This window comes from Prosopis cineraria, unplaced genomic scaffold (assembly GCF_029017545.1).
Source record: "Prosopis cineraria cultivar Desert tree isolate PC_DT_omini unplaced genomic scaffold, ASM2901754v1 PC6, whole genome shotgun sequence".
Lineage (NCBI taxonomy): Eukaryota > Viridiplantae > Streptophyta > Magnoliopsida > Fabales > Fabaceae > Prosopis > Prosopis cineraria.
In genome coordinates, this window is record NW_026555337.1 from 216,428 (window position 1) to 500,861 (window position 284,434).

At 34.0% G+C, this 284,434-nt stretch overlaps 21 protein-coding genes and 3 long non-coding RNA genes across 56 annotated transcripts; 10 read left to right on the top strand and 14 right to left on the bottom strand.

The window, feature by feature from the left end:
- The first annotated feature begins 13,057 nt into the window (after positions 1–13,057).
- Positions 13,058–17,212, top strand: LOC129314605 (uncharacterized). The gene is made up of 2 exons (XM_054958084.1): positions 13,058–13,262; positions 15,700–17,212. The coding sequence occupies exon 2, from the start codon at positions 15,765–15,767 to the stop codon at positions 16,800–16,802; it is 1,038 nt and encodes a 345-aa protein (XP_054814059.1). The 5' UTR covers positions 13,058–13,262; positions 15,700–15,764; the 3' UTR covers positions 16,803–17,212.
- Positions 17,213–20,691: 3,479 nt separating this feature from the next.
- Positions 20,692–30,331, top strand: LOC129313210 (cysteine synthase-like). Its single transcript, XM_054956173.1, has 10 exons — positions 20,692–21,083; positions 21,328–21,437; positions 22,181–22,238; positions 22,764–23,027; positions 23,989–24,126; positions 24,331–24,382; positions 24,483–24,562; positions 28,051–28,110; positions 28,803–28,883; positions 29,963–30,331. The coding sequence occupies exons 1-10, from the start codon at positions 20,844–20,846 to the stop codon at positions 30,053–30,055; spliced, it is 1,176 nt and encodes a 391-aa protein (XP_054812148.1). The 5' UTR covers positions 20,692–20,843; the 3' UTR covers positions 30,056–30,331.
- Positions 30,332–43,114: 12,783 nt separating this feature from the next.
- On the bottom strand, positions 43,115–44,949 carry LOC129312533 (uncharacterized). Its single transcript, XR_008593608.1, has 3 exons — positions 44,656–44,949; positions 43,924–43,989; positions 43,115–43,374 (listed from the first exon to the last, which is right to left on the bottom strand). It is a non-coding gene; the product is annotated as an uncharacterized LOC129312533 (long non-coding RNA).
- A 3,123-nt stretch (positions 44,950–48,072) lies between these two features.
- Positions 48,073–51,038, bottom strand: LOC129313704 (stearoyl-[acyl-carrier-protein] 9-desaturase, chloroplastic). The gene is made up of 3 exons (XM_054957020.1): positions 50,821–51,038; positions 49,233–49,737; positions 48,073–48,844 (listed from the first exon to the last, which is right to left on the bottom strand). Exons 1-3 carry the CDS (start codon positions 50,949–50,951, stop codon positions 48,284–48,286), a joined length of 1,197 nt encoding a protein of 398 aa, XP_054812995.1. The 5' UTR covers positions 50,952–51,038; the 3' UTR covers positions 48,073–48,283.
- A 2,124-nt stretch (positions 51,039–53,162) lies between these two features.
- Positions 53,163–60,249, bottom strand: LOC129312580 (protein IQ-DOMAIN 14-like). 3 transcript variants are annotated; one of them, XM_054955241.1, is made up of 7 exons: positions 60,020–60,249; positions 59,427–59,469; positions 58,956–59,053; positions 57,344–57,730; positions 56,230–56,469; positions 55,571–55,702; positions 53,163–54,086 (listed from the first exon to the last, which is right to left on the bottom strand). In XM_054955241.1, the coding sequence occupies exons 3-7, from the start codon at positions 59,028–59,030 to the stop codon at positions 53,367–53,369; spliced, it is 1,554 nt and encodes a 517-aa protein (XP_054811216.1). In that variant the 5' UTR covers positions 59,031–59,053; positions 59,427–59,469; positions 60,020–60,249; the 3' UTR covers positions 53,163–53,366. The 3 variants fall into 3 exon arrangements, with proteins under 3 accessions (XP_054811216.1, XP_054811217.1, XP_054811218.1); XM_054955242.1 differs by having other exon boundaries at positions 59,427–59,483; XM_054955243.1 differs by lacking the exon at positions 59,427–59,469.
- Positions 60,250–61,894: 1,645 nt separating this feature from the next.
- Positions 61,895–63,765, bottom strand: LOC129312581 (uncharacterized). The gene is made up of 3 exons (XM_054955245.1): positions 63,641–63,765; positions 63,313–63,540; positions 61,895–62,850 (listed from the first exon to the last, which is right to left on the bottom strand). The coding sequence occupies exons 2-3, from the start codon at positions 63,492–63,494 to the stop codon at positions 62,316–62,318; spliced, it is 717 nt and encodes a 238-aa protein (XP_054811220.1). The 5' UTR covers positions 63,495–63,540; positions 63,641–63,765; the 3' UTR covers positions 61,895–62,315.
- A 2,101-nt stretch (positions 63,766–65,866) lies between these two features.
- On the bottom strand, positions 65,867–70,521 carry LOC129312730 (uncharacterized). 2 transcript variants are annotated; one of them, XM_054955413.1, is made up of 6 exons: positions 70,390–70,521; positions 69,000–69,379; positions 67,992–68,302; positions 67,823–67,876; positions 66,999–67,483; positions 65,867–66,377 (listed from the first exon to the last, which is right to left on the bottom strand). In XM_054955413.1, the coding sequence occupies exons 2-6, from the start codon at positions 69,305–69,307 to the stop codon at positions 66,057–66,059; spliced, it is 1,479 nt and encodes a 492-aa protein (XP_054811388.1). In that variant the 5' UTR covers positions 69,308–69,379; positions 70,390–70,521; the 3' UTR covers positions 65,867–66,056. The 2 variants fall into 2 exon arrangements, with proteins under 2 accessions (XP_054811388.1, XP_054811387.1); XM_054955412.1 differs by having other exon boundaries at positions 69,000–69,460; positions 70,390–70,520.
- Positions 70,522–81,936: 11,415 nt separating this feature from the next.
- Positions 81,937–93,886, top strand: LOC129312931 (BAG-associated GRAM protein 1). 5 transcript variants are annotated; one of them, XM_054955728.1, is made up of 18 exons: positions 81,937–82,374; positions 82,839–82,908; positions 83,034–83,131; positions 83,953–84,028; positions 84,753–84,881; positions 84,996–85,042; positions 85,167–85,287; positions 85,459–85,575; positions 86,222–86,251; positions 86,341–86,440; positions 86,785–86,891; positions 87,904–88,047; positions 88,126–88,230; positions 90,959–91,105; positions 91,303–91,356; positions 91,954–92,017; positions 93,112–93,173; positions 93,497–93,886. In XM_054955728.1, the coding sequence occupies exons 2-18, from the start codon at positions 82,858–82,860 to the stop codon at positions 93,596–93,598; spliced, it is 1,554 nt and encodes a 517-aa protein (XP_054811703.1). In that variant the 5' UTR covers positions 81,937–82,374; positions 82,839–82,857; the 3' UTR covers positions 93,599–93,886. The 5 variants fall into 5 exon arrangements, with proteins under 5 accessions (XP_054811703.1, XP_054811706.1, XP_054811701.1 ...); XM_054955731.1 differs by having other exon boundaries at positions 84,794–84,881; XM_054955726.1 differs by having other exon boundaries at positions 82,858–82,908.
- A 5,873-nt stretch (positions 93,887–99,759) lies between these two features.
- Positions 99,760–102,048, top strand: LOC129312786 (uncharacterized). Its single transcript, XM_054955502.1, has 4 exons — positions 99,760–99,978; positions 100,397–100,455; positions 101,167–101,348; positions 101,755–102,048. The coding sequence occupies exons 1-4, from the start codon at positions 99,807–99,809 to the stop codon at positions 101,825–101,827; spliced, it is 486 nt and encodes a 161-aa protein (XP_054811477.1). The 5' UTR covers positions 99,760–99,806; the 3' UTR covers positions 101,828–102,048.
- A 330-nt stretch (positions 102,049–102,378) lies between these two features.
- On the bottom strand, positions 102,379–110,217 carry LOC129312787 (transcription factor bHLH153). 5 transcript variants are annotated; one of them, XM_054955507.1, is made up of 7 exons: positions 109,908–110,212; positions 109,243–109,302; positions 108,420–108,545; positions 108,210–108,275; positions 107,937–108,002; positions 106,892–106,939; positions 102,379–102,915 (listed from the first exon to the last, which is right to left on the bottom strand). In XM_054955507.1, the coding sequence occupies exons 3-7, from the start codon at positions 108,516–108,518 to the stop codon at positions 102,778–102,780; spliced, it is 417 nt and encodes a 138-aa protein (XP_054811482.1). In that variant the 5' UTR covers positions 108,519–108,545; positions 109,243–109,302; positions 109,908–110,212; the 3' UTR covers positions 102,379–102,777. The 5 variants fall into 5 exon arrangements, with proteins under 5 accessions (XP_054811482.1, XP_054811479.1, XP_054811478.1 ...); XM_054955504.1 differs by lacking the exon at positions 109,243–109,302 and having other exon boundaries at positions 107,943–108,002; XM_054955503.1 differs by lacking the exon at positions 109,243–109,302 and having other exon boundaries at positions 109,908–110,201.
- Positions 110,218–132,068: 21,851 nt separating this feature from the next.
- On the bottom strand, positions 132,069–135,366 carry LOC129312556 (uncharacterized). Its single transcript, XR_008593624.1, has 3 exons — positions 135,002–135,366; positions 132,374–132,430; positions 132,069–132,266 (listed from the first exon to the last, which is right to left on the bottom strand). It is a non-coding gene; the product is annotated as an uncharacterized LOC129312556 (long non-coding RNA).
- Positions 135,367–135,663: 297 nt separating this feature from the next.
- On the top strand, positions 135,664–149,720 carry LOC129313384 (uncharacterized). 11 transcript variants are annotated; one of them, XM_054956420.1, is made up of 17 exons: positions 135,677–135,876; positions 136,082–136,198; positions 137,084–137,296; positions 137,996–138,227; positions 139,379–139,458; positions 139,728–139,766; positions 139,938–139,956; positions 142,084–142,137; positions 142,711–142,838; positions 142,920–142,988; positions 144,064–144,149; positions 144,809–144,918; positions 145,712–145,762; positions 146,870–146,928; positions 148,583–148,627; positions 148,728–148,802; positions 149,339–149,720. In XM_054956420.1, the coding sequence occupies exons 3-17, from the start codon at positions 137,144–137,146 to the stop codon at positions 149,456–149,458; spliced, it is 1,320 nt and encodes a 439-aa protein (XP_054812395.1). In that variant the 5' UTR covers positions 135,677–135,876; positions 136,082–136,198; positions 137,084–137,143; the 3' UTR covers positions 149,459–149,720. The 11 variants fall into 11 exon arrangements, with proteins under 11 accessions (XP_054812400.1, XP_054812401.1, XP_054812395.1 ...); XM_054956423.1 differs by having other exon boundaries at positions 137,121–137,296; XM_054956421.1 differs by having other exon boundaries at positions 136,106–136,198.
- Positions 149,721–149,868: 148 nt separating this feature from the next.
- Positions 149,869–152,899, bottom strand: LOC129313385 (uncharacterized). Of its 2 annotated transcripts, none has more exons than XM_054956430.1 (8): positions 152,748–152,899; positions 152,565–152,662; positions 152,393–152,463; positions 152,171–152,265; positions 151,202–151,310; positions 150,810–150,823; positions 150,404–150,492; positions 149,869–150,317 (listed from the first exon to the last, which is right to left on the bottom strand). In XM_054956430.1, the coding sequence occupies exons 1-8, from the start codon at positions 152,796–152,798 to the stop codon at positions 150,308–150,310; spliced, it is 537 nt and encodes a 178-aa protein (XP_054812405.1). In that variant the 5' UTR covers positions 152,799–152,899; the 3' UTR covers positions 149,869–150,307. The 2 variants fall into 2 exon arrangements, with proteins under 2 accessions (XP_054812405.1, XP_054812404.1); XM_054956429.1 differs by having other exon boundaries at positions 150,391–150,492.
- Positions 152,900–175,212: 22,313 nt separating this feature from the next.
- On the top strand, positions 175,213–176,047 carry LOC129313778 (endochitinase PR4-like). The gene has a single exon (XM_054957153.1). It carries the CDS (start codon positions 175,256–175,258, stop codon positions 175,934–175,936), a length of 681 nt encoding a protein of 226 aa, XP_054813128.1. The 5' UTR covers positions 175,213–175,255; the 3' UTR covers positions 175,937–176,047.
- A 2,480-nt stretch (positions 176,048–178,527) lies between these two features.
- Positions 178,528–179,110, bottom strand: LOC129312315 (uncharacterized). The gene has a single exon (XM_054954855.1). It carries the CDS (start codon positions 178,992–178,994, stop codon positions 178,596–178,598), a length of 399 nt encoding a protein of 132 aa, XP_054810830.1. The 5' UTR covers positions 178,995–179,110; the 3' UTR covers positions 178,528–178,595.
- A 787-nt stretch (positions 179,111–179,897) lies between these two features.
- LOC129313456 (membrane-associated 30 kDa protein, chloroplastic) lies at positions 179,898–186,988 on the bottom strand. 2 transcript variants are annotated; one of them, XM_054956581.1, is made up of 11 exons: positions 186,670–186,988; positions 185,497–185,618; positions 185,312–185,422; positions 184,959–185,023; positions 184,795–184,876; positions 184,025–184,099; positions 183,702–183,772; positions 183,520–183,602; positions 182,942–183,006; positions 180,644–180,718; positions 179,898–180,474 (listed from the first exon to the last, which is right to left on the bottom strand). In XM_054956581.1, exons 1-11 carry the CDS (start codon positions 186,809–186,811, stop codon positions 180,355–180,357), a joined length of 1,011 nt encoding a protein of 336 aa, XP_054812556.1. In that variant the 5' UTR covers positions 186,812–186,988; the 3' UTR covers positions 179,898–180,354. The 2 variants fall into 2 exon arrangements, with proteins under 2 accessions (XP_054812556.1, XP_054812557.1); XM_054956582.1 differs by having other exon boundaries at positions 186,621–186,756.
- Positions 186,989–198,798: 11,810 nt separating this feature from the next.
- LOC129312542 (peptidyl-prolyl cis-trans isomerase FKBP16-3, chloroplastic) lies at positions 198,799–203,333 on the top strand. 2 transcript variants are annotated; one of them, XM_054955197.1, is made up of 7 exons: positions 198,799–198,927; positions 199,077–199,360; positions 200,136–200,219; positions 201,861–201,910; positions 202,308–202,356; positions 202,536–202,610; positions 202,954–203,333. In XM_054955197.1, the coding sequence occupies exons 1-7, from the start codon at positions 198,894–198,896 to the stop codon at positions 203,071–203,073; spliced, it is 696 nt and encodes a 231-aa protein (XP_054811172.1). In that variant the 5' UTR covers positions 198,799–198,893; the 3' UTR covers positions 203,074–203,333. The 2 variants fall into 2 exon arrangements, with proteins under 2 accessions (XP_054811172.1, XP_054811171.1); XM_054955196.1 differs by lacking the exon at positions 198,799–198,927 and having other exon boundaries at positions 198,952–199,360.
- Positions 203,334–205,085: 1,752 nt separating this feature from the next.
- Positions 205,086–206,705, top strand: LOC129314230 (protein THYLAKOID ASSEMBLY 8-like, chloroplastic). Of its 2 annotated transcripts, none has more exons than XM_054957594.1 (3): positions 205,086–205,505; positions 205,592–205,978; positions 206,334–206,705. In XM_054957594.1, the coding sequence occupies exons 1-2, from the start codon at positions 205,191–205,193 to the stop codon at positions 205,967–205,969; spliced, it is 693 nt and encodes a 230-aa protein (XP_054813569.1). In that variant the 5' UTR covers positions 205,086–205,190; the 3' UTR covers positions 205,970–205,978; positions 206,334–206,705. The 2 variants fall into 2 exon arrangements, with proteins under 2 accessions (XP_054813569.1, XP_054813568.1); XM_054957593.1 differs by having other exon boundaries at positions 206,386–206,705.
- A 304-nt stretch (positions 206,706–207,009) lies between these two features.
- LOC129313391 (GTPase-activating protein GYP1) lies at positions 207,010–217,595 on the bottom strand. Of its 2 annotated transcripts, none has more exons than XM_054956441.1 (10): positions 217,296–217,595; positions 216,355–216,449; positions 216,079–216,262; positions 215,330–215,400; positions 210,408–210,545; positions 210,223–210,314; positions 209,285–209,556; positions 208,145–208,230; positions 207,854–207,955; positions 207,010–207,377 (listed from the first exon to the last, which is right to left on the bottom strand). In XM_054956441.1, exons 1-10 carry the CDS (start codon positions 217,396–217,398, stop codon positions 207,216–207,218), a joined length of 1,305 nt encoding a protein of 434 aa, XP_054812416.1. In that variant the 5' UTR covers positions 217,399–217,595; the 3' UTR covers positions 207,010–207,215. The 2 variants fall into 2 exon arrangements, with proteins under 2 accessions (XP_054812416.1, XP_054812415.1); XM_054956440.1 differs by having other exon boundaries at positions 216,355–216,511; positions 217,296–217,592.
- A 9,726-nt stretch (positions 217,596–227,321) lies between these two features.
- Positions 227,322–235,671, top strand: LOC129313179 (ribosome biogenesis protein bms1). Its single transcript, XM_054956146.1, has 18 exons — positions 227,322–227,581; positions 227,681–227,827; positions 227,923–228,013; positions 228,173–228,291; positions 228,458–228,648; positions 228,774–228,984; positions 229,525–229,765; positions 230,049–230,428; positions 230,688–230,751; positions 230,992–231,188; positions 231,390–231,742; positions 232,112–232,208; positions 232,276–232,494; positions 233,272–233,511; positions 233,728–233,937; positions 234,107–234,373; positions 234,502–234,705; positions 234,879–235,671. The coding sequence occupies exons 1-18, from the start codon at positions 227,447–227,449 to the stop codon at positions 235,035–235,037; spliced, it is 3,525 nt and encodes a 1,174-aa protein (XP_054812121.1). The 5' UTR covers positions 227,322–227,446; the 3' UTR covers positions 235,038–235,671.
- A 14,534-nt stretch (positions 235,672–250,205) lies between these two features.
- LOC129312934 (protein GAMETE CELL DEFECTIVE 1, mitochondrial) lies at positions 250,206–253,753 on the bottom strand. Its single transcript, XM_054955735.1, has 3 exons — positions 253,014–253,753; positions 251,781–251,970; positions 250,206–250,549 (listed from the first exon to the last, which is right to left on the bottom strand). The coding sequence occupies exons 1-3, from the start codon at positions 253,637–253,639 to the stop codon at positions 250,331–250,333; spliced, it is 1,035 nt and encodes a 344-aa protein (XP_054811710.1). The 5' UTR covers positions 253,640–253,753; the 3' UTR covers positions 250,206–250,330.
- Positions 253,754–253,895: 142 nt separating this feature from the next.
- Positions 253,896–259,130, top strand: LOC129312933 (uncharacterized GPI-anchored protein At1g61900). Of its 3 annotated transcripts, none has more exons than XM_054955733.1 (9): positions 253,901–254,051; positions 254,555–254,896; positions 255,353–255,493; positions 255,873–256,727; positions 257,320–257,565; positions 257,667–257,681; positions 258,106–258,246; positions 258,350–258,397; positions 258,621–259,130. In XM_054955733.1, the coding sequence occupies exons 3-9, from the start codon at positions 255,460–255,462 to the stop codon at positions 258,692–258,694; spliced, it is 1,413 nt and encodes a 470-aa protein (XP_054811708.1). In that variant the 5' UTR covers positions 253,901–254,051; positions 254,555–254,896; positions 255,353–255,459; the 3' UTR covers positions 258,695–259,130. The 3 variants fall into 3 exon arrangements, with proteins under 3 accessions (XP_054811707.1, XP_054811708.1, XP_054811709.1); XM_054955734.1 differs by having other exon boundaries at positions 254,795–254,896; XM_054955732.1 differs by lacking the exon at positions 254,555–254,896 and having other exon boundaries at positions 253,896–254,051.
- Positions 259,131–260,506: 1,376 nt separating this feature from the next.
- Positions 260,507–261,716, bottom strand: LOC129312935 (uncharacterized). Its single transcript, XR_008593773.1, has 2 exons — positions 261,334–261,716; positions 260,507–261,148 (listed from the first exon to the last, which is right to left on the bottom strand). It is a non-coding gene; the product is annotated as an uncharacterized LOC129312935 (long non-coding RNA).
- Positions 261,717–262,146: 430 nt separating this feature from the next.
- LOC129313361 (protein NLP9-like) lies at positions 262,147–268,827 on the bottom strand. Of its 5 annotated transcripts, XM_054956383.1 has the most exons (8): positions 268,654–268,827; positions 268,459–268,520; positions 268,263–268,305; positions 266,696–267,790; positions 265,658–265,702; positions 264,751–265,497; positions 264,211–264,334; positions 262,147–263,700 (listed from the first exon to the last, which is right to left on the bottom strand). In XM_054956383.1, the coding sequence occupies exons 4-8, from the start codon at positions 267,650–267,652 to the stop codon at positions 262,580–262,582; spliced, it is 2,994 nt and encodes a 997-aa protein (XP_054812358.1). In that variant the 5' UTR covers positions 267,653–267,790; positions 268,263–268,305; positions 268,459–268,520; positions 268,654–268,827; the 3' UTR covers positions 262,147–262,579. The 5 variants fall into 5 exon arrangements, with proteins under 5 accessions (XP_054812358.1, XP_054812355.1, XP_054812357.1 ...); XM_054956380.1 differs by having other exon boundaries at positions 268,263–268,520; XM_054956382.1 differs by having other exon boundaries at positions 268,263–268,520; positions 268,617–268,827.
- Between the last annotated feature and the right edge of the window lie 15,607 nt (positions 268,828–284,434).

A 284,434-nucleotide genomic window follows, 5' to 3' on the forward strand; every position in this document is an offset into this window, starting at 1 on the left:
ATATAATTCAACATATAAAACCCTTAATGTGGCAAATTATAATATCCATTACACATATGCAAACTAAGCATCTCCAGCAATCGAGGCCTCTCCCTCGCCCTTATCATGAGTGTCTCTTGAAAAAGTATTAATAAATGGGAATGAGGTTATATAATCTTAGTAACCAAACAGTTTAATTAAAGCATATCAAGGTATGGTGACCAAAAGCAAGTAAAGCATAAACTCACATATTGTAGCATCTACAAAACTAAACACCATTAACAATTTAAACTCATGGTAATTAAGGGATTAACCCTTAAGGAAATTACCAAGTTATACTTTCAAAATAAAGGGATCCTAATATTTCATAAGTTGAAATGGGTCAAATTCATTCATTAACTCTTAAATTAGAGTAAAAACAAGTTACGAAAGCATAAGATATCTCAGAAGAGTGAAAGAAATTAAAAGCAGTTAAAAAATGTCAAGTTTACTAAAAAAATAAAGCAATGCGCCGCGGCTTATGCACCCTGCTTCATGGCTTTATTTCTTTCTATGTCACGCACTACGGCACAGGAGACGTGTGTTGCAGTGTGTTGCACACTTTCTTGATGGCAGATTCTATAGTCATTTGATAGTAGAATTGGGCAACTTCCAACGCACTCCAAATCTTGATCTGATGTTGAATGATATGATTTAGGTATTTACAAAAATCTCTTTTCATAAGATAGCTAATGGCATAGGTTTCGCTTTCAAAACATATCACACCAAGAAGTTAGATATCCACACATATTTTTACCACTTTTCACAACTTTCACACATTAAAGGATGTCCAAAACCTAAAACAAGTGTCAAAATTCATTCCTAACACCCAGACCATATTCATTAGACTTAGGACTCTAATGCAACACACCACATATACTCAAATACTAGTATAACATAAAATCACTCATCAACCCCTTTAATAACAAAAATAGAAGGAGTAGGTAATTCTTTGTATTACATTGAAAATCATTTATATAATGCTTAAAACAACTTCTCTACACTTGTACTAGTATTTTAACCCTATCAACATATGTAACTTATTATACACAATTACTCATGGCACAAAATACAACCTAGACATCACAATAAATCATATAGTGCAAGTATAATCAAATGCATCCTAGAATTAGCAATGTGAATCTATTACACAAAAGAAATAATTAAACATAGAGGCATACCATAAGAATTCACTAATTCCTAAGCCACCTGAGTATTAATCCCTCTTTTCACCAGAGCTAAAGCCTATAAAATGTTAAATGAAAGATGTGAGTCTAACCACTCAGTAACCAAGGTAAAACCTACCTTATGCATTTCCATATAATTGAAATAAACATAAGCATGAAAACATGCATTAGCACATAGTTCCACATATTTTATAACACACACTTCCATTTTATCATTTGGTATATAGCCACAAGACACTCAGACATGTGACCATAACCTGATATCAACACAACTTGCCACAACACAATTGTGTGACATGTCATATATTTATATAGGCAATGATCAACCATTCTTATATTCTCCTTATTTCCTCCGACTTAAACCGTGGGCTATAATGCTAAATAGGGCTCCGTCTGTATGACTAGATTACCCAAGCTTGCCAATTGTGAGGTGTAACCTGGCTAAAGATCATAAGACTCACTCTCAGACCACAGTTTCCCCCACTCTTGAATCTCTGAGGTGTCATATACCCTGAGCTATTCTTCTCGATAAACTAGTAGAGATAGCTTAGTTCTAGTCCCTTAACAAACTATGGGATAGTCTCTCGAAAAACTGTAAGAGAAGGCTATATCTCCATACATCGGAGGATAGCTTAAATACCGTATAAATTTTATCTATACTCTTAATCTTTAGGTGTAACATCCTTAATTTTAAACCAAATTAATTAAGCCTAAATTAGATTAATTTAGTATATTAGCAAGGTTTGTGGCTAGAGAAGCCTAATGAGCATATTTGCTTGTGATTTTCAGCCTTAAACATAGTTCTAAAGGGGAATCGGGTTGATCGAGAATGAAAAGAGGAAAAAATTTTAAAAGGGGAGGTTTTATGCTACGCGTCATAGCTTGTGGATAAGCCGTCGTAGCACATGTGTGGTAACATGCTTAGGGAGATGCTCTTTGTGCCTTGCATCGTGGTGTATTGTGCATTTGTCATAGTGCATGGTCACATTTATGCTGTAATAAGATTATGAACTAATGCAACAAAAGAAGGAGAAATAAAGATATACAAAGGAGGGACGAAAATGCTCTGCTAGGGCTTGGAGAATTTGAGTATTAGGAGTAATTTAGAGTTTCTAAGCATTAAGGTAAGCTTCCTACACCTAAATCCTTCTTCTTTCTTCTATTTTCTTAGTAGTAAAAGCTAAGGTTTGGTTGATAATGTTGATTTTTAGTCTATATTGGCTATAAGAATAAACCTATTGACTTAAATAGAGTTAATGGACTAGATTAAGCTAATAAAACTTGATATTTATGGAGTTATGATGATTGGTGGTTAAGGGGCATTAAATGTCCAAAAATTCCCCATTAATGTGTTTAGTTAGGGTAATGTGGTTTTATTAATGATCATTAAAGAGCTTAATGATATTAATAAATGTTAAAGGAAGCTAAGAAACCTTATAGGTACTTTTATATGAGTCAAGAAATGAATCTTGAGCATTAAGAAGTGTTGAACTATTTCTAAAAATTAGCCCAAATGTGGGAATTGATTATTTGCACTGTAAATGCTTGTAGAGTAACTATCTTTAGTATCATTCAAACTTCTTGAAAGTTTTAGAAGTGAGTATTTGAAGGGTGAAACCTTTGACCTCTCAAAGGTTTGAGGTAACCGGAAGAATTCTATCTTATATTTTTTATGTGTTAATTAGTTTATTGATTGATAAGTGAAGATTGAATTTTGTAAAATTGATCGAAATGCAAATGTGGCATGAATTGCTTGGAAATTTACTATGATGATTTTTGCACAAAAATACAATCTTTTAAAAATGTTATTAGTGGATTTTCATATTGGAATTTGTTAAGAGTGCAATGATTGATTGTTATAGGAGTGCAATGATTGATTGATATAGGAGTTTAATGATTGATTGATATAGGAGTCCAATGATTTTGTGTTTGTTAGAGTACAATGATTACTTGTTAATGAGGTTTTTTGAGTATATGTATTGTAAGGAGTTCAATGATTTGTAAAATGGTGGAGTTTAATGAAATTGGTTATGTGGAGCTCTATGAAATATGTTAAATACGAATTATTACATAAATATGCATTTCGTGACCTTGAGAGGTAGGACTTTGCCTAAGAAGAGAAGTAGAGAAATAAATTCACGTGGTAGGGCTCTCATTCGAGTTGATGGCTTGCCCGAATTGTTTAAATACCTATTTATTGAAAATTGTGCCATAAGGCCAATCATTGTACTATGCACATTGTTATTTAATGAATTTCTCTTTTATTATCATAATAATTGCATGTTTAATATGATAACTGTATTCCTGGACAAATTATAGTAATAGTTCTAAATGTCCCTGGTCGATCATATTTGAGGGATCATAGATGAAACAAGATTAATATGACTTTGATTAGTTATAGAAATATAAATTAAAGTTATAAGCACTTGAAAGAATATGAGGTACGAGACCGAACCATTATGAGAAAGCTGCATGGTGCAAGTCATAAGCTTATCTCATATGTAACTATATCACTAATCCCTTTGACCTGAGATCATCATAGATTCCTATATGATGACCACTGAACTTTAACCTAATTAAAAGTCACCTTTGATTAGGTGATCATAAAGGCTATGATTGAATTTAGTAATATTCATACAGAGAAAAATGAGTGGTCAAGATGAAATTTGTCCCTCACATTAAGTGAGAGATATTACTAAGCCCTTCGATGAGTAATACTGAGAAAATATATGGCCATACTATAATGGAAAGGGTTTTTTTCATTGCTACTGTTAATTTACTCAGAGATCGAGAAAGTAATAGTCAGATAAAGGAGAATGATAATTTCATGTCTCGTACTTGACCGAAATATCACGTGACAAAAGGGATGTGATATGATTGCATGATAAGTTACATTAGATCATCAATCCACATGTGAATTGGGTAGTTGTAATGTCTTGCTAGAGGCCACTTGTGACTTATGGGCTAATAGCGTAATTAGCCTGTTGTCAATTTCATATGGGCCTACAGGGTCGCACACAAAAACAGCCCAATTCGAGCTATAATGTCCAAGTTTATTAAATCTAGAATATGTCTAGATTCAATAAATGTAATATAGGGTGAATGAATTTTATATATGTATATATATATTTGAATATTTGTTTGATAAATATATATATATATATATTTATATGAAATATAAAATTCAAAATATAATTATGTATATATATATATATGTATATATATATTATATATATATATATATATGTATATATATATTAGATATATATATATATATGATATATGTATATGATGTATAAAATTAAATATAGATAATATAATATATATATATATATATATATTTGAAATATATATGAAAATATATTCATATATATATATATATATAATATAATATGTATATGTGATATATATTATATTATATTATATTATGTTAATTTTAAATCTAATTTTATATGATAAATTAAATTTAATAACTAATATGATAAGAGAGAATATCATGTCATTTTTATAATTTAAATTTATAAAATAAATTTGAATTAGATATGATATTATGAATTAAATTTATGAGATAAATTTAATTAAATTTTCATGAACTTTTAAGTGGAAGACGAAAACCCTTATCTATATACTATATATAGATAGGGATGTCCTTATGAAGTGAGAGAGAGTTAAAAAAGTTCTAATAGCAAAAATACTCTAAGAGCCACAAAACATTCTATAGAAAGGAAAATTAATGTTCAAAGAAGAATGGACGCTGAGAGCGCGAACACGCTGTTCGAGTTAGAGAGTTATTTGTGTGAATATCGATAGAGGGAGTAGATCTATGTTGTCAGCTCCTGAGATCCAAACGTGCCCCAACTTCAAAGAGTTAAAAGTAACTTTTCTATTCATCTTGACTTAAATGAGTTCATTTAGTTCATATCAGGATAGGGACTTTAAAATTTTAATCTTCCGCTGTGGCTCCCTATCCAACACTATTGTCCCACTTGTTCAATAAGGGACTATCATACTGGTTCCATAAGGGACTCGAACCTAGTTAGTTATTTAGTGGATCAATGAGAAAGCTAATTTAGGGAGAACAACACCCGATAGTGTGAAAAAATAGGGGAACCATGTTTCACAAGTGAGTTGGGTAAGCTTTGGTTGGGTAATCTACTCATAAGTGTTTAGGCTAAGGAAGTCTCAAATTATAAACTATCTCATTATGCTATAGCCTACGATTTCATGTTAGAGGAATAAATAGGATATAAGGGAGGTGTGGTCATGTATTTAGTGAGAAAAGGCGCATGGTTGCTACTTTGTGATCATTTTGAAGTAAACAATTGAAAGCCTTGTATTTTGTGAAAGGCCATTAAGTTGAATTGTATACTTTGAGCATGTATTATTTGTGATTAAGAAATATGGATTGACACTTTGAAAATATGCTATATGTTCTAATATTGATCATTATCGTATGTGAATGTTCTGCTAGAAAGGAAAAGAATAAACTATATTTGTGAATATGTACATATTTGAATTAGTTTATCTAATTGTAATTTGCATTTAAATTAATTGACATACATTAATATGAGTTAATTAGATATTGGTTACTGAGTGGTTGTACTTAACCTATTATCTTTAATATTATAGGGAATAGTTCAAGAGGATTGGATAGAGGAAAGCAACTAAAGGCTTAGGACTGCAATTCTATTTAGTAGGCCTCTTTATTTTTGAGTCTTTATATGTATGTGACAATTAAAATTGCCAACTAGGAATAGTCTATTTTGATTCTTACTTGCATTATGTGTTTTATGAGTTGTAAGTGTATTTTGAGCCCTAGGGAGTAAGTTTATGATAAGGTCAAAATACTAATGCAAGTAAGAGTCAGGAACATTATATGTTGATTATGAATTATTTGATGAAAAGAAGTGCTTAAACTCCCCCTGGTATGTTTTTGAATTAAGGGATTGATTATTGAAATTGTGAATTGTAAGTGTTTGATATGATGTGGTGCGTTGCATAAGTTAGTTTTGGTGTATTGCATGTGGTCTAAGTGGTGTCAATGGCTATTGACCTTTGGCGAATGAGTTGGACATTTAGTTTTGAGAAAATTTTTGAAAAAGTATGAGTTTTGAAAAGAGTGTCCATTAGTTAGAGCTTGGAAAGAGCTTTTTGTAGACACTTAGTTCGCGTTAATTGAACGTCGGATGAAGGAATGGGACCAGTTGGAAGTTGCCCCAGAAGCTATCATTGACAATAGAAAGTTGTTGTCATGATATATGCAATGCGCCGCAGTGTATGGCATAAGGGTGAACACACCGTGGCGCTTGTTCAACAAGCCACGATGCATGTCTCAATTTTTATAGAATGACTTTGTTTTTTGATTCTTTAGTAAATGCACTAATGTTTGAAATGATCCCATGCTTTCGCTTAATTTGTGAGCTCTGATTTGGTTCTTTCAAAAGTCATTGGGAATGGTTTAAGTTTTGAAAACTTAGGACCTTAATTTTTCCACCTATTTGTAACTTGGTATTATGTTAATTATCTTAATTCAATCTCTTAAAATGATGCTCCTTTATCTCTTGTTCCTGATTTTACTTACTAATTGGTATTTGGGGTTTATTCAAGTTACTAGGACGTATGTCTCACTCCGTTACTTCTGTACACAAGTGAAGAGAATACAAGAAGGTCAAGAAAGGAAGCGAGAAAAAAGTAGCCTCAATTGGTAGTGGTTTGGCCACTTATGTGTAATGAATGTAAAAAGTTATAATTAAAGATTTGAGTTGCCAATTATGATACATAAATGTATGTGAATATGAATTTGTGAACGTGTTTATGAATTATGGTTAAAAACTTGCTTGTGTATATGATGTTATGTCTCGCCAAAGGTACCACAATAGTAGGTATGTGGGTAGGCTTAGATGTCAATCAAGCAAGTGTATGTTATTCTATAGCTTGTTCTACTTGTTTTGAATGGGAATTGATTGTGAAAACTATGTGTATATGTGTGAAATTGACCAAATGGTAAGGCTTGGCCCTATTGACAAGAGTCGAGTATATTTGTAATCCTTGACCATATGGTGAGGCTTAACCCCATATGAGGAAGTTGGATGATTAAAGTGGAACAAGTATATATGTGTATATAGTTACATGTATGGTGTCTTATATAAGCCCACAAGTATGTAATGTGACATTGAAAGATCAAAGTGAGTAATTGATGTGATATATGTGATTTGATGTGTTAATTAGGTGTATATAGTCCCTTTAGACTTGGTTTAAGGCCTAAATGGTCTAATGGGATAATGAATGAGAATTGAACACTTAAGGTACAAGTTTTAAAATGAAAAGTAGCTTTTTACACTCTGAATGTCTAATTTTAGATCAGATCGTTAGATTAAGTCCAAACTTATCTTATTAGATAAAATATGTTATAAGCTTTATATGGGTACTTGAATCACTCCAATCAGATGTTGGATATGGAATTGGCTGCGGCAAAAGTTTTCCCTATAAACTATCATATGATAGCATATACTATCATATGAGCCACAGCACACTATGTCATGCCACAGAGCATGGCACAAAGAGAAACAAAGCATGTTGCTCTGTACCACTTGCTGAAACATATGGTGGTACGAATATGCTTTTGACGAAGTCAAGATCTCGTGTTTTGAAAATAAATTGAGGGCTTTTACTCTGATAATTGTATTATGATTGTGTGTATGGAATGGTAAAGTTCATATAAATTAAGATATTTTACAAAAATACTCCTGATATTATCTAAGAATAAACCCTAGTGGAGTATAAGTCGTCTTCTTTATTTTCTCCTTTCTCTTTTTTCCGTTTTTGCCTCAGTTAGCAAGTTAAAATTGTAAAAATTAGGCTATGCACCACGACAGACACTGCATGTACCATAGCATATGGAATAAAGAGGTCTTCTCTCGATTTAGTTATGTCTGTGCACCATGACGGATGTGTTTTATGCCACGATGTGTGTCACAGAAGCACTTCTTCCTTGTTTTCTTCTCCTTTCGATGCCTGAGTGGCCCGTCTTTAGTTCATGCCCATAATTAGGGCTAAAATATAACCAAAATCAATCATTAATCTTCCCTAACCACATACCATATTAATTACTCAATTATCATAATTAATCTTAGTTAATCTGGGGATTAAAATTCAGGATATTACATAAATGGTATTTCACATGTTAACAATAATGCAACATTATGAGACATCCGTGTGATCAAATACAATTACCTTATTCCTCTCCTTAAATTTTCTAATTGAATTTATAGGCTGCTAATTCATATAAGAGTAATCCACATGACAGGACTAGCCCTACTTTCTAATTGTAGGGATTAACTCAGCCAAAGATTCCCATAGTCACTTTTAGACAATGGATTTCCTCTTCTTGAATTGCAAGGTGTCATAATTGTTTGACCCATATTATCCTCCATAAAAATTAGTGATACTGAGTATTGTGCCTGACCCATGCTATACCTGGAAGCCAAGTAATGACAAATGCTAAGTATATGTAATTAATAATAACATCAACCATTATGCACAAACTCAATTGAGGCTATATTACATAGATTTCCAATAATGCCCTATTACTTTCTCTTAAGTAAACTCTCACCCATCTATGATCATGCAAGTTTATATGTAATGGTATAACTATAATCATATTCAATTCCCTCAACATAACATGAACCTGTACCCGTTATTTATGTAACATCCTAGAAAAATTTAACCCTAATTAACTAAGTTTGATTATGTTAATTAAGTAATTTGATATGGTGTGTGGCCAGAGAGGTCTAATAAGTGCTTTTGGTTGTGATTTCAATCCTAATTATGGGTCTAGAGTGAAGTTGAGCCATCTAGGTGTGAAAAGTGTATGTAACACATGTTGCAATGTGTGCATGGTGAGCTGCAGTATATGAGGCCAAAAAAAGAAAAGGGATCCTTTTTGTACCACACGCCGCAGTGTGCGGTACATGTGTCATGGCACACGATGTGATTTTTACATAATTTAATCATGAATTGATGTAAAAATCAAAAAGAAGAGATAGAGGAAATGAAGAGGATGCCTTTTGCTTTGCTAAGCCTTTTTCCCTTAAAGGCTTGGGAGCATTTTAAAGCTAGAAACACCTAAGTTAAGTGTCCTAAACTCCTTTCCTCCCATTCTCTTCCATTTTTATGAGGATTAATGTTAGGGTTTAGGTTGGGATAATGATTTTCGATTCATATAGGTTATGAATCCAAACTTATTGAATTAAGTAGAGTTAATGGGAGTTTTTTGGAGTATTTAAACTTAAAAATTAAGGGTTTTTACATTTTTGGTTGGTGAGCTTCATTAATGTCCAAAAATAGACATTTAATATGAATTTATGAGGGTTGTTGTGACATTATTGACCCTATATGAGTTTGATAATTGTTAGTTGGGATGGATAGAAGTTAACACACCCAATGAATAAGCATAAATGTAAGAAATAAGGGTATTGATATTTTTAGAAGTAGAAAATAAGAGCTTAGAAGTGTGTAATTGATAATGTTGATGAATTGGAGTTGATTAATTGTAGATTAATCATCCGAGTACTATATTTGGCTTGGGGAGAAAGCTTAGAAGCATATTTTAAGGGGTAAATGTTTGACCTTTTAAAGGTTTGAGGTAATCGGGAGAACCTTATTTCAGATAGTTGTTTATTAATAGAGTTTAATGCGAGAATGTATATATTAGCATGTATGATTTAATTTTAAAAGTGAAGTATGCCCTAAACTTTAATGATTGGATTAATTGTGAATGTGCATATCTTTTGTTTGATTTGAAATATGGAATTGAACTCGAAATGACATTTAAAGCTTGACATGTAATGGAAATGAGAAGTATGATGTCTAATGTTTATGTAGTTGTATCAAAATATGAATGATATATGTGTAGTTGAAATGTGTTATAAGGTTGAGAGTTTAAGCTAAAAACATTTGTGAAAATAATATACATGCTCACTTGGGTAGCGTATTATTGTAAGCCTAATGTGTTATTGAATTAGTAAAATTGTAAAATGAGTGAGTATCATACATTGCATGATCAGTTGGCGGGAGTTCGCCTAGGGAGAGGAGTAGATAAAATTCATATGATACTTACAGCAGCTACCTTTTGGTGTGCGAAGGCATAGCCTTATCCCACTGTTTGTTAAAAGACTGTCTCATAATTTATCGAAGGACTAGAACCTAGCTATTTCTACTAATTTTTTGAGGAGGTTAGTTTAAGGTATTCGACACCCTACAGATTTGAGAGTAAGGGAAATCATGGTCTGAGAGTGAGTCTTATAATCTTTGATTAGGTCACATCTCACAATTGGTAAGCTTAGGTAGTCCAGTCACAAAGACAGAGCCCTATTTGCTATTATAGCTCACAGTTTTAATCGAACAAAATAAGAAGACTATGAGAATGATTTGATCATGTATATGTATTTATTTGACGTGTCACATGATTATTAAGTTTGTGGCAAGTTGCGATAAGGATTATGCCATTGTAGTGGCAATGTGTATTGAGATGATGAGTTGAGTTACTGTCACATTTTTTAGTGTCTTGTTGCAATGCACTATGGAATTGAGTTGATGAATATGACTAATTATCGAATTGTGAAAATGTGACTTGCATTATTTGAAATTGATATCTTTAAATAATCAACTCACTTTATGTGTTTTAATCAATTGATATACAACTGTACAGGGTAGATGTACCTTAGTGACTGAGTAGTTAGACTTACTCCTCTCTTTTAATATTTTATAGGCTCTAGCTCTATGTATAAAGGAAAAAAGTTACAAAGGCTTAGGAATCTAGGACTCCTACTATATAGCCTCTTGACCCTATTTATCTTTGTGTAATAATTGATACATTGCCAAGTAAGTTTGAATTTTGCATACACTTGCACTTTTGATATTTTATGATTTTGGAATGTATTTTGAACCCTAGGTTATTGTCTGTATGTTGCTCAAGTGTATTATAAGACTAAAATACTAGTGCAAGGGTAGGGACATTTAATCAATTACAATTGTGAATGTTGTTGTTGAAATGCAATGCTAAAACTTTCCTCTTTTGTCTTTGGTATTAAAGGAGTTGAGGAGTGAACATTTGATATAGTAGTGTATATGTGCATGTGGTATGTTGTAAAGGTAGTCTTAAGTCCTATTAGCATGGTCTAGGTGTTAGAAATGGCTTTCGGCACTTGTATAGGGTTTTGAACGCCCTTTTAGTTGTGAAAATTGTGAATAGTTGTAAAAATATGTTTGGATATCTAACTTCTTAGTTTGACTTAGTTTGGAACTAAAAACATATGCCATTAACTAGTTTATAAAAAAAATTTCGTAGATACCTAGATCATTTCATCAGACGTTGGAAGAAGAAATGAGGCACGTTAGAAGTTTCTTGAAATTGCTGTCAAATGACAATAAAAATGTTGTCTAATATTGTATAACATGCCACAACGCATGGTACAGAGAGTGAGGAGCCATGGCGCATTGTGCACAAGCCGCAACGCATTGCTGTGTTTTTTAGCTTTTAGCATTTTTCAACTGTTTTCAAGTTATTTCACTCCTCTAAAGTGTTTCATGCTTCCGAAACATTATTTTTACTCTAATTAAGAGTTCAACAAATGATTTTGATTTACTTTTAAACTATGAAAATTTGGGATCTCATTTCTATAAATTACGAACTTGGTAATCTAATTTAAGTTAAACCCTTGATTACCTTAGACATAAGTATTAAATGTAATTAGATAAAGAAGATTTTACAATTTATCACATGCTCATACTCAAACCCAATCTCATCACTCTATATTCATAATAACTATGCGACACATGCATCATAGCAATAACAATTCAAATTTAACATGAACAAGTTTCACCATTCAAGATATTAATACATTAAGACAATTGATCATGATCATCTTAGCATATGACTCATGCCATAGCATACCAAGACATAATTCACAAACATAATCATATATAAAAATTAAACTTTCAATTACTTCAACTCTTGAGTTTACCACTCTTAAAAGTTCATTTTGGATTTCTCAAGGGAGTTTCCCACTAACGCAAACTCCAAAAGTAAATACTCTACAATCAATGATGAACAATTAGCATGAATGACTAATCGTCATTAATTACTCTTAACCATAGTTAAGGCATTAATCTCTCATTAAGTATGATTAAGCAAAACTAATCCAAAAACTCACTTCCATTAAGCTGATTGAACACTATTAACTAACTTTATTAGTTTAAATTTAATTATTTAACTCTAGAGTTAACTCTAAACTCCTCTTTAATGACATTAAATGCTACCTTCAACATAAACCCAATATTAGAACCTTAAAACTTCATCTTGAGACTCTATTAAAGTCATTAGAGTGGCAGTACTAGCTGTCACTTTTGGAAAGTACCTCATGCACGAAAGAAAACCCAAGAAATAAGAAGAAGGAAGGAAAAAGAGAAAGAACACTTACCTAAAGGTTTGACAACCCCAAAATATACAATGTTTTCTTTTCATGTTGTCTCAAGTTGGGAATTGGTGAGTTTTTTTTTTTTTAATAAGTACTCCTTTTATTTATTTTATAAGTTATTTTTATTAATTTTATTAATACCAATATAAAAAAAATAGAATGAATAAAAGTATGTAAAATTTAAATATGTCCATATATAATAAATTTTTAAAAGTAATGTCATGTTACTTTTTTCTTTTCATAAAGATAATTTTAAAAATATTTTTTAAATATTATTTAAAAAATCTCACTATAATTCATAAATAAAATTAAATATATTTTTTAAAATATGCCTTGTAATTGGGATCCAAGAAATATTTGTTGACGTACACCGGATTTCATATTTTCATTGTGGTCGCACTGCGGAAATCTCGTAAGCCCTAGCTCCCCTATATTTGATTTAATTCAGCTCCAATTGTTGCCGTCTCCGGCCTCATCCTGTTTCGTCGTTATCATTGTCTTGGCATCTCCATTTTCCTCTTTCATCAGTAAGGGTATATCCTTCTTCTGCCTTTGTACTCCTCAGGAGAAAAGGAAACAGGTAATCTCTTTCTCTTCCGTCACAGTCACTGCTGTTGTGGATCCCATGTGTATATCGTTGGCATTTTTTCCCCTTTGGATGAAGTTATCTGCGATGGCCAAAAAAATAATGAAGTCTTCTGCGTAAATATTTAGAAGGAAGAACTGATATAGAGGAATATAAATGAACTCTATTCGAACAGGAAGAACTAATAAAGAAGGAAGATGGTCGAATTGTATATGCGCCACAGATGGCCTTTGATCATGTTAAACAATGTATTTTTGTGGATATGGAAGACATTATTGATTGTGCTTGTGAGCTTTGCTATTGTAGGAGCCCTTGATGGCCAAGTAGTGTATTGGCATATCTCGTATTTTTGTTCTTTGATGGCCGGATACTGTATTAGCATATTTTGCTGGATTCTTTTATGGCTGAATATCGTAATTGGTGCCGTGAATTATTTCCAGCTGAGCTGTAAGGTTTTTTAATTTTTGTTGTTAAGTGGCATGCTGATTGAATGCTTTATGAATTATTTGCTGGTGTAATTGCTGCTGCAAATTGTTTCTCCGTGAATTATTATGTTGTAATTGGTTATTGAATGTTTGTGGTGGCCTGGTGGGTGAATACTGCTATACATGGTTTTGGATGAATGTTGTGTAAGTTTACTTTATCATTTTGTATGAACATTTTTGTTTTAGATGATTTTTTTTTGTTTTTTGGTATTCATATTTATTTTTATGATTATGGATGACTATTTTATCATTTTTAATATAGTATTATTAAACATATAAATGATATTAATTTAATTATGGCCATGGTTCAAGTATGATTTGACCATTGGACCTTGAACTAGCACCTCAATTTAATTTTTCATGCCTTACTTGTTATTGATTTTCTGTATGCTTGTCACTAGTTGGGCTTGTAATGTATTTCCTGGCTGTGTCATGGCTGAGAACATATTTACTTTTATAGCAATTAGGAGCTTAGAATTGTTTTTGGCTTCTCCTTAATTACATTTTTATTTTATTTTTGAAATGTACTATTATCTGCCCTTGTAAATATCTTTCATAAATCACTTCCAAGATCAAGCATGCTTGAAATGAAAACCTAAAGAGGGATTCAAATCTTCCTGCTCTTTATATTAGTTGCTTATTTTTCTACATTACTTTGTTTGGATTTGTTTAGTGCAGCTTTCTGACATTTTAGTAGTAGATGTCTTCATCCTACACTTTTTTGTCATTCTGATATTTTATGTCATCACGTGGTCCTGTTCTTGGGGTTTCTTTGTGCACAAAAAATGATCCTTTGCAGGCATGACCTTTTATGATATGTGAATTCCTGTTTGGCTCTTAAGCTGTTAATTTTCTTTTAAATCTTTTTCATCTGGTTATGAGGGAATTTGGGTGAAGAAGGCTTTTAAAGAAGTTATCATTTTTCTATCAAATGAAGCAATTTAGAACAACCTTTTTGGTGATAATTGGGTTTCTCTGAGTACTTTGGAGCAGTTTCACCTGATTCTTTCCAAATGATGGAGAAGAAAACATTGCAATTTGCAGTTTATGGGTGCCTCTGGTTTGTAAAATTAGAGGAGATCCCTTATTTCCTTAGACTTGTTTTGGTATTGTTTATGACATGGGTATTATAAGAGAGTTACTGCATCTGCTACGCCAAGGTGTTCAGCTAATCTACGACATTGTTTGTCTATTAAGTTCAAGGGGTTTGGGAATAATAAGGAGCATAAAGTCCTTTAGCACCGTACATATTTTGCAAGCTTGTGGTGTCTATAGTTAGAATAGAATTTGAGAGTCTATAGTCAGAAGTTTCTTTCACCACCCGAGGGAGATGATTATTTTTTTGGCTTCTTTATTAAGGCCTTGTTTGATATAATTGAAGTGTTTTTAATGGAATCAAAATTGAAATAGAATTGGGATATAAAAGTATGTTTTGTGTGACATGGAATCCTGTATAATTTTTAATTTTTTAAATGTATTTATAATATGAAAAGACCAAAATACTCCTAGCAAATTTAAAACATAACAACTCTATCCCTATGGAACCCAAACCTGAACCTTTCCTTCATCATCCATCAAGTAGCTGTTGATCACTCCATCATTTTGTTAGCTGTTGAACCTTTCCATCACTATCTCTCCGTTAAAAAATGTAAGACATTTTTAATTGAATCTCACCTTTTAATAAAGTAATTACTTATCTTCAAACTAATACCATCTTTTTATATTTGCCCTTATTTAATAGGGTGTTTTATTCTAAAATAGATATAAAGTGATCTATACATTAGGGGCACTTTTGGAAAAAACGTAATGATTATACTTTGAAACACTAAAAATGCCTAACATTCTTGAACATCTAACTCTTTAAAAAATACCTTACATTTTTTAACAAAGGGAGTATTTTATTATATTTATCAATTTGTGTTGATTATTTTGATTTCTATTTTCAGCATTGAACACTAGGATCTCATACAAATTTGTGGCTGGTTGTCTTCAATTCTAAGGAAAGGACAACATGCAAGTTGTTCCAGCTGAAGGTGAAAATGCATTGTTAGCTGTTGGTCCAAGGCCAATGGAATGGTCCACTGTCCCATATAGGGCTCCCCAAGCTCCTGGGCCTAATGGAAAACTGCGAACATCAAGCTTGGTCTCCCCAATCATGTTGCTGACAGGTCATCAGAGTGCTATATACACAATGAAGTTCAATTCAGCAGGAACAGTAATTGCATCTGGATCTCATGACAAAGAAATTTTCCTCTGGAATGTGCATGGGGATTGCAAGAACTTCATGGTGTTAAAAGGTCACAAAAATGCTGTTCTAGATCTTCACTGGACTACAGATGGGACTCAGATAGTGTCAGCTAGCCCAGACAGAACTGTGCGGGCATGGGATGTTGAAACAGGAAAACAAATAAAAAAGATGGCTGAACATCTGTCATATGTGAATTCATGTTGCCCTTCTCGGAGGGGGCCACCTCTTGTTGTCAGTGGTTCTGATGATGGGACTGCTAAACTATGGGATATGAGGCAAAGGGGTTCCATTCAGACATTTCCAGATAAATACCAAATTACAGCCGTCAGTTTCTCTGATGCATCAGATAAGATATTCACTGGCGGTATTGATAATGATGTCAAGGTTTGGGATTTGCGTAAAGGTGAGGTAATAATGACACTTCAAGGTCATCTAGATATGATAACAGGCATGCAATTGAGTCCTGATGGTTCCTATCTTCTAACGAATGGCATGGATTGCAAGCTATGCATATGGGATATGCGCCCTTATGCCCCTCAAAATCGCTGTGTGAAGGTATTGGAAGGGCACCAGCACAACTTTGAAAAGAACTTGTTGAAATGTAGCTGGTCACCTGATGGAAGCAAAGTCACAGCTGGTAGCTCAGATCGGATGGTTTACATATGGGATACCACTTCACGACGCATCTTGTACAAGCTTCCAGGCCATACAGGATCTGTTAATGAGTGTGTATTTCATCCCAATGAACCTATTGTTGCGTCTTGCAGCAGTGATAAGCAGATTTATCTGGGGGAGATCTGAGGCTTTGACAACCATACGCAAGAGTTCTGCTTGTATGTGCCTGTTGGATTCTGGAGATGCTGATTCACTTGTATTTGGGGAGATCTGGGTCGCTTAGTAGGTCAATTTAGTGACTGTAATATTCTGGTACAGCATTTTCTCTCTCGTTTTGTTGCTGAACATGTCATCTAAGCTTTAGCATCTGGTAAGGTGCCATTGTTTGACATTGAACTTCAGGGGCTTTTGTTTTGATCTAATATTGTTGGTGATAGCCATATCGCTCTGAAATAGTCTTCCTAGGTGATGTAAGAACTAAGAATTATGGCTGTGTCAAAATTCTCGAAATGGAGCATTAGGAAGGTGAAGAGGATGTTCTCTCAACCTAAAAATATCTTTATGGTCGTTTGTTGCAAGGAAATGTTGTTTGAACAGCTCTTCTCGTTCAATTAGGTAGTTTGGAAGTATTCAATTTTGTCAATTTACTAAATAGGTCCCCTCCTTCGATTTGTTCCCCTCCTCTAAGTTTATATCTGAAGGCCAAAAGGCGATTTTGGAGCTTCAACCAAGATCTTGGAGGCATTCTTAAATATTGGAGGGCGATTTGAGCAATTCTTGAGTAGATTTTATGGAAATTTTTCTCTTCTATTCTATGCTCCTCTTTCTTTTTGTTGCACCTTCGATTTGTTCCCTAATTCCTGATCATCTAGCATGGACATGTACAAGGAATGTCAGCATTGACTTGGACACCTTGAGATCGATCCATACTAAATAAGATTCTCAATAACAAAAATGAAAGAATAAATTTCCATTTAAAAAAAAGAAAAACAAAGTGCACGGATGTAATATGGTGACCGTTAGCTTGTGCAATAACCTAGTCAACCTGGTAAAATTGGGGTTCAATGCAGTCAAATTGAGTTGGGTTGGGTTAAGCTTGCCTAAGGTGCAATCTTTGTGCTTGGTATAACACTCTTAGTCATTAATCAATGATTGAATACTTAATAAGGTCTTTAAGATCTAACTAGTCCGCAAATCTATGATTTGCATGGAAGTATTATAGACCACTAGCTTATGGATTTTCCATGGCATTCTAACAATTTCCCCATGTTTACTTGACTATTTATCTCTTTTAATAATGATTGAAATGGTACTAAGTGCATGCTTGATCATCTAGGTTCTTTATTGTGTGTAGTAAATTAAGCTGTTGATGTTGAAGACTTTGAACAACACTTGATAGAATGGTATCATTAATTGAAACTATTTTAGATTAATCATTTGTATAAAAAAATAGTGAATGAAGTTTTCTTCCCAATAAATCACTTGGAACATCGTAAACAACGCAAGTTTTCTCAAGCTATAGATTCAAAAAGTGCCAAAAATAATGAATCACAGCTCATGATTTGGAAGACTCAACAATGGCACTGAACAGAGAGGGAAGGGAGCGAAGAAAAAGAAAGACGACTGCAAGATGAAGAAAGGATGGAGGATGAGGGAAAAAATTATAATAATTTTACAACCCATGTCGCATGCACGCATCAGCATTTAACATCCATCTCATTCGTTTTTTAACTTAGTCATGCCTTTCCATCACTAAGAGACTAGATTGCTACCGTTAAAACTATATAGGGTTCGACTTTATAGCTATGATCTAGTAAATTGGATGTGCATTGTTGACGCCCACCTAGCGCAGATATGCTCAAATCCAATTGAGATTGAATGTACTTGGGCAATGCAGTTACACCTTTACTTTTATTATGAAAACGCTGCACTTGCATCTGATGGTGTTTGGCAAATAATATTTAAATTTTTGTATTATCTTCTTGTAATATAATGTAATTTTTGTTGTCAAGGATGTAAAAATAGGTAATTGTTTAACGGTAAATTGATTTATTGGCAATCAATTGTTCTTTAAATTGGCGTGATTAAACTTTATAAATAACTATAGTGGCTATTAAAAATATCCCTTACTATTTTCATAAAAAATAAGTAAATTTTCAAAATATTCATTTGTATTTTTAAAATATCTATAAGTTTTTTCATACAAAATGAGTAAATTTTAAGAATTACCATTTGCGTTTTCAAAATATTCTTTAGTATTTTCATAAGAAAAGGAAAAATTTTTAGAATATGTATTTGTGATATTCTGAAAACACAATATAGATGCAATATTCAAACCCTGAGTTTTAATCTATATTTGAATATGCATTTTGGATATCTTGAAAATGTAATTTTTCTTTATTTATTCAAATTATTATTTTGAATATCCTGAAAATTTAAATTTAATATCATATTTTAGAACTATAGACAGATATTTTCAACCATATGCAGCTCTTTTCCATGATATGCAATCATCCTCCAAAGAAATGCAATTTGTCTTCCACTTATTTGAATAAACATTTTAGATATTCTAAAAATTTTACATTTAATATTATGTTTTATGACTATATGCATGTATCTTCAAGTATATGCCACTTTTCTTTATAATATGCAATCACTATTCAAGAAAATGTAATTTTTCTTTATTTATTCAAATATATAAAAGTGATATTCAAATATATGGAAAAATTTTTGTATATGTGACTCTTCTTTTATGATATGCAACCACCCTTTTAGAAAATATAATTTTTTTTCATTTATTTGAATATGCAAAAGTAATATTCGAATATATGGAAAAAAAATCACATATGCGACTTTTCTTTCACAATATACAACCATCTTTTAAGGAAATATAATTTTTCTTCTATTTATTTAAATATGCAAAAATGATATTCAAATATATGAAAGAAACATTCAATATGCAATTCTTCTCTCATAATATGCAACCATCCTTCAAAGAAATTTAATTTTTCTTCAATTTATTCAAATATGCAAAAGTGATACTCCCTCCATTTAAAAATATAATATATTTTTAATCGAATCCCATCTCTCAAAAAAGTAGTTACTTGTCTTCAAACTAACTTTATCTTTTCATATTTACCTATACTTAATAAGCCCTTTCATTTTAAAATAAATATAAAGTAATTTATTTAAGATGAGCACTTTTAAAAAAAAGACAATGATTATATTTTAAAAACTAAAAATATTTTATATTTTTAAACATCTAACTCTTTAAAAAATATCTCAAAATTTTTAATGGAGGTAGTATCTGAATATATGGAAGAAACACTACATATGTGACTCCTCTTTCACAATAGGCAACTACTATTCAAAGAAATATAATTTTTTTTCTATTTATCTAATAAACAAAAGTGATATTTAAATATATAAAAGAAACATCTCATATGCTTCAATGTGCTTCAAGGCTCAATAAATTATCACCCAAGAACCATGTGTATGAAATATTGACAGCGAAAGGCTTTGATCTACTTTTGTTTTTTTTTTTATTTTAAACAAGGACATTTATATCATTTAGTCCTTAGCAATTAATGCCAGTGAAGCACCTAATTTTAAAATCTAACCCAATTAGCAAATAAATTTGTGATGAGTTTTTTTGGGTAATTTTCCCATTAAGTTTTAGGTATTAAATTCATAATTGAAATAAATTTAAGAAATAAAAAGTTTTATTATCGCTTTTTTGCCCATAATTTTGAGGTTAGAGTACACTGTTATTGTTTAATTTTATAAAAAAATTTATTTTGATTCTTTAATTTTATAAGTTATCTTTTTCAGTCTTCTTAATTCTATCACGATTAGTTTTATAATAAAAAATTTCTATATTAAAGTTTAAATATTAATAAAATATCTTTAAATATTAATATATTAATTTTAATGTTTTAAAATAACAATTATTAATATAAAAAATAATCATTTAAAATTAATATTATTAAAAATAAATATATAAAAGCTATTTTATAAAATTAAAAAGTTGAAATTGAAATCTCATCTAAAATTGATCGGATGAAAAACATACCCAGCCTGTTTTTCAATTGCATGGAAGCCCGACGCTGCGTACACAGCCGGTGGAGGCGTTTCATTACTGTCATTTGATTCCTCGCTGGAGGCAGAAAGCCATACAAGATAAGAGTCAACCCTTACCAGTTGCCACTATCAATACCAGTCCCAGTAATGGCTTCAGCTTCAATAATCAATTCGTTGACCTCTCCCTGCAAAACCTATTCTTTCCGAGCTTCTGCTGCAACTCCCTATTGGTCGGGCAGCAGCACATCGCTCAGACTCAGATTCGGCGATCGTTATCAGAGTGCAAGACAAAGGGTCTCTTCACCTTTCTTAGCTACCTGCAAAGCTGTGTCTGTGAAGCCGCAAGCGGAGATCGAGGCTCTCAACATTGCTGAAGATGTTACCCAGGTCACTTAATAGGACATGTGATTCTTGATTCGCGAACATTTCAGTCTTAATTTATTTACTTCTGCTAAACCTTTTCCTGGTTTTCATTTTTGTTTGATGGCCAATTATGAAAATTTTAGCTGATTAGGATCTCTAGCAGATTTTGATAATCCAACAAGCCTAACAAGTATGCTGGTGGAAAAAGGAGATCAAGAAAACTTTTTTCTTTCTTTTGTTTGATTTTTATGTTTTGCTGCTGACACAGCTTATAGGAAAAACGCCAATGGTGTACCTGAATAATATTGTCAAGGGTTCAGTGGCAAATATTGCTGCCAAGCTTGAGATCATGGAGCCATGTTGTAGTGTCAAGGACAGGTAAGGGGATGAATGCTTTCCATTCGAGCTGGCAACCTTTTTTTTTTTTTTGGGTCAATAATATCAGCAACCTTCACAATGCTTGGTTCAATGGAGGGGAGGGAAGGATTTTAATAGAGGGGAGGTGAGGAGAGGGAAGAGGAGTATTTATAAAGGGGCAGGGAGGGATTTAATAATCCCCCCAAATCCGCCCAATTGGGAGGGGAGTGTCCATTTTGTTTTAACCAAACTGCGTCCTCCCCTCCCCTCCCGTTTAACCAAACAAACTTAATGTAATATGATACTATAAAGTTTTGCTTCATTCTTCATCAAATAGATGGGACTTGTTTTATGGTAAGTGTTTTGTATCAAGATATTAAGGTAATGAAAGCTTATAAATTATTTATGTGATTGAAGCTAAAGTTTGTATGAGCCTGACATCCTTACTATGACCGCATGAATTATGCGTATCGGAGGATGAATCAATCTCTAGGCTCTGTTTGATATTACCAAGGGTTATGTAATCCCTTTCCATTCTACAAAAATTGATATATGCAATATCTATTATTTCCACATGCAATATCTATTATTTCCACATTACCGTTACTGAACGCTAAGTATTTTTTTCTATTATTTTTCCCATCTTGCATGAGATGTTTTTAATATACAAAATCATCTTTTCATTGCATTCCCTTTTTCATTTCATTTTATTTTGTGTATCAAATGGGCATAAATTTTTCAAAATTTCTGAATTTTGTTTTCAGGATAGGATATAGTATGATAAATGATGCTGAGCAGAAAGGAGTAATAACGCCTGGGAAGGTAACTTACAGTTATAACACAGATAACACTTGCTCATTACTTATTGTTATTGTTGTTGTTGTTGTTAACTTTATTCATAAAGGATAAATCTATCGTGTCCCTTTCAAGGAGATCTTGCTTGCCTGTGGCTGTAGTATATCATGTTCTTATTTTGCCATGGCGATTGGGAAATTTCTAATGTTGCCATTGATTAGTCTTAATCTGAGTCTAATCATCCATGTTTATATATTATTAACAATAAATTGTGTGATCTCATGACAGATGGCACACTGATATATTTGCTGATCTTGAAAGTTCTGATTAATCTCATCTTTGAAACGTTGGCTTGCTAAACGCTTAGCTTAGCCTTCTTAGGATGGAATAATGAAATCTTTTTGCCTTGGTTTCTTACTGTGTCAATATGTGAATTCATAGTTGTTTCTTTCAAAAAAGAACGATGGCGCATTCTAAAATTGTTGTTTCAGCAATTTCTTTTGCAGAGGTTTTTGTTATTCTAATTTCACTTGTTTCTCCTTTGCATTCTAGAGTATTTTGGTGGAACCTACAAGTGGAAACACAGGAATCGGTCTTGCATTTATTGCAGCTTCAAAAGGATATAAGCTCATTTTGACCATGCCTGCGTCAATGAGTTTAGAAAGACGAGTTCTTTTAAAAGCATTTGGAGCTGAGCTTGTTTTGACAGATTCATCAAAGGGCATGAAAGGGGCAGTTCAGAAAGCTGAAGAAATTTTACAAAGCACACCGAATGCTTACATGCTTCAACAATTTGATAATCCATCTAATCCTAAGGTCTCTGTAACTGCTCACTTTTTATCTCCCCAAACATGGGTCCTATGTTTCTGGGAAGCCCTTGTGAACTGATAGTAGGATATTCTATTTGCTGGAATGATGATGGCCAAACCAATACTTTGCACTTCCATTGATATTTGGTTATTTGTTACTTATCTTCAGTTGAAACAGGAAGCCATGCTTCCAACAGGATCAAGAAGTCTAGAATAGTGAAGAGTCAAACTAAGTACAGGTGGAATGTGCTACTCCATTTTCAAATATAAGAGAAACTACCATATTTGTTTTTATTTTTATTTATAAGCAAAACTAAAAATTTCAAGAAGAATTTATCACATTTTCCCCAAATTGTCCCTCGTAAAGTCCATGTTTATTTTGACTAGACAAATTTGTTTTATTAATTACAGGGATAATTAAATCCCAGTTTTTTAAGTTCAGACATAATTATTATACTTCACCGACTTTCTTAAACTATGTGAATTTGTTATTTTCTCCTATATTTCGAAACAGAGGAAGTGAATGTTCTGCTCTAGTTTTGATAGCACTATCAAGGAACCTTTTTACTGTGGTTTAGGTGGTATTAGTTTCATAATCAAGAAAATGTGAATTATTTGTTACTTTAATATTGTGGCCATGGGTGTTTATTGAGAATTATGTTTTGGACTTTTGACAAACATGTTACATGACATGTGGGACCTGAATGTTTGCTTAGAGTTGATTAGAGGGTTGTAGAAGTTGAAAATATACATTTTAAGAATTGCATTTCTTGAAAGTTAGGTCCTTGGCCACTAGTTGCTATAGATATGGAGAAGGACCTCAGATAATATTTAAACTGTAAGATGAGATTTGTTGATCTTCATTATGTTTAGTCTAATTCATGACAAACTATATGCCATAATTGGAGAGTATTGGCATGCTGAACTTCAGTGTGTTCTGATGTATGATGTTGGATTCAACTATGCAGATACACTATGAGACAACTGGCCCAGAAATATGGGAAGATACAAGAGGGAAAGTGGATATCTTGGTTGCTGGAATTGGAACTGGTGGAACCATTTCTGGCACTGGTCAATTCCTAAAACAACAAAATCCCAAAATACAGGTCACTATTTCTCATTGGCATTGTTAAACCTCATGCAACTTCTAATTTCAATCAATGTAATGACGTGAAGTTAAGGTTTGTAAAGTACTTGGTGGAGTGGCTGTCTCTTAGCATACATTGTCATGTATTGTCACCAGCAGGAATAGTTTATTTAAGGAAGGCTTCCTATTGGTTTCATTTTGAATTTTCTTCCATGCGTGACAGGTTGTTGGTGTAGAGCCCTTAGAAAGCAACATACTATCAGGTGGAAAACCAGGTTGGCAGATAAGAAATCCTATACACTCAGTCCAGTATATTTCTTTTTAGCTTTTTCTTGAATTGATTATGTCTTTTTTTTTTTTCCAATTAAACTGCAGGACCTCACAAGATTCAGGGAATTGGGGCTGGATTTGTTCCCAGGAATTTGAATCAAGATGTGCTTGATGAAGTTATAGAGGTTGAATTTTGATGCTTCCCCTTCACCGTTTCTCTTATTCATGTTACTGACTAAATTATCAAGAAACAATTATTAGAGGCTAGAGTGCAGTGAAGTTTAAAATATTCTGCTTGCTCATGTTCTGCAGAATTTTTGAGTAATATTGTGTTATTACTAATAAAATCCTTGTTGACTTACCAATGGGAGTTGGGTATAGTGGAAGAGGCTAGTCTCTTAAAATGTAGCAAACCAAGGTCCGAATACCTACTAGGAGAGGTGCCCACATTAACTGCTTGACCGTGCTTCAAACAAGATTGCCTCCAATTGGAGGACACCCATGAGCAATATTTAAAAAAAAAAAAAAAATCCTTGCTGACTTATTGGGTTGGAGATGATAATCTTCATGACATTGATTTACATATGGGCAACGGCTTATTGCATCTTTGGATTTGAGTAAGAATGATAATGCCATTATGGGATCTCACTGCCACCATCTAGTGTGACAAGCAGTAGCTTAATTTTGTATGCGCTGTAACTGCATGCTTTAAGTTGAGTTGTATCTTGTGATCTAATGGTACATGCTATGTGAAATTGATGGTCCATATGTACTTGCTTTGTAATCTTTTCTCAACTCTACACTAGGGGTCTTAGATTTTACTGGATTTGCACAAAACTGAGTTCCTCTTTTAAATAGAAAATGATTAATGGGTTTCATAAAAATTGTATATTTGTAAGTGCAGAAGGAGTACATTTTTATCCAAATACAAAACCTCAACAGTGCAAGAATAGTGGTTTAATGTACTGATATTTTCACTAATGGCCTTGTGACCTTGTGGCATGAAAGCTCCCTATTAACTGGGAGGTTGTGCATTTGATTCCGGCATTCCACTTGTAACCTCTGGCCTTTAGTGCCTACCATTCTAAATAAAATGATGTACTGATGTTTTCAAGCATTTTCCATGGTTCCTTTTGACTTTGTATTAACCTCAGGCATTCTTGTTGCTTCTGTTGAGTTCAGATTTTTTGAATTATTCCTACTCTTAACATGCATTGATGAAAATTTATTCCTGGTTTTTATTAGTCTGATTTATTAACCTTTATTTTGGAAAGTTTTGCTGAGATTATTATTTGCAAACATTTGGTGGTATTCATATCTAACTCAGTTATAGCACCAGTATACAATATCTTATATTTCATGGACAAGCCTGAAGTTTCGAAAGTTGTCATTCACCTTTACTTTTTGTGATTGATTTACTGGAATTATGCGACCCATAGAACCAGTGAGTGTGCTGCTATGCCTCCACCTGCGATATATTATTGAGAGATCCCATAAGTTGCAGCCAAATATTGGCTTATGATTACAAAGCCATATGAAATATCCTAATCCCAATATATCAAGGAAGGCAACAACTAAATCCTTTCAAATGTAATGGTGGTATGAGACTGATTTTGAATAAGGGTATAAAAGTTCTTGAAAACTTGAGGAGCTTTAGATTTCTCCTTTAAAAGATAAGTCCATGTCCCCCTTGAATAGTCATCAATGAAAACAATAAACCATTTAGCACCATCTATATTACAATTCCTTGAGGGACTTTGATGGAGATTTGGTAGTATGGAATGTCAAATCCCACGTTGAGTAGTATGTGATGCTCAATAGGGTATTTAGTTAGGTTGGTTCTTCCAGTTCAACAATGAGCTTTTGAGGAAGGGTTTCCTATCCCGCTTAAGTATTCATCAGGCCCCAAACATCATTATGAACAAGTGAGAAAAGTTTAGTGGAGGCATGTTCATGCGCAGGATAAGATGCCTTAGTATACTGTGATAATCAACATGTCACATTCAAATGATCTAGAATCCTTATTGAATGAATAAGGATAAAATTTTCTCATGTATTTGGGTTAGGATGGCCCAACTATAATGCCATCACATTGAATCACTAGAAATAGAAGAACGAATTGATGGAATATTCATGCTCATGATCCTTCCTTTGAAGTCATCATAAGACGAATTGTTGAATTTCAAGGTGGAGGGCTTAAAACACTTGAAGGAAGACCCAAGGACTTAAGTGAAAACATATTTTATTGCTCACTCCAAAGTTGGTGAAACTAGGAACTAGAATTTTCTTGACTTTTTTTCATCCCCGTCCTTTTTTTTCTTCACTGCTGTATAATAACTTTGTAACATCCTAGACTTTTTTTATTCTATTTTACCACCATACATTAATTGTTTTTTTTTTTCTATATAAACATCGCCATGGGAAAAATTTATTTTCTATGAATTTATATGTCCATGTCTCCTTGATCTTGTAGCATGCAGCATTGGCGGAAAAAGAGCCAAATAGAATAAAAAAAATGTTGCATGCAACATTGGCGTAAAATAGAATGGCAACATTGGCAGCAATTTCTGGTTCTCATATAAATCCAATTGCTGCCAATCGCATATAAGAATGTTGTAGTACTAAGGGACATTCATGTTCCCTAGTTTGGGGTTGTATAACACTCCAACGTGCAAGATAGCTGCTTTGTTTTTCATCAATGAGAATGACTATCTTGCAGGTTCCCAGCACTCACATAAGAGGTGTAAAGTATTATGTTTTCGCCAATCTTAATGGTAATGGAATTGGCAAGCCAATCCATGCTTCCACCATGATATTGTTTGCCTCCCACTCTTCAAGCATTGGATCTTCGTTAGAAGGTTGCTTGGTAGCACCTATGAGAAAGTCACGCTTGCCTTTATCCTTCGCAAACAGCTTGATGCTAGGAAAGAAGCCCATTTGAAGATAGGTTTGCCCATTAAATCGATGGGCTGTAGGGATGGGTCACTTGGCACTGGAGGGATGAGATTCTGTTGAGGAGCTGTGTCCCTTTTGGTTGGCCATCAGAATTTAGAGTATAGCCAAATTTGATCATTGGTGGATCATATTCTTGGCTTTGATGCCATGTGGAATTATGTGACCCAAAAAACCAGTGAGTATGCTGCTAAGCCTCCACGAATGATGCATTATTGAGAGGTCCCATAGGTTACAGCTGTATGTTGGCTTGTGAAGACAAAGCTTTATGAGATATCCTGATTCCAATAAAGCAGGGAAGCCAAGGACTAAATCCTATCAAATCTATGTCAAAATTAAGATAACAGAATCATTCAAATTTAAATAAAATACTAAAAACCATAAATAAGAAAGGAATAAAAACAAAAGCTATAGAGTCCATGGAGAAACATGGGGCTGAGCTGCAACAATAAGCATGTGCTATGTCTAAAGCATGGTTACAGCTTATCATCCAATAACTTTTCATGCTCTGCCATATTGTTTTTTGTGTTATCAGTGATTACTAGAAGAATGTTTCATTTTGAACCCCAATTCTCAACTGCTATGCCATGCCTAAAGCTGCCTTTTGTGGGCCAAATTTATATAATCTAGTATTAGGACCACCGCAATAAATTCTGCATGCCAATGTTTTCTTGGTCTATATTCCATAGTTAACCGTTTTGTCTTGTGAACTTGGCGGCAGATATCAAGTGATGAAGCTGTTGAAACTGCAAAGCAATTAGCGCTCCATGAAGGCTTGTTGGTTAGTTCTTATGTTTGCCTCTTCAAGTGTTTGCATGATTGAGTTTCTCTAAATTCTACTTTGAATTCATTTCATACATCCATGTACTTACATGAGACAAAATAGTTGCATGTAACAGGTTTTATAGGAGAAAAAAATTATGCCCAATAGGAATTACCTACGAATTAAATATTGGTTGCAATAAGTTGTCTTTTTCTCCACCACTTCTGGTATTTTTCCAAAAGTATGGTCAAACTGTCAAATTCCACGATTAGGGAGTGAATAGTAACTTTTTATCTCTTAGCTTGTTTAACTTTCTCTTTGAATCTTACCTCATAGCAATATCTGGCCTAAATTTAGTGTTAATATATACTCCCTCTATCCCTATATATAAAGTGTTTTCTAGAAGCTTATTTGTCCCTAAATATAAGGGGTGGCAATGATTTTTTTGAGTAATTAGACAAGTTTACCCTTCTCTTGAAAAATGGAATAGATCATTAAATGCATATTTTCCTACCACCATCATAATATTAATTATGATATTATTAGGGGTAAAACTGAAAAATCATTGTTTTTATATAAGTTCAACTAAATAACAAACTTTTATTGGTATGTGAGATTCGGTTAAAAATATCTTATATATAAGGACGGAGGGAGTATATATATATTTACTGTATGCTTTGGCCCTTACATGCGCCTTAATTGGATATCAGGTAGGTATTTCTTCAGGAGCTGCAGCGACAGCAGCATTGAAGGTTGGAAAGAGACCTGAAAATGCAGGAAAGCTTATAGCGGTATGCCTTATTCCTCCTTTAAAAGCTTTTAATTAATTTCTGATCCATGGAATTTTATCCACCTACGGCAGGATGTCTTTGCCTCATTTTCAAAAGCAGCAAATAGATTACTTAAGACAACTTGAATATCAGATGGACTAATATAGTCGCCATCGCTCATTCTGAATTTCCTTCTTTTCATATAAGTTTGAGATAACGCAACCTTTTACCTAGTTCTTAGTTAACAATCTGACCTTATGGGCAAAGTCTAGGTACACCTATATTTCTGCTCTGTAGGTGTATGATGTTATTTACTTGTCCACTTGCTTCTAATACTCTTCTCATGTTCCAACATTTTAGATTATGTATTAGATTTTGGGAAAGGTAAAGATTAAGAGGCATTGAGATTTTAGGAAAGTCTTGAGAAGATCATGCTGTACTTGTGGTTTTGGGGTGGTGAGAGTAAAAGAGATCACTTGGTTAGTTGGGAGGTGTCTTGTTGGTTGAAGGAGAATGGAGAGTTGCTTCAAGGTGACTTGGTGTCTAAAACATCTCCCTAGTGGTTAAGAGGCTTTGGCGGTTTATTTGGAGCGTATTTCTATGTGGCATAGGATGATCAGGGGCAAATATGGTGTTCAGTTTAATGGATAGGATCCTTGCTTTGATGCTACTCATGCAAGCCCGTGGAACTTCATCTATTTGATATGCCCTTCCATTTTTTCAATGCTTTCGTCTCATGTTGGAGATGGAACTTGTCTTCATCATTGGGAATACCATTGGATGGGTGAAGCTTCTTCTCTTGAACATTGTCCACATGTTTATCAGTTATCCTTTTTGCATAATGGTTTAATTTTTGAGTTTTTAATTGGATAAAGTAATCATTTGGTGTGGAGTTTATGTTTTGCTATTTTATGTCTCTTTTATTAATCATGTTTGACTTTTTTAATTAAGTTGTACTGGTTTTTTTGGTTAGGATGTCATAACGGTAGAAATGTAATTAGGACCTACTTTTGCTTTTGGGTTGTACACATAAGCAAATGGAATTTTCGTCCTATGTTTTATTTGTTTTTCAAAGCACTGAAACTATTATTTATATGCAGGTTGTCTTCCCAAGCTTTGGGGAAAGATATTTGTCTTCTGTTCTTTTTCAGTCAATTAGAGAAGAATGTGAGAGAATGGAGCCTGAGCCATGATAAAACTTAGAATTTTACTCTTCTCATACATTCTCCTTTGTCAATTATCATCCTTGAAAAGCTCGGGAGACAATAGTGTGACATGCGATTGTCCATATTATGTCAGCTTTTCGTTAACAAAATAATTACAAAAACAGTACGCGGAAGTTAAGGCGTGTGCAATGCCCTGATCTTGTAATTTGGTAACATGAGCTTGCTCATGTGCCTTCGGTGCCTTGTGATATACTCTTGATTGGACTGATGGAGCGATGAGCTTGTGCCTTGAGCATCGAATAATCATGTTGTCCTCTTCCCTTCGTCCTCCAAAGCCTACACGTTAACTATTAACTGCTGATTTTCAGCTTCTTACTTCGAACTATGATATATAGGGCATTTTTTAGGAGATAGGATATTAAATAGTTTTTATAATTATTTTTTATTTATACTCCTATTTCATGTATTATTCTTTTTTTAAAAAATGTTGCATTGAATTTTAATTGTCATCATTTAAGTACTTATTTATAATATTTAGCATAATTGGAAAAATGTAAAAAAAATTAAGAGATTAAAGTTTCACTTTTTTTTTTTTGAAAACTCATTAAAGTAATTATCAATACTTTATATTGTGATTTAAAGAGTTTATACAGCTAGATTCAAGCTTGGCGTGCTCTTGAAGTTTATTTCCTGGACAAGGCTCGCTTTAGCAATTTCATCCTTATCAAGTTCATTGCCTGTCTGTGTTTATGTTTTCAGTTTGGGTGGAAGCCAGTTAGCATTTAAAATTTATAATAAATCATACTATTAATAATATAATTTTTTTTAATTTTTTTTTAATACATGGCTATAGAAAACAGTGCAAAAAGAAATTAACACGTCTTGACTCCCAAGGATTCGACATCCTAGAAATGAATTATCAAAAATAAAAATATTAAGAATGTCATTTGACACTTGATGATCAAAGCAATTTGTATATTCATTAGCTTCTTTGAACACAGTTGAAAGTAATTATTCAATCACTCATGGCAAGGTTTATGATTTTCTTTATAATTTTGGTAAGGGAATGGTTCAGAGTGAAATCATGTTGAATAAGTATCAAAGCTTTATGAGAGTTATTAAATATTTACATTGATGAACTTGTTCTTCCAACAAAATTTGAAACCTTTGAGATATTTCCCAAAATTTGTGTGATACAGACGAAGCCTGACTAGTTATGTTTTCATTTGAAAATTTGTTCCAACTTTATGAGCAATGATTACATTATGATTAACTGTTATATCCACAAATAGTCATGTTAAGGAAAATACCAAAAGTGCTTAGAAAAATGAGAAATGTCAAGAATAGTTATCAAATCAAAAGGATCACGAGATGTTTGGAAAAATACCAATAGTGTTTATAAAATTAAATCATATTAAAGAATAGTTATTGGTCATGGTTTAATATTAATATAAAAAATATAAAATATTTTTAATTAAATTATATATCAATAAGTTAGTTAATTATTATCAGACTGATTTTTTTTGTATGTTTGATTTTATTTAATAAGGTATCTCACTTGAAAGTGAATGTTTATATAATTTATTTATTAAAAATGTTTTTTAAGAAAACTCATTAATTATATATTAAAAAATTTATATTTTTAAGAGTTGTAGGGGAAAAGGCCGAAATTTTTTATGAGAGGCTCTTAATATTTTTAAACTTTTTTAATATTATCCCAAAATTTTAAAGGTCGGTACAATTTCGCCCGTTAACTTTGAATAACAATGGTAGTTTAAAATTAGGTGACCGATGAAAAGGTGTCGACTGGCAAGTTCTCTCTTCCCAGGACGCAGTTCAACAACTTCACTCTCTCCATGGCACCATGGCTTTCATCTCGTCCAGGGGAAGTGGGGTTTTCATCTTCCTGCCGTTTTCGCCGCCCTCCAGCGACGCGATCGACTGAACCGCGTCGTCGAACACGATTCCTCACACATCTATCGCCTTCTAAACCCGCGGATTTTTCACCTGCCTTCAACCTTCTTGCGCCCGTCATGATAGGATCTATATATCCCTATGATTTTTCATTCTCTTCTTTCGATGCCATCTCTTTTCTCCGACTGAAAGACAACGATAAGATTTAATTCCTGCATATCTTTGATTATTAGCTTCATATGTAAGCCATAGATAATGGGAATAGTACGTCTCAAGCCCTAAAAGGCAAGAGAGATGAGAGAGAGTGGTGCGAGAGTGTGGGGGCACGAAAGCTGGTCAAGGGCTGTGACTGTTCAGGTCGTCGGAGAAGCTAGTCAGGAGCTATCAACGGAAGAAGAATATGCGATTGGTCGTAGTGTTGAGAAGACTCATCAATGTGATGTAGTAACGGAGAAGAGTCCGGCTCTAGAGACAGGTAAGAATGGTTCCAGTATAGATGCAGAACTGGAACAAAAGAGAGGATTTATCTATGGTGCAAAACCGTGGTCTCAAATCTCCTTTAGAGACATACTGATTGAGAAAGACTGCTTAGAAGTGGAAGAGGATTTCGAACCATATTCTAGAATTGGCTTAAAGAAGAGGAAGAAGCTTCTCCTGTGCTAAAAGAAGTCCAACAAAAAATTTTTGAGCATATCCTGCGAGTAGATATGTTGGATGAACAGTGGAGAAGCTTTGTTTACCATGGAAAGATGCACTAATATTGACATTAATAGGGAAAAAATTACGTCTTGATGAACTGCGTAAAAGACTGGAAGCTATGCTTGGCTTGTCGGACTTTGAGTTGATTGATATGGCAAACAATTATTTTGCTTTCAGGTCTGAAAATAAAACACTCAGATTGAAGCTGTTAAATGAAGGTCCTTGGGTCATCCTGGGACACTACTTAGCAATATAACGGTGGAGCCCAAATTTCAACCCTTTCAATAATAAAGTGCAGAAACTTGCCATTTGGGTTAGAATACCGATTTTGCCTCTACATTGTTATACAGAGGATATGTTACATGAGGTTGGGAGCAAGATTGGTAAGGTGCTTAAGATTGAATGAAAAAAAATGATCTTACTACAAAAATGGAAAGAGGCAAGTTTGCTAGAGTCAATGTAAAGGTGGATTTAAATAAGAAGCTGTACCCCAGATTTGTTATTCGCAAACAAGTTTTTAACGTTACATATAAAGGGCTGGAAATTATATGTTTCAACTGTGGGAAATATGGGCATAAAAAAGAAGAATGTCCATTGTTGAAGAAGGAGGTAATTTCGATAAAAACTTTAGTTGCAGGAGTGTTACCTGATATAAACTTCGGTAGCTTAGTCAGGCTGGAGGGAGGAGAGCTCAACCCTTTGCAGATCCCACTAGAAGAGGAATATGGTGGTTGGATGCTAGAGAGGAGATCCTATAAACCTAGATGGTCTAGACAAGACTGGGGAAAGAGGGAGAACCAGCACCAAGGACATATGGGTCATAATAAATCATCACAACTACAAGTAAAAAGGGCTCCTATCTCACGGTTCAGTGTACTGGAAGAGGTGATGGAAGAAGGGAAGGTTGAGATTGCTATACCAACTCCCATTAAAAAAGTCTATGCGACAAAATGCAGGCGGAAAGAGGCGCAAAAGTTTGATCAACGTCATGATAAGATGGGTAAGGATTTCAGTAAGGATAAAGCTGGAAATAAAGTGCTACCTTCGATCAAAGAACATGCCATGTCAATTAAGAGTTTAAAAGGGAAAAGTGTGCTCAGAAAGGAAGATCAAGATGGCTCAAAATCACCCGTGGACCAAGACAATTACACAAGGGGCCCAGTGTTTAGCTTTAAAGCTTCTAGGCTTCACCGAACGGCAAGCCAAGATTTGGGTTTCAAAAAATTCAAAAGGAAAACTGGGCCAAGGAGACATCTTCACTCACGCTATGAAAAAGGATAAAAGAGTAAAGGCCCAATAGGTGAGGATAACCTCTTTAAGTTCAATGCTTTAGCTTTCAAAAATAGAAACCACGTCATCTTGGGCTTAAGAAGGAACAAGAAGGCAATTGGGTTTGGTAAAGGCTCACTGATTAAAGTTAGTGGGTTTAAACGAAGTACAGCCTCTAGACCAAAGGACTTATCTCCTATACTGAAACGCACGACTAGAAAACACAATCTTATGGAAGGCTCAATGACAAGAAAAGGTAAGTTAAATTTAAATGGGAGGAAAGATGCTAATAGCAATATTGAATGCCCAAAAAATATGAGGACAGACCGGACTGGTATTGTGAATAAAAGGATACATCATCAACCTAGGCCTCCGGATTACCTTTGAAAGGAATCTATTCTCATTTCTAATATGGATGGTGAAGTGGATCAATTTTTTGAGGTAGATGAAGAAAACTTACATGGTGAAGTCCTGTGACACTTGACGTGGAGCTGGAGGAGACTTCTTGAGGCCCACAGGTTTCTACATTCTCGTTCTCCTTCTTCTTTTATTAATTTATGTAAGTGCTAGCTTGGAATTGTAAGGGAGCAGCTGCCAAAGGCTTCCCCAATAAAATTAAGGATTTGTTGAGAGGAAAGGAAGTGAACATTTTGATCTTATTTGAAACTCATCTCAATGGTGCTAAAGCGGATAGAATCTGCAAGAAAATTAGTTTTTCTAATTGGCTAAGGGTTGAAGCTATGGGCTTCTCTGGGGGTATCTGGCTCTCATAGAATGAGTCTTCTGTTGAGATTAATTACGTTTTCTCAAATACTCAGCTACTACATGTGCGGGTTCAAGATTTGAGCACTAATGTTTCTTTTGATGTGACTTGTGTGTATGCTAAAACTAATCACTGTCTGCGTAAAAATCTCTGGGCTAGTCTTCAAACTCTTAGTAACTATATTAATGGGACATGGTTAACTTTTAGGGATTTCAATGCTTATTTATCGGATGACGACAAATATAGGGGTGTTGGTTTGAATTATATGTCTATGAAGCAATTTGGAGATGGGATTTATAAAGCAAATCTTCTTAAGGTGGACTTTGTTGGAGATCGATTTACTTAGGAAAGTGGGATAGTTAAGGAAAGAATTGATTGGGCATTTTCTAACAAGGAGTGGACTTTTGCTTTTCCTGATTTCAAAGTCTTTCATCTTGGCAAGTTTGGATCAAACCATAGACCTCTTTACATTAAGAACTCTTCTCATCAACAAAGGTGAAGGAGCAAAACCCATCTTTAAGTGTCAAGCTACTTGGTTTCTAGATGAGGGTTTTATAGATGTGGTTAATCACTACTGGAGTATTGGTAGCTAGAGCGAGAAAGTCAAAATGTTTGAAGCAGCTGCAATCCATTGGAATAAATCTAGGATTGGAAACATTCCTAAGAAAAAGAACCACTTAGTGAGGAAACTTGAGAACATTGATGCTGAAAGAAAGAAGAAAGACTCACATTACCTTAAGCAGATTGAAGCTGACCTTTGGAAGGATTATATCAAAGTTCTAGCCCAAGAAGAACTATTGTGGTACCAAAAATTAAGATGCAAATGGCTAAATTGGGGAGACAAAAATAGTAGTTTCTTCCATGCTATTATCCAAGTCAGAAGAAGGAAAAATCATGTGGAAGCATTTAAAGATGATTTAGGCAACTGGCTCTTTAATAATGAGCAATTAAAAAATATGGCTCTGGAGTATTATAAAAAGTTATTCAAGTTTAAGCCTATACTCCAAACACCAGCAGTGTCTTAAAAAAAGCTACCCTACTCTTAGTGACTCTGAGAGGGCTAATTTAGATCGTGAACTTACAGATGAAGAGATAAAACAAGCAACCTTTGATTTAGGTGACTTTAAAGCCCCAAGACTGAATGGCATTCAAGCAGTTTTCTACCAACAATACTAGGGGACTTTAGGGGTCTCAATTTGTCAATTGGTAAGGGAGATTTTTCAAGATCCTAGTAAAATTAAGGAGATCAATAGTACTCATATTGTACTCATTTCTAAAATTGATCATCCTGAATGCATGAAGCACTTTTGATCTATATCTTTATGCAATGTAAGTTACAAGATTGTCTCTACAATCATTGCCAATAGAGTTAATGAATAAGATTGTTGGTGATCATTAGAGCAGTTTTATTGTGGGAAGATAAAGTAGTGACAATATAATCATTGCTCAAGAAGTCATAAATACCATGAAGTGTTAGAAAAAAGAGTTTTGTGGCTATAAAAGTAGACCTGGAAAAGGCTTTTGATAGCCTTGAGTGGAATTTTATCTAGAGATGCATCAAAGAGGTGGGGTTTGGGGATAAGCTGTGCAAGATCATTATGGCGTGTGTTAGCACCCCAGTGGCTAAAGTTTTATAGAATGGAGAGCCTACTTCGAAATTTGTTCCTACCAGAGGTTTGCGACAAAGGGACCCACTATCTCCATATATCTTTACCCTTTGTATGGAAAAATTAAGTCATATAATTGATGATGTGATTGTTAAAGGCAAATGGAGACCAATTCATCTCATCAAGAATGGTCCTCGACTTTGCAATTTATTTTTTGCTGATGATCTTGTGCTCTTTAGTGAAGCATCTCATAGGCAGATGGATATCATGGATAGCTGTATGTCTCTCTTCTGTGCTAGCTCTGGGGAGAAAATGAACAAAGGAAAAACTAAGCTCTTTGTTTTTGATAATATGAGCTTGCAGAAAAAGCAATTACTTAATAGAAGATTGGGGGTTGGATTGACTACTAATCTAAGGAAATACCTAGGTATCCCTCTTATCCCTCTTATTCATAAGAGGGCTTCTAATAACCTCTTTGTTTCTATTCTTGAGGAAGCAAGAAAGAGGATGTCGGGTTAGAAAAGTAAATATCTTACTTTTACTGGAAGATGCACTCTTGTTAAATCTGTTATCTCAGCCCTTCCTTCTTACTATATGCAGACTATGCTTCTTCCCATGGAGATTCTTGACGATTTGGAAAAGTTAAGTTATGGCTTTCTTTGGGGAGATAGTGTTAAGACTCGCAAATTACACCTCTTTTCCTGGAACATTTTGTAGAAGCACAAAGATCTGGGTAAATTGAGCATTAAAAACTTCAAATGTCAGAACAGAGCATTCTTGTGAAAATTATGTTGGGGTTTGTTAACTAATAAGAAAGTTCTTTGGGTGCAAGTTTTAAAATCCAAATACAAGTGTGGTCATGGTGACTTTCCAAAAGTGAAAAAAAGAGTAGGGGCTATAATTACATGGAGAAGTATTGTGAAGGTTTGGGACTCCTTTTAAGATGGGGTTGGTAAATCCATAGGATCAAGTAATAATACCTCTTTCTGGTTTGGGAGGTGGTTACCTAATAGAAAGCCCTTGATTGATTATATAGAGCAGGGCAGAAAATGTATTGACCTTAACGAGCGTGTAAAAGATTATGCTCTTCCTTCGGGTTGATAGGATTTTGTGAAATTGAGATTTTGGCTTCCAAATCATGTTGTGAATCTGATTTCTTGTTTGAGAGCCCCTTGTGAGGAGAAAGAAGAGGACAAACACTTGTGGATTTCTTCTAATGATGGAAACTATTCTATGCACTCTAGTTATTCTGTTCTTTTTGCAAGTAGGGAGGTTCATATAGACCCCATTTGGCATAACATCTGGAGATGGAGGATAGCTGAGAAGATCAAAACCATTCTTTGGTTGATGGCACATGATAAAGTACACACAATGGTAAAAATGCGATCTAGATGTAGATCGCCTGTGTCCTTTTGAGTGTTCAACCATTAAAGATTCTATGCATTTATTCAGAGACTGTCCTCAAGCTAAGAAATGGTGGAAGGAATATGTACGACCAGATGTTATGGACAAGTTTTTCAACTTAAATAGAAGGGAGTAGGTATCATGGAATTTAAAAGCACAAGTTGGTAATCACTTCACGTAGTGTATCTCTTGGAATGCCTTTTTTGCTTATACTTATTGGAATACTTGAAAAGTTAGATGTAAGGTTGTCTTTCAAGCAGAGGAAGAAGATTCTATGGAAGATCCTTTTGCTTTCCTCTTCAAAGTGGCTGCTGATATGAAGATACTCACTCAAGCTAGAAATTGTGAAGGTTTTTATTTTGCTAATAATCCACATCAATCAAGGATAAATGCAGTTAGGCTAAAGATGGATAGATCTGTTCTCAGTGATGGGCGTAGTACTTGTGGTGATATCATGAGAGATAATATTGAGAATTGAATTCTTAGTTTTAATAAAAAATTGGATCATGTCCTCGCTAGTATTGTAAAAATTTGAGATTTTTTATGGGTTAGAATTATGATAGAAGAAGGAATATAGACCTGTAGAGGTTTTTTGTAATAGTGCGTATGCTATCTTGACTATCACAAGGAACAGCCATAATTACCATAACTTCTATGACATTATATAGGACTACCAGAAGGCTTTTTATTAAAGATTGAAATGTTAATATCCACTTTTTGTATATGAATGACAACAAGGATGCTATTTTGCTAAGTTAGCACATAGTATTCCCTATGATTTTAACTTATATCATTTGCCTCCCTTTTAGGTTTTTTTGATTCCTTGAGGAAGTCTTTTGTCTTTTCTTTTTTGGATCTTTTTTTTCAGTTTGTATTTATTTACTTATGAAGTTTTTTCTTATTCAAAAAAAAAAAAAAAGATAATGGGAATAGTGGGATTATCTCGTCTGGAGGGGGTGAAGAGTATGATTCAAGGGGTGACATGGTTCCGCCCTTTCTCAATCCTCGCCTCCCATTTGGCTCTTTCTCCGTTGTTTCTCACCACCACCACCACCAATAGTCACCGTCCTCCTCTTTTTTATCTTTCTCCAAATTACCTCCAATCTCTCTCCTCCCAACCCACCGCAACTCTTATCCCGGTCCTTTCCTAAATTTGGACGCAGGAGCTAATTCTCAAGACCCTCGATCCGAAAATTGCACTGCTCCTGCAGTTTCATTATCGTCAGTAGCAGCCACAAAGCAGTCTCTGTTGAGCACAGGCACGTCACTGCAAAAATCATCTACCTTGCCGTAGCCCTTGAAGGACTCGATAGAATCCATAAAATAAGACTGCAGTTTTGTTTTACTCTAATCTACGAGCTTCTTGTTTCTTACGGGAGTGACTGTGCAATATCTCGTCTGCAATAGTGGGAGACGGAAATCAGAGAGAGAGAGAGGGAGAGATAGGAAATGGGAAGATGGGAGGTTGCAGAAAGACCGCAAGCCTAGAGAAAAGGAAGGTCAAAATAGTAAAATAATCTTAATCAAATTCATTTTAAGGGTGAATATTTTCCAGATTTATCCTTTAACTCCATTTTATTTTTTTAATTTTCTATTCAAAATTCTTGTATACGTAATTTGAGCTAATGTGCCGCCTAAATTAAGAACATGATTCATTTATTATGAAGTTATGATTCCAGTGTGGTTTTTCATGGGCGCAAAATAATAAATTACTCCCTTCCTTTTAAATTATAAAATATTTTTAAATAAAATTTTATATATTAATAAATCTCATTAAATATATTTAACAATTTTAATTTTTTATAATAAAAATATAAACTTTTAAAAATATCCATCATTTAAAATATTAAAAAGAGAAGGGATAAACATTAATTATAAAGAAAGAAAAGATAATATCAAAATTGATGCGTTTAATGAAAGTTTAATTTATATAAAATATCTTATATCTTGAGATGAATTTTTTTTTAAAGTACTTTATAATTTAGGATAGAAAAAATATTATTTATTTTTTTATTATAGTAAGAGTTGTTATTAAAATAACTTCAAATTCTAACATGTTGGCACATGGGACGTGAGGTAATAACTTTTGGAATAAATTTTGTCTTCAAGTTTTTAATATAAATAAAAGATAATAAATTATAAAATATACTTCCTCCATTTAAAAATATAAAATATTTTTTAAAGAATTGGATGTTTAAAAATATAAAAAATTTTAATTTTTTGATGTGTAATCGTGGTCTTTTTTTTTCAAAAGTACCCTATTGATAATAATTTTATATTTATTGTAGGATATTTAATAAGAATAAATATAAAAATATATGGTTAGTTTGAAAATAAATAACTACTTTATTGTAGGTGAAATTCAGTTAAAAATGTCTTAAATTTTTTAACAGAGGAAGTAACAAGTTGTCATACATATATTAAGTTATTATTTATATTTTCAATTTTAAAATAAAGCAAATGATTTATATTTTTATATATAGGAAATAATAAATACTAAAATACAATAAATTATTGTTTAAATTTTAATCATGTGATTACAATATATCTAGAATTAAACAAATTATTTTTTTATATTTGAGTATAATTGAGGATAAAAAATCTAAAATCAAATAAGTTGTTTATTTTTATTTTCTAGACAGAAAAGCATGTGCGGAAATAAAAAAAATAGTTGTTTATAGTTTAATTATCATTGTTATTTATGTTTTTTTTTTGACCAAACATTGTTATTTATGTTAAAAAAATTAAAGAAAAAAAGATATAAGTATTTGTACTTTCATGATTATATTTTATGTTTCCGTGGACTGATGGTGCCCCTTCCGGCGTTGGTGATTTCAGGTGCACAGAGAGAGTCGGGTGTGGCCATTTCTGAAAAGATCCATGTTCTATATTTTGCATCATAATTTTCAAACAAAACTAATTTAAGTGCTCATCATGTAAATAAATGTTAAGAGCTCATCATCTTTGAACCATTTATAAAAAGATTGATGTTCTATAGTTTGCATCATGATTTTAGTACTCATCATATAGATGAATATTAAAAACTTATCACTTTTAAACTATTTAAATCTTGATTTAGACATAATATAAATGATTCAGATTTACAGCTTTTTAATTTTTATTTTTTAAAAAAATAGTTTAATGGATACCGAATATAAAATAAAGACATTTTTATTTGTGTGTGTCTTTTTTAATTTTTAGGTCATTTTATACTAAAATACCATATATTTGCATCATATGGATCATTTAAGTATCCAAAAAATATATATTATAAAATAAAATAATTAATCTTAAATTAACAAATTTAATAAAAAATAATTTTAAAAATAAATTTTGAGTATTCCAACAACCCGAAGATTGAAGAAATTTGGACCGAAATTGACTATTTGAATTTTCAAGGATGTAGTATATATTTGGGTTTGGATCTATTCGATTTGAGCTTATTCAGGCCAAGCCCTAAACCTATCTACTCTACCTAAATTTTTACCTCTAGTCATATGAGTTGGCTTGTGCTAGATTAACACAAACATACAATAGTTTTTTTTTTTTGAGTGCGCACGTGTTATTTTATATTTTTTTTAATGATTTGTTGGGTGAATGGTATCGTGTGTTTTGAAAAATCATGAAATCATAAGTTGAAACCTCCTTGACTCTGGTGACAATGGTATTTTTTATGGGTTAAAGTGTACTTTTATTATTGAATTATTTTTTTAAAAGCAACCCGTGTTCTAAATTATTTGTCATAATAATTTTATTTTTAAAATAATTAAAATATAATATATTTGTCCCTGTCATTAAATACTTTAATATTGACGATTAAAAATTATGTTTGTGACTTAAATTTGACCAAAAATACTGAGTAGACCATAATTAATGTACATTTTTGCTTCTGAATTATTCTCCAAAGAGCAAGTTATTAATTATTTGCATCATAACAATTTTTCCTCTAAAATGGTTAAAATGTAGTAAAAGTGTACATTAACTTAGATCACTTGGCATGACAAGGGCATTTTCAATCAAATTTAAGTCCTGGTCAGTATTTTTAACAGTCCATATTCAAGTATTTAATATCAAGGATAGATATGCTATATTTTAATTATTTTAAGAGTAAAATTACTATGATAAATAGTTTTAAAAAATGAATACTCATTGGAGAATGGTTCAAAGACCTTAACCCTTTCTTCATAAACCAATAACATTTTAGTTATCAAATCGAGAAATTTAATTGGGAAAATTACATTCAAGGGCTTGTGAAGAATGTTATTCGCAAATAAGAACCAAAAACAAGTGATCATTTGAGAAAAACAAGTTCATATTCTAATTTTAACAACAATCTATTTTTTGTTGATCATTGTCCATTAATAAGATTCTTCATAGGTCTTTGAATGCAATTTTTTCAATTTAATTTCAACTTAGATCCTTAGACCTACAAAGAAATTTGTAGATTCATCTTAGCCTTACATACAATTATTCCCAACCATGACTAATATTCTCCGAATATCTTATAATTTGAACTAAGATACCATATAAATAGAAAAGTAATTAACATTATTCTAAATTTCTATTATGTGGCTTCTGGAAGGGATCTTGATCCATGCTTATAATGACTTCCATCATTAATTGACTCTAAACCCTATAACCAGCTAACTCTTAAAATTAAAGATCAACCATGGCATTAAATTAATTAAATCAAGGTCTACAAAACACCTTTTAAAGAAAGGATTTCAAAAACCATCTAAAAAAGATTAATACTTAAAAATGCTTAAAATCAAAGTAAGAAAGATATGCAAGATCATGGAAAATAATAGAGTACTAAAAAAAGTTTCCAGTAAGGGCAACCGGGTATTTCAGCATAACTGCATTCGTTCGTCATGGCTAAGGAACATCTACCATGGCCAATATCACTTAACTCATCTGATACATCTAATTCACAATCTGTAGAGTCACGTGGTACAGAGACCACCTTGCCGTAGTCATAAGTCAAGTCTGTTGCAACCAACCTCAGGGTGACACATTGATCATGGAAAAGCATATATCCACTAATGCAGAAACCCTCTAACAAAACAAAAATTTAACAACATGCAAAATTAGACTTTAAATACACTTAATTTATTCCTTAAACTTCAAACTAAATTGATCTAAGCACCTACATATAGATAAATAAGACATTTATCTAATGGCAGTGGCTATAATTTGATTCAGTATCTAACAAGGATCCTGAAACACTTAGCACCAACCAAGTCTTAATCCAAAGACATCTATCAAGTATAACACCCTCAAATTTACAGACCGATTTTTCACAAATTATTAATTCAAGAAATCATTTTTTTTCTTTATTTTTTTTTCATTGAACCCTTATCATGGTAGAAAAATTTCTACCACGATACATCCAAGATAATATACCACAGGTCTTAAAATATCTAAAAAAAATAATTAGAACCATGAGGGACAGACATGATCCTCATAGCATGTTATTCAAATCAGATCATAAATCAAGAGGGACAGACATAATCCTCTTGGTCATATAAATACTTTTAATAAAAAGGATTAGAGTTTACATGCTTCACAAAGAAGATATGTCCTAAGTTGGCACAAGATACATTGTATAATCTAAAATAAGAGGCAACGTAAAAGATGGTGTCTCATACACCACAGTTACACCTCTGGTGCTTTCTCGGCCGGACTCGCTCCTGTAAAAATATTAACCACGGGGAATGAGACTTAAAAGTCCCAGTAACCAAAAATTAATATGTAATAATGCATGCGGATGTAACTAATCATGCGATTGCTAAGTGGGCACACAAAACATTTAACCGAACAATACTTTCAAACAAACCGAACAAGTATTTAATTTGCATGACTGCACCTTATATCCTCCTTTCGCCATGCTCGGACGCCAAATCACCCGGCCAAAGGTGAGTTGGACCAAGCGACACGCCACTCATTGGGTCCAATGAGGGCTTACCACGTGGTAATAATTAACCGAACAGAAATTCCCATTAACACCATACATTAAAATACCCTGACAAGTCATGCATCATTCAAATATCCAAACAGGAATATATCCGAACAATAATATCTCATCATGATAAACAAAAATAAATTTTTAACCCACTTGGCAATGATTTCAAACAGGTATATACAGTATTTATTTTCAATAATTCATAATTTTTCCAAACAACAAAACAACACATAACCATTCACAAACACACTCATCACAACACATTAATAATGGTTACCTTGTGTCTTGAATAACAAGTTCCCCTTCACAACTCCTTTTTCACCACTATCTTTGTCAATATAATCTACATAATTATTTCACAATACTATATATTAATTTTACATTAAAATAAATAACTCTAATTTAAAGAGTTAGAAAGTTTTAGATCTATAGTCCATATTAACACTAATTTAAGATTTATGCCTCATTTAACTTCTCAAATTCTTTTCTAAAATTCTCGTACCCTAATGAACTATTTTTTTTTATCCTCAATTCACTTCTAGTATCACAATTTCATCCTTCTATATTCTAAAAATTCATCCAAAAATAAATTAAAAATTTTAAAATTATCCTAAAGCCTCAAATCACCTTTCTATAACCTCAAAAATACCTATTCATACTTAAATAAATATTTAATAATCATAGGTTTATCCCTACGTCTCAGATTCCACATAAATTCAACCATATAGATCTAGATTTTAACTCAAAAATTCTTAAACATGAGTTTCAACCTTAAGAAAATATTCTATAATATTTTTTTATATCCCTAAGAATTTTAACCTATATTTTTAATCCATCATATCATCAGATTAACTATCCTATAGAAAAATCCTAATCAAAATATTTACTCTATCCTACAAAATAATCATATCACTAGAAAGCTAATATTATTTAGAAAATAACTACAAAATTAATTTTGTAATTAAATAAATTTTTAAATACTAATCCAAACAGGAAAGTTAGAACATACCTGAAGAAAAAGAAAATAATCCCCCCTTGCGAGAAAACGCCGAGCAACGTGAGAGGAAGAGAGAAAAATAATATAAAAATGGGATTGTAAGTCCCAAAATTATATTAAAAAAAACTATAGGTTTGAATTTAATTATTCAAACCTTTGGGCCAAAAGTTGCAATTTTCTCTAAATTGCATCTTAGCCTCTCATGCTTCCTAATGCACACACCCCCTCCTTTTTATACATGAAGGCACCTCTTCTCTTCCCTCATCTAACCAATGTGGGACTTAGAAACAACAACCTTCCACCCCCTTTTTTTTGTTCCTTCTACCTTCTCTCTTTTTTTTTTCAACACATACATAAAAAAAATTATTTATGTATTATATCTTAACTAAATATTGCTTATGTAGTTTTAAATTTAAATTTTTAAATTCATAATTAAATACCTAACCATAATATTATTTCTAAATAACCTCAAATAATATAAATTCCTATTATTATCATTTTTTTTTCTCAAAACCTAAATTCCACAATTTCTTTATTATATAAAAAATCAGGATGTTACATCAAGTGCCTCCTTTCACAAGCCATTAACTCTACCATTCCACAACATAAACTTCCCATGTACAAACATGCCATGATGTTAATCTATATGCCAAAATATAACATTCAATCACACCATACATTTTGCATGCCGAGCCTTTTCCCTAAAACATAAAGCCACCAAACTAAAATGCTCAATCAACAATTAAGGCTCACATGCAAATGACCTATAGTTAATAGGTTACAATTATCCTATATTGGCAAATATAAACTTCATTACATAAAATTAAGTATTGGAGATAATACAAATAGGGTATCTAGTGACTGGCCTCTAAAGCCTCCCTTTTGTCATTTGCCTTAGCTTCTCTTAAAAAGATATAAGTAATGGGAATGAGATTAAACAATCTCAATAATCAAGAAATCTAATCAAAGCATATTAAAGTGTGATAATCACAATCAAGTAAGCAAACAATAATACATAGGACACACTACTCATTAATCACAATTTATTTCAAAATTAAATGTCACATAATCGATGCAATTGCCTTATATTCCCCTTATATCTTTTGATTAAACCTATGGGCTATCAACTCATATAGGTTTAGTCCCTATAACTAGATTAACCACACTTTCCAATTGTAAGGGGTCACCATACCAAAAGCTCTCACACTCACTTTCAAACCATGAGTCTCCCTTACTCAAATTTTAAGGTGTTATAAGTGCTTAGCTCACAATGTCACCTTCAGGAACCGATGATACTAAATGACATGCTTGACCCATGCCACACCTATAGATTATTGACAATACTAAGCACATATAGAAATTAAATATGCCGACCATTATACATAAGCTTAATAGAGGTTACACCATGTAAATTTTACCAATATAGCCATCTATTACCCCTGTGAGTTTCCACCTATCATGATCATGTAAGTCCATTTGACATATACAAACACAAATTGATGCAAATCTCATTAATTCAACATTCATATTATCCTAGAACTTATATGCTTATCATAACTCATAAAATAGCAAAATCCATAATGATTCAACGCTTCATAATCACGGAATTAATACACAACCAATCCAAGCACAACAATTTCTAATTATATGATTATGTGATAATTATATATAATTAATCATCAAGTGCAGTTTATCATAAAAAGGCGTACTCCATCACTCATGTATCAAATTCATAGCTAAACAATTTCAGCATCATGCTCTTATTTGCTCATGCCAAAACATTAACACCATTAATACAACTTTTGCAAACACAATGATCTACTTAAATCAAATTTCCAATTGCCTTCGCTCTTGGGTTACCACCCTAAGAGTCTAATTTGAATTTTTTGATAGAGCTTCTTCGAATACTAGCTCGAAGCATAATTAGTCTACAACAATAATCCAAAACAACATTAATAATTGATTGTTATTAATTAACCCTTAACCATAATTAAGTCCTAAATCTCTTATTAAGCACGATTAAGTATAACTAAGCCCAAAACTCATTTCCATTAGCTTCTTTGACTTCCATTAATCTTAATAATCATTGTCAACTACCTTTATTTGCTTAAACTTAATTATTTAGCTTTAGAGTTAACTCTAAACCCCTCATTAATAGCATTTAAAGCTGCAACTATCAAGACCAAAAGATAGGATTATAGGACCATTAAATAGTATCCATAGACTCCATTTAAATTTAATAAAAGGTTGTTGCTTAGCCACAAGTTTGGATATTAACTCCTCAACCCAAAAATTACACAAAAAAAATGCACAAGTGGAGGTAGAAGAAGAAGAAAGGGGCCTTACCCAATAATTCATAAACTTCAAGACACTCCTAGGGACCTCCAAAATAAAACCCTAGCAAAGTTCTTTTTGCTCTTGTCCAAACTCTCAAAAATCATTTGTCTGGGATTTCATCTAGCAAATTTAGGATTTAAAATTTTGTCCCGTCCGCTAAGGCAAATTGCACCATCCGTAATAGCGGATAGCTTAAAATAAGCAGTACCACTAAAACCCTCTAGTCTGGGTCCAAAATAGCCCAAAACTCTCTTAAATCTTACTCTAGCCCTTCTAAAAGGTCCAATAGGCCCAAAGGGCCATCCAAGTTCTAATATTGACTCCTAATCACCTAATTAACTAATTAAATATCTTAGTTAATTAATTTAACTCTTGAATTAAAATTTAAGATGTTACACTACCCATTTCAAAAGATGAGAGGGTAAATCTTTAATTTTTTGTTTGGTATGTGTTCAATTACAAATATTTTTTTTATTAACTTGTAGATTAAAAACAGTGACATTTCAGTATTTTGAGCCATGATACAATGAAGCCTTATATTTTTTATGATTTAAAAAAACATTACACTTTTAGCAATGCAAAAGCAGAAGGGTCGTACTAAAATTTGATAGTCCCATCCTATCATGAGATAGGCTGCCTATCCCATTATAGGACCATCAAATTTACAAAGCTAAGAGTCGAAGAGAAAATAAGTAAACACATCATTCATTTGATTTGGAAAAACATAGCCCTCATTTGAACATATTAACCATTTTTCCCAACCATGAAACGTTTTAATTCCCAAAATAAACGCCCTCACTAAGCCACTTAAGACCGTAAGGAACAGTTAAAAATTACATAAATATATGTTCCACCGTGCATTAAATCTAGTGTTTATTTTATTTTAAATTTCATATTGTTCATCACTTAACGGACTAGTATCAGGTTGTAGCTTTTGTTTTTATAACTGTTAACTCTTCAAGTTTGCCCAAAAAGAGAGATTGCTTATGGTGATTCTCCTGAAGAATCGCCTTGGAAATTCAAGCGTTTGAAGAAACCATTTCTTCATCTTCAAAATTGGTAGAAAGAACGTTTGCTTCGACCACACTAACATAAGAAAGAAGAGGCCCTACCTGCTTAACAAGCTTGAGCTTAACAAGTGAACTACGCAAGCCACCAAATCCCAAATTCACCTTACGCTAAAAGACAACATACAAAACGAAAAAGAAACGGCAAAATGGTTGCTTTCACATGTTCCAGCATTCCAGCATTCTCAGAACAGGAGGCAGGAGCCAGAGAATGAACATAACGCTCTTTAATGTATTCAAAGTTGTACTTCCCTGTCATATATCCAACTGAATCGAAGGCTTGGCATTTGCTTGGCTTTTCCTTGAGCTCTCTCCTCCAGCCTTCTGATTCTTGCTGGTAGCCCACAAACAAAATCCTGAGCCTTCCTCCCCTCACCTGATAGTCCAGTTAGGTTCTCCACGTTCCACCTGCCTACCAGAAACTCAAGTATATCAGCATAGTCCTTGGCAGTGTAGACCCCAATCCGCTGCGCAACAGCAGAATAGTGCTCAAACAGGTTGTCATCCCGGCCATCATACATCAAGTGCGCTGGCATGGTTATTTTCTTCCTCATCATGTCAGCAAATGCCAATACTGTTCCATCAGGATCTATCTCAAATAGCTTTTCCACTATCTTCGTATAGGCAGTCTCGTGGCGCTTTTCATCTGATGCAATTGTACCACATATCTGAGCCAACTTAATATCACCATGCTCCTTAGCGAGCCTGGCGGTGTTTCCATGGGATATAAATGTTGCTCTCTCTTGAAATGAAGTGTAAATGAACCCAAGGTAGGGGCTATTCTCAGTCCGAGGATCCTATTCATGGACATCAATTGAAAAATAATAAAACTGAACAGAAATATGGAAAGTGCAGCAATTACAGAAATATACTCAGTGGATCATAAATTTAAAATTCAACTATAGTCTGAACTCTGAACCATATAATGGATTTTTTTAAAATGATCCTGTTGAGGTCCTTTTGACTGGGCCAGCCCAAGAAGTGAGGAAGATGTCCTCAAGCGAATACCTCATTTATGAACATGCAAGTATACGCGAATCTGCAAGCACATTAATATATCCAGATGCATGTGCATATGTATGCACGAGTTTCTTTGACATAGCACAGCTGCTTGATTCTCTAATAATAAAGAATTGACTAAAAGGGTCAAGGCGATAAGCCACCATATGTAACACATGATCTTACCATTCCAGATCCAATTAGGTATTGGATTGTCTTTTCAATTTGCCTCATGTCAACTCGTCCAGACAGGTAAAGATACTTGTTGAGAAGGTCACCATGTCTATTTTCTTCAGCAGTCCATGCCCTTGTCCAAACTGCCCAGGAAGTAAGGCTGGCTCCTGTTTCATCACGAACTCCATCCAAGGTATTAAGCATTGTCTGGTAAGTTGGCAGGGCTTCTTCTGTGACCATATCTCCTACCAGTACAACAAAATAATCATCGGGAATCTCCTTTGCTCTCTCTCTCAGTTCCTTTACTTGCTCATCAAAACCATCTGATGAAGGTTCTGGTAGAAAATCTTGTGGTTGCCAACATTTTTCCACAGGCTTAAGGTGAACCAGGATGTTCTCTTCTGCCCAAGCCTCCAAAGATTTGAATATCTCAATCTTCTGGGGTGGCATAGAATGGGTTACTTGGACATGCACTTCTCTGGGAGGCATGAAAGGCTTCTTGAGATTTTCAACCTCTCTACAAAATGAATTTAGATGATGTTTTATAACTATTATATGACGATGCCAGCAATGCACACATTAAATTTATCACATAAACTAGATTTCTCATACCAACAACATGAAGACCAGAATTCATTTACTCTAACTATAATATTTTTTTTTAAAGGAACAACGTTATATTATAAAAAAGGGCAGGTTTTGGGAAACTGTAACCTCCGCAGCAAGACACTTCATGTCTCTCTCAATAATTTACTGAAAGGCTCAACCAAAATCAACCACCATATGACATTTCATCCAATCCTGTTATCTACATACACAATTTACTAAAATATTGGGTATCCTAACCTCAATGTCCTTGCTAACCAATTCCAATACAATGAGAAAAATCCTCAAGGGAAAAAAATCTGCCAGCAAGCAGGGCAACTCCGAGGTCCAGTTGGTTTCAAAATTGAACATATAATTCCCTCAAGTGTTACCCACCAAGGGTCCATAAGGGATAAATAAGTATACAAAATTTCAATGTGTAAATGAGATATTATCAAATGCGTCTCAGCTACTCCTAATCCTCACCAACCGAAGAAAAGATAAACACCAAGACACGTATCAAAACTACTAATCACAAGAAAATAGAAAAATGAGCGACTTCGATCGAACCACCCCCAACCATCCAATTACCAACCAAAAGATTGAAAATGAAACTACGAAGAGGTTGAATGATACTCCGAGGTATCAGTCTAACAGTTCTACAGACCAAGGTTCCTTAAATGGAGATATCAATAATAGTAACCACTAAGGGGCCCCTGAGAATGAGTAGGCCTGTTATCAAAAGCACGTCAAACAAGGGTAAGGGGCAGAAACATGAAATATTTGGCAATGAAAAGAGGCTTAGATTCGATAGCTAAAAGGAAAGAAGATGTAGAAGAAATAAGAGAAGGAGAAGGCAGAAAAGAAAGTTCTAATTATTGAAAATAGAAAGGTGGAGAGATGCAAAAAGAAGATGCATGTATGAATGAGTAGAAAAAGAAGCGAAGGAGCAGAGACGAAATAGAAATAGGGGAAGAAGGAAAAGAGAAGAGATCGAAAGAGACGGAGAACTGACTTGGAACCAGAACGAAGGGTGGAGGCCATGATGAACCTGGGAGATCTGAGGGTTGCCATCTGAGGGAGGGCAAAGGAAGACATATTGAACTTGGGAGATCGGCAAGAGAGAGGGGTGGGTTTCAGAGCCATTCTTGCTGTCGTGCGATGATGCGATGTCTCCTCTCCGCCTTGCTTTCCTTTTCACTTGCCTTGCCTTGCCTTGCTCTTGTCACCCCCCCGCGCCACAGACAGCCTTAAATAGGCTATTCGTGTCCTCTTTCTGACTATCTTCTTCTGGGCTGGCCTAGCCCAAGATCTCCAGGCCCATATTCGCGTTCTCCACACAAAACAAATCGCTCTATTAATCTCTTGGTTAATTAATATGAGCGCCTCCTTTATGCCCAAATTGGAAACTCTGTTGTGCGACCAAAAATATTATGAGCAAAATATATAGATGTCTCTTGCATGTTATCTCAATCCCAGACATTCTTTTTTTTTTTTCTTTACGAAGTTTTTCTAGAATCAATAATAACAAAATATATGGCTCCATTTTATTGTTAAAATTTCACTTTCATCTATCTAATTGTTGGTTGATTATTAATTCATATATATTGGATCAAAATATTCTTTTTAAACATACATAGATATTATCTAACAATCATTCAAGCCACCGAAAAAAATTTAATGGATTTTTTACCCTTGTTATTCATATTTTAAATTTTTTAGTTATGCAAATGTATTTATTTAGTATTTTTTAAAAAAATAAATATATATAAGTTGGTTAAAATAATATTTCAAATACTTGTGAGAAAACTTAATAAATTAGGGATTTAGTGTAATAAGAGATAAATTAATCAATATATTTTAAGTTTATTTTTTTAAGGGTAAGACTTATGTACTTCATTTTATACACTTAATATACTTACATCCAATTAAATCATGACAATTGGATCTTAATGTGTTAATAAAATCAATTGCAAGAATTAATTATAGAATAAATAATTTATAAACAATTCATATGTCTTGATTTTATTGAAAATAAGCATATTAAGTATATAAGGCAAAATATATAAGTTTTTTGTCTTTTAAAATTTTAATACAATGTTAATTAGTTAAGAATTGAGCTAAAGTGTAAGTTTTAAAAAAAATCAATGATAAGTTAGGCCTAGTGTAAGGGATTAATCCCTCATATCGTAGCGAACCAAAATTAAAATTCTCATTAAAATATATGTTTACATTTAGTGATTAAGTGTATATTGAATATGATCATAAGAGAATACATGCGTATGATATAAAAAAATAAAGGTTTTACAAACAGATGGGAGGTCATTGCAATTTTAACAAAACAAAAAAGGATGTCAGTATATTTTACCAAAACTATTAATATGTAATTATGTATACATATTTTTGTTGTCATATTTTTTAGATTAAATTAAAACTAAATATATAATGTTGTGAATTAAAGTATAATTCGTTATATTTAAAAAAAAATTTGAAGAAAAAATCATAAAAGTCTGATACTACTAATGCCGACCAATTTTGATAAGATCGAATAATTAAGAGGGTCGGGATTCACAAATAGACGTAGACTCATGCAGGATCCAAATCAATGTTAGGTGCATCTGGTATGCAGCCGCTAGCAGCACGACCCGGATATTTGTTAAGTAAAATGACAAATAGAAATTTTGTAAGAAAATTAATGTAAATAAAAAATTTTAAATTATAAATTTCTGAAATTTTAATAGCAAATTTGCTGATACTTCTTTCTTTCTTTCTTTTTTTACTAGAAAATTTCCTGAGACTTAAATTGTAAAAGAATCTTGGTATTTTTCAAGAATTTTTATGTCATTCCCCCTATTTGCTATTTTGGTACAGCGAGAGCGGCGAGGCGATATGACAGCATTCCAAGTCAACTCCTACGCATCAGAACCTACCACTTGGCGAATCAAACCAGGAAAAAAACGTGGATCTGCGCGCTTATCTTTAATGGTAAAGCCGCATTTGATGATCTTTGAATAATCAAGAGGGTCGTGATTTTCTTTGTTTCCTAACATGCAGGGGTAAATGTATATGGGCCCTTTTCATGATCTTTTGCACGCATGTAAGTCGAGAAAAAGAAACAAGATTGTGTGTCACGGCCATCTTGTACGACGTTCGTGTGGTCAGAGCGGCAGTTTATGGGGTGAGTTTACGTCGGTGCGACCACCCATTAAAGCATATATGTTCCTCGGAGTCCTATTGTCCGAAGCCAATTAATTTTGAACGCTTCCACAACAACACGGGATTTCCAAGTGATACCAACAACCCATTCTGGCTCTCGGACATAGTACAATCATATGAATTCCACATACACTAAAGGCGTACCAAATTGAATTTTATGTGGTACCATTCAATAAAAACCAAATTCTATATATCACAACGACACCGTCATTTCCTATCATCTCTCTCTTTATTAGTTTACAAATGTATCCTTTTTCTCAAACTACCATCATACACTCAAATCATGATATAACTCATAAAAACGCCATGGACAATAGGCCAAAAGAATACACCACAAAATAAAAATCACGCAAATCTGTTAAACGGCTTCCTTCCGACCCCTGCGGGTAAAGACACCGTTGAATCCACACTCAAGTTTCCTAAAGATTGAAGTGACTGGTTCTTATCTAACATCCTTTGGGACCTAGGATCCTTGCTCGGGAACAAGGAACCTTTTGTCCATTTAAAGGATCCAATTCCTTGCGTAAGAGGAAATGAAAGTCGCCTCTTTGATTCAGAGTTAGGAGTCCCGGGAAAACTTTCTCTTGCATTACTACTAGCACGTACTTTGGCCTTGGCAGATAGAGTTGGAGCCATGTAGTTCGGTACTGAAAATGGTGGGCAGCTTGTGAGGCTATCATCATCCCTGAGTGGCACATCAAAAGGTGAATCAGTCCCCCCCACCCTTGCTCTCGAATACTTTGGCAAGCTCGAGCTGTTTGCTTGTGGGGTTCTAGCTGGTTTTGCGGACGACACTACAGCCGATTTACTGGATTTTGGTGTGGCTGTATCCATATTATCTAACGCATAGCGGTGCTGCTTATGGGTGCTTGAGGCAGGTTGTGGACTAGTCTTCTGTTCAGAATATGGTCTGGGAGGTGTAAGTTGAAAATTCTTCAAGACCTGGCCTCCTTGTGGATTTGCTGAGGGCAGCTGCCGTTCCAACCAGGTCCACCACCATGGAAATCCCCCGGATCGCATATCTGACCCCAGTGTGTGTGTTGATGTGGGAGTGGCTTTCCACAACTGTAGGCAAAGTCAACATAATCACCACACTCTGGAGATATCTTAAATCAATCAGGCCGTCCTACTTAACCTAGCAGATGTTTTTCTAATTAGTGTTCCAAGAACTTGCCTCGTTCTTCAAAGTGCACATGCCACATGACAGACAAAATTCAGGCAAAAATAAAACATAACAGACAATCCATATGAATCTTGTGACATATCTGGCAAGCCAAAATTTGCACATATAAAGTAATTTTACTGGTCTTGATGATGTTTGCACAATTAATTGCTTGTAAGGCCTCACTATATGGAAGTCAGTAGTGAGGCTGGTGGCATGAACTGAGTTAGATCACCAAAATCTTAGTTAGCTTTGATAAGGTAGAAAACCATGTTGGAAAGAAGATAAACCTAAGGTATTAAAAAATAGGTCGACCATTGGACCGACTAAGATGCCAATTCATGATTCAATGGTGGAACTATGGCTAAACCTGACCACATTAGTTGTCATAAAATTATTATATGTTAATTTACATACTTACTAGTTGCTACTTTAAATAAAAAGCATTAAAAAAAAAAGGTTAAAGTGAATTTTTACCACAAAAGTATTCCTGAATGAGCTATGGATACTTAAAGAAAATTATAGAGTAATGTAGGACATAATCTTTTAGAATTTTGGTTTAATGATGTCCATTTTTAAGGGTAATGTTAAGTCAATGTTGGATCCAAAAAAGTCTATTGACCTGCACTTGAATTAATGTTTAAAAAGAAATTGTGTTACATTTCTCCATAATTTTTTTAAGATGCCCATAGCTTCTCTAGGGATACTTCCAAGGCAAAAATGCAATTTAACCCTAAAAAGTGAAATAAAAATATATTAAAAATTGATTTCCAAAATAAAACAACAATAATTTAAAAAAAAAAAAGATAGAAAGAAAGTGTGTGAAGATAAGAAGAAAAAAATAAAATTTAAAAAGTTTATGTTTCATAATTTTAAGAATAAAAATGCAATAGTTATGAGATGTAAACTACAGTAATGTATATACTTATTTTATAATTTATAATTTTATAATATACACACGTATATCTCTTGACCATTTGCCCACTAGCACTCATTTCACAATGCTGATTAGGTATGTTATGAATAAATTGATTAAATTCATAACATAGAAACATTTTCAATTATTAAGAAAAATCAACCAATTTGAACCGATAGGACCACCAATTTTGACAACTTCATGACGGGTTTCACCAATACTTAACCAATTCTCTTTTGGGGTGAGCAACCCCTTTGTCCAAATTGGGACCAATAACCAGTTTTTTTGGTCTGGCTGGTGTGGTTCAGTCCTTTATACACTGGATAGACCACAACAATATCCTATTTAGTATTAATAATATAATATGTGCCTTTTTGTGTCTTTATTGACAACAAATAATAAAAGAAAAAGAAAGAAAAGCATAAAGAGTTGTTCTAAATTGACATTGGAGAATGAGTTGAAGAGCAGCACCTGATGGGAATATGCATATGCCATTGCTCTCTCTCTTTTGATGATTGCTTGTACCTTCCTCTGCAGCCTTGCCTCTATTTCATCTTTCGTCAGTAAGCTGTCATCCCAATCTTCATTGTTACCTGCTTCAGACTGAAACAAAATTCCAACTTATAAAAGATGATTTAGCTTCATTTGCATAAACATTAGGGAACTGGAAATACAAGCCTGTGCACATTAATAACAGGAGTATTTTAAGGAGAACACAACATCACTTTTCTAGAGCTTTATATACTAAATCTAAAACTAGCATGATAGACATCATAAGCAAGAGTACAGTGGTCTATGGTTGAATCAATCAAACTGTTAATAGATATGACTGCATAATCTCATAATTGTGCAGTATCAAGCCACTATGGTACCCCTACAAAGGAAGAGACATTTAGCTTTGAAGGGAATAAATTGAGTCTGCAAAGCTTTGCTTCTTGGCACAAGCAAGCTCCCGCCATGGATTAGTAATTAAACTATCTCTTAAAAACCAAATTTGATTACGGTATGCATGCTTGAAAAGATGCAACATCTAGTAAGAGCCCAACAATCAGCAATTTCAGAGCGTGCAGGTTGGAGTAGCATCAGTCTTATAAGTCAAGGAACTTCATTAACCAAGTCAGAGGGCTTACTCCATGGCCTAAAGTCAACTTGCCCAAGGTACTTGCCACTTCTTTATCATTCTTGTACTCAGCTTGATATCGTGCCTGGTTTTCCAACATCTGGATCCTCCGGGATTGAATCTGAGATTGAACCCGAACCAACAACTGCATGTATTTCATGGCATTCATGGTTTGCCTCTTCACATTCTGTCCTCTTACCACTCCTTGAAGCCTCACCAGACCCTTCAGAGCTCTAAAACTCCTCCTAGCCTGTACAACAGCTATTAAATCACATGAGTTGGGTCCCTTGTGTTATATCAATGCAGAGCAAGTAAAATCATCAATACAAAATATAAAATTGATAGCAAATAGCACTATTTACAAGTTGTGAAGAATGCGACTAATTTCTTAGATTCTATGCAATACACAGAAAAAACATGTTTGTATAATACTCCCTCTAGTCTATTTATATGGCCATTTTAAGTAAATTATACAAATTAAGAAAAGCAGTACAAATTAGCTAATGTTCTTGGTTTTATCAAAAATTGTCATGGCATTCCAAAATTATCCTTGTCTTTAACCTATATTGCAAAGTCAAATATGCTTCTTCCAAGTTAAAGAGAGTAAGTTATAAACATGAAAGGCATAGCTGGAAATAATTAATTAATGCATCTTAGATTTTGTGAAAGGTCTTATAAAAAACTTCTAAATAGGACCATAAAAAACTTCTAGATGGGGCCTTATAAATAGGACCAAATATAGTATAAAATTATTCCCCAATATTTACAAGCCACAAAAATGTGACTTGTTCCTTATAATTGTTAATGAGGCATCTTTCTTGAAAAATTGTGACTCAATTTATTTCAGCTCCAAATTAAGATATCACCATATATTTTCTCAAAATTAATTAACACAATATTCAAAGCCTACTCACACCCACAAATTCCCAGGTTGCCAGAAATAACAGGCCACCTTAGTTTTCACCACAAAACTTGCAAATGAAGTGCACTTATAATCCATTCTTTAAATGCTAGGGTGTGCTTTTACATGGAGAAGAATGATCTACATTATTCTACTATAATTTCAAGAATTTACAGTTACTGAAGAATGAACTGTATGGGTACTTAATAGCATGAGAACTTACCATATAACCTCTATATGCAGCCTGGATCTTAGTTGCTGAGGCATGGTGGTTCCTTAGCGTTGGTTCTGGTCTATGATGATGAACGATCCTCCTAGGAGATGCTGCTCTCGGAGAAGCAACCTTTGGAGAAGGAGCCCTTGGAGAAGCAGTCTTTGGTGAAGGAGCCCTAGGAGAAGCAGCTCTGAGAGGCACAAAAGGCGGTGTTTTGGGCAGCTCAGGAGGTGTGTGAGGCCTGAAAGTTAGTAATTGTTGCTCTCTTTCAAAATCCCCAAAGATTTTTTCAATGCTGCTAGGCTCCCTGAAGAGGGGAATGAATGAATTTGTCTCTCCATGCCTTAGTTTTCCAAGACCTTTCTTCTTTTCTTTTGTGGTTTTCTTTTCAGAATCCTGCCATCATTATTCAAACTGGTGAGATAAATACATGTTTTAATCGACATAGTGGAAACTCATGCTGCCAACCAAATACATGGCAACTTATGAAGATTATACATGCGTATCCTCATCCACACTTTTGCTTCCTGCTTTGAGAGAAAGGGCAGAGAGACTTAAAACTAATTCATCAATTGGTGTAACATTAAAATGATCAAGCAAACTGATGCGTGAGAATTGTCATTTTATTTTGTTGTTGTTGTTGTTGTTGTTGTTGTTGTTGTTATCTTGTATGTGGTTTAGTTATGTTGCTGTTTTAGGATGTCATCTATTATGTACTCCCTCCAATCCTAATTATAAAGCAAAGTTTTCAAACCCTATTGGTTCTAAATATAGGGCAAAGGTGAAGTAGTTAATTTTTTCCAATACTGCCCCTCCTTAATTGCACCAAGTTGTAATTCCTAGACACAATATATTGTGGTCATTAATTTTAATGAAGGGCAAAATTGGAAAGTCAAACATTTTTTTACAAGTTTAAAGATATCAACAACCATTCCTTAAGAACTGTGAAGTTAGTTAACTTTGTCCTATAATTAAGATCAGAGAGAGTATATGCTTTGTGTTGCAAGTTTTGTGCTGATTAGAATGTTTGTAGGATACTGAGTTGGGTTAAAGGAGCGTATCAGGTTGTACATGAGTCAGATAGTGAAGGTTCCACTCTGTAGCAAAGGAACAAACTGTGACAGTAATCATTTGAAGTCCTTAATTCCTATTGGGACCTTTAGGGCTGTTTTGTATTCAGACTAGAACACTACAGAAGTTGGTTTTGGCCTTTGCATCACAACACAAACTCATAGATGAGTCAGCAAAATTTCATATGATCCTTTTTCCGGTTATAAAAACACCGATATGAAAGAAATTCGCAAGGTTCAGAATGATGAAAAATTTGCCCAGTTAAAATGTATCTCAGGTGGTTGGGTGGATGGGATTTGGAATAAAAGATGGCAAGTCTAATTATCCTCTTGCACGAAAAGATTAAAAGATGATGAAAATTTCCCAATATTGCTATAGGTCTGTCCATTAATGGTACTAACTACTAAGTCCAGAATTACTAAACTTGTTACATGTCTGAAGCACCCAATTCCAGCTTTCAACGCTTTTTCCCTTTTAAGGGGGATGCCAAATAAATAAAGAACGAGCAATTGAACATTTTCTTGTAAAACTAAGGTCGGAGAACACTTACATTGACTACCTTTTCCTTGGAATGGTGACTGAAAACTCTCTTGATAGCGGAAAACCAACTTCCCTTCTTTCCCATGTCAGGGGCATTACTGTTTCTTCCTGCCAAAGATGATGAAGATAAAATCCTACCTCATGAATTCGTGTATATCATGCGTATAGTTACTGCCCAAATTAATGACTTCTCAGCAAGCTTCGTATATCAGATATGCTTGGCCATAAACAAATATTCCATTCTTACATTTCAGGTCCGAACAAAAAAAATTCTTGCACTTACACTTCTAGTACACATAAATCTTTCATAACAACGCAGAGATGTATAACCATAAAAAATAAAGATGGGCTATAATTCGAGGAAAGAATACAAACGCGCTCTTGGGTGATTCAAACAAAATCAAGCAACTATAACATGTAAGAGCCACATTATTGTTCTGCTTGATCTAAACTAGGAATCGCTAAAAACAATTAAGCTCACCAAGCGATCACAAGCAAGGACGTAGCATCTCCATATCAGGCCGCTGATCGCCACGAACGGCAAACAATGAAATCAAAATGGAAAATCCATCATTCAACTTGGAAAATAAGCCGCTTTATGCAAAAGGAAGAAGAAGAAGAAGAAGAAGAAACCAGAATAAACATTCATAAATTAAATACTAGCTGGGATTAACAAAGTTAGCTCTTGAGGATACACAGTAAGGAGCTGAGAGGGTTTATTAGAGACGAAATTAAGAGGAGGTAGAAAGGTAGAATCATGAAATCAAAAGCCCAAAAAAAAGAAAGAATTTTCGGTTTTACATGGGAAATTCTAGTTGATCTAAGAAAGCTTTGTATTTTGCAAAGCAGAGAAGAAACAGCGAGTTATAAAAGCGCAGGAGAGGAAGTGAATTGAGTAGTTGTCTGATAGTTTAAAAAAAGACAAGAATAGTGACAAGGAAACATAATCTAGCAGCTCAGACGAGGGATCCCGAGGATGAGAGGGAAGGGAAAGTTTAGATTTGCAAGGAACATAATTAGAATAATCCTCGAGAGAAAAAGAAGAGAGAGAGGGCCGGCGGGGGGGGGGGATACCTTAGGGAAGGTGTGAAGCGTTGCAATGCGAGAAGTGGAAAACGTGGAAATGAAGGCGGGAGGTAGAGCAGAGAGAAAACGTCTGGTGGTGATGGATGGGAAGCGGAATTTTTCAGCCGGCGTCTGCTTTCCAGCACCACATGATTGAGGGTCGTCGGGTGGATGGACTATGGGAATATTAATATGGGAATCGGTTTCCCTTGCTCGGATGAAATTACTTTTCCTGCTGCCACCTTTTACCTTTTGTAGTTTGCATTTATAATTTTCTTTCTTTTTGGTTTCATAATCATCATGAGGCACCGAGAAAGCGAGGTTGCCCACTTCCTCACTCAATGTTCCCAACTTCAACTAACTTTGCTTCAACGGGAAGACTATTTCTCCGCACACTGTTATGTTGTTGTTGACGCTCGGGTTTGGTAGTCTCTCCTCCCTAATCTTTTTTTCTTCCTTATTCATTAGATTATTATCACTGCCCTTCTTGTTGTTATTATTATTATTCTTGTTGCTGCCGCTGGCTCACCCACTTCTGATCCCATAATCTGATCAGCATCACAAAAATCTCCACTTTTCCACCACCACTCACGCTCCTTCCAAAGCCCGTAAAACTCACGGAAGACTGGCTTGGAATTTGTCATCCTGAATTAATTTTAATTATGGTCTCACAAGTACACGGTGCTGTTGAGTCAAATTCAGAGACCGCAGGTCCCGAACTCGTTGAGAGAGAGAATGAAATCCCAAAGCAGCGCGTCCGTGTGGACAATGTTTGCACCCCGCATTCACCAATCAGAATTGCCTTGCCTATAAGACTAGTTCATACTGGTTTTCGAAGATTACTGTAATGATAATAATGGAACCCTTGAATCCATCATAATGAATTGAACAAGTCAGATGTTGAATAACACGAGAGCAAGCGTGGCAGGGACTCGCTAGAAAGTGCAGTGGGGGAGGGTTTACAGTACGTGCAGCATTTGTTGGAAAGGAGAGTGTTGGCGAAGCGTGCATGGGTGAAATGGGGATGGGGTTTGAAAGGGCCTAATGGGCCAAATAACTGTTGGGCCGCATTTGAATATGACATTGCTCAACAGTACTGAATCTAGGCTTGCTTGTGCACGATGATACCTCCCACTCTTGCCACGTGAGTCCTCAAGACTGAGATCAAGAAACCATGGCTTGGGCGTGAGCATTTGAATTACGGGGGAATTTATAAGATTCCTTGAACGAGGTGTTATTTTCCCCGCCGTGTCGTAGCTTGTGCGTTTAATTTAATGTTTCCACCTCTCCAAATGCTGTCATCAGAAGCATGTTTTTTTGGTAGGTGATCCAACATTATCGTTCAACCACATCACATGCTTTCTCGTCAATTCGGGTGCTCCTTCATTTCCATCCCCTCCCATTCCTATATCTTTTAACTTCTAGTTATGTACAAACAAAGATGCGCCTCCTTATTAATTTAAAGTTTCAACTGACGCCATTCTAAAGCCTCTTTAATATCTATGAATAAAGACGGCCAGGTTCTTTTAGGTTCCTTCCAACTACTCATAACTCCATTTTTCATTTGATGCGTCAAAACATGACATAGCCGATCCAAATCACTATTGTTTACCCGTCTATGACTCTTGACTGATTTTCATAAATGATAAATGACTTGCTTGGGCAATGATTGATCATCGGACTTCCACATGCCATTCTAATGGGTTGCACTGGGAGCAAGTGTAAATGTGTAATGAAAAACAACTAAGGGATTAATATATTGATTCAGAAAGCGTGCTTTTTACATCATCCTGCCAGTTTAATCACTTACTTAACTTTAGATTCGAGCTTAATGGAGTTACATCAAACAGAACTACCAATTGAATTTGAAACCATTCCGAGAAAGAAAGCTGAAAGAATATATCATACGTGTATCGCTTAGCTTAAAAAATGTGAACAGGATGGCCGACAGAGATCCATAAGACTATAATTGGGCCGGGATGTGTGACAGAGCAAATGCGTCACGAGAGCCTGGTTAGCGCCGATTGAACAACCTAACAAGGCCTCCAAATACAAATTAAATAAGCATTGCCCTTGATCGACTGGGTCTTACTGTCAAGTTTGAGTGTCTTGTAAGCAAAACACGAGGAGGAGGAGGAGGAGTGAGTTGGGAAGATTTGTTCTTGATCAAGGGCGCCCCCATCATAAACTCTTTTTTTGTTTAAAAAAAATGCTTAAATTTGGGTGAGGGAAAAGCGTGCATAGAGATGAAATTTAAAATGAAGGGGATGAGAGAAAAATGAATTAGGTTTGGTGATTGTGATGACTAATGAGGCTCAGCCAAAACCATTCTGCACAGGGGACTAGGGCCGAGCTTGTGTCTCCTCACCATACTCCTTCGAATAACATCCATTTGATTTCTTCTCCTGATTTGCATCATGGCTTCTTCTTCAATCACAAACCTCCTCATGAGGACATCATCAGTCAATGATTTCCCCCTGAAAACTCTTCTCCCCTCCGTGCTGAGCCTGGCACTGGCAAGTATTCCTTCTTGGGCATGACAGGAGCTGGCGCTAGACTGTAATGGTTTCGCTCTGGGGAAACTGTTGCTCCTCCTGGGAGGAACCTCCGCTCGGAAGACTTTATTGTAGGAAGAGATGGGCGCGCAGAGGCATACCCTTGTGAAGGAAGTGGCCACCTTGAGAGACGTGCATTTTCTTAGCTGCTGCTTGTTCTTATTGGAGTTGGAACTTGATCTGGGCACTTGGCCCTCGTTTCCGCTGGGAATTTCCGTGGCCACCGACTTGGAAATCGATTTCCACAGGCTCCCCATTCCTATTGCTCTCTGGTACCATGGCTTCCTGCAATCCAAAACAAGTTTATGCCTGTGCAATGCTTGACCTGTTTCATTTTTGGCAACCTACTCCTTACCCATCTTAATCTTATTCTCCAACGTTTTCTCCTTTTCCAACCCATTTTATCATACATAAATACTTTCTTCAAAAACAGAACATTCAGTATGACTGTTACAGTCCAAGTCCCACAACAATGAGCCTAGTTCAAGGAAAGGGAACTTACGAGAGCCTGAGGAATTATATTGTTTCTGAATCACTCAAAGTAAGCCCTGTCCCTTTCCAAGGCTGAATTGTTGATGTTCGGTATCGATACTTAATGATTGTAAATATTCTCGTGATGATCACAATCGCGGCTTATATAAAAACAATAAACGGCACAGCGATCCTACATTTCGAACAATGTGTGTCCAAAATATTTTATGTGGATGCGTGGTTGTTCCGTGAAAGATAAATAGAGACAGAGCATACCTTGCGTTAGATTCGTGGTTCTTGGGATCTTGCATGAACAGAGACAGATGCAAGTACGAGAAGGGTGGAGAAAGAAAGGAAAGGAGTTTCATCTGGGTTTCACGCACAATCGAAGAGCCTTCTTCTCCAACTTGTGATCCTGAGGTGGGTTTGGCAATGTACTTCTTTTCTTTTGCCCCCATTCTTTATTGTAACCCTCCTTCTTTTGCTTTGGCCGCATGATTCCTTCTGATTTAGAGAGAGAAAGACAGGGATTCGAAATTTCAAAGGCAAAGTGGAAAAAAAAAAAAAAAAAAAGCCACTACCATACTGCTTTTAAAGTAATTACCTGGGTGCCCCAAGCCCCATGCCTTTATTGAATTCATTACTTACAGGAGCATGGAAAAGCATGAGGAGCTAGCCCAAATATCTATGATTGCCAGCAAGAGCAGGTCACACAGGACATTAATTGGCTTGAGACATGCTCGGCCTGCCTTTATGATATAAATAGCATAAGCACCCAAACTACCACTCTGCTCTTTGAAGTTTTAACTCTGCTTGCCAACACTAACAAATTCGTGACTGTATGTCTCAATTGGCTCATACACTGTCAAATGACTTTAAGCTAGTTTTGGGGTGGTTTTTGTGTGTCTTTAGATTAACTGGTCTTGTTTCTTGCTGTTTTGTTTTTGCTTTGTACGGTGCCTCCGTGAATGAATTTTCCTGTTCCTATTCAGAAAAAACAAAAGAAAGAAAGAAAAGGAAAGAAAGAAATCGTGTCTTACTTTCACATGGATGTCACTATTTGAACAACGCTCTTGTGCACAAGGAATGATTTAATTCGCTTCCAATTAATATGAACCCGTGCTGTGCAATTATTTTGCAAGCTCCACCACCTTTTTCTGCATATCATTACCCCAGGCCGTCTCAGACAACCAAAAGTGGACCTTTTCTTTTCTCTTTTTTAAGGCAAAAAAAAAATCCCAAATGAAGGTATTGTTTATCTTTCATTCATATGCGATTATAACCTTTTACATGCAGTAGTTTCTTATGATATCAGTTTAATATTGATCGCTGAGGGTGCCTTCGTTGATAACTCAGTTTTTCTTTCCTCATTTGTTGCTGCCCGTGAAGTTTGTGGGATTAATTTTCTGTCGTGCATAAAAAACTTGATTAAAGCTTTTCCAGTAGGACTTATTCAAGTACTGACACAAGCAGGGTTATGATTAATTAAAATCCTTAATTGGTTTCACTCATCCCTAAACCAATCCTTTTTTTCCCCAAATGGATGGCAGGGACAGTCAAAAGAATATTTTTAGAGTCATCGTCTTTTTGCTTTTTGTACATTGTAGACCATAGAAATTATTCTAGTCACTTTGGATAGGAACGAAGAGCTTCCATTCCAAAGCATAACGAAATAGATGGTGCTTGCTACAATGGCATGGCGGCTGCAAATTCGCTTACTTCACGGAATTTAAGGCAAAGCGACCTATCGGAGGACTTCGACGAAAATGAGTGTGCGACCTCATGGCGGTCGAATACCAGTTATCTGTGCGAGCCATGAGAACACGAGAGATCGGTAAATACTTTTCTCATTTTATGCATAAGTCACTTCCAAAAACAAAATTAATAATAATCTTTTTTGTTAGTTATTTTACATAAAAAGAAAAATATTTAATTATTTTTTCAATTCTATTTTTTCACAATTTTCTGTGAGTAAAATAAATGGTTGCATATGATAAAACATGTTTTTAAAAATGATACATTCAATAAAGATAAATTTAAAAAAAAATCAAACAAAATAATAATTTAACTACATGCTCCTTAATTTTGATAAGATAGTTGGAAATAATTTATAATATATACTCCCTCTATTTTTAAATATAAGCAAAAACTTTCATATGATTTCTTGTTTTTTACAAGCAAACAAAACAATTTTCAAGAAGCATTTATAATATCTTTCCTTATTTATCATTTATTAAATAATAATATTGTTAAATTAGAAAAAAATGAAAGACTAATTATAAGGATATCTTAATCTAAATTTTTTAATTTCATACCTAATTATTAAGATTAACCAACTTTTTTAAATTATATGAATACATGAATTCTTTAAAATTATTTATATTTAAAAAGGGAGGAATTACATCACAAAATATACAGCACGCAGCTATAAAGTCTAATTTCAAAAGTTTGTTTTCTGTCTTTCAATGAAGCATAACATTGATTAATGTTAAGACGAGCTTCCGGAGAATATTGTGGGAACAGATTCATTGACAGCTAGATCTGCCACTATCATAGAAAGTGATACGATGATGATGATGATGCGCGCTTGTCAAATTACACATCCACAAGCAAATATGGACTTGACACGTGCAATCTTTGATTCCCATCGCACTCTCAAGGACAGCCCGCATAATGCCATACATTTACATCACTTTTTTTGTCTTTTCGGAGCGGTGACTTTTTATTTCATTTCTCAATTTTCTGGGTATTAGATTAGTGAATCGTCGACAAGCAATTCCAGCCCTTGCCAAATGCATTCAGGCTGTAGACTGAACAAGTGGCCGGTAAATTAGATTAGTTTCCTTTTCTGTTGTGATTGACAAGCAAGAGTATCATCAGGATAGAGCCTGCTTCAGGAAGCCTCGCACTTGTACAGCTTCTTGTTTACAAGGACAAGTGCGGAAACCAAGTCAATTGAAAAGCCAGTCTGATCCTTGATAAGTAGAATTACATTTAGGCTCTATTCTAGTTTTTATGACTCATTGGCTATCAGGTTCCCCTGAACACTTCTTGCTCCAACCACCAGATCCAGCTTTGCGCTCCCCACGTTTTCTTTTAATATTGGGAAAATGTACGTCTTTATACAAACAAGATTTGAGCGTCGATTGCTCCTGATAGTGAGGTAAAGCTGACTTCACTGCTATATTGGATTCCGTCATTGGGAGAGAAGCCGTGTGTGCACTTTCATGACCACCTTTCCCTGCCTCCAGATGCTTCTCAGTGGGATTGTGATTTACACTTTTAAAGGCGTGCTCCTCTGCTTCAGCTGTTTCATTGTGTGTCAACACATTGTCTACCATCTGCAACCAACAATGTCAAAATGAAACTTTTCAAATGCGATAGCAAACCTTCGATCTTAGCTTCAAGATCAAGAGTCATTACCTAGACATAAGAGGGAAAAAAAATAAATTATAAGCACACAATATATTGCTGACAACAATTTTATGTCCATGCAACGTAATTTGCACTAACGTCACGTAACTATCTAGCCTAAATTTACAATGAGAAAACTACGCAACATTTAGCACAGCCATACTCTAATTCCAATATCTTGATTGCTCTAAGGAAACACAGAAAAGGCCAAAAAAACCTTAAAAGTCATTAATTCTTGGAGATTTTACGTGCTGATGAACATGATTACCATAAAATGAAGATGCTTATTGTCATTATTACATAACACTTTTTTACACATTAAAAGATCATCAAAAGATCAAAACAGAAGTCATCAGCCAAGCTACCCTCTGGGTCAGACTTTTATTCTCTACAGTGTGTGAGGAAAAAATGTCATGCACTTTTCTGAAGTGAGCGCAAGTAGTTGGTTACCAAAAAGAAAAGACATGAAAATCAGGAAAGATGAGTAATCTGACCAGGAACGGACATAAAATAATTAAATTTCAGCTATCCATAGATTGAGAACTTACATCTTCACATGAGTCCACGGTCTGGGGCTGTGGGAGAGTAGCATTAACATCTGTAGCAGACAATAATCCCACTGTGCTCTCAATTATATCAGGAATAGCTGTGGCTTCTCCATAACTCGAGACAGCACTATCAGGCATAACCAAATCTCCAAAATCAAACTCAGGTGCATGCTGAGCTGAATTACAAATAGCCCCTGCTGATACCGTGTCTCCATTCCCAGCGGAGAATGCAGGACTATGAGCAGAGCTGGTCTGCACATCACCATGGAGTAGAAGGCTCAAATTCTCTGATGAAGAAAACTTCAAAGCATTTTTGGACATGATTAAATCGACTTGAGTCTTCAGCTTGTGGACCCTAGAATGTACATTTTCAATTGTCCAAAGGAGCTGCTCCAAGGAACCATCACCATCGCTAAAGTCAAAGAAAGATTGATCATCATTAATCCTAAATCTGTCAGTCAAATCAGTATGCGGGTCTGCAATCACTGCCCAGAGAATAGGAAGATAATTAGTCATCTACCTTAGATACATGTCAAATGTGATAATGCAGAATTCATAATGTAAGTCACTTGGCAGATCATGATTGGCAGTGATGAATAATCTGGAAAATTTCTCTCTTTCGGGAACCCTCCTCTCAAAAGAGAAAGAGAGAAGGAAGAAAAAGAAAGTCAACATGTACAATCTTCCAACATAATGCAGCTGACTTATAAACCAAACATTTCAGTTTATTTTTTATTTTCCCAATTAAAAAAGAAATTAATGTTAAAAGAAGACTTAACATGTGGTGCAGCAGAGAGGGATCAGAATGAAGCGGTATTTCTAACCTGGATTACCAAAATCATCAGCCAAGCTACCATCTGGGTCAGACTTCTTATTCTCTACAGTATATAAGGAAAAAAACGTCATGCACTTTTCAGAAGTGAGCACAAGTAGTTAGTTACCAAAAAGGAAAGACATGAAAATCAGAAAAGATGAGTACAAAGAAGTTCATACCAAGATAAGAGAAAAGATAATGACGTGACATATAGGATCCTATATCAATTGTGTCTTCAATTTGTTTTCTTTTTCTTCTCTTTTTGGCCTTACTTCTGCTCAAGGGCCTTGTAAACGGTAGCGATTTTGAACCAATTTCTTCTAATGTTAATTGATCAGGTGCCTTACATTTCCTGTGATTGAATTCAACAAGCTCTTTGCTGTATTTTAATGCCTGTGACTCCATTTCTTTAATTCTTAGCTCTGTCCATTTACAGCGCCACATTAAAGGTCGTATAAAGCTCCTCCAATGATCCGTCAGCTTCTTCTTCCTATGGTTGCACAGGAAGTTAATATGAAAAATTAAAAAACTCTGATAATAATAATTGCATATACAAAATACATCAGGACAGAATATAAAATGTTTGTGATAGTGGAATCAAGTTACCAAAAAAAAAAGGTGAACCTACTATTCACCATAAATTCCCAAAATGATAGGCATACCCTTTAAGATAAGCAAATGGAGCCAGAAGAAAATGGCATCTGTAAAGGCATAAATGATGACATAGAACAAAAGTAATGACAATACTTTAGCCAACAAATTCAACATTTACTAGTTGCAAAGCCATAACTTCTTCAAACAGGGGTTACAATTAACAACTAAAACTAACAAGCAACCAATAAACAAGTATATGACTTTATGGCATACATGAATGTATATGCATCGTCTAAATAGCATTTGAACCTATTCTCAAGCCAAGACACTGGCGTGTCATCTAACCACAGCTGCATGTTCCTTTAAATTCCGTACCATCTAACATATTTTTAGGCTGCAATTGTAAATATGTCAAGTTTTCAATTGCTATAACCCATCATACCCATCAACCTTCTAATTTGAACATCTGAGTGCATGGTATGGATTTATTAGTAACTTAAATCAGTGGCCAGCAAATGCATGTGAATTGGGTTCTTTGTTTCAACATTATATGCCAATTGCTAAATCTATGACCTATCAAGGCACTTTATTACCTCATTGGAAAACATGAGCCAAAAGCATCAAAGGCGCATGTCAACCCGCTGTCACCTAAGAGCTCTGACTCCACTTCAGCTTCACTCAATCTAGAACTAGTTTCAGGATCAGACGTAGTGTCGGCAAATGAACTTGAGTGTTCAGTGGCATCAGGGTCATCATTTTTATTTGATGCAAAATCAACTTTATTTGTCCAGCTCACTATATCAACCTCCATCTCTTCAGGGACCTTTGCACTTTTAATCTGTTCATCGAGAAAGGCCTCCACCTTAACAATAGGCTTTTGAGAGTGACTCGTGTTACTCATACCTTTCTCTTCCACCTTGCCCTTTAGTGCAGCAACTTTCAAAGCAAAGTTTGGTTTACTCTCTGTCCTTGCCTGAAATTGGACGAGCGGGGCCCATGAGATTGTCTTTTACAAACTAAGCTCCGTTTTCCCGGTAACATCTACGAGACATTGCTGATTAAATGCAGAATGTTCAGGGTCATGAATAAAAATCAACCAATCTCGTTAATAGCTTGTAGCAATTGGCTTCAAGAACATAGTTCAAAGTAAGCTGAAGCAATTAACTTATGCCAAGATATGAATTTCTTTTTTCTTTCGTTTTCCTGACAATCGAACGAGAAAATTTATCGACTACAATTCGAACGTTTGGATGTACCGATCACAATAAAAAAAAGAACCAGATTTGAGAGCAAGGAGTAAAATATGTTGAACTGTTTCATAGTAAGATAGACAGGAATTAAGAATTATGGCAACATCAAAACGCAAAGCCAAGCCAGGTTGTGTCAAAACAATTAGAAGCTAAGAATTACGGCAATATCAAAATTGTCATTTGCAAGCAAGATGGAATGGGGAAAATATTAGGAGAAAAAATACGTTAGCGGAGAGAAACTATCCTCGTTAAGTCAGGACAATGAAGTGTCATGTGATCATAAATATAACACATTAAAAACTTTGCCAGTACATGTAATTAATCATAGATTGACTATTACATGCCAATAATGAAAGCCTCAGACAGCTAGCAATAGCATCGCCAAACATATTTAGAGGCAAAACAAAAGAAAAGGACAAATTCAAATTTAGTGAGTTAAAAGCAACATAGATTGGACATGACTACATGAAGTTACACGGTTGAGAGACGTGAAACAGCAAATTTGAGTGAATGAAGACGAAATTAGAAGAAGGCAACAACGCAGGGTGAAATAGAGACATAGAAAAAAAATTTTTTTTTTTTGGGCCAGTGTGATACTGAAGAAACAGAAAAGAGAGAAAAAGAATTGGCTTCAGTTTAAAAAACTGGTGCAGCGGGAATTGTTAGGTGCACGCGTATTGAGTAATGCGAAGATTTAGAAAGAAAGCAGAGCGAGGAAGAAGGAGAGGAGTACCCGGGCGAGGGGCGGGGAGTGAGTGAGAACTGAGAAAGTGAGAAGTGAGCCATGGTTGGAGTTGGCGGCGTGGAGGACGGAATGAGAAGTTAACGTTATAAAGTATAAACCTAGGTGACTCGTGACGTGCGGCATAGCGCTATCCGCTATGCATACTTGACGATGCAATTTAGCCACCTCCAGTTAAATGGAAAAGTCAAAGGGAGAATTACCGCAAAGTACCGGCCAATTAATTCAATTGCCCCCGAATCTTATAAAATGTACTCCTCTGATCTTACTATTTATAAGACAGGAAGAAGGAAAAAATTTTAATTATATTTATAAATCATGTATTAAATTTTTATTTTATTTTTTATTTAATATTGAATAAAGAGAATATATTATTGAAGTATACATATTTAATAAAAATAAAATTAAAAACTTATTAAATTTTAAAACAGAATTAAAACTTTTCTTGATATTGATGAAATATGTTGTACCAAGTTCAAATTCCTATGCAATTACAAAATACCCTTATATTTTTAAATGGTGATCTTAGGAGGATTAAAACCCCAGATCACAAGGTTTTCAAAATGCTCAATAACCATTGGGCCAATTACATTATATTTGTTGATATAATAATGTAAAATATTATATATACATATATATAATAACTGGTGTCAACTTAAGTAGAGGAAAATAATAACTTGATAGAAGAAAATGACAACTCAAGTATGAGAAAATAACAAATATAATTCATGTAAAAGATAATTCGAACATATAAAAATGACAACTTGACAACAAAAGAATAACCACTTAGGTGTCAGGTTAGGACATGGCAGCTTGAATTTAAGTAGATAACAATTAAAAATAAGATATAATAACTTGGCAAAAAAAAAATAACAACTTAACAAAGGAGAATGACTACCACATCAGAGTCTATCAAACAAGTCAAATTATATCAACAATCAAGTCAGGTTATTTCAGCAACCAAATCAAAAATACAAAGTTTAGAGAACAATTAACCATTTTATATATATATATATATATATATAATACAATTGAAGGCCTATATTATATATACATTAAAGTTTTCGCAACACAAAGTCCATCATGGGAACCAAGGCAAATTTAAGTAAAAATAATTTACCATGTGCAGAACATATATTGTAGATTCAGCATGAATCAATGTATTTAACATGATATAAGATTTCTTCATTCCATTTGAACTTTTTAAATTTTGTTTTCTTTAACCCAAACCTGAAAGAGAATTGCGAGGGGATGGAAACGACACCTAATGTAAAGGAACTTATTTAATCTAATCATATAAACTATATCTGCTATAAGTATGTGGTCCTTCGATGTTTATAAAAGATTTTGACGATCAACTTTTCCAAACCCAACTTCTGCAATCCTATAGATATGGTGAAAGCTCAAGGATATGGTGAATGCACCACATCCCAAACTTTAAAGACGTCGATTATGGCTAAAGGGAGAAAAGGAAGAGTGAAAAGGTGGAAGAAGGAAGAAGAAGAGATTAAAGAGTCTATCATGAACATTGGTAAATTTTGTGAGGGGTAAAGGGGTCATTTCACCTAAAAGCATGATTGCAAATGAGGGTTTTGGGCCCTCAAAGTAATTTCAGATTCTATTAGGCTTTAATTGCAATTTTGTTGCTTTTGTAGGCCTTAAGTACGACTCTCCTTTATTATTTGCCATAATAATCTTATAGCTTATTTACTACCTGCTTTAGTTCTATATTAAAAATGATTTTAATATAAGACCAGATAGAATATATGTACTAAGTAAAAGTCAACCAATCCACAATACTTGTTTTTATTGTAACAATCGACATTTTTTTAATTTGTTGATAATGTCCATAAAACTTGATAATGTTATAAAAATAATTATGCATATTTAAAGCTCTCTCATACGCCCATTTATTTATATTATGTGTAACATGTTGAATTTAATCCTTAGTTTATTAATAAAGTAATTAAGTTTAATTAAGTAAAATAGAGTTAAAGGACAGCTAAAGAGTATTGTTGGTGTGTGGTTGCAGCTTGAGGATCAAGTTCAAGGTGAAATTGAGTTGCCTAGGCTTTAAAGAGAGAGAAAAATTTAAGAATCCTCTTGTTGTACCATGCGCCATAGCACATGCTATATGAGCCAAGTACATTACATAACAACAAGAAGAAGCTCCTCTTTGTGTCATCCATCCACCGCAACATACAACCAAAACTTTGCAAAAATACTTTGGGTGCAAACTTGAAAATCGAAAGAAAAGGAAAAAGTAAACAAAGGACATTGGGAGAGCTCTACTAAGGCACAATTTTGAAAAGAATTTGAGAAGGTTCTAAGCTCCCAATTACTAAGGTAAGCCTTTCCTATTTGAGTTGTTGAAACTATTAATGGAGAGTTTTATGCATTTATGGCAAAGGTTGGCCATAAATGTCTAAAAATTTAGCCATAAATGTGGGATTTAAGGTAGTTGAAAGCCATTAATGATGAGCTGAGTATTTGATGAAGCTATTATGAGTTAGAGAAAGCTAGTACACCCAATGGGTAAACCTAAATATAAGAAACAAAGGCTTTAGGTATTTTAGAAATGAAAAATTAGTGTTAAAAGTGTATATTTGGCAATTTTTTTTGAATTTAGACTTGATTAATAGTACATTAATCATCCGGGCACTATTTTGGGCATGAAGAGCAAGCTCAAAAGCATATAGTGAGGGATAAATATTTGACCTTTTAAAGGTTTGAAATAATTGAGGAAAATCTATGTTTGTGTAGTTATACGTTAATTGAAATATAAATTTAAAAATGGAATCATTTACATGAATGATTAAAATTGTAGTTATAAAACACATGCTATAATTGTGCAAGGTTATCACTAACCTTAATTTAGCTATAATTGTGGAGTTGAAACTTGAAATAAGTGTATATTACAAGTATGTGTAGAAATGAGTAGTTTGACAAGTTACTTTGATAAATGTGTGAATGTGATGATTGAGTAAGGTGAAGAATATGTGTCTATGGGTGAGTTTTGAAAGATGGAGTAATTATGAAAATGGTTACGCTGCTCACATGTTTCAATTGATAATGTGAATGAAAACCATAAGCTTATTAATTATAAATTTCAAGTATGTGTAAATGTGCGTATGAGCATTAGACATTACATGATTGGTTGGTAGGAGTTTGCCTAGGGAGAAGAGCAGATTAAATCTATATGGTATTTATAGCTGCCCTTCAATACACGAAGGCTAGCCTTGTCCTACTATTTATCAAGAGATTGTCCCATAATTTATCAAGTGACTAGAACCTAGCTATCTCCACCTGTTTATCGAAGAAATTGGCTTAAGATATACAACACCCTAAATTTTGAGAGTGAGGGAAGCTGAGGTTCGAGATTGATTGTTGTGATCTTTTGTCGAGTCACACTTCACAATTGATGAGCTTGAGTAGTCTAGTCATACGAATGGAGCCTTGATTGATATTATAACCTACGATTTTAGTCAGAGAAAATGAGAAGCGTATGAGAAGGAATTGATCATGCATATATTTATCCAATGTGTCACGTGATTGTTAAATTTGTAGTAAATCTTAATAGTTGATTGTACCATTGTCGTAAGGTTATTTGTGTTGTGGCAAGGTGCATTATTATTATTGAATGGACCATTGTCACATGGTTGTCTCATTATGACAACGTGTCTTATAGTGTGATTATGTAAAAAAATTTGATAAAAAGTTAATGGTGTATTGTAATATACTTGTGATATGTGTGAACATAAGCTTTTGAATATCCAACTCTTATCTAAATATTTTTGTCAATTGATATTCGACTGTATGGGATAGATGTACATTGGTTAATGAGTGGTTGTACTCATCCTTTTCTTTTAGTATTTTACAGGTTCTAGCTTCGATGTGGATAAAGGAAAAACTACGGAGGCATAGGAATTTGTGTATTCCTACTATAAAACTTCCTAACCACATTTATTTTGTGTAATAGATAGCATGTTACTAATTAGGATGCATTTTGTATACACTTGCATTTTACTATTGTTTATGATTTGGAATGTATTTTGGGCCCTGAAATAAGTATGTAAGTTTGATTAAGCATTAATGGGGCTAAAATACTAGTACAAGTGTAGGAGTATTGATTCGATCATAACATAGTTGTATAATGTAATGCTAAAACATCCCCTTTTTGTTTTGGTATTAAGGGGTTGAGGAGTGAAAATTAGGTATTGTTGAGATTATATGCATATAATGTGTTGTACAGGTAGTCCTGAATCTACTGAGTGTGTTTTAAGTGTTAGATATAGCTTTTGACACTTGTGGGGGGTCTTGAACACCTTTGAGTTGTGAAAAGTGTGTTAATCTTTTTCATGTGATGTAATTTAGAAGTAACTAGTGCCATTAGCTAGACTATAAAAAGAGTTTTTTATAGATACTTAGATTACCTTATTCGAACAACGAATGAAGAATTGGGGTGCATCAAAATTTGCCCTTAGTTGCTGTCATTTGATAGCAAAAAGCTATATGATAACATGCAATATGCCGCGGCGTGTGGCACAGAGAAGGAGAGCGGCGGTGCATTACCCTATTTTTTCTTTCTTAAATTTTTTTAGTTGATTTTAGGCATTTTTACTCCCATAAAGTATCCCATACTTCTAAAAAAATACTTCATTCTGATTAAAGGGTTGTTAAATGATATTTAAGTCATTTGAATTATGAAAAACTTGAAATCTCATTTTTATAAATTACAAACTTGGCCATCTAATTGGATTAATCCAATGATTATCTCGGGTTTTAATTAATTGTGGATTAATAAGGGGAACTTTATTACTTGTTATTTAGAGGATTTTACATTATGAGCCATGTTTTATAGTAAGATTTAAAATAAGTTGTACTATTCTAACTTACGAATGATAAATAGCATGGTCGATGTATTAGATAGCATGGTCCATTTATTAGATTTCATGCTCATTTATTTAAGATGAACTAATAAACAATTGAAAATTATTCTAAGAGATATGTTAATTAGCATTGATAATATTTTTTCAGATTTAATCCAATTATATTAAACATCAAATGATTGTATTGGAAAAATGCTTAAGATAAATGCTATTAAAACATGGAGAAATTCTTGAATGAATGGTATACCATGTCATCCATATCCTGTCCAACAAAAACATGCAATGTTAGATAACAATAATAAATATAAATTGATTTTGTTATTAATAATAATAGAAAGAGAAAACATAAAAAATTAAATAAGCACCCTATTAAAAAAACAAAGTTATTAAAAATAATGGTGCACAAAATTTTATTTCATTGTACTAGTATTCGCTACACTTATGCAAGAATCTATATATATTAACAAATCTCATAAAAGTCTTCTAATTGGCCAGATGCTCTCTCATATGATTGGTCAATTAGCTTTAGTATAATTTAAATTATCTTCTCCAATTGGTTTAATCTATTTTTTATGCACCCACCATGAATTCAGTTTCCTTCCTTTACTTTTTGCATGGGAGCATTAACTCAAACACCCATCTCCATTTATGTATGCTTCTCGGTCCCATACTTATAGTCTATTCTTCCTTTATTATAGTTCAGGGTTATTTTTAGGGCTTCATAATCATTGGATTCTTTGTTAGCTACTTCTTCCTTATGCATCTTCGTATCTCTCAATACTCTCTATCTTGAAGAAATCTCAAGCATCTCCTAATGGTTCAAATTCGATACAAAGAGATAAAGGGAGCAAGGGAGACAGAGATATCTTTATTCTTCTTTTTCACGCGATAGAACCCTAGCAATGAATGAAAACCTTTATTCTTTTTATTCTGCTTTAAAACTATGCAGCCTTCTTTCTCTTGACTTCATTGAATGTAATGAACAAAAATTTGTATTTTAGAATCTCTCTTACAAGGAAGAATTGTGTAGGAGGCAATCTATTATAAGAAATTGATCTTATCCTTCAGATTCTCTCATTGTTTATTCTTCTCTCCCCATACTTTCTTTCCATTCCATTTATTATTTAAGTAATTACTTTCATCCCTTGCCTCTCCTACATCAATTATAGTTACTATCATAATAGTGATAATTGATTTTTCATTTTGTCATTGATATCTGTTGATAACAAAAAAAAATGTTCGAAAATAGATGAACATTACTTAGTATTGCTTCATTATGTAATTCAATGTTTTTTGCTTCCTAATCGTTAATTAAGGAAGAAAAATATAGTTAGGCTAAAAATTTGATGTTTTTCCATTAAAGTCTTTGATATGTAGAATTTGTTCTTGATACTTAATTCATATAAAATATGTTAAATGCTTTTTTGTTTAATTTGACAATTTATACAAATTAGTGCAAGCAAAGGATTATTCTACTAGTTTTTGATACTACTCCAACTGGTCATACGCTCAGACTTTTGCAATTTCCATTAATATCCTTTCTTTATTCCTCATTATTTATCATATCTATTCAAAGGGTACTCGAATCATGGTTTTGTGATGGTTATCTTTTTATAATAGATCATTTCTATTAAAACTTGCAGATTTTATCACAAATCTAGCCTTATATGTATGAGTGGACATTGATGCACAATGGCAATATAAGTGCAGAGCATGGCCTTAGATTAATGAAAGCTAGTGAGATTTTCTATAGCCAATCATGTGAAATTGTATGTGATTACCAACTCATTATATATTTCTCTATTTGAAAATGTAGATTGGTGTGTGGAATATTTATTCTACTATCAAACAGGATAGGTGCAACTAATGGCTTCAATCAAGAATCTATTGGACCCCAACAAAATACTCAATCTATATAAAGTTCTACCACATCTTGTCAATTTATAGCCTAAGCCTAGCTTGAGAAACTTTATCATGCGCCTTGAATAGGAGTTAAAATGTTTGCTTCGCAAACCCAATTTTCCTAGAAGAATTATCTCTTCCTTGCTTATCGAGTGCACTAGAAGAAGTGGGATTTAGGTCAACCCATAGTATTACACATGTGCTAAACTCGATCAACCATTGTTAATTATCTTTTTTTTAGCTAGGCCTTCCCTATGTATTTCCAGTGTCTTTGTATGAATGTTAGCTAACTTTCTCACTCTTTCTTGATGATGTTGCTGATCACGAGCTTATTCCACATGCTTTTCAATTCAAAATAAATGGGTGGATAAGAATTTGAAAGGAAACTTTGACTTGATGAAACTAGAAGAAATGGTACAAGTTACACTTTTGTGTACACAGTTTAATCCTTCTCCATGCCTAAAGATGTTTGAAAATTGAAGATATTGGAAGGTAATGGTTTCGTAGGTAGGTAGGGGGGGAGAGAGATGGGAGGCTTTACAAAAGCTTGATACATCAAAGTTTTAGTATTGCAAAAATTCTCCTCCTAAGAGATCTTTAGGCATTATAGAAGACTCTTCACTCATAATAAAAGCTATAGAGCTTTTTTGCCCTAGGTGACAAACACAATCTTGGTTTTCCTATTTAAAAAAAGGTTTGGCTTTGTGAGGTTAGAAGAAATTAGATTTATTTATATGTATTTGTTAGCGTCAATGTCAATAATTGTGGAATGAAATCGTGTTCATATGTAAAGAGAAAATGGCAATCATTTTTGTGTAAGGTACAAATGATGGGGTTCTTAAACTTGATGTATACACTGATTGGTCAGTATCTATTCAATCTCATTGGTTAATATACTTGGGTGAAATTTTAATTTCTTCTCCTAATTCACTTCCTTTTTTATTGTACTTGGGTGTTCTAATTTCCCAATTCTCATCAATTGTCCTACTATTTTTTCAATTTCAAAAGAGGTGACCTCCATTTTCAATGGGAGCATTAAATCCATTTATCTAACCTTCTCCATTTATGCCTGTTGTAACACACCAAATTTTTTTTTAAATAATTTAACTCAACCATAGTTGGGTTACAGCCACCCAACATATTTTTATATCAATAATTTTAATATAAAATATTTTATAATTGGCTTCAACTCATCCAATATAACATTTCAGATAAATTTTTACCTCCCACATGCCATTAGGCTAAATCACATTTGTCTATTCTTATACTTCCAACAAGTAAACTAAATCACATTTGTCCATCCTTATACTCCTAACAAGTAAAATAAATAATTTAGTCAATTTTCAACACAAGCCAGTTATTTGGCCTCATAATCATGCCATTTTAACCAATCCAAAGTAAACCAAATATTAAAATTACAGTCATCCATAGTATACCAAAAATAGAAATAGTTTGAAAGGCATGATTACATTTATATATTCATATAATTGTCAATAAACAAAAAGCCCTAATATTGGCAATATAACACACTATAAATCATAAATCAAATATTGATTTATAGTGGATTTATGCCACTAAGCCTCTGGGACTCCTCCACGTGTCACTCGTAGCTCTTCTCCTGAAAATTATTAACCACACAATGAGACTCAAAAGTCTCAATAACCAAAGCCAATTTATGATAGTGTATACAAACAGTTAAGTGTGTGCTTACTAAGTGGGAACCAAAAATAATATAATTCCAACAAATATAAGAAATATTACAATACACACAAACAACCATCCTTATATCCCTCCATTAACCTCGAGCCGCAGCCCTCACTCGGTGCTAAATTACCCGGCTAAAGGTAGATTAGCCCGAACCCTTACAAGTCACCTATTGAGCTCCAATAGAGGCGTACCACGTGGCACATAAATACAACAACAATAGCAAGTCTCCCAATACCTTCCACAATAATCAAACAAATTCATAATAATATTGTACAATTATACAATATTACAAAATTCATAATTTTCTTAATAATCACCCAATTAACATGAAGTAACACTAATTACAAATTAAAAGCATGGTTACCTCATGATTTTTTTAATAAATTATTTCTTATAATTTCTCTCCCACCACAATTTTCACCAATAATACAATCTACAAATAACATATTATTTATAAATATTAGTTTCAATTTTTTGAAACTAATAAAATAATTCTAATAATAGAATTAAAAATATAATATAATTCTTAATCTCAATCTTAATACAAATCTAGAGTCAATACTATTAAGTAAAATTTTTAACTCCTCTTTTAGTCATCAATAAACATTAATAATCTAAAAATTAACTTCTAAACTAATTTTTATTATCAAAATTTTCTTTTTATTTTATAAATTCGCACCTAAAATATTCAAAAATTAAAAATTGAGTCTTTAACTTAGAATCATAATCCTATAGCCATAATAATTCATTTCTCATCCTAAATAATCATCTAAACCTCAATAAATCAACATATATTTTCAGATCTAGTTTAGAATTTGATCCATAAGTCACAAATTCAAAGATCATCAACAAATTTATACTCTAGAACATTTATTATATTACTAACAACATCATAAACCATATTTATTCAACATAAATTCATCCCTCTTCTAGATCCTAAATTTTCTACCACTACAAAATTAGAAACCAAAGAGGAAGGATGACTAAAAATTTTTTTTAGAACACTTACTTAGTCTTGAAAAGTTTAAAATCACACTATAAATATTCTATTAAAAACTCTTACCTTAAAACCCAGCACCGGCGAACTTGGCTCACAGACGCTCTCTCTGCCTTAGCTCGCGCACAGGGAAGAATGAAGAAATGAAGAAGTAAAGAAAGAAGGAAGGAGGTGGGTTTTTATAAAAAATTCAGTGGGTCTCACATTTTTTTATTATTTCTTATTTCCTCTCTCTCTCCCCTTTTTTATTATTATTATATACATAATCATTGCACCGAAAGCTGCTCTCATTTTCTTCTTTCTTTCCTCTTTCTCATACCTTTTCTTCTTCTTCTTTTTTTATAATAATAATAATAATTTAATATATTTTTTAATTAATTAATTTTTTATTTTAATTTAGAATTATATCATAAGTTAAATTTAATAATCATCTCTTACTAATTTGCTTACCTTTAAATATTTTTTTAATTTTTATTAACTCAAATTAATTATTAAAATTTAAATTAGGATGTTACACTGTTTGCTCTTTCCATGCCTCCTTTATCATTTCCCTATGTTTTCTATCCTTTAGGTTCAAATTTCAAATTTCAGAACACCAACTCCTTTAAACCTTTGACTTAAAATGGGATTCTCTCTGCCCTTAGTTTCTCTATCTCCTTCTCTTGCTGCATGTTAGATTTGGATCTCACCCCTTACCTTCATAATCTTAGACCAATGGTTAAGGTAGGAAATGGAATGCAGGACAAAAACTAATATCTAACAAAGATAATCAGATCTTCTTTGCAGCACAGTGATCAAGACAAAGAAGTTACCCAAACACCAAATGGCACGTCAAATCCTCTTTAAACAAATGCTAGCATCAAAGTGAAGCCTTTGATTAATACCACAAATGGTATATTCTAATTAATTCAGACGATATGATATTTTAAAGTAACCAACTATTATGATGATTTGTAAATGTACAGTAATTTCTACAAATGAAAAAAATCTAATGTCTTCTTTATTTGCAAATGTCTCTGATGCAAAGAACTTTAATTAATTCTTAAAAAATGACTCAAAAAGACTAATATAGTAGGAAACGTAATAAATAGATTTAAAGGTAAAACAATTGACTGTTGAATTCAAAGAACATCAAACGTACGTGTTCAAATGCACCACACACACATTTCTCTTAACTTAAAATTTATTTGCCCTAACATTTATTTGCCCTAACATTTTTCTTTACTTAAATAATGATATAAAATAAAATAAATTATAATTGCCTTTTTCATTACAGTTTTTTTTAATTTTTAGTTTAATATCACATGAAAACAAATTATGTCAAAATGAGCTTCTTTCACATTTGTATGACCTCAAACCTATATATGGCATTCAGACTAGTTTTTCCAAAGGAAAATTTTAGTGAGGGATTTTTGATCAAACATAATGAAAAAGAGAATACCTGAATTTTTGAAATTTTACTGAAGGACCAGTATGAAATTTTGTTCAAATTTATGATGAAAATGATAAAATTGCCCTCATTTAAATAAATGACATAAATAATTTGTTCATTCCCATGCAATATGTTGTTTATTTACTTATAGAATGTTATTTATTTCCCTACTTTACTTATTTATGCCCTGGAATGAAATCAAATGAAAGTGTAACTATAAACAACTGAAGTATGAAAATGAACAAAATTCCGTAAGTAAATGAACAACATACCATATAAGAATAAATAAGTTGTCTTATCATATAACCAACACTTGAAATGAAATCAAGTAAAACTAAGGTTATAAATAAGTGAAGTAGAGAAACAAATAATATTTTGTAAGTAAATGAATAACATATAGTATGAAAATGAACAAGTTATTTATATTATTCATTTAAATGAAACAATTTTATTATTTTTGTCATAAATTTAATAGAAATTCCGCACATATCCTTCCATGAAATTTTAAAAATTTCAGAGTCCAGTTTTACCTTTATGTTTGGTCTAAGATCCCTAAGTGAAATTTTCCCTTTTATAAAAGCAAGTTCAGCGCTTGGGGGTTGGGGGGTGGGGGAGCCAAGAATCTACATGGGACACTAGCAATTATTATGAACGGTGGGTCGAGTTTAGCAAATGCCGCTCTTTGACGCACTCTCTCTCGCGGTTCAACGGTCCAACTTTGACTGTCTTCCTCGTTCGGTTTCTGGCCTTCTTCAAATTCAGCACTTTGGCATGGCTTTCCCAAATCCTCCAAACCCTAGAAGCTTACCGCTGAAACTCTTAGGACCCAGCAATTCTTGATCAGTCACTTCCATTGTGAGATTATGAACCCCTACGTGATGGATTTGGCCCTGGATTTCCTAGTTCCGTCTCTGTGGGAGATCAAAGTTACAGTGGCCACCTCCATGTTTGTGATAATCATCTATTGGTTTTTCACGTACAGAACTGGAGACTTTGATGATCGAGTACTTGTTGACAATTCTGGGGATGCTTCTGACGACAAAGACAAGGTTATTTTCAGAAGTCGAGGATAACCTCGCAAGGTTCATTGATCGATTGATTGTTAGTGATAATGAAATATCAAGTTTTAATGGACCATCTCACTGAAATGTTCTTCTTGTCTTGAAACAACGCAAGATGTTTTTTTTTTTTTTTTTATCTATCTCTGATCGCCTTTGGACACATTTTTTCTCCGTTGCTATACTTCTTTTACTCTTAAGTTGGATTTTTCAAGAATCATAAACTCAAAGGTGAATTTTTTTTATGAATATGAATCATGGACTACCGAATCATTCATCCATTCGTTTCTCTAAGACAAATTCGTTGTAGAAGTTATGGCCGTAAGTAATCTTCGATAGTTCGTTTTCTGTTCTTACCACTCCAGACTGAAAATTCAGCTTGGTTGTATAGTTTGATTATTCATACTTTTGCTTTATTTGCTTCAACGAGTAATGTTTAACTCGTTGACATGCAGTTCTGCACTTATTTTGTAGATGGTCCAGTTTAAAGGCGATTCTCAGACCAATTCGGCATATTTGATTAAGGTATATCATTTTATTAGCAGTGTTCGGTCCTTGCTGTCAAGAAGAAGCATACCTGCTTCAAGGCTTACGTAATATTGCAAGGTACTATATATTGATTTGTCTGTCTTCTTAAATTCTGTATGCAGTTGGAACTTTTGGCTGCTAAGAATCTTGTTGGTGCAAATTTAAATGGTACATCAGATCCTTATGCTATCATCACGTGTGGCAACGAGAAGCGATTCAGGTTTAAATAACTATATGTATATTTTAGCAAATGTTCATGATATGGAACATGTTTATGCTGCTGTTAAGTTTGGCGGATTGAGTTTAGATTTATATTAGTAGATGTTTTCTTTAGAAGAAGAAATGTTTCCAAAAGTAGTTTCTATAGTAATACTTTTGGCATCTAATAAAGCAACGACGATAAGGGAGGGTATTTATAAAGAGTTTTGCGATGGAGAATTCATTTGAAAGGTTTTTGGCTGCTGTGATGTGGGTTTTAGCAGATATTGCAATTTTTTTTTTTGCTAGGCCTATGTTTGACTGATTTTGGATATTGTTTTATGTGACAAACTGGTTTGTGCAGAGAGTTTTTGATTATTTTTCCTGCTTGCTTGCTTGTTCAATTTGAGGCTTAAAATATTCTACCTTTATCAATCTTGTATTTTTTTTCTTTCCTTACAGCAAGCAATCGGTAGGTTACTTGTTCAATTTGTTATTTGTGATTGACTTTTATAAATTGACAGTTGACCTTACTGGGAGAAGCTGGAGAATTTGCTTTATAGATTAATACAATGCATGTTTATAATACATTACTAAATCCGAATGCACACAGCACTCATGTGGATCCATTAATGTATATGAAATTGCAGAAAGATGAATTACTAATTTGTTTTTTGTGGTATTAGAATTGATCTAAAAATATTTATATGCATAACAAGAGACTGATTGAAGCTTAACATGGTGGTTTATGTTCTTTCCAAGCCACTGGCACGTCTTCTTGGTTGTATATAGAATGAATTACATAGCTCATCTGGCCTAATAATCTGTTCTTCTATTATGCAGTTCCATGGTTCCTGGTTCAAGAAATCCTATGTGGGGTGAGGAGTTCAATTTCTCTGTTGATGAACTTCCTGTCCAGGTACCTCTGTAATCTATTTGATGTGAATTTGTAATCGATTTGATATGGAATAGGAGTACCAAGTGTTTGCAGCTGCTGCTGGGAGTTGCAGCTGTTGTGGGATTTATCTTCATCTGAGCAGATCTATATCAAATTTTACTGCTAAGCACAAAACAATTTTCATGATTATAGAACCTTTCTTCTTAGGACTTGTTCTATATATATATATATATATATATTTCCTCCCTTTCATTTTTTCTTCTTGTGAATGCACAAGTTTCCTGAATTGTTGCACTATTTCCATGGCCAATGAACTTTATTTGCCTCTTAACTATATACTTTTTACCTTTAATGGTACATATACTTTAGTCTTTTCATATTTGAATTGGTTTACATGTCATTGAAAATGTATTTCAAGGGCTCATTATTAGTTAAATTATTTCAATGGCTCATTATGTTTTGCCTTTAATATTTATTGAGTGAGAATGTGATTTAAGTTATTTGTTACTCAATGGAATTTGGGTTCCTTCTTCAATTACAAATAATAGATATTCTGAGGCTAATTGAAGTTGTCATTAAACGTGTGCACTAGTTTGTGTGTGTTAGACCATCTACCCTAACTAATAACCAAAAAAGGAGGTGTATTACATGCTTTCTTCATGCCAATAAATGCTAATCACTTGACAGATTGAATCTCTTATAATTGTTTTCTTGAAACTGACTTTTTTTCCTGCTGACATAGCAGATTAACATTACGATATATGATTGGGATATTATTTGGAAAAGTGCTGTTCTAGGTTCAGTGACTGTTCTGGTTGAAAGCGAAGGTCAAACTGGTGCAGTATGGTATACATTAGATAGCCCATCAGGGCAGGTAATACCAAATTTTTGAGTAACCTTCTTTCTTTAAGTAGGTTTTGGTAATTTCACCTCCTAACATTTTTATTGCCCTTCATACAGCATCACTAATATGTTCATTGATTTTTAGGTTTGCCTTCACATAAAAACAAGAAAGCTGTCCGCAAATTCTTCCAGGTGGGCCTCACTTTAAGATGCATATATATCCTGAGTTCAAAATTGATGACTGGACTGAATGTTAATGTGGTGATCATTATCATATCATATGTTCTAGTTCTAATATTTATGAATTGACTAATAGGATGAATGGCTTTGGCGGAGCCAACACTCGAAGAAGGATGCCTACTGAAAGGCAAGGCCCAACTGTCGTTCATCAAAAGCCAGGACCTCTTCAGACAATATTTAATCTTCTTCCGGATGAGGTTTCTGACATTATACTATTTGTTTAATTTTATTAAGGATTACTGATGTGAAATTTTTCCCTTTCTCTTTTCATCATAAGTCTTATGCACGAGTATATATGCACACCAATGTTGTCTCTTCTTGACCTGTAGTCATGTTTGTGAATCTAACAAGCTAGCTATCTATTTCAGGTTGTTGAACATAGTTACTCTTGTGCACTTGAGAGGTCATTTTTGTATCATGGTCGTATGTATGTCTCAGCATGGCATATTTGCTTCCATTCTAACGTGTTCTCTAAGCAAATGAAGGTCAGCTTATTCACGTGCTCTGTCTAAGATTAAATGAATATTATAATATGTTGTTGCTTTTAAAACAAGTGGGATAAAGGCTTGTTGTTATTGTTGCTGCTTATAAAACAAGTCTTGCTGGTTTATAACCAAGACATTGTTGGATTCTTTTTAAGACTTCTTTTCCAAAATAGTTTTTTAATTAAAATTGCTAAGATAGATATTAATCTTTAAGATGTTGATTAGGAAGAAAAGTCGTTCCACTAGTCAAAAAGTTAAAAGGGGTTAAGTTCTCTGTAAAAAATATCTTCGATTGGAAATGAAGAGAGAAAAATCCTGTGTGATTTCTCTGGCAGTATAATTTTATTCTCGTTTTGCTTTGTGCATCATATATTATGAGTATTGGGCATTGCTTGAATGTAGTTTAGGTGACTCTGGAGAAGATATTGCCGCATTGAAAACCCTGAGTCCAAGCAATCAGGATGGGTTGCCTGGGTCTACATTTTTCATTATTCTATAATAGGCAACCATTTCTCCTTTATCAATGCAGGCAATCTATTGCTTGTTTTTAATTACTGGAAGCTGGTGTTATGCAGTTTTTGTTTGCTATTAGAAACCATTTTGTGTTTTACTTAAATGAGTGTTTTCTTTTTTTAACATCTGCCAGGTGGTTGTTCCATTTGAGGATATAGATGAGGTACAATTTCTTTTTCAATTCTTTTCTTACTTTTGCTTCCCCATACATGTGAAACTTACATCCATTGGAATTAATTTGGTTTATGGAAGATCCGAAGGAGTCAGCATGCATTTATTAATCCTTCTATAACAATTATTCTTCGCATGGGTGCGGGTGGACATGGTGTACCTCCTTTGGGAAGTCCTGATGGTTAGTAATTAGTTCAAATTTTATGCCTTTAATATTTTTCTTGCACAATGAAGGATTGCTTATTATGCAATATGTTTAATTAAAATTTAGTCTAGATCTTTTGGCTTTGTGATGTAATATGCCATTTGTTTTAGTACGGGATTTTCTATCCTTTGTTGATGAATCTTCCTTTCACAATGATCGACATCTTGTTATGTTACTGGACATTTTATCGGAACCTTTCTTTCACATAATGTTTATTTAGAAGAGAATAGTTTGCAAAATATTTTTAGCGAATGGTTGCCTTTTCAGGTGATATGATTATTCTGTTAATAATGAGTCTTCATTTTGCTTCTTTGTTTCAGGTAGAGTAAGATACAAGTTTGCATCGTTTTGGAATAGGAATCATACATTTAGAAATTTACAACGTGCAGCAAAGATTTTCCGTGAAATGCTGGAAGCTGAGAAGAAGGTTACTCCTCCATTTGGTGTTCTTAATCTCTACAATAAAATTACTATTTTGGAGTATGAACACTTCTTTCTATTGCTGAACCTGAATGAGGTGCAGCTTGTTTTAAAAAGGATAAAAAAAACTCAGGTTCTTAAGTTTATATATTTAAGGTCCTTTTTCCAATCAGATTTGAAGTTGATTTTTTAAGCATCATCTATCTTATATCTAATTAAGACTAATTAGTGCTATCAATATTTTTTATTCATTTTCAAATTCAAAAAGTTTTCTCTTTTCAGAAAGTAGAAGAGGATTAAAACTAATAATCATACTCGTATGCCATGTTACATGGTTTGACAATGTACCTTCAGAAACTTGGCAATTTTATGCCCAATGCACTAATTTTGGCAAATTGTCCTTCTCAATTATTGAAATTAGTGGAACTACTTTTTGTTTAAAAAAAAAAAAAATCCGCTGCTCCGCTTGATGAATAGGTTTGTCTGTGACTGTTGATATGGATTAAATTTCCTTTGATAATCTTGAACATTGCAATTAATTATTTATTTTCTCTCACAACTATTGTTATTAGTTGAGTTTGAAGTACAGGTTCACCTGAAAGCATGACACAGTCACATTTTTTATGATTACTATTCCTGGTAGGCAAGATGATTCAATATGTAAAATGAGAATAGAGTTAGACCTTTAAACGCAATAAAGTTGGAATATGGACTAAGTTGAGAACCGTTCCCTACATGCATAATTGAATTTATGACTTTTTACCCTAAAAATATTGAATTTGTGATTGTTGAAGAAGCTTCTGGTACTCTGTTCAATAAAAATTGTTTTTTTTTTAAATATTACAGTTCTATTATAAATAGCCATTAATTGCAGTCACCGATCAACATGGAGCTAAAACAAAGAGTACAAATGATAGAGATGGACAGGGAATTTAAACCGGATAGATTAAAACAAAATGTGTTTTATATGGATTCTGAATTGATTGGATATTTCATGTGATTATTTTGCCATTTTATAGGAAAATGCAGAGTCAGAGTTGCGTGCACATAGCAGTTCTGTTAGGGGAAATAAGACACCAGATAAGGTTCCTGAAGGAAGCATAGGAAAAACTGGAAAATCTCAACCTTTTGTCAAAGAAGAGGCTTTAGTTGGTATATATAATGTAAGCAATTTTCCCCTTTACCTCCAAGAATTTGCTTGTCATTGTAAACAACAGTATATAATTGAGATGCTTCTCCAGGATGTTTTCCCTTCCAAGGCTGAGCAGTTCTTTAACTTGTTATTTGACAATGATTCAAAATTTACGAGCGAGTATCGTTCAGTACGAAAGGATACTAATCTAGTGGTGAGTTTTTCTAGATTGCTTATTGTGGACCTTTTTGAAGTTTGAACATTGTTGATTACAGTTATGACAGACATCAAAGCTGAAGTAAAATACTTATTAGAAACTTAGCTTGTATGTGGTGTATGACTGTCATTGGTTGCATGCTATCTAACTAGAGCTGGTCTGAGAATGACAGAACCTATAGGTCCTCTTCCTGTAAAAGGCAAGGTTAGATGCAGAATATAAATCATTTGCGCTCAAGAATATTTTAAATATTAGCATCATTCTGATGCACGCTAGATAATCTCTTATGTTACAAACCCATATTTATCTGACTGAGATTCACGGTAATTTTGAGTAGAATTCAAACTCATGTGAGAAAGATATTCTTAGATACTTGTAATGAACTCACTCCTTTAGTATGTGTATTAACTTTTAGGGATTATGAAAGCATTCTTGCTTGTGTGAATATCAGAAAATTTAATATTTTGGACTTTATTCTGTTACTGGAAATAAAACATTTATGACCATGCAAGTAACAAAGCTGCAAGAATTTATATTTCTGGTAACGTACTCCAGATTTTGTCACTGGAAGCTTGTAATGTGGGCAGAAGACATGAAAGTTTATGTTCTAAATTTTGTGTTGGACAAATGATAGAAGCTGAATTTTTTGGAGGGAGAAAAACGTATCGTTTATTCAATACAGATCATGGTACATATAGGAGAGCCTAGGTTTAGGTGCATCCCAGCTACTCCCTAGAATCTTGCCTAAAATCATGGCACTAAATAAAAGATAATGAAAAACAGAATAGATGTCTGATCTGTCTGAAAATAAGGGGGAGAAAATATATGGAATTAAATGACAAATAATATCAGAAAATCAACTCTAATTAATGCCTGAAATGTTGTCAATATCCAAGCTTGCAATTTCAGGCTTCTGCTAGGGAGATGGGGCTGAGGGTTTAATCTTGGTTAATGAGGAAATGGGTTTGGGGTTTTGGTGGCAACAGGAGAAAATTTGCCTGTATTTGGTTAAAATGATGGCATTATTTAAGGATATGACCCTGAAAAGACGTATAAGAGCAAGAGGCAATGGATCAAGTCTTGTTACATCAAAGCAGTTAGTGTCTTGAATCTAGCTAATTTCTTATGACACTAGTAAAATTTTCCTTACCATTTTCAAGCCAACCTGTTCATGACGTATTTCTGGAACCAGTCATGGTTTGTACACCTTCCCTTCATAAGTATAGTATGATGCCAAAGCAGCTTTATCCTGAGGAAGACTCAAGTCACTGCTCATCTAATTTGTGATCACTTTCATCAATGTGTTTTCTCTCATTAATGCTAACTATTTTTTGCATGTTTGTGAGGTTGCCTGGCAGCTTTTGCATTAGCTTATCAGAATTTTCGAGCAGCTGGGATCTTTTGTTTTTGTTTTTGTTTTTGGCCAACCATTGATAATGGGTTGGTTTGCCCTGTTCAGGATTTTTTTTTTTCCAGTGGGATGAAGGAGGTATTTTAAGGTCCTTTGGAAGTGCGATTTCATTGCGTGGTTTTCCGGCTTGTGGGTGGAACTTAATGCCGGAGTTTCAACTCGGCATTTTCTTTCATCGCATCTCTTGTGCAATTGGGGGAGCTTTCCTAAGTAAATGTTTTCTACTTGGTTACTGATAGGGTCCGTTATTTTCCTAAGACACATTAGAGGAAGTCAAAGGGAAAGAATAACTCTAGTGGAAATACTTGAACTAGTCTAGAAGTTTATCCTTCAGTCCATAGCTGTAAGGAACAGTAGTTTGTGATCTTTTATAATGATTAGGATCTTTTGGGTAGTATGGGCTGTGTGTCAGCCAGACTAAAGGTATTAGTAGTCTTTTGCTTAGGAAGGGAGGGCCAAGAAGAATGATAATGGAATAGTGAGGAGAGACTAGCCTCTCGAATGCCAATGGGAGTGAGACTCTTATCTTGAAGCTTGTAATTTGTGTTACTGGAGTGTTTTGTCATCTTTTAGAGGAAATAGGGTTTTGGGCCAGAATCAGAGTCTCCTTGTAAATCTGATTCGGTTTATTCATCTCCTTAATATCAAAACCTAAGTATTTTCCTCTCATTTATTGCTGTTGCTGTCTTATTTATTGCTCTTTGCTGTGATTCTGGCTTGGGACACATTAGTTACCTTTGTTCTGCTGTTCTGATTCTCCGAGAGAATTTCTTATCTTCCTTTGATGTTTGTTATCTTCTTGTACTTGATAAATTTTTCTGTCCTAGAAAATGAAAAGTGTAAAGTTGTTAAGCTTGGTATTTGTGCATGAATTGGAAGTTTTACGGTGTTGTTATCAAGTGCTTTTTGATTTTTTTTTATGGTTTGTAATTTGTACATTGTTGATCGCTATTACTTTTTAGTTCTTTCTAACCTGACTTGATTTCTTTCACCATAGTTGATAACTTAGAACATAGAATAACATAGTTGCTCGTGCAATATAATTGCTGTTCTTGCTTGATTAGGAAATGACCTTGTTGAATCTTGATTTATGTGTGAAGAAGACTATTTGTTGGTTACTGTAAAAATGCTTTTTTGCAGTGGGCTGATTTGAAGAATGGGTGCTGTTAGAACATAATTGTCATATTACTGAGTTCTGGCCAAATTAATTGCCATGTCATGCTTAAACATTATGCATGTGTTTGGATGTAAAATTTTGACAAGCAAGTAATCCTTAATTGAGGTTTTATTTCGCTTTGCTTACACTGTATCCAGATGGGACAGTGGCATACAGCAGATGAATATGATGGTCAAGTGAGAGAGATAACCTTCAGATCTCTTTGTAACAGTCCTATGTGCCCTCCAGACACTGCCATGACAGAGTGGCAACATGTTGTTTTATCGCCAGACAAGCAAAAATTGGTGCGATTGCTTTCATCTTGTTATGGTGATGTCCACAAAAAAGGGGATAATAATGACCATGTTGTTAATACCTTCTGCGTTCGATTCTAATTACTTTAACTATGAAAATCCTTTTCTGCTTTTCCCTCCTATATCTCTCATATTCCTTTATTTCTTGCCATTTCCAATTTCTAAAGCAATGTTGCCTATTTGTGTAGGTGTTTGAAACCGTCCAACAGGCACATGATGTACCATTTGGGTCCTACTTTGAGGTATAGAATACTTTGGACATCTTAGGTTAAGATTCAATTGTTATTGCTAATTTTTTATGTCTCCGATTTTTTTTCCCCAAAAAGATTATTTTTCACAACTGACATCTGTTTAAGATTGGTCAATTTTTATATGATTTTGTTAGTTACTTATTCTTTCTTTTATAAAGATATGTGGCTCTTGCATGTATGTCTGGTCTAGAAAACTCTATCAGCATCAGTGAAGGGATGCTAATATGATCCATTATGAAAATATAGCATTTTACAATCTTGGTGAATAGTATAGTTTTGAAACTATGAAAGAGCGAAGGACAGGGAGAAAAGGAGGTGCCTAAACAAAAATATTACTGATGAAAGACTCCTATAGTGTTTATGTAAAATTGGCCCTTTAATTTAATGATCAAATTCTATGGAAGAACTATTTAGCGCAGAAAATGATGTGTTGTTTTGGTTGTCTTTAAAGATTTTTCCAATGTCTTTTCATTTTATATAGATTTCAGGAAGTCTTTGTGCACCTTTATCTCGACTTATTTTATTTTGTTTGATATACAATAATTTGCTTCATAGAATAGGTGATGTCAAGTTCTCTGTGTCAACCAGGTGCATTGTAAATGGAGTTTGGAGACAATTGACGAAAGTTCAAGTATGTTGGACATAAAAGTTGGTAAGTTTGGAATGAAGCTGATGCCTGATTAATTTTTTACCCATCCCTAAAGCATGTCTTAGGTGGTGTAGTCCCCTGCTAATGAAAAAGTTAAATCAAGTCAACAAGGCTTTTGAAAAGAGGAAGAAGGAAAGAAATAAGGCCTTTTACTAATTTTCTCTTTGTTGTTTCTATTTATTGCGCATTAATTAGATTTCCATCAGATATTCTTTCTATAGTGTCTCATTTATTATTATTTTTTTAAAAAAGTTCTAGATAGCCTGCCTCTAGCCCATTAGATACAAGGGACGTTAATCACTATCAAAGATGTGTCAAACACGTAGCATTTACGGTGTTGAATGAAGCGTCACCCATCCCAATTCTATGGGAGAAAATAATCAACCATAACTCTGAAGTTGCCGGACAACTAATTTTTCACTTGCCGTGCAAAGATTTGTCATTTGTCTAGCATCGCGAAACAATCAAATTCAGTACAGATGATATAGAGAAGAAAAATATTTATCCAAGAAACAAAAAACGACAATGAAGGCTTGGTTTATCTTTAACCAGAAGCCACTCACCAAATAACAGCAGAAATTGTTGTGTATGAGATACGCCAAGTTATATTTTTGTTTATCCAAACCTTCTGTTCAATAATTGGCTTGAAACTCAATTCCCAGGACTAGAAGCTGAATAAAATTTACAGGATGAACTTTCTTTCTCGTCATGAAGTTGGATGTTGTGTTGATATTTAAAAGTTTAGTGTTACTAGGCACAAGGTTCTCTTTGAAGCCAAGAAAATGGAGCAATCTTCTTTAAGAATTACAGCGGGGTATAACTGCAAGCAGTTGTGGATTTGACGTAGTTATCCAGGCGATTTTATGCTTCCTGTGGAAATAACGTGTTTTATATTTCACACTGTTTATGTTTAGTTTATTTCAAATCTTTTTGAATCGGGCTAGAATTCCGAGCCTTGACGGGAGCAAAATGAAAGGCTTTGAATGAAATCTGCCATCATCTCCCTGCCCCGTTATGCTATCATTTACGTTTGTTTCATTTAGTTAGGAATATATTTCATTAAGTGAGGAATCAAGTTAGGTCAATGTTTTCTGCAGGTGCGCACTTTAAGAAATGGTGTGTGATGCAATCTAAAATCAAGGCAGGGGCAGTCAATGAGGTTGGTTGACTTCTGATTGATGAATTTGCTGCATATTTAGTTTTCGATTTGCCAAATTGTCTTTCAAAACAGTAAAAGCAACTCCTACTTGCGTTTCCCCAAGTGACTTTTTCACGACTTTTAAGTTTTGTGGATGAGCTTTCCCAAAAAAAAAAAAAAAAAGCTTATCTATCCAAACATCAATTTAGTGTGGAATTTAGTTTACGAAAAGGACTTTTGGAGTACCAAATGTGGTATCCAAGCGCCTCCTAATGTTCGAGTTGATTTCATCAGTTTTCAGCAATACCTACAGATATTCAAAATATTATGGTTACTCAATGCAGTACAAGAAAGAAGTTGATGTGATGTTAGAAGTTGCCCGATCTTATGTAAAGAACAACGCTTCTGGTGGTGAGACTGACACCGCGGTCTCAGACAGCTCCTAAAGTTTCTGGCTACTTAATACCAGGATTTCTTTCTCTGCGTATGACGGCTTCTTTGTTTCCTTTTTTTTTTTTTAATTCTTTTGATTTCCAGAGCCACAAAAGTAAATATGGTGGCAATTGGTTTTTGTCCGTCTATCTCCTTCAATACTCTTAGGATGTCATCACAAAAGATTCTGGTGTTACCACGTAGCTTCTTGAACGCTTCTATGAAAGTGAAATTTTTACATCGTTTTGGTGGTTGTATTGTATCATGCGCTTCAATATAGCACTATTTTTCAAGGTTGGCAATATGGTGTTGTGATGTCTTCTTTGATATTATCAGGATAAAAAACATGAGACACAAGACATCATTATAATAATTAGGGGTAATTTTTTATATAAAATTATTATAATTCAAGGATTAGAATTAATTTAAAAGATTGGAATCTTGAGAAACTCTAAAAAAAACGTTTGAGTTCAAACTATAATTTAAAATTAATTAAGTAAAGTAGTGGAAGCATAAAAATCAAATAATATTATAAATAAGCATTAAAAAGGGCATTACAAAAAGCTTAGAGCTCTTGCTATGTAATGCATTGTGGCACGCATACTTTGTGCTACGGCACACTCCTGTTGTCATAACAACACTTCGGGACTAACTTTTGTAGTGTGTTAATTCATAGTTCGATGTTCAGCGTTTACACGTAGCTCATTGAACCTTTTAACTATTGACATTGATTTCACATTCATACACTTAATCATTCAAAGATTGGACACCTATATACAATTTAGTCCACTTTCAATTCAAAACCACAATATGGGTGTCCAAATCTACCAACTTAGTGCCAATAGTTTTGGAACCACTTGCACCAACTCAAATAAACCAAACAAAATCTGATAAACCAACCAGACAATAACAATAGCATTCTAGAGGCAAATTGACTATTAAAACCCAAATTCATTATGATTTTAGGGGTAACAATAATTCTTATTAAACGTCATTTTTGGCCATTCCAACATATAAACATCACAAATACATCATCCTAGGCCAAAATATTCACAATTACACTAATTCTCATGCAAAACTAAAAGATAGAGTGAGAGAACAATATAAACACAATTCTCTCAATTCTTCATAGCATCTTCCTTCTCTTTGTTCCCATCAAAGTCTTACTTGTAAAATATAATCACGAGTGAGTCAAGGACTCAATAATCAAATTATTTGAACAAATCACTCATGTGTGAGAACAGCTAGTAAGTATGTAAAGTGGCATTTAAACATATACTATATTTGTCAAGTTTACATACACACACATGGCTGTACAATAATGATATACGTGATCAACACACTGCCTTTTATCCTCCTTATTTTCTCAGACTGAATCTGTAGACTGACAATTCAATAAAATCAAATCCATATAACTAGATTGGCTTAAGCTCACCAATCATGAGAGGCAGCCCCAGCCAAAGTTGCCTTCACCCACTATAAACCATAGATTTTCCCTTTTCACAAATACTTGGAGTGTCATATGTCCAATTTATCTTAAATAATACTAGGACTTTCAAACAATAATAAAATTGTGCGTTGAGACCTCCACAGTGCTAGTGCACTATATAAATTTTCAAACAATATTCGCAAACAACATTAGGATGAACTCACACCTTCTCACAATAATTATACCAAACATTATGCTCAACAATTAATACATAGCCACACATATAATTTATTTTTAAACAATCATTTTCATATTGAATCATACACTTTCACATATACATATACCTATACATAGGATTGAGTATAAAACTTTTAAAAATCACATTTGCAAATATACATTTCACTTCACATAGAGTTTCTAAATTTATAATCATTTTCACTAATAGTATTCCAATTTCAAAATAGTTGAATAAATTTTTACAACATCATACAACCATTCAAACACGCAAATAATAAGTTTAGATTATTCAATTACATCAATCCTTTTATCACAAAAAGGGTTACTGTGGTCAATTACCAACTCCGCCAGTGTCCACTCGCATAATGGGGCACGATCAATATTTAATTTACAAAATTAAATATTTAATCATCAATTCTCACTCTAATTAATCTCCTTTTTAGTCTAATTTTGGGCTATAATACCATCAACACTTTCAATACATTCCATTAATCCTATTTAATATCCAAACACACTAATAACACCAATCATTTACCTACATTATTTCAAAACTCCTAAATTTTACTTATGGCCATCCAAACTCTAACTAAAAAATTTAAATTACTACAAAATCCATAAATCTAGGTTTGGAAGCTTGATTTAACTCTCCAAGACCTTAATTAAACTAATAGGTTCAGTCAAAACTTAAGAAAATATAAAATCAAGTCTCAAACACACCAAAAACAATAAAAACTTTACATAGAGGGAGAGGGAGAGGTATAAGAAGCTTACCAAAGTGGATTCCCAACTCTCAATGCCTCCAAAACCATCCAAGAATGAAGCCCTAGTGTAACACTCTCAAAAATACAAACTAATTTTTCACAAATTATTAAAACTATTATCATGATAGAAAATTTTCTTACCATGATACATCCAAGACATAACATAAGTCTTAAAATATCCAAAAAGGCAATTAAAACCATGAGAGACAGACATAATTTTCATGGCATGATATTCAAATTAGATCATAAATCAAGAGGGACAGACATAATCCTCTTGGTCATATAAATACTTTTAATAAAAAAAATTAGAGTTTACATGCTTCACAAAGAAGATATGTACTAAGTTGACACAATATATATTGTATAATCTAAAATAAGAGGCAACGTAAAAGATGGTGTCTCATACACCAAAATTATGCCTCTGGTGCTTTCTCGGCCGGACTCGCTCCTGTAAAAATGTTAACCACGGGGAATGAGACTTAAATGTCCCAGTAACCAAAAATTAATATGTAATAATACATGCGGTTGTAACTAATCATGCGATTGCTAAGTAGGCACACAAAACATTTAACCGAATAATATTTTCAAACAAACCGAACAAGTATTTAATTTGCATGACTGCACCTTATATCCTTCTTTCGCCATGCTCGAACGTTAAATCACCCGACCAAAGGTGAGTTGGACCAAGCGACACGCCATTCATTGGGTTCAATGAGGACTTACCACGTGGTAATAATTAACCGAACAAAAATTTCCATTAACACCATATATTAAAATACCTTGACAAGTCATGCATCATTCAAATATCCAAATAAGAATATATCCAAACAATAATATCTCATCATGATAAACAAAAATAAATTTTTGACCCACTTGGCAATAAATTCAAACAAGTATATAACAATATTTATTTTTAATAATTCATAATTTTTCCAAACAACAAAATAACACATAACCATTCACAAACGCACTCATCACAACACATTAATAATGGTTACCTTGTATCTTGAATAACAAGTTCCCCTTCACAACTCCTCTTTCACCATTATCTTTGTTAACACAATCTACATATTTATTTCATAATATTATATATTAATTTTATATTAAAATAAATAGCTCTAATTTAAAGAGTTAGAAAGTCTTAGATCTATAATCCATATTAACACTAATTTAAGATTTATGCCTCATTTAACTTCCCAAATTCTTTTCTAAAATTTTCATACCTTAATAAATCATATTTAAGCCTCAAATCACCTTTCTATAACCTTAAAAATACCTATTCATACTTAAATAAATATTTAATAATCAGAGGTTCATCCCTACATCTCAGATTCCACATAAATTCAACCGTATAGATCTAAATTTTAACTCAAAAATTCTTAAACATGAGTTTCAACCTCAAGAAAATATTCTATAATATTTATTATATCCCTAAGAGTTTTAACCTATATTTTTAATCCATCATATCATCAGATTAACTATCTTATAGAAAAATCCTAATCAGAATATTTACTCTATCCTACAAAATAATCATATCACTAGAAAGCTAATATTATTTAGAAAATAACTATAAAATTAATTTTATAATTAAATAAATTTTTAAATGCTAATTTAAACAGGAAAGTTAGAACATACCTAAAGAAAAAGAAGATAATCCCCCTTGTGAGAAAACGCCGAGCAATGTGAGAGGAAGAGAGAAAAATAATATAAAAATAGGATTGTGGGTCCCAAAATTATATTAAAAAAACTATAGGTTTAAATTTAATTATTCAAACCTTTGGGCCATTACTTATAATTTTCACAAATTACATCTTGGATCCTTAGTTGTAATTTTCACAAATTACATAAACTTTTCCTTTTCTTCCTTCTTCTGCTCCTCCTCGCCTGTGCCTCCTCCTTTTATATGTGAGGAGGCACCTCACCTTCCCACATCTAATCGATATGGGACTTCTACAGTGCCTCTCTCTTTTTTTTTTTACTTCAACCTTTTTTTTTTACTTTTTTTTAACTCACTCACACATAAATTTTTTTATTTTAAATCTTAAAATTATATCTTAACAAAATATTTTTTATATAATTTTAAACTTAAGTTTTTAATTCATAATTAAATTTCTAACCATATTATTATTTCTGAATAATCTCAAATAATATAAATTTTTATTATTATTATTTTTTTTAAAATCAGGATGTTACACCTAGCAACCCCAAGCTTCAGTCCCATTGCCCTACTGCATTTTCTCTCTTTTCTCTCTTCTACTTCAGACGCAAACACGTATCTAATACAAACAAAATTTTGTGTATCTACCGTGGCAAATGGCATAGAGAGACTCAGGCATGTTTGTCTCTCTATGTTATGGTTCTCTCAAACTCTAATCTAACCTTCTTCTAAGGCTGTCTAACAATTCAAAAATTAAATTAGTCATCCAAAAACATTATTAATTCATAATTCTCTTATCTTAACAAATTTATCCTTCTTAAACACTTAAAATTTCAAAATTTGAAATCTAAGATGTTACAGGTATCACAACTTAATTTAGTTGTTATAATTAATTTCTTATTAGGCCTTTAATTAATCTTGGACTTATTTGTAATTGTTCTTATTTCATCTCATGACCAGCTAAACCATCTATATGTAATTTTTACAAAATGTATAATTCCAATATGTATACCTTATCCAGTGACGAAAGTAGAGTGGCTAAGGAGGGGTTCTTGGCCCCTAGGAATCATATAGCCTTTGGTAAAATATTACCCTTTTTGCATTTGTAAAATAGTCTAACTTGAATCCTCACCCCACCCCACCAAAATTCATCATTTTATTTTCAATCCCCCCCCCCCCAAAAAAAAAAAGAAAAAAAAACCATCGAGTTCTGGTTACGTTCCCATGTCTATCCAAAATATATGCTTAATTTTTAGGTTGCTTTCTCCTTACCAGATCCTAGAATTTCACATGAGCATTTACTAAAAATGAGATAAAATTTTAGCAATAATATTGCACTCCAGAATATGTGCAGACAGACATTCAAACTCATGCAAATTGATCACCAGTTTTATTTAAAATAGATTTGGCATATTCGATTTTCTTTTGACTAGGAGCAGTCTTGCTCAACTCCATTTTAATGAGAAGGCAACCAACTGAACCTCCTCTTCGTGGGGAACTCAACTTCGATTTAATTAGAAGGAGTCAACTCAACTCCACGCGGCTCATTGCATAAGGCCATCTAATCACCCAAAATTACATTTTATCCAATTTCATTATCCAAACTTAATAACAATGAATATGAAAGCTACTATTAAATGTAAACGTTAAACAAAACAACAAAAAGGAAAAAAGTCTTTTTACCTTTGTCACTTGATACCATTTTGTCAGATAACAAACTATTTATGATTTTGGCCCCTGAAATTGATATTTATAATATCTTCTCATTCGAAGATCTAAATATATAGTAGCTATTATATTCTTGTTAACATTATTCAATAATAATTTTTCATTTTTAATTAAATTTACCTATTCACCTGAGCGTAAATAATTTTTGGCCGTGATTTGCCTGGACAATTTAATTGAAGTGTAATTACCAAGGCGTTAAATTTCAAAGCCTTACGAGGAAATTTTGTACTGGGATTTTACAAGAGAAAAAAAGAAATTGAACATGGACTAAGAACAAAAGGACAGGAAAAGCCCAGAAAGTTTAATGGGCCGGCCTATATAGAAGAGTAATTAAAAGTTAAAAATGTAATTTTGCTAAATCGGAGTAGACTTGACGACCTAGGGAGGGGACTCGGAGGCCAGAAAAGAAGATGAAGATGAAGGCGTTGATCTATGGGATTGCTACGGTTGTGATGTTGGCTACAGTGCCTTTGAGCAGTGCAATGGAGCAACTGAGCTCGAGAGAATGTGAGAATCTGGGCTTTACTGGACTTGCTTTGTGCTCTGACTGCAATACTTTCGCCGAATATGTTAAGGACAAGGGTCGATCGCCAATATCCTTTTTCTCTCCAAGTCTCTTGATTCTGCTTTATTCTTTCTCAACAGATCCATGAGTTTCGTTGCTTGTTTCGTTGACATTTTTTTCTCTAGGTCCTCTCCTTTACATTTTTTTCAGATTCTGAAAACGATATCCTTTTCCAAATAATATTAGGTCTGGAATAAAATGTTCGGCTTCTTAATTCAACCCTAATCTGATGTATGGAACTTGTCCATCGACAAGAACTTGGTCATCGGACGGGAGAGCACCTTTTTCTTTGGGGAAAGTGATGTTCTTACACTTAAAACACAGCTTGTAGCATCGAGATTCCGTCCTTTTCCTTGTTTATGGATGCTGTTTGCTTATTTTAACATGCATCTATTTATTAAGTCAAGTTAAATATCGTATAAACTTTGGCTGCAGAGTTGATATCGGATTGTGTGAAGTGTTGCACAGAAGATTCCAATGATGCCATGAGCAAGGTTCGTGTACAGGATTTCTGATTTACCTCTTCACGCTAAATGTGCCTCAATATCGGGTACTTTGTGTGAGGATTTTAGTCTCGCTTTTGCAGTTATAAGTGCATGCCAGTCTAGACAATTACAGGACACTTTCAACCTTTCACACAGAAGTTAGTTTTTTTAATATTATATAAAAGTAAGATGTGTTTTTTTATTTTTATTTTTGACTTTAAATAATAATACAATTACATTCAATATTTTCACGCGAATCAAGAAAAAATAAAATTAAAAAAATAGTTTAATTATTAAAAGATGTTTTATGTTTTGATTTAAAAATTATTTGTAGAAGTTGTCTTGTAAATAAAACTGGAAGGAATATTCGGTTGGAAATTTATTTTGCAATTTACTAGTTTCCATACAAGGTGAAGGATGATTCTATTTCACTCCTACTTTCCATGCTTTGTTGAATAAATCTTTTACTGTGAAAGAAAAGAATTTCTATTGGAAATGGAATGCTGAGTTGAGTGAAATTTATGTTCAGGAGTGAAGGTAAAATTAGATAGTATTGTCATAAACTCAATTTTGTTGGGCCGGATGTTAAATGTTGGTTACCAATAAGGCAATAACTGGATTTCCATGTGTTTATACAATTATTGGGTTTACTTTAATTTTGATCTCAACATTCCTCGATTTATTGTTCCTTCAATTTAAATGCTTGTAACAAATTTATAGATAAGGTACTCAGGAGCTTTTCTAGAAGTCTGCATGAGGAAACTTGTTTTCTATCCGGAGATTGTGGGCTTCATTGAAGAGGAAAAGGACCAGTTCCCATCAGTTAAAGTTCAGTATGTTTTCAATTCCCCACCAAAGTTGATCATGCTGGATGATGCTGGTCAACATAAGGAAACGATCAGGTGAGCACTCATGACAATAGATAAAAAAGGCTACTTTGTGAGAATATCATTATTTGAGCTTTTCTATTGGTTGTTCATTGACATCATTCTGTTAAAACATCATCTAAAAAAAAAAATTAATGTCTAACTGACAAAGGTTTTGTAATCTGTTATGGAGTCCATGAGAGTAGGTCGAGCATTTTGAGAATAATCTATAAAAATGTTCATTGAAAACCATTGACTCACGTAGCAGCAAAAGAATATCCCATGCTCCGGTCAGATTTGAGCATTTTTCTCTTGGAAACAAGAGGCTATGTGGTATCCATGCTTTTGTTGTGCATTAGGACCTGGGAATTTCTTTTGGTAAAGAAGTAGATTTTATCTTAATTTTTTTGCTGATGTGATGAGTTTCTTTCGCCTGCTCCAGAATCGATAATTGGAAACGGGAGCACATAATGCAGTTCCTACGCGAGAAGGTTAAGCCGTTGGCAGCTGTTTGAAAAGCTTGAATCCATTCTCTACGAAGCCTCATTCTTTATCTTCATTCAACCAAAAATGAGGGTTAGTATACGAAGGTCCAACTCTAGACAAGTCGATTAGACGTTGCTACTAGTGACCTAAATCACTAGTGTCGATTGTAGAGACCTTGAGTTTCGTGACAGTTGACTGCCATGAGATATCATTTCCCCCATATTTAAGGTTTCTCAGCCGTATTGGAAAATATTTATCAGGGTGATGTTGGTGAACAATTTTGGAACACCACTCCCCTCACAACCCCCCCCCCAACAAAAAAAAAAAAAAAATTCTCGATGCACAATTGGCGCTTACCATCAATTGTAATGGCCTTTCACCGTGGTCAAGGCATCCGGCCATTGGCCGCCTCCTTCCATCGAATGAGACAATGATCTGAAAATTGTGAACGTGGTCCATGCTTAATCACGGTTTCATTCGTTAATTTTCATTATTCAAATGCCAGACTGAATGGATAATCGCAGTTGGCCGATTATAGGAGCATAAAATAGCATAAACCTATAGTGTTCTAAGTCACACATGGTCCAAATCATTATAAATTTCGTTTCAATTGGGAGCACCGAAATCTAAGAACTAGCTCACGTAAATATACAGGTTACCTTATAATCAGTATAGGAATACACATAGCATGCCATGCTTGATAGCTTGGGCATCGCCACTTTAAAATGTTAATGGCGAGGGGTCGCATTTTGGAGCAGGTTTTCAATGCGACAGCTAGACTACCATGTGGATGTTGGGGAGGATGCGCGGATACTTTCGAGGCTTGAGCTACAAATCGCCATTACGGCACAGCAGAACAACATTTCTTGTCCGGTTAATACAAGGATAGTTAACCCTCGAGGCTGAGCAACTTCTCAATTCTCAGTCTCGCCTAACAAATTGGGTCACAATTGAAACTGCGAGATTGGGATAGAATAGGCTAGGCAAATTGTGACGGTGTGCTTTTGGTGGGGGCCCATATATCCGCACCATTACTCTGAGCAACTCCAATCGTATACGACACTGGTACCAGACATAATCCTCTACTCCTCAGGCTGTACGCCCCAATCCCTATATCCTGCACCACAAACATGATCAATATATCCATGCACCTTATAGCATACCATCAACATATGTAGGGAAACCGTGTTAAATATAATCCATATGTGCTTTAAAAAAAAAAAAACGGGTAAACAAAGTCGCCTTGCTTTTATGGGTATTGCTTATCAATACATTACATAAAAATTAACTCATTAATTTCTAGACAAATACTTGTCTTGGGCTTTGACCTTTTTATCCTCGTTATTTTTCTTCCAATTTTTTAACCACAAAAAAATATTCAAGTCTACTTGCATTTAATTTTTTTTGTTTTGTTTTGGGACCAACAAACTCCGCCTATGTTTATAGCCGGTCCCAAGCCCGGGTAAAGGAGGAGGGTTGTGTTAGGCCATCAACAGCCAATGTAAAAATTTGTTGAATCTATCATGAACATGGACAATAGACGTTATAATGTTAATGCTAGGTCGTTGCCCGTAAGTAACGCGCTGTATGGCTCGAGTACAGTGATAAGTGAGTTAGAGCCGCTGCATCGGCGCCCGGATGTAGTGTTAAATGAGCAAGGGCTACCGCGTCATTCTGGACGCACGCGGCTAAAGAAGTTAGTCCATAAGAGCAAAATTAGATTTGGTATTTGGAATGTTGGGACATTAAATTGTAAATCTGTAGAGGTTGTAGGGGTTATGATTCAAAGGAAAATCAATATCCTTTGCTTGCAAGAAACAAAATGGCGTGGAGAAGAAGCTAAGGATATTCAAGGTTTCAAACTTTGGTATACAGGAAAAGTAAGTGCACGCAATGGAGTAGGCATCATTATAGATAAGGAGTGGAAGAAGAACGTTGTAGAAGTTAGCAGAATTGGAGACAGAATTATTTCTTTAAAAATGATAATTGGACGTGAGACTGTTAATATTGTTAGCGCTTATGCGCCGCAAGTCGGGACAGAAGCCAGTCTTAAGGAATTATTTTGGGAGGATCTGGAGGGGTTGATTCGACACATACCACAGAGTGAAAAGATTTTTATTGGAGGAGACTTTAATGGGCATGTCGGGAGGGAAGCTGGTCAGTATGCGAGGGTGCATGGTGGTTTTGGTTTTGGAGAGCTAAACAATGAAGGGCAAACTCTTCTTGATTTCTCATTGGCGTATGATTTTAAGATTGCCAATACTTGTTTCAAGAAGAGAGATGAGCATCTCATCACCTACAAAAGTGGAGCCTCAAGGTCGCAGATTGATTTTCTTTTGGTTAGGAACACAGATAGAAAACTTTGTAAAAATTGTAAGGTGATCCCTGGAGATGCTGTAACGACACAACATAGGGTCCTAGTCCTTGATGTGTGTATTATGAGTAAAATCCAAAAACGTCGACAAGTAGTAACACCAAGGATTAGGTGGTGGCAATTAAAAGGTGAGAAGCAAGATATTTTCAAGCGAAATCTTTTGGATAAAGGAATTTGGGATTCTCAGGGAAGTGCTAACATCATATGGGAGGATATGGCTAAAAAGATACGGGAGGTTGCAAAAGTAGTTTTGGGAGAATCGAAAGGTCCTGGTCCGAGAGATAAGGAGTCTTGGTGGTGGAATAATAGTGTACAGGACAAAATCAAGTATAAGAAGAACTGTTTTAAAGCCATACATTTGTGTAACAATGAGGAAAATTGGGAGAGGTACCGTATGGCTAAGAAGGAAACTAAGAGAGCTGTGGGTGAAGCTCGTTCTAAAGCTTTTGAAGAATTTTATAAGAACCTTGAGACGAAGGAAGGAGAGCAAAATATTTATAAGATTGCCAAGAGTAGGGAAAGAAAATCAAGAGATCTAGAACAGGTAAGGTGTATTAAGGATGAAGAGGGAAGAATTTTAGTTACAGATGATGAAATTAAAAATAGATGGGAGACTTATTTTTCTAAACTTTTCAATGATGGAGAGGATTCATCTAGTAACTTGGAGGATTTAGTAATTGGTGAAGGAGAACAAAATTTGTCATTCTATCGAAACATACGTGATAAGGAGGTAAAGGAAGCTCTTAAGAAAATGGCAAATGGTAGAGCTAACGGACCTGATTGTATATCTATCGAAGCGTGGAAATGTTTAGGTGAAGAAGGGGTGAGATGGTTAACTAAGTTATTTAATGTGATTTTACGGTCCAAGAAAATGCCTGATGAGTGGAGGAGAAGTACATTAATTCCTATTTATAAAAATAAAGGAGATATTCAGAATTGTACTAACTATAGAGGGATTAAACTCATGAGCCACACAATGAAATTGTGGGAGAAAGTAATTGAGCATAGGTTGAGATTGGAGACAAGTATTTCTGAGAATCAATTTGGTTTTATGCCAGGTAGATCAACTACAGAGGCGATTTATCTACTAAGGGGATTAATGGAAAAGTATCGTTGTAAAGATAAAGATCTACACATGGTTTTTATTGATTTGAAAAAAGCTTATGACCGTATACCAAGAGAAGTGCTTTGGAAAGCGTTGGAAAAAAAGGGAGTACGGATTGCTTATATTAAAGCCATACAAGATATGTATGAGGGGGTAAAAACTAGTATAAGAACGCCTAGTGGTCAAACAAAGGATTTTCCTATAAAGATTGGGCTACATCAGGGATCATCTCTGAGTCCTTATTTGTTCAACTTGATTTTAAATGTTTTGACGGAACATATTCAAGAGGAAATCCCGAAATGTATGCTCTTCGCGGATGATATAGTTCTTATAGCAGAGACAAGAGAAGAGGTTAATTGCAAACTTGAGTTATGGAGGAGGACATTGGAGTCGAAAGGTTTTCGTCTGAGTAGAAGTAAGACGGAATATTTATATTGTAAATTTGATAAAGGACTATTCGAAAATAATTTGGAAGTAAAATTGGGAGATCAAATTATACCTCAAGTGGAAAAGTTTAGATATTTGGGAGCCATTATCCAAAATGATGGCGAAATCAGTGGAGATATTTCACATAGAATTCAAGCTGGGTGGTTTAATTGGAGAAAAGCTAAAGGAGTTATTTGTGACCGTAAGGTGCCTAATAAACTTAAAGGAAAGTTTTATCGTACTGCTATCAGACCGGCAATGTTATATAGTAGTGAATGCTGGGCTCTAACGGGACAGCAAGAGCATAAAGTTGGAGTAGCAGAGATGAGAATGTTACGATGGATGTGCGGACATACACGTAAAGATAAAATTCGAAATGAGCACATACGTGAAAAAGTGAGGGTGGCACCTATTGAGGAAAAAATGGTAGAAAATCGGTTGAGATGATTTGGGCATGTACAAAGAAGACCAAGGGAGGCACCAGTGAGAAGAGTGGAACATATAACTTTGAGTCCGATTAAGAGAGGTAGAGGAAGGCCTAAGAGAACACTCTTGGAAGTTGTTGAACGTGATCTCTTAATTAATAATATTTCTAAAAGCTTAATAAATGATAGAGCACAATGGCGTCTTGCAATCCATGTAGCCGACCCCACCTAGTGGGATAAAGGCTTGTTGTTGTTGTTGTTGTTGTTGTTTTGGGACCAACAATCTACTTGCATTTGCAAGGCGGCAGTGTTTAATACAATTATCCTATTGGAATTTAACGTAATTTATTCTATTCATAACATTCGAATTCTTGATCATATTTGTTGGCGAAAAAAGAAAAGAATTCTTAATCTTGTTTAAAAAAAAATAAAAAATCAAATCCTTTCTATTCGATTCAATCACTGTTGGTGCAAGGTGATTATTCTAGTAGACAAGAACACAAACAAAACCTTGCCCAATAATTTGGACATACAAAGTGTTGGGTGTTTAGTGTCTAGGCTTATCTATACCTACATAAATATGTATAACATAAAATTTTATGAAGTTTCATCTTTTGTTTGACTTATCTAGTAAAATATAACACCCACGCTTTAGTTATTAATCCTTTTTCCCTTTCCGAGGCTTAATATTCGTATCATACAAGAATAAAAATCACAAAGTTAACGATACTCATTCATATGGTAGTGGTCATCTTGTTCTCACCTGCGTTTTGGTTGTAGGAGAGCATTGCAGATAAGGAGCACTAAGCACCTGAAATAACAGCAAGAAAAGTTTATCTGCATGACAACATCAAGGTAATGTTCAACACAGCTTATTTTATGGACGCCTGTGTTCGAGCATATAGTTGTGATATTGATAGTTTAAATTTCTACTTTTAGTCTCTAGTAATGATAATGGTGGTGGTGGTGGTAATAGCTCTCTTTTGTCGTGGAGATTTATCATTCTCTATTTCCCTTGTCAAACATCACCATGAAAAGCTGCCAGCTGTGTAGACTGTAATAGTAAGAATTCTAGTAGCCATTTAAGATGTCAATTCGACACATTTTAAGTTCACTTTCATGAATTTCTGTTTAATAAGTTAACAGACCACCTTTCTCTTGCTAAACTAAGTTTGTAGCACACAACAATAACGACCACCACAAACCTTACAACTTTATCCTATTAAGTGAGGTCAAATAAATAAATCATACGATCTCAAGGAACATATTCTCTCCGGTCCCAATATAAAGCACTTCTAATCATCTCATGAAACCACGAAAAAGTAGTTTAGTCATTAACTTTGCCTGAAAATATAATAAACTTTCAATTTTACCCCAATCTAAATAAAATTTTTTAAATTTGTATTACATTCTCTTTCACAGTTAATGAGATTAAATAGAATTAATATTGAAAAAACATAATTAGCACTCTGATCAAGTGCCTTGTATTAATACCAAAGAATCTTTTTAGAAAGTGCCCTGTTATAAGGAGTGGAGGGAGTACGCTTTATATTTACTGGAGAACAGGCTTGGTCTAAACTGGACCAGGAAAAGTCTGCAATGCTTTAGGTGGATTATGATGAGCGTAGATATATTCCATTGACAGTTGCTATCAAAGTAACTCATGTTAATATTGTAAATTTACGACTTAATCACTTGGGTCTAGCATAAGCATGTGCACCAAACTAGTGCTGTATGAGCCAGTTACTAGGTGGGTAATCAATATTCTTAACAATATCATAAGTAAAATATGGCAAGAGTGGCCAAACCTTAACTTGTTTATGAAGGAACCTTATGTAGTGCGTTGCCTCTAAAAGGACAGAAGCTGTATCTGACTGCAGTAAGAATTACAAAGAAAAGAGTTACCGGATTCAGCTCTTCACTGAAGGCAATAATAAGCAAGCTATCAATCAAATCAATTAAGCTTCTTTTTTTCCCGTGTTTTCTGTTTAGGCTAAGATTAATTTCCTGTAAATTCCACCAGATATAAAACAAATAGAAGTAACTATTCTCAAGCAATGTGCATGAACAAATGTTTACACCTTCCCAAATGGTGAAACGAGCTGCTGCAAGGCAACAATTCGTTCCCCAATCTTCTCCTTTCTCTCCTATTAGCAGAAGAATAATCTTAATTAGAGATGTTATATAAAAGAGGAACTACAATAAAAGTAAGCCTCAAGAAATAAGAATCATAAACGTGTTACATCTTTCAGCATCACGGAAACAAATCACGACAGAGGAAAACAAGAAACCTTTGTGGAAATGGATAAATCAGCCTTTTGTCTTTTGGATGCAATAGAGGTATAATTGCTTTGATCCACAGAGCAGAAGCTCCTTTTCGGTTCCATCATCTTTCTAATATCTACACCTTCTTCTCTCTGATGGAATCAACAAAAGAACATTCTCTAATAAGAAAGACAGGAGAAAATGGAGCAGGCTAAGATGAAAAATATTAAAAGGAAGCTCAATAAAACGGTTACAGAAACAATTAAACACATTTTTGTTAAGAGTGGCAAGAATAGTTAACAGTAAGAAAGGACTTGCCTCATACTACCCAATTTACTGATTATAGCACTTTTACAGGATTTTCTACACCAAAAGTCTAACAATCTCCATTGTCTAATGCTCGGACAAAAATCAAATGAATTTTAATGAAATATAAGGAAGTACTTAGTTTTAAAAAAAAATCAAGAATGGGTCAGAACCCCCATTATGGGGCCATAGGAAAACAAAAGAAAGAAACTAAAGGGAATCCACAGTCAATAATGCCCTAAGCTCCTAACTCAAAAGGAAGCTTCGTCACATTCCTAAGCCGTAAGATCTGTCCAGCTGAACAAGGAGTAAGCAAAAGGGCAAGCAACACCAAACGAAGGACCCCATGGAAAGAGATTGATGTCAATTGAAGAAGAAGCATCCAAGATAACCACAACCATTTTGGTGGTTGCGACCTCTAGATTTAAATAAAATTGTATAAGTTATCTTTTGCAGCATGCAAAATAATAATACTAAGATTTATGTTTATAAAGATCAAAGAGCAGCATGTGCAGTCTCGATCAAAATAATGCTCGCACTTACAGTAAGGAAAGCAAAATCATCATCGTTAACTACCACCTCTTCAAATCATGATTACAATCACTGAAACAAAAATGGCAGAAATTTAAAAGAAAGAGGCAGCAGCTCCACCAAAAAAGAAAATGACAGTTGGACAGCGACGCAAACAACTGCCACGGAAATCAAAAATCCTACCGTTGGGGCAAGGGTCGTGATATCACCAAGACACCAACACTGATCAGCTTCCTCAACTATCCGAGTTATTATACGGTAAAAAGAACTACTGCAACTCGTGAAGGCTAGCATTTAGCAACATTCTTATGCTATCTAGTTTTTAATTGGGTGATGTTGGGAAGAAGCTCAGATATGCGAGGCAAGGCGAGGTCAGGCGGGCCCATTAATTAATTTGTATTAGTATTCTTTAAAATAATCATAATACGGTGCATGAATGAATCTGATTTGAAGGACGTCTTCATTAACACCAAAGCTGAGAACATCAAATACTTGAAGAGAAAAATAGGATTAATCGGGAGAGAGTGGAGAGAAGGGCAGGATTTTGGGAAATCATGAGATTAAAAGGAGAGAGAGAAGGAAGAGGGAGGAATCATACAAACAATTGGGGGGTATTAAATTTCAGAATTTCCGGGGACTAGCTCCAGTAATGGTATTTAACAGATTCAGGAACTTACCGAAAACACAGAGTCAGCATTGCAGAAGGAGCTAGCCGTCATGGAACCTTGATAGTTGAATATCCTAAAGCAGTAAGCAAGCTAAGCTCCCTCGCCAGTTGAGGAGATTGCAAATGTTAAGTATTTTTTTCAGCCTAAGAAGCGTAATAAGGTTCAATCTTCAGTTGGAACATTCACCACGGAAACCAGAAAGATATGTGCATAAATCAACTTCAGAGGAGATGGGGAGAGTAGGATTGCGTTGAGGAGGATTGTGGGGGAAGAAGAGACTAATGTCAGCAACGGCGTTTTATAAAGTGAAAAATTACATCTAATATTATATTACATTATATTATGCAATCACTTATCAGTGTCAAAAGTATATATACACAAATGACAGCTAATATCCACCCGAGAAAGAGAGAGATGTTTTTTCTCCCTTCGAGACACGAGCGAAATCGAAATTTTCAAACCCAAAAAGCTTTGATTTGCATTTGGTCCGTGTTATGGTGGCGACTGTCATAATTGTCATGATGTTATAAAATTACGGAAAGGCGGTATATAATTTGTCCACATCAGGAATCTCCCTGTTCTGCGAGAGGACAAATATTAATGACACTTTGATTAAATTTCTAAATGGCTGGGTTTGTCATTCCCAAAATAATAGTAAAAATTATTAAATCACAGTAAGTACGTTATGCACGACCAAAAAACCAGAAATACGGCGTTAGCTCTTGCTATGAGTAATAAAGAAAATCACACACACATATAGATAGAGAGAGAGAGAGAGCCAGAAAGCCCCATTGTCGAATTTATGAATAGTTCGGTTGGCCGAAAGAAACAAATAATTTATATTTATGAATAACCAAAGAGAAGAAAAATATAAAACTAGCGAAAAATAAGGAGCGTTGGCGGGAAATGGGTGTCAGGGGGAGAGCAGTTTACAGGATCAGGTAGTGTTGGGGACAAAGGGTCCCACGTGGCTCCGCTATGTTGATCATCTATGATTCCGGGGATCCTACCAAACCCGCAGGTGTCAGACCGTGAGTGAGGCGTGCACGGAGGAGAGAGGGGGTGCGCGAGTAGGATAAGGATGTCGCAGGAAGTGGGACCCGGGAAGCGCCCTAAAAGTCCACGAGCCCAGGGTTTTAGTCATGCATGGGCCCCACACGGTTTTGGTTTCAAAACTCGCGTCGGGGGTTTCAAACTTGGAAGCCCGTGACGCCACATTTGGACCTGGCGCTTGCTCTGCTTGCCGCCTGTATTTCTAATCCTCCCCTTCTACTATTTGTACATGTACTATCCCAATTCTACGCTTTGGGATAGGTCGCTGTTCACTTTTAACACAGTCTTACTTGTATCCGCGAAAGAGAGAGAGCACCGTCTCACAAGTACTGCCTGCTAGAAACCACCCTAATCATACATATAATTCCATTTCATTCATTAACCATGTACTGGAATTGAAATCTCGACGTGAGCAAGGCAATTTAACTGTTTCGCTTTATTTTTTTACCATAAAAGAAGAAATTAATAATGCACTGATCCAAACCTGAGTGAACTAATACAGAGAGAAATTCAATAAAAAAAATTTAATCGTACTTATTTAAATTTTTAAAATTTTACAGTAATTTAGGAATACTAATTTAATATTAAATTTTATAAAAAATAATAAAATTACTTTTTATTTAAATTAATATCAAAACTATTTTACTTCATTTGTTAATTGTTTTGCTTGAATTATCTATTTATTTTTAAAATATTATTAATTACCTTGCTTCATTTATTCATTTCCCTTGAATAAAATTAAGTGAAATTCAAGCAGTGAATAAGTGAAATAAGGCGATGAAAAACAATGTGTGAGTAAATAGACAACATATAGTATAAGAATTCAACAAGCTGTCTTAAGATGATTTAAATACATAAAATAAAAACAAATTAAGCAGGATAATTAATAATATTTCATAAGCAAATTAATAAGTAAAGTATGATAATGAATTAGTAAAGTAGGAAAGTTTTAATATTAATTTAAATAAGGGACAAGTTTGTCACTTCTCTTATAAATTTAATATCAAATTAGTTTGTCTTGACTGGAATGTAATTTCAAAAATTTATTAGCTTTAAATTTTAATAAGTGCAGTCAATGAGTTTTTATTGAAATTATTCTACTAGTATAATCAAATCCACACATACATTATAGATCACAAGACACATGGACCATTAGACCTGTAAATTAGGGCCGAGCCCTCTTAAACATAAAAAAAATCTAGGGTTAAGCTATTACTTTAATGTGTAAAATGAAAAATTAAGCCCTAAAATAAACGGGTGGCCCTTTTAAGTCCTTGTGTATGTGTGTATTAATTAATTTTAATATAAAAAAATTAAATATCACTAAAAGTCTAAAACCCTTGCTTTATTTTATTTAGCCATCAAGTGCGTTATCATTCATTCTCCTTTCAATCCATCTTCCAAATTTCAATTCAAAGAGAAGGATCAAATTATATTAATATTGGTAACAATAATATTAGTAAAGTTTAATTATTATTGACATGGATTTTGTGTTGCTATTTTTTCTTAAATTTAGATTCGTTGTTGTGTGGATTATCTTAAATTTATTTTTCTAAACTTAATATTATGTGTAATAATTTTTTATAATTTAAAATATCTTTTAAATTTTTAAATTAAAAAATAAAAATAAAAATATGGCTGAGACCTTGAAAGCCGAAATCAAAGTGATCAAAATAAAATTTTAAAATATAATCAGATTTAATAAGGCATTAAGGTTCAGGCTTACCTTAACTGACAGTTACATGGACCATACTCTCTATGATGTCTAAAACCACTTGTACTTTTTAATGTGGGAAGGTTGGGGGGGAGGAGATTCGGAGTGGATTTCATTATTATGACCAGCAGCAGTCCAAATTAAGGTTGGACCTAATTTTGCGAGGCTAGGTGGTTGGTCCGTCTCGCTTTAGTCTTCACATCCCACGAATCAGAAGCCAACGGAAATTATGGCACCAGACATGGAATCTTAATTAAATCTAAATCATCTCGGAGAAATCTTCTCCCGCTTTAATATTACGTCGTACATTCGTCTCATCCATCTATCTTTCGTCCCCTGTGCTTTGCTTTCTCCTATCACGTTGATAACTTGATATCATCGCCTGTTGTTCTTCTATCTCCAACACCATGTCTATGATGCATGCCCAACACCGCAAACAACTACGCTGTTCACCCCAACACACATTCCTCTTAATTTCTCTCTAATTTCAATAAAAATATCCCTACCATCCTCATTTACCAGGCTAGGATACGGAACCATACCTCCGCTCCTTCTTTTATCTGCAACGTGAAATATTCAACAATATTTGAACACTTGCCGTTAAAATATCTTCCACTGGCGAAACTTCTCATAAAAATATCCTGCTTGGTTAATGATGTCAAAGGTTTTATTTTATTGAAATTAAAGGGGGGCCATCCTTTTCAATTCATTACGAGCCTGCACTCACCGCCCCGAGCTGATATTGCTATAACATTATTAAAACCCTTCAGCTTTTTATTAATTATGCACTTGGGATTTTCTAAGACGAGCGAAGAATAACGGAGAATCGTTCTAAGATTATGTGACTTTCCACGTTGGATCCTATTTATTTGACTTCATTTCTTCTTCTTTTCCCCGGGGGGGGGGTGTTTCTAGTGTATCATGAGCAACCAAATATGTGTTAATTATTACTATCGTTGCAGCTCTCCGGAGTTCACCGATCATCTAGAATCTAAAAAGTAGGTTTTGAAATTGGGGGTCAATATTTCAACGTAAAGCTGAAGGTCAAAACTCAGGAGCAGGGGAACCCCTTACAAATTGCACGCTGGAATACAAAATTGGGTTGGGTAAATTAAAGAACAAATTATTCACAAAAGTAGCCATTTGTTGTATTTGAATAATATAAGTACCAAGTGTGCGAGAGACATGAAGTTTCAAATATGATAAAAGAGTCTTCGGGCTCCCTTACTTCAAATTACCCAAATGCAAAGACGAAAAAGTAATTTGATTGTTAAAATTGAAATATATTGCAAAGATTACAACTGTGAAATTGAAATAACAAAGTCTCTAAGCCTAAATGCAAAGTAAATTTAATTTAAATAAGTAATGAATTTGCTATGCATGTAGATTGTCTTTTCTTAATTTCATCAATTGAACTCCTTTTATACTCATATGTTTGAAACTATTATGCCTAGAGAATTAAAAGCATGTATGCAAAATATTCGCTATCACTAGGCACAATTCGGCAAGATTTATGCCATGTCAAACAATGATCTCATATCTCCTTAATGATCTTCCACGTTCAGTCATTCTAAGTCTTAGGGCTCCACCCCTTGCTTCATCACGTTATCAACACGGAGCCTTTTTTGTGAGTAGATCAGGCCTTGCTTTTAGTTGAATATTAGGCCTCATGTTTCTTATTCCTTTTTCTTTGTTATTTTTAGTGTTGTTAACTTCACGCTTCTTTTTATGCCTAAATTATGCCCCCTATGTGTGAGTGGCTATTGGTCGTTGGCCACGTGGCATGTTTAAGAAGATTCAAGCTCTGGCATTTTGTTTCTTTGTGCCTTTAAGGTTGTAAACTTTTCCTTTCTGCCATTGTCATTTCTTCTGCTCTTTCGTACTCCTTACTCTTTCCTTGCCCTTAAAGTTTCTATCATTCTGTCTTTTTATACTCTTTCCCTTCATCTTCTCTGACAATGGCTTCCCATTTTAATCCTGAACAACCTCTCAAGCCACCATCCCTTTTGCTACTCTTCCTAACAACTTGGCTATTGTTTGCAACCCTCTTGAGCCTTTGCACGACATTCCCCTAATAACTATTCCATTTTGTGCCGAATTTTGAGATCCGAAAGGTTTGACGTTTCTTGCATTGAACGTTATTGGAATATGTTGGTTGTAATTTGAAATGTTTTTATTGGGTCAGTGGTGGCAAAAATCTTCGTTAAGCAGCTTCTTAACAAATTTAAATACCGTTAGGGTTAGCCCAAAGAGCTGAATGATATCAATTTTTAAGTGAATTTTTTTGCATTAGTTGGAGGGCTTCTCAATTCTCATTATAGCTTATGATTTTTTGAAATTTAGGGTAAATAAAATATTACCTCATGTTACTATTGCATTTTTAATATTACCCTTATTTAAACTTATTAATTAAGAGAGAGATTTAATGTACATTTGAAAAACTTTCATTTAATTAAGGGTAAAATTGATAATTTTTTCTATTTTTAGGCAAAGTCAATGACTTAATCACCTCTCATTAATTCTAATGGGATAGTTAGAAGTGTCTTATAATAAGAACTGGAAGGAGTATATTGCAAGTGGTATTATCATAACTGCAACATCATATTTTGAACCCCTTTAATGGAAGTGATGGGATTTTATATAAGAAACACCAAATCTTTTACATTGTGTTAAGGGTTATTTGATCCGCACAATTTTAAAAGTTTACAAGGATTTGTTATTACATTTTAAAGGTTATGTACTCTATCCATTTTCAAGCAAAAGATAATTTCAATCCACTCATATGGTTTAAAAAAGTTAGTTCATCCTAACAATTATTTTTGAAATTAAAGTGTTTGAACTAAAATGTCCTTATAATCAAAATCAATTTTCGATGTATAAATTACACAAGAAGACATGAGTTTTATAATATAAATATGGATTAGAGTCCGTTTTTACCCTTAAAATATTCGTGAAGAAATGCCTAGTATCATAAACTATTGGTTGTAGCAATATTCCCTTAAAGTTTTAAAAACGGAGCAATTTTGCCATTGACATTATGAGAAGGCAAGTGTCCATTAATTGGGTGATGTGGGACCTACATACATGTGACTAAATGACATACACATGGCATCTACGTGGACAAGTTTAAAAATAAACTACTTTCTCCCTCCTCTTTAACCCTAGCCTTGCTTTGTCTTCCTTGTCTTCATCCTTGTCTTTTTCTTAAGAGTAAATGTCAGCCAGAGCAACGGCACCAAAGCATCACCCCTAAGAACTACCTCCTACTATTGCTGTTGCTTCTTTTATGAAATATGAAGTAGAAGAATCAGAGAACAATGCCATTGAAGAGGAAGCCAGTAGTATGCTTAATGAAATATAGCACGAGGATGAAAAGTCTAAGGGTGATGCTAAAAGTGAATTGGTGCAAGAATCCAAAACTGAGTCTAGCAAGACTCGACTATTGATTCCAATCAGTGACTCCACGAAACTGATGTAAAATCTAATAGTAAGTTGAAATATCTCCCTTATATAATCACAATTAAACCCATAATCTAAAGTAATCAAGGGATTAATCCATAAAGAGATTACCAAGCTTATAATTTAATGCAACGAGATCTCAAATTTTTATAGTTTAAAATAAGTCAGAACCATTTATTAGGCCTTTAATCAAAATAAAATAATATTTCAAAAGCATGGAATATCTTGGAGGAGTGAAAGGGGTTGAAACTGTTGAAAAATTTCAAGATTTTGAAAACAAAGCAGTGCGCCACGGCTCATGCATCATTCATCACGACTTGTCACTCTCTATGCCATGCACTGCAGCACAGGCACCATGTGCTACTAGCTCTAAAATACTCACATACTACTAATGTAGTAAATCCTAGCAGAGAAAACATGAGCTTTGTAACCTCTTCCCATACCAAACTATTTCCTTCATGCTAATCTAGCACGTAGAGGGGTTAACTTAATCACCACATTAAACTATCTTAAACTGTATTCATGAAAAATCTTATTTAAAAAAGCTTAAGACCCAAGACTTCTTAACAAAATCATTTGAAATCGAACACACATTGCACAGTAGAAGATAATTATTAGCATTCATCACACCAAATACATGTTCTAACACAAGGGAAATAAGGCCAAAAAATGGGGCATGTGCCTCGACATGCACCACGTGTGCCATGGCATGTGGCATAGAGCTACGGGCTCCTATTCTATGTTATGCACTGTGGCGCACATGACAGGATTTTACTATCATATGATAGTTCACAGATGCAAACTTTTGGTATATGCCGTTTCTACATAGGACATCCGATTGGAGTAATTCAAGCACTCACATGAAGCTTATTTTATAAGCTAGCTAATGAGATAAATTTGGAAATGATCCAACAGTCTGATCTAAATTTGGACACTTAGGTGTAAAAAGTCTATTTTCTTAAAAATTTCATGTACAAAAGTATTCAAATCATACATTTATCTCACTAGGCTGTTTTAGGCTTAAAATCAAGTCCAAAAGGACCATATATACTTGATTAATTCACAATCACAACATATATATACATAAATTAAAATTCGGCCACTCAATTGCCCATTTCATAGCCGTAGGGGCCATTTCTCGCCAATTTTCACAAAGACATTCACTTAGCCATTCTTAAACCACAATTTACCACAAATTTACTACTGTCAATGCATTTATATAGAAACATAACACAATCTTAGCCTACAATCACAATTCACCACTTTTTTGTATAAATAGGCTAAGTTCACCAACTAACACATTTCTCTATATAATTACCACTTTCACAATCATAGCACATTTTCAACTAAAACTTAGCCCATTTCACAATATTCAATACATATATCATGTATTTACACACACAGGGCTAAGATATGCAAAAATTACTACTTATCACATTCTAACACATGCTTATATGTCCTATCGAAACTTTTCATTTGATAACATACAAGAGATGAATTCATTACACAAGTTTCTAAAATCACACGGCAATAGCACAGTTATGCTAGTCCTGAGTCTTTCTCTTTGCTTGGCTCGCTGCTTTAACTTGTGAAAATGTAACCTTAGGATGAGATAATAATATCAGTAATAGAATAACTCATTATTACTAACTATCATAAGTAACTATAATCAAGTATAGTACATATATATATACAATCAAACATAACATATAACATAAGTCTTATCTCATAAAACTATTTTCATCACAAATCACTACTATTGGCATGATCAACTACTATCTGATCCTTTATATCACCTCAACTAAAACCGTATGCTCTTATTGGGCTAATACATACTCATTGACCTAAGCATACCTTCAGTGATAAAATCACCAAGCAAAGATATTTTATCCTACTTTCAGATTATGTTTTTCCCTTATCACACTGATGAGGTTGTCATTACCCTAACATCGCATCACATAGATGCTAAAGAGCTTAAATCTCTAACACTGTACCCCACTTGGCCACTAAGGAGATAATCTCCAACTTTGTACCTTAAAAAGCACTAAGATGATAAAATTATCTAATACCATACTCTATCAGGTATTAAGGAAAATAATGCCATATGGACTTCTCACTGCTTCTCCCTATAAGTGAACTCTCACCCCCTATACTCATGGTTTTATATAAACCACATGCTCGTATATAAATTCATATTTATATGTAGTTATATAATCGTATGTTTCTATAAGTTTATTTAATTAAAATCCTTTTCATGGAACAATAATGCTTTGTCACAAATCATGCATAGTTTAAAACAATTTCATGCAATAACTATAATACTCTCAAACGGTTATATTATATGGTTAAATAGAGTAAGTTATTCGATTACCTCAACCCTTCTATTACAAGAAAGGTTATCCATGGATTTCACAACTACTAATGCCTCTCTACAAGCTTCCTTTCTCAATTTACAAGCATAGCACACCAATCTACACCTAGTTGACACTATTAATCAATTAATCAAATTGACCAAAAGTACTTAATTATTACTTTTAACCATATATAGCTATCTATTCATTTTTGCTTAAGTCAAATTAGGTTCATCACTACTTATCCACCTCTTTCTATCACTTCTATAGGTGCCATTACACTCCTCAAATTTCACTCCTTTCTACCATTAATGTAGGGCTTAATTTAAGCTTATAGTTTTATTGTTTAACCCCAAACTAATTTCAAAAATTTAGTTTAACTCTCAAGAACATTTTCATTATTAGAGGGTAAGAAAGAAACCCTTTAAAATTCCTTGATTCAATTTCTCTATAACTTATACTAAAAGAAATTATAGTAGAATTGAAACTAAGGGCGGTACAAAACTTACCCGATAAGCTACTAGTCTAGAACTTCTCCCAACGCTCCAAGAATCAAAGCCTTAACAAAGAAGCATCTTTTCCTCCTCTCTCTTTCATTTTCTCCCTTCTCTTCTGTGTCTTTCACAAGCAGTTCATGTCCTTATTATTCATTTTCTATGCCGTGCATCATAATGCAAGCAGCATTAGTTATGGCACGTGGCGTAACGAGGAAAATCCTCACCACGCGCACACGCTTCATTCTAAAATGTGATCCTTTCACTCACATTTATTCATCCAACATCCTAATGAGTCAAAACATCAAGTTGTCATTCAAAATCTTAATCACTCACTAATTACTAATTCATCCTCAATTAGCAGCTAGTTTCAAGATTAGAAAAATCAGGATGTTATGAGCTCCTTCATTTTCCTCTTCTTCCTTTTCTATTTTCTGTCTCGATTTGAGACCAGTATATCAAAATTTTTAGCCATACACCACGGTGCACGCATCACGCACTGTGATACATGGCACAGAAAGGCCCTTCCTTTCTCGTTGCTATCCAGGCACCACAACTTATGTGTTGTACTCTGCGGCATGTGGCACAGAGATGCTTACTTCATGTTTTCTCCTTCTTTTGATGCTTAGGTGGCTCGACTTCACTTTAGTCCCATAATTAAGGTTGAAATCACAACCAAATACATTTATTAGACCTTCCTGGCCATACTCTATACCAAATCACTCAATTAGTATAATTAAATTTGATTAATTTCTTAATAATCCAAGGATTAAAATTTAGGATTTTACAACTCATGCTAATCGATTGCTCTATAAAACCTCCAAAGCCATGGCTTTCTCTAAGTTTTCTTTGCTTTTCTCACTCCTTTTTTTCCTTATTTCTCTTCCTCACTCATCCTATTCTGTATGATCATGGTGAGTATCCCCTATTGTAATTTTATGGGCGTGCTTGTCAAGAGAAACCCTGCTTTACCCAAGATGAGGAAGCCTCAGTATATACATACTAAGATGAAAATTTGGGCAACTAGGATGAATCAAGAAAAAGAGTGAGTGTATTCATACATTGCATGTGAGTGAGATGTGACATTAGGCTCTTTTACCAAAATATTTTGTAGATTTTAAAAATATTTTCAATGAGCAAATTCAATATTCAAATATTTAGAATTATACAATGCATAACGGTGATTAGTTGTTCAATGTATTAACCTTTAGAATTTTGTAAGTAATTTAGTGATGACTTATTCAAAACTCTAACCTTTTCAAAATCTACAATGTCTATTAATGATTTTCTTAATCTAGATTCAATGCTTAAAAACTTTAAAAGGTTTTAATGGTGGTATTTATTAGTGCCCAACATTCATATACATCTATTACCTATATAAGGCATGCTTATGAAGTTTTCAGAAATTACTACTCTTGAGCTTTTAAACATTCCTCTTCCATCTCCTAAGTTCTTCTTTCTAAAGTGTATTCTCATTGTTCTAGCATCCTATGTCTTATAGGAAGTGTTCGTTTAATCTTGGAAAGTTGTTTCATTTAACTTATGTGGCAAAATAACTCTAAAAAATAGTGTTCTTGGGTGTGACTCGAATCAAATTATCTATTAAGAGATCCAACATACCCTCCCTTTGCTTCCTTTCTTCTACCATGTTACTTTAATGATGACTTCCATTTTGCCACTTTAAGTTTCAAGTGTAACATTTCGATTTTTAATTCCCTGATTTACTAAGTTTAATAAGAATAATTAAATAAGTTGATGTGATATGTGGTTAGAGGAGAATAATAAGTATTTTTAATTGAAATTTCTAGTATAATTTAGGTTCAAAGTGAAATGGGGTTATTTGGAGACCAAAAAGTAGAGAAAAACAAACTAAAAAGCCTTCATGCCACATGCCGTGATGCATGCATGGTGCACCACAGCACACAGTGCAAATTTTATAGATATCAGTCATTAAATGAGACAGGAAATAGAAAGGAAAGGAGAGGGAAAAGGAAGAGACGCACCAAGCTCTACTAGGGCACGATCTAGTGAAAATTTGAAAAGGTTTGAAGCTCCAAATCATCTAGGGTAAGATTTCTAAATCTTTTTTCTCCTTTCTTCTTCCATTTTCTCAAGGATTTGAGTTAGGGTTTGAATGAGGATGATGATTTTAGTTCATATAGGTTATGGGTCTAAACCCATTAACTTAAATAGAGTTAATGTGAGTATATTAGAGTATCTAAACCTAATATAATGAATTTTTAGTGTCTTGGGTTGTTAGACGCCATTAATATCTAAAAATTTCATTTATTATGGGTGGCTAGAAGATTGTGATACCATTAATGGGAATTTAATGATTCATTAATGTTATTGGGGACTAAAGATAATTAATAAATCTAAGGGATAGGCTCAAACTCTTATGGAGTAAATATTGGACAATTTAGAAGTAGAGATTGAGGGTTTAATGCTTGAGTTAGTAATGTTGATGAAATTCAACTTGGTTGATTGTGATTTTAGCTTTTGGTCACCCATTTGACTTGAAAATTCAAGCTTGAAAACTGTAACATTGAAGGGTAAACCTTTTACCTCAAAGGTTTGAGGTAACTGAGGGAAACTCTACTTTGAATAGTTATATGTTAATTGATTATAAATTGACTTCTAAATGTGAATGTTATATGCCTGGGTTGATTTCAATGTGAAAGCATGTATTAGTTTTAATGACTATATAAAAATTGAATGTGCATAATGTTACTGTAATTTGAAATGCAAATTCCAAATCAAGATGTTTTTAAACTATAAACATGCATATGTCTTTAGAAAGATGAATGCGATAATGTGTTGTAAATGAATAGTGAGTGATTGATTTGATAAAGATGAATAATTGTGATTGAAAAATGGGTATATATGATATAAGTGAAAGATAAGAAATTGATGTGCATTTAGATAGCGCTTGGTTGTGAGCCCAATGTGTTGATTTTGATAATGAGCAAAAGAAAAACTGAAAAGAGTGAGTATTATCTATGGTATGATCAATGGGTGAAAGTTCACCTAGGAATTGGAAGTAGAAAAAAATCATATGGTTTTAAGCTGCTCTCCGGTGTACGGGGGTATAGCCTTGTCCCACAGTTTGTTGAGGGACTTGAACTTAGCTATCTCTATCGGTTCAATAAGGAGAATAGTCTAGGGTATGAGACACCCTAGAGATTTGAGAATGGAAATGGCAAGTTATATGAATAAGGGGTCATGTCACATATCTGAAAATATGGTGATAATGTACCTAGTATATATAAGATAAAGAAGTTATTAAATGAGAAATAATGGGTTATGATATGTGTGAGTATGTTTTAAGTGCTTGGCTTCATATACATGTGCTTGTTTTATAATTGATATATAATTGCATAGGGTAGGTTTTACTTTAGTTATTGAATGGCTAGACTTACTCCTTCCATTTAATACTTTTCAAGCTCTAACTCTAGTGCTGAGAGAGAGAAGACTCAGGAGGCTAAGAATTGGTATATTCCTACTGTTTGCCTCTAGTTTAGATTTATTTTGTGTAATAGTATATGATTGCTAATTATAGGTTGCATGCCATCACACTTGCACTATTTTATTGTTGAAAATGTTTGATTTGTATTTTGAGCCCTGAGTATTTATGTATATTGATATATATATATATATAAGGCCAAAATACTAGTGCAAGTGTAGAAATGAAGATTTGAACATGTTGTGATTGATTTAGGTGAAACACATTACTAATTTACCTCCCCTCTATTTTTAGTAAAAAGGGGTTAAGGAGTAAATTTCTATCATACTATGGTTTAAGTGTGTGTGTGTGTGTGTGTGTGTGTGACGTGTTATACTAGTAGTCCTAAGTCTAATAGATGTGGTCCAGGTGTTAAGAAAGACTTTTGGCACTTGTTGAGGGTTTTGGACACCCTTTTTATGTGAAAGTTGTGAAAAGTGGTCAAAATGTGTTTGGGTGTCTAACTTTTTAGTGTGACTTGTTTTGGAAGTGAAACCTGTGCCACTAGTTAGTTCATATTAAGTGCTTTCTATAGACACTTAGATCATGTCAATCGAATGTTGGATGGAGAATCGAGGTGCATCAGAAGTTCTTGATTTTATTATCAAATGACAGCAAAATCAGTTAAATTTTTATGTAACACACTGCAGCGCATGACACATAGAGCAACATGCCGCAGTGCTGCATGCACGAGCCATGGTACACTACTCTATCATACATTAAAAGAGTTGTTTTTCACTGGTTTTCAATTTCTTTCACTTCTCTAAGGTATCCCATGCTTCCGTAACTTATTTTTACTTTGATACAAGATATCTTGATTGTTTTAAACTCTTTATGATTATGAAAAACTTGGTATCCCTTAAATTTAGACTAAAGCATAGTAATCATCTTTATGTATTAATCTTTTAATTACCATGAGTTTTATTTGTTAATGGAGTGAGATTTCATATCAAGCTTGTTGCTACTTTGTCATTTCTTTTAGATATTTTAAATATTATTTCAAGGAATGATTTGGGATTGCTAAGTTGGAGGGAGTGTAGTTTTATTATCGTTATTTTTTTTACTGACTTACTAGACTTGTTCATTCATTTGGTGTTGCTTTTATGTGGCATTTAGGAAACATACTTGATTTTAGTTTACACAGGGCATTAAGTTATGGAGAAAGAACAAGATTGTGTTTTGGATTAATGAACTGATTTTCAAAATAGATCTTTCATACAATTTCTCGCAATTTTGCAATTGTTTTCCATGTCCTCAGTTGATTTCTTCTCACAATTAGCAAAAGCCAGAGTATTCCATAGAGCATGCTTATGCATGCTATGATTTGGAAGATAACACAACATTCCTTGATCTCTCTTCTCCCATATGCTATTCAAATCACATGCTTCTATTTTTTTTTGTTAACTTATAATCAATCCAAGTTTATAAGTTGTTTTTATGTTGATTGCATATTTTGGCGAACAAGGTATTTCTAGTTTGTTGGGTTATTTCTATATTGATTCCATGTAAGCATTAACTAGACAAGCAATATAAGAATTTTCTCTCAACTTCACTCAGATCCATATGCCATGCCACGTAGGAAGTTTTAGTCAACTAACAGTCAATGTTTACACATCATTGCTAGGGGCAAAATTATTTCTCCATTTTTAAAACTTTAAAGGCAACATTGCTAGGACCAATAGTTTAAGGTTTCCTTTATGAATACTTTAAGGATAAAAAACAAACTTTAACCCTATGAATATTAATAAAATTACATATAGTATTATTATTTGTTTTGATCTATGTGAAAAATAAATGAATGTAATCAAAACTAAACAACATATAAAGGGAGTCTCCCCTTGTTAAACATTAATAGCATTTCAAAAAGGAATTGAAATGAATTAGTTAAGTAGATGGTATAAATAACTATTTTGAAAAGGAACTAAAATAATATTAGTGTGCATATTCAATAAGAGGACATGATAATCAAGGATATATTTAGTAAGTTAAAATATAACTTTTGAAAGGGTTAATGAATATCATAAACCTTAAACAATTGCACAAATAGTATTCTGAATCCTAAACTCTTAAAATGTGCAAAAAACTTTTCTCAATTTCTAAATTTTAAGTGCCTAAAACTTTGATATTAAATTGGAGTAAATGGATAATATTTTTAAAGGTCAAAATGAGTGTCACATTGATGTACGGTTGGGTCCAACAACTATAAAAGTAATTACCATTTTTTCAACTTAACGGTGAGGTTTTTGGTGCTCAAAATTTAAAAGTTGAGGGGATTTTTTGCACATTTTAGGAGTTCAGAGTACATGATGTTATTTGTGCAATAATTTAGCATCTAGGATGCTTATTAACCTTTTTTTTTAAATAATAATGGGCTCAACATTTATAATTGATTATGAAAAGCAGGTGAGATAAACTTATTTCTCGATGAAGTTCTAGAAGCAAAATTGAGTTTTTTGGGAAAAAAAGGTGTTTAGTTTTTTCCCCCTTTTAAAACCATGATTTATATATGTAAAATTAATTAATTTTGCTAATTCAAACAAGTACTTAAAGGAGTGTCAGGGTGTCCCCCCTTAACAAAACCATGATTTAGATGTATAATTGATTATTCCAACCTATCTAAATGGACTTGAATTCCTTTGATTGAGGGATAGTGGATTAGGACAATCCATATTTAAAAATTTTCATATTTCATATTTATTTATTTATTAATAAATACAATTTATCGCTAATCTACACAGTTTATATTTAATTCGAGTTATTTAATTTAATATTAAATTTTTTTATAATTTTGGAAAAATTAATTTGTTAGCCTTTATAGTTTTCTTAGATTTTGAATCAAGTCCCTCTATTTTTTCCCTTCTCATTGGGTCCTTACAATTCCTACCATTAAAGGCTTATTCCTTTCATTAAAAAATGCTTCAGACATTGTTAATACACTTGAAGATGCAACATATATGGACAATTTTTTCCCATACTCTCTCTCCCCCATGTAAGAGACTAAAGCTCTCTCTCTCCTCTTATGTTTTTCACTCACTTCTTTCTTCATGCTACTCTCTCTCCCAAGTGCTTATCTTTCCTTCTCATGGTAATTTATGCTTTTTCACATTCTAGATGTTAACAAACTCTACTCATAGTGTCAAAGATTGAGAGAGATGTCAAAGGGATTTGGAAGGAGGAGTTATTGACATTAGTGTTGTAAGGTTGCCCTTACAAATCTAATACTCAATTAACACACCACTGATAACCATTGGAATTAATCTAAAAGGATTACTCAACCACAGTTAACCATCTCAAAGCATTTCAAAATCTTAATTATTCTTTCTTTCAAAAATTTAGGATCCTAAGTTTAAGCCTTATAAAAAAGTTCAAATATGACTTGATTAAGTCTAAAATAAAGTAAAAATTAGTATGAAAGCATGATATACCATTTAGCAATCAAAAGCCTTAAAACAGTTGAAAAATATTGGGTGGGAGAAATAATAGAGGGATGCACCATGGCATATGCTTGTGCACTACAGCTTGTTTTTCTGTGTGACGCACGCTGTGGTGCGCTGCACAAAATTTGACAGCACCATGCTATCATATGACAACACCCAAGGGCAACTTCTGATGCCCACATTTCTCTGTCCAATATTTGTTTGAGATAATTTAGGTGTTTACAAAAAATATTTTGTATAAACTAACTAACGGCATGGGTTTTACTCCCGAATAATTTCACACAAAAGAGTTGGAGACCCGAACACAATTTGCATCTTTTCGCACACTTATACACAACTAGGGTTTCCAAAACTTATCACATGTGCCAAAAGCTACAACTAGCACCTAGACCATATTAACAGATTTAGGATAGTATAACACACCATAGTCACAATATAATACACATATTACTTTTTCAACCCTCAACCCCACAATAATAAAGACAGAAAGGGAGGTCCTCATTGCATTTAAATTATAATATTCATATTTCTGTATCATTTACACAAATATATATACTTGTACTAGCATTTTGTCCCTATAACAAATATCTCATGCATATACAACAACTTAGGGTCTAAAATACACTAACTTATTTAAATAACTTAGTGCAGGTATAATAAAAGAATGCAACCTTAGCTAGCAAGTATCATCACAAATTATACATAAATTTAAGTAAAGAAAGACTATATAATAGGAATGTCAAATTCTTAAGCCTTATAAGCTTTCCTTTTTTCAATACCCGAGTTAGAGCCTATAAAATATTAAGAAAAATGGGCGAGACACTTACGTAGTAATTAGAGTATGTCTATCCTATGCAATTGCTTATTAATTGACAACTTATAGAGTATGTCTATCCTATGCAATTGCTTATTAATTGACAACTTATAATGTGCAAATACTCATAAACCTACAAATTTCTCAACTTGTAAGGAAATCACATTATCATTTTTCACAATCATTTCACAATGCATATTGCCACAATAATAATAACCATGTGACAATAACAAAAGCAAATATCACAACTTGCCATAAACTTAATGTTCACCCTCCCTCTTCTCAGAGTTTACCCCTCAGGTGTCCTTGGTAGGATAAAGAGTGAGACCCTGTCGAGCCCAATTTATAGAGGTACTAATGTTGCCTACTTCTTCACTTTATAGGAGAGATTGTGGGATTAAACCTAGGCGGATGCATGATATGCCATGTCCCTTGGTAATTCGATCATTGGGAAGGCTTGGGGATAGCTGTACTACTAGCATACCCTATCTTGAGTAAATTGGGCTTAAGAAGGTCCCACTCTCTACCACAATAAGGATACCTGAGGGTAAACTTTGAGAAAAGGGAGGGCAAACTCTTAACAACCATGTGAGATATTGGATAAAAATGTATGATCTAACTATCCTTATATCCTCCTTTTACCTTTCGATTGAAATCATGGGCTATAATTTAAATAGGGCTCTGTCCGTGTGAATGAACTACCTACGCTCACCAATCATAAGGAGTAACTCAGCTAAAGATCACTATACTCACTCTCAGGTCATGGCTTCCCTTATTCTTGAATATCTATGGTGTCGTAAACCTTAGGCTAATCTCCTTGAAAAATTGATGGAGTTATCCAAGTTTAAGTCCCTCAATAAATAATGGGATAGTCCCTCAATAAATAATAAAACATGATACCTCTTGATTCCAATGATTGGCAGCCATTGCTATGTGGATTTTAGCTACTCCTCTCCTTATGTGAAGTCCTGTAAAAAACAATCATGTTATGAATTATACTCACTCATTTCACATATTTACATATGCAATACAAGCTCATTGAATTCCCACAATAAGCTATCACAGGTGAGCATCATAATTATCTTCATTTATCACATATAATTTCTATTCTCAACCTTATATATTCATATCACATTTGCATATTCTCAACCTTACTCATATATTGCATTTGAAGCTAATACAAAAACATAATCATTTTATCAACTTGTCAACTTCTTATTTCAAAACATAATTATAGTATTTCAAATATTTTAAATTTAAACATTACATTTATAACCAAATATGTTAATCTAAACTTGCATGTTTTGCACATATTCACGATAATGCAATTCAATTATTCATGTCAATAATTCATTTTTGAGAACACAAATTAATTAACAAACAACTACATTAAAAAGATTTCGTCCAGTTATCTTAAACCTTTAAATAGTCAAAGATTTACCTCTCAAATTAATGCTTCCAAATCTTGCTCAAGCTAAATAGGTGCGTGGGGGATTAATCTATAATTAATCACAACCAAACTCATCATTATCACCATTTATACAATTTAAAATCTTTATTTCAATACTTAAGATATCCCAAAACCCTTGTCTCTAACATTTAGGTGTACTTATTGGGTCTATTAGCTACCTTTAGCTCCTATGAGCTTTATTAAACTCTTAACCATTATTAATGGCTTCTTAACCAACTCCAACAACCATATTTAGTAGCCTTTTTGGACATTAATGTCCACCAACAACCATGAACATATAAAACCCTTAATCTTTGGTTAAAATCACTAAACAACTTACATTAACTTCATTTAAGTCAATGGATTCACACCTATAACATTTATGGGCTGAAAATAAATTCCCTAATACAAACCCTGACCTAAAATCTATCAAGATAAGAAGAGAAAATGAGATGAGGGCTTGTGATACTTACCTTATATGTTTAGAAGTCCTAAAAATGCTCCCTAAACTTTAAATATTCAAACCTAATAGAGCCCCTGGTGTCTCCTTCTCTCTATTGCTCAAATCTCTTTTTCTCTCTATTTTTTGAATTGAAACTCAACCTTATTGTTGTCATATTTGGTTTGTGTGCCATAGCGCTTGTCATGAGATGCGCCCTTCGCATTTTCTAGCTCATTCATCGCGACACGTGATGTACTAGCTATGGCATATGGCATAAAGTTATTTTTCCTTGTTTTTCTCCCTTTTTAAGGTCCAAGTGACTCGACTTCACTTCGAACCCGAACATGAGGCTGAAACTATAACCTAATACATGCATTAGCCTCCTTTGACTACACACCATATTAATATACTTAATTACCTTTGATTAGCTTGATTAACAAAAGGTTAATTTCTAGGATGTTATAAGTGTCCATGCCCTTAGTCTCGTATAAATACAACCTTGTGCTTTCTCATGGACACCACACCTACTTAAATACTTGATACAACCTCATTCCAAAAAATGAAGGAAACAATCATGATGGCTATTGCCTCTGCCCCTCATCAGAATGTCGAACCCCAATCCATGAATGATGTTGTCCTTAATCAAAGCTAGCACATAATTAGTGATATTGGTGGAAAAGTAGAACCAATTGAATTAGGAGTTCTTCTCCTTCTCAGCATTGTCGGCATTGTCAAACTAGTGCACTCTAGAGAGAGAGCCATAAGCTTTTACATATTGGAAAAAAGGGGGAGAAGGCAAAATTGGAAAAAATTGGTGTCATGTTCTTTAATGCCACCTCATTCTCTATCAATATGCGAAAACAACGTTTGAAGCAATCATTAATGGACTGAGTAAATTATAAGTTTCCAATAAAAAAATAGAGGGACTTGATTCAAAACCTGATGAAATTATAAGGACTGGTAAATTAATTTTTTTATAATTTTTAAAAATTGATTATTTAGATATGCTTTGGATGGTAAAGAATAATAATATAAATTTTTATTTTTGTAAATACAATATTAAAAACAATATTCTTCTAACATGAACTTTCCAAAAGAATAATTTTTTTACAAAGTTTGTAAGTTAAAATTTTTAAATTTAATCTATATAGAATAAATCTAAATAATTATTTATAAAATTATAAAATTAAATATGAACCATCAAAAGTCTCATATCAGTGATATTTTTTTCAAAAAACTAAAGTCAAATTTATTCATTACTACCTATATTAATACACATATTAAAATTGATTAGGCTAGAAATACAAGTAGGCTAAAAAAAAGAAAATAGAAATAAATAAAACAAATGAACACCTACTCCTTTGCGCAAAGTTTTTGAAGATACCCATGCACCATAGAAGCCACCAATTAAGAAAGGAGAGAACTGACATTGACAAAGACACAAAGTAAAGACCTACATTGCATGTGTGAGATGAGAACAATTTCATATCAATGGTCAAGTAGATTTATTAAAAAATTTTAAAATCTTATTTTATTGTATTTATAATTTTTAACAAATATAAAAAATAAAAATTTTTATCTAGATGATCAAAATGACCCTCAATAGAGGGGGAAGAAGGGGGAGGTTTTGGAGGGAAGGGGAGGAAAAATTTTATGTTATACTCCCTCCGTCCTTACATATAAGATATTTTTAATTGAATCACATAAATCAGTTATCTAATTAAAAGCACAATAACATTTCAATTTTTGCCCTAATTATTATAAATACAAAATGAATCTCCTTTTTCAAGGTAAATTAACAATAGTACATATCTTTTTCTTTTTCCAATTTAATAGGGATATAATGGTCCATTGATTAAAAAATATGCTAACAACATCTTATATTTAGGGACAAAAAAAGGTTCTAGAAAACCTCTCATATATAGGGATGGGGGGAGTATTTTGGATGCATGTAGATTTTGATTTGACCAAAATCTAAATCCAAATCCTACTCGAATCCCTTTGTAATTTTAAATTCTCTCTAAGGCCTTACTATTTCAAATTTCAATAGAAGCTTCTCTCTTCCTTCTTGTTTGTTCGTCTACTTTACTACATTCTTGACTTTAACATCACTGCTATGGGGATCAAACTGCTAACGTTGACTGGGATTAGATTGCTGGTGTTGACTGGGATTAGACTGCAGGCGACAGTCAAATTGAATCACCAATTACAATTGGGGTGGATCAGACAACCAGCAACGATTAGGACTGAACCGTTAATGTCAACTGGGACCATCCCCTCCCTTTGCCCAATGTAGATTTGTCGTCATTGTCATCATTCAATGTTAGTTTAGTGCCATCAATTAGTGTTAATCAGCTATCACCATTAGGTGTTGGCCTATCACATTCAACCTATGTATATCCATCACTGTCGTCTTGTCTGAGACCGGTTTGTGATCACTGTCTTTTATCCGTCCGCCTTCCTTGTTCAATGCCAAACACCTTTGTTAATATGGAATGTTCTAGTATCCTAATCCATGTCCAATCTGCAACCCTCAGATTGTTATCATTATCATGTTTTAATCCTTAAGGGTTGTTTTGAATTTTATTTAAGATCTAAATAAAATATTTTAAAATTATAAATTCAAATTTTTTATATCATCTAAATAAAAAATTTAAAATATATAAATTTTAAATGTAAGATTTTAAATTTAAATTTTTAACCTAAATTTATCCATCTAAATGCAACCTTAATAAATTTTTTTCCCTCCAACCAAACATGGGGTTATGGATAGGGGTGTTCATGGGATGTGATGGAACCGGGACACCCCTGTCCTGTGGCCCATCTCGAAAAATGATTGAGATTTAAAATTGGTCCCGTATCTCGTCCCGTCCCATCCTAAAAGGAGTCGGGACGGTACCGGAATGGGATCGGGACGTCCCGAATCCTATTTAAGTCATTAGGAACCCCAATCACAAAATGTTAAGCTGAACTATAACTAAAGATAAAGAGAGAATAGTACCTTCCAATCTAACAAAATAGCTCTTTAAGTTCTTTCTAAAAATCCTACTTGTAGATGCTAGTGCTCTTAGAACAAAAACTAATGCTTCATATGCTGCTAGACAAATTCTTGCTTTAAGCTACTTTACAAAAAACAACATTCATTTCAATAATAAAAACTACACCACTAAAAATCTCAATCATCACAAAATATGCATTACATTTATAGTTCGTAAAGCGTTTCAAGCAGTTACCTTTGAACATGAAGGTGAAAATTTAATAGTCCTCTAGAAGAATTGCCATGTAAAAGTGAAAGCATAGCCAAGAGAAGAACTAATTAGCTATAAATAGCATAAACTTGTAGAAGCATTCATTCCTAAAACAAAGAACAAATACGCGCTTTTGGAAATCCTAAGATTTCCCACTAAAGGAAAAAACGCAATAACAGAGAATCAAATTAAATCAAGTCTAAGAACAACATTTCAGCAGTAGCATTCATAAGACAAAAAATAACAACAATTCAGAAAATGCAATTTAACAAATACAAGTAACTTCTAAGCAATAAGTGCAACAAGTCAATAATCAACAACTTAAGCCCCAAGCACAACTTCAACTTCAACTTCAAGTCATTGTTCTTCCTCTTTAACTGAGATATTTGAAGCTAATGATTCTTCTGAAAAGAAAACAATAAACACAATATAAATAAAAATTAGTAAATGTAGATAAATAAAAATTTAAATCATATTAAAATAATTAATCAATTATAAAAAATGATATTACCTTGCATGGCTTGCTTTGTATCATTAAAATTACTCGCATCAAGACCTTTTAGCTTTGCTGTTGACAAAGATAGCCAATTTTGGGCATAAATTAGTACCTCAACCATCTTTGGAGATAGGGAGCTCCTAAAATCATCAATTACACGACCTCCTGTGCTAAATGCAGATTCTAAAGACACAGCGGAAACATGTATGGCTAACACATCACGTGCAATTAATAAAAGGACTTGTCTTGCAGATACTTGTCTACCTCTGCATACTTATTTGCTTGAATCTCAGTCTCTTTCTAGGGAAGAAACCTTTGGAAAGAATTCCTAAACCTAGAACTTAAGAAAGTTAAGGGCCTACGATCTGATCCAAGTGATTGAGTTAAACTACTTTCACTTGCTGCTAGTGTCTGGCTTTGACTTTGACTTTAACTCTGAGATGTGTCAGCCCCAATTGAATAATGATCATATAAACGATACAAGACATCTGAGACCTTTTTTGTTATGGCTTCGCATTGTGTAGCATCAAGACACATATCCTTAAAAGCAGACTACAAATATTTCATTTTATACCTTGGGTCAAGTACCATTACTATCACAAGCAAAAGATTAAGTTTCTCTGAGTTCCCCCAATACTTATTATACTTGGTTAGCATACTATTAGCCATGTCACAAAACAACGAATCTTGATTGTTTGCACTTTCATATAAAATAGAAAAGACATCAACTATCTGTTGAAAGCACACATTTGAGGTCACATAAAGTGATCTTGAAAATTGCAAAGTGATGTCATAAAACACCTTTAAGAAGACCATAAAATCTTTTTCATCCTTCCAATCATTTTCATGAGGGGGACTAATCAAATTTTTATCCAAGAAGAAGTTCCTATAATCATTATCTTACTGCTCCATCCTCTCAAAAACATTGCAGAATTTAATTGCACTCTCCAACATTATGTAAGTTGAATTCCATCTAGTTAGACAATCCATGCTTAATAGACTCTTTAAATCAATTTTTATTTTTTCCACAAGCTCTTTGAATTTACAAAACCTTGATGGAGAAGATCTCACATATTTAATGGCATTTGGAATGCCTTCAATACACTTGTGCATATCCTTCACACCATCAGAAACAATCAAATTTAAAATATGCGCATAACAACACAAGTGCAAGAACTCCCCATCACAAACCAAGCCATTCTAATATTTTAAGACCCCCTTTAAAGATGCCAATGCAGTGTCATTAGAAGAAGCATTATCAACTGTGATTGTAAACACCTTGTCAATGCTCCAAAATAGTAAGTATTTCTCAATCTCTTGGGTAATTGTTTCTCCCTTATAGTTTTCAACTACATAAAAATTTAAGATTCGCTTTTGGTATGTCTAATGTTCATCAATCCAATGAGCAATTAGGCACATTTAATTGGCATTTTGATTGGAAGTCTAAGTATCAATAGCGAGGGAAACACGAATTTGAGATTTTTTAAAATACCTTTTCAACTTTATAGCTTCTTCAAGGTACAACTTGTAACAATTTCTAGTAACTATTGCTCTTGAAGGGACTTGAAAGTGAGGTTATAACCTTCTCATCATCTCTTTAAAACCATCACCTTCCACAACATTAAAAAGCATTTCATCTAATATCATAAATATAGCAATGGCTTGTTTGCAATTGATTTGATTAAATAGATGATGGCTTAAAGTTTTAGATGACCCTAGTTGAGAGCCCGATAGCAAAGATTATGCTAACTTGTTTGCTTTGTTCGGATTTTTGGGACATCTTTTTACATGTTTTTCCATTCCATTTGTCCCATGTCTTGTAGAGTCACAACCAATTATTGTTGGGCAATACTTGCACTCAGCACAAGGTTCTCTATTAGTTTTGTCCGACGGCAACCTTTCAAAATGCTCCCAAACAGTTGATTTATGTCTCTTTCTTCTACTTTCTCCTTTATTCTTTGACTCATTTCCCTCTTTAGTATCAGGTGATGAAGCATTTTTAGGATCTCCTTCTATTGTTTCAACATTTTCTTGAAGGGTGGGTGTAGTTGCCATATTTCTTCACAATGTAGATTTGGCCAACAGCAGCAACAGTAACAACCCTTAACTAATTAAAACCTCATATTAAATATTCAAATAGGCATGCATAAAAATCAAGGACATTAAATTTCCACACATGCAAATAATCTAAATTATGTAACCAAATACTTAAATAATTTATATGGTCAATATTTGCTTTACTTAATCCAGAGGAGGCAAATAAAATTGTGCATGTAATAGGTTCGGTTGGAAGCACCACCACTTCTTGTTCTTGTTAAATGGAATTCCAACATGCAAATTAATATAATCAACTTAATTAAAACATGGATATATATATTGCATTTGTAATGAAGTATCTACTTTTGTCAATCTACAATTCACCACATTTCAAATATAAATAGTATTTGCCTTTGGCAATGGAACTGTGAAATCTCACGCACATAAGAGGATATACATGGGCATATATATTTTATGTGGACTAGATAGAGGCACTAGCATAAAAGAGGATATACATGGGCATTACTTTATCAACTTGAGATGCCAACCTCAATCATCCCTATTAATTTATTTCTCAGCATTCAACAAGACAGCAATGAAACGCACCAGATCTAAGGACGAGGAGGAGAACGATGGATTTGAGGTAGCACCATATATGGGTTGAAGAGAATAATAGCTGTGGAAATATGAGGCAAAGCTGGAAGCCTGGGACAGAGATTTGGGTGGAGATTTAGGTTGAGGCAGGCAGCAAATACCTTGCAATCGTGTCGCGTGGAGGTGGAGACGGAGGTGTGGTCGAGGTCCTGAAGGCAGAGGCATGGAGTTATGCGATTTGTGCAGCTCTTGTCTTTGTGCGTTGGAAGGACTGAAGGTCTGCTCTATCTCTGTGGCTGCGCGACTGCAGCAGAAGGGTGGAGGCTTGGAGCTTTGGAAAGGAAAGATGGAAACTGGAAAGGGAAAAATGAAATTCAAAATGAAAGACTTGTGTCTGTGCCGTGTGTGTCTCGTGTCTAATGGGATAAAGCTAGAAATAAAATTAAAAATCAATTTAAGTAAAATAAATAAATAATGGTTAAATTAAAAAAAATAAATATACTTAATATAAACGGGACGTCCCGATGACTGGCTCAAGGCTCGTCCCGTCTCTATTTTGGCCTTGCTCATGAAAGTCCCGTCTCGATTATTTTTAAATTTGGATAGACCATTCCTAATATGATTGTGACAAACACAGGTCAGTACGGATCAGTCGGGTTGTGTTCAACTTGAATGCCCTAGTTATGGATAATTGATGAATTCCGGGGCCGAGGAATCTAAGCCGTGTCCAATTCTAAAGAACCACGGCTCACGAGGAAGAGGAATTCGATAGAATTATTTCCACATGCAACTCACGTGCTTCCCTCGACAAGTTCTCCCTCCCACATCCCCATCCCCATCCCCCCATTATCCGGGCGGAGCACGAGAGCCGTATCCCTCCATTAGCAGTGAGCATCCGACATTTCTTTTACTCTTAACGGCTGCGTTCATGCTCATGCAAGTTTTTTCGTTCCCAGACACGCGAAAAGCGTTATACCTCGATTTATTGTCTTCTCATCTTTTTCTTATTCCAAATACCCTATTTTTTTTTCTCTAAAAGAGAAAAAAAAAACCCGTTCCTTTTCTGTTAATTGCTTTCCGTTTTACTCACAGTGGTTTTAGTTGCCAACTCAACAGCTAAGTAGCTTTGGAATCAGTGTGATAATACGCAACGTAACTACAACCGTAGAACACTGCAAGAAATTGCGCTATCACCACTAAACAACATAGGTACTTCCACTTTTAACTATTAAGCTTGTACTAATCACTTCCTTTCTAGTAATTCTTATTGTATTTTCTCTTAGGCGGGTTCCTGGGATTCATTGTTGGCTTCAATGTGTTTTCCCGAAACATTTCACCGAATGTGATTGGAAGCAAGGCTTTATGCTTTTGTTTTTTTAGGATGATTAGAATTCTGAATCTTAAATGATTCTGGTATGCTATTGTGTCAAATAATATCTTATAATCTCACCTGCAGTTTCATTTCGACATTGTTTTCTTAAGCCTTGTTTATTAATCATCTTTCTGCTTCTCTACCAGAGAAAAGAAAGCATCATCGATGAAAAAAGAAACTTTCACAATATATTTTTCGCCCCTATGGCTTCATTACCTCAAAAATGAATGATCAATTCGATTTTCTTATAATCCTGATCTGAATGATGTTTAAGTAATAATATTCGTGATTCCGGTTCTTATTTGATATTAAATCTGGTGTCCTAGATTTAAAGATAAAAAGAAAAGAGATTGTGATATTGATATGTGAAGCCTTATGCTAATGGTGGCCAATGGATAAGCAATTATAATACAAAGTACTGCCAGAAGTTTTCTTTGTTAAGTTTAGGTTCTTGATGACAAATGAGTCCAACTCAACGCTTAATCATTTTCTGACTCATTGAATACCTAGCATTGTTAATTAGTTGAGCACCTTAAGAAGCTTGGGCTTTCTTGTGCCTATTTTTGGTGGGCCATGTTGAACTTGTGTTGCATTCTCGGGGTCATGTGTATGATTTGTTCTTTAAATAACACTTTCACAAAACAATTAACTAGATAGGTGTTTCACAGTATTCAACCATCATTCTTTATCTTGATGAATGGAAGTCCAACATGAAGTTTCAGGTTATGGAATCATCTAGAAGCTCTTTTTCTATGCCAGTGTCACCTTCAGTGCTTCTATAAATGGCATGCTATCGATCCTTGTCTGTCCATTTTCATTCCTTTTGGAGGGGCATTACATGCTTTGAAAAAAACTTGTCAAGCATTGAAAGGAACTACTTCCACAATTTTAAAGGATCAAAGCTGGTTCATTCTTCAGTCAATTTAGCCTTGAAGGTCAGTATAGAGTATAATGTGCTTTGGTAAGTTATCGTAGTCACTGAAATGGTGCTGCTTTTCTAGGTGCAAAGTTTTCCTGATTAGTCATTTGAAAGCAGTAGTAATGAATTTCAAAATTAATTTTTTTTAAAGTACATTTCTTTGTGCTGTTAATGTTTAAAAAAAGTGGGGGTTGAGGGAACCATGCTCGCTTTCTTCACATTTAATGGCTGATGTGTTGTTGGGCTTTGGTTCTGGGAAGACAGTGAAGTTAGAGTGGTAAAACCTCTATATCCAGGAAAAAAACATTTCTATATTGTATATATATTTCAATTACGAAGCTTGTGATGTATGGTTGAGAAAAGACATTATTTTCATAGAAATTTTTCTTGATTTTGGAAATTGAAAGAATGAATTTGGTTCAGCAAACTAAGTTCATACTTCATCATTATATATGTATGATCATGTTGCAAACCATTACTAGGTGATACATTGGCTGCACAAATCTTCAAGGATTCTAAATTAAAACTGGAGTTGGATAAAATCTTCACGAAAGGACTTCTCTTATTAATTGAGCTAAGAAGAGGGATATAAAGTATTTTGGCCAATTTCAAAGGTCCAGACATATTAAGCAAGTAAAAAGCAGCTAGTTCTTTTACATGCCCAATTTATTCATTTTTAAAATTGTTTCATTTCTTAATGTTTCATGTTTATTAGAAATATTCTAGTGCATCAAGTAATGCAAGTTCAGATTCACTTGGAGTTGCTCGCACAACTTGTCAGAGTAATGTGACATTATCTTCAGAAAGTAGATGTGAGTCAGTTCAAGCTGTGCAGCTTGGTGCAGTTAACACTGGAGAAAGAGCAGCAAATACTGATCCAATGAATGGTAGAGTCATGCTTATTGATGGCACATCAATAATATATAGGGCTTACTACAAACTTTTAGGTATGTGCCGCCTATTTTAATGCATACTCTCTTTGTTGATATTTTCTCTTACACTTGGTATAAATCAGTTTGTTCATTTTTAATCTTTTAGGGTTTGTTGAATATTACATAGGACTGGCTGATGTACTGATATAGGAAAGAGGGGGGAGGGTTTAGGGTGTATTAGCTTGCAAACAATGGTTTTGAGGGTGAATGGGAGGTAGACAATTGGTTGGTTGGTGGTTCGTTGACAGTACTATATAGGAAGGGCTATTAACATGTCAGAATAAGGTTTTGGGTTTGATAGGTTTGACACCCAATCTAAGGTAAGGAATAATTAAGATTTTGATGCATAGAATGTACGATGCTTTTGACAAGGAAAATAGGTTTTGGGTAGCAAAGTAAATTAGAGGAAACATAATAGTGATGAAGGAGAATATAAGAAACCGAGGATTGATTGGATCACACAACCAAGACCTGGTTAATTTTCTTTTCTCATTCATAAAACAGATCATTCTGGTAAGGGAAAAAATTCAAAATTTCCAGAGATGTTGATCTAATCATTTCTGGGCCTCTAACTAAGTGGTTTTGGTTATGGAGTATTATTAACAACAACAACAACAACTCTCATCTCATTAGGTGGGATCAGGTTATGGAGTATTTTTAACATCACCAAAAATCAAAACTAACAAAATTGTTGGGATGAATCTTTAAGATAATAAGGCTATTATTAACATCATCAAAAATCAAAGCTAACAAAAATGTCGAGATGATTTTATCTTTAAGATTATGCTTTTTTGATGCTAATGCATGTTGAATCACCAACCATATGGCTGGAGATTTCACCATTCTGAAAACCTAAGATGTCATGCCAAATCACATTTCTCCCTATTTTTTGAGCTTTATAGCTGACTTACCTTGCATCTGCTGAATAAGTTGTTTGGAGATGCATATATGGTGATTTTTGTATTTTTCTACGATGGTTTGAAGAGGCACCAACCATGTTATTATAGAAGAATAATAACAATGTGACCTCTGAACTGTTTGCTAAAATTTTGGGTTTATATATACTTTCACTGATTAAAACGGCATTGTTCTTGTTCTGCTTTTTGCTTGGGTTCTTGACTTTAAGTTTAAGCAGTTGATTGCCATTAATTTCTTTTGTGTGATAGCAAAGTTGCACCACGGTCATTTGACGGATGCTGACGGGAATGGAGATTGGGTTTTGACAATATTTACAGCTCTATCACTTGTAAGCTATATTTATATGAAGTTGTTTTATATTTGGCTCTAATTTTTGGGATAGATAAGTTTTGGTGCTGCTGATGGCAAATATTTTTCATCTTCATTTACTCATTACTGTAACTTTTTAAATTATTTTTGAGCACCTGAAATGTAGATGAATATCATTTACTCCTTATCAACACTATTTTAAGTTCTATAGAAATCATGATGAAATCATTTATAAATTCACAGTTTGTCATTTTTTATCCTAATTATCCTTATTTATCTTTATTGCAGATAATTGATGTCCTGGAATTTATTCCTTCCCACGTGGCGGTATGTTAGTGGCAAATCATGTTTTTATCTTAAAGGAAAAGATGCAAGTATTTTCCTAAAATTTTGCACAACTACTCTCTCCCTTTTTATTACAAGATATTGAACATTCTTTCTCTGACTCATTCTAATCCGTTAGCGATGCTGATATAATTTGGTTTCCTTTGCATGCAGGTGGTATTTGACCATGATGGTGAGTCATAAATTTTCGTGCATGTTTATTTCTCTTGGATCCCCTGTCATTCTAAAAGTTTTATCTTTTCTACACATTGTTGATGGTTTTTTATGCTTTCTCATTATTTTGGGGGTGGAATTATCATCCATAATTGTTACTGGTTTGTTGCTAGTTAGGCTTGTGTGCGTACCCTTATGAACTCTCCCATAGATCTTTTCATGTTTGATCTAGTTTTCGTTGGTTATGTTGACTAAATTAGTGATATTTTTACTGACAAGTTGACGACAATGACAGCAAATACTTACATGGACAGAAATTCAAGGGCAAGACAGGGATAAACTATGAAAGAGAATTAATAGCATGTGTGAAGTTTGAAATTGGGAGTGTGATCCAGGCCACTAATTTGATTGTAGGACAAGCTAGTGGGACCTCTCTTGAAGTCACAGGGGAAGCTAGGGTTTTGATTAACGGAGATTGGAATGTAGAATCGACTTTGTATATAGAGAAAATATTACTCAGGCTGAGAGACTAGTTAGACATACCCATACTATGGATAGTTTCTCTTGCACCTTTGATCAACCCCCACCTTGGTCAATGGAGGTGGGGGATGATAATAGGTCTTGGTTGCTTTTTTTTTTCTTGTACTGTGTTGTATTTGTTCACTCGTTTTTGATTTAATGAAGCTTCAGTTTCCATTGAAAAGATTGGGGGTGTAAGAAATCTGCCAAAGAAACCCATATGAATACTCTTGCATTGTCCTAAGGGAGATTCTTTCAGTCAGGTGTTAATTTTCATGTGATACATGCACCACATAATTCAGTTCAAGCTACTTAACGTCCTTTTAATTGACCTAGCCAGAACTGTTGGCATTCTGCATGTGGCTGTATTTTGACCCTTCTCTATGTATTAAATTTATTAATTAGGAGTTTGCACTTGAACATAAGGATAATGGACCTTTGTATGGTGTCTTGTTGATACTTGGAGATCTACTACCTTTGAAGTTCCTGCTGATGTATTTGGAAGTTGTTCTAGGAAACTAATGACGGTGGGAAACCTATAATAAAAAATAATTGTGTTGAACTACCCAAATTAAGTTATTCTGGCATCTAATTTCTGCTAATACAATTTCATGCTCTGCCATAATCAGACAATCTAAGGAGTTTCAAACATCTGAATCAAATTAGAAAGACAGAATCTGAGGTATCATTGGCTCAATCAATTATTTGATAAGGGTGCAATGTTTGAGTGCTACAAATATATCATTTTGTGACTCGTTGGCTGTTGCATTGATGCTGATGTAACTTTAACAATCAGGACTAATTTGATGGTTGGTCATGCAAAAATTGAAGCTTTAAGTTGGAAGATGTTATTAGTTATTATTATTACAACTTCTTTTTGTCAAAGTAAGACATGGAATATCTTTAAGAACAAACTGTGAGCGGTTGTCAATAAATTATAATTTCAGATTCTGTTATCATATCTGACTAATATGTTTACCAACACCTATGCTAATAAGATTTGTGTGGAAAAGCGTCATTTTGTAATCCTTAATGTATCAAACAGCACAAAAAGCCAACCGTTAGGTGTTATAATTTTTAGTGTTAGAGCCTTACATGTCTGCTATGTTTCATAATTTCTTTACGCTAGACTGTGGTCTTATGTAGAAGCAAGCTTGGTGCAATATACACTTCTAACTAGGATAGATCAAGACAAATGTACTGGGAAAGTGTAGCAACTCGAATCATGATTATTCTTAAGGGGGAAAAAAAATTCTCTGGAGCAGTTTAGAAATTGAAGATAAAAGTGTTCCTTCTTCATTTTTGCTGCTTGAAATGATCAGCTGAGTATTGATGAATTGAGTGATTTCCTGACTGAACTAATAATCAAGGTTGTGATGTTGTGTTGAGATGAAAATTATTGCGATTAGTAAAGAAAATCATTTTAGGCGGAATGCTTGATGCCTTAACTTCAGTTGAGTGCAAAAATGTTTCTTGAACTTACTGACCTACTGACTGTGTCTCATCACCATTTTAAGAATGTTAAGTTCATTTTTAAATTCTTTCTCCACACTTGTATTTTTAGCTTCTTTGGTCTGCAAGGCCATACTCGTGTACAGTTTTAATATAGAAAACCTTTTCTTTTCAGGAATTCCTTTTGGTCATAGTTTTAATTCATCAAAAGAAAGATTTACTTCAAAAGGTATGTTAACTTTTCAGTGGCTATATATGGGTGACATAGAATGGATTTTTTAAGTTGTTGTAGAGATGTATTTCTCGGGCCATTCATTCTGGTAACACTATTTTACTCATAATTTAGTATTCTAGATGACAAGCTCAACTATTTGAGGGACATGTCAAGAAAGCAGCTCTGTAGTTTTTGGAGAATGATTGATTATCAGTTATATTTCTTAGGTGAAATTAATTTAACTCAACTGAGGCCTTCCTGGGACTTTTTTCCTATTTTTTATAGACATTGTTTTAGCTTCATTGAGGGCCATATTCTATGCTTAGAACTGCAAGATCTGATGTGGTTGTGCATGGCCTTGATCGACTTAGATGTTTCCTGCACTTTTGTCATTTTGGTGCCACAGTTCAAATTGGTCTGAGTGTTGGTTCGCTTTATGCATTGAATTAATCTTAGTATAATGGACAATTCAGTAATTGAACCTTTACCATCATTATTGACAATGTTTTTCTGGAGGAATTTTTGTTCTGACAGAGTAACAGCTTCTTGACATATGGCATCCTAATTTTATTTACATTTTCTTTAAAGGCCTAAACTTTCGGCATACTCTATACCCCTCATACAAGAGTAATCGTCCCCCAACACCTGATACCATTGTTCAGGGACTTCAATACCTTAAAGCATCCATCAAGGCCATGTCCATAAAAGTCATCGAGGCAAGTATAGGCTGTTGATTTAGATTTCTCAAAAGGACATCCATGGTGTTCTTTAGTTGATGTAAACATGCTCTAAGACAGGTACCGGGTGTAGAAGCAGATGATGTGATTGGAACATTAGCATTAAGGAGTGTTGATGCTGGATACAAGGTAATCTTCTTGATAATTTGGAGATATAGATATTGGCTCTGTGCAGTCCCTAACTTGATAGGCTTGTTGGGACAATGAGAAAATACTGTTTTCTTTGCCAGATGAAGACTGCACTTTTCTAGTTCAAGAATGAATTCATATTGGTGGTCAAAACCTGTGCTTTCCACTTATATTTGGTCTTTAAGACCCCTGATTGGCTGTTAATTAGTGTCTAATACATAATTGGCCCACAGAAAAACCTAAAATTGGACGCATCATACAATGCTCAAGTGGCTGCTTTTCCTATTTTCAGTATTGGTGAAAATAAAATCAGGAAAAGTAAAGCTTCAATAATTTATTTGCATATTATATATTGAGTTTATATATAGTGATACTTTTGGTTTCATCAAGATATTTTCTCCTTACTTATTCCATGCTATTTTCATGTGTTGCTTGAATGTTAATTTTCTGGAGAACAATGGAGATTGGTTGCGTTGCATCGTCATGTATTTTGAGTATTGTTTTTATTTTACATAGGTAAAAAAGGCTACAGAAAGAAGAGACATGGTTCAGAATCTTAATGAAATGTTGAATTTGACCTAGATTTGCGATAACTGCAGCTCTCACTATACCATATATATATTTTAATTATCTTTGAGGATTCTGTGACTTTACGTTGCCCCTTTCTATTGCTTGTCTGCCCTGATAGAAGTTTCACTTGGTATTGTTGGCAAAACCATCAACCTCTGTTTTATCCTGAAAGCATTTTTATCATATGTGAGACTGTTGATGCTGGTAAAATATTGCTCTTTTGGCGCATGAGAGTTTGATGCTGTTATGAACTTAAAATGTTCAGTTTGGCTTGCTGAATAATATTGTGACTTAAGGTTTGATAGAAATTTTCAAGTTTTCTACTCTTGGATGCTCAAACAGCTGTTTGATGGTAAAATATTATCACTTAGTTAATGGTGGAACTAGTTATTGTGGGAATATTCTTGGAATGGTCGTTTCAAAGTAGAGCTTGATATGACTACTTTAGCAATAGAAATGTCCTGCTTGATATGACTCGGTATTAATTGTCTTACGATGATGACAGGTACGGGTTGTCTCTCCAGATAAAGACTTTTTTCAGATTCTATCTCCATCATTACGTCTCCTTAGAATTGCGCCACGTGGTGATCAGTTAGTATCAGTCATGATTTCTGCTTTTCTGTCAAGTCCTAGCAATGAAGTCAGTGCAAGAATTAGTAACACCCAATTTCAAAATAATGAAATAATACAATGAAAAGGTTTAAGGATTGTATCAATGAATTTATCCGACTAGACATGGAACTAGATGTGTCCTGTGCAATGCTTGGATTTTAAAACATAAATCATATTATTCATAACTTATGAATAGTGAGATTTGTTTTGAGTTTTTATGCTTTACATTTATCTTACCCTAACTTGCTTGTCCTTATTGTATCTCAAAAAAAAAAAAAAAAAAAATCCTTGGACATGCTCTATTAGAAGATCTACAATTGGCTATATAAAGATTTTGATGAACCGGTTTTTCTGGTTCATGCTTTACAAAAAAATTTGAGCTTCAAGATTTCATAAGCATCCTGTGTCAGTCAATAATGCATCAAAATATACAAACTTATCGCTCATGCTGCATGCTGGATACTATTCAGTCATTTACTTCCCCATAAATCAATTTAGAAATTTTTAAAACACGTTTTAATAATTTAGTAACATGTATGCTTATATGGATGATTGGTTGCTGTTGCCAACTGAAGCAGTTGTTCAATCTTGAGATTCTTTGGCTTTAATTTTACTTTTTCCCCCCCCCTTTTCAACAGGATAGTTTCATTTGGAGTTGAGGAATTCACAAAACGATTTGGAGCTCTGAAACCTTCTCAGTTTGCTGATATGATTGCCCTTTCTGGTGACAGATCTGACAATATACCAGGTTATTTTTGCTTCTCTATGTCAAAGATCGTTTCCTTTTGAAAACCCAGGCTTGCACTTCATTACTTTTCAGCCAACTGTAAATCAAAAGGTAACAGATTGCTATCCTAATTTTGCGAAGACATTAAAAAGAAGAGTGATTAGCTCAATCTTGTAAGTGGATAGGATTGATCACAATAATAAATCACCTGGTTAGGAGTTAAAGCCAAGGGAGGTTATAATCACTATTATAGTTAGTTTTAGTTAGAGAGAAGAGTTATAAAAGAAATTAAATGTACATGATCCCCCCCCCCGGGGGGGCATTATTTTCCACCTATTTTCTTTAAACACAATTATATTTTGAAGTCATACAATTAAGTCATCAAATCATTATAATTTTGCACAAATTGAGGTATAAATGGGGATATTTTACATTTAGAAAATAGACATCAAAGGGGATGGATTAGGATCTTGTATTCATCAGATATGAGATATCAGTACCTAATCACATTTTAAGCATGCAAGGCATGCTGCCTATAGTAAGAGTGAAATAAAATAAACATAATCTAATTACTGACTTCACTGATTTAATTCATCATCATGCAAATCACTTAAACAGACACCTGTTTGACTGTTCTATGCAATCTGTTGGGCATCATTTTAGTATCAACATTGCTGAGGTCATTCACTTTCACAGAGTCCCCTTATTATTAAATACATTGAATAATAGTGTTTGTAAAAAGGAGAATACTTGTTTGACCAATTTATACAAGCTGGGTCTTTAAGTTTAGTCCTTCCACAATTTACTAACGCAGGGGTTGATGGAATTGGAGATGTACATGCTGCGAAATTGATCAGTAAATTTGGTGAGTTTTGACTAATTTTTCTTTGCTTTACCAAAAGGTTGAATTGACATGTTGGGTTAAATTTTCTAAAATTGTATATGAGATATTGTTTAAGCATTTAATGACATCGCACATCTTAAGAAGTCAAACTTAACCACTAAGGTGGGTCTCTGGTGGAGACTTGGTAGTATGGAATACTAAATTTCATATTAAGTAGTATGGTATGTTCAATGGGGTATATAAATGGGTTATTCTCTCACTTCAACAGCTAATTTTTGGGGTAGGTTCCTCATTCCACTTAAGTACCATTAATTGGTATCAGAGTCTCGTTGTCTGCAACTCCGGAGAGGGCTACCCATAGAAGGTTATGACCAGAAGGAAACTGAGTTAAGTGCTGTGGAGCGCAGCTGTTGGGACGTTGGCTTTCCATGGGTGGCTAATTGATGGACACTTGGTAGTATGGGATGCGAAGTCATACATTGAGTAGTATGGGATGTTCAATGGGGTATATAAGTAGGTTGGTTTTCCCATTGCATCAGCTAGCTTTTGGGGTAGGGTTTCCCATTCCACTTAGGTATCCATCAATCTCCTATTTCTGCAAACTCAACTAGTGAAAGAGTTTGTCTTAATTTTTTGAAGCACCTTACTATCTCCGAGCTTCCTCCATTTGATAATGCTCAAAGTTGGTATCCAAGAAAACTAGGTGTAGGAGAAAGAGAATACATAAGAATCAAAGATCAATCTTTCACCTGTTTTATCAATTAATTATTTTCCTGATCCTTGTTCTTTATTTCTTTTTCCTCTTCAAAAATATATGTTACTAGATTAAAAGTGGAAGCATTAGAATGCCAAACTTGTAAGAACACTTTGGAAGAGTTATCAGCATGGTTCATACACAATGTTGAAATACATGTCCATGACTATCTAAACTCCCACTAGTATGAAAATTATGATTTTAGATGCATTATTTCATTGGTATTTGTTCATTAGAGTGCATTAAGCTCTAGTACTTGAGAAAGTACTTTGCAACCTTAAGCTTTGGTCATGAAATTAAAATGAGTACCTTCTTCATAATGTGGGTGAGATAGTTTTATGTGGATGGCTGTAATTTATCATTTACATGCGCAGGTACCTTGGAGAGGTTGTTGGGATGTGTTGACCAAATAAGTGAGGAACGCATTAAAGAGGTATCCTCGATTAGTTATAATGCCCTTGTGGACACGTGTTATTATGTTTCATGTTTAACATCATTTCACTGGAACTTGACACGTGACACTACAAGATTATTAAGGGTTCTTGCTGCAATTAGTATTTAGATGTATTATTTCAGTGGTTGGATTAAGATCAGTATTGTTATCTTAGGGTGTGTTTGGATAGATGGCAAGGAATGAAACGGAATAGCCAAAGAGGGATGTTCCATTGTTTGGAGGGTTTTCTTAAGGATGGAGAGGAATGGCAAGTAATGGTTCCAAGGGCATTTCTTGCCATCTAAAACTCCAATTTTTGCATCCCTCAAATTAGGGGCTTAAGGATGGAATGGAATTGGCAGGTGGTAGTAGTACTATAACAAATATACTCTTGCGCTAAAAACTCGCTAGAATCACATTCTACTTGTTATAATGGCCCGTGACTTGTCATTCCAATCATCACCATGCCATTCCCTCATAAACTCTCAAACATTTCCTTGAGAAGGTAAGGACTTTTCTTTTTTGGAATACAAAAGGCAAATTACAGAAAGAAAGACTTTCTAATAGATTCATTGCCCATTCCTTAGGAATATTCCTGGTATTGATTAACTTTGCATTTTAGACTGCAGAGTGTATAGTTTCACATTTTATAAAGTACAATTGTATGGCTGATAATAGAAGATTTAGTGCATGGTTAGTGTTGAGTTTTCGGTTAGCCAAATGTCAGTTTGTCAAAAGTTTATTTGACAAAAGTCAGCTTAGTGAAAGTTAATTATTGTAACAAAATTTATGTTTGAATACATTTTTTTCAAAAGTTAATTTGATAAGTTGAAAGTTGTTTAGATTATGATAATGAAATGTATTTTTGAATGTACAATTACTAAATAGAATATTGATTTATGATGATTTGTAATTTTTTTTATACAAATATATTTGAAATATTTAAAAATGTGATAAAATTTTTAAATAATATAAAATTTGATATTTTAAATAATAAAAATAAAAATTATAAAGGTTGATATATTGAATAAATTATATAATAAATAATTCAACATACATTAACATAATTCAAAAATTATATATGATAGTTTTTTTTTTAAAAAAAGTTTAACCAATCAAACCAACCTTTATTGTTATTTAAATGATGATTATATTTTTAACAAATTAATTTTTTTTAAATGAAAGAATAATAGATAAAAAGGGTAATATGGTCAAATAACATCTTACTTTTCAAATTTACTTTTGAAATTCTTTCCCAAGTTACTTTGCCAAATCCACATCTAAACTATTTTATGAAGTACTTTCAAAAAGCACATTTTCCTACCTATGTAATCTTCAAACAGCTTTCAACATTTCAGATACCAGGATGTGCTTTTCAAATGCCAACTGTAGTTCATCCAATCAGGCCCTTAAAGGCGAGTGATAGAAAGAAAGGCTTTCTAATAGAATCATTGTTTATTCCCTAGGAACATTCCTGATATTGTTTAACTTTACGTTTTAGACTCTACAGTGTAGTTTCACACTTTATAAATTAAAACTGTATGACTGATAGTAGAGGGTTTGCTTTGTAAATTTTGAGTAGAATCACCTTCCTATAATTCCTTTATCACGACAATGCATTGAAATTTTATTTATTTTGCCATTTCCCTGGTAGGCGTTGATTGCAAATGCTGATCAGGCTCTCTTAAGCAAGGAGCTGGTATACTTTTCTAGCCTGATATTCTTCTCTCTTTTTTCCCTTGTTCGCTTTTTCTTGTCATTTTTGTCATGTAATCTACTAAGTTGTCTTACCAATGCAGGCATTGCTGCGTTCTGATCTTCCATTCTATATGGTACCGTTTACTACAACTGATCTCTCATTTAAGAAGCCAGAGGTTTGTGCTTTATAATGTCTAGAGGTTGAGTTTTCTTAGATATATTTATGGAAAGTTTTGCTGTGTTCTGATCAATTCAACTATATAGACTTTTAAGCTCATCATATGGATAGCAAGTTTTGGCCCATAATTTCATCTGTGACAAAATCCGGAGTCACTTATTTTCTCATATGTTGAGTCCGAGTGCAAATTCTGGTTGAGTAGTCCCGAGAGTTTGCTGCTATCTCTGACAGTGACAGTTAAACCATGCAAGTAAATGGCCTCGGAAAGATGGATGGGGACGGGCCACTTGGAGTGAATATTTGCAGATGATTATTTGAATATTTTTGAGGAAAAGGAAACTGTCATAATAAAATGATCAGGTGCATCTTTAATTAATGGTGCACAGGCATGTTTGACTAGAATCGCAATCTAATGCAATGTTTGTTTACTGCTTCCAAAGTCAACCTAAATAATATTTTTTAATGCAAGTATTATTACTCTATAATGCCTGATTATACAAGGTTTTATTTATGTAATTTTTTTTTTTGATACAGGACAATGGCGATAGATTAAAGGGCCTTTTAACAGCTATCAGCGCCTATGCAGAAGGCTTTTCCGCTGATCCTATCATCAGGAGAACGTTTCATTTGTGGAGAAAGCTGGATTCAAGGTGAAATGCCGAGTAAGAATGAAGGAATTTTTCCAAGATGACATTCCATTTCTGGAACATCATGAGATTAGCATCTACTCTATTTGTTTATGTACATATAGCCAACACACCATTAAGTTTTCTGGTGTGGAAATCAACATGCTAATTGTTCCTATTCCCCAGATTCCATTTTGTTTGCCAAGTTTGCTTGAATTATATCCTTTGTACCTAGTTCTGGCCATGAGAATTGATAAGAATCGCGAACAGAACTGAAGCTTCTAGCCTTAGGCCCGACTAAATTAGATTGTCAGATTGATAACGTCGATGGCGTTGTGTGGCAAGGGCAGCACCAACATAAGCACTTTCCTTAAATACGAACCCTCCGTAAATTTCAATACTAAACATTCATTATCGCTACAACACATGCTAGGGCCGTTTTGTGTTCCAATATCTTTTAATTATACCATATAAGCTGTCCGCAAAAATTCATTAATCTCGCATTTGAAGAGAACCCAAAAAAAAAAAAACACTAATAACATCACCTAATTCGTATGAGCAGAGCACCACAAACATGGCAAGGTTTGCAGCAACAATGTTTTCTAGAGTAACGTCCAAGCTAACGTTTGGCGAGTCGATTGCATGATTTCTGCCACCTGCATTTGAATCGCCACTTTTTCCTCGCACGCAATAGATGCGCAATCCGCCTGCTATCGGACTCAAGTGAAAGGGCATGCGAGACAGAATCATGTCGACATGACTTTTTATGAATTCTGAGGCTCAATTATAACACTAAAGCCAAATTCATTTCCTGGCGTGAATGACTGTTTAAGTTCGTCTGCAGTTTGAATGGTTCTTACATTCTGGTCCTTCATATCTAGGTTTTCCTGGTATAGGGTCGGATCATCAAAAGTGTGAGACTATATCATCACTACAGTGTATGGAATACTAATCACTTGCCTTTCTCACATACACGGCCATTGCTGAATTGAGTATTTCTTGTATAACAAACTTTGTGATGCGTTCTTCACCAAGCATCTGCAGAAGAAAGCTGGTTGGAACCTGCACGGATTGCCAAAATGAATCATCTGACAGAACACTACAACATATATCAGATTGTTCCATAATTGTATTGCAATAATTTTTTGTTCACAAGACCTCCACTGATATTGTTGGTCAGGGACAGCCAACCGGCCAAGCGACAACTTGGGACCAAGGGTTGATATAAAAAGTTGGGTTAATAAAAAATAGATAGTCTGAGCAGCTGGTAATTATACTTCAATGGATGCTATAAACCCTATACAGGAAAGTAATTTACATATAATGACAGGCACCATAATAAATAATAATTATTCTAATATAAAGTGGAAGTAACGCACCTTGGATGTCTTTCCTGGAGCAATTCCCACATCACATGCACAATGTAATTCAGTAAGCATTCAATAGTAACACGTTCTTAAAACTGCTGAAACACTAAATTACGAGCAAAAGGGGATTGGGTCACAAGTTCAAGGCAAAAAATCACATTAACCAAAGTAATTCAAACAGTAATATTATTCAAAGTAAATCAATAATAATTTGATCGAGGGAGCCTACAAGAAATTCATGCCTTAATGCTCATATAATGGGCATTTCCGCCAGTCGGCGCATGAGGTTAAAAGAAAAACAAAGGCCAGAATGTAAATCCTACGTTGGAGACGGGAGAGAAAAATGCAGCAACTGACTGACACGCCCATTGCATATCAATGTCAATCCATCTTTCAGTAATTACCTCCTTTTCGTCGTCGAAATCCTGGAATTGGTGGGGCAGTGCGAGCTAAGTTTGTAAGGACATGATTAAATACCCTTTGTGTTTGATCCCCAGTCAAGTCCACTCTTAGCTGCCAATTATATGAATTGCTTGAGATATTGTCACAATATTAATAACAATAATAGGATGTTACAAGAAAAAGCATACATGAATGTCTTCATCTGATTATTACGATGCATTTCACTAAGGTTAATTGTGACAAAAAGGCAAAGGTTTAAAACAGAATTCTATTGCAGCCACAATGTGAATATTTGACGCTGCAGATCACATAATTATCAATCGCATAAAGATGTGCACGGCAATAATAGCTTCTATCTTGACCGGTTAGCATGAAAAATACGGAGTAAACAAAGTAAATACCAACAGGAAGGCTAGGCTGAAAATCTAAATACAAAGATTAGATTCTTAAATTACAAAGGATTTCTTCGTGGGTTATCAACTTTTTTGACAAACTTCATCGGTGCTCTTTGACTGAAAGATCATAAAAGCCAGAAGATATAAGATATTTGAGTCCCGTCACGAACCAAAATCAAGTAAGCATGTACCTTAATTCAAGTTTACCAGATACCTGGACAATAGGACCTGCTAATTTTCATTAGGAATTTTTCCCCAGCTCAAGAATCACGACAATGCAATAATATGTTTTCTCCGTAGCAAGGATTGAATCATTTTATAAAATTGAATCATTTTATAAATCACATCCTACTCACCATATATGGAGAAGGCATCAACAGTTCAGTAGGTAGAGGGGCAACAAAACAGACGAGAAATTTTCATCAATGAGTTTATTTTGAAAGTAGCGGAGCATCGAAGTAAAGGAATAAACAATTTGGGAGAAAATCACACGTGAAAGTTTACGAGAACGTAACATCATTTCCTGCACGAGTGAGAACAGCAATTTTAATTCTAAATCAGAGTTTGCATGCTCACTTGTAGCTTATTTCCATCTTCAGATTCTACAACGATTTTGGCATTTTTTAAGATTGCCGAACTTTCACTTGAATCAGTAATCGATGCTTCGAAACCTACAAGGGGGGGGGGGGAGAATACAGAATATCAATGGGATAGAAGCGAAGATAGCAAACAAGAGCGCAATATGTAATATAGCGAAACGCGTAATTGGTAGAGACATGATGTGGATGGTGTAGGTACCTGAATTAAGAGCCAAAATTGCGGTATTAAAGCTTTCGAGATTTACCCAGCGAGGATTAGAGAGTTTGAAGCTGGAAAGCAAGCGAAAAACAAAACTTATAAAAAGCCGAATTCTCAGCTAAAACAAAAGGCGCTTCCACTAGAGTTAGAGATACAGTGACAATCAAATAACCTTCCCCACGGATCATACTGCATGTGGTGAAGATAGATGCCTCTGCCATTGGGACTCGCAATAGCGTCCCTGCACCAACTTCTTCTAATGGGGAAGAACTGTAGAACGGAAAGAGCATAAGCATATAGAGAGAAGATGAAGAGGGGTAGAATTTAGTTGAAGGCAATTGAGAGAAATCATTACATGAGAGGTTGTGAGGGAAGCGAGCAATGTCATCACCGTCAGTGTCGCCATGGACTTGGAGGCCACGACCCCCTTTTGGGTTTATCCATATCTCAACGGCGTCGTTCGATGACGACGAGCATTGAAGAATATTGGCATTTGGCAACCCAGTAAGATCGTTTCTAACCTTCTGCGGTTTCGCCAATCCGGCTTGACACGCCGATGGTTTGAAGGAGGAATGACACTAAAGTCCCGAGATACACGTTTAATTACAGTAAAGTCCCAAGAAATTCTGCAATGATTAAAGAGTCCCATGGGTCCTTGAGTGATCATATGATGAAAAGGGAAAAGACTCTAATGCCCTTATGAGCTGTTGTCACAATTTCTTTTGTTTTTTGTTTTCCTAATACGACAACTAATTCCAACCCAAATCCCTGATCTTATGTGCTGTGCCCTCATAGAAAGAACTCTAACAAATGTCATTGAAGCTCAATCTTACGCTTTTCAATCATTACTGCATTGTAGTTGGGCTTAGGAAATAGTATGACAGGTCCCTGTGTTGTGAGATAAGGAGGGTAGTGTGAAACTGAAAGATGAGAGGGAATATTTCATTATCTTTTTCAATCTGAGTTCGTAATTGAGGGAGAATGGAGTAATTATTGAATTACTTTTTTTTTTTTTTTACTGCTATCCTTAACTTTTGTTGTGGCAATATTTTCGCGTGTAGGAATCATGCTTGTTGAGAAGTTTTTTTCTTTTTCCATTCGTGTCAAGAAATCAAAGCACTGGTTATTTTCTTGTTATCTAAAAATAAGTTGAAGAACTAGAGTTTGTTTGTCTTCCTCATCTCCGAATTTGTTACCCTCAATTTGCTTTGTTTTCTAGTCATAAACTTCCTATTATAAAAATGACATTATGACTAATGCGGTTTAAGAAACAGAGCTTGTTACCAAATTTTATGAGTTGGTGAGGACGTCAACTAATATCCTCTTATTTGCAACTATTTAGAGTATTAGTTTGCAGCTAAAACTATTAATAAAGTGTAGTGTGTAACATTCTAAAAATTAATCTAAGGTTAATTAAGTTAATTTAGAGTAAACGAGTAATTTTGGAGGAATATTTAGATATAAATAATTTTAGTTAGAAGATTATTAGTGAATTTAATTTAGATTAAAATCCTAAGTTATGATTTTATAGTAAATAGAAATAGTAATGATAATATTATTAAAAAAAAAGAAAGAAAGAAAGAGCAAGGAAAAGAAACATAAAAAAAAATTGAAAATTGAAGAGGGGGAGGGAAGTAATTTTTGCTTTTGTGTGAGTCTTGAGGTGTAAATAATGTAAAAAAAAATAGAGAAAGGGAAGGCGGATGAATTTCATTCACGTGTGTGCATTGAAGAAAACAAGGAAGAGAAAGTAGGGTGTGAATTATTACGTGGGACTCACACTTTTTTTTTTCAAAACAACACAGCCACCCTTCTGATCTCATTTTCTCTTCCCTTTCCTCATTTCTCTTCACGCACGACAGAGAGAACGGATATAGAGCGAGTGTGCGTCGTCGATGAGAGCTGATTTATAAGGTGATGCTTCATAATAAGATACTTCAAATGAAATTTTAAGTATTCTAAGACTAGGTAAGTGTTCTAAATATTTTTCTTAGTCGTTTTTCTCTTTGAGCTGCAGATTTTGAGATTTTAAAAAATCTAGGGTTTGAAAAAGGAATAAATTTTTGATGAGTAAATCTGGTTGTTGGGATTGTTGGTAGTGTAATAAATATTTTAGAGTATTATTTTGTTAATAGAATTAGAATTTGAGGCATTTGAGTTTATCCCTAGATTCTTATGGGTAGATTTTTGGTTAAATTTAAAAATATAAATTGATTTGTTGATATTTATATGATTATTTGTGATGAGAAATAAATTATTGTTGCTATAGAATAATGATTCTAGGCTTGAAATCAAGTTTGCAATTTTTGAGTATATTTATGTGCGAATTTTTGGAAAAAAAAATTTTGATATTAGAAAATTATTTGAATGAAATTATTGTGAAGGAGACTATTGAACCAAGTAGATAGGTTCAAATACATGAAATTAAATTTTAGAACTCAAGAGGCTAAGACTAAGGTCTTAAAAAATGAAATAAAATAAAATAAATACTTAGGTGTTAGAGTATGAGTGAAAATTATGTTAATAATATTATTGACACATTAAGATATGATCAATTGTAGATTAATTTTCTTTTGACACCATTCAAACTTTGAAAAGCTTTGAAAGTGTTGTAATTTGAGTGGTAACATTTGACCTCTCAAAGGTTGAGGTAACTGGGAAAAATTTATTTTTATGCATTTGTACATTAGTTAATTAATTATGTTGATGAAATAAAAGAATATATATATATATATATATATAAAATTTGAAATGGTTATTTGTAATGCATGTAGCTTAGTTGAGACTCGAGGATTTGTGATCAAGTTAATTGTGACTTGGTGTGAGTAATGAGATTCATGGTTGATGATGATGTGTACATCCTTGATTATAAATTGTGGATTATGCATAGTGATGAGTTATATATGAGCATGTTGAGTTTTATATGATGCTAATGTAGTTTTATATGATAATATAAAAATTAATGTAAGAGGCATGATTGAAATATGATGATTCTTGATGTTTGTTAAGCAAGAAAGTTGATGAGCATGTGGGATAATTGTGAATTATATATATGAGCTTTTGAAATGTATTTTCTCATGAGTATGATCATATGGTGGGAGTTCGCCTTAGTGAAAAAGTTAGTGATTATGCAAAATTTATATGGTAGTTGGCTATTAACCAATAATCCTAGGGGTTATAACCACTACTTATCTTGTAAGGTACTGTGGCATTGTTCCTATTAAGGGACTTGACCCTACTGGCCTACCTGGAGTTTTGGGTATGACACCCCATAGTGTGTGATTTGGGGGAAACCGTATTCATAAGTGAGTAAGGTAACCTTAACCAGGTAGCCCCTCATGATATGATTAAGGCCTTGGGTAGTCTCACTACATGGACGATCCCTTTTGGTTGTTGGCCCACGAATTTCATATCAAAGGAAATAAAGGGGGATATAAGGGAGAGATTGATCATGCATATTATTATTATCATGCTATATGAGTGATTGATGGTTATGTTGAGAATATAATTATAATTATAAAAATGAGAACATGTAGTAATTATGCGAATAATGTATATGTGGCCACTTGTGTAAATTTTGTACTTGACTTTATTCTTGAAATTATTCACATGAGTTAAATGTTAATGTGATTAACATGTTATTAATGTGATTGTTTGCATGGTCGCCTTGATAAATTTATTGGCCACTTGCATTCATAAATAATTATCATACATTTGTATAACTCAAATGTACCTTGGTTACTGAGTGGTTGTACTCACCCCTCTCTTTTAACATATTACAAGAGCTAGCTTATCTCAAAAGAACAGAGGAAAGGAGCAATAGGCCAAGTGATAGTAATCACTTCTGTAGGCCTTTTTCTTTTTATTTTGATATATGTATTTAGTTTATGATATTGCCAACTAGGATAATATATTCTTGATCCACTTGCATTATAGGTTTTGTGTTAGGGAAAATGTATTTTGGGTCCTGAAGAATGTGGTTTGATTCTTGTGCTATATTAACAGGCCAAAATATTTGTACAAGTGGAAATAGTTATTATCTTCTTAATTTGAGAACTTGAATGTTGTTATGGTCTTCCTTTGTGTTTTTGATGTCCAAGGGTGAGCAGTTGATATTAATTATATGTGAATGAAAAGGAAAATTCATGCACATGATGGGCTATTAATGAATAGATGATATATAGAGTATGATGATTAGGTAATGGTCATTGTGATAAATGTAACACCCTCAATTTTACAAACCGATTTTTCGCAAATTATTAATTCAACAAATCATTTTTTATTCATTGAACCCTTATCATATCCTTATCATGGTAGAAAAATTTCTACCATGATACATCTAAGACAATATACCACAGGTCTTAAAATATCTCAAAAAGTAATTAAAACTATGAGGAACAGACATGATCCTCATAGCATGTTATTCAAATTAGGTCATGAATCAAAAGGGACAGACATAATCCTCTTGGACATATAAATGCATTTAATAAAAAGGATTAGAGTTTACATGCTCCATAGACAAGATATGTCCTAAGTTGGCACAAGATACATTGTATAATCCAAAATAAGAGGCAGCGTAAAAGATGGTGTCTCATACACCATAATTACACCTCTGGTGCTTTCTCGGCCGGATTCGCTCCTGTAAAAATATTAACCACTGGGAATGAGACTTAAAAGTCCCAGTAACCAAAAATTAATATGTAATGATGCATGTAGATGTAACTAATCATGCGATTGCTAAGTGGGCACACAAAACATTTAACCGAACAATATTTTCAAACAAACCGAACAAGTATTTAATTGCATGACTGCACCTTATATCCTCCTTTCACCATGCTCGGACGCCAAATCACCCGGCCAAAGGTAAGTTGGACCAAGCGACACGCCAATCATTGGATCCAATGAGGGCTTACCACGTGGTAATAATTAACCGAACAGAAATTCCCATTAACACCATACATTAAATACCCTGACAAGTCATGCATCATTCAAATATCCAAACAGGAATATATCCGAACAATAATATCTCATCATGATAAACAAAAATAAATTTTTAACCCACTTGGCAATAATTTCAAACAAGTATATACAATATTTATTTTCAATAATTCATAATTTTTCCAAACAATAAAACAACACATAACCATTCACAAACACATCCATCACAACACATTAATAATGGTTACCTTGTGTCTTGAATAACAAGTTCTCCTTCACAACTCCTTTTTCACCACTATCTTTGTCAATATAATTTACATAATTATTTCACAATACTATATATTAATTTTACATTAAAATAAATAACTCTAATTTAAATAGTTAGAAAGTCTTAGATCTATAATCCATATTAACACTAATTTAAGATTTATGCCTCATTTAACTTTCCAAATTCTTTTCTAAAATTCTCGTACCCTAATAAACTATTTTTTTATCCTCAAATCACTTCTAGTATCACAATTTTATCCTTCTATATTCTAAAAATTCGTCCAAAAATAAATTAAATTTTAAAATTATCTTGAAGCCTCAAATCACCTTTCTATAACCTCAAAAATACCTATTCATACTTTAATAAATATTCAATAATCATAGGTTTATCCCTACATCTCAGATTCCACATAAATTCAACCATATAGATCTAGATTTTAACTCAAAAATTCTTAAACATGAGTTTCAACCTCAAGAAAATATTCTATAATATTTATTATATTCCTAAGAGTTTTAACCTATATTTTTAATCCATCATATCATCAGATTAACTATCCTATAGAAAAATTTTAATCAAAATATTTACTCTATCCTACAAAATAATCATATCACTAGAAAGCTAATATTATTTAGAAAATAATTATAAAATTAATTTTGTAATTAAATGAATTTTTAAATGCTAATCTAAACAGGAAAGTTAGAACATACCTGAAGAAAAAGAAAATAATCCCCCTTGCGAGAAAACGCTGAGCAACGTGAGAGGAAGAGAGAAAAATAATATAAAAATGGGATTGTGAGTCCCAAAATTATATTAAAAAAACTATAGGTTTGAATTTAATTATTCAAACCTTTGGGCCAAAAGTTGCAATTTCCTCTAAATTGCATCTTAGCCTCTCATGCTTCCTAATGCACACACCCCCTCCTTTTTATACATGAAGGCACCTCTTCTCTTCCCTCATCTAACCAATGTTGGACTTAGAAACAACAACCTTCCACCCCCCCTTTTTTTTTGTTCCTTCTACCTTCTTTTTTTTTAACACACACATAAAAAAAATTATTTATGTATTATATCTTAACTAAATATTGCTTATGTGGTTTTAAATTTAAATTTTTTAATTCATAATTAAATACCTAATCATAATATTATTTCTAAATAACCTCAAATAATATAAATTCCTATTATTATCATTTTTTTCCTCAAAACCTAAATTCCACAATTTCTTTATTATATAAAAATCAAGATGTTACAATAAATGTAATTGAGACCTTGGCCCCCCGTTGTTAGTTATGGAAGGGTTTGAGTGGACAAGTGTTATGTTGTAAATATGTATATATGTATTATGGAGTAAGGCATAGAGAGAAAATAAAGGGGGAAGCTCTTCTCCCATGTTGATGTATTTTCTTTATCATGCTTCCGCATATGTTTAATTGAATGATATGAGTTCTTGAAATATTTTAAAAATTTGGGATCCCTTTATATTGAATCATTTATGAAAATATATATTAAGAATTTATTTAGGTTAATTTCTTATAGGATAATCCTTTTGGGTTAGTCCTTAATTTACTATAGTTAGTCTGATGATTAAGTCTTAATTTAGGACACCCTTTACGTAGTGATTGTAAATTTGTCAGGATAACAAGTTTAAAATCATTTCTTTTCTATAATTAAAATTGGGAAATTGAATTGCAAATCATGCTATGTAAAGTTGCAAATTTACAAGTTCTACTCTTGAATCCACAGTTGCAAATCTTATTTTCCTGAACATATAACTTGTTTGGGTAAAATTCAATGTTAAGTTGTGTGTTTTAGAGGAGGAATACTATTTGCAAAATAAATTACGTGGAGTCACAAATTTTGGAGTAAAGGTTTCAAATCCATGGGATTAATAATTCATTTCTTGTTTTAAATTTATATGTTGAACTCCTTATTCTAAATTGAAAATAAGATCTCTAATTGTAAATTAAGGACTGTACATTGCAAATTAGGGAGTAGTAGTTGCAAAGCCCTAAAACTACGTCAGTCATTTCTCATCCTAAAACTATGTTAAACTTCTGGTTCTAATTAAAAAAAAAACAAAGAAAGAATGTTACTTGCAAATTAAGGAAATTTGAGTTGCAAATTAAGAAGTAGTAGTTGCAAATCTCTAGGATGAATCAAGTCATTTCCCTTAAACTTTCATGCCAAACTTATAATTCAAATTAAAAATGGGAATACTACTTGCAGATATGAAAACACTAAATTGCAAATCAAGGAGTAGTAGTTGCAATTATCTAACACTGACCAAATCATTTCTTATATTAAATATCTAACTTAAAAATGGGAACTTGGCTTACAAATTAATTTTCAGATTTTGAATAGGGAGTACTAATTGTAAATCCTTGTAACTAATCAAGTTATTTTTTTTATTTCAATCTTCTATGTTAAAATTATGATTTTAGATTAAAAGTGCGAATCTTACTAGCAAATTTGGAAATTATAAGTTGCAAATTTGAGAGAAGTAATTGCAAACCTCTGACCAATTCATTTATCTTAAATTTCCATGTTAAACTTTATTCCAAATCAAAAATGGGAACATCATTGGCAAAGTAAGGAACTTTAAGTTGCAAATTCAAAAAAAGCATATCTAAGTCATTGGTACATGGCATCAGTTATGATTAATTATAGCACATATAAACATCATTAAAGTTCATTTGGATTTTTCCCCTACCCTCTTCAATCAGTTAATACTACCATAGAAGCAAGAACCTTATTTGTCTTTGTTCCTCTTATGGTTAATTAGCCACCAGAGCAAATCTACTCAAAAACTTCATTTTCACATTATTAAAGTTTCTCAACTTCTTCTTCGCCCTTTGTTTGATTTGGATCTACAAATGATAAATGATGATAGAGATGTAATTTGTCCAAGTTACTTTCCTCTATTGGGTAGGTGAGGCAAATATAGTTGCCAAGATCATTGATTGATTGCTACAAAAAAGATACTAGTTACAACAGTGGCTCACAAACAACTTCAATAAAGAGCATCTTGAAAAATGTCAAATTAGTTAGTTTCAATAAATATACTCTATTAACCATTGTAACTCTAGCTGCAAATATTACACAAAGTTACAATTTGTAGAGCAGTGGCTGCAAATTCATAAAAATGATCCCATTATTTATGAGATTCAGTTTTCATTCTTAGATATAGAAAGTCTAGTTATAAATGTTACTATATGAGATTGTAAATTATAGAGTATTAGTTGAAATTCTTAAAAATGATCAAATAATTTGCAAGATTTAATTTTCCTTCTTTAAAACAAGCTATATATAAACTATATCAAATGGGTTATGTCATGTCATGTTTAATATTTTTTATTTATCAAGGACATATATAGTTTTCTAGAGAGCCAAAGAAAGTACTTTTTGAACCTATAAAACTTAATATATGAATTTTTAAAGTCAACCTTAACTACTAGATTTTTGGAAATCCCATAGTACATGGTTTTTTTTTATAAATCAAGTTTTGGGCCATAAAATGCCTATTTAACTTCTAAACAATATTTTTAAAGTTATTAAGGACCTTCCAAACTTTAATCCAAGACAATTTTACCCTCAAAGAATTTTTATTAAGTTAATTATGTTATTTTGTTATGTGGCTCGAGTCTATAAAAATTCTAGAACTAGGTTCTATTTAAAGTGCAAAAGTTTTTTCAAAGTGAAACTTTTTCTTAGAACCTAGATCTTGTAATAATAATACTTTAGTAACTCGTAAAAGGTTTTAAAATAAGCTCTAACAATTAGTATGCTAGAAAAATTCAAAAAGCAAGTTAATGAAAGAAATCTTCCATCAATTTATCAAGGCCATTAATAAGCACAATAATAAGCAAGACCCGTAAACCCAAAAGAACCCATTGTTGCAGTATGTTTTCCATAAGTAAAACCATTTGGCCAAGTATATTCTTTGATGAATAACCTAAAGATGAAGTCCACCAAGAACCAAAAAAAAAAAAAAGAGCCCGAAAGCAAATTAAACTAATTCCTACTCATTAATTTTGTCCCTTCTTAGCATTTTACAAACTATTGTTAGAATTTAACAAAATAACTTAAGGTGTGATAGAGTTTAGTGTTGTCAACTTTCTTAGCTTTTGTCAACAATATCTACATCTTTCTCAATCTCTTCTTGTATGTAATTGAGTGTGATAGAATTCTCTCTCAGTCTTTCTTCTCTTCTCTACATGCTCATGTCATGTTTATGGGATTGTGAAGGAATTTTGTATATGGCACATATATGATTTAGACATCGAAATGAAGAGACGGAGTCCAAAGCTTCAGACATGGTCAATGAGGACTTTTAAGGCCTCGTAAGGACCTTTTGGACTTCAATGATATTTGGGAATGTCTTAAAAGTTATCTTGAATAAAATTGATCCCTTGAAACATATTTGTCATTGTCCCTTGTTTATTAAAATCTATTTTTATAAGGTTCAGTGTAAGATTTTTAATCTAACAAAATTTCTAAACTTAAAAATGGGCTCGAGCTCAAATCCTAAACCTTTACTATTTTTCTTTTAAAAATAAATTAAAAATTAAAAAAGAAAAAACATAAACGTTCTGTAATTTATTTTTTATATTAGTCCGTGAATTAAACTAAAATTTGTGGCCATGAACTCCATCTCCCTTTTGTTTCTTCAATGAATTTCTTATTTAAAATATTTTTGTGATTATGTGATATTGTGAAACAATTTTTGGTTTGATTCTTTAATTTGTTTAATAAGTTTAGGTATGGAATATTTGATTCCTCTAACTTCAATTTTAAATTTAAATCGTTATGAGTATATTGGCTGTGCGAGTGAGTCTATAATGATAAACTATTATTTTTTTATATATAAGACTGTTTTGATGATTTGAAATTGGTTTTCTTCTTTCATCTTATCTATATACAATTTATATATGTATGCCTCAAATGATTAGCATGTATAAATCCTTAATTATGATTATGATATAGGGAGAATTTCAAATAAGAATAGAGCTGTAACTTAATTACTGGTGGGTCTCAAAAAAATCTAAAACTTTAGTTCAAAATAGGAGGATCAAGGCACCCGATGTTGAAACTTAATTAATTAAAAAAATAAAACTTTTACTTTTAATATTGGTTGCCTTAGCACCCGATGTTGAAAGGCACCCAACGTTGAAAATTTTTTAAACACCCATAACTCCTATGCCTTCGTGTAACATCCCAATTTAAATTTTAATAGTTAATTTAGATTAATAAAAATTTTGAAAAATATTTAGAGGTGAGCAAATTAGTAGGAGATGATTATTAAATCTAAATATAATTCTAAATTAAAATTAAAAAAATTAATTAATTAATTAAAAAATATTAAATTATTATTATTATTATTATTATTAATAAAAGAAGAAGAAAAGGTATGAGAAAAAAAATGAAAGAAGAAGAAGAGATGTTTTCAGCTGCCATGATTACATATAAAATAAAAATAAAAAAATTGGGGAGGAGGGACGCTTTCGGTGTAATGTGTGTACATATATAATAAAAAAAAGAAGAGAGAGGAAATAGGAAACAATAAAAAAAATATGTGGGACCCGCAGTATTTTTTTTTTATAAAACCACCATCTCTCCTTCGTTTCTTCATTTCTTCCCTATACGCAAGCTGAGGCAGAGAGCGAGCAATGCTGACGGAGAGGCTGACTGATTTAGAAGGTGAAGATCCATAATAGGATACTTTATATGAGATTTTAAGTATTTTAAAACTAAGTAAGTGTTCTAAACATTTTTTTTAGTCATCTTTTCTCTTTGGTTTCTGATTTTGTGGTGGTAGAAAATTTAGGATTTAGAAGAAGGATGAATTTATGTTGAATAAATATGGTTTTAAGGTTGTTAGTAGTGTCATAAATATTTTAGAGTATTATTTTATTGATAGAATTGAAATTTGAGGCATTTGAGTTTATACCTAGATCCCTATGGGTAGATTTTTGGTTAAATCTAAAAATATAAATTGATTTGTTGATATTTAGATGATTATTTGAGATGAGAAATAAATTATTATGACTATAGAATAATGATTCTAGGCTTGAAATTAAGTTTGCAATTTTTGGGTATTTTTATGTGCAAATTTTTGGAATAAAAGGAGAATTTTTGATATTAGAAAATTATTTGAATGAAATTATTGTGAAGGAGACTATTGAACCAAGTAGATAGGTTCAAATATATGAAATTAAATTTTAAAATTCAAGAGACTAAGACTAAATTCTTAAAAAAAATGAAATAAAATAAAATAAATACTTAGGTATTAGAGTATGAGTGAAAATTATGTTAATAAAATTATTGACACTTTGGGATATGATCAATTATAGATTAATTTTCTTTTGACACCATTCAAGCTTTGAAAAGCTTTGGAAGTGTTGTAACTTGAGGGGTAACCTTTGACCTCTCAAAGGTTGAGATAATCGAAAAAAATTTATTTTATGCATTTGTAGGTTAATTAATTAATTATGTTAGTGAAACAAAAGAATATATATATATATATAAAAAAAAAATTTGAAATAGTTGTTTGTAATGCATGTGACTTTGCTGAAACTCTATGACTTGTGAGTAATGAGATTGATGGTTGATAATTATATGTACACTCTTGGTTATAAGTTGTGGATTATGCACAGTGATGAAAGTTGATGAGCATGTGGGATAATTTTGAAATATATATATGAGTTTTTGAAATGCATTTTCTCATGAGCATGATCATATGGCGGGAGTTCGCCTTAGTGAAGGAGTTAGCGGTTATGCAAAATCCATATGGTACTTGGCTATTAACCAATAATCCTAGGGGTTATAGCCGTTACTTACCTTGTAAGGTATTGTAGCATTGTTCCTATTAAGAGACTTGACCCTACTGGCCTACCTGGAGTTTTGGGTAGAGCTAGTTTTAGGTATGACACCCCATAGTGTGTGATTTGGGGGAAATCGTGTTTATAAGTGAGTAAGGTAACCCTGGCTCGGTAGCCCCTCATGATATGATTAAGGCCTTGGGTAGTCTCACCACATGGACGATCCCTTTCGGTTGTTGGCTCACGGATTTCATGTCAGAGGAAATAGGGGGGATATAAGGAAGAGATTGGTCATGCATATTATTATTATCATGCCATTTGAGTGATTGATGGCTATGTTGAGAATATAATTATAATTGTAAAAATGAGAACATGTAGTAATTATGCGAATAATGTATATGTGGTTATTTGTGCAAATTTTATACTTGACTTTATTCTTGAAATTATTCACATGAGTTAAATGTTAATGTGATTAACATGTTATTAATGTGATTGTTTGAATGGTCACCTTAATTAATTTATTGGCCACTTGCATTCATGATTAATTATCATGCATTTGTATAACTTAGATGTACCTTGGTTACTGAGTGGTTGTACTCATCCCTCTCTTTTAACATATTACAGGAGCTAGCTCATCTGAGAAGAACAGAGGAAAGGAACATTAGGCCAAGTGATAATAATCACTTCTGTAGGCCTCTCTCCTTTTATGTTGATATGTGTATTTAGTTTATGATATTGTCAATTAGGATAATATTTTCTTGATCCACTTGCACTATGGGTTTTGTGTTGGATAGAAAGACATTTTGGGCCCTTGAGAATGTGTTTTGATGTTTGTGTTATAGTAATGGGCCAAAATATTTGTGCAAGTAAAAATAATTATTATCATGCTTCCGCATATGTTTAATTAAATGATATGAGTTCTTAAAATATTTTAAAGACTTTGAATCCTTTTGTATTAAATAGTTTGTGAAAAATACATGTTAAGAATTCATTTAGGTTAATCTCATAATGGATAATCCATTTGGGTTAATTCTTAATTAACCATGGTTAGTGTGATGGTTAGTATGATGATTAAGTCCTAATTTAAGACGCTCATTACACTTCGCCCTTTCAGTGCCTTTATCTTCATCTTAGTCTTTACAGCCCCCTATAGTCACATCACCCATAGCCTTAGTCCCCCTTTCCACCGTCTTCCCATTCCACCTCTCACCTTTCATCCCAGCCCACCGCTCGACCTTCCCTCCTAGTTCACCCCTCCCACATCACCCTTCACCCTCCATTCGCCACCTTTCCCTTCCTCCTTCGCCCCTTTGCTTAGCCCCCTCCCATTTCTGTAACATCCCAATTTAAATTTTAATAGTTAATTTAGGTTAATAGAAATTAAAAAAAAATAATATTTAGAGGTAAGAAAATTAGTAGAAAATGATTATTAAATCTAATTTAGGATATAATTCTAAATTAAAAAAAATTTAAAAAAAAATTATTAAAAAAATTAATTAAAAAAAATTATTAAATTATTATTATAATAAAAAAAGGGGGAAAAGGTATGCAAAAAAAAAGGAAGAAGAAGAGAAAACGAATTTGCTTTCGGCGCCGCATGAATAGTAAATATAAAATAATAATAAAAAAAGGGGAGAGAGAGAAGAAGAAATAATAAAAAAAATGTGTGGGACCCACTGAATTTTTATAAAACTCACCCGTTTCCTTTCATTTCTTCAATTCCTTTCCTGCGCGCGAGCTGAGGCGGAGAGAAGCGAGTTGCCGGTGTGAAATATCTAAATTTTTAAGGTAAGAGTTTTTAATAGGATATTTAGGGTGTGATTTTAAGCTTTTCAAGACTAAGTAAGTGTTCTAAAAATTTTTCTTAGTCATCCTTCTTCTTTGGTTTCTGAGTTTGTAGTGGTAGAAAATTTAAGATTTGGAAGAGGGATGAATTTATGTTGAATAAATATGGTTTTTGAGGTTGTCAGTAGTATAATAAATGTTATAGAGTATAAATTTGTTAATGATCTTTGAATTTATGGCTTATGGATTAAATTCTAAACTAGATCTGAAAATATATGTTGATTTATTGAGGTTTAGATGATTATTTGGGATGAGAAATGAATTATTATGGTTATAGGATTATGATTCTAAGCTAGAGACTTAATTTTTAATTTTTGGGTATTTTAGGTGCGAATTTATAAAATAAAAACAAAATTTTGATAATAGAAATTAGTTTAGAAGTTGATTTTTAGATTATTAATGTTTATTGATAATTAAAAGAGGAGTTAAAAATTATACTTAATAGTATTAACTATAGATTTGTATTAAGATTGAGATTAGGAATTATGTTATATTTTTAATTCTATTATTAGAATTATTTTATTAGTTTCAAAAATTGAAACTAATATTTATAAATAATATGTTATTTGTAGATTGTATTACTGGTGAAGATTGTGGTGAGAGAGAAATTTTAAGGAATAATTTATTGAAAAAGCCACAAGGTAACCATGCTTTTAATTTGTGATTAGTGTTACTTCATGTTAATTGGGTGATTATTGAGAAACTTATGAATTTTTGTAATATTGTATAATTGTGCAATATTATTATGAATTTGTTTAATTATTGTGGGAGGTGTTGGGAGACTTGCTATTATTGTTGTATTTATGTGCCACGTGGTATGCCCCTATTGGAGCTCAATAGGTGGTTTGTAAGGGCTCGGGCTAATCTACCTTTGGCCGGGTAATTTAGCACCGAGTGAAGGCTACGGCTCGAGGTTAATGGAGGGATATAAGGATGGTTGTTTGTGTGTATTGTAATATTTCATATATTTATTGGAATTATATTATTTTTAATTCTCACTTAGTAAGCACACAATTAACTGTTTGTATACACTATCATAAATTGGCTTTGGTTACTGGGACTTTTGAGTCTCATTATGTGGTTAACAATTTTCAGGAGAAGAGCCACGAGTGACACGTGGAGGAGTCCCAGAGCTTAGTGGTATAGATCCACTGTCTCTTTTGGGTATTTAATTTATGATTTATAATGTGTTATATTGCCAATATTAGGGCTTTTTGTTTATTGTCAATTATATGAATATATAAATGTAATCATGCCTTTTAAACTATTTCTATTTTTAGTACAATTTGGATGACTGTAATTTTAATATTTGGTTTACTTTGGATTGGTTAAAATGGCATGATTATAAGGCCAAATAACTGATTTGTGTTGAAAATTTATTAAATTGCTTATTTTACTTGTTGGGAGTATAAGGATGGACAAATGTGATTTAGTTTACTTGTTGGGAGTATAAGGATGGACAAATGTGATTTAGCCTAATGGCATGTGGGAGGTAAAAATTTATCTGAAATGTTAATTATAAAATATTTTATATTGAAATTATTGATATAAAAATGTGTTGGGTGGCTGTAACCCAACTATGGTTGAGTTAAATTATTTAAAAAAAAAATTTGGTGTGTTACAATTTCGCTCTTCCTACGTCGCCCCTCAACCTCTATCCACTACCCCTCCCTTCCCCTCTCCTCCTCCTCCACCCTTCCCCTTGCACCCCACCCATTCGACTCCCCTTAGTTTAATTAGGAATTTAAATTTTTAAAATAGTTTGAAAACAATAACATGCACATTAGTTCTATTCTTCTTTAGGTAATGACATATGGAACATAGTTGGATAAATGCTAGACAAACAAGTGATGAGTATGATAATGGCGTGAATGAGTTTTTGAAATTTGCTAAGAAAAATATTGTTGATAATAATGAAATGTTCTATTGTTCTTATGTAAATTGTTTGAATGAGAGGAGACTAAGTGTTGCCCAAATAAGAGAATACTTTGTTTGTGATGGAATCTGCAAGAATTGCACAATATGGATTTAGCATGGTGAACGATTAAAAAATCATAGTGATACATGTCAATATGTGAAAGTTGATCACAATCTTGATGATGAAGTAGATATGGATGAAAATTGGTTAGAGAACATGATTTGTAATGTTGGGGAAGAGGCTTTTGAACGAGCATATGTATATGATAACTTATACACTAATGTCAAGAAGCCTTTATACCTAAGGTGTATTGATTTCAATCTATTTTCTAAGGTGTTAAAATTAGTTACCTTGAAGGCAAGAGTTGGGTGAAGTAACTAGAGTTTTATATGGTTGCTAAAGTTACTCCAAATAATATTTTCAAAAGGAAATGTACTGCCAAATCCTTATTGTGATACCAAGAAGATCTTGTGCTTTATGGGTATGAATTTTAAAAAGATACACGCATGCCTGAATGATTGTGTATTGTACAGAAAAGAGCTAGAAGAGGATGAGAAGTGTCTGAGATGTGAGGCACCACAATACAAAGAGAAGGAGGCTCTTGCAAAGTTATTGTAGTATCTTTTGATTATATTAAGGTTCAAGCGCTTGCTTATGAATACTAATAATGTGAAGAACTTGAGGTGGCATGTAGATGAGAGAATATATGATGAAAAATTTTGACATCTGGCCGATTCTTTTCAATGAAAAAAATTGATCAATTATTTCCTGAATTTGGTAATGAGCTAGGGAAACTCGAGCTTGGACTTTTTACTGATGAAAATTGTATAGACCATTTGAATTTGTGTGATTTCTATAAAATTTTGTATTGAAATTTGGATTATGTTGTATTATATGTACTGGAATTGGTTGGCTAGCAATAAATTGTATAAAATATTTTCATTTATAGAAATTGAAAAAATAAATAGAAATCGAATTAATTTTTTTAAAAAAATCACTTTTAACAATGATTATGACTATAATCACTATTAAAAGTATGACTTTTAAAATAATAGTACATTTAATTGCTATTAAAAGTCCCCCTTTTTTCAAAAAATGTAATCAATGGGTAACTTTCAATAGTAAACTTATAACCACTATTAAAAATTTATTTTTAACAATGGTTGTCCAACCACTGTTAAAAGTCATAAAATCTCTTGAAACAACAGCAGTTTTGTAATCACTGTTAAAAGTATTTTTTTACTTGCTATTAAAAGTCTATCTTGTAATAGTGCATTAATCTCATTCAAACTTTAAAACAATTAAAGAAGACCATCGCATGTACATTAAATGGTTTGGAGGTGAATTTATCATATTATCCATGTATGTTGATAACATACTATTAGATAATACTATCATCAAGGCAATTAGAATGATCAAGGATTGGTTATCCTTGAACTTTGTAATGAAAGATATGGGTGAAGTAAAATATATCTTGGGAGCCAAGATAAATGGAGATTTCTCAAAGAAACTCTTGTCTTTGTCACAAAATACTTACATTATGTTTATGCAAGTAAACTGAACAATAAGTCTACTATAATGTTTTTTTACTTGACATTCTACCATAAATTTACACTACCAATTTATACTATGTTCTTACGAAAGTAAATAATTGCAAGAATCTTATATTGATTGGCTTTGCATTGCTCAATCTAACAGGGAAAAAAGTAATTTTTGACGTAATATCAAAGCCTCTATAATGGAAAAATACACAAAATTTTATCGAGCTTGAGCTAAAAAGCCAAGTCATCATTTATTTCTTCTAAGCTAAAAATTTCATTATTCACATACTAAAGCGTACACATGGCTTCCTATCCTTTATCTCTACTTCTTTCACTTGGTAAGTAGTGGCTTAATTTCTCTATTCCTTATTACTTGTCACATTATCCTTATATGTCTATGACATGCTATTAGCCAATACTAGCTTCAAGGAAATTAAAATGATCAAGGATTGATCATCCTTGAACTTTATAGTGAAAGATATAGGTGAAGTAGAGTATATCTTAAGAGTCAAGATAAACAGAGATCGTTTAGAGAAACACTTATCTTTGTCACAAAACACTTACATAAGCAAAATTCTTGAGTATTTCAACATGAGACTGCAATCCTATGGACACCCCTATAGTCAAAGGTCATAACCTAAGTGAGAAAATGTGCCCTACTAAGGAATCTAAAATTGAACGCATGAAAAGAGTCTTATAATCAAGCATAGTTGGTAATTTGATATATACATTGAAGTGTACTCAACTAAATATTTATTATGTGGTCATATTTGTAAGTTGATTGCAATCCAACCTAGGTGACAAGCACTAGGAAGTTATGAAAAGAATAATGAAATGCTTTAAAGGGACCATAGACTATAAGCTGTTTTTTAAGGTAACAATCTGCATTTAGAAAGGTTGTGTGGGCGCTGACTAGATAGGAGATGTAGTTGATTAACATTCAACTTTGGGATGTGCATTCTTATTGAATAATAAAGCCATCTCCTGGATTAGTAATGAATAGACATGTGTATCTTTGTCCTCTATGGAATTAAAGTACTTAGTGTGCTTTGCCTCGATATAAGAAGCTATATAACTCAAGAGATTCCTAGAAATAAACCATAAGAAAAAGGATCCCATCCTGATACATTATGATTGTCAAGCTACCATAGCTTATACTAAAGACCTTAAGTATCACAGTAGGACTAAATACATAGACATCAAGTATCACTTGGTTAAAGATATGATTGCTAAGAAGTAAGTTATTTTTCAATGCATATTTACTCAAGAGATGGTTCCCTTACTAAACACATAGCCAACGATCCATATGTAGAACATGTGAAGTTTTTAAGTATGTAGGGAGTATGATATATTGAACTCATCTCATTATGCATTCCTTAGTAACATGACTACAATGGTATACAATATTCAAGGTGTCATACAGGTTTAAATGGTTAGTTCTCTCACATAAACAACCACATTCAATACTCATAAGGAGTAAAGGAGATAAGACATATTGTGATCACTGCCTATTCAGAGAGAACAGTGGAATGGTTGAGAAGAATCACATGACAAATGTCACCTCAAACAATGATATCAAGATGAGATCTAGAACTTAAAATTTGAATTAAATCATGGATACCCATGATCCATAGTACTTATAGCCAAGTAAAGAATTCCTCAATGAGGATGTCATGAGTGATTAATGAAATTTTAGTTTACATATTATGTGTATCTAAGATTTAAGCTTGAACGGTATTGACAAATGAAAATCAACATAGGCTCTTTAAAAGAGAAACACTGGAACATGTAATTCATACGGCATGCGCTTATTTGACTACAATAGTGAAAATGGACAGAAATACCTTGTTTTATTACTGTGTGAGTTTGAAAAAGTCCTTTCATAATACCCTTAGAACTTAGACTATGTCATAAGAGGTTGATTTAGTGATAGCTACTTTACCTCATACCCTGTGATTATGAGTGATTCAATCTAACAAGCAGAGTAGTTGAAACGTGACTGAGTCAGACTTGATTGACATATGGTTTGAAAGAAGATTGAACTAAAACGCACAATTGTGCTAGTGTTTAAGGCATTTCCCTTACAAGTTAAGAACCAGTAAGTGCAAGTACTAAGCATATGAGAAAGTAGTCTGGCCTAAATAATTAACTAAATAAGGATTAGATATGCCATAAGTAATGTATATAGGTAAATTTGCGGTGCTTGAGGAAACTTATAACTACAATGTAGGTATACGATAGAATGTCTTTGTGTACTAATCCTGTCATAACATAATGGTAGTCTTATCAAGTGCAAGTGGGAGATGTTACAATTTACAAATTCACCCTTAATAGGAATTGAATCATTAGAGTGATTAGTAGATCTAACATTATTCTAGTAATCATGAGGTTTAATTGAAATTGGGGATTAATGCGAGATTGATTTTTGATTGAATTCCAATTATAGAAATACTCCTCCGTAATAATGGCAATTATTGAAATCAATAATTCCCTCCATTATGAGGCAATTTAATGTTAATTGGGTTTTTTTTTCTACGATGGCCTCCCTTCGCTATAAATATAAGAGAGTAGTTAAAGGAAAAACTTACCCCAGAGCGAACATTTCTCTCTCAATGTTCATGCTTCCCCCTCTTGCTTTTTGCTGCATCTATCGTGCACTTTAGTTTAGACTTTGATAATCTAAACTCATATGACTAGTCAAGTAAATTCTATTATGACCAAATCTAATAAGACTTTGACCTAACTTTATTTTTTTTGTATATTATTTATGTCTAATATTCCTTCAGGTTAAGTATTGTATAGTATATTATTTATTTATTAATAAATTGACAACGCAATGTTAAAAATCTTATGACTTCAACTATACTGACTTGCATAAAATAGGAAGCTCAAGGGTGATCATTTTAACAACAGACATTATACATATTGTCTTGTAATGCCTCTCTGCTTCTTATTATAAAGAAAGTTAAATTTTTCTAGGAGTATTTTATAGTTCACAATTCACATTCTAAGTAGAGGTGAGAAATGGGTGGGCTTGGCCCATAAGAACTCAAGCCCTCAAGCTTGATTTTTAAAAAAAATTATCTAATTTTTAAAGCCTGACCTTTATTTAAAGGACTCGGAGTTAGGCCCATCATGATCATCATCATTCATCATCATCATTTGGATTCTTTAAAGATTAAAAATTTTAATTATAACATTTCATATTTTTTTTAAAACACGAATTATAATATTAGAAAAATAAAATAAATAATAAAAATTAAATTTTAAAGTATAAACATATAATTTAAAGTTTAAATTTAATTTAAAAAATGAAAATATTTTTTTTCATAGTTAAAATGAAAAAGGGCCTAAAAGGACCACTTGAGTCTGAACTCATTTTTTCATGGCCTATCAAGTAGGGTTTCAAAGCTCAATTTTCTTAAAGTGATATTTTTTAAACTCGAATCCTTATAAAAATGAGTTTAAACTAGTGGCCAGTCAAACCCAACCTTTATTCCTAACTCTAGTTATAAGTAAGCTTTATAATGTTTTTTGATGATTGGATATTTTTATTCCTAGATTTGATCCTCTTGTAAAAGTATGTTTTCATTAAAAAAAATTGAGAGGGACAAAAATAAAATGCCAAGCTATTTTAACTTGTTGTTGGGAGTCTAGGAGAGTGGGGTGCTTAGTTTATTCCGTTTGATCAAAAATATAAGCATTTTTCTTCAATTAATTTTGATTTAAAACATAAGTAACCTAATACATGTAATATATATATATATATATATATATAATTTACCCTTTATAGTTTATAATAACCTAAATCTTTGTATAAATTTATCTCACTGAAGTGTATTGATAATTGAGATTAGCAATAAAAGTAAACAATATATACTTTCATGAAAATGATAATTTTATGAGCATGCTTATTATACGTAAAAACGAACCATACTTTGATATGGCAGGAATAAGATTTGGAGGATGCGTCGTTAGAATGGTCTTAAAAAGCGGCGGCGGGTGGGGGGTGGGGGAAGCCTCGAAATAGACTGGTGGCCGCGATAATGTCCCAATAATGGGCAGTTGAACTTCAACACGCTTTTAATTTTATGGCTGACCTTGCCAAGCCACAATGATCAACAAAAGGGCATTTAATAAAGCGCCTCTTCCCCGACACCGTGCTCATTCTCATTGACCTTTCATTGGGTAGACCAAACTCAACATCGTCCATGTCCCGCCGCTCTACTATTTTTATTTTTCATCCCAATTACTTGCCGGATAGTTTATTTTAATTAATGGATAATTATATTTTTACATTAATTATTTTTTATGTTACTATCAACTAAACAACAAACAAAATAAGTAGTGAGTGACTTAAAAAAATATTTAAATATAAATTACGTTACGGTCATAAACTTTTCTTTAATTAAATTTACTAACATCAATAATAATTTTTTTAATCTAAACACACACTTAAATTATTCCTCCAACCAGGGTCCTCCATCAAGAGATTATAGAAGCCAGGTGCAGCATCTACTGCTCTTTTAGGCTTTTAGCCAGCAAGTCTGCCTCCTTGTTCAAACCCCGTGAATTGTAATGGAATCTCGCGTTGCAAAACCTCACGTAATTTCAAAACCATCCCTTATTTTTCTTCTTGATTATTACTATTTCTCTTTCTTGTTAAATAAAGTATATTTTTAAAAGTTTATATTTTTCTGAGAAATTAAGATTCTAAATTGCATTGAATTTTTCACCAAAAAAATTGTATTTAATTAATGTTATTGATATTCACTGTTTTACTCAACAAATTTATAAAATGGGGCGGAGGAAGTATTTATTTGTTATTGCTAATACCAGTCCCCAAAAAAAATGAAGTGCCTATCATTATTTAAAAATTTAAATTAGTTAAAATAGTCCCCCAACAACTTGCATGCATCTCCTCACATGAGAAACTGAAATACAAAACAAGTTGAAATTTATAACTAAAAATTGGATTGGATGCTTGGTGGAGTTGAAGACTCCCTTCGTTCAAAAACTGCTGTGGTTTAAGGTTTTTCCTTCCATAAAACCAAAAAAAAGAAGAAGAAGAGAAATATCAATATTTAAGAAGAAAAATAGGTAAGGGATGATTTTATAATAAAGTGCATTAATAAATCATTATTTTTTAAAAAATATGCTACTTATAAAATAGAACATCAAATCCATTAAAAAATATCAAATAAAATAAGAGGGAGGAAGTAACAAAAGTAATAATTGACCATCCAGAATTAAAAAAAGAAAGGTAGAAATTAACAAGTGGGAAAATTCAGGTAGAATGATGCGGAAAGGAGGAGCATGGTTGGGCTTGGGCTTTGACGTTGATGGGTGTAAAAGTCAAACAACATTAAAAAGTAGGGAGGAATGGTACTCCGGCGGAAATTAATAAGGAAACGCGGCTTCTAGAATGAATGCGGAACGGGATGCCAATTTGAAGTTCAAACTCGCCTAGAGTACTATATATGCACCAAGGCAGCATCATGATGGCATCTCACAGCACACAAGAATATAGGGTCCAAAATGGCCAAGCTGAGCGTTGCACTGGCGGCTGCTGCGGCGGCCATATTAGTTGCGGCGGTGAGTGGTCAGTCCGTCGCCGACATCGTCACGCCCGAGTTCTTCAATGCCATCATTGGCGAGGCCGATGCCAGCTGTGCCGGCAAGAACTTCTACACCCGAGCCTCCTTCCTCGACGCTCTCAACTCCTATTCTCAATTTGGCAACCTGGCTTCCGCCGACGACTCCAAACGTGAGATCGCCGCCGCTTTTGCCCACTTCACCCACGAGACCGGCCATTTTTGCTACATAGAAGAGATAGACGGCGCGATCAAGGATTATTGCGACGAGACCAACACGCAATACCCGTGCGCCCCCAACAAAGGATACTACGGTCGCGGGCCTATTCAGCTATCGTGGAACTTCAACTACGGGCCCGCCGGCGAGAGCAACGGGTTCGACGGGCTCAACGCTCCGGAAACGGTGGCCAACAATGCGGTGGTGTCATTCAAGACGGCTCTCTGGTACTGGATGCAACACGTTCGCCCCGTGGTGAGCCAAGGGTTCGGAGCCACCATCAGAGCCATCAACGGCCGCCTCGAATGTGACGGAGCCAACCCCACGACCGTCCAGGCTCGTGTTAATTACTACACCCAGTACTGCTCCCAGCTGGGTGTTGCTCCCGGTGATAATCTTACTTGCTAGATTTATTTATATACACTCCTACGTCAACCTACTCTATCATCCATCCCCTGCTTCATTTTAATTTGTTACCCTCATCAGCTTCAATAATAGCTTCTAATATTGCAGCCTTTCCTTCCTTGTATTTTGGCATTTTCTTTTCTCATTTCTCTTTTTTACTTTGACTCCTGCATCCCCGATTAATAGCGACCAAATATTCTACCTTAGTGGGTGGTGACATTGGATTAGCGTTGAGTAAAATTGATTGATGTAATTATAAGCATTATTTTAGATAAAATTGATGTAATTAAGACGCAAAAAGTCAGAGTTGCTTTTCATATAACATGATTTAGGAGGTCAAATGTGGGTTTTAATTGATGAAGGTGCTCGGATAACCTTTTTTGAAAATTACATTTAAGGGCTCAAACGTGGGTTTTAAAAATGGTGCTTCAATAGGTTTTTTTTTTCAAAAAAAAAAAAAACCAAAACAAAAGCACGTTTCGAGTTTCCAAATTGTTTTGCAATTTTTGGGTGGCGCTAGGAGGAATTCAAGAGATGAAAATTCCAGTCACTGATACACACGTGAATTGATCGCACATGCACGAGCTGCGAGGATGAAACTCAATACGTTACTACACACGCGCGTATGTAGGATAATGACGGCACATGCATCATGCATGCGAGACAGTGAGAGCATACAAGAGGATATTTAGAGCCCAAAATGGGGAAGCAGAGGTTTGTAGTGGTGTGTGGTTGTGCAACGGGATTATTTACATTATGGAGTTGGAGATGACTACTGCTGCGACGCTGGCTGCCAGGAGAGGCTTTAATCGCGTCAGGCACAAGAGTCCAAAGACGCCTACAACTTAAAGGCTTTACGCAGCCAACATGTTCACTCGGAAAGGTCCTTCGGAGTTCGGATAACACACATAATTGCCAGCTCCTCCCGCCAACTCAGAGACAGCCATATTGGAAGCGTTTAAATCGAAAAGCATAAACCCAATTTCCATGTTACAAGTGTTCATTCCAGCTCGCTTTCTGACAAATTTTGGAGATGGCCGCTAACCACTCCAAACCCGACAGAAGATCCAAAACAACTCATGGAAACACTTGCCAACATCTTACATGAAAACAACCGCAGCGTGCGTGTCGCTCGGCTCAGTTGGACGGATGGGGGACTTGATTCGGATTGTAAACAGGGTTTGGGCTCAACAAAGGGATTGGCCCAAATTAGTTGAACGTTGCCCTAATAGAATTTAAAAAAAGAAAACTGAAAAAAAAAAAAGAAAAACTAAAACGGAATGCCATCGTCCTCTGTTTTTGCGTCGACCTGGAGGAAAAGCCGAAACCAAACAGGGGAGAAGCAGAGAAACAACATTAAAACATACCAATGAAATTTTAACTGTTCAAATTTTACGTTTTAAATTTAAAGGTTTTTTTTATTTTTTATTAAAATAAAAATTATAAAAATGTTAACAAATTTATTTTATTACCAATCTTGAATGATATAAGTTTAATTTAAACAGTTCAATTTAATATTACAAATTTTTAGAAATTGATTATTCAAAAATACTTTAGATCATTTGAATTTAAAATTTTTAACTCATTGACTTTTTTCTAAAAAAATATTTTTTAAATGTCAATTTGGATATTACATTCAATTTTAATGTTATCTGTACTAAAATAAAAATTTTAAAAAATTTTAATATTTAATTGGACCATTTAAATCAAATTTATATTATGCAAATTGATGAAAAAGTAAATTCATTAAAAAAATTTAATTTAATTTTACTAAATATAAATAAAATAAAAAACTTTTAAATTTGGGTTGTATAAAATAAAATCTAGACAATCTAAATTTCATCGGTTTGATGAGCAACAGGCTAATGAACACTAAAACTGGTTTCACAAATTGAGAGAGGTTGTTCCTTCCTCTTTCATTCTTTGATATAAGACAAAATTTAAATGTTTTGAAATTCTAAATATAAGATGAAATTATAAGAATCAATGCTTTTTTTAAAAAAAAATTATGCCTTTCTTATTTATTATCATTTGGATTTCTAAACAATAATTCATTATGATTACTAATAATAAAGAATGGTAAAATTGAAAAGTTACAACTAACATTTCTTAATAATCACAAAGTTTATTACCATTTATAAGAATTAAAATTAGCTACCAGTTCCCGGTAAGAAAACCATTAGTTCGGATTAAAACCATGCATGTAAATATAGTTTTGTCTCTAATGTTATAAAAAATCCATTTCCAAACATAGGCGAAGATCAACTGATTATATATACTTGTTGACTTGTTGTAAAGGTACACCATAAGTTAAACAATTTAGTATGCAGAGACGGTTAATTAATGTGAAAGATCATGTCTCATTAATCCCGATGATCTTGGGTTAGTTAATTTTGCACATAAGGATAGGCTGGTTATTCTATAAATGTCATCAATTAATATTTAATTTAATCCGTAAATAATGTGAGGAGAAAAAAAAAAGGACGTGATGATGATATATGCATGTTTGTTGGACCTGCCTTGAGCTTGATGGAGGAATGATAAATGGAAAAGTAATAATAAAAAGAAAATGAAGGAGAGACAGGACCGGGAAGGAACACAAATAAAAGAATCTTATTTGAATGCAGATACAGAGGGAAGAAAAGGGAAGGAATGAGGGGGATCAGTGGCCGGGGCCTTTGGGACTGGGCCCGGAGGCGAGACGCATGAGCCAAAGGCCGAGGCTGGTCCTGGCGTCTTCGTAGGCCGAAGCGTATGCCGGGAGATGACTGCCTGGCCTTAGAACTCGGCTTCCCTCTGCACTCACAATCACAATGCCCATCCACATAAGCATCGTCATCAGCACGGCGCAAACTTTTGTGAAGCTCATGTTGCTCTCAACTAAGTGGGCTCGTGGTGGCGAGCAACCGATGGTGTTGTATTTATAGCGGCGTTGAAGAGCTTGCGTGTTGACCGAGCCCTCTGCTTGCTGGGGAAGCTGCCCTGCAACGCCCCCACGGCTTCGCCCTCGTTGCCGGGTGAACTCGGTATTGAATTTGTCAACGCCCATCTCTTTTACCATTGTGTCCTCCTCCTCATGCTGCTTAGTGCTTACAGAGTTTGAGTTTCCTTGAATTCACACTCCCTTGTTCTTGTATTTGAATTTGAATGGACTTTGCCGCACGTGTTTGAGGCACTCACCGCTTCTACCTACCTCCTCCCCCTTTTTCTAATCCCGCGATGCTCCTTTTGTGTTCTCGCCACTCCACTAGGACCCACTACCTTCACTTATTCTCTCTCAAAATTTAATCCGCTGAATTCATTAGTCAGTTTGTGGAAAATAAGGGAGGCGCAGAACCCCCGCACCAAAATTTAAAAAAAAAAAAAATAGGCGGCTTATATCAACATCTTGCATGGCCTTCTTTCGTTTTTTATATATATATATATATGAAGATTAAATAACGAGCTCTACTATTTGATATTGACATTGATTCAATTATAATAAATTTAACTACAAATTAAAATAAACTTTTGGAGGCATTGACAAAAGAAAATAGATCAAAATGATATGCTAGTTTTTTTCTTTGCGAGTAAATGGTTTAGAATGCTAGAATTTAATATGGTTATTTGTTACACTACAACTCTACTGCTGACCATTTCCTTGCATAAAAAATGTTTAGAAAATGGAGACAAGTGTAGAAAGACGTAATTGGCATTGACCGGGAGAGTTTTTGCAAAATTTGGACAAGGAATTTGACCCTCACCAATACCACCAGCAGTCAGCAAAGGGTGGGTCGCGCCTTGTGGAGGTAGAGGTGGGAAAATTCAATCTCAGTGCTTATTACTGACTCGGTCGCTAAACTACAACTACTTTATCTTGTTTTTCTAATTAAAAAAAAAAATCGGAATCGTGTCCGAAGCTTTAATTGATGAGAAATAATTCATCATAAAATGTATAAATTAATTGCAATTCAAGACCTATCAATTCATTCGTTAAGTAAACTTTATTTAAAATTTGAAAGCATTTTTACATTCCTCATTAAAAGTAGCCGGAACCCTTGTGAATACTAGAATATCGAACACGCTCATGCAGTCAAAGCCAAGCTTATGTGGCCATGATACTAGCTACCACTTCAAAACAATCCTTGCGGGGGAGGAAAAATCCTCAGTTTTAGAAAACCGATAGAATTGTAAGGTCTGAGAATATGCTACTCCGTTTATCCATTTCATCCTAAACCAAGGCTACGGGTCGGACGTCGTAACGCAAATTAGGCTTACAATTATATCGCACTGATGGCGTTTCAATGTCACATGAGCTCCATTAATTTTTAGCCACTAGTTATACAATATTGCTTGATCGGCTTTGAGCTGTACAGTGTTGATCCGTGACAAAAAGACAATCGATGCCTGGGCCAAATTTTAAGAAACGCAGTGTTCAAGCTTCAGAAATCCTTTGCCTTTTGCCTTAGTTGATCAAGTTCCCTCTCAATCTCAGCATCTCGAAATGGGATTCCAGTGTTTGTGCTGCTACTGCCACTTCTTCCGGGGGGAAGCTCTCCTTTCTGCTCCAAACAAATATGAAATGAGTAGAGGCAACATCAAAAGGACATTTAGGATGTCCGACAATAAACACTATGACAATGTCTCTCCCCCCAGTTTTTTTTTTTTTTTAAACAGAGAATCCAGATTGTATTCCTGGACTAGGTTTACAAGCTAGTTTTTGAAGCGTACCTTTGAGCTACCAGATAGTTCTTTCTTCAAATTTGCAAGATCATCGTCAACTGATGAGCTCTCTAATAATGCAAACTGCACAAAATCAACAATTGGTGAGCACAAAAGAAAGAAACCCATAAATTCCATAAAGCATTTTCAGCCTTGGCAACTCTAAATTGACCTATTGTCATCCACACGATAATTGATGACGTGATATACTCCAGGAAAGACGATGGAAAAGATCCAGCTAAGGACAAAGGGTTCACATAGCCACCAATTTATATTTTGGGAATAAGCTTATTCTTGTGACTTTTATTATACAAAGCCAAATGAATTCATATTTCCTAATGTTTCGTTTAAATGTATGTGGATTTAAATTTGAACCAAATTCATTATTTGAGTAATTAAAAAAATGTGAACTTGGATTTGGGTCAAATCCAAATCCAAATCTTACCTCAATCCTTTTATAATTTTAAATCTTTTTTAAATCCCTATTATTTCAAATTTTAATGAAAGCTTCTCCCTTCTTTCATATTCGTTTGTCAACTTCACTACCTTCTCGATTTCAACATCACTGCCTCCAGCAAACATTGATCAAGACTGCAGGCAACAACGAGGATCGGACCGTCGACATTGACCGGGACCTGACAGCCGACGTTGAGAGGGACTAAACCGCTAGCACCAGCTGAGATCAGATGGCCAACTTTGACTTGGATCGCACGAACAGCACCAACCAGGACCAGACCACCGGCACTTTAACTGGGACTAGATCATCGACTATGACAGAGATCGAATAGTAGGTGCTAACTGGGACCAGACAGTTGACTTTGACTAGGATTGGATGGCCAGTGTCGAACAAGACCAGACTACCGATGATGACCAGGACGGAACCACTGATGACGACAACCAAAACCAGATCGCCAACTTTGATCGAGACTGGAAGGCCAAGGCGAACTAGGACTAGACGACCGACGTTGACCAGGACCAAACGACTAACACCTACCAGGAGCAAACAGCTGACTTTGACTGGGATTGGACTGTCAATGCTAACTGGGACCAAACCACTGGCAACAACCAGGATAGGATCACCAGCCATGATTGGCACTGAACCACCGACATTGACCGAGAGCACCCTCCTCGGCCACCCGATGCCAATTTGCTATTGTTGTCATTCAATGCTGGTCCAGTGTTGTCATCCGATGCCAATCCTCTACCACCATCCTGTTCTGGTCCATAGCATCCAACTTGTGTCAATTCGCTGTCATAGTCCAAGACCGGTCTGTGAACATCGTCTTCAATTAGTTCACTTTCATTGTTCGATGCCAAACGTTGTTGTTAACAAGGAATGCTCTGGTGTCATCCAGGTCCAATTCGCAGCCCTTAAGCTACTGTAATCAACCTATGCCAATTCTTAGGCATTGTTTGAGATGGGAGCACTAATGTCAACCAGGACCAAACTGCCGTTGCCGATTGAGATTGGACCACTAACGTCATTCGGGTTTGGATGGCCGGGGTCCACCGAGACTAGGAATCCACCCCTAATCAAGACAAGACTGCCAACATCTTCCGAGCTGCCTTTAAATTCAAACATAAAATTTGAAATTTGAAATTTAATTTAAGATTCAAACAAAGTACTTTAATATTATAATTTGAAATTTTTATATTATCCAAGCAAAGAATTTAAAATCTACGAATTTCAAATGTGAGATTTCAAATCCAAATTCTCAACCCAAATTCACCCATCCAAACAAAACCTAAAGGTGAGAGAATAGCATGAAGTTACTGCCTCATGATCGCCCGAGTTCAAACGTTCATTCCATCCTGAATAGCTCCTCAAGAAAGGTGTAGTGATCTTCTAAATTCCATTTCAAGTTTTCCATAACATTGACCACCTACCACCATCACATTCCTACCCATCACCAATAGGCCTGTCAGCATTACATTGGTCTGCCAGGCTCTAGATAATATATGACATTGGTCTGCCAGGCTCTAGTTGACATAAACTGGATGCTTGCAGTGTTGGCTGGCAGAGTGCAACTACCACAGAAAGTTGTATTTGACATCTCATTTTGTTGCATTTTAACAAGATTCAGGATCCCACGAGCATATGCAGTGGTGGTGCATTACCCAGAAAAAATTGCAATGGTGATAAATATCACATCACAATATTTTAATTTTCTATCAACTTAGCATGTTATTTTCTCACCAAAGAAAAGAAGCACAAGTTCTCTTTTCTTTTATGCTGTTTCTTTCTCGAGGTCAACAAATCGTTCCAATATTAAAATGGAAGTTTTCATAATATATGACATTCACTACCTTTCCTTCAAGATCATCAGTTGTCAACTGGCCAAGAGCTTCAGCTTCTGATTCCATTGCTAACACTATCAAGATAACCACGAACAACATATGTGAGAAACTAAAAAAAAAAAAAATTCAAATGCTATGATGCAAAGTTTGAGCCGTCAAGTGAAGGTCCAGAATTAGTTTTTATGAATTATTCTTTTTATTTGGGCATACACATATTGTAGGCACATTATAGGCCAAAGTTTTTCTTGTTACTAAAGTGTTTTTATTTTTTTCATTTCTTGGCAGAATCGTTGTCAGAGTTTCACTTATACTACAATTACACCTGATTACATATTTAATAACGTCCAAGCATAACGTCATAATGTCCATAAATTATGAGATACAAATTCAAGCCTCAGAATACCTCTTGAATATACTACATAGCCTTTGTCAAGAGTTTTTTTTTCCCCTTTTAAAGCTTTAAACCATTTGAAATTTCTAGATGCCATCCCCTCCCACCCAACCAAGGTGCAAGGCAGGTTATAAGTATTATCCATGTATCACAATTCCCAATAGCCAAAAAGTAATTCAGATTAAAATTTTCTTACCTTTTTCTTCCATCTTTTCGAAAGCTGAAAGAGCACTACTTGTATTGACATTTCCCAGCATCTCATTCACTTTGGTTGCCGTCCTAAAGGAACATCAACCGACAACCATGATTAGAAGAGCCAGAGTTCAAAGAAATCAAGGGATGCAAGGATGTCAATGGAAAATGGTGCCAAAGACAAACTTTGCAGATTGAGCTCTGGCTTTCAGAGTATCCTTCTTAGACCTGGCCTCCTGAATCTTACTCTCCAAAAGCTACAGAATATAAAATTTATAGAACACAGCATCAATGAATAAATATGTATCACTAATTATAAATAAAAATATAAAAGATTGCATTGCAATATTCAGCTCATAGTGCATAGATAGATTGTTTAACCAACTCCAATCATTCCCAGAAAAGTGCACACTTGCATTGGTTGCAGACTACTTTTGATCTCAATTTTAGATGGTGATATTCGATTATACATATTGGCTTTACAAGTCCCTCCGTACAATTTAGCTCACCCGTGTATTAGAGACAAGGTTCTCAACAACACCCTTTTGTTGATCAAGTTGAACTTTCAAAGCATTGGCATTATCCTGCAACATTTTACAGGCAGAGATCAAGTATCAAACTTTTACCTTCAGATAGTCTATCATGCAATGCATGAGAAGTTATACATATACCTTATAACTATTGCAGCTACGGTTTCCTGAATCGGTAAATTAAATGGTCAAATTACAGAAAATTCCAATCTTTCATTAATCATCAACAGTGCAGCACTATCATCAGCATTCATTCATAAGCAATGTCTGACATAAATTGAACCGTCAATTTGAAGAAGTTTGCAGAAGCTAAGAATTGTCAGATTTATCACCCTATCTGATGATCTGAACTAACTTCAGCTTCTTCAAACAATAATGACCAAGGGAAATGCATAGCCAAAGGCAATCAAAATGGTCAGATAAATCATAAATCTACATATTTGGTTACGAATGCAAAATCACTTGGGAACAGGGGGTAGAGTTTTCATTAAACTTTTGAAGACTTTTACAGAAATGGGAACTATGGCAAGTGCATTGATCAAATATTTCATTAATTATTAGCAAAGAAGGGAGAACAAAGAGTTCTTATATGCAGGAATCAAGTGAAAGAAAGGATCAAGAAGTCAAGAACCAAGAACTACATCTGATTGATTAAAAAGCCACAAAATTAAAGGGCCCGCTTTATGACCTAAAGTTTGGAAATCCAGAAGCATATTAGAGCAAGAGCATTCAAGAAAATGAGAACATACTGCATAAGATTTCCGCCTTTTCAAAGCTTCACGAGCAAGATCTTCATCACCTTTCTGAAGAGCAAGTTGTGCTTTACGGTACCTATATCAGTGCATTGCATAAAACTGGTATCTATACAGTAAACAATGTAAGAAAACTAAAATAACTGCTTTTTCATAATTACCACTCTTCAGAAGCTTGTTGTGCGGCTTTGTATTTATTTTCCAGCCGTTTTTGAGATGCCAATACCTTATGAAGAAGAAGAATTCAGAGTGAAAAGAAAATTTGGGAAGGGAGTTAAACCTTTTTTTTTTTTTTGGAGGGAGGGTGGTTGGTAGAGAGATACAGCATAGATTGGGAAATTTTCAAGCTTGTAGCCTTGGAAGGCTACTCCCCAGAAATCTATACCTCAAGGTCAACATGCAGAACAAAGTAGCTTTCAATAACTCATGAATAACCATGGAAAGAAAACAACATAGATTAAAATATTAAAAAGAAAAGGTCCAAACTCCCAAATCAAACAATAAAAAAATTAACCTGTGCTGTAGCTTGACGCATTTTTGTCAAGTCATCATTCATTTCAAGAACTGCCTGCTCCAATATTTTCTCTGGATCTTCAAAAGTGCTAATGATTGCATTTGCATATGACTGCATTATTAAGTTAAACAATAATGAGAATGTCAGCTTAAACTACATATAGAAAACTCTTTCTGTGATTTCACCTTCACAACTCTGGCAAATCTATCAAAGAGGTTCATTTTAGTGCCAAGAGCACCTCCACCTTGTCTAGAATAAGATTGGCTGGGGCCAGCAATCCTTATCCCTTTAACTTTCAGAAATTCAACTGCAAGCATTAATTAAAGAAATTTTAACTCAGGACAGAAGTTGGATATACAAAAGGAGAGACAGGAAGATATAATGTTGTTGGCTTCTTTACTACTACTACAGCAACGGCAACGGCAACAAGTCTTATCCTACTAACTGAGCTCAGCTACATGGATAACATGACACTATTGAATTCTATCAATAACTAACTCTTCAGATATATTATTTACTAAGAATTCCCAAGTATCAAGTGCCTTCTTTGTGTATAAAAAAACCAACGGTTCCCCCCCCTTTTCTTAACTTAACATCAACAGCAACATACTTGCATCTACAAGTCACAATATCCATTTGAAGAAAATTGCTAGGAGATATAATTTAAAAATAAGGGCGCGTGACATCAGGAAACACTCAATCGCTTGAGACCCTGAGGTTTAACAAGTTTGTGCGATTGCGATCAGTAGTGCATGAAAATTTGAAGTCTAAGTCCTCCCAACCCCACACTCCCACCCAGAAAAACAAGTCTCATCAACTATAGAAATAAAGTGCTTATTATTGCATTGTTGTCTCAAATAAGGGAGATCCATTCCTAACTGCTGGCTAGGTAATAAATATTTCACACTAGAATTATTGATGCCCTTCTTTCATATTTCATAATATTGCTACATACTTTCGCTCGCTCAAACATTATTTAACATTCATAATTATGAAAGTATTTGAAAAGGGACAGTAATGCATAATGAAACAAAATTCACGCAGTTGAATTGCGGCAATATTTTAAAGTAAAATTTAATAATCGATCATACATCGGCTCCAACACAAGAAGCAGAAACGGTATATACAATTAAAGGGAGTCAACAGAAGCTCATGATGCTCACATTGCCGGGGAAGCTTATGATAAGAGCAGGTATGCCAGTGAATTGGGACCATATCGATGAACAAAAAATATTAGCAAGACAAAATTGAAAGCGCCACTGTACATAGCGAGTTTTAGTTAAGCAAATACTCTAGCCCAGGAATGCACCTCAAAGACAAAGATTAAGGCGTAAAAGAATATCTAGACTAGGCCATGCCTCTGGCACCGAAGAACGACGTGGTCAGAGGTTTCCCGAGCATGTAAAGACTATCGGAGCTTGAAGAACAAACTTGAAATAACGACGTAGGAGGTGTTGATGCCAGTGGTACTCCAGTAAACATCTGCAGCTTCGTTGCCATTTCTGATAGAAATCAGCTCAAAATACGCAGAATTTGAAAATAAAAAGCAATTTTTGCAGATAGGATTGGAAAGTTTCGGAAATCTGGGATCAGCGCTTCCGATGTGCGATATCTATTCCATACGCTCGGAATGGGCCGGACTAGCCTCTCTTGCGTTCAGAAATCCAACTCCGTTTATGTCAGCGTACAATTAGCAAGTCTCATATTATCATGGGGGCTATTTTGTTTATCCTTAAAAAAAAAATAAGTAATTTTTATATCGTTTAAAATGTTTATGAAAGTGATTTATAATTTATTTTTAGATATTGAAAGATTTTTTACGTTTTTTATAATCATAAAAATAATTTGTTATTTACTAACTTTCAGTTTTTTATGATATTCTCATATTTATGTTGACATTCTCCCATTTACAGGCTACAGCATCTAATCTAATCTTCTTATCCAATCTAATTATCTTTAAAATTCTTGAGATGAAAATTTTAATTTATTTTAGATTTTGATTATTTTTAAAAGGTTTGACAAATATTATAAAATTGTTAAAAAAATTAAAAGTAACAATTTTTTTATCGGAAAATTTTTAAAACGGATGCTAAATTTGATGAAAAATAATAGAATTCAAAAGAACTGATAGAAAAACTCAAAACCAGGAGTATAATATAAGCCAAATGCGTGGAATAAAAATGTGAAAATACTAGTCGTAAATTATGGTTTTCTACGGAGTCATTAGATGCGCGAATGAGCTTTTAATTTTTAACTTTCTATCAATTTTTATTTAATTTCTAATTTTTAAATTTAAACTTTATTCTTTAATTTTACTTTTTTGTAAAGTGAATTGTTTGCACTGTGCCTTATACGCGGTAAATTTTCACCTTCGCCCTTGCCATTTTTAAAACTAACGTTGGTCCCAAGTGCTACGTGCTCCACTTCCTTGCTTTTTTTTTTTTTCATGAGTTAAGAGTTAAAAATATCCTTGAAGAATATATAAAGGGTCATAAATAACCCTAAACTTAACTATAAGTCATTTATATCCTTCAACTTTAAAAAAATTATTGTTGTTATCCTAATGTTTAGTCAATATATGTTGATCGTTTGTCTGTCCATGGGGCCTAGGATTTACATATTTGGCAAGCCATGTACACTGGATCAATGGCTAAGTAGGTAGATGTGTTGGTTTCAATGGGTTACGTGGTATTTTGTCTGGAAAAAGAAGAAAAAAGAAATGAGGAGTATCGAGAGGCATTTAAGTTGAAGAATCAATAAAGTAACTTGGGGACCAACTTCCATGTTTCTCCATTTGAGACCAAGTATGAGGTACTTTCAATGAGTACAATCGCAAAAGCAAGTTAGGTGAGTGATTCCATAGGTTCTTTATCAGGTATTAGTTGAATAAGGAGGGTCTCATTCAGAAGTCAAGGATCTGGAGATGTGGACTACCCACCTTCATTGAGGTACTATTTCTATGGAGAAATTGCGCCAAAGTGAACATTATGGAATGAGAACAACCTTAGAAAAAAGTTTTTTGGGTGTAAAAACTACAGCCAAGTATACCTTGGCATTAATCTCCCTTAATATGAATTTGTGTGGTTTAGGCATTGAGTGTCGAGTATAAATATTAGAGTGGTGCTATTTTTTCTCATAGTTGGACGATGAAATGAGGGAAAGGCCAAAGCAGATTATTCTCGAGCTTTTAGGTCATATTGAGAGGTTGACTAAAGAAAATAAAAAGCTTGGATGAAGAGAAAAGAAAGAAGAAATTAATGGCATTACATGTAAGTTGGATGAGACAAAGAGGAAGCTAAAAATGACAATAGGAGCTTTAATATTGTCTTGGGTCTTCCTTGGGTGTATTTAGTTGTTCCTTTGTTTATAAGAATGTAATATATTTTTGTAATGATCATGTAGACCCTTTATGCTTCTATTTCAAACCATTGAAGATTAGACTAATTAAGACCATTGAATTTTTGAAATTTTGTAAGAAGATGGCATATATGAAGAATTGGTCATAAGGACACTTTATGCTTATGTTCCTTTGTAAGAAGAGTTGTGTTCTTATGCATTTATGAAGATGGCATATCTAACTCCATTTCTCTATACTATATGTACATACCCATACATATCTAGCTAAGATGATAAAGAATGAAATAAAGAAGAATGAAGATGAAGTGAAGCAACTCAAGATAGAACAGTGAACAGCTAAAGTGAACTTCAATAAATTGCTATCAAAATAGAATAAGGAAATAAAGAAGCCTTTGAATGTTGGCCAAAAAGACAATAACATTAATCAATATTGTTATGAAGTTACAACATACTCAAATCTGTAATGAGAACATAGCTAAATCGCTTCACCATCTTAAATGATGGCTCCATATAAAGTTAAAGCAGCTAAACAAGGCCATAGCTAAATCACAACTAGTATACAAAACACAAATGATGGCTCTACACAAAATACAAAAGAATGGTGCTAAAAGTAAAGTTTTTCATATACAAAATGCCTGTATACAAACCATACAAAAGGCAAGCCTAACACATTAAATGACAGTCTCTTTTCCCTTTGATCTCTACTGTCCAACTATCCTTTGCCTTTGACTTTTAAAGTGGGAGTCACTAACACTAAGATTCCCCTGCCATCTTAGACCAGGTAGTTTGAATGGGAGGTTTAAGGGTTGGCTAACATTTCTATCTAAACCTCTTGATACAATCCTCCTAATTAGTACAATGGCCACTATTTGCTTCTCTCTTCATAACTGACTCTCATTTAGGATTGGAAACCTCATTTTTAGATCTGTGTTTTGATGCATATACTCCTCAATTGTGTCCTCTTAAAGTGCCACCTTAGACAGCATTTCTAGCTACATATGTAAAGTGTATAGAACTTGAGGAAATTTCAGTCAATTACTATAAATCTATAAATTAAACTTACATTGTAAACTTCCTTCTTGTGACTTCATCAGCTCAAATCTCCATGCCAACCTCAATCCTTGGTTGATAAATTACCATACTTTGAAGTGTCCTGACTGGTACATTAGTGCCAATTGTAGGAGTGGATGATGGGGGAGGACTGTGGTTGATAGATCGTTAAGTACCTTAGCTGCTCTTAGTTTGCTCTTGCTAGGAGAATGTATGAGTAGGTTGTAGGGGAGGTGTCAACATATCCTGGCTAACAGATTCCTTAGCCTTTTTTTGGTCATGGGTCCTTACTAAGAGAAGGTCTTTGCACATTATACACATAAATGGTAAAGTAAAAATAAACCACACAAAAATGAAGGTATATTGTGTAAAAGACAAGTGTCATTACTGATCTATTTATAATATGACTTGTTTGACCTAGCTTGTGACAATAACTATAGGTCATTTTGGCATCCTTCGTATTGATTTTCTCTACTTGACGTGTAGGCATGTTAGCACTTGCATAACCCTAGATAACATGCTGTGAATTACCTCTTTTCCTTCTCCTTGTACATTCATCAGTCCTATACCTCTTCTTCTTTAATGTCCCTGGGGAGGCTTTAATTGGTGGTGGCTCTATAGGTTTGAATTGTTGTAGCTTCTTGAATTTATGACCACTTACAAGTTGGAATGTAACTTTATTACTATGCATTTGTGCTTATTTATAGTAGTGGTGGGATATTTGGGAATGTGGCACTATTTTAGCATGATTCATTGCACATATGGCATGGTGGCATAAGATTCCAGTTAAATCACATGCCTTACAAGTGCATGCCTTCATGTTAAGAACACAATATGCCTATCTTGCCCCTCAGTCACCTCAAACCCTTTATCCTTACTAAAAAACACTTGGCACTTACATGTCAATCCTCTATTAGTTTCAAACAACTTTTCATACTTTAGATTGTAATTAAAAGTTTAACTTTTTAAAATCTTACCGCTATCTGCTCACTTGATCATCATTTTAATCATAATACCCTCAAACATCCTAATTACAGGTAGGTATCTAAATTCCTCAATCTAGGCATTCAAGCTCTCGCAAGCATTATTGTCAATTACCCAAGTTATACTCCTAGTTGTGAAGTAGGCTCTTACTCAAGATAGTGAAGGATATGATACCAAATCCTCTGTTACTGCCTTGCTTAGTGCTCCAACAGCCTCTAGGTTGTCCTTAAACATCATTTACTCTAGTTATCATATATGTGTCTTACACATAATCTATGCTCGGCTATAGGAAAGACCTCTTTTATAGCCAAGTGGAGTCCTTGTGGATAAAAGAACTCAATAAGTCAATATAGTGTAATCATAGTAGGTCAAAAAAATTTACTTAGTTACCTTCTGCATATCGAACATCAAAGTGACAAATGAGCCATTGTCTAATTTAAGGGAGGTCTGAAGCTACTATAGAAGCCATTTCTAATTGTAGGTATTCTCCTTCTGGGTCAGAATGAAATCAATGGGGTAGAAGGAATCATTAGCATCTAAAGTACAAGCAGTCAGTAGAATGTCTCTTGCTTTTCCCTTCAGAAAAGTGCCATACACCCTTCTCTCCAACCAACCTACCAAAGTTCACATGAAGTAAGCTTTTGTAACTTAGTTTTAATATAGAAAGATATTTTAAACACAGTAGGTCTAGGTCTATACCTTTGATGCATTGAAGCATACATGCATACAAGACCTTCCTTCCTTGCTCTGCATCTTCTTTGCTCAATTCCAAGCTTATGTCAGATCCATGATTTAAATCCCTCAATTCATAACAACATGCTTTAAGCTTAAAAAATTCATCCTTATATCTCTCTTCTAGTTCTTTCATTATCCTCCTTTTAACCCTTTTACACTTCTGCATACTCACACTCAACTTGAACTCATGCTCCAGATCTTTCTTCATGTCAAAAATCCTATACTGTGACCTTTCTTGGACTTTATCTTTAAAGTGCTTTATGATTTAGTTAATTGAGGCTCTAAGGTTCTTAAAGACCCTTATACATCTGTCTTCCATATAAAAGGTCTTAATCTTCAGTACAGGTGAGTTTCAATCTACAGAAGTAAAGAGTAAGAATGGGCATCCTTTTGAATATTTGGCCCTAATCCTTGTTGGCTCACTCTTAATATAGGTCACATTCACACCCTTTGTTATGGCATACTTGCTTATGGCTTGCTTCAACTCTTCTCTATTGCTATAGGTCATATCTAACATGAAGAAAGGCCTGCCTTCATCTTTAGGCCTTTTAACTTCAACTTTGGGCCCATCTATATTGATCAAGCCTATCTCATCTCCTACTTCCTCTTCTTTACTATCATTGTTCTCACTATGACTGTCTCTATCTAATCATAAATTCCTAGGGTATTCACTATCTTCACTGGTGTTATCTTTATTAGTTGACTTACCTTTGAGTACCTCTTCTCCACCTCCACCATCCTCATTAGTCATATGACTTTATCCAATACTTTTTCTTCAAATTCTCAATGTCAGCAAGCGAATACTTTATGTTTCTATTAGTCTTCACTAATTGTTTCTCATGCTTCTTATGCCAATTTAAGTAAGCTTCAACCACTTCATCATTAAATGTAAGCATCAATTTCCTCAATCTCGTCTCCTGCTTTTTTGACTCCTTTCTATTCATTGTCTTCCTCACCTTCAACTCCCTTCTACTCATCATCTACCTTATTATGTGAGCAATCAAATTCTTTCTCAAACTCATGGTCCTTGTCAAATGTAACATCCCGAAAAGTATTATATTGATTAATTAGGGCACATTTATAAATTTAAGTATAAATGGTTTGAAAATAGTTAGAAACGGCTATTGGATTTATCTTTAGTCTTTGGATTGGGTTCAAAAGTGAATTAGGTCACTCGAGCTCAAATTAAAGAGAAAAGAAATCAGATTTTGGCCTAATGCATTACACTGCAACATGAAAATTTACACTGCAGCATAAATTGTATAATCAGTTTTAAAAAAAAAATGAAAAAGGGTCTGAAATAGGGAGAAAAGGCCAAAAATAGAGGGAGGGTGATAAAGAGAGTTGTTCTTCTACTAGGGCATCAACTTTTAGGCGTTTTAGAACTTGATTTCACCTAGGTATATCTTCCTTATCTCTTCTTCTTCTCTATGCACGTTTTGGAAGTGAGATTTAAAGTTAGGAGATAATAATTTTTGAACTTAAGGCTATGGATTTAAATCCATTAGTCTAAATGGAACTAATAAAAGTTAGGAGATATAGTGGTTTTATTCATTCATAAGAGTAGGCTCTCAATTATGGATGAATTTATATCTTAAAGTGTCATAAATGGTGGTGCTTAAGGTAGGTGGCTACATTGATGTTGATTACGAATTTTGTTAGTGTTAATTAGAGCTAATAAAAGTTAATAAACCTAATATGGTGATTAAACTCAATAGTTGAGAGCTTTGGGTTATTAATATGTTGAAATTTGAGAAATTGAAGAATTAAGAAGTTATGAGAAAATTATGTGGTTTAATTATCCAAAGGATGATTTAAGGTAATAAAGTAATTATTGAATTTAATAGTAAGAAAATACATGTCTAGATTATGTCGAAAAGCTAAGAATTAGGGTGTGTCATAAATTGGCCCTTGAGTTTGTATAAGTGAGGGTGACCTTACATCAAAGACTTGCTCATCACTCCCATCACTTCCTAATCCCTTTCCTTTACTCAAATCACCTAACTTTACACCTTTCTCTAATTCTAAGACCTCACACACAAATCTTTTCTTAGTTTCTTTAACCATTTTTACCGCGTCATCTATTAACGAAAAGTACTCCTCCACGCTCGACTTATACAAACTTTCGTTACCACCACCGTCAGATGCCCCATCATGGCTGGGATCCATCTTTTTAATAACAACCACCGACACAAACTTAAGCGCTTATGTAAGAATTCATTGTGTGAAATTTCAAGATTCCTTACCTCGACTTCTAATGCGATTCTCAACACACCAATTAGATTTCACATGCTTGTCCTCACTCATGCAAATCGTCTCTTCGATCTATAATTCTCCTTCATGCTTGAGACTTGTTGAGAGTAGACTAGAGGGATTAGGGTTTTTTTCCCTTCACGCTTGATAATGCTTTCCCATTTCATTTCTCTAATTGTCATGCCCATAATTTTGTCACTCTTTTCTTTCCTTCTACCCAGTCATGTTCACATGTCTTTCTTAGCTTGTTCACATGCACATGGCTGGTCAACCAAACGCGTACACATCAGCATAAAGGTAGCGCCATTAGATTGACTAAACGTCAGGATAATGGAGCAATGTTTCTTTAAAACTGAGGAATATAAATGACCCATAATTGAGTTTAAAGTCATCTGTGACCCTTCATGTATACTTCAAGGACATTTTTAACTTTTAACTCTTTTTTCATTGTACTTTTCACTGTTCTTTGTACAGTAAATTTTCAACATTAGCTCCTTCAATACTTCCCAAACATAATATTGGTCTTATATCATTTAAGCAACCCCTTATCATTTTCCTATGTTCTTCATTTTTGTGCTTTCCCCTCCTTTTATGCCTATGCTTCTTCCTTCAATTCTATTTGAAAATAATAGTCTGCAAAATAAATTAAGGAGGTATATAAATTTTCTTTTTTGAGTACTTCTTTTGTAATACTTTAATTTTTTTTTCAAAACAATTAATTCAACTATGATAGAAAAGTGTCTACCATGGTAAACATTAGTCAACTAATCATTTTTTAAATAATTCTGTAATTTGAAACACTACTACGGTAGAAAAGGGACCACCATGGTAGAAAAAGATAAAAGATAGTTTTATAAAAAATTCTATGTTTTAAAATGACTACTATGATCTAAAAGGTTCTACCATGGTATAAAGAAGTAAGCTAGATAAATAAGTACCATCATGATAAATATTAAATAGAATTAAACTCCTTAAATTGTCATGTCTAAAATTTGAGATCCCAAACATTTATAAAATAAAAATAAGTGTGAAAGGCCGACATGATCCTATTTAAAATTGAAAACATGATAAACAAAATATAATAAAAAAATAAAAATAGTTACACATTTCAAAATCTTATAATCCTTCCAAATAACACAAGACGTTTTTTTATTACTACTCATACACATTTACAATCATAGTTGGGTTACAACCATCCAACATAATTTATATAAAAAAAATCAACGTAAGTTCTTCTAGCATTTGCTTTGATTTATGCAACACAATATCATTATAAAATTATCTTTTCACATGTCATTTAGGCCAAAATATCATTTTCCCACTCTTATGATCCATACACTTACAAACCAAAGCCAACAACCATAGATAGATTAATTGGTCGAACTCAACAAACAAGCTAAAACCCATGGCCCAATCATCATGTCTTTTTCAAAACATCTAACATTATCAAGTATTATCAATTTCTCAATAAATATAAAAATATTTCTCAATAATGCATATTTACAATTATCCTAAAACACATAACGTGCATAAATCATTTAAAGAGGCATGATCGTAACCATGAATTCATATGTTCAATAAATAATAAAAGCCTTAACATTGACAATAATGCATTATAAAAATAATAAATTCAAACCTAGAGAGAGGAAGTGGTTCCATATCACTAAGCCTTCGGGACTTCTCCAAATGCCTCACACTTGGCTCTTCTTCTAAAAATTGTTAATCACATAATGAGACTCAAAAGTATCAATAACCAATGCTAATTTATGATAATAGATACAAACAATTAAATGTGTACTTGCTAAGTAGGGAAATAACAATTCATATAATTCCAATAAAAATATCAGAAATATTGTAATGTATGAACAACAACCATCCTTATCTCCTTTCATTGACCTTGAACTATAGTTCTCACTCAATACTAAATTACCCAACTAAAGGTAGATTAACTTGAGCCCTTACAAGCCACCTATTAAACCTCTGATAATGACGTATCACGTGGCACATAAATACACTAACAACAGTAAGTCTCCCAACACCTCCCATAATAATTAAACAAAATTCATATCAATATTGTACAATTATATAATATTACAATTTTTAAAATTTTTTCATTTTCAACAATATTACAACATGACATCTCACTTAATAAAAATACTTAAAAATGCATATTTACAATTTCACAATTTTTTTCATTAACATAACAAAATAATTTCTCAATAACAATTCATAATTTTCTCAATAATCACCCAATTAATATAAAGCAACACTAATTACAAATTAAAAGCATGGTTACCTCGTAGCTGTATCAATAAATTTTTTTTTACAATTTTTCTTTCACCACAATCTTTACCAACAACATAATTTACAAATAATATATTATTTATAAACATTAGTTTCAATTATTGAAACTAATACAATAACTCTAATAATAGAATTAGAAAATATAATATAATTCTTAATCTCATTATTAATACACATATAGAGTTAATACTCTCAAAAAAAATTTCTAACTCTTATTTTAATCATCCATGAATACTAACAAGCTAAAATCAATTTATAAACTAAATTCTATCGTCAAATTTTTTTTATTTTATAAATTCACACCTAAAAATACATAAAAATTACAAACTTAGTGTCAAGTCTAAAATCATCATTCTATAGTTATAATAATATGTTTTTCATTCCAAATAATCATTTAAACATCAACAAATCAATTTATTTTTTTAAATTTAACAAAAATCTATCTATAGAAGTTTAGGGTTTAACTCATAAATCTCAAATTCAAATTTCATTAATAAATTAATACTCTAGAACATTTATTGTACTACTAACAATATGAACAATCACATTTATTCTTCATAAATTCATTCTTTTTTCAAACTCTAGATTTTTATCATCACAAAAATCAGAAACTAAAGGAGTTAAGGAGTTAGATGACTAAAATAATTTTTTAGGATATTTATATGGTCTTACAAAGCTTAAAATCTCTCTCAAAATATCTTATTATGGAGCTAAGATATAAAATCTCTCTTCCCCTGTCACTCATCACTCTGTTTCCGTGGTGCTGGAGCTGGGAGAAGACGAAGGAGTGAGTATATTTACTCCTTGTTTTCGTTTGTGTGGATCATGTTGACAAGTAATTGCCTTCAAAATATCTCAACTTCTCTCTCTCTAACTCACGCACGGCGCCACTACAGAACGAAGAAGAAGAAAAAGATGAAGGGAAAGGAAGATGAAATGCACATTGTGTGAACGTGTGTATTTGCATTAGACTGCCAATGGCAATTATAATTGCCAATGGGTTGGGCCATAGCCCACGTTTCTCCCCCTCCTTCAATATTATTGTTATTATTATTATTTTGTTTGTATTATATATATAATATATTATATTCTATATTTGTTTTTAAATATAATATAATTGTTAAATCATCCCACCAATACTAAAAAATATTTACTACATGTAACTTTTTATTTCTTCTTCATTAAATAATAATTTAATGCTTTAAGAATATAAATAGAATCAATTTATCTTGATTATAATTTTTTTCAATTTCATATTAATTATTGCGTTAAATCCCAATCCTTTGTATCTCTAAATGATAACATAAATGAAGTTACCTTAAACCCAATTTACCTAGTAAATCATCTTCAAACTTTATTTAAATTCTTTAAGTAAGAATTGAGATGTTGCATCTTTTAGTGGTCTAAAATTTCAATAAACATGATTTTTTTATTTTTTATAATTTCATCATTTAAATATGAAAAAATTAATGATGTCTTTATCTATTTTTCTTTACGTTTTATGTTTCTATGATTCTTTTGACAATATTTTTATTATTGAGTTAAATGATAAATTGATCTCTATATGATAGATTCAGAAGCGTCTAAGTCCTTAAATTTATTTTAGTATAATATTTTCTTTAACTTTTTAAAATAGTACAATCTAACCCTTTATCATTAATAAAAATTAAGCTAAAGTATACGTTTAATTCTTTAACCTTATATAATATTTTATTTTAGTCCTTTAATATTATAAAATATCTTTTTAGTTATTTAACCCTAACACTATTAGTTTTATCCTAATAAATTTTTGCATTGATTTTTTAAATATTGATAAAATATTTTCAAATGTTAACATATTAAGTTTAATTTTTTTAAAATAATAATAATTAACATTAAAAATAATCATTTGAAGCTAACGATGTTAGGATTAGATGACTAAAAATATGCTTTACAAAATTAAAGGACAAAATTAAAATCTTATATTAAGTTAGAGGACTAAAAGTATATTTTAACATAAAAATTAAACCTGACCTTTAGATAACCCTAAAATGATGAAAAATAATATCAAAAATTATAAACAATGACCAAAATATTACAGTAAAAGACTCAATAATTATAGGTAATGATTCAAAAATTTAATTTTCATCCATTTTTATAAATAAATAAATAAGAGATAATTTTATCTTCTCATGCTAAGTTTTAATTAAATTTTAGTCTCTTAGTCTTGTAAAGTGATTTCAGAATTTTTTAATATTTTTTTATGAATAAGACGCTCCATGATTGTAATTTTCTCTAAAATTTATCAAGTTATTCATATTATTCTTATATGATTGATTGTTCCCCCAAGGGTAAATCTAGTTTTAATATAATACTTGAATTTTATTTTAATAGAAAAAAATCTTTTGTTATAAGGATATCTGAATTTATTAGCATAGCCTGTCACAATATTAATGCAAGTAATCTAATCAATAACACTACCGCAATGTTTCTTTACCTGAAGTTCTACCATAAATTTACACTATCCTTTTATACTATTTTCTTACAAAAGAAAATAGTTGCAAGAATCTTATACTGATTGGCTTCACGTCGCGCAATCTAGCTGGTAAAAAGGTAAGGGAAAATTACATTCACGTCTCATATAAAAAAATTAATTATTATAAAATTTATTGATAATTAAATTAAGATTATTATCAATAAATTTTATAATAATTAATTATTTATGTTAAATTTCAATGTAATTTTTTTAAAAAATAATTTCCGACGTAATACGGAAGCCCCTGCAATGGCAAATGCACGAAATTGGAGTGGTCTTGAGCTGAAAAGCCAAGTCATCGTTTATTTCTTCTAAGTTTTTTTTTTTTGGGCCAATATTTCTTCTAAGTTGAAGATTTCGTTATCCGCACACCGAAGCGTGCGCATGGCTTCCTGTCCATCTCTGCTTCTTTCACTTGGTAAGTAGTGGCCCAGTTTCTTTGTTCCCTGTGACTTTGATTCCCTTGTTGCCCATATTGTCACATTCACATGTTCTTAATTCATATCAAGGATCTTCGTCTCCCTTCTTCCTATTTAGCTCAATCTCTAATTCCGTGCACGTTGGTAGGTTCTGCTTACGGTAGAAGTCTGTCGTACGCTCCCCGAGTCATTCCTGATGACAAACTTCGATGTCTGGCTGTGCATTACCCAAGCTTCGATCTTCAAACCAAGTCCACAAGGGGAAGAGAATGCGTCGCTATGTTCAACAACATTACACGGAGAGACATTCTCGGATTAGCTTTCGGAGCCCCAAGCCTCTTCATGACTTCATGTCCTGCCAAAGGAGCTGGTTTGCCCCCAGAGGAAAAGCCAAGGCTCTGTGATGATACCTGTGAGAAAGAGCTTGAAAATGTATGGTGAGATTACATAGTATCCTTTTCTGCTACGTTTGCTTGTCTTTCTCTATTAAAGCATCACCTACGGTTTCTGTACATTTTCTAAGAATGCATTCAATATTAAGGATGCGACTTTCTCAAAGGTAAATAACTTGTAAGGGAGAAAGGAAAGATAAAGATCTTGGGAACTTGAAAACACTACAGTGAACAAGGTATTAGGCCTGTTAAATTTGCCCACCCGAAGAAATGGTTAGATATTTGACTATTCCTTCTCTTCTCGTTTGACAAACTGGTATCCAGCCGTTAAGCTCCTTCCATCCTATTGGCCGCCAATCTTAACATTTGTAAGAAACCTATACCTAGTATCTGCTTTGTGGAATGTTGAGAATCGTCACGAATTACATGAATTAATGATCTGGTGTGGTGTGCAATCAATACTCATAATCTTTCTCAAGTATAGAACACATATAATTCTTATAGAAATTAGCAGGGACTTTTCCAGCAGTAGCTTCAAGTGATGTCATAACTTGATTGGTTGGGTTAATGGAGAAACTTTGCGCTTTGCTAGATATAAAATCCGCTGCAAGTTGTTTCGTGTCTGATATATGCGTGCCATAAATAATCAATATGTTGTTTTCTGAAATTATTAATCAATCTTATCATAGTAAAAATGTAAGCTAGGTAATCTTAAGAACCTCTGACCATCAGTGAGTGTGGTAGGGGGATGACTTTAACTGTTTAATTTCTATAGCTAATGACTAAAGCTGTTTTGTACTTTGTATGCCATGAAGGTGCCTATGATAACTACTGAGTCAGGTTTGCAATACAAAGATATTAAAGTTGGAAAAGGCTCTACACCACCAGTTGGATTTCAGGTTTTGAAGTCACTAGTCATCTGACTTTTACAGGCTTTCTTGCATGCTTCTCTCTATACTGCTAATGATCACCCGATGCCAATTCTGTAAAAATGAATGCTTAACCTGATAACTTGTACCTTGGGACCAGATGGATTTGCTTTCGTTGGCAGAGGTCATATCACATATTAATTAAGGGAAAATATCATTTAAGGACTGCTAAGGGTATTTAATATTAATCAAGGATAAAAAGAATCTGAAATATCATTGCTTGACCAATAGATTGATTTGAAAATAATTTTAAATAAGAACAAACTATAATATCCTTAACTTTCTTTTTTAATTGACAAGTAATCATTCGTTAATTAATAAATACCTTGATTTAAAACATACTCACACGCACTTGCATAGATCTAAACAAAGGGAGAGAGTAGGAAGAGATAGAAATAGAGAGAGGCAGAGATTAGAGGCAAAAACAGAGAAGGGAGAGAGCAGATAGAGAAAGAAGAAGAAAGAGAGAGACAGATGAAAGAGAGAGGGGGAAGCTGTCTGAGCACTCAATCAAAATACTTCATTCATCAAGTGTTTTCTTACAAGAGTAAAGCCTGGTCTATTTAAACAAAAGTTGCCTACCTATTAAGGAAACCTTAATCACTCATCTATATAAATCTACTTTTCAGATTTCCTTTTAAAAAATATTAAAATAACATAAAGGAAACATATATTAAAATAACACAAGAAAACCTATTTTTTCCTAAAGTAATAATAATCTACTAGCCTAGGTTTCTTCAAAATATATTATTCTTATTTTTCATCATACCCATTCATATTTAACAAGAAGTCAATCACTAATTGACAAGTTTAAGAATCTAAAAGAGCTTGGTTGTGGGAAGAGAGAAATACAGATCATGTTTCCACAAGTAGTCCTTCATTAATTAACAAGTACCCATTCACATTTAATAAAAAACCAATCGCTAATTGACAAGTTTAAGAATTTGAAAAAATTTTAGTTGTGACAAGGGACAAGTATAGATCATGTTTCAACAAATGATCATTCATTAATTAACTAGTATCCATTCACATTTAACAAGAAATCATTTGTTAGTTGACAAGTTTTAAAAAAGAAAAAGAAAAGCATGAGCATTATAGTATTTTCTCATCCAAGTTTATTTTCAAATCAGTTCCCTAGTCCTATAGTGATAGTTTAGAATCTTTTGGTTTTTATCCGATACTAAATTGCTTTAGTGGTTTTTGAATGATATTTTCCTTATTAATTTCACGTTCTAGGCAGAAATTCAGTGCATACTAATGAATGACACTACCTGATAGCCATTTTCTCTGCCATTGCAGTCTGGCTGTATGTTCTTATATGCCTTCATACTAAAAACCAAAATTCCTTATGCATCTATGCTAGTTTGACCAACCATAGAGTTATGAATTGCCGTTATACCTATTGCTATCTCAGTATTAAATCATCTCATCAAAAAATAAAAATTATCTTCTCTTTGTAACCCCAAGTTAAGATGAATACGACATTGCTGTCTGAGCGGTAACATGTCCTCATCCGGTGTATTTTTCTGCCACCAATATATCAGTGGTTACCTTCGTTCCCATGTGCCTCTGACCACCCTATTTATTTTACTTATGTAACTTAAACTGCAGGTGGCTGCTAACTATGTTGCGATGATTCCATCTGGACAAATATTTGATAGGTAAACCTATCAATTGCTGAATTCTATCATTCTTCCCGTGTGGTACTTTAGTTAAAAGATCCTCAGCGTTATTTGTTACATTGTAGGCTTGAGAAGTTTTCCGGTAAACTAATTAGATGTTGTACATCTAGTTGTGACATGTATAAAATCATCAATGTATACTTGGCAAACGGCAAATGCTGTCAGAATGCTTTAGTGATTTTAACTGGTGCTTTTCCTCCGATTTTGGTTTTGAATAGCTGCCTTTCAAGTTCTTAAGACCTGCTCTTTGTGAAGCCTTTGATCCATAACAATCAATTAAATATCCTTATGCTGAGAAATATTTTAAAGTTTGTTGCTATGCTTAGATAGAAAAGGGCATTATGTTTTCTCTTTTTCCTCCTTTTTGATTGTACAGTTCATTGGAGAAAGGTCAGCCTTACATATTTCGCGTTGGCTCTGGCCAGGTAAATTCTGGACGTTTCTGCTGATGAATTTTAAGAATTTAACCTTTGCTTATGTATAGGCTGTTCAGACTTGAAGAATAGTACTATTGTCTTTTCTTTTTGGCTATGGAAATATCAGTATTGTGGTTAAAGCGCTTGTTTGTAAGCTTCACTGATTTTGAACCCCATGTGCGGAATAGGTGATAAAGGGACTTGATGAAGGAATTTTGGGCATGAAAATAGGAGGAAAACGCCGGCTGTACATACCTGGATCAGTAAGCTTCTGTCTTCATGTTAGATTACCTCCTTCGCCAAACTTTTCCCAACTTAACAAGCTTTCCAAAATCTTGAAATATGCATATATATTGTGTGTGTGTGTGTGTGTGTTTAGGTGTCTAATAATCACCTGCACGTTGTGGAGTTATTTTGACTTTGTTTCAACAATTAGGTTGAGATTCGGAAGAGGATCAGCATCTTCTCTGAATTCCTGCCCCTTTCAATGAAGCTAAAGAACCAAAACTCCTGATGAACTTTCCTGCTTTTAGTAAATGATAACTGTAGTTCGATAAATAGGATAAGTTTTAACTCTTGGCTTTCCTGTTTGATGTTTGATGGTAGTTGGCATTCCCACAAGGTCTTACATCTGCTCCAGGAAGACCAAGGGTGGCTCCGAACAGTCCAGTCATATTTGATGTTAGTCTGGAATATGTCCCAGGACTTGAACTGGACGAGGAATAAATCAACCGAGGTCTGCAGCATTTCTTGGTTCCCGTTATTCCCTTATGTGAACACGGGAAACCAATAACTAGACAATGCACCCTTAATTCATTGGTTCTAAGAGATTAGAAGTGTTGTACGGAAGCGGTGTTGTTAAGATTACACGTGTGTGTGTTTGTATGCATCCCATGCATGCATATTTATCTGTTTTGAACACTGTACAAATCCCTCTGTCGAGGCTGGCAAACAGACAATAGAGTGACTTAAAGGCTTAAGAGGCCTACGGGGGCTGCAAGTCTTTTTTATTTTTTATTTTTAAATATAAAGGCAGGTAAAAATCAAGGTTACAAAAGTCAAGTTATATCAGAATTCAAGATAATTCTGCATTTTATAACTGGTTCATTATAAATAATGAGATTGAAGATGTCATGAGGAATTTTACATGTGAGCAAATTAGCGCATTTGTTTGTTTCTTTGAAGACGTGATAAAATGTGACTATTCAATCTTTCATAATAAGCTCCTTGATTTTTCTTAATGTTTGTCACTAGAGGATGACTATTAGAGAAGTTATGTCAAATTAGTGAAAGGACTTATATGAAATTAGTGTGTAAATTAATTTTTGAGTTTAACATTTCAATAAAGTTGGAGACCTTTTAAAATGCTTAATAATTTAGCTGCAGTACTAAGGTGATAGTCAAGATATTTTACGGATCTCATAATCTAATTTTCTTTCTCATCATGAGTGATTCCAGCACAAGCCATTGCCCTAAAGGAGTTAACAGCATCGTCTACATTGAGTCTGACTCACCTCACTTTTGGAGGACACCAGTTAGCTTTAGATCTAAGTCTATCTTTATTTAAAATGTTTGCTCCTGATGGAGGCTACATATCATTGATTATTTGTTAGGTGCAACTAGAAGTCTTTGGATCCTTCACTAAGTTCTGATTAGTTAATTGCCTTGACGTATAGTGTATAATTAACCCATCTACCTTTAAAAATGTTCAAATTACACCACTTGTTTTCATGCTTTGAAAATTACACTCTCATTTATATAAAATGAAAAATGAACAAATTATTCTCTAAACTTCAAATACGATAGCATCATAGATATTAAACTTATTTGTTGTGCAAATTATTTTTTTAACTTTTGAAAACAGTACAATTTAATCCCTATCATTAATAAAAGTTAACTTTATCCATTAGTTAACCAAAAAATGATATCAAAAATTACATAAAAGAACAAAAAAAAGTCATTTTATGTAATTTTTTCGATTATTGTCTGTAATTTTTGAGTCATTTGTTTAATTTTTTGAGGTTCTTTTCTGTAATTTTTAGTCAACTAATTGTAAAAGTTAACTTCTATTAATGATAAGGATTAGATTATATCATTCTCAAAATTTAAAAAAAATAATTTGTATAATAAATGAGTTTAAGTTCTATGGTGCTACTTAAAATTTAAAAGTAATTTGTTCATTTACTTTACATAAAATTAAAAAAAAATTGTTACTTTTTTGTATTAGAAAAATAAGTGGTAACAATACTTAATCAAATGTTGTTAACTAACATATAGATATAGATTTATTTATAATTTATATCAAATTATATAAAGAGAAAATTAATCATTTAATCTTTGTAGTTTTTATTTAGTTGTAATTCAATTTCTAAACTTTAATTTGTTGAAGTTCAATCCTTATAGTTTTGATGCAATTCTATCCTTCTGATTTAATTATTTAAAATATCAATCTTTATATTTTAAAAAATAAATTGTAAATGTTAAAATTATTTTAAAATTTATGTATTAATATTTTAAATTACTAAAACTTTTAACCCTTGTAAAAATTATAAAAGATTAAAATTTTATATTCATAATTTTATTATCTAAAATATAAGGATAATATTTTAAATTATTAAAATTACAGATACCGAATCGTGTAGTGAGTAAAAATGCAGGAATGATCTGCAACTTAGTTAAAACTATTGACAAATTATTAAATATTTTCCCTTGCATGAATTATAAATTTATGCGGCGAAACCTGTGGTCTGTTGGTACTTGATACCGCCGATTGGTGAGGAGTTAGTTTGGCGAGGGATGTTTCCCGTTTGAATCTGGACCAAAATAATGCGGATAGTGTCACCATGATGGGTTCTCTGATGAATTACCAGCGCACTGTATTCAATTTTCGAAGCATTGTCAATGGGAAGCCCTCGGTTGGGTCAAACCCTGGTGTTATCATTACATGCGGCCTCCGAAGGAGCCCCAGAAAAAGTCTGTGGAGGTCGAGGGTTTTGTCCAAAGAAGCCATTCAAGTGGTTCACTCCCTCAAGCTCGCCAAATCTACTCCCAAAATTCAACACCTTCTCCAATCCAGACTCTCCAGGCTTCTCAAAGTTGACGTCTTGGACGTCTTCTCTGAGCTGCACAGACAAAATGAATTGGATTTGTGCTTCCAGGTACTATTCCTCGGAATTTCTATTCTATCCTGTTTTACAAATTTTGTTGCTTTTCTTGTTTTAACCAGACAAGTGCCAAAATATAGGTGTTCGACTTCGTTAGCAAGGAAGCAGGATACGAGACAGAGTTGTCCCTCTACTCCGACATGATATTGTTGCTGGGAAGAAATCAGCTGATTGGCAGGGCGGAGGAGCTGTTTTCTCAAGCCATGGAGAATGGATTAAAACCTGATACAAGGATGTACACTGAGATGATTGGAGCTTATTTACAGGTTGGCATGACGGAAAAGGCAATGGAGACGTACGGGCTAATGAAGGCATCAGGGTGTGCCCCGGATAAGTTGACTTTCACAATTCTGATCAGAAACCTTGAGAAGGCTGGCCTGCAACACCTGGCTGCAACTTTGAAGGATGAGTGCGTTGACTACGTGGACTCTCCTGATAAATTCATTCATGAACTCTAGCACAAGCATGTAAGCTTTTGATCGTATTTTATGACTTTTTAATCCCTACGATGCCAATTTCCGAACTTCAACTTTTAGTTTTGAATCTCTTAGCTATATACCGTGCATACCGCTGTAACTGTGAAATGTGAACGCAAAGAGCTAACGAACCTGCCGATTCGTGTTTTTACACTCGGACTCTTCATTCCTTTGCATTTTCGGCCTTGTGCAACTTGAGCTGTCTAAAATGTGTAACTTTCCTGTGTTTCTTGACGGCGGCCCACTGGATTAATTCCCTGGACCTCTTTTGATTTCTGTGTTTTCCTTCAAGTTATGTTTAACTTTCTCATCACCGAGTGTGTTTGTGTGTGTGTGTAACTTGCAGCGACGCACTAACATCATTAGCACCTTCATTCTCTTTCTTGCTCCTCCTCCAGATTAGACTTATAATTTGCCCATGTCTTCGGGCCAAAGGGAGATCGATTATATGGAAGTTTTCGATGGTGAGCGATGATCTTACTTCTTGATGGAGTGGTGAATGTTAGGTGCGGCTTCATTTACTTCCCCCTTTAACACAAGACCCCATTGGATGCCGGCTGGGAGCTTAAGAGCAAATCATCATGAGAAAAACAATGCCGGGTTTTTCTAGGAATTGTCCTGGATTTTTAATGAGTTGAATTATTTTCTCACCCTTAAATTCACTTTATTTATGAACTTCTGTCATTGTATTCCAAGAAGGTATAGGTCACATTTTGCACGCGCAATCTAAAGAAGTAAGAAAATAACAAATAATTCTCGTATGTTGTATCCCTACTTATAAAAGTTTAAAGGTAATTTTTTAATATTATAAATGCAGACATTCAAAAGTTAAAATATTCTACCAAATAAGTCTGTGGCCTTGTATATCTCTATTAGTATCTTTTATTAAATCAACATAAAGACGGCCATAAAAATAAGTGAAACTCCGTATATTATTCGATTTGCGATAAATTGTTTGGGTAAATAAATTTAATTAAATCTAAATTAAAAGGAGATGGCGGATGGCAACTAATCGCAATAAATTAAATTAGAAGCAGCTAAAATGCCATTTCTCTTCCAACTGTTTATATTTGTCTCTACTGCAGTCAATCTACACAATGAGATGTTGCTCAATACCAAATATTACAAGGGATAAAAAGCTCATACGCTGGTAAGTGGCTGTCTGAGATAAATCTGAACGGTAATCGAACAATTACAGAGGAAACCAAACACAAACACAACTGCCTGCTTAGCTAGCTAAATGGCTGGGAGAGTTGTTGAACATGCTGTGCCACATGAAGGCGCGAGAGAGCACCATCTCAAGCTCTTGGTGAGACCAGTTTTGAGTTGGAAGGTGTTGAAGGAACATTACCAGCTCTTGGAAATCAAGCTTTTGGAGCTTATCTGACCACTGAGAAATCAATTTAAAAAAAAAAAAATCACGGTCCACCACATAAGATTCGCTGAAACATAATACGTAAATCATCCGAGTAAACAATACTCCAATACAAGAGTACAGACAGGGGTACGACTTAATAGACAAGGGCAATAGTCAATTAGAAAATAGTCAGAGGCCAAAACAATGGGGGGGAATGCCATACATGAATGTAAGTCGATTTTCAGAATCTGCAATAACATATAAGATTGCGGCCCTAGGTTGTTTGTAATGCACGTGAACTTTTGCGTAGCTGAAGATAACATGTACCAAAACTAAATGCTCAGTGGTAGTTGACAGAATTAATGCAATTACACAAAGCATCTTTCTGAGTCTAACATTTGATGGGTTAAAGAATAATTTCTACAAAGTTTCATCAGCATAGTTACAGGAGAAAAAAATATAATTTAAATTGATTATATCAATGCAGAGGCCCAAAAATGATGTCTCACCGTCAGAAGAAAACTGGCAAATATATACACAAGGAAATCTGGTAAGGCATCTCCTTCAGCAAGATATGTGTCCCAAAGGCGTGTGATGAGATGGAAGGGTATCTAATTAAATAAATAACATATTAGACTTGAAGAAAGAATAACACTCGTGCCAATACTATAATCCATTATCACCAATATCAACGCAGAGATTAATAAATTCCTGCTACTTGCAATAAAGTCATTTTACAAATGTCTTTTCAGATACCACAGTCATAATTAGAAAGAAACATTTCACCAGTTAGAGCAAACCTCACGAATAAGAAGACAATTGAACCAGCGGAAAGCAAATTGAAGAAATTCCAGTCCTTGTTCCTCCACATGTCTAGAAACAGGCTCTGGAGAAGCACAACAGTTTCACTTGAGCACATCAAATTCTATTTTAAGATATACGAATAATAATACGCCAACGAAAATAATGAGATGAAATGGTTGGGCATTTCACTTCTTATTAATATTAATTGATAATATGGAAGGTGATGATAAAATGTTGAAACTTGTGTGTAAAAACATTCGTTTAAGATAGTTTAGTCATGTAGAAAGAAGGCCAACGGAAGCACTGCTAAGTAGGGATGAGCATATAGTCTTTAATCCTATAAAGAGAAGCAAAGAGAAACCAAGAAGGACACTCAAGGAAATTATCATTCGAGACCTTTTGGTTAATGGTTTATTGGAAAAGTTGGTTGTGAATAGAACACATTAATAACATGCAATCAATATAGCCCACCCAATTTAGTGGGATAAGATTTGTCACTGTTGTTGTTGTGTGTAAAAGCAAATAAGATAGTCAGGTAAGCATTGCATCTTTTGGAACATTTCAAACAAATTGTCTCATTACCCAGTTTCAAAATAAAGGGGGCTATCACCATACTACAGTTTTAAAATCTATCATATCTCAAGCCCCTTCAGTACCCAGGAAGATATGCTCTTCAATCTATGAAAACAGATCAAATAGACACACAAGAATAGCACGAGTGTGTCAGTATTAAATGTCATCTACTGCTTAACCTTGTAAGTAGAATTAGTACTGTTGAATTATGGATACGTTCAAAAAATTGCATTGGGTCCTGTGAAGAGCAGAAAAAGATCAAAGAAAACACTCGATGAAATTGTTGAATGAAACTTTTGGATTAATAACATATCCAAAAATTTGGCTGTTGGTAGAGCACATTGTGCAACCCATGTAGACAACTCCACCTAGTGGGATAAAGCTTGTTTGTTGTTGTTGTTCAACACGTGGCGTTTTAAAGTTTTTGATGGATACCAGAAGAGATGTCAACCTCAACTCAACTTTAAAAATATAATTTTAAGGGTTGCTTAAAGGGTTGTATTTAAGTTCATGCAATTAAATGTTGCTTAAAGAAAAGCATGAACCCTAATAAAAAAGTTTACCGTCTATTCTTCTGACCAATTCCTTCAACTTAAAAACAAGCCTCTGAATTCCTGGTTGAGCGAATGTGTAATGGTCTTGCATACCATCAAGCAACTTTGACAAGCACCAATAGCAGTCAGCCTCTATATTTGAAATTTTATCTGATGATAAATCAGACATTGACCAATTGTCTATACTCCCTTCTAAGTATTCTGATAGGAAAACAACTAAAAACGGCGTTACAAGATCATTAATTCCTTGAACATATCCACTTGCAGGATGCCGAATGGCCCTGGCAAGAAATCATAAAATCATATAAGTAAAACAGTTAAAGTAAATTCCTTATACAAAACTGAATCAACAAGAAGAATGAACAAGAAATTAAGAGCTCCAAAATACTTTATCATGGATTAAGACTTCAGTCAGTTCAATTAATGTTTGCTTGACGCACTCAAGATGGTAAAGTTAGCTCTGGTTCTAGCATCTCCCACACTCCCCACCCCCAAGAAAATGCAAGAAAGAAAATTAAAGATCACAAGAGCAACTATGCACTAAGTCTTATAAAAGTGTGTAATATATACGCACAGGTCACTCACGCATCACACCATCTTGCCGCTAGCTAACAAAGACTGAAAACAATTCAACAATTGAGCCTGAAACAATGTCTCTTCTAATGTCTATCTGCAGCTTGACAATACCCCAGGGAGAAACTCTACTAAAATCATCATAGAGGATACGCAACAATGTAAAAACATGTGCTGACCAAGAGTAATAACTCTTATCAGAAAATTATTTGAAATTAGATTGAGTACAATACCCAAAAGTAAGAAGTCTCACTTTCTAAAATTGTCACTACTTTCTTAGCCAAGCTAAGTGCCACCCTCACAGAACTATCCACATCAAAGAATAGGACAAGAACAACGTAAGGCCAACTAAAAGGGTGACAAAAATATCTAACCATGTATAAAGAATGCGCTCCAATGATTTCTGAACTTGTGGTTGCTGGAAGAATGAAACTTCAGGTACAGTTCTTGGACAATCAACAGCAATCTAACAAATTTTCAACACCAACTGTTATGACTCATGAATTATAAACATTGTTTTCATTACATCAAGATGAGCATTCGTTAGAACGGAGGATACCTGACGAAGCATGTTAATCTCATCATCCGAACGTTGTGTGTCAGGAATATCATAATACTGAGAAACACAGTCAAGATACTCCAGGCGCTTCCTTCTCAGAACTCCGTCCCTTCTATCTGAATTAGGTGGTGCATATCCCTGTTGTCAGTTAGTCTTTAAATTTCAAAGATAAGATACATTCAATAAGAAAAATGTGGAAATACGCAATTACATCAACCAAAAAAAAGAAAGAAAGAAAGAAAAGAAAAATGTGGAAAGAAGGAGGGTTGTGTTAGGCCTTTAATAGCCAACATAAAACTTTATTGAATCTCACATAGATATAGACAATAGATGTTTTTGCACTGATGCTGGGTTGTTGCCCATAAGTAATGTGCTGCATGGCAGTGACACGTGAGTTAAAATTGTTACATCGGCACCCGGATGTAATGTTAAATTAGCAAGGGCTACCGTGTTATTCTAGACGGGCATGGCTAAAAAAAGTTAATCCATGTGAGCAAGATCAGATTTAGTACTTGAAATGTTGGGACCTTGACTGGTAAATTTATGGAGGTGGTAGGAGTTATGATTCATAAAAAAATTAATATCTTGTGCCTACAGGAAACTAAATGGCCTGGTAAACAAGCTAAGAATATTCAAGGTTTCAAACTTTAGTATCTTAGAAAAGTAAGCACACGCAATGAGGTAGATATCATTGTTGATAAGAAGTGAAAGCAGAACATGGCAGAAGTTAATAGAATTGGAGATAAAATTATTTCTTAAAACTGATTATTGGACATGAGAGTATCAATATTATTAGCGCTTATGCACCTCAAGCTAGAACAGAAGCCAGTCTTAAGGAATTATTTTGGGAAGACTTGGAGGGATTGATCCAAAGCATACCACTTAATGAAAAGATCTTTATTGAAGGAGACTTCAATAGACATGTTAGGAGAGAGGCAAGTCATTATGCGAGGGTGTATGGTGGTTTGGATTTTAGGGAACTAAATAATGAAGGACAATCTATTCTTGATTTCTCTTTTACATATGATTTCAAGATTGATAATACTTGTTTCAAGAAGAGGAATGAACATTTCATCACTTATAAAAGTGAAGCCTCAAGATCACATATTATTATTATTATTTTTTTTTGTAAGGAACACAGATAAAAGACTTTGTAAAGATTGTAAGGTAATTCTTGGGGATGCTGTAACGACACAATACAAGGTCCTTGTCCTTGATGCGTGTATTATGATTCAAAACCAAAAGCATCGACAAGTAATAACTCTAAGAATTAGATGATGGCAATTAAAAGGTAAAAAACGAGAAATTTTCAAGCAAAATCTCTTGGTTAAAGGAATTTGGGAGTCTCAAAGAAATGCTAATATTTTGTGGGAGGATATGGTTGGAAAGGTAAGGAAGGTTGCAAAAGAAGTTTTGGGAGAATCAAAGAGTTTTGATCCGAGAGATAAGGAATTTTGGTGGTGGAATGATAGTGTACAGAAAAAATCAAGTGTAAGAAGAAGGAGTATTTTAAAGCCATTTACTTGTGCAATAATGATGAAAATTGAAAAATATATCATATGATTAAAAGGAAAACTAAGAAGCAAGTGAGTGAAGCTCATTTTAAAGCATTTGAAGAGTTTTATAATAGTCTTGGGATAAAGGATAGAGAGCAAAAAAAATATTTAGAAGATTGCTAAAAGTAAGGAAAAAGTGATTGAGCATAAGTTAAGATTGAAAACTGGTATTTTTGAGAATCAATTTAGCTTCATGCCAGGGAGGGTGATTATAGAAGCAATTTATCTACTAAGGTAATTAATACAAAAGTATTAATGTAAAAGTAAAGATTTACAAATAGTTTTCATAAATTTGGAAAAAGCTTATGATCGTGTACTGAAAGAAGTACTTTGAAAGGCATTAGAAAAGAAGGGTGTCCAAGGTGCCTATATTTGAGCTATACAAGACATATATAAGGGGGCAACAAATAGTATAAAAACACTTGGTGGTGAGACAAAAGATTTCCTATAAAGATTGGACTGCATCAAGGATCATCTTTGAGTCCTTATTTATTTGATCTAGTCTTAAATGTTTTGACTGAGCATATTCAAGAAGAAATTCCTAAATGTATTTTTTTTGCAAATGATATAGCTCTTATTGCAGAGACAAGAGAAAAGATAAATTGTAAACTTGAGTTATGGAGGAAGACATTGGAGTCAAAAAGTCTCCGCTTGAGCATGAGTAAAACAAATATTTACATCGTAATTTTGATAAGGGATCAATTAGTAGTAACTTGGAAGTAAAATTAGATGATCAAATCATACCTCAAGTGAAAATATTTAAATATTTGGGTTAACAAAATGGGAAAATTGATAAAGATATTGCACATACGATACAAAGGGGGTGGTTTAATTAGAGAAAGGTTAAAGAAGTTATTGCGATTGTAAGATACTTAACAAGTTTAAAGGAAAGTTTTCTCGAACTGCTATAAGACCAGCAATTTTATATGATGGTGAATGTAAAGTTTTGACGGGACAGCAAAAGCATAAAGTTGGAGTAGCAGAGATGAGAATGTTGAAATGGATATGTAGATATACACGAAAAGACAAAATTAAAAATGAGTAAATATGAGAAAAAGCAGACATAGCACCTATTGAAGGAAAAATAATAGAAAATCGTTTCAGATGATTTGAACATGTACAAAGAAAATCATGGGAGGCACTTGTGAGGAGAGTGGAACAGATAACTTTGAATCCTTTCAAGAAGGATAAAGGAAGACCAAAAGAAATACTTTTGGAGGTTGTTGAGCGAGACCTTTTACTTAACAATATTTCTCAAAGTTTAATAAATAATAGATTATAATGGCATCATGTAATCCAAAGACCCCACCTAGTGAGATAAGACTACTTGTTGGTAAAAGTAAGGAAAGAAAATCAAGAAATTTAGAACAAGATATAGAAAGGACAAAGAGGGAAATGTTTTGGTCATAAATGATGGTATGAGAGACAGATGGGAGACTTATATTTCTAAACTTTTTAATGATAGCAGGGGTTTGTCAATTAACTTAGAGGATTTAGTAACTCCTGAAGAAGAACAAAATTTGTCATTCTATAGAAGAATATGAGATTGAGAGGTAAAGGAAGTTCCTAAAAAAATTGCAAATGGTAGAGTTAATGAACCTGATTGTATCCCTATTGAAGTGTGAAAATGTTTGGGTGAAGAAACGGTGCAATAGTTAACTAATTTATTTAATGAGATTTTACAGTCAAAGCGAATGCCTGACGATTAGAGGTAAAGCACCTTAATTCCTATTTACAAAAATAAAGAGGATATTTAGAATTGTGCTAATTACAGAGAGATTAAATTTATGAGTCATGCAAAGAAATTGTGGAAAAGAGTGGTTGAGCATAGCTTGAAATTGGAAACTAGTATATTTGATAATCAGTTTGGCTTCATACCAAATAGGGCGTCTACAGAAGCGATCTATCTACTAAGAGGATTAATGAAGAAGTATTGATGTGGAGGTAAAGATTTACATATTGTTTTTATTGATTTACAACTTATGATCGGGTATTGAGAAAAGTACTTTAGAAAATATTGGAAAAGAAGGATGTTCGGGTTGCCTATATTTGAGCTATACAAGACATGTATAAGGAGGCAACAATTAATATAAGATCGTCTGGCATGAAAGAAAGGACTTTCTTATAAAAATTGGATTGCATTAGGGATCAACCTTGAGTCCTTATTTATTTGATTTAATATTAGATATTTTGACTAAGCATATTCAAGAGGAAACCCTAAATATATGCTTTTCGCAGATGATATAGTTCTTATTGTAGAGACAAGAGAAGAGATTAACTATAAACTTGAGTTATGGAGAAAGACAATAGAGTCAAGGTTTTCACCTGAGTAGGAGTAAGACAAAATATCTACATTATAATTTTGATAAGAGGTCAGTGAGTGATAATTTGAAAGTAAAATTAGGTGATCAGATTATATCTCAAGTGAAAAAGTTTATATATTTAGGAGCAATTATTTAACATAATGGAGAAATTGATAGAGATATTGTACATAGAATACCAGTTAGGTGATTTAACTAAAGAAAGGTTAAAAGAGTTACATAAGGTCACAAAGTACCAAATAAACATAAAAGAAAGTTTTATTAAACTGCTATAAGACCAACAATATTATATGATAGTGAATGTTGAGCTTTCACGAGATCGCAAAAGCATAAAATTGGAGTAATAGAGATAAAAATGTTGAGATGGATATGTGGATATACACGTAAAGACAAAATAAAAAAAGAACATATAAGAGAAAAAGTGAGCGTCGCACCTATTAAAGGAAAAATGATAAAAATCGTCTGAGGTGGTTTGGACGTATATAAAAAAAATCATGGGAGGCACCTGTGAGGAGAATGGAATAGATAACTTTGAGCCTATCAAGAAGGGTAGAGAAAAGCTAAAAAGAACACTTTTAGAAGTTGTTAATCAAGACCTCTTAATTAACAATATTTCTAAAAGCTTAATAAATGATAGAGCACAATGGCGTCATGTAATCCATCTAACCGACCCTACCTAGTGAGATAAGACTTGTTGTTGTTGTTGTTGTTGTGGAAATAGGAGATCCAAGGTTCAATCTCAAAGAGACTCGACTATCTATTTTTTTACAGTAAATTTCATTTTTCTTTTTAAAAAATCTTTCTTATGATCTACTTGCAAAACATATCCATGTAATCAGCTTCAAAATCTCTTCCGAAAGATATGTCCCGAAACAGCTCATCCTCAGTGAACAAAATTTTATTTCAGCAACATCACCAAATAAAATTAGAACAATAACTATCACAACAACTTCAAACTTTTTGGTAACCACGCTCCTTATAATATGGCCATCGTCAAATCATGAGCTTGAGGGAGAAAGAGCTGAAGATAGGCCATAGGGCTTACCAAGAGAAGCCTCCACACTGTAGGGCGCATGTAATCTGGAACTCCGCTCCAAGATAATTCACGCAACTTCTCTGCAAAATGGATTTCAATTTTTCAAGTAAATATACCAGTAGAAAAGGGATTAGGTTATGTTATATAGATTTGCTGACAGAAATCATATCAATGGAAACAAAGACTGCACGAAGGATAACAAGAATCACATTTCAATAGCTATTATTATTTTTCAGAAATATAGTGTGTATCAAAACTAAAAATGGAAATCTAGATGGATGATATTCAAGAATAAGGTATAGTGTAAGCAAATGTGTATATCATATACTTGATAAAAAGAACATTCTGGGCCAACAAGCAGGCTTTGCAATAAATGTAGAAGCTATCGTTATCTTAATGAATATAGGCTCACATTAAGTGAAAATTAATTACTATGAATTAAATGACTTCAAGACATGCACACGCGCACATTCTTTATTTGTAGAAGCGTCACGAAGAGTCGAACTCTGAGGAAAAGACAAAATTCAGATTATGCATAATGGCGTAGTGTAACGAGTATTGCTCTGTGATTAATTTTAAGGCCAACAACCCTACTCAAAAAAGTTTTCTGAGAAACCACATCATGGGCTTGCTCATCCGTGCAGTGAGCACGCAGCTTATAACCACGTTTGCTACCTCCAAAAACATAATGTGTCCCAAAAGAAGAAACAATTAAGTCAACAAGTGGCACCAAGAAGTATGATTATAAATTTAAATACCTAATATTACCGTCGACCCAGAAAGCGCCTTAGTGAACTTCATGACTCGTGCAGAGTCTGTAGCTCTTGCACCCATGAAAGATTTCTGGACTTCTTCAGATGAGTTGTCAATGTTAGAACTTGATTTTTTTAACTTATTCACATGGGCAACATTGACTGGTTTACTTGTACTCTGGACATCTTCCTGTGTCAATAATGAAAGCCCTCATTAAAGGAGCGATGCCCTGTGGCCTTATAGAGACATATGAAATAATTATTTTATGAATACTGAAGCACCTCTGCAGCCTTAGCTGGGTGATCACTTGTGCCAGCATCATTGAAGGAGAAGCTCCTTTCATACCTTGGCGAATATTCCTTTGAGTTTGAGTTATCTAGCGGGTCCAGTCTCCGAGTCAATAATATTTTACCAGGGATGCTACGACCTTTCAGTAAGCTTGAAAATAAAAGAATATAAAATTGCCATAAATTATTTTTTGAGTTGTTTGCTTCACATAATGGGTGAAACTGAACATAAATTCAAAGGGGCAAAGAAAATTGATTAAAGATTCAAAGAAAAAGGAGAAGGAAAAGAAAAATTGTTCAATTGATCAATCAATCCCCGAAAGGGGAAGGAAATATAGCATGAAATCCCAATTAAGCAGTCTCATAGCATCTACAGAGAGTAGTTATGAGGGATAATTGCGTTTGTCAGCAATAAAACCTCGTAAAGACTGTAATCCCATTAAAGACAACTAGAAAACATAAGCGCCAAACTTGATAAATCATCTTCAGTTTTAACTGCAATCAGATCGGCGGACATAGAAAAGTACTGAAAGTCACTGAAAGTAAAGGATTAAAACTTGGTCCATAATCCTTGTGCTAGAACATTAATGAGGGCACGGCACCCATGCCGGTTTGAACGGAATCACAGATCACGCTGATTACACCGCTCTCCGCGTTGAAGCCAGTTAGGTTCGTATAAATCAAGCAATATAACCATGTAAAATTTCATCGATCAGAAATAGTGATTTCAACGTTTAAATAAAATTATGAATTAGCTTCTCTAAATTCGAAAAATGAAGCAAAAAACAGATGAAGAAAGGTGTTCCGGCAGCTACATGATCAGATCAATCATCGGAATTTTAGGGATGGTAAGGCTTCCTCGCAATGCCTTTAGTATACGGGAAGCAAGTAATTACAGGCAGGAAATGAAGGATCTGGGAGCGTGAAATCAGTACCCTTGAACATTCCTGAGGGTCTGATTGAATCTGGAGTCTTGGCTTGAGACAGTACTATCTGCGTTGCTTTGATCTTCTTCCCGCCTGCCGTGGATGCGGCCATCGTTGTTCATGGTTGCTATGCCAGCACTACCAGCGTTGTTTGATACTATTTCGGGGGGCCACCAGTGAGAGATGCTTGCAAGGACATGGACTCACCAAAAGTTCTTTCTCCTCCTCACCCCTCTAATTATTCCATCCTATTTCTTTTGCGGTATGTCTTACAAGTTACATATTCTTTTTCTGGCACCAACATCTCGGGCAATCTTTTCCCCAGTCAACCCAATTTTTTCCCGGCAATGACCACAGTAGGGATGATGATAATCATCATCGTCATCATAATTCAACGTATTTTTTTTTTAATGAAATATGATGTGATGAATAAATTGTTTATAACTTCATATAAATTTTATATTATATATTGACTGTTAACATATTTATGTACGTAATGCGCAAAATATATATTCTAGTGTTTTAGAATATTTATTTCTACGGTGATGGTCAGAAAAAATTAAAATAAAAGGGGTATAAAATAAATATTTTTTTGTTTTGATTTACAATTTTAAAAAATTACACTTGCAATAGTTTTAAATCATATATAGTATTTTTAATATTTTAACATGTAATTATTATATTTTTTAAAAAAATATCCATCTAAATAAACCATTTTATATTTATTTTAGAATAAAATGCCCTACTAGATAAGGATAAATATAAAAAGATAGTATTAATTTAAAAAAAATAATTATTTTATTTTTATTATAAATAAAATTTGATTAAAAATATTTTATATCTTTAAATAGATGGAATACCTTGTTAATTTGGATCCATAGTAAAATGATGCCTTGCTTAATATATTTAAGATATTATGAGCAAGTATCATTGCATTGGATAATTTTTTATTGGAATTCGATTTAATAGAAGAAGCTAACCCTTTACGATGTGACAAGTTAATATTTAAATTTTTGATAGATGTTGTGTTAATATTTAACAACTAACGATATCTCAAATATAAAAATACTTATAGTTATAAACAATAAAAATAATCTCCTTTCTTACCCATCAATCTATTATTTTACGTTGTTTCAAAATTTCATTTCATTGCATTAAAATTGCATGAATGATGAATATCCATGCACACCTCCTTCCAACACCTAAGCCAAATTATAGTGGCCGCATGGTGGAAAATGTATCATTTAATAATGATCGTTCTAACTCATATAATTGTAAATTATAATTGTAAATTGTAAAGTATGTTAAAATATTGTAGATTTACAATCAGATTTACAGTATTTTGACATTCATTTAAAAAATTTAGTTTTTAATTTCATGAAATACACAAGTTGTATTGAATTATGAGAAAGACACGTTATAAATTAATATACTATGAAATAAATAAACTTACATTAATCTAAAATTTTCAATCCAAACAAATTCAAAGAATGGGAAAAGAAAATCTCAACATCAACATTTCATAAATAAGAAACCATGTTGAGTTTGATCAATAAATCTTCAACAAACTAGTATATAAGTAGCATTCAAAGTTTTCTAATTTTCCTATAGACAAGAAACAACTTCAATTAGGATTTAATGAGAATTATCACTCATGTATATCCAATTTTATAAACTTCCTTCACTCAAACATTTCATCAAATACTTTATATGTATCACAAAGATAACATAAAAATAACAACTTGGACATATAGTTGTTAATGAAATATTTTCCTCCCAAATTTCTTACCTTTATTTCCAACTTTTTATTATAGAAAATAATTATCTACTATGATAATTTAGTCAACAATAATTCATTTCTCACATTTATTTACTATTATAGACTAAACTTCTTTTATCAATCATTTTAAAAAACACCTTGTGTGTGTCAAATTTTCAAACCATTCACTCAAACCCTTAATCATTAAATCTCATGCTCAACAATCTCCAAGCATCAATATTTAAATTTATCAAGCTTAAATCTAGTGATGCCATGTGTCATTGATTTTTTATGTTTTATTATTTTTTATTTAAAATATATATTTATATATATAAGTAAACTCGCAAGTTTATGTCTGGTGATGCCACGTGTCATTAATGTTTTTATATTTTATTAGTAATTATTTGAAATATAAATAAAAATACCTCACTCTCACATATTTCTATTATCTCCCAACTTTCTATTACCTTATTTATAATTATAATTCATATTTATAATTAAAAATCATGTTAATTTATTTATGTAAGGTCTCCCTTACTTAACCACAATTAACTTTAAAATCATGATAATCAAGAGATAAACCCTTAAAGAATTACCAAAAGTGTAAAATTTCATTAAAGAGAAATTTACTCAAATCTTTTAGAATGGAATTCTAAATTCACATTTCAAATCTCAAACAATAATTATTACGCCCAAATTAGAGTTTGAAAATAACGTGGAAGCTTGAAAAACAAAAAAAGACCCAAAATAATGAGTTTTAAAACTTAAAACTGATATTTCTGTAGAAAGTGACACGTATGTCGCAGTTTATGACGTGTGTCACGACTTATCTTCTCTATGCCATGCGCTGTGGTGTGAGGCACCATGCTAAGCGGCATATTACACGAATTTAATAGCATTAGTGTTGTCATTTGATAACACAGGAAGCAAACTTCCAACAAGTCCCAAATCTCTATTCAGCGTCCGATTGAGGTGGTTTCGATATCTACATGGAGCTTTCTCCTAACTCTGACATTGATTTCACACTCAATTTCTTTTTTTTTTATAAAAAATTGAACACCAAAACCCATTTTTGACTACTTTTCACAAAAATCTCCCAATTATGGTATCCTAACTCAACTACAAGTACCAAAAGCCTATACTGATCATCTAATCACACTAAATGGATTCTAGAGGACCCGTGTAACCCACCACACATGTTCAAAACACATACATCTTAAAATCACCACTTAACCCCCATTTTTACAAAACACAAGGGGGAGGAAATGTTGCACAAAATTATCATTTTCATTCTAAATCTTTCAAATTACATATGTTCTTACTTACACAAGTATTTTGACCCTAACCATGGGTTTACAACCAAAACTCACTAATCCATGACGCAAAATACACAAGTTATATGCAAAATAATGCAAGTTGTGCAAAAATACTGTTAAACGATCATAGTTGGTAAATACAATAATATATATACATGAAATAACAAAAAAGAGGCATATAAAGGATTATTCCATAATTTTAGGCCTTCGTGTGTTTTCCAAGACTTGAATCCGATGAGCTAGGTCTTGAATTATTGATAATTGAGGGGTGAGTACAACCACTCAGTAATCAAATTTCACCTAACTTATACAATTACATATCAATTATAAAATAGATACAATTAGGCAATTAAGCACAACATTGGCACATATAAGGAATTTGGCCACAGTTCGCAAAACTAACAACCATATGATTGGGCTCGAAAATACATATATCCATTTTTATATCATAATGCATAATATGGGGTCGCAGTACTAATAACCATGCGCCCCTAACCCATACTAGACCATAAAACTAATAATCATGTAGCCAGATTTATATACATTATCAAATGCTAACCTCATACCCTCCTATTACCTCTGACATAAAATCGGTGACTATCACATGGCTACATCTTTCATGGACTAACTCAGCCTTCTATTTGTGAGGAGTTGCAACCTCCCTGAGATTAAACCACAATTGACTCCAAATTATGGCAATATAGGGTTTAACTCTTAAAAAATTACCAATGTAAAATTTTCTAAAAAGAATTTCTCAAAATTTTTTTAAAGGAATCTCAATTTCAATAATTCAAATTTCAATTATTATTTAATAAGTCTATATTAGAGTTTTGAAAGTAAAGCGAAAGTTAAAAAATCAATTAGGACCCAAAATAATGAGTTTTAAAACCAAAAAATAGATTTTGTATAGAAAGTGACATGTGTGCCACGGCTTATGGCATGTGTACCACGGCGTGTCTTCTCTATGTCATGCGCCGCAATGTGAGGCAAAATTTGACAACATCAGTGCTGTCATTTGACAGCACAGGGTGTGAATTTCTGACGCATTTCAAATCTCTGTCTGATGTCTGATTGAGGTGGTTTTGGTATCTACACGGAGTTTTCTCTTAACTCTAGCTAATGGCATCAGTTTCATACTCAAGTTCATTTTCTATAAAAAGTTAGACACTAAAGCTCATTTTGACCATTTTTTTACAAAATCTCACAAATAGAGTGTCCTAACTCAACCACGCATGCCAATAACTCATACCAACCATTCGATCACACTCAATGGACTCTTGTGAACTCGTGCAACGCACCACGCACAATCAAAACACTTATCTCATAAAATTACCATTCAACTTTGATTTTCACAAAACATAAAGAAGGAGGAAATGTTGCACAAAATCAACAATTTCATTTCAAATTTCTTAAAATACATATATTTCTACTTGTACAAGTATTTTGGTCCTATTCACAGGTTTACAACCAAAGTTCACTAACCTAGGGCACAAAATATATTAGCTATACACAAAATCATGTAAGTGATAAGTAGATCATGTCAAGTAATCCTAGTTTGCAATTACATTAACAAATATACATGAAAATAACAAAAAAGAAGTATATAGAGGATTACTCCACAATCCTAGACTTCTGTATGCTTTCCTTGACTTGGATCCGATAAGTTAGGTCTTGAAAATATTGAGAATTGAGGGGTGAGTTTAATCATTCAGTAATCAAGTTTCACTCAACCCATACAGTTGTATATTAATTGTGAATAGATGTAATTAGGCAAATAAGCACAGATAACATATAACACTTGGCCATGGTTCACAAAACTGACAACCATATGACTGGGCTTGCCACAAAATACTTTATCATGTTATTTAGCAAAAACATAGCACAAGGTTACAAAAATAACAACCATGCGCTCTCAACACATGTCAGACCATAAAACTAACAAATATGTGGCCAGACTTATATGCATGATCATATGTTAATTTTATATCCTCCTGTTACCTTCGACACGAAACTAATGGCTATCATGTGGCTAAGTCCTTCACGGATTAACCCAGCCTTCTACTTGTGAGGAGCTACCGGGCTAGGGTGAACTCACTCACTTATGTAATCCAGTTTTTCCTAATACTAACAACCATGGGGTGTCATACCTCTAATTTAGCCTCTTCATAAATCGGTGGAGACTAGTTAGGTTCAAGTCCCTTTTAAAACAAGTGGGAAAGTTTTGAATCAATCATGGGACAAGGGCTACCTCCCGATTCCAATAGTCGGTGCCAAGGGTAGTTCCCGATTCCAATGGTCACTGCTAATACCATGTGGATTTCAACCAATCTACTCCTCTCCCTAGGCAAACTTCTGCCAATGATCATGCTATGCACATTTCTCACATAATATGCATTTAACAATCAATTCATAATACATGAACTCACACAACTCAATACTCCATAATTCAACATATAATATATCACAATTCTCCACCCATAATAATAAATTATAATTAATTTCATAAAACACTAAGGGTAGCAAAAATCAAGGTTTTCATTTCAAAAACCATGTCACAAATCAAACACTTTGCCAATATGCATCATTAATTTAACTCACAATTCACATTTCACAAACACAATTAACATTCAACTATAAAGATTAAGTTTCCCTCGAATACCTTAAACTTTTGAGAGGTGAAAGATTTACCCTTACTATACTAATTTCCCAAAGCTTCAAAAAGCTTGAATGGTGCCAAAAACAAACCTCTTTACATCCATACCATAAGAATTTCATCATTGTCTAACTCTTGAAACTTTATCAACATATAACTCCACACACTCTATTTTTATCAACTCAGAATCACTATCCATTCATATCCAATGGGCTTATTAAATTCCATTAATGCACCTTATCATTAACAACTCCTCAAATCACCATTAATGTACATTAACCTCTTCCAACTACGATATTTAGGATAATTTTTGGATAATAAATGCTTATATAGACCAACCACTTTCAAAATCATCAATGTGGTATTCCAGTACATTAAACAACTCACATTATATTTATTTTAACCAATGGAATTGTAGTCATACTCCTATAATTCGAAAATCCATATCTCAACTCAAATCCTACGATAAATCATCATAAATGAGGGAGAGACAGGAAGAATAAGACACCATAAACTTACCTTAGGTGTTTAGGAGCTTCAAAACGCCAACAATAGAAGCTAATGAGCATGCCCTAACAGAGCCTAAGTCGAGCTCTTTGTTTTTCTCTTCCTCTTCCTCTGTTTTTAGAACGCAATTGATATATTAAATTTTTGGCCGTACACTGTAGCGCATGCTACCTTCCGCCACAACGCATGGCACAGAGGAACTCGTTATTCAAATTTGTCTCTGTGCATTGTGGTAGACCAACCATGCGCCGCAACGTGTGGCACAGAGAATAATTTTTCACTTTTTCTTTCTCTTTTCTTACCCGGGTGGCCCGCCATTAATCTAGACCCGCTTTTGAGGTCGAAATCACAATAATTATACCAAGTTTAGCCCCTCTGGCCACACATTCCATTAACTTACTAATTACCCTTATTAGGTTAATAAACTAGAGTTAAATTTTACCAGATGTTATATGAGTTACTGGGTCAGGGTTAACTCACTCACTTATGAAACTAATTTTTCCCAATATTAACAATCATAGGGTGTTATACCCCTAATTTAGTCTCTTCATGAACTGGTGAAGACTAGTTAAGCTTGAGTTCCTCGTAGAACAAGTGGGATAGTCTCAAATCAACCATGAGACAAGAGCTACCTCCTGATTCAATAGTCAGTGCCGAAGCAAGTTCTCGATTCCAACAGTCACTACTAATACCGTGTGGATTTAAATCAATCTACTCCTCTCATTAGGAGAACTCTCGCCAATGATCATGCTATGTACATTTCACATTATATGAATTTTAAACAACCAATTCATGACACATAAACTCATATATATTCTAATATTTCATAAACTCAACACATTTCTTTACTCGCAATAATAAACCAAAATCAAGTTCACAATTCACAAAAGATGGCATAATCAAGGTTTTTCTTTCCAAAACCATTTCATAAGTAAAACACTTTATCAATATGCATCATTAATTTAAATCATAAATTATATTTTACAACACAATTAACATTCAACTACAAAGATTAAGTTTTCTCTGGTTACCTCAAACCTTTGATAGGTCAAAGATTTACCCCTCATATAAAATACTCCAAAGCTTCTTCCAAGTTTGAATGGTGTCAAATTTAACTACTACAATCAAAATCAAGAATATCATCATAATCCCATCTTTGGGGATTTACTAATATCCAATTCTAAATATCTATTCCATCAACCCATAAATTACTACCCATTCATACCTAATGTGCTCTTTAGGTTTTATTAATGCACATTATCATTAATAACACCTCAGGACATAAATCTCTCCCAACTACCTCATTAGTGTTAATTTTCGAGTATTAAATGCTCTCATGAACTAACCATTTTCAAAATCATCAATTTGGTATCCCAATACCTTAAACAATTTCCATTATACTCATTTTAATCATTGAAATCAGATCCATAATCCTATGGATCAAAAACTCATCTTTCAACACAAACTCTATCATAATTCTCTATAAATGAGGGAGAGAAAGGAAGAAGAAGGCATAATAAACTTACTTTAGGTGTTTGAAAGCTTCAATCTATCCAAAATGTTCAAATGTACATGCCTTAGCAATGCTTCAATGTTCTCTTCGTGTTGCCACTTCAAATTGTAAAACCGGACCAGACATATGGTTAGGTCATTAGTTCATCAGTTTGACCAACTAGTCCGGTTTGATTATAAAAACATTGTTAAATTTATAATATCTTCTTTATAATTTATGTTTACAAACCATATCAACATCTTATGAGTGGCCCTGACATTTGGAAGATATGCAACAACTGTAATATATTCATCAATATTGCAGGTAGATGAGCTTTATCTTTCCTTTTAAGCCCTCCATTTTGTTCCAATTAATAGTTTGCCATGGAGCAATATATTCATAGTTAGTATCATCTAAATTACTTGATGCCTTTATTTTTTTCTTTAAAACTGTCAACATTTTTATTAATTTTTTGCATGCTTATATTAAAGCAATACTATAATAAAGTTTTATTCTTTAAGTTGAGGTTTTGACTTTTCACCGTGAAAGAAGCAAATAAAGTTTGCATAATTTTATTCTAATGGATGTATAATTTGCCCACATATATATACCAAGGATCATTTGTAAGAATGGCGCATCACTTGACTAAATAACATTTTAATTAATATTGTTGTGTTGTCTCTCCAATCCACAATATTGTTAATATGATAATATTTACTGAAAACAACTTTGTGCTTTAACTTATATATTACTTGGCTTGATATCCTTTCAACAAGAAGATTGATTTACGTAGCGAAGAATTAACGGATGATATTTTAAAAAAGACAAAAAATTAATGGAAGGTGTTTTACTTTTCATGTTGTATTCATAACATCTATTGATAATTCTTTTGTTTTTTGTTTTTGCTTTCCAATATATGTTAATGATACCTAATTCATTTGATTATTGCTGAAGTGATGTCAAGATCAATTGAGGGTAAGAAGGATTTAACTCCTAAAGTTTCAAGTATATTGTTAAACTCTGCCTTACCATTCAAATTTATAATATTAATTTTAATTATATTATCTTCTGTCATTATGATGATAAATTAGAGTCAACATCAAAATCTTTATAATGTTAGTCATATTTTTCTAAACTTGTATTCATTTATGAATCTAAAGCATATACCAAGCTAGACTTGTAAATATTATTTTTTTCATTAAAAACCCACCAAACACAACTCTAAATATTGTTTATAAAAAAATATTATTCAAATATCCATAAATTGCAATTTAAAATCAACTCCTGGTATCTCTAAATTTAATTCATGAGTCAATTATTTTTATTAATAACAACTCATTTTAAATATTAAAGTAAATCTCATTATTTATTTAAACTTTTTTCTTTTAATCCTATGCATAGCAGGGCACATATCCTAGTTATTATCTGTTACATGTGTTCACTACTTTTGGGTTGCTTTGTGGAGTATTTAGATTGCAACTTAATATGTAAGTTTATACAAGACAACGATTTATTTGATGATTTGTACACACTAGAGTTTCTAAACACAATTAACAACTTGGGATTATCACCACACAAACTTTCATTAAGGTTGGAACACCTGTGATACTTTTGAAAAATATTGACCAAGCATCTTGACTATACAATGATACACAATTGTGCATTAGTTAATTAGGAAAAAATATTATTGAAGCAATAACATTAAATGGATTGAGGCAAAATAAAAAAATTTTAATTCATAGGATGGGCATGAACCCTTAAAAAAGTAGATGGCCATTTTGTATACAAAGCCGGTTTTCAATTACTTTATCATTTACAATGATTATCTACAAATCACAAGGCCAATCATTACGTCATGTAGGGTTGTTCTAACAAAACTTGGGTTCACACATGAACAATTATATGTGGCATTGTTAAGGGTGAAGATCATGGATGGATTGAAGATTTTATTACACAATAATGAAAATAGTAATTCATGTACAATAACCAATTGTGTATAGAGAAGTTTTTAAAAATTTGGGAGATTAGACATTTTATGTATTCCAAAGCTATAAATGATATATAGCGTATTGTTTTTCCAATATTTAAGTACCATTACATGCATATATTATTATTTGTTGTAAACGCGTAATTAAAATTAAGAGGTGAAGTGCAACTAATTTTAAATTATTGAATAAATTAATAAAAAGCTTTGATATCAATTTTCAAGAAATGACATTTACATTTACTAATTGATAACTGAATGCTCCTGGGGCAGGCAATGCTAGGTATTTTGTTAAAAAGAGAGCGCTTAGGAGTAAAACCGCCATTCAAGAAATCAGGCATTACCGCCAATCCCCACCCCCGCCGTTAAGCTGCCCATAAACCCCAAGAACCCTAGCAAACAAACACTGTTTCAGGGCTGCAAAAACAGGGCACTGATCGAGCTGAATTATGGCTGTGAACGATGCTGATCAATCACATAAGCCTCACAGGTCTCGTCAGTCTGGTGCAAAGAAGGTCAAATCGGATAAGAAGAAGAAGAAGAAGCAAGAAGCTGCCGCTGACAATCGCAAACAAAATCCCAAGGTATTCTTCATGCTTTTATTTTGGGTTCTCCGTGTTCGTTCGTACAAGAAGAAACTGCAATCTGCCTTATACTTAATGATGGACGGTAATTTATGTTAGGCATTTTCTTTTGCGTCTTCCGCGAAAGCCAAAAGATTACAATCCCGTGCCGTCGAAAAAGAGCAGCGTCGTCTTCATGTTCCGATTATTGACCGGTCTTATGGGGAGCCAGCACCTTATGTCGTTGTGGTGCAGGGCCCTCCGAAGGTATGTACTATCCATGTGTTACTTTCCCTACCTGTGATCATATACTGATTTGCCACCGTTTTCCTTTTTGTTGCCTCAAACTCGTTTGCTTTTAGGCTGGGAAGTCACTCTTAATAAAGTCTTTGGTAAAACATTATACGAAGCATAATTTGCCAGATGTTCGAGGTCCGATAACCATTGTATCAGGTTTGGGCATATTTACCTAGCCGTAGTCCGCGCATATTTACTTAGCCATATTACTGGCATACGGCTCGCACTACCAAATGCAAATGCAATAGACTATTTCTGTAATTTGGTGGAAAATCGCTTGGCTCTGATAAATAATTGTTTGATCAAATATATCAGGAAAGCAGAGGCGACTGCAGTTTGTGGAATGCCCAAATGATATCAATGGCATGATAGATGCTGCAAAATTTGCAGATCTAGCATTGCTTCTCATAGATGGGAGTTATGGTTTTGAAGTGGTGAGTTCTTGGAGTGTTTATTGAGTTGTATACTGCAACATATTGTATCAATCTCTTTCAGTCATTATGTGTCACTACAGTATGAAAATGCAATTGAGATAAATCTGGCGTGTCATACAAATAGCATTTCTAAATGTCCTGACCCTTTTATTCCCTTCAACTGCAGGAAACCTTTGAATTCCTTAACATATTACAAGTTCATGGGTTCCCAAAGGTCATGGGTGTTCTGACTCATCTTGATAAATTCAAGGATGCTAAAAAGTTGAAGAAAACCAAGCAACGTCTTAAACACCGTTTCTGGACTGAAATATATGATGGAGCTAAACTGTTTTATTTATCTGGTCTTATTCATGGAAAGTAAGCATCTTAGCAACATTCTCCTTTACTGATCATACAGTTTCTGTTTTTTCACAGACGTTAGTAATGATTGCAAATGTTAGGTATGATTTCGATTTTTAAAATCTCTCTTTTTAATTGAGCAGGTATCCAAAGCGTGAAGTGCACAATCTTGCCCGCTTTATTTCTGTTATGAAGTTTCATCCTCTATCTTGGCGAACTTCCCACCCTTACATTTTGGTGGATCGGTTTGAAGATATCACTCCTCCTGAAAGAGTGCTAGAAAATAAGAAATGTGACAGAAAAGTCACACTTTATGGTTATTTGAGAGGGTGTAATTTGAAAACGGGAACTAAGGTTCATTTCGTTCTGCTAAATTTTTATGTACTGTTTTAAAACCAAAAGCATCATGTTTCCCTTTAATGCCATACATGGACCATTGTTTTCCTCCTCATCCCTTTTATGCATTTTTAACCATTGATTGTGTATTAGTTTGCTCACGTTGCATGTTTTGCTACAAATGTATTCCTTCATTTGCCCAAGTTGATCTTTAAATAATGTGTTTTTTTCCCCCCTGAAATGGTTAAGTTTAATGTCAAAAACACCAAGTTGTGGCATCTGGCTCATATATGGGGTTCCCAAAAAAAAAAAAAAATTGCTTTCAGTGTCTGCTCTTTCCCAAATCTCTTTGTTCTCAGAAAATTGTAAGGCATTCTAGACTGAGGGAACCTGGTTGTGGTGTTTGGCTTAAAGATGGGTCAAAGCATGCAATGAACTTTTTACTGTCTTGCTTAGTTTGAATGTTTGATATATCAAATTGATGATCCAGTGGCACTTGCATTGCTTCTGTTTATGTGCCTCATTACTGGTACTCTTAACATATATTTTGGAAATCAGGTGCACATAGCAGGAGTGGGTGATCATTGTTTAGCTGGCATCACTTTGTTACCTGATCCTTGTCCTCTACCATCTGCTGCAAAGAAGAAGGGACTGCGAGATAGGGAGAAGTTATTCTACGCTCCCATGTCTGGCCTTGGGGATCTTCTATATGACAAAGATGCTGTGTACATAAATATTAATGATCACTTTGTCCAGTTTTCAAAAGTTGATGATGAAAACTCAGCCATGGCTGGCAAAGGTTTCTACATCTCGTTTTCCCCCTTATCATGCATTTTTGTCTTGTTGATGAGAATATATTATGGTCACTTGATGGTTCATTTAATTTCTAGTTTCTTGTATATTTTGTTGTCTTGGCATGGGGCTATTACTTCTTAACCTGTTATCTTCATTGAATATGATCTATACCAGCTACATGTGCTGGTTAGGTAATATATTATGCATTGGTTTTTTTTTTATTGTCCCAGTTCGTCCCAATTTTTTATTTTTGTAATAAAATATTGTGTTTTTCACTATTTTAGCAGGAAATGACAGAGATGTAGGGGAGGTTTTGGTGAGATCACTTCAGAATACCAAATACTCAATCAACGAAAAACTAGAGAACAGCTCTATCAATCTTTTTAGCCAAAAGTCAAATGTGTCATCTGAAGCACTACATAATGCACAAGGTAGAAATGTAGAAAATAATAAAATGGATACGAATGGTTCAGAATCTGATCAAGATGAAGCCATTCCACTCAATGCCATCACAGACAGTGAAACTAGTGGATCTGATGAAGATAGTGACACAAGAGCTAGTAAAGCTGCGACCAGAGATCACTTAAAAGAATGTGTTGAATTTCATGGTGGAAGACTAAGGAGAAGAGCAGTGTTTGGAAGTGATGTTGATGAAAATGATTTGAAGGTAGGCTGAAGGTTGTTATTTTTGTTGAACAGAACGCCATTCTGTGGACCTCAACATATTCTTGCTGGTAGCAGAATAGCATGCTGGCTGGTCATTGCAATCTTTACTTAAATCCACAAATTCATTATATGAAAATTTTAATTTTTTGTTTTCACATGCTATCTCATTTTGGATATTGCCATGAGAATGCTAACCAGCCCAAAATGACATCATTTATAGGATTCAGATGAAGAGGATGGAGCTGTGAGTAATGGTGCAGAGTCATCTGACTCAGAATTTTCAGAAGAGAACCAATGATGATGATGATGATGATGATGCAGATGGTACAGTTTTTCATTTCATTGTTAAGATTTGTATCCTTATGACCTTTTTGATTGTACAATTGTGGGGTTGTTCTGCTAATAGGCAGTAGATTTGGTAGGCAAAAGTTCAGTTTGGAAGGATATTAGGAGGATCTTCATATAGTTTTTATTCCAATATCTCCCGTGTTGGTCATAAAATTTGACGAGTCTTCAGTTGTGACTTTACCCTACTCCTGATTTTTTCTTCAATATCCTTCTTAGAAGATGGCGTGGGAGATGTTGCTAAGTGGAAAGAGTTGTTGGCCGAAAGAACTCTCTCTCGGCAAACTCCTAGCCTGATGCAATTTGTGTATGGGAAGTCTACTGTTAATTCAACTGATATGAAGAAAGAGGATGACAGTAGTGAGGATGAAGAAAGTGAAGATGAATTTTTTAAACCTAAAGAAGAAGTTAAGAAGGTTGGTAATTTGCTACCTCCCACTAGTTCTACAACGTGCTCATTTGTTTGAGAAACAGAACTAATGCCTATTTTTATGGCATTTAGATGGATAAAATTAATCTGTTGCCCTTTAGAATGTCTGCCTTCTTTTTTTTTTTTTTTGAATTATAAACTAAGAAGCTTTTTGTGCTTGCTTTTATAATCTTTTTTAAATTTATAGCAAAAAATGAGAGAGGGACCAGATGGTGAAAATGTCAACACTGAGGACTGTTCCAAGACTGCAAAGTTTGTGGATGTTAAATGCTGGGAAGGCAAAGATTTTGAGCAAATCCGTGATCGTTTTGTTACTGGTGACTGGTCAAAAGCTGCACTTAGAAACCAGTTGTCTGATGCTACCACTGGAGATGAATTTGATGCTGTCTATGGTGACTTTGAAGATTTAGAAGCCGGAAAGAAGTATGAGAGTCATCAGAGAGGTAGTGAAGTTGCTGAAATAGTACAGAAGGGAGAGGACTTGGAAGCTGAAGAGCGGAGGCTCAAGAAACTTGCTCTCCGTGCAAAATTTGATGCTCAATATCCTTTCTCTGTTTATGTTTTAATAGGAAGGACTATCTTCTTAGCTCCCTGCGAAAAGTAGAAAAAAATTGAGAAAGAAAGACACTTGTTTCATTATGTATGTGTTTGTCTTATCCCACAATTCAGTTCTATTGTTTTAAAAATTATCATTAAGAATAGATAAAAGGATGCACCCCCAAGAGATTAATTGTGTCAAGTTCTCCAATTTGATAAAATATTGGTTGGTGAATCATTATAAAGTTGCCGCTTGATAGTCAGTTAAAGAAAATTCGTGGGTTAAGGGTTCTGGCTCCTGCTACTTTTTCTTTGGATGGTGCTAAAGCAAGTGCGTTATGGCTTCTATTTGTGACCTTAATTTTGATCTACGTATGATAGCTTTGGATCATCTGAGGAAGAAGCTAGCGATAAAAATGGGGCCAAGTTTCATCATGGTCAAGCTAGTGAAAGTAGCTACTTTGACAAGGTAAATTTCTTTGCTGTGATTTAATGTTATAATCTTGAAGAACAGACGCTCATTCTTGGTTTTTCAGTTGAAGGAAGAAATTGAACTACAGAAACAGATGAATATAGCTGAACTCAACGATCTTGACGAGGCTACAAGATTAGAGATAGAAGGCTTTCAAACTGGAAGTTACCTTAGATTGGAGGTTCATGATGCCCCTTATGAGATGGTTGAATGCTTTGATCCTTACCACCCAATATTAGTAGGAGGGATTGGTCTTGCAGAGGAAAATGTCGGATACATGCAGGTCATTGGAATTTGTTTTTGGCAGCTCCATACTTGTGTTACCACCCTGATAGAAGTGGTTTGCTGGGACTTGTCAAATAGTTTAATGATAATGCAGTAGCTTGCTGGAAACTGAAATATTACTAAATTTTGTGGGAGACAAGTGTTGAAATTCTTTGTGTAAAAAATTATTGGCTGAGATAGATATGTCTAATAATTAGGATAGAAATTACATGAAAAAATATGTAGAATCAAACAAAGTGGTTAGCATTACAGATAGGATTACAGAACATTTTGCAGGAATTTAGGAGAGAACTACAATGACTTGTAATTAATTTGTGTTTGGTGCATATAATATGGGGGAAACTTCGGTGCAGTTTTATGTGGATAATTTTTTGCTGAAGTGTTTACTAATATGGTGCTATCTAAGCTGTAAAATACGCCCACATGATATGGTTTTATTTGAAAATCTGGTAGTGAAGACCTCAGGGAACTTCACTTAGGTTTTTTTAACACACTGAGGAATAAGGATGCTTGAGACTGGACTTTCTTTTGATGCAAATACAACTTGTATTTTTATGGATGATGACATTGCATATTTGTGTGCGTGAAAGAAGGACACATGGTGGCTTCTTATATGTGTGGGAAGATAAAAATTTGACTGTAAAAACAGGTTGTTACTTAATAATGATCAGTTCTGAAATGTTTATTGAAACTTTCATATCTTTTAAACTCTACCTGTGATTCCTCCTTTCCTTTTCTCATCCAAAAATTGATTCGTTAAAACTCTTTTGTGCAGGCTAGGTTCAAGCGGCATAGATGGCACAAGAAAGTTCTCAAGACTAGAGATCCTATAATTGTTTCTGTTGGATGGAGGCGTTACCAGACAACCCCGGTTTATGCTATTGAGGATTGTAATGGGAGGCACCGTATGCTTAAATACACCCCAGAACATATGCATTGCTTGGCTATGTTTTGGGGCCCTCTTGCCCCTCCAAACACTGGGATAGTTGCTGTTCAGAATTTATCCAACAATCAGGTTAAATTTGAAACTCTATTGGGTCCGTGGATCTTGCACTGACTTTCATTGGGTTAACTTCTATCAAATGATGTTAGCAGAATAAACGTGAATTTCTTCATTTTTGTTTTCTTTTCTCCCATAGGGATGTTAGTCTTGTATTTTCTTTTTTTTTTTTTATCTTGGGTTGATTTATGCAATAATTTTTGCTCAGTGAGACTCCAATTGATTTATCAGGAATCATTTAGGATTACGGCAACTGCTGTTGTACTTGAGTTTAATCATGCAGCAAGGATAGTGAAGAAAATAAAGTTGGTTGGTTACCCTTGTAAGATATTCAAGAAGACAGCTCTTATCAAGGACATGTTCACTTCAGATCTTGAAGTAGCTCGGTTTGAAGGTGCAGCTATAAGAACAGTTAGTGGGATCAGGGGGCAGGTCAAGAAGGTTCGTATTTTGTAACTTTTACAGCTTTATCTCTCGTATAATATTTTGTCCTATTAGTTTTGGTTGGATTTTTAGGATGGGATTGTTTATGTGGATGGGGATGTAGAGAGGATGCAAGGATTATATAAATTATTTGCCATCTGTTTATGCTGAGATTTTAATCTGGCAGGCTGCAAAAGAAGATATCCATAAGCAGTCAAAGAATGGAGGCCAACCCAAAGAAGGAATTGCTCGTTGCACTTTCGAGGACAAAATTTTGATGAGTGACATTGTTTTCTTGCGTGCGTGGTCTCAAGTTGAAGTTCCTCAGTTTTTTAATCCCTTAACAACAGCATTGCAGCCTCGTGAGCAGACCTGGCGGGGAATGAAAACAGTTGCTGAATTGAGAAAGAATTTCAATCTTCCTGTACCTGTAAATAAAGATTCACTTTACAAGGTATGATCTGGTTCCATGCAGAAAATAAGCCTGACCCACAGATTTTCCTTCTTCCTTCCCTGTTTTGTGTCTTATGTTTACTTATAATTGGCTCTCTGCTCCCCCCCCTTCTCTATTTTCTTTGCCAGAAAATTGAAAGAAAGCCGCGGAAGTTCAATCCGTTGGTGATTCCCAAGTCTTTACAGGAATCACTTCCTTTTGCGTCAAAGCCTAAAGATATGCCTAGCCGGAAGCGGTGGTCACTTGCTGAGAGAAGGGCTGTTGTTTGGGATACTCATGAGCGTAAAGTTCATGCCCTTGTGCAACAGCTCCAATTAATTAGAAATGAAAAGGTTAGCGTGTTGACCATTTTGCCACTCTCTTGACATTCGTCAGTTGCATCTCTGTCCAAGACGCTCTAGAGTTGTCAGCTCTCTTTTTACCTTATTACACTATATTGTAGTGGTTCCAACTTGAATTACATTGCTCATGTCTTCATCCTACATCTTATGTGGGCCTTTGGCAGTTGAAAAAGCGGAAGCTTAAGGAAGAGGAGAGGAGGAAAGAACATGAAGCTGAGAGAGCAAAAGATGAGCAGTTGCTGATAAAACGCCGAAGAGAGGAAAGGCGAGAGAGATATCGTGAGCAAGAAAAACTGAAGAAAATCCGGAGAGCAGAGGTCTGAGTTTATGACTTCACAATGTTGCAGATGTCTTGTGGAGGCTAAAAAGGTTTGATGAGGTGGAGCCATCCTATGGAGAAAGGGGAGAAAAGAAAATGAAGGGGCTGGACCTTCAAATTTATGTTACAGTCACGTTTGGGGCAATCTGTTGGTGCTGATGCCCGAATTACGGGCAGTAATTGGTCTATGGAAAAAAGCTTGTGAATGAGGTCTGTGGAAAACAGTGAAGCTGATGGTGCCATGCAAGTGTTGAATGGGCTTTGAATCCGTTGCGTGGCATGTATTTTTGGTGGCAGCTGCATGGCGCATCACAAATATTTTATATTCTGAGCTACTTGCAGACAGCCGTTGAACTTGTTAGCATAGAAATATTATTGGACCTTGGCATCGTCGTAGTGAGGATGGCATAGAAATATATTTTCCTTGTTATTAGACATCTCTGCTGCTTGTTCTTGTACTATAGGAGAATTCCAAGAATACTCCACCGGTTAACCAATGACGCTATGTTCTGTTGGAGAGGGTTGGTGGCCGAAATTAGGAGCTGATTAGCGCCTTTTTATTTGTTCCCCTTTTAAAATTAGCGATTAGCGATCAGTGGTATGTTGAATTTCTCGACTCCTTGTTGTCTGGGGTCGCATTCCTCGATGAGTATTAGTTCGTCTGAGATTTGATGGATTTAAGGTACCATCAAAATGGTAAAAGATACTGATAAGTCTCATGAAATGTTAAAAATATATTTAAGTGCCCAATCTGTTATTTTAAATGTTTTATGTTAAATTATTAAAATATTCTTGTATATTTTTTTATTAAAAACAGTTCCTCACCGTGAGTTCTCTGAGGTAGTCCCCATCACTGGCCGTGACTAAGAAATAATTTTGGGGATCGTGGCTTTGGGAGGGTTAGAACTCAAGATCACATGTTTTCAAAAAAAAAAAAAAGTGAGTTTCTAGGCTATTAAAATATTTTATTATAGATGTGGAAAATATTATGTGTGTGTATATATATTAAATTTTGGTAGACAATGTTAGTGAAATATAATCTAGTAATGAGTGATGCTTATGGTATTTGTTATTCACACAAAGTGATTTGTCAATAAAAAACATATACAATTAGTAGTTGATAATGTTTAAGGTACTTGAAATTTATGCGGGGTGGCATGTCAATAAAGAATATGTATCTTTAGCAGTTATAATGTATAAAGTATTTGTTATTTATGCATGGTGACTTGTTAATGAAAAATATGTACAATTAATAGTAAATGATGTTTAAGATACTTATTATTCATACATAATGACTTGTCACAGGAGAATATGTACTTTTGATAGTCAATAATGTAGGAGGTACTTCTTATATGTGCAAGGTGGCTTGTTAATGAAAAATATGCATAATTAGTAGTCAATGTTAAGATACTTATTATTCACATAGGGTGACTTGTTAATGAAAAATATGCACCTTTAACAGTTAATAATTATAAGGTACTTATTATTCATGCAAGTGGACTTATGCATCATTAATTATTAAATGTGCATGTTCTCTTTTGATAAGTCACTCAGGGTGAATAACAACTACCTTAAACATCATTGATTACTAATTGGGTATATTTTTTATTAACAAGTCATCTTGTGTGAATAATAAATATCTTATACATCATTGATTATTGAAGATGCATATTATCCATTAACAAGTCAGCTTACGTAAACAAGAAGTGTGTTAAACATCATTAATTACTAATTGTACATGTCTTTCATTGACCAATCACCTATACAAATGACAAGTACCTTATACATCATTAACTATTGAAGTGCATATTCTCCATTGATAAGTCACCGTGGGCAAATAACACATAACTTAAGCATCATTAACTACTAAATTCTATTTCATTAACATTGTCTCCCCAAGCTTAATATATATGTATATAATATTTTTTGCACATATGATTAAAGGTTTCAATCGCCCAATAGTTTCACATTTCTTTTGGGAACATGTGGTCTTGGATTCTAATCCTCTTAAGACCACCTTTCCTAAAATTATTTCTTAATCGGTGCAAGAGCTTTGGTCATCGGTGGGTGCTCCGGTGACCAACCCGCTTATGATAGGAACTATGTAGAGCTCCAGCAAGTGGTGGTCGACTAGAGCTCCAATGACGAGGAGCTTATTTTTAATTAAAAAAGGTGATACAAGAATATTTTATTAAATTAACATAAACTATATTTAAAATAATGGATTTGGAATTTAGCCATATTTTGTGCATGGGATCTCTCGGTAATTAGAATCCTCACAAGGGACTTAGGAGTGATTTTTCGAAAGAAAAAGGAACAAAAAACTAGCGTTTTTATGATTGGATTAACTTGGGTTGTTGGACTGGTCTAACCATGAGTAGGACTAGAAAGCAACTTGGTTCAATGTTTTGGGATCTCTATACAGTTGACTCGAATTGGATTGGGTAGTTTTGCGCGAACCAGATGAAACTCGAAATTCAGAGCTGTTCTATAGCAGGTCAAATGGGTCTGGAAGCTAGATGTATTTGGGCAAAAATAACCCTTCACTCTTTTAACCAGATCTGAGAAAGGAGAGATGAACATCAAATCTGTGTCAAGACTAGAGCAAACCAAAGAAGAAGAAGAACCTCCATAAAAGAGCACTAGAAGTAGAGATCTTGAACAATAAAAAGAAAAACATCATAAACCTAAACAAAAGAGCACTGGAAGTAGAGATCTTGAAAAATAAAAATGAAGGTTGCTTGCCTGTCAACGGAAATGCAAAACTTAGAAATTTTATATATGAGAAAGGGATACATTCTAGAGAGACTGATGGTTTAAGTTCTAAACTTCGTAAGAAAAGTTGAAGCCTTGAAAGTTGGAAAAAAAATTGTTCTAGGAAGGCGTAAACTGTAAAATTACCAGGAATGTGAGAATCTTGGGGAGTGGAGAGCTGGAAGTCGGATCCTGTGTGATTGTCATTTTAGAAAATAAAAGCGTCTGTGATGGGTTTAAATAAATAAATTGTTAATTAATTAAGCTCTTGATTTTTTTTGGTAAACTGATTTTTTTTTACTAAATATCTAATAAACATTCGAAGACAATCAACTTTAAAAGGAAATAAAGTTTTTTATATAATATTTATTAACTTTAAAGAGAGAGAATTGAATTAATATTTATATAATAATTATAGGATGATTATTTTTCAAAATTAAAATTAATAAAAGGGATTTAAAATATAGGTTATTCAATATTTTTAATAATATTTGTTAATATATTACTTTTTATTTAATTATTATCTCACCAATTTGAATATTGGTCTAATCGGCTAAATCATGCAAGCCATAACCTGCTAATTTTTTTTATTTATCATTTGATCTGATTTTTAAACTATTTAAAAATTACGATGGTGGTAGGAAAGTCAGAAATAAAAGCATTAAAATAATCAATGGGAACCGTAGGAATGACTTGAACATCAAAATCCCCTTATGAGTAGTTTTGGCAAGTTAATCAGCGCATCAAACACCACCTTGAAAATCATGGGTAGTACATAAATTAGAGGAATCCATCCAAGCCATATGTGTCTGCTATAAAGTGTCCTCCAAGGGATGATACTTATTAAGGAAGATTTTGCTCGGGACCATCTAACCATACTTATTAAAAAAGAAGACTCAAAAATACTGACATGTCACTGCAAGATAAAGGCATTGATTTGATATTAAATTTAATAGTCAAATGACAATATTGCCGCTCATTGTAAAAAGAAAAAAATAGAAAAAAATGTCCGTTAGCTCAACCATGATGCACACGTCTTGTAAACATGTAGAAGATTAATGACACCTCTATCATTCAAGTCTGAAGATCTGAACCAATAGAATCTCCCTTGACCAAGTAGGAAAATTTCACTTAAGAAAATTCTCATCTCAACCATCATCACACACATCTTTGATAAGCACAGACGACACACTTAAGCTTATCAAACTTTTAAGTTTGAAAATCAGCAACATCTCCATCATCAGAGTTCTTACCCAATAATCTCCCTTGATTGAGTCACCAGTTGGACTGGAGCTACCTTTGACCTCATAGCTTCTTTTAGTTGACGTTGTTCTTCCCTTAGTCTAGATGTAGAAGATGTTCAGTTGAGCATTTGATACTCCTATATGTCATTCTTATCGACATATGTGTTACATATTGGTATCTCCTTTTTAGCTACTCCTTTGTGCTTATCGAAGATTCATACCAGTATATGTGCTTCTTATCGATATATGTGTTACATACCGTTACCTCTTTTTCAATTCCTTTGCCATAGATGCTAGTAAAAACAAGTGAGGTAGAGAATTAACAACATGCAGTAGGGTAATGAATGCCATATAATAGGATAACAAATAATTCATTTAAACATTAAATCAATACTTGGAAAATTTTTAGTAATCAATGTTGTAAAAAACAAGCGCGTTGAGAAAATTAACAATTGTTATAGGGTAATTAACCACACATAATGAGGTGACAAACAAGTCATTCAAACATAAAATCCTACCGATATAAGCATGTTCTACCAATACAAAACCAACATTTGGAATTCTTTTAACTCAATGTTGTAATAAACAAGTACGGTAGGGAAATTAACAATTGTTGTAAGGTAATTAACTACACACACTGAGGTGACGAACAAGTCATTCAGCCATAAAATTCTATTAGTATTAGCATGTTTTATTGATATGTTTTACTTGAAATTCTTTTAATCAATGTTGTAACAAACAAGTGTGGCAAGGAAATTAAGAACTATCATAAGATAATTAATGACACACACTAAGGTGACGAATAAGTCATTTAAATATGAAATCCTATCGGTATCAAAACAACATACCGATATGACAAAGGTTGATAAAGACATACCGATATATCAAAGACATATTGATATGACATGCATGTTTTCTCTATCCAGTTTTTCACATGTTACCCATGATTCTTCTTTTATCAAATGATTCTTGTGTAGGAACTTTGGTGATAGAGGTGTTACTGATCTTCAGATGCCCTAGTTCAAGTCCTAGAGAGATTTGAATCCCTATTTATATTTTTTGTATTTTAAGATTTATAATTGTGATGAATAATCCTTGCTTGCAATTAATTATATATAAGAGTTGATCCTTTAGTTTAAGTCTTAGAGAGATTCGTCTCCGTAGATAGAGGTCTCCTTGATCTTTAAATGCCTTAGTTCAAACCTTGGAGAGATTCATCTTTAACAATGGAGGTTTTTGTGATCTTTAGCTTCACTACATGCGTCATCCATTTTCTTGATCTATGTCTGTCTTTTTTCTTTCAAGGAAGGGCAATATTGTCATTTAGCTATGGAATTTAATCTTAAATTAGTGCCCCTGCCTTGCATTCATTTTTTGGGTCTTCTTTTTTAATATGTATGGTCAAAAGATCTTTAGTAAAATTTTCCCTACTTATTACCCCTTAATTATAACATCTTATATTTCAATTCTAGGAATTTTCAATGTTTAGAAGGCCATTTTAGTCAAATTAGGTGAATTACTAATTAAGGATGTTTTTTAGAGACTAATGAAGTTTTTGAATTATTAGACAGCCTTAGAAGAGGACTAGGTCAAAGTTTGAGAGAGTTGTGGCATGGAGAGAGGTTCAAAACCTGTGTGAAACTCTTTATGCCATGCACTGTGGTGCATGTGTAAAATCTGCACTTATCAGTTTGCAAATCAGACTGAAAATTAGAAGTGGGATAAGAGTAAACCTAAGAAAGTGATGGACAGTGACCTGGGATTGTTAGGGCTCGACTCTTGGAGTAATCTAGAAGCATTTGGAGCAAGATTTGTCTTTGGGTAAGTTTCCTACATTCCTCTCACTTTATGTAAATTTTTTGAGGTTTGGTGTAATGTGGAGTTGTGATTTCATTTTTCTTAGGTAATGACCAAACTCATTGCCTTAGTTAACGACTTTGGGAGTTAAATCAAACCTCTAAACCTAAATTTATAGATTATATAGTGATTTGAAGTTTTTGACTAGGGTTTGAACGAACCCTAAGTGAAAATTGAGGGTTTCGGAATAATGTAAGTAAAGATTTGGAGTTTTTTTGTGTGGTTAGGTGTTACATAGAATTAATAGAGTATGTTGGGGGAATTAATGGGTTTAAATTAAGATTTTGGGTATAAGGGGTGCTTAAAATTGTGTTATAATATACGCATAGTACATGTGCAAAATCTACACATATCAATTTTGTGAATCAAACTGAAAATTAGAAGTGGGATAAGAGTAAACCCAAGAAAGTGATGGATAGTGACCTGGGATTGCTAGGGCTTGACTCTTAGAGCAATCTAGAAGCATTTAGAGCAAGATTTGTTTTTGGTAAGCTTCCTACATCTCTTCGTCTCACTTTATGCAAATTTTCTGAGGTTTGGAGTAATGTGGGGCTGTGATTTCATTTTTCTTAGGTAATGACCGAACTCATTGCCTTAGTTAACATCTTAAGGAGTTAAATCAAGCCTCAAAATCTAAATTTATGGATTATATAGTGATTTAAAGTTTTTGACTAGGGTTTGGACGAACCCTAAGTGAAAATTGAGCGTTTCAGAGTAATGTAAGTAAAGATTTAGAGTTTTTTTTATATGGTTAGGTGTTACATAAAATTAATAGAGTATGTTGGGAGAATTAACGGGTTTAAATTAAGATTTTAGGTATAATGGGTGCCTAAAATTGTGTTAAAAATGGGATAATTAGTGTGGATTGATGATTAACAGTTTAATCTTGTAGATTTACTATTGATCAAGCATTATGGTGATAGTGGACACGTGTGAAGCTATTGTTTGACTATGGTAACCCTTTTAATGACAAAAGGGTTAAGGTAATTGGATTGTCTAAACTTTCTATTTGCGTGTTTGGATAGTTTTGTGATTACTTTTAAAGCTAATGCTCTTGTTTTAACTAATATAGTATTAATATGAAATGATTATGATTTAGAAGCCTTATGTAAAGTGCAATGAAAATTTTATTTTAAATTTTACAAATTTGGAAGACTAAACCTTATATTCAAGTATAATTATTTGCGAAATTATATTATTTTAGTGGAAACTTACTTATTACGGATATGGGTGGAAATGATTAAATTGTGAAAATTATATGTTATGGTTATGGAATTATTAAGCATATGTTTGGCATGATCATTGCGAGATGGTAAGAGTTCATCCTCATGTATTGTTAGGGACATTGTTTGAAAATCTATATGGTACACTAACATCATGGAGGCCTCAGTGCTTAGTATTATATTATTTAAAAGTTTTAGTATTATTTGAGATAGATTGCGCATTAACAACCCTAGCATTTGATAGCAAGGGGATCTGTGATCTATAATGGGTAAAGGAGCTCTTGGCTGGGGCTGCCTCTTACTAATGGTGAGATTGAGCTAATCTAGTCACATGGATTTAGTTCTATTGAGTTCTTAACTCACAGATTCAATTAAAAGAGATAAAGAGGGTATAAAGTGGTATGTTGATCATGCATATCATTCTATAACCATACATATGTTTGTGTAGCTTGCTATGCATTTTAAATGCTACTTTACATACACGCTATCTTCTCGTTCACATGAATAGTTAGACTAGACTATTTGGTTACTAAATTCTTGACTCACTATATGGTTACATTTTATAGGTAAAGGCTCCATTAGGAGCAAAGAGAAGGAAGGTAAAATCGAACATCGAGGGGACTAGTTAGTATTTGTATAGTCCCTTCTCCTTATCTTGGTTTTGTAATGAATGATGTATGTATATGCCAACTTAGGAATCATATATTATTTTGTGGAGCATTTACATGAATTCTATTGTAAACTATAGGTATCTTAGTCTAGGATGTTGTATTTATGTTGTAATGGCTATGAGAGGTCAAGATACTAGCTAGTACAAGTATTATTTTATGTTAGATTATGTGTTGGTTTAACCATTTATATGATTATTGTATGTTTGTTATCACTTTTTGGATTTATGCTAAATTATGGTTCGAAAGACCAATTTGTGTTTGGTATGGTGTTATTATGGTGTGAATGCATGAACAAGTTGTTTATGGTTCATTTGAGTGGGCTCAAGTGATTCTACAGTTATTGACACTTGGTATGTGAGTTTGGACATCTTGATTGTTGTTTTGGAAAGAAAAGATACCATTTTAGGTTTGGGTGTCCAACTCTTAGTTGGTTTAGAATTTGAGTGTAAGACCAATGCCAATAGTTAGAGGGCTTAGAAAGCTATGTGTGAATACTTGAAACACTCAAATTAAATGTTGGATGGCAAAATGATGCGCTCCTGGAGTTGGTTTTAGAGTGTTATCATGATAGTAGGCGTGCATCGTGGTGTATGACAATCATGCTGCTACGCAACACATAGTGAAGGAAGAGTCCCTTTATACCATCCGCTGTGGCGGGTGAGGCTTATGCCGCAGCGTATGGGCCAGTTTTAAAATTTTTTTAGATCTTCTTAATTGCTTTCAGGTTCTGTTTGGTTTCTATGCTCCCATTGTCATGTTTAAATTATTTTAAACTTTATTTTGAGTTCAAATGTCATTTAAAAAGGTTTTTTTAGGATCCTAACTTCTTAATATTTTATAACCTTTATGTTATGATAACTCTTTTTTAGAGATTTAATTAATCCGAGTTATCATAAAGGTGTTTTGTAATAGGTATTCTGCATGTTTGGTAATGTCAAGGGACATTACATTAACCAACAAGTTGATCATTTCCAAAATGTCCATATAAATGGTAACATTGGTGAGATTATGGTCTTTGCTAATATTTATGGTCATCTAAATAGCTGCTAGCTTTACTTTGGTTGCTAATACTATACCTAGGTTCTATTTGAAGCCTAATATCTAGTCTAGGCTTACAAACCTATCCACATCAAAGCAAAGTTCCCCTTTTTTCAGTGGGATCCAATAATTGTCTTCCCAGCATTTGGTTTGAAGGATAATCTATTTAGATCCTTTACCAGTAAGATCCTCTAATAGTTGATGTGAGATTGTACGGTAGATTGGTTGCACAGTATATCTTGACTCCTCAAAGACTCCTTGACAATGATTCTTCCATAAATTCCAGCAAGCATCTTCCAAGGCCATCTAGTAGTCCATTTACTACTTGCTTCCTGTTTTAAATTCCAGCGTATCTAATCTTGCAAAGAAGAATTAAAAAAGTTGTGCAAAAAATAAGGATTAACAAGTGAAATCCAGAGGTCACGGGCACAATAGTCTCTTAAAATATCAAGTATGGACTCCTTTCTATGGCATTCAAAAAGGCAAAGCTCACTCTCACTTAACCTTCTATCGGCTCTTAGGTAATTGGTTAGTAATCATGGCATGCTTGCTAAAGGAATGCCTTGATTTTTTTTTGGAACCTAAAGCTTCCACAACAACCTCCACACAGCCCTCGTGCGACTCTTTGTTCTACAGCTTATAAACTCATAGGTTGAATGAACTAAAAAGTTAGCTCCTGGACTAGGCTGCTAATAAAATTCATCCTTAGCACTACTCATAAATAGATGGATTTGCAAAACTTTATCTATAATGTTCAATGGAAGAAAGCTCCTCCATTTTCCATCTTTCCATTCACTATTAGGTAGCATAAAGTCATCAAAACAAGCTTTAAAGTCCCATGTTTGTTGTCAATATTAAACACATAGTTAATGAGGGGGAACACAAGACTTATCCAAAGGTCCTACCAAAACTTAGTCTATTTGCCACAATTAATTTTATGACCCATCCCTTTGAAGAAAATATCCTAAACTTGATTGATGTTTCTCTAAGTTTGTGATGCATCTATTCGAGGAGATAGCAAGAACATCAAAATTACCATACTTATATTTTACACAAAGAGATTCAACCCATAGAGTCGTGGGCTTAGTTACTAGCCCCAACACAATGTGAGGATAAAAGCCATATTTTGCTTATGTAAATCCTTCAACCCCAAGGCACCATCTAACTTAGGTTGCTTAACAATATCCTAAGAAATCATATGCATTTTCTTTTACTCAAAATGTTCATTCCCTAGAAAAGCTCAGTTAAGCTTCTCAATTTCATCTATTACCCTTTTTGGAAGTAGAGTAGATTGTTGAAAATTATGCCCTAGGACCAATCATTATATTATGCACATTGTTATTTAATGAATTTTTCTTTTGTTATTGTAACAATTGCATGTTCAATATGATAACTGTACTCTGACAAACTATAGTAATGGCCTTAAATGTCCCTGGTCGGTCATCTTTGAGGGATCATAGATGAAACAAGACTAGTATGACTTTGATTAATTATAGAGATACAAATTAAAATCATAGGCACTTGAAAGAGTACAAGGTGCTGGACCGACTCGCTATGAGAAAGTTACATGATACAAGTCATAAACTTATCTCATATGTAACTATATCACTAAGCCCTTTGACTTGAGATCATCATGGATTCCTACATGATGACCACTGAACTTTGACCTAGTCAAAAGTCACCTTTTATTGGGTGATCATAACGGCTATGATTGAGTTTAGTGATATTCCTGTAAAGGAATATGAGTGGTCAAAATAGAATTTATCCCTCACATTAAGTGAGAGATATTACTAGGCCCTCGATAAGTAAGACTAAGAAAATATATGGCTATACTATAATGAAAAGGTTTTTTCATTGCTACTGTCAGTCTACTCAGAGATAGAGAAAATAATGGTTAGGTAAAGGAGAATGACAATTTCATATCTCGTACTTGATCGAAATATCGCATGACAAAAGGGATGTGATATGGTTGCATGATAGGTTACATTAGATCATCAATTCTCATATGAATTGGATAGTTGTAATGTCTTGCTAGAGGCCACTTATGACTTGTGGGCTAATAGCATAATTAGCCTACTGTCAGTTTCATATAGGCCTATAAAGTCGTACACAAGAACAGCCCAACTCGAGCTATAATATCCAAATTTATTGAATTTAAAATATATCTAGATTCAATAAATGTAATATAGGATGAATGAATTATATATATATATATATATTTATTTGATTATATATATATATATATTTATATGAAATATAAAATATAAAATATAATTATATATGTGTGTGTGTGTGTGTGTATTTTCAAAATATATATATCCTATATGTGTGTGTGTGTGGTGTATCATATATATATATATATATATGTATGTATGATATATGTATATGATATATAAAATTAAATATAGATAATATAATATATATATTCAAAATATCTATGTATATATTTATTCATATATATATATATAATATAATATGTATATCTGCTATATATGATATAATATATATTTATTATGTTATGTTATGTTCTTTTAAATTTAATTTTATATGATAGATTAATTTAATAACTAACATGCTAAGAGAGAACATCATGTCAATTTTATAATTTGAATTTATAAGATAATTTTGAATTAGATATATTATTATGGATTTTTCTGCGCTAAATTTAATTAAATTTTGTGAGCTTTTAAATGAAAGATGAAAACCGTTATCTATATACTATATATAGATAGGGATATCCTTATGAAGATGAGAGAGTTAGAAAAGTTTTGACGGCAAAAATACTTTGAGAGTCACGAAACATCTTGTAGAAAGAAAAATTAATGTTCAAAGAAAAACGGACGCTGAGAGCGCTAGCACGCTGTTTGAGTTAGAGAGCTGTTTGTGTGGATACTCGTAGAGGGAGCAGATCTACGTTGTTAGTTTCTGAGATCCAAATGTGTGCCAACTTTAAAAAATTAAAAGATAACTCTTCTATCCACCTTGACTTAAATGAGTTCATTCGATTCATATTAGGATAGGGACTTTAAAATTTTAATTTTCCACTGCGCCTCTCTATCCAACATAGATTGCATAGTGTAGGTTGGAATAATAGAGATAATCGATTTGATCAGAACAGATTTACACACCATGTTAAAGTAATTCCTTTTCTATCTTGAAAGATGTTGCCTAACTTTAGCAATAAGCGGAGCAAAAGTAGCTTTGGTAGTCTATTTATGGAAGAGAGGTACATTGAGATACTTCCCTAGATCAGGGATTAATCCGACACCCAAGATATGGCTAAATTCCATAGCCCTATGGAAGTTGACATTATAAGAGACAAAAAGCTTAGACTTAGCCAAATTTTATGTCCCCATGCCTCTTTAATGACTTTCATATGTTCCACTGAAGCCTCTGCAAATAACACTAAATCATCTGAAAAAGGATGTGAAAGAGGTGGGTAACTATTGGATAGTTTAAGAGGTTTCCTCCTATTTAAGTGACACAATTGAGAAATAAGTTGTCTTGGCCTTTTCATAGTTTGTACTCATAAGTTTCCTTTTTTTTTTTTGGAAATTGATGTGATGATGTGATGGCCAACAAGTAGAGAATGCTTGAGTTTAGGATGAAAAGAGATGTATTTTAGTTGAACAAAAGAATGCCATTTCCAACTTATGACTTTGTGAAAGTAAATTGCACTCACCTCACCATCAAGTGGAATAGAACATATTTATTAAAGGGAATGTAGTAGAGTGGAAAGGAATGGAATCAAATGAAATGTTTCATTATTTGAGTTTATGGGAGAAGGAATGGCTTTACTTAACTTATTTAAAAATTATTATAAGATTAATGAAATAGAATGTGTTGTAATAATGTTTTTCTGATTTTAGGTTTACTAACTAATTTCTATTGTAATAAATATTTGAGTTTTTTTGATTTTATAAAATTATTCTAGCTTTTTCTTTTTATATCACAACTAGGTAAGAATATTTTTTTAAAAAAATAGTAATAAAAATTGATATTACATAAAATTCATTGATATTGAAAATTTATAAGAAAGATGATGATTATATTCTTTTTGTTTTAGCTTTTGTAACCAAACATTGAAAAAAAATTATGACAATGAATTAAAAATTAACTATCAAAATAACTTAAAAATTAATCAAACTAACTAGGCTTTTACATGAAACATGATTACTACTTTATGGAAAATAGGTGAGGGGGGTTAATGTTTTACCCCTTCATGAATGCATCCTCCACATGAGGGGAGGAGAGATTCTCTTTCTAAGCTTGTTTTTGGTGGTGACTTGCTCATGCTTGTTCTTCCTCTGTGCTCTAATCGTTTCAAATCTTGATTTACTTGATCTTTTAGTTTTGTTTCTACTATGTTCCTCCCGTCTTTTGATTGTTTTCATCTTTCACTCTATTATAAGCACTTTTTGATCTTCCATGTTCTAGATAATAATTTTCTTCATGCGTCTAAGTTTCAAGCTTTGATTGATATTTATTGGCTTCTAAAGGATCTTATACATGTTCAACATCATGAGTCTTTCTTTGTTGTTTAATTTCATTTTGAATATGATTTACACTTTATTTAGATTAAGGTTTATGGCTTTTTCAAGGTTATACTTCCTCTGTTTTTCCTTGATCTTGTTCTTTTTCTTTGTCTCTTGCTTCCTTTAATGAATCACATTACTGGGCTCACATTTTTGGTTTACCTATTTCTTATTATACTGAATCTATAGTTCATTTTATTGGTAACAAGTTGGGAACCTTTGTTAAGTTTGATCAATCCTTTTTTTCCCCCTAATTATGGGCTTTGTTTCTAAGTCTCTGTTTATGATTTATCTCTTCTTCCTTATTGTCTGATTCTTCATTCTCATCACGGTGAATCCTTTGAATTTTCACTTTTCTTCCTTATGGTCTGGTTCTTCATTCTCATATTTGTCCATGTTGCTTGCAAGTCGGTCACTCTTTTCCTCAATGCATTTTGTTAGTTCATCATCATAAGAGTATATGTGATTTGCACCCTGCCTATTCGGAGAACCTCCATCAAGCGACCATTTAGGCATCTTTTAGAGGCCTCACGGTTCGCACGATGAGACAACATTGGTTGTCTAATCTCTTTATGAGGCCCTAAGGGGTTGGATAGTGACACAATCGAGAAAGAAATGGGAAAGGAGGGAATCAGATGGGGAGGTGAATGAAGAGAAGGAAGAATAACAAGGAATATGAATAAGAGCAATTTTGTAACTATGATATTTATTTCAAATCATTCCTTTTCAACATCCTCTTGACACCCTAAGACAAGTGCTTTTTTTTTTTTTTTTTTTAGATATAAAGAACAAGTAATGATAGAATGTCTTGGAATGACTTAGAGTTAGTAGTCATCTCAAGTAATTATTTTAAGAAGTTCTTTTAAGCAATGGCCCAAACCATTTGACCATCCCATTTCATTCTAAAGAATATAAAGAAAAAATTAATCATTTAATTTATGTAGTTTTAACCTAATTGTAATTTAGTTTTTAAAATTTAACTTCTTGTAATTCAAACATTAATTTTTAACTTGATTATAATTCAATCTCTAAACTTTACCTTTTACAATTTATTTTCTATATTTTAAAAAATAAAATTACAAAAATTAATAATATTTTGAACATTTAATATTATATATTTATAATATTTAAAGATTAAAATTATAATATTTTGAATTATGTTAAAATTTATTATTAATATTTTAAATTATTAAATCCTTTTAGTTTTTATAACTATTAAAGGTTCAAAATATTTAAATTTTTATAATTTTATTTTTTAAAATATAAGAATTAATATTTAAATGATTAAACTATAAAGACTAAATTGCAAAAAAAAAAATTCAAAAGCTAAGTCACAATTAAATTAAAAGTGTAAGAACTAAATTATAACGAGTTAAAAATTAAAAATTAAATTATAACTGAATCAAAATTATATAGACTAAATAATTAAGGATTTATTTAAAATTATTTTTATTTTATTTTTTAAAAAATTAATATTTTGTAAAATATTTTTGAAGGAAAAAAGTAATAAAAACAAGTGTTTTTCTTATTATTCTTTATTTTTCAAAACAATAATGTCAAAATACTTAAAAGTTATTTTTATTTTTTTATTCTCCTAAATAATATTTTATTTTTTATTCTTAAAATACTTTTTAAAAGTACATTATTAAATAATTTTTTTTAAAAGAACTGAAAACTGTTTTTAAAAAAAGTTGCTAAATAGACCCTAATTTTTCAAATATAAAAATAAAACCTCCAACCGAGTCCCAAACACTGCTTAAACCTCGAATTGCATTACCCCAAGAAAAAAAGAGGACTTGACAAGGTAAGAACTCCCAAGCACCCCACGCGCAAGATGGCACTTTCTGGACTATAAAAGGAAGATATGTGATAAAAAAAAAAATGTTTGAAGCGATTGAATTCATACATTACTAGGAATGTTGAATCTTCTATTCTTAACATCTAATCAACAGTTCAAAACATAATCATCAAGTAGCTAGGGAAGTATCCTGCGTCGCCGGCGCGGGGTCTCTCTTTTCACATACATTTTCTCCATCTCATTCAGCGGTCGACTGGATCCATCAGGCAAGCTAGCAAATTTCCAGCCTCCACCGCCGCCACGCTTCCCTCGCGGTCCTAATTTCTCCACCGTAAATGTCCATCCATTAGAAGGGCGACGCCGACTATACTTGTGGCATTTCACCTCCCCAGCCATCTAAATGAAATAAAAACCACATTATTCATTGAATTCAGCAAAAAAAAAAAAAACAATCTGATTAGCAGAAGAAAGGCATTATAGATGTATATTATAATCAACAAACGAAAGGGTAAAACTAATTATCCCCCCCCCCCCCCAAACAAACGAAAAGGAAATTAAATGACACTAAAGATTAAATTTCTAGGCAAAATTACTGTACAAGACAAGCCCAAAAATAATTGGACCATGAAGCATATAAAAACGAGAGACCAATAATTAATAAATCCTTTAGAGCGGAAAACATTCTTGTAGAAAAGAAGCCATCGGCATCTCTCATGATCCATAAAATATTTTGTCATACTTTATTTCTTTGAAAATGTTACATGCTTAGCCGAGGACATCTAATAAATCTACCAATTACAAATTTACCAAGTCCTCCAACCCACAATTTTCCCTTTAGATGATTAAAACTTACTGAAAAGATATGTTAATCAGGCTTTGGCTCAAAAAAAAAAAAAAAGATATGTTAATCAGGCATGTGGTGTGCCGTAGTCATCCAAACAGCCAACAACCACATATTGTTTCATTAAACTACTATACTTCAATACTCAAGTTTTGTCAGAGTAGCAAAATTTAGTCCTTGAAAGATGACTCCCCTTTCACCATAATTCTCCAAAAAAAAAAAAAAAAAAACCTTTCAATTTAATTTCCCTAACATTTTCCTCTGATCAAAATGGCCCCATTAAGCAATGTCAAGGTCACTAAACACTCTGACACGTGACATGAATGGGAGTCGACGCTTTTAGAAACTAAATCATTAATTTAGTGTGTTCTATTATTTCTTCTAATACGACATGTGCAGTCAAGACATTCATATATAGTTTGAAAAAATAACAAATTATAAGCACCAGCGTCTGACATGCTGTTAGAGGCTTTGAATTACAGTAACCTATCAGGCAACTGATTAATAATTAGCATCAACACTCATCACTTTGAGGGGCATCTGTAGTCAAAGATAATACCACAAGTCCTACCAGCAAATACTATCCTCATTTAATTTCTATTATGTATATGCCCAATTTCACCTCTCGTACCACAAAAAACGAAATATGACAATGTTGGCTTCTCTCTGCCTCAGAAATTTAAGACCCACAAAAAAGACAAATAATAAATTATCAGCTACAGAATATGTTTAAACATTAGCACTCTCTCCATTGAGAAACATAAGGTTATGGCCCAAGGAACTTACTTTCTTTTTGTTGAAATTCATCTTTTGAACAAATTCTTGATAAAGCATCTCGTCTTCCTTTTGGGAGATTTCATAATGGACTTCATCCAAATCTTTGGTGATACCATCCCAACCCTCAGGCATAACCTTAAAGTCAGGTTTGTAAGGAAGCGATGCAACGTGAAACTCCCTGTCATGTGAAATGAAAAATCTGCCAAGAAAAATATCAAGACAAAAATAAAATAAATAAGCTCTTCACCATATCCCTAAAACAATTGAATCGTCTAATGTCCATAGCTAGCACCAAGTCCAAATTCACAATTTATACGCAGATATCTATAATGTTTAACCCAACTGAGTCACATGCATGAATCAATTGGGATGAAAGCAACGATTAAAATTTCGGCAACATTTTAGCGCATGGTCAATACAATCTAAATAGCCCATCAACAACAACATTAATACATGAATGGTTTTTAAAGGAAACCTTAACCCAGCTAACAACACAGAGATCTGCTAATAACTGCTATTGTATTAGAAATATACATAGAAGAGAAGGATGGGGAAGGTGATTGTAGGAGGCGTGGGAGAATGCACAATTTACAAGTCTTTTTCTTCTTTCTTTTTTCCATAATTCATGAGCCTATTCTACACTCTTAACAAACCGGAAACAAACACCTTTGTTGACAATAATATAAAGCAAAAGACACCTTGATCAATGTAAATACATAAGAAACGGAAGCCATTACATGGCAGATAATCTAGTTGAATAACATATATAGGGGGTGCATAAGAAATAATTACGAGTTGGTCAAGGAGATAACTAGTAAAGAAAACTGCAAAGTCAGGTTATTTAGTGATTCCTCTCCAGTCAATTTCACCGAGCAACAAAAGAATAAAAAAATAACTGTACAAGGAAGACAACAACGTAACGTGAATAGACATTAGCGCAGGGAGCGCTTCCTTCTATCATCATGGAGGAAGAAGATTCATATAAATTTGAAAGTTTATTTGTAACTAAGCTGGGTCCATCCAGTTATAAAAAATTTTGAACAACAATAAAAAAAAAAAAGGCATTTATGCGGCTCTCTTCCTGAGGAAGATTTCTTTTCCTCAGTGATCAACGTTCATAGAACAGGGAAGAAAAGGAGAGGAAGAATGGTCCCAACAATGCTATAAAAGTAAGGTCAAATTGTTGTACAATCCGCTTAACCAAGGCAATCAATGGAACAAATAGACAACACAAAAACTTACTCAGGACAAGTGTCAAGCAGAACCTCAACAGAATCGTCAAGGGGATGGCCTAGTTTTTTCTCCTCTTCTTCCTCAAGCTCCTTCAGCCATAGAATAGCGTGGACTCTCTGCCTCATAATTCTGTAATCTTTGGCAAGCCTCTCAATAGTGTAAATCTCGGGGTTTTGCTTGTGCAAGCGATATATCTCAGCTTTCTCGGAGTCCTTTAGATAAGATCCTCTAGCACCGGGCTCTTGCACTTGCTTCAGCAATACGCTTATTTCACGCATCCTTTCATCCCATCCATCCACAAATGTCCGACTCTTTTTATTTTCACCCTCCAGTTCTTTCAACTTATCCTCTATCTCTTGCAAATTGGAAAGTACTGAAGCTTGTCCATCAACTTGGCCATCGAAATGCTGCTGTGTCAACCCAGTGGACCATGACGACACGGAGTCCCATTCCATACCATCGATGCCAGTCAGGGATGATCCTAATCCCTTGTCTTTTTGGTCATCACCGACTCCAGAATCGGTCGAGAAGCTTCTGGAAATCATGTATTGAGGAGCTTCATAACGATTGTGAGATCGGAATACTCTTGGGGTTGATGTAGAAAGACGAGATATTAAACGCTGAATATTTTGCATAGTAGCGGTGAAAGAATAGATCAAGAGACGCAGAGATGGCTGTGGACAACGTTCAAGCTTCCATAGCAATCCCCATGATTCCAGTGCTCACCCTAGCTCCGATATGAGATCATGACAATTCCTCCATCTCATGGGCTCAGTTAGGCTCATAAAGTATCTCAGCCCAAGCCCACAATGTTGTCATTTGCTGTTGGAAAATCTTACATCTGATTGTCAACGTGGCAAAATCAAATTGATATATCTGCTTTCATTTGACGGTGAAGATAAGTTCTGCATTTACCGCACAATGACTCTTCTCTCTCTCGCTCTGAACAACTGAACACCTTTTCAGCCTCCTCTACATCTCTGTCTCCCCTCCCGCTCCCGCCTCGTGAGTCGCCCTGCAGCTTCTATGGTCTTGGTACTCTCTTAAGTAAGTTATTTGTTGTCATATCTTCTCCGAACTGAGTTTTCTGGACTGCTTTTAAAATTGCATCGGCTCAATTAGGAGCTGGTTCATTCGTTTGCTTTTGTTCATTCTTTATCTTAAGCTTGGCAGTTACAAGCAAATGAAGTTTTTGCGCTCCTTTGATCTTGCATTTATTTTGTGGAAGATCCCATGCTTCCATTTATGGTAAATTTCTGGGCTTTTTAAGAGTTAAGAAGGGAAAGCCCTCTAAAAAAATGGGAGGAAGGTAAATGATAACTTGGTAGTGTTTTAATTGTTTCGTGGATTTGACGCGGATGATCTTCATTTTCCTTTCTTCCTGTACTTAAGATCTTTTGTATTTTTAATGTGTTTTGAAAGTTTTTTATAATAAACCTTGAGCGGCGATAATTTTCTTCCAAGCTTTTTCTCTAGTGTTTTTTTGGGCCTTTTATCTAAGAAATAAAGCCTATGGTCTACAAATCATGAATCTCCCTTCACTGCAACAGGTATCATCGGTGTCTGTTCAAAGAGGAAAAGTGAAGTTCGTTGCATTCTTGTTTTAAGTTCGACATATGGCATTATAATGCCTCTCTATATAGCCTTTATTATATTGTATAAACGTAGAATAAGTCATGACCTGGAACCAAATCTCCAAAAAAGTATTTGTATCTTCTAGGGTTAAATATTTGACGGAGAATTATTCCCAAGGTTTTGCCTGGGTTGAGTTTGAACATTGTTGTTACTAGGTTCAACTCTCAGTGACAACAGCTTGGTGAAGTTTATGGGAGAGGATGGATGCCTCTGTTTGTGACCAACGGAAGAAGAGCAAAGCATTTGTCTTCGAACTGGTTCTGTTGATTTGTGTGTTTTATTTTGATTGAACTTATAAAAATCCTATTATCGTGTTAAAGGAAATCAAGTGACGAAATGGCGGGCTCAGGAAAGAAAAAAAAAATCTGCCCTTCGCATTAAATTTTTGTTTTGTTTATGATGCATCCTCAATGCTCAGTTGAGATTGGCATTCTCCCCTCTGAAACTGCCATTCTAATTTAACCTTGCCTCAAGAGAAGAGCCCAGAAAACTTATTTGCCTAATTTATTTCAAACATTATAATTGGGGAACTTGTTCAATTTGACTTAGTCAAAGGTAGCTGCACATCCTCTTTTTGGCCTTAAGTTGTGTATCTGTGTTGGTGAATTAAGTGGTGACGAGCAACCTTCTTGCTTATGTCTTTACTCCTTTACGTATCAATAGACTGACCCATTATCTATGCTTCCTTTTGGTTGTGGACCTCAATATTGCAGGTGTTACTGAATTTGCAGCGTTGCCATCTGCCTCTTTTTAGTGTATAACCAGTAACCACAGGGTTGTCCTCTTTAAAACTCAATGGTACCTGAGGGATAGTGGAGTTATGGGCTTATTTCAGGATGCTAAATGTTTTAAAGGTAAGAGTTAGGATAATTGATGGATGCTGCCTTGCTGCCGCATCATTTATCTTCTATTTTAAGTTTTCTTAAGTTACACAGATTGTAAAATTGTGTAAGCTTATCTTTTGTTAAAATCATTCAAGTTAATATGGGTCATTGCTTTAGTGTTCTAGTGTTCATACGTATTAACTTAATTTCTATTCATGTTTTATGTATTAGTTTGATCAAGATACATTGATAGGCATTTAAAGTACATAGCTGGGTTCTGTCTCTCCTTTGTTTCTATGTATAACATGGTGCAGTGTTATGCACTTTATGGCTAATACTTGTTCATTAGTAGCATTTGTTTGATCTGTAACTTTCTGATGCCAAAGGCTGATGATGTTGCATATTGCAGGTTCTTTGTGCTTTCAACTACTTTTTCTGATCATCTGGCTACCTGCTTACCAAGATGTAATGGCACAACAAAAACAAGTTGACTCTAGTCGTATTTCTTCAATGGTAGAGTTAGCCAAGGCACCTACTGTTGGGCTATTTGATCCCATAGAAATATCACCTGCTGTCATACCACAATATCCTAATCCCACAAAACCTTCGCCACCAATGTATCCTACTTTCCCTACCAGATATGAACCAGTTTTAACTGGGAAATGCCCAGTAAATTTTTCAGATATGTCAAATATCTTAGATAAAACAGCATCTGATTGTGCTGGACCTTTGGCAGCCCTTGTAGGGAATGTAATATGTTGTCCACAGTTTACCAGTTTAATCCACATCTTCCAAGGTTTCTTCAGCATGAGCTCTGATAAGTTGGTTCTTTCGAGTACAGTTGCTGATCATTGTTTTTCTGATATCATTAGTATCTTAGCCAGTAGAGGAGCGAACAGTACAATCTCTACACTTTGCTCCATAAAATCATCTAATCTTACAGGTGGGTCCTGTCCTGTGAAGGATCTTTCCGCTTTTGAGAAAACGGTTAACACGAGTAAATTACTTGAGGCTTGCAGCGCTGTTGATCCACTCAAAGAGTGTTGTAGACCTATTTGTCAGCCTGCAATAATGGACGCAGCCCTTCAGATTTCAGGAAGAGAATTGATGATCAACAATAATAAAAATTTGGGCGGGGAAGTGAATCACATCAATTATCTTAATGATTGTAAAGAAGTGGTTTATTCTTATGTTTCAAGAAAACTCTTGTCAGAGGCTGCAAACACTGCATTTCGAATACTATCTGCATGTAAAGTCAACAAAGGTATGAAATTATATTGTTTTGACAATAGCATATTTGTACTTTGAAGAATTTGTCCTTATATCTTGTTTTGAAAACATCTCTGGGGTTCAGGGTTTTCCATCTTTTGAAAATAACTTTATTTTTCATTGACTTGTACTTTTCTCTTCATTCAAGTATTTCTAGAGGGTTTAGTTTATTGCCCTGGCTTTTTGTTTTGTATTATTTAAATTTGGAGCTAAATTTAAGTATATTTCCTGGAAGAAAAATTTAGGTTATACCACATTGGGAAACAAATGAAATCTCTGTTTCTTCACTATGGACAAACAAGGGTCCTCTTGCTCTAGAAAAGCATGTCTTATTGAAAGGCTTCAAATAATATTAAATTTCCACTGTGCCATTTCAATCAATTTAATTATTCTAACTAGAACAATGTAGAATTTGAGGTAGTGTACAAAAGAAAAATCTTGACATCTACCTAGAATTTACATCTCTGTTGGACTTGAATTACTATTTTGTGTTTCTATTCTTCTTCCTCTTCTGTTGCTGCTGCGTCTGTTGTTTCCCCATTTTCTTGTCTTTACTCTTTTTATGAACTGAATATTTTGCTTTGCAGTTTGCCCTTTGACTTTCAAGGAGCCTTCAGAAGTAATTAATGCTTGTCGGAATGTTGCTGCACCTAGCCCTTCCTGCTGCAGTTCATTAAACATTTATATTGCAGGGATACAAAAGCAAATGTTAATTACAAATAAACAAGCTATCATCTGTGCTACACTTTTTGGATCTATGTTACGTAGAGGTGGCATACTGACAAATATTTATGAACTTTGTGATGTAGACTTGAAAGATTTCAGCATACAAGGTACTTATCCTGCTGCGTTTGATTTGTTATTTTTTGCCTATTACTATCAGTTTATCTGATTTAGTTCTCTCCTGTTGTGCATCTGCTTGGGGCTGGAACAGCATATGGACAACAAGGTTTGTTACTTCTACTCTATAATCAGTTAAATGATATTACATTTATTGCAACATGCATTACATATTGATTCAATAAAATATGTGGAGTTGGCAGCATGTACTTGGGAATTTGGGGTGTAATCTTTTTGCTTGAATTGGGTCAAGGTATCATGGAAAATGGGTTTTGGGTCATGGAATTTGGAATTGTTCCCTTCCTCACAACAAGATTGATGGATTAGGCTTTGTTGGTTGAAACTGCTATCATGCTGATATGAGACAACTTCCTGGGTTGATTTGCTTTTACGGATGGATTTTACTGTTATATTCTATTGGATAGCAATGGAAGTGTTCCTTTAACCATACTAACACAAAAAAGTAAAGACCATGCTCTTTGTGGAGGAAATGATATTTACTGTTTGAATAATTGATGATATTGTTCGTTCAGGATGCCTCCTTCGGAGCCTGCCTGCAGATGTGGTGTTTGATAACTCGACAGGCTTTAGCTTTACTTGCGACTTGAGTGACAACATTGCTGCACCCTGGCCTTCATCATCTTCAATCACATCTGTGTCCCTTTGTGCACCGGGTACATGAACATATTGAATCAGTTTCATTCCGGTTATTTCTTAGATCCTGGATATTTTATATTCCGTTTGTTGCTTACACTTAGCCTGTTTTGAGTTTTTCAGAGATGTCATTACCAGCACTACCGACTTCGCAGACTTTAAAAAATATGGGTGAGTGCTATTTCCTTGTGCATTTCATTTTTTATGAAGAGGCAATTCAAGCCTGTGTTGATAGTTGGAATATATATATATATATATATTTATATATACAAGTATAATATCTCCATAAACTAATTTAATTATTAGTTTTTTGCTGTGTGCCCTAATTTATCTGTCTGTCTCACAATATGGTCGCTCAGCGAAATTAACGTTGTAATTATTATTCGTTTTGCAGGCTGTAATTCTGGGGGATTGGAGTATCTCAAATTTATTTTTTCATTTTTCATATTTAGTGCGTTACTGCACTAGAGATTTTAGGATTGAGCTGGTTGAGTTGGGAGGAGGCCTTTTTTTTAAATTTGTTGGTGTGTATTTTGCATGTATATTTTTAATGGCCTCTACGTATGTATAGCATGCCCCAACCCGGTTCTGCCCTTTTTTTTTTGGGGGGGGCCTTTCACCCATCTTTAATTCGTCTACTTCTGGATGTCTTGTGCGTTTGCTGCTTGTATTTGTGTAGCTGCGGCTCATATCCTGAAAAAAGCTGCCGTGATGATGCTGAGTTGGGGCAATTGACTTTGAGTGTTTTCGTCAAGATATTCCAGCCTGAAGGATTGGGATGGGTTACTGTAACTCAGATGGAAATTCTGACATTTTAGCTTTTGCCAAGATGATGTGCTTTACGGTGCATAAAACCCATTTCAATCTCAATCTCAAGTTTTGCAGAGATTACGTTGAGAATGCATATATTCATGTTCATAAAATTCTAGGGAAACCAAAATATGAATTCGCCAGTGAAATCGAGAAAAATCACAGGATTCTAGGCTCGATACTCATCGACAAGCGTAGCTCTCATAAACGTTGTTCCAAGAACCGGTCGGAGAAGCCTTCGCTTCCTCCATGTTTACTGGGCCAAGTTGGGGTCCGGGTCCTGGAATCATCCTCTTGGTCTTTGTTCTAATCCCCAGCAATCGCGATACAAACTAAGGGATGAACACAAACTGAAGAAGAGCAGTCATGAACATTTGGAAGGCCTGTGTTCTGATCTATGAGAATTGATATCCGACCAAAAAAGTTCACCGCACCCTGCATCTGCCAATTGCGGCAAACATGATGCAAGTTTCCAGCAACGAATATCATAAAACCATCTTTGTTTTAAGTTATCACAGAGGAAAAAAGGAAGCAAGTGAAGGATATGTGCTACTGAGAGAGTAATACAGTGGACAAACTCAGCAGTAAACACAGATTTTCCATCAGTGCTATAAGCCTAGAGGTAGAGGAAGGCCTAAGAGAACACTCTTGGAAGTTGTTGAACGTGATCTCTTAATTAATAATATTTCTAAAAGCTTAATAAATGATAGAGCACAATGGCGTCTTGCAATCCATGTAGCCGACCCCACCTAGTGGGATAAAGGCTTGTTGTTGTTGTTGCTATAAGCCTAGAGCTGGGAATTCGGGCAGGTTCGAATAGGCCCGAATCTGAACAGGCTCGTGTTTTTAAAAAGCTCGAATAGCTAAGCTCAGCCCGAATTCCTTCAGATGGCTCGAATACTCGAATTTAATTTTTAAAATTATTTTTAATTATTTTTTTATTTTAAAATTAATTATTTTATTTTATAAAAAATATATAATATATTTTTTTAATACTTAAACAATGTCTAGGATTTAAATATATGGTATTTTAATATAAAATGATCTAAAATTTAAAGAATTAATTAATATTTATTATATTTTATATATTTTTTAAAAATTTAATTTTTTTATTCGAGTATTCGGGTCAAGCTCGAACCCAATCAGGCTTGGCCTGAATTTTTTCAGGCCTATTCGGGTCGGCCCAAATAGGCTCAAACATAAAAAAATATTCTTTTTTTAAGCCCGATTTTAAAATTTTTCGACCCAATTTGGGCTAGCCCATCGGGCTTAGTCCGAATTACCGGCTCTATATAAGCCTGACCAAGTCCAAAACTAAGCTTTTGTTGCATCGTCTCACATGGTTCCCCACACCAGCATTCCTAACCAATTCCTTGAGTGCAACATGAGACTGGGACTCTATTGGCACAACAGCATACGGAGACAAGAAGGATTATAGTTTAACCATAGTAAATTCAACTAAGCATCATGTCTGAGCAAATAAACTTAAATTTGATCTAAATCCTAGACGGGAAGGAAGGATACCGATTATTTTAATTATAAAATCGTCAATTTGCGTATTCACCCGTACAGGAGAAATTTAAATTAGCCCAGGCATAAGATAGCCTACCACACGTGAGACAGAAATCCAAAACCCCGGCGGAGAAAGAGGCCAGCCATAGGGATCATTGGCATCTTGAGGTCCACAAGGACTAGCCATAGCATAGCCACCAAAGCAGCTATTCTGCATTCCAGATGATCCATGAAGTCCACCATACCCTTTCCTGTACAAACTGTTACCGTACAACCCTTCTAATCCACCACAATTCATGGTAGAACCAGGTAAGGTGGAAAGGTGGGGTGTTCAATGAGGGATAAATAGGACCGTGAAGAATGAAGATACAAAAATTACCGCCATAGCCGCTGCTTCCATAGTTCTGCTCCCCAGGCCTTCCAACAGTATTCCCTTTTGGCAGTTGCATTCTTATCAGAAGTAGAAGCTATTTCCCCGTGTTTTGCTGTCCGTCCCCGAAGCCTCTGCTACATCACTTTTGATGCCAGCTGATGGTGGTCTTAAAGGTGCTGGGCTAGTTGACGAACCCGCGCGTTCCCATGGCTTTGGTGGAGGACTAGCTGCAACACACAAATCAATTTACAAGATGACAGGGGGTGGTGAATTGAAGAATCGAGGGTCAAAATTATTCAGAATGCAACTAGAGTCCAGGCGGAAGCTAAAGGGATTATTGAGCCAGAAAAAGAGGCAACACAGATGATAAAAAGACGATGAATAGAAGAAGATCGAAAATGGGAACACGAACCTGAGGATCGGGGCTTCGATTCCATGGGAATAACAGGCAAACAGCGTAACAATGAGACGACTGTCTTCCTCCCAGCCTGCTTCGCTAGCGACTGCTATACTCTCGCTCTTTAGAAATGGTTTCATCTCATCAAAACTTTGTCCCTCTGTGTGTAATTTTTATATTTACACATTCATCAATTGTCATGAACGCGCCGCAATGTTTTAGACATCGTGGGGTAATTCGGAGGCGCCAACCGCCAAGAACCTTCCCATCAATGCGTTTCTCCTGTCTACTGTTAGGCTGTCACTCTTTGCGACCTTTTAATCAAGTCAACTGTCAATCAGGCAACGTCGAATTCTCCGTGCCACCTTCGACTAATTTTTACGTGCATAAATTCTTAGACGTCCCCACTCTTCCCCACCCCCCCCCCCCAAACAAAAAAAACAAACAAACACACCTTTTCTAATTTAACAAACAAAGTGTTCGGTCATGTACCGCAAGTTTCCGTATTTCTAGACCTAACTACACTGCCCTATAACTTGCATCGAATTTTTTTAGGTCATACGACGTCAGTTTGATTTGTCACCGCCCTCTCCATTCTTAACGAGAATCAAAACACTTTCGATTCCATCTCGATTTAAGACCCTGCTCGGCATTTCGGATTGGGGGTTGAGCAAGTTTTCATAGTTGGTATATAGATCATCAGTAAGCCCAATTTTACAGTTTTTCTAACTCTGATTTTGCCTGGCTCTTGAACATTTGACGTTTTAGAGGTTATTATGGTTTAACCTTGTTTCCTGTTTCATTATAATTCCTTGACACTGCCGTCCATTTTAAAGAGTAACAGAGCGAAACCTATACATCTTTTCTTCTCCCCTTAGTTTCTTCAATTATACCATATGTACACACAAAATGAGATCAAGGCATCGTAGTGATATGCCTCAATCTTGCCTACAACTTCTAATTTCTATTCTGCTTCTAACATATACAAATCTACATGGTAACAAGCTATGTGCTTCCGTTTGACTCGAATTCCTATTATTCAATCTTCCAAGCAGCCACTGAGGAAGCAGCAAAGTTGGTTGCACTAGAAGGACTGTGGAAGATAAGAAGCTTTGCATCTGGCACAGGACTCTAGGCCGTACGTTACTTCTACGAACCAGCTTGCATGCAGCTCTACTACTGAAATTGGTAAAATCGTAGACCCAACCATTTGTTAAAGCAGGACTTCAATGATCACATTGAAGTCACATAACCATACATGCTAGGAGTCTCCCAAGAAGCAATTGCTACTGCCAGAGCTGCTTAACAAGCAAGGCGTATCACGAACAAGAAACTTCACACTACGTGTGCCCATATCTTCCGATATTTCCACGCACTCTTGCAAATCTGAGTCATTTACCAACATCACCCATTCCTCTTCATCATCTAGATATTTAAGCTGGAATGACCCGCTTGATAATTTGAATCTTGTTGCTACTTCTTCGTATAGTTGGAGACAACCTGCAGATGGGTCAAACTTGAAACGTATAGTATCATCTTTATAGGTGGCTTTCACAATAATTTTTAATCCACTGTCAACAAACGTTGATTTGACTTTGGAATGCTTCTGATTCTCAAAGCTTAGGGCACCAGACGAACTGCCATGGATCATTGAACCAGAGCCATTGGACGAGTCTGTCACGTTATAAGAAGTACGTTGGCCGTGTTCAACAATCCCGTTGTCCCCATCCACAACATTTTCCGTCTCATCAGCAACCAGAGAGCTTGAACTCCAAGAGACAATATCAGGACCAGAATTTTTTGCTCCCCGACTATCCCTGTTCAGACCCCATGCGTTTCCATCTTTTGCAGCAACTGAAAAGGGTGCTTGCACAGGATGACCCTGAGCCTTGACCATCCGGCATGATCCACCATCCAAGGCCATTGATTTTGAATATTGACTACAACTAACAACAGAAGCATTGGCTTTCTTCAAGTCTCCCTCGCCAGAATTTGGGATAATAACACCTTGTGAGCACACAAGCTGGTTATCAGACAAATAAACATCATTATCTTCCAACTTAATTGCTGAACTCTCCCCTTCACTGCAATGTACTGTAGGCACTGAGACTGTACATTTTGTAACACGCTCAGCATCTTGTACGGGCATACTCTTCTCAGAGAACAAAAGACGACCATGTGCATCAAATTCTTGAATGATTGAACCCCCCGCCACAAACCCCCCAGTAGACGGGTCGAACTTTAGCCCACCTTCCACCCCCTGAACAGAATCAAGCACGGTCTGGATTTTCTTTAATGAACGATTCACTTTATTTATTTTACGGGATGGCCATCTCGAAATGCCATGCTGCCTGCATATCCTTTTCAGAGTTGTAGGACAGACTGCACAAAGAAGCAAATTTCTCAACGAGCTTGTCTTAATATATTAACAGGTTCCATTCAGAAATATCCAACATCTGTAGACCAAAAATAAAACGAAGGATACATTACAAATTTAAATGCTTAGACATCCGCAGGGATGCTAATGAGCTCACTTAAGTCAGACACATTCTGCATATCTCGCTATGTAGAATGCATCTTTTCTCTAAATTTGACCACTGAATACAGTTTAATTACAGAGGCGTAACATGCAATCAGTGTATGTAAACAATTCCACAATAAAAATTGCATTTATTATTTTCCCTAGTAGCGTTAATGGGGGAAAATCCAGGATGGCTTTCAGAACGCAAAATTATGCATTCTCATTTATGGTTAAGATCAAGCGATATAATTATAGCCTTGGCATCCACAGATCAGACTAAAGATAAATATCCATCATTATAACCCAAATAAATAAGCCAGGTCAATCAGTTGACAAAAATTAGCAAAAATCACATTATTTCTTAGTCTCACCACCAATGCTCTTCGCAGCATCCTTCAGACTACCAGAAAAGTATTGCTGGAGAACACTCAAACTGACATTCTTCTCACCCATGCTTCTCTTTTTCTCAATCTGCCTTTTTGACCCATTCATTTCCTACAAGACAAGATACTGCCATTTGTTGAAGTTCAATCTCCAAGGACAATAAGAATCACAAGCTCATAAAACCAACTACAAGCAAAGTTCAATACCAGTACATATAGCAAATGCATCTTTAGATAGAAGAGAAGGGCTAGGTAACTCTTGCAATACTTCTTAACTATCCTTGAGGTAAAGAATCAAATAGTTTCCAACTTCTTCATCAAGCAATATGTCCTAGCTGGCCAGTACTGATTTGAAGTATATGGAGAACTTGCAAAATGCTTATAAGTTTAACATACATGTGGCAATCATTCATTTCTCCAAAGTTATTCATAAACTTGCACGTCAACATAAGCATGCTATCTGGAACCTAGCTAGATAACAGGCTTAATAGTTAGGAACAGTGAATAGTGGTTGAAACCAAATGATACCTGGTTATAAGCAGCTTCAATTCCATTGTTTCTCAAGTTGCAATCCTTCGATGAAATCTTACTGACTGAGTCCTTGTCACCATCCATTAATTCTATTTGAGTGTTTCTCCTAGACAAAGGCAAAAGATCTCGTACTTTTTCATTTTGAAGATTTACCAGTGACCCTGATGTTCCTGATAATTCAGCATCAGTAACAGTCCTTAAACTCTTACAAATTCTCTGCATGGTACCCGAGAGGTTGTCCAATAAAAGTTGCTGCTCTGAACTCCCTCTCATATTGACAGGTAGAAAAAATTCTAAAATGTAATCGTCATCATTAGTGAAGGTACTCCTTAGCCTTATAGCAACCGCAGCATTCAAATTGTATTTGCGTGCATGTTGAACAAGTGGATATTCACCAACATCATATGCCTTGACATCAGGATAGAAGAATGGCTGATTTGACATGATAGCTTTGCCAGCTGTACCTTGCCCTTCCTCAAGATGATGCTCAATACATGCATGAATAAATCCTTCCATCAATCTATCATTAACATAGCAAGCTGATTCTTCAATGCATAATACACACTTATCACTAAAACTTGAATGACCCTCCTTAATTCGTACTCTCACAGTTTCATTGCCAATTCCCTTCAAGTAACAACACGGAATCCATGTCAATGCCAGAGGCATACTATGTGCATGACACACAGCCCGTAACACATCAATTATCTCCATTAAAGCTGCTCTTTTGTTATTTGAGAGACTCTGCAGAAAAAGAAACCAAATTGTAAGACATGCAAAAATCCAGAACCACCTTGCAAAAACAGCTAAGTTATATTACTTAAAACTTTGCTTGTTTCTTTTTCCCCTTTCAATAATGCAGGGGAAAATCAATGCATCCTAATTTTCAGACGTCAATAACTACCTGGGGAAGAAGTCGGGGAGTCACAGCAGTCCTTAAATTCACAACCTGCAGAAAGTCAAAGAAAAAATGCATTTATTCTTATTACATTCAATTAAAACTGATGGTGAATAAGACAAGAACATCAATGATGGCAAATTACAGAAAACTTATCCCCAGAAAAGGAAACACTAATTTAGAAATATTTCAATGTTATGTATTTTCTGGCCTTCATGAATTTTCTAACTTTTTTTTTATTTTCCTTTCTTATATTTTGAGGAAATTATAAGTGCTATTAATCTTCTCAGTAGACAAATCATAGGCAAAAACTTTGAATATTTAAAAGGAGTTCAAGGTAAGAATAAAGAAAACATCTTCAAGATTATGACATAATAGAAGAAGCCATCACCGTATAGAACCTCTTGATATCATAGCAGAACCCTTCAATTGACCATCAGACATTAATGACGATACTAACATCATAGATTTTGAAAAACAGAAGAAAGCACATGTAGGATGCGTGGTTCATGACGATTCTCAATGGTAACCAAAGTCAAACATCAAGTTACAGGTCACTTTCATATCCAATCAACTAAACTGGTATCTCCAGTGGAGTATGTTATTCTAGAAAAATTATTGAAGATCCTTAAGTTGTCATCATCATAGTCTAAAGTAGTACCGGCTGTCCAACCTAATAATGCTCCAGAGTGAATTAGTCTACTGTTTCTACACTTTAAAATTCAACGTTTCACCGACCACGGGAGAATGATGAAGAATAGGGAGAATATTAAGCGAGGTGACAGGGAATTATGGAAAACCTACACTAAACAAAGGAAACTCTAACTTAGAAATATTTTGGTTTTATGTATTTTCTAAATTATACATATTTCCTAACTTTTTATTTATTTTCTCTTCTTAGATCTTAGGTGCCCTACAAATAGGCCTGTGTTAAGACTTACTTAACATACAAGGACGACTGCAATCAGACTCTACAAAAGAAGCAGGAATCCTGGCAAAGGGAAGAAATCGAAGCATGTGCCAAAATATTAAAGGAAAACCAACCTGAAGTGCTTGGCAAACAATTTCCAGTTCTCTATCAAAATCAGTCTTTTCCTTTGTAGTGACAAGCTCCAGTACAGCACAGCATGGCATTTCAGAATAAAGATCAAACACTGGAATGGCAATTGATCCACGAACCTCATGATTAATAGCATGCTCAATCCTCAAATATTCAGCCTTTGTGTAGTAACCAACATTGGAAGTCCACTCAGGAACTTTAGAGATAAAGACGCGACCAGGAAGTCCCAAGACAGAGCCTGGCCTTCCTTCTGCCGAGAATGTAAATGTCCGTGACACTTCACGATAACCCGCAAGCATTTGATCCAGCAAATAGGGTTGCTCACTTGTGGTTAAGATGAATTGATCTCCATGCTTTCTCGGTACCCAAACTTGTGCCAAGATTCCCCCGCCAGCAGATTCCTTGAAAAGGGACAAAGCCCTCAGCATTCTCTCATCTAGTGACCAGCCAGGTGGCCTAGAAACTATATAATTGCCCATCGCTAAGTTACTAAGTTCTTCAAAGGATTCATGAAAACGTTGTTTACAGTTTAAATTCCTGGCATCATTTCCATCATCAGAGAACTCAAGTTGGGCCTCCATTTGCTGAAATGCTACTTTCTCTCCAGAGTTGGGGAAACTTCTTGTGACATTGTAATTCTTATTAACATCACTTGCCAAGAACGATCCACTACTCTCCTCCATTAAATTGAATCCATCAAGTGACGCACATGGTACCGAGGCATATGATGAAAAGCCATTAGCTAAAACCTGATCTGTGGTTGATGAGTTATTGCACCAACCAGCATAAGTGTCAAAATTTATGAGCTCAGAGAAGGTGGTGAGCATATCCTCCGAAATTGAATTTCTTGTGCTACCATCTAATGATGCTGGTCCCTCCAAATGGGCTTGAGGAGAATTCCAGTACCCACTGTCCTTTCCCTTATGAGAAGTGTATTCCATGATTAGGTTGAAGCTCAAAAATTGGAATCAAAATTCAGCCAATGCTAGAGATCCTTCAAGTAAAAAGTTGCGCAAGGCATTCTTTCCCCGTTTACCAGCTTGCTAGAAGTTGTTACACATATCCATCTTCATCTTCATCTACACAAACCAATAACCTTCACAGTCAAACAAGTTCAACATAAGCAAAATCACAATAAAAAATGATGGTGATGATGATAAAGCAGTGCCAACCTACAATATCACCCCCCAAGCCCAGCTGGGGAAAAAAAGGAAAAAGGAAAAAAGGGGAGAGAAAACTGATTCCTTAATGGCTGACACTAAAGATCAAAAGCAAGTACTGTATGCAGGTTGGCTGACACAAAAAGGAATCAACAATAAACAGTATATATCAGAAACCCAGCACAGCACATCCTGAATTGAAAAAAATCCAAAACCAACAACTAGAAAGTCGACAATCTAGCCACTCCAGTCACCCAATCTTAATGCTACGGATCCGAATTGGCAGGATACAAGAAGAACCTGAGGACAAATATGTTCTAAACAAGATAACATATGCCCGGAGGAGAATTTAATCCAGGAGAGTGAAAGTAGGGTTATAAGTTATAAATACCTGAGTTAGAGGGCTGAAGCTTTCAAGGACCATTCGGGAAATGCTGTGAGATAAAAAGAAGCAAACGATGAAGAATTAGTTAAGGGTGAGTAATGGACAGGGAAGGGGTGGTCCTCCAAAAGACGAGCGTTCTTTGCGGTAGGAGAGAAGGGAGAAATTGTAGAGAATGAAATTGAGAATCCCCAATTACACGAACCCTAGAGATAACAATGCGAGGATGCTGCTGATGACAGCTATCGTAGCACCGACTTCAAAAATCTGAAAACATGAGGAAATCTTTGTTTAGAAAAGTCGCTAAAATTGGGGCAGCTTTGAAGTAAATGGCATGGAATGAGAGATTGTGGTCATGCTCACGCGCGAGCGAGCGCGCGCACTCCTAATCAAAATATACCCCTTAAACAGAGGTCTGAGACTACAAGCACAACGGGGCTTCCGTAAAGAAGAAAAGCAGAGAAGTGAATGCCGCCTTGTCTGAAAGTCTCGTACGGAATTACCACTGCTTTAGTTGATAAAAATAGAAAGACGGTGTTCCAACCTAAACCCAACCACACACCCAGACCCAAACCTTCGCCAGATTCCAACACAAAATAATGTCAACGAGTTTTTTCTTAAAAACAGGAGCCCAAAAAAAAAAAAAGATTCTTTTGTTTTGTGCTAGTTGTGGTTTGCTGGATCCTAGTTGCCTTTTATTTATATATAAGCAAATCTAAAATTTATCAATTTTCTGTGTCAAAGTACCAAAGTGTCCTTGCTCTCATCGACACTCAATGGTCAGGAGTGGTTAGACCCTGACATCTATTTAAAAAGTTTCAATTTTTGTCCCATTCTCTTGAATCTTGATACAGATGACAGCTGATGACATTGACATCTTTGTGGGTGTTTCTTTTAACCTTAATCATCCACCCAATAGTCATGCTTACTTTTTATCTTATTTTACTCTATTCTTTGGAGGCAATAAGGACCACCCATTTTTTCGTTAAAATAAAGTTATTTTCATCCTATGTCATGCTTTTGTATTTCATAAAATAAATTAAATTAAACGATACTCCCTCTTAAAAAATATAAAATATTTTTAATTAAATTTTAATTTTATTAATTATATTCAAATTAACATCATTTTTTATATATATTTTTATTTAATGAGTGTTTCACTTTAAAATAAATATAAAGTGATTGATGTATTGAAAAAATTTATAAAAAATATATTAATAATATCTTAAAATATTAAAAAAACATTTATTCTTTTAAAAGACATCTGATATTTTTAAATGAAAAAAACAAGTTGAAGAATGATTATTTTTTGTTTTTTTAACGATAACACTATTTTTCATTTGCAGATATGTTTTTTAAAGCCTGAGAAATGCATGTTCTAAATTGATCTAGTCATTTAAAAAATAGTTTCTATAATAGAAAACAATTCCTCTTAGCTAGTAATAACTAGGTCACGTACCCAATTACCGTGTGTGTGTGTCTGTGTGTGTGTGAGCAGTGACGGATCAAGAATGATGGACATGGGGGCAAATTTTCAAATAATATGAAATATGGGGGGACCAAAATCAATTTTATCAATTTTTATGAAAAAAATTCAGAATTTTCAAAGGAGGTTTAAAAAAAATTGGGGGGGGAGGGGGGGAGCACCCCTGCATCCCCCAATGGATCCGTCTCTGCATATAACTGGGTGTGTTAGTGTTTTCATATGAATTGCATATAGATTAAGATACATAGGTAAACAATAGTGTCGACTGCTTTGATATGATAATATATTGATTACTTGTTCATTATCGATTATTATACAGGTTCTAATTAGAGTGCTTTAGTGAAAGAAGCTAATCATAACTGATAATATGCGAGTGAAGGTGGGTCTCACGCATTCATACTTGGGAGTGAAGCAGCATGGCTAAAACAGATCTGTCGGAGGATATTAATTAAGAAACAATATACATATATACACATACACACGTGATACATGCATCATCTTTCGGGAGGAGCAGCATCCAGTGCTCCATCTCATGATCACAATCATTTGTTCAGAATCCTGACTTGCATAGCATTTTCGCATCCCCTCAGATATCTGCTTCTTCAATCACTGTTCAATTTTATGCATATCTACTTACTATCTTTTGTTACCTGCTCGTAGCTGTGCAGATAACAAAATGTAATATATACATCCCATCATACAAGCCCATTGACTGATTGAAAAAAATACTAGCCCAATCATATCAAGTGCTGGACATAAATTGTGTGATTATCATACTATATTATTGTTAATTCTCTAATTAATTAATTTTTGAACTTTCTTTTTCTCTTTTTATGTAATTAATTGGTGATCTACTTGTTTTTCACACTCATATATATATGCACGACCAAGTTTGTAATGAAAAAAAGTACACAAGAATATCAAGAGTTAAGGCTTGATAAAATGTTAGTTTCTTAGAGTATGATAAATCAGTATTTAAATTTTCATTAAAAGAAGTGTTTACAGTTAATATCCGACGACCCTACCTCAAATAAGATGTCTTCAATTAAAGAATACGATGTTAAATTAAATATTTCAATTCATATATATAATTGAATATGATAGAATAAAATAATGTATGCGTACCTGAACAATCAATGAGTACTTGAGAAATCTCGATTACCTTGAGTGTAGACAGGTACATAACCCACAGGTCCCCAGAACTTTCAGAGAGTTCAGAGATAATTAGGTGGAAGAAAATGAGTCGTGTGTTTGCAATTATCGAGTAATTGTTTTATATAAATTAGATCGATAAACGCCTTATTAAATAATAAATAATTATATATTTTATTATCTCTGACTCAATCAGTTAAGAGATAGGGAATAGCTGACGGTTACTGGGTTGGGCCTCTGTCTATTGGGCTCACTTGTGTGGTTCTCCTATTACGGTTCATACAAAATCATAAAGATCAATCTATTTGAACTTATTAATTAATATTAATCTATAAATAAATAAATATTTCAACATACGAGGCAAGTGTGTATGTATGATAAAATAAAAAATAAAAGTGTATCTCCTTACTCGGCCATTGAGTCAAAACGTATACGTGCGATGAAATAATAATGTATATGTTTCCGTCTTGATGAGATTTGCATTTGATGACGTTAAATGCTAAGGGTATTCAAAACCGATCCAAACCGAAAGGATCGATCCAAACCAATCCAAACCGACAAAAACCGATCAAAACCGAACAACAATCAGGTCTGCTTCGGTTTTTATGATATAAAAACCGATTGGTTCGGTTCAAGTTCGGTTTTGAGTACTAGAAACCGAACCAAACTTGATTAAAAAATTCTATTTATTTATTTGTAAAATATATAACCATTTATCTACAAGAAGAATTTTGTTTTGAATTTTTTATAGTAATAAATAAACATTTTTAAAATACTTGAATGAAAATGCATAATATTAAGTAATTATAATAATCATGCTATGATCATCATTTAATTATTTGCAACCTAAAAGCCTCAGCATTCAATTTATCTATAAGAAACATTTTGTTTTGAATTTTGTATAATAAATTTTTTATTATTTATTAAAATATAGATACATAGATAAACATTTTCAAAGGATTTTAATAAAAATACATAATATTAAATAATTTTAATCTTAAAAACTTATATAAATTTTTATGATTAATTATTGTTATCACATTAAAATTTTATTACATTTTTATACCTCTATTTATGAAAAAAAAAGGAGTCAAAAAGAATTAAATTTAATTTTAGTACATAGCACCATTATGAAGATGGAGAAAAGAAAAAAAAAATAAATAAGTGCATTAAACTTGATCAAGACCTTAACCAAACCAAACCAAACTGAAAATAAAACCGAACCAAACCGAACTTCATAAAAACCGATTAGGTCTCAATTATCAATAAACCGAATGGTTCGGTTCGGTTTGGTTTTTGTCCAAAACCAAACCAAACCGAACCTATCAACACCCTTATTAAATGCTTTGATAAAGCCAAATGTTAACAAGTCATAGATTTTATACTGTTATAAATGATTAGTCGGACAATATACATATATTTTTATTTTTATTTTTTTTGCTCTCTCTCCCTCTCTCTCTCATATGTGTACAGATTAAAGTTGACAATAGAATTGCTAATGCATGCTTGCGTTGTTTTATTCTATCCAGCTTATTTAGTCACAGAACATAGTGTCTTGGATATAATTAATTTTTTCATAATATTCAGGGGATAAATAATAACTCGGTGAAATCTAGTTTGCTTAAAAATTTATCAATTTTGGGAAAAAATCAAAATTTTTTTTAAAGTGCAATTTATATGTTAAATATTACAGAAGTATATTGTCAACTTTAATCTATACATAATAAAAGTATATAGAAGTCAACACAACAGTATATTAGTATATATGTCAAATGCTTTTTCATGTTTTTATAGATAGAGTGCATAACTACATAGCCAACAATTTGTTTTTTAGGAAAATGCTTAAATATTACAGAAGTTGGAAATCTCCAAGCCATCATGGTTCGGGTTTCCCATATCAACCATGGCAGTGCAATGTTTGACAAGTAAAAAAAAAAAAATTGTTATCTATCTATAAAAACATAAATGCACATGTATCTCTCTCTTTTTTTTCTAGCAAATTTTTTACTTTTTTAGAAAACATTTTTCATGTATTGACTTTCCTTTTTATATTTATAATAAAGCACTGGCTTTTAATAGGTGTGACTTGGAAACAACTTGCTAGATTCTAGCTAGTGAAACAACATTGTGTCAAGACTCGAGGGACATGGAGATTCTCGTTAAGATTCTGCAAATCATCGGCATATGCATGCTATGCCCGTGATTCTGATTTATCTAATTGAATGGGCCTGATTTATCTAATGACATTATTTCTGCAGATCATGATACGTAGCTGTGAACGGTAACAACTTAAATCATCCTCGTCTGGCTTGACGACAACTTCCCAGCATCCAGCTTAACAATTGTGGATCGTGTTGCATTGTTGCTTTCCATGTTTGCTGGGGTGGAATAATGTGTTCGGCTAGCTGGCTTAATCTCATCGGGGTATTAGACGTTGAGCACGGCAAACAATAAAATCATAGATGATTAAGGTTGCTCACTTTCATCCAATACATGACAGTGCAATGCTCTCCCGCGATGTGGGTAGTTATCTTAATTAGATCGCATGAGTGTTGACCAACAGGACAATCACGCTGTATTCTCGTGATTTTTATTTTATTTCGTGTAAAATTTGTAATTGTAAGATTCTCAATAAATAGAACTTTTTTACTATTGATGTTTGTGAATTACTTTGCTCAACTCCTGGAGGTAGCTAATCTAGCAACCTTTAGGTTCTCTCTCTTATTGGTGAGAGTGTGAGTAGTGACACTTCCCTACTGCCTTCATCGGGAGTAGAGGTGAGTGTTAAGTTTCTTTTTCACCCTCACTAGGTGGAGTTTGTGTGCGTTGAGTGTGGGCTTTCGAGCGTGTGTGTCATTTTTGCTTTTCTATTTGGTTTAAAGGTGCTCTGGCGGAAGGAATATGGAGGTGGATGAATTCGAGTCGGGGCAAGAGGAGGGTTGCGGTGGTGGAAAGGTTGCATTACTGGTGCGAGTCGTCTCTAAGAAGCCAATGCATAAACCAACATTTAAATCGCTTGCTCAGAGGATTTGGAATGTTGTTGCAAAGGTTAAGATGAAGATGATCAGGTGAACAAATTCCCGTTTAATTTTGCTTTTTAGGATGATGCTGATGGAGATCTGTGAGATGGGCATTGGACTTTGATGAATGCTCATGCGATTGTGCGTCCTTGGCCTTCCTCGTTATGCTTGGCAGAGGTTAATTTGAATCTGTGTGATTTCTGGGTTCAATTTCATGGGGTGCCACTAGATGCTATGAACATGAGAAATGTGTTTAAATTTGGGGCCAAAATGGGTAATGCACTGGCTGTTGAGAGTCCAATGATGGATGGGTGTATTACCAGAACGTTTGTTCGGGCTAGAATTGAAGTTGATATTACAAGGCCTTTATCAAGGTGTTTCTAGATGGCTAGGCCGAAACAATCGGGCAGGGTGACTGCTAAGTATGAGAAGCTTCAGTACTATTGTTATACTTATGGAAGGATTAGGCATGAATCTAGAAGATGTATGTTAGCTGCTGTTAGCGACCCATATGGCGGAAGTCCAGGTGTTTCTCCAATAAAGGCGGTTGCTCCTATTGTGAAAACAGAGGAGTTTGGTTTTTGCTCTATTTCCCGAGAAGGACGGAAACCAGGAAGTGGATACCATGCGTGAGTTGAGGATGTGACGATGAATGATTATGATAGTAGTGATGGGTTGCGTGGAATGAGTGGGCCGAACGATTCTGACAGTAATAGAGACACATGGCTAAATGGGAATGGGGGGACAATGTTGGTATGAATGGGGAAGATTCTAATGGCAGTCATGATCCATTGAGCGAACAAACAGAACTTGTGGGCAACACAGATCAGGATACATTAGGCCGGCCTAACAATCTATATAAGGTGCATCTGGATCTACCAAATACAGATTGTTTCACTAAGGAGTCTTCTATACTAAGTATGTTATAGAGCTACTTTCAGATGAGGACAATGGCGAGGTTAAGAAGCCTAAACAGAAACTGTTGACTTGGGAACAAGCTGAGGTAGAGAATGAACTTGCAATGGCCTTGGGAGAGTTAGCTTGAAGTTTAGTGTTGATGAGAAGTGGCCTTCTCCTAACCCAAAGAGGAGACGTGTAATTCAAGAGGCGAAAGAAGAGTTGCAAGCTATGCTGTGGATTCATGAAAATGCTGAATTTCAATTGAGGAAAGGCTCTCCTGCGAAGAAGAAAGGTAAAAGGAAAAAATATATGGTTGCTAGGAATTTGTTCTTAGAAAATTAGGGGGATGTTCCTATTGGAGTTAACTAATCAGGGGGTAGTTTATTGGACCCGATTGTCTGGTTGGATGTTGTCTTTTCTTTTGGTGAGCTGAGGCAAGGTGGCTGGCCATCAACAGCCACCAAAGAGCCATGATGGTTCTAGCTTGGAATTATTAGGGTTTTGGGGCTACCCTGACAGTTCAACACTTGAAGCATCAGGTCAAGAAATTTAAGCCCCAAGTTGTGTTTCTTTCTGAGACTAGAATGAAAGGTTAGACAAAAGTTTCATTTTGGGCATGGATTTTGTGTTGAACTGGAAGGATTATCTAGAGGGCTTTCTCTTTAGCGGTATGATAGGGTTAATTTAGAAGTAAAGTTTGCATCTAAAAATATGATTCATACTTTCTATACTGACGATGACAATGGTTACATTACTTTTATTTACCCACCTGTGAAAAGTTATAGAAGAGAATGGTGGTTCAGGTTACGTTCTTTACATCCTGATGATGATCGAGCCTGGGTTATTCTGGGTGATTTTAAAAATTTATTATATAACAGTGATAAGGTTGGGGGTAATTTTCTGGAACTAAATTATTTAAGTAATTTTGGGGAATTTATTAGTAACTTTCAGATGGTGGAATTGAAATGAAGGGAGGCCGATTTACTTGGATGAACAAGCGTGAAGATGAAGATTTCATTATGGAGAAACTTGATCGAGTCATCTGCAATCAAGTATGGATGTTTTCACATCCTAATGCTCAATGTTTGATTCTTGAAGCAGTTGGGTCTGATCATGCTCCTCTGTTGCTTTTTTCAAACTATCAGGATGGTAGGACTCCCAGAAGATTTCGATTTGAGATGCTTTGGCTTGATGATCCAAAGTTTGTGAATCTAGTTAAAAGTAATTAGGGTGGGTTTTCTGCTGCTTGTGATGAGTGGGTTCATGACTTCACACAAAATCTGGATAGAGTATGGAAGGTTTTGATTAATTGGCATAAAGTGAAATTTTCACATGTTAGACTATTGATGGGTGAGCTGCTAACACAATTTAAAAGCTGTTATGAAGCTGGGTGGGAACCTAAAGATGCCTAGCGTGCATGGCAAATTACTTCTCAGTTGGAATTATTATGGAAAAAAGAGGAAAAATACTGGGCTCAACGTTCCACGGTCTAGTGGTTAAAACGGGGAGATCAAAATACTAGATTTTTTCATCAAACTACGTTACAAAGGTGAAGGAGAAATAAGATTGTCCGCCTTAAAGGAGCTGACAACAATTGGATTGAAGATCCAAACCTAATTGACAAATCCTTTACTGAGTTTTATGGGGATTTGTTCAAGTCTGATGTAGGCGGTGACCTGTCCTTTGTCCTTCAGTTTGTGAGGCAGACCATGACTGATAGTATGAATGAAAGTTTATGTATGCCGATTCTAGATGACGAGATTAGGAGAGCTGCATTTGAACTTGAGGTGGTTTAAGGCAGCAGGACCAGATGGTTTCTAGGGCATGTTCTATCATTGCTCGTGGGATGTGGTAGGAGAGCATATTTGTTTCTTGGTGCGTAATTTCTTTTCTCAAGGCTTTTCTCTTGAAATGTTAAATTGACTGATTTGGTGCTCATCCCAAGGGTTGATAATCCTGAAACTGCTGGCCAATTTCGTCCTATAGGCCTATGTAACTTTTCATATAAAATCTTTTCAAAAATCATTACCAATAGGATGAAGCCTCTGTTGAACGATCTCTTTACTGTTAATCAATGTGCGTTTGTACCTGGTAGACTAATTTTTGACAACATCTTGATTACGCATGAAGCTTTGCACTACTTACTATGAAGTCAGGTAGAAAATAGGAGTTGGCTTTGAAGTTAGATATGAATAAAGCTTATGATAGAGTAGAATGGGACTTTGTTAAAGCAATAATGCTTAAGATGGGGTTTTTCCATGACTAGGTGACTAAAATCCTTGAATGCATCTGTTCTGTGAAGTTTAATCTTCTAATCTTGGGAAGGGTTGCTGCTACTATTCTCCCTAAATGAGGACTTAGACAAGGGGACCCGCTGTCCCCCTGTTTGTTTATAATAGTGGCTGATGTTCTGGCTCAAATGATTAATCATTTTGCTAATTGTAATGCATTAAAGGGCATTAAATTGGCAAGGCAAGCTCCAATGATTACTCATTGTTTTTTTGCCGATGGTTCGGTGTTCTTCTTACAAGCTACTAAACATAATTGTGTTATCATGAAAAACATCCTTGATTGCTACTGTCATGCGTCAGGACAGAAAATAAATCTGGAAAAATATTGCGTATTCTTTTCTCGTGAAATGCCTTGGGACTTGAAATCTGTACTTAAGAGATATTGCGGGTGAAAGAGGATGATAACCTAGGGAAATATTTAGGACTACCAATTCTCTGGCGTAGATCAAAGGTGGAGGCTCTTGGCTTTGTGACTGATAAGGTTAGACAAAAGGTTCAAGGGTGGAAGAAGAACCTCCTCTTTGCTGCGGGGAGAGAAATCTTAATTAAAGCAACAGCTAGTACTGTACCTGTCTGCCCCATGTCTTGCTTTGTGTTCCCAAAACTGTTTTGTAAGGAGTTTGATAGTATTTTGACTTCATTTTGGTGGGGTCAAAAAGGGGAAGAAGGTAGAATACATTGGTTTGGATGGCAAGATTTAACCCTGCAAAAAATGGATCGTGGGGTTGGGCTTTGAGATATTCACTGGTTTAATATGGCTCTTATTGCTAAACAAGGGTGAAGAATATTGAATAAACCTAATGAAAAAAGGAATTTACTTTCCTAAGTGTAATTTCCTAGCTGCTAAAACAGACTCACGTGCTTCCTGGGCTTGGACAAGTTTGCTAGATGGTCGTCAGTTGCTGGATCCGCTGACGTGCTAGAATATTAGTCATGGGCTTTCTATGAAAATTTGGGGTGACCCTTGGATCCCTTCATTGCCTACGTTCAGAATTCCATCTATGGCACCTCATAAGGATGCTAAGGAGTGGATTGTAGCTGATTTCCTTGACCATAGATCTTGGAACCTCGAAATGATAGCTGAGTTTCTTTCTATTACTGAAGCTGATGCAATTTTGAACATTATGCTGCCAAGGTTTCACCATAGTGATTGTGCTATATGGAAAGAAATTTGGAAATTAAAAGTGCCTTCTAAGATTAAATTTTTCTTATGGAAAGTTATAAGGGGTGCTTTACCCACTCAAGAAAGTCTATGGTGACGGAAATGTGCTTCTAATCCACTTTGTTTGGTCTCCTGCGAACAAGTGGAGAATCTAGAGCATTTTGTCACGGCCTTGGAACTCCCTTTCCTTGAACCGTGCCGGCCTTAGCTTGATCACCCTCTTTGATCCCTGCTAAGTCAGCCGAACCCTCAAAGTAGGCAAAGAGACTAGGAGAGTTGGACGCAAGAGTAGAAAGCTTAAGTGAGTGAACTTGATAGCTTTATTGCTTCTCCCTTGAGTTGTTACAAATGAGGGGTGAGGGGTATTTATAGGCCTCCCCCTTTCTCTAGAAAGTTCCCACCTCCTTAATGGACGATTGGGATTGATTCGATCCTACGGTGTACATTCTATCTCTAGAATATTCTATAAAAATATCTACAACAAATATCTAGATATTTACAAAGAAGTTTCTAGAGACTATCCCTCAAGATATGTGTGAAATATTCTAGAACATCCTAGAATATTCTAGATATCTCCACATTCCTCCATAAGTTTCTAGAACCTTCTAGAAACTTCTAGATCTTTCTAGATTTCTCTAGATAATTCTAGATTGTTTTAGATGCCTCTAGAACATTCTAGAATATATTAGACCCTTGTTGGAAGCTCTGAAATTCTCTCCGTTATTCTGGAGGTCTCCAAAAATTCCACAACTTTGTAAGTTTTCTTATATTTGAATATAGGTTGTGACATTCTCCCTCACCTAATCCAGTGACGCCCTCGTCACTGACTTGATTCATGTGTTGAGGATTCTTCCCGCAAGGATCCTTCTTCTTCTTGGTCCTTTTATGATTCATCTCCCCCTGAGATAAGATCATCCTTGGCTTTCCTGGCATGCTATCCTCCTTTAGTACCCGCATGGTTGATAATTGTGAAATTTCACTGCTTGAAGTGGGTACCGTATGAACAACTCCTCCCTCGGGGATGCAGAATACATTATGATATGGCATGATAAAAGCTTTTACCTTTCGCATGAACTCCAAACCAAGTACCACCTTGTTGTCGTCCATACGAGCAATTGAGAAATCCACCTTACCATGCCAATCCCCAAGACATAGCTCGACCTCTCGAGCAATGCCAACTAAGGGTTGAGGAGGAGAATTAGAGACTTTTAATAAACCTCCTCCCTTTTCAATTTTGAGACCTACCCTCTTGGCCTCTTCTGGAGAAATGAAGTTGTGGTCGGCCCCAGTGTCCACCATGATGCTGACAGGCTTCCCATTTAGTTTAGCCTTCACATGCATTAACCCACTACCTTGTGAGGGTTGGGCTTTAGAAGAGTTGAGAAGTTGAATTGATCCTATCCTAGGATTTTCCTCTTCCTCTTGCGCCTCCTGCTTTTGCACTAAAGCAGATAATGACCCCAACTTCGGGCAATCCTTCATCCTATGGGGGCCTTGACATACAAAGCAGCTAAGTTCTCTCTTTTCCTTCTGCTTTGTTTGGGATCCCTTCCCAATGTCTCCCTTGTTAGTCACCTTCCCTTCAAGATTTGTCCCTTTACCGTTTCCTTCCCCACCATTCTCAAGGTTAGGGTTAGGAAATCTATTCTTAGGAGACTCACCTCTTTCCCTTTGAAACTCTGAGAGACTCTCGGCAACCAGTATGGCTTCATCGATGGTCTTGACACACCGCCGCTGCAACTCATGCTTGGCCCAATTTTGAAGACCATCAATAAAGTAGAAGAGACCCTCTTCACTGCTCAGATTCGGAATCTGAAGAGTTAAAGAGGTAAATTCCTGCACATAGTTCGAGATAGTGGTCTTATGTTTCAGCTCTCTCAACTTCTTGCGAGCTACATAGACCACGTTCTCCGGATAGAATTGTCTCTTCAATTCCTTCTTAAAGTCTTCCCAAGTGTTGATGGTACAAAGCCCCTTCTCTATGTCTGCATGCTTCCTTCGCCACCATAACATTGCATTATCAATAAGGAAGTAAGCAGCAGTACGTACCTTGGTTTGATCGTCTATTATTCCTAAGGTGTCGGCGTAGCGATCCATTTGCCATAAGAAGTTCTCAACTTCTTGGGCATCCCGTACACCTTTAAATTCTTTTGGTTTGGGAAGATCCATTCTCACTTCCCTGATTCCACTATTTCCATCCAATAGTGGATTCCTTCCTTTTGCTTCTAAGGAAGTCTTGAGAGTGTTGAGTTGTTGTTGCATTACGGTGATAGCCTCCATCACCTTCACCTCCAAGGATTTAACGGCATCATCCCGTTGATCCTCTGAGTTTTGCAAGGCATCCACACTACTCTTCATCCCTTCAATCTCTTTGAGAGTGTGGTTCTCCAACGTACCCATGTCACCCTCAACTTTCGCTACTCTACCTACCATTTCTTCCATTGCTTTATCTAGAGCATCAATTTTTATAGAGAGTATAGTAAGGTCTTCTGAACGTACCTTACTAGAGCCTCGTGTCCTCTTGCCACCTTGGTGTGGAGGTTGGGATTCCCTTCCCCTCTCCTCGTCGTGAGCAAGAGTCTCCTCAGTCACACCTGACATTCTTGCCTACCAGTAGCACTATCGAAACCACGGCTCCCTCGAACCTTGGCTCTGATACCACGTTGTCACGGCCTTGGAACTCCCTTTCCTTGAACCGTGCCGGCCTTAGCTTGATCACCCTCTTTGATCCCTGCTAAGTCAGCCGAACCCTCAAAGTAGGCAAAGAGACTAGGAGAGTTGGACGCAAGAGTAGAAAGCTTAAGTGAGTGAACTTGATAGCTTTATTGCTTCTCCCTTGAGTTGTTACAAATGAGGGGTGAGGGGTATTTATAGGCCTCCCCCTTTCTCTAGAAAGTTCCCACCTCCTTAATGGACGATTGGGATTGATTCGATCCTACGGTGTACATTCTATCTCTAGAATATTCTATAAAAATATCTACAACAAATATCTAGATATTTACAAAGAAGTTTCTAGAGACTATCCCTCAAGATATGTGTGGAATATTCTAGAACATCCTAGAATATTCTAGATATCTCCACATTCCTCCATAAGTTTCTAGAACCTTCTAGAAACTTCTAGATCTTTCTAGATTTCTCTAGATAATTCTAGATTGTTTTAGATGCCTCTAGAACATTCTAGAATATATTAGACCCTTGTTGGAAGCTTTGAAATTCTCTCCGTTATTCTGGAGGTCTCCAAAAATTCCACAACTTTGTAAGTTTTCTTATATTTGAATATAGGTTGTGACAATTTGCTACTATTATGTGATAAAGCTAAGCGAGTCTGGTTTGGAAGCATGCTAGGATTTAGAATCCAAGAGAGTGATATCACTAGGATTGATGATTGGTTAATTGAATTCTTTAGCCATAAGGAGGTACCGGAGGAGACTAAAGCTTTTAGTGCATTCTTGTTGTGGCAAATCTAGAAAGCAAGTTGCACTTTTGTGTTTAAAAAGAAATCCATTCCTCTTAGAAGTATCATTCAATTGGCTTCCACCTGTGTGGAAACATACTGGGCCGCTAATAACTGGTGCAGTGTGGATCTTAGCTCACGATGTATAGATATTAGGGCTCAAGATGCTGCGAATGAGAAACTTGCTCATACTGATGCTTGTTTTTCTACAGACTCTTTCTCTTTTTTTGTGTTCTGTGATGGGACTTTTAATGGTGAGACAAAGAAAGCTGGGTATGCTTTTGTGGTGCGTGCTCAAACTAGGTGCTGTGTACATATTATAGGGGTTGACCTGGAGGTTATTTCTCCTTTTTATAGTGAGAATGAAGCGCTCTACCAATGCCTAAATGGTGTATATTTGCTGGTTTGGCGAACGTGCTTTTTTTAACTGATTGTTTCCCTTTGGTTGAAGCTGTGCGGTGTCATGCAAGTTGTCGTGAATGGGAATGCTTTACCAAAGTGGAGGATATTTCGTTCCTTGGGCAAATACCAAGTTCTAGTAGCTTTAAGTGAATCCCAATAAATCTGAACCGTGCTGCTGATTGGGTTTCTCATGTAGTAGGAAAAGGGGTGTGCTCTTCGAACTGGGCCTCTCGACCTCCACCTTTCCTGTCGCATCTTCTAGAACAAGACTTCTTGGACTCTGGGAAGTTTTCGTTTGCTATTAGTTGATTTGGTCTCTTGTTTTGAATGTTGACTTTTGTCTTTAAGTCTTGTCTGCTGCTGGTGTTGCTGTCCTTGTTGGATATTTCGTTCTAGTAATGATATGGTGTTTTCTCTTGGGCAAAAAATAAAAATAAAAATGCCCCTGGATGTAGCTAAATTAGATGGAGATCTCTTTCGCTACACCGTCCAAAGAATTGTCACGTTATTCGCGGCTTGCAAGCAATTTATAAAACGAATTACATAATTTTAGTAGGCTGCGCGCCAGGAAAATGATGGATTGATGATTAATTTTATTATTATGAATAAAGAATATATAAAAATTTTACATGTTGATCTACGCATGATTCTCTTTTATCGGGAGCCAATGAAAATAGCTTTTGGTGGTGTGAAAAACTAAAGGGCGGATGCCTAAAAAATAACAAGGAAATTCAAAATAAATGCAATTTTTTTACCAACAAAATAAATGCAATTAAGGTCAGCTTAAAAAATGCAAGATGCTCCATTCGTTTTTATATATAAAATAAACTATTACTTGTTATTTTGTTTTTATTTATAGATAAAATTACATATTTTAATAAGTATTTATTATAATTTTTTAAATTACTATTCATAAAACTCATAAATTTCATTCACAAAAAATAATTAATGTAACTTTATTTTAATTGAATACAAGGATATTTTAATTTACTTTTTTATTTATAAACATAATTTTTATAATTCACTGACTTTTTAAATTATGTGATACAATTATTTTTTTTGCATTGAGATACAATTATTATATACATACATACATACATACATATATATATATATATATATATATAAACGAAGTGAGTGCTGGTATAATAAAAACTAAGATAAAACGAGGGTTAGAGACTGGAAGTTGATGCTGGCCCTAGGAAGAAACGGTTCGTTTACGATGCTGAAACTGGAAGTGATTTTCTCATTTTCATTTTCAACATAAGGTGCCGACATGTGAGTGCATGCATGCATGTATGTATAATTCATTAATAATTTTTTACAGTCGCTGGCTCTAATAGCGTCCTGGCTCGGTGCCTTACCCTCCCACTATCGGCTGGCGACTGCGATCAAATATTCTCTTTCAACGCCACCAGTGTAAAGCTGGCTTTGCATAAAACTGAGTTTTGCACCATTAATTGAAAGGGAAAAAAAATGTGTTGGGTGTAGAAGGCAGCTAAAACGGACTAGCTGTACACAGATTTGTTTTCTCTTCATATCCTCTCTCAATATACTATTTAATATTCAATTACATCCATCTATTTCATTATTTATTTGATTTAACGATGTTAAATTGCTAATTATAACATTAAAATAAATATACTATTTATTTAAAGATAATCATAAATAAACGTTATAAACTTATTATTAAAAAAATTATGTTGAAATCTCACATATAAAGATTAATTATTATAAGATTCATTAATAATTGAAGTAAAACTATTTACAATATACTAATGACCTTACTTTAATTGTTAATAAATATTACAGTAATTAATTTTTTTTATATAAAATCTGTGCATAATTCTCAGTATTTTCAAAAGCGTTACTTGCAAGAGGGCAGACTGGAAATGGGGCTGCTGCCGAGGGAGAGAGAAAGGAGGGTCAGCTACTGCCTACATCCGACATGCATCTTTTTTTTTTTTTTTTTTTAATTAGTTTCCGGCCATATGCGATGCACGGGATAATTATCATTGTGGATTTAACATGGATAATTCAAGTCGTCTGTTGTGGGCATAATAACAACATAGATTATTTGTGTTTCACCATATTTAAATGCATTTAGTTATTCGGGCAAGAAAAAAAAAAAGCATTTAGTTGCTCTTACTACGTGTTTAAAAAGTGAAAAACGTTGAGTGGCTTCAATTTTTTAACGTTTTCATTAGTTATTTCTCACTATAATGTTTTTTTTTTTTAATATAAAGAGAGGGAACGAGCCCAAGAATACAACAAAACTAAACAAGACAGCAATGTTGTTCAAATACAGGTGAGT

Bases quoted from the DNA above. Each gene is read 5' to 3' on its own strand.
- LOC129312542 (XM_054955196.1), top strand. From the start codon at position 198,998: ATGTTCTTAATTCATATCAAGGATCTTCGTCTCCCTTCTTCCTATTTA. The intron at 200,220-201,860 runs GTTTTGAAGTCA...CTTAAACTGCAG, and splicing joins CACCACCAGTTGGATTTCAG to GTGGCTGCTAACTATGTTGC. The intron at 201,911-202,307 runs GTAAACCTATCA...TTGATTGTACAG, and splicing joins TCTGGACAAATATTTGATAG to TTCATTGGAGAAAGGTCAGC.
- LOC129313778 (XM_054957153.1), top strand. From the start codon at position 175,256: ATGGCCAAGCTGAGCGTTGCACTGGCGGCTGCTGCGGCGGCCATATTA.
- LOC129312933 (XM_054955732.1), top strand. From the start codon at position 255,460: ATGGGCTTATTTCAGGATGCTAAATGTTTTAAAG. The intron at 255,494-255,872 runs GTAAGAGTTAGG...TGCATATTGCAG, and splicing joins GGATGCTAAATGTTTTAAAG to GTTCTTTGTGCTTTCAACTA. The intron at 258,247-258,349 runs GTACATGAACAT...TGAGTTTTTCAG, and splicing joins TGTGTCCCTTTGTGCACCGG to AGATGTCATTACCAGCACTA.
- LOC129313456 (XM_054956581.1), bottom strand. From the start codon at position 186,811: ATGGCAACGAAGCTGCAGATGTTTACTGGAGTACCACTGGCATCAACA. The intron at 183,007-183,519 runs GTAAGAAAATTT...TTATCTTGATAG, and splicing joins CGAAAAGATGGAAGAAAAAG to TGTTAGCAATGGAATCAGAA. The intron at 180,475-180,643 runs GTACGCTTCAAA...TGTTTGGAGCAG, and splicing joins AACTATCTGGTAGCTCAAAG to AAAGGAGAGCTTCCCCCCGG.
- LOC129314230 (XM_054957594.1), top strand. From the start codon at position 205,191: ATGATGGGTTCTCTGATGAATTACCAGCGCACTGTATTCAATTTTCGA. The intron at 205,506-205,591 runs GTACTATTCCTC...GCCAAAATATAG, and splicing joins AATTGGATTTGTGCTTCCAG to GTGTTCGACTTCGTTAGCAA.
- LOC129313361 (XM_054956383.1), bottom strand. From the start codon at position 267,652: ATGGAATACACTTCTCATAAGGGAAAGGACAGTGGGTACTGGAATTCT. The intron at 265,498-265,657 runs GTAGTTATTGAC...CTTTTTCTGCAG, and splicing joins CTCCCCGACTTCTTCCCCAG to AGTCTCTCAAATAACAAAAG. The intron at 264,335-264,750 runs GTATCATTTGGT...CTTGTCTTGTAG, and splicing joins TTGAAGCTGCTTATAACCAG to GAAATGAATGGGTCAAAAAG.
- LOC129312786 (XM_054955502.1), top strand. From the start codon at position 99,807: ATGAAGATGAAGGCGTTGATCTATGGGATTGCTACGGTTGTGATGTTG. The intron at 99,979-100,396 runs GTCGATCGCCAA...CTTTGGCTGCAG, and splicing joins CGAATATGTTAAGGACAAGG to AGTTGATATCGGATTGTGTG. The intron at 101,349-101,754 runs GTGAGCACTCAT...CGCCTGCTCCAG, and splicing joins CAACATAAGGAAACGATCAG to AATCGATAATTGGAAACGGG.
- LOC129312730 (XM_054955413.1), bottom strand. From the start codon at position 69,307: ATGAGTAACACGAGTCACTCTCAAAAGCCTATTGTTAAGGTGGAGGCC. The intron at 68,303-68,999 runs GTAATAAAGTGC...GTGCAACCATAG, and splicing joins GGCTCATGTTTTCCAATGAG to GAAGAAGAAGCTGACGGATC. The intron at 66,378-66,998 runs GTAAGTTCTCAA...TGTTGGTTGCAG, and splicing joins CCGTGGACTCATGTGAAGAT to ATGGTAGACAATGTGTTGAC.
- LOC129313391 (XM_054956440.1), bottom strand. From the start codon at position 217,408: ATGAACAACGATGGCCGCATCCACGGCAGGCGGGAAGAAGATCAAAGC. The intron at 216,263-216,354 runs GTGCTTCAGTAT...TTATTGACACAG, and splicing joins ACCCAGCTAAGGCTGCAGAG to GAAGATGTCCAGAGTACAAG. The intron at 210,315-210,407 runs GTATCCTCCGTT...AAAATTTGTTAG, and splicing joins AGATTAACATGCTTCGTCAG to ATTGCTGTTGATTGTCCAAG.
- LOC129314605 (XM_054958084.1), top strand. From the start codon at position 15,765: ATGCAAGTTGTTCCAGCTGAAGGTGAAAATGCATTGTTAGCTGTTGGT.
- LOC129313179 (XM_054956146.1), top strand. From the start codon at position 227,447: ATGGCTGTGAACGATGCTGATCAATCACATAAGCCTCACAGGTCTCGT. The intron at 228,985-229,524 runs GTTCATTTCGTT...TTTGGAAATCAG, and splicing joins ATTTGAAAACGGGAACTAAG to GTGCACATAGCAGGAGTGGG. The intron at 231,189-231,389 runs GTTGGTAATTTG...TTAAATTTATAG, and splicing joins CTAAAGAAGAAGTTAAGAAG to CAAAAAATGAGAGAGGGACC.
- LOC129312934 (XM_054955735.1), bottom strand. From the start codon at position 253,639: ATGCAAAATATTCAGCGTTTAATATCTCGTCTTTCTACATCAACCCCA. The intron at 251,971-253,013 runs GTAAGTTTTTGT...TTTTCTTGGCAG, and splicing joins CTGCTTGACACTTGTCCTGA to ATTTTTCATTTCACATGACA. The intron at 250,550-251,780 runs GTAAGTTCCTTG...TATTTCATTTAG, and splicing joins TGAATTTCAACAAAAAGAAA to ATGGCTGGGGAGGTGAAATG.
- LOC129312787 (XM_054955503.1), bottom strand. From the start codon at position 109,949: ATGACGGCTAGCTCCTTCTGCAATGCTGACTCTGTGTTTTCG. The intron at 108,546-109,907 runs GTAAGTTCCTGA...TGATTCCATCAG, and splicing joins ATGCTGACTCTGTGTTTTCG to AGAGAAGAAGGTGTAGATAT. The intron at 108,276-108,419 runs GTTTCTTGTTTT...TTCTGCTAATAG, and splicing joins ATTTATCCATTTCCACAAAG to GAGAGAAAGGAGAAGATTGG.
- LOC129313210 (XM_054956173.1), top strand. From the start codon at position 20,844: ATGGCTTCAGCTTCAATAATCAATTCGTTGACCTCTCCCTGCAAAACC. The intron at 21,438-22,180 runs GTAAGGGGATGA...TTTTGTTTTCAG, and splicing joins TGTTGTAGTGTCAAGGACAG to GATAGGATATAGTATGATAA. The intron at 24,563-28,050 runs GTTGAATTTTGA...ACTTGGCGGCAG, and splicing joins TGCTTGATGAAGTTATAGAG to ATATCAAGTGATGAAGCTGT.
- LOC129312580 (XM_054955243.1), bottom strand. From the start codon at position 59,030: ATGGGAAAGAAGGGAAGTTGGTTTTCCGCTATCAAGAGAGTTTTCAGT. The intron at 57,731-58,955 runs GTAAGTGTTCTC...TAATGATGGCAG, and splicing joins CCAAGGAAAAGGTAGTCAAT to GATTCTGAAAAGAAAACCAC. The intron at 55,703-56,229 runs GTAAGCCCTCTG...ATTTTGTTTCAG, and splicing joins AGTTGACTTTAGGCCATGGA to TCTGAAGCAGGTAACAATGA.
- LOC129312315 (XM_054954855.1), bottom strand. From the start codon at position 178,994: ATGGTAAAAGAGATGGGCGTTGACAAATTCAATACCGAGTTCACCCGG.
- LOC129313385 (XM_054956429.1), bottom strand. From the start codon at position 152,798: ATGGCGACACTGACGGTGATGACATTGCTCGCTTCCCTCACAACCTCT. The intron at 152,464-152,564 runs GTTATTTGATTG...CTTGCTTTCCAG, and splicing joins CAGTATGATCCGTGGGGAAG to CTTCAAACTCTCTAATCCTC. The intron at 152,266-152,392 runs GTACCTACACCA...CCCCCCTTGTAG, and splicing joins AATTTTGGCTCTTAATTCAG to GTTTCGAAGCATCGATTACT.
- LOC129313704 (XM_054957020.1), bottom strand. From the start codon at position 50,951: ATGGCTCTGAAACCCACCCCTCTCTCTTGCCGATCTCCCAAGTTCAAT. The intron at 49,738-50,820 runs GTCAGTTCTCCG...TTCATTTTGTAG, and splicing joins ACCCTTCGTTCTGGTTCCAA to AGAGGTTGAAAATCTCAAGA. The intron at 48,845-49,232 runs GTAAGATCATGT...GTCCATGAATAG, and splicing joins ACCTAATTGGATCTGGAATG to GATCCTCGGACTGAGAATAG.
- LOC129312581 (XM_054955245.1), bottom strand. From the start codon at position 63,494: ATGGGGGCAAAAGAAAAGAAGTACATTGCCAAACCCACCTCAGGATCA. The intron at 62,851-63,312 runs GTATGCTCTGTC...TTTGGATTGCAG, and splicing joins AACCACGAATCTAACGCAAG to GAAGCCATGGTACCAGAGAG.
- LOC129313384 (XM_054956420.1), top strand. From the start codon at position 137,144: ATGGCATGCTATCGATCCTTGTCTGTCCATTTTCATTCCTTTTGGAGG. The intron at 138,228-139,378 runs GTATGTGCCGCC...TTTGTGTGATAG, and splicing joins GGCTTACTACAAACTTTTAG to CAAAGTTGCACCACGGTCAT. The intron at 144,919-145,711 runs GTTATTTTTGCT...TTACTAACGCAG, and splicing joins CAGATCTGACAATATACCAG to GGGTTGATGGAATTGGAGAT.
- LOC129312931 (XM_054955726.1), top strand. From the start codon at position 82,189: ATGAACCCCTACGTGATGGATTTGGCCCTGGATTTCCTAGTTCCGTCT. The intron at 85,043-85,166 runs GTGGGCCTCACT...ATTGACTAATAG, and splicing joins CTGTCCGCAAATTCTTCCAG to GATGAATGGCTTTGGCGGAG. The intron at 85,576-86,221 runs GTCAGCTTATTC...AACATCTGCCAG, and splicing joins TGTTCTCTAAGCAAATGAAG to GTGGTTGTTCCATTTGAGGA.